Raw genomic sequence first — 255312 nt, 5'->3', positions numbered from 1 at the left:
CTTGTATGTGTAAAGAAAGAGGTAGTGTGGTTAAAGGAGCCACTGGTGCCCTCTTTCCCCGTGGTGTTTCTGCTTCAGTACAGAAGTTTAACTGGCACTTCCTCCATCATCACTGTGGCTGATATGACTGTACCGTTGTCTTGGAGAAATGCAAGGCTTGCCCTCCAGTGACACAGGCTGTGTGTGTGTGTGTGTGTGTGTGTGTGTGTGTGTGTGTGTGTGTGTGTGTGTGTGGTGGCAGGGATGTAGCATAGTCAACAGTCTGTCATCTGAGGTTAAAGAGGAAAAGGAAGTTCATAGTTGTCTTGCTGTAGAATGGTGTGTTTTGTATCTGGGATCTTGCTACCCCCCCCCCCCCCCCCTCTCTCTCTCTAATTCCCTTCCTCTCTCCATCTCTCTCCATCTCCCTCCCTCCCTCTCTCTTCACTCTTTCTTCCTCCACTTCCCCTGTGGCTGGTGTGGTCCAGTCTGGGTGCTGTTGCCATGACACTCCTTCCTCTAGGCCGGCTGTAAGCTGAAGGGTTTATGAGCTGTAACACCGTCAATCTCTCATCATCAGCAGCAATGCAGCTGCTTCGGTTGTTGTTGTCGTAGTAACAAAAAGAACACCTACAGCATTGTAATTAGTACGCTGCCATTTGAACATTTGAACACCACCAAGTGAGGTTAAACATAAACTCGTGCTTAGACCATACTGAGCTAACCTCAGACCACGCCCTCGTCACATCACCCCAGCAACATCATCTGCAAAGGAACATTATTATAGCCCAAAAAACCCACACCTATTTGTACATGAGATTGTACCTAGCTGTGACCTTTGACATGGAACTCTAAAGTGGCTGCCCTAGATTTATGGGATATGTAGTAAAGGTTAGTTGCCTGTGGGCTGGCGATGGAGTTGTGCAGCGTGTAGTTTGCAGGGTTTCGCCTGAGCGACTTCACTGAGTTTGTTGCGTGCAGCATGTCTGGACCACATGGCTGTGAGTCAGACCCAATGATCCAGTAAAGGCTGAGAGGAAGAAACGACCTTTGAACTGTGTGAAAGTAAAATGGAGGTTGGCTCATTCGAGGGCTTCAGATCATGATGTAGTGGTAAGATATCAAACAAAGAAAGAAATGTGAGCTGGGTTTAACGGACTGTGAATCTGACACACATTAACAGCGACCAATAAATAACATTATCAGAAAGGCAAGGTTGAGTATACTTTAGTCTAGACAGCTTATCACAGGTGTGACCCAGTTTACCTGCTGCTTTGAGCAGCCTGTTGTTCCAATCCAGTGTCCTACTGGATTCTAAATAAATACAAATATGCAATGATAATAATGTGTATTTTAGAGGTTCAAAATACGCAATATTATCTGATTCAAAGAGTATCGTGTGACTGGTGGTAATTTGGTAGCCTTGTTGTCCTTATGGAAACAAATTCAGGTATATCATCACCTTGGATAAACAGTGAATCTGATTCCAAACCACATGATCATTATGAAGGGTCACTACTGTTTTGAGTAAAACCAAATAACACAATAAGCAGTGAGTGTGCGTGTGGTAGCTCGTAGTCGGGACAGGTCACACCCAAGTCCTAGTTTCACTCCTCTTGTCCTGTGAAGGTGGGAGTGTCCACGTCTCCACAACATCCCACTTAAATCCCAGCGAGCGGCAGCAGGCACTAACTTGCTCGTGTTGCAGATAACAGCTCTGCTCTGCCAGAGCTGAAGGAGCTGGAATGTTCCTGGCACACCGACTGAAGCCTTTAATGAGGGGAAGACCCCGTAGAAGCCAAACAACACCCTCCACCACGGCCGCTTGGCTTCTCCTCGCTACCTTTGAACCAGGAAGTGTGCTCGGAGGGGAGTGAGTGCGCTTCCTGTTTTTGGTGTACATTCTTTGGCAGTGGAACAGAGGAGAGTGCTCTCTCTCTCTCTCGCCACTGTCCTGTGCTGCCCTCCTGCTGTGCAGGGTATCAAAGGTGAGATGAAAGCCTTGCTTGTGAGCAGCTGCGGTGCACGAAAAAGTGCCTCCGAAAGGCTGAAATGTTTTAATTAAGGGATTTAATGATGGCCTTTCACTGCAGACGCTTTCAGTACCAGTGTGAGTTAGCCATGACGCATCTTTTGTGAAGTATGTGTGTGTGCGTTTGTGTGTGTGTGTGTGTGGGGGGAGGATGACAAACGCTTGTGTTTTGGGGTCTTGTTTTGACTTGGGGGGGGGGGGGGGGGGGGGGGGGGGGGGGGAGTCTTTGGTGGTCATTTTGCAGCTGGGCTTTGAACAGCTGCCGAAACAAATCCAGCCAGGTTCTGAATAGGAAGTGAAACGAATCCAATGGCCACGGACAGCTGCCCCACTGCGCCAGGCCGCCTCTCCACGGAGGGTTGCACAGCCACGGCGAGGGAGGAGAGAGACGCGGCCTCTGCCTGCCACCCGCCTTTCATCACACACACACACACAAACACACACACACACCACAAAACCCCTCCGGTCTGGCTGGCCCTGGGCCCAGTGAGGTCTCTTTACTCTCTTCTTTTGTCTGTTTCATTGGCATGTGTGTTTGTGTCTGGCGCTCTGCCTGACCTGCTGTTGGGAGCTCCTTCTTCTGCCTAGCCAGGTCTGTTATGCCATTTAAACCAACATCACCCCAAGGACTGGCACCACTCCCAATTACCAATGCCTCCTAATTAACATACATTTGAGCACACAAACAAATGAGGACAAGCGTTTCAAAATATGTTTCAGTCGCTTTTATGATTACAAAGCCAAGAAGTAGGTTTAGGAAAATATGTTTTAGTTAATGATACAGTGATCTTATAGTATGATAAATGGTAGGTGTGGATAACCACTGCAGTAGTTCCCAACATGAGGAGGATCTAAGTTTCATAGGGCTGTGCTGGTGCACGACAGCCTGTTGCCTGCAGTCCCACTATCACCGAGACGACCCGTCTGACCCAGCAGAACCCGGCAAATCCCCGGGGGGGGGGACGGGACATTTTAGTCGGAATGCTGCGTGTGCCCGAAGCTGCTCAGGTGCTGCTGTGTTCTCCGGGAGTCGCGTGGCACCCTTTCGTGCCCCGCCTACCCTCGCCAGGGGTGGCATTACCTGCGTCGGGGCAGCCGCGTGCCTCCACACGGATTGTGGGTCTTGCCCGGGCTGGCAGTGTCTTCCCTCAGCGGCGGTTCAGAGCGACGGCGGAGGCTGGCTGAGAGCTGAACCGCGGTGCGCTTGTCAAATGAATAATGACTTTGACATTTAAATCAGGATAAACATTGCACAATGTATCTCCTTTAAAAAAGAGCTGTTGCGTAAGACCGTCGGCTGGGTTTTATCATCCGAGGTTGACTGTGTGCAGGACAATTTTCAACTCAGTTTGTTTGGACAGGGGGGAAGATTTGTTCTGATTTAGGAGAGAGATGAGATTGACCAAACTGTTGATTATGCACACAGTGAGAGTGGAAGAGCAACATTAGCGTGAATGTGATACCAGTATGATACCACAATGTGATACCAGTATGATACCACAATATGATACCAGTATGATACCACAATGTGATACCAGTATGATACCACAATGTGATACCAGTATGATACCACAATGTGATACCAGTATGATACCACAATGTGATACCAGTATGATACCACAATGTGATACCAGTATGATACCACAATGTGATACCAGTATGATACCACAATGTGATACCAGTATGATACCACAATGTGATACCAGTATGATACCACAATGTGATACCAGTATGATACCACAATGTGATACCAGTATGATACCACAATGTGATACCAGTATGATACCACAATGTGATACCAGTATGATACCACAATGTGATACCAGCAGCTTCTCTTCTTGTCTCTCTTAGACTGTGGTAGAAACCGGATGTTTCTGTGAAAAGGCTCTGTTAAAAGGTTTAGAGTTTAGAGAAGATTGCTAAAGTGGCCCTACTCCCGCAGGAACCCGAGGAGGAAATACCACCAGAGTGGGAGAGACCGAAAGTGACATGGGCTGAGGAGGGAGCTACGAGAAAAGGTTGAGAAACACCACCCCAACACCACCCCCATCCCCCCCGTACTGTTCACTTCAGGCTGAGGTAGACCTTAGGATTTCTTTCTAGAGGTCAGAGTTCAAGCACAAATAGTGCCCGAACAGGACTGCAGTGGCACTGTGTTTGAGTATCGGACAGTGACGCGTAGCAACATGATAGCTGTTTGGATGTTAGTGTCGATATCTTAATATGATTCAGGGCTGGTCCTGCTGAGCAAAGTATCATAATAACGTTTGGATAACACATTCTTAAGGCCGGCACAGATATGAAAACAAAGACATCAACGGCTGGTGATCAGATCAGTCAGCCTAGTGGAGAAATCCTTCAGTAAAGTTCAAGTCCCTGTAGACCCTCTTAGAGAAATATTCTAATAAAAGTATTTGATAATACTACCATGTTTATAATACATAACTAACAGATGTTTCCAAAGTCCGCAGGTGTTGGTAATTACGCAAGCTATATTTTGTGATGAATAGAGAATTACTGCAGATAAAATACATTAACAAAGTTCATGGGGGGGGGGGGGGGGGGGTTAAATGTGGGTGTGTCTCTGTGTGTGCGTGTGTGTGTTGTGAGGCCTCTCAGACCTGCACTTGAGGGCAAACCAAAGAGTGTGGAATTCCTGTGGACTGGTGTCCAACATAACCAGCATAATGATTAACCCCTGAGCACTCAAAGGACTCCTACACAGCAGGTTTAGAGCTTACAGTTTTTTGCAGACGCTAAGACCCAATTCTGAAACTATGCCTCAGCAGCAGCCAATACTAAACACACAACAGGCAAAACATCTCACACTTTTAGAAAAAGACAGTTGTCTGCTGTGAAGGTCTATCAGAGGTCTCACATATACATGAATATTCACAAATATTGAGGTTATTTATGCATATTCAGTACATTTACACCATAAAGTAAACCGCAATTACAAAGGGAAGGGTTTATTATTTTTTGGTTTTCCATGAACACTACAGCAACACATGCTGTACTGTATATACTGTAAACTCACGGACAACAAAAACAACAACAAAAAAGAAAAACAAAAAGACAAAATAACCTCAAGCTTCCTCCATCACCTGCTGAATGTATTTGCACTGGGGGGGGGGGGGGGGGTGGCGACCACCTCCATGCCAAATAAAACTCAACAGTAATGGAGAGTTTGATGGAGGTGAAGCACAACAAATCGTGGCTGTTCAGTGAACCAGTTTGTACCTGAGCAGCCCGGTACAAACTTATGTTGTCCCAGACGACAACAAACCTGGACTGTTCTGGTTCATCCCCCTGTTGATGGAGAATGAGTGTGTTGTGTTCTGTGTTGAAGAAGGTGATGATGTGTTGTAGGGACCAAGAGTGGCATGATGATGAGTGGCAAATTCATAGCGCAGTTGTTACACACTGTCACCGGCCCAGTCCAGATGAACTCACTGAATGGATGCAGCTGATGACATAGTCAGTAATGATGTGCTGGTGTAGTTGTTTGCTCTGACCGTATTGATGATGGCCTCTTTCTGTTCTGAGGTGAATAGCCGCCCTTCGTCCCCCAACAAGGGGTAGTCTAGCAAAAACATGCTGTAGTATGTATAGAGGACAGGTCTACTTATCTATTCTCATTTTGAAATGTCTGGATGATGCTACAGTGTAGCAGCACAGATACAGCTGGACCCTTTACCTCCAGAAAACCAACGCATGCTTGACCACATGGTCAACCAGAGTGGCTCTGATCTCATCGATTATGGTTGCTCATCCTCTTCCTCATTCTCGTACTCTTCATCATCATCTCTATGCAGTATTGGACTCCATTGATGTGGAAACCACATTTTCAACCTGGGGCTTTGGGATCCCTCTATAGGGATTAGGCTTTGATGTCTAAAGATTTGTATAAATTAGCTAGTGTTGTAACCTGTGATAACTGGGTATAGATTTAGGTAGGTGAGTGTAGCAGTTGTGTGGCAATGTTTTCCAAAAGAAACACATGGTTTTCAGTTTTGAATGTTGTGTCTTATGTGAACAACTGTGTTTAATGTTTTGCAAAAAGTGTGTTTTAGAATTTCTAAATGAGTATAAGGCAGAGAATTAGCTTAAGGTTTAGCGCACCAGGTCAATAGATAAGCTACATGGGTTAGTTGTTTAAAAAATTGTGCTATAAGGACCACTCTTAGCAGCTGCAAAAAACTAATACCAATGGCCAAGAAACCCATACAGGCCAAGATCACACAGGAGACGCTTGCAAAAGATCACAAACCTCCAAAGGGAAGTACTATTAGGCATGTTTGATAATAAACATAAAACACATGGCAAAATAAACAGCGGAACATTTTCCTCGGTACATCAAACAAATTGCCGTCGCATTTGCGGTATTGAATCTAACTCGGACTAATCAGCGCTTCTAACACGCTATATAAGAGCGTGTATAAATAAACAATGAACATTCAACTGACCTCTTCACAAACACACAAGCAGAACGTCATGCATATAACAGTTGCCCTACGCCACAGGTACACAGGTAACGCCACACAGGTAACGCCACACAGGTAACGCCACACAGGTACACAGGTACACAGGTAACGCCACACAGGTAACGCCACACAGGTAACGCCACACAGGTACACAGGTACACAGGTAACGCCACACAGGTAACGCCACACAGGTAACGCCACACAGGTAACGCCACACAGGTACACAGGTACACAGGTAACGCCACACAGGTAACGCCACACAGGTAACGCCACACAGGTAATGCCACACAGGTAACGCCACACAGGTAACGCCACACAGGTAACGCCACACAGGTAACGCCACACAGGTAATGCCACACATGTAACACCTCACAGGCAAGGCCAGGAATCAACCCTGGCTCATTGGTTCTGTGCCACTGTGCCATCTTTTCCCAGCAGTGCCAGTATAACACTTTAGTGCCTAGGGAAGGCCCTTTAGACACACACCTTCTGATCTGGTCATGCTCTGACGTCACCCTGACCTCAGACCACATCTGGTTTGTGTTAGACCTTCTTAGCCTCCCTCTTGTTTCCTGTTTCCTTGTTCCTTGTTTTGTTGTGTTCGTTGTTCTCTCAGCGGGTTAGTTCTGGACTGACCTGTTTGTTGAGACTTTTTAAAAGCCCCAAGAAAAGCCTGGGAAGAGGCAGTCAGCCCCTCAGTCTCCTGTATGTTCAGCCCTAAGGCTCCTGTGTGACATAGGGCAGGGTTCAGGGTGTTTCAGGCTTTATGTCAGACAGGTTGTGTGTGCACAAGAATATGCTATGCCTATAGCTTTGTAGATCCAATAGTGATTAAACAATCCATACAAACCCAAATAGTTAGGAACAAAACAGATTCACATCTTACACCAGAACACCACTTACACCAGAACACCATTTACACCAGAACACCACTTACACCAGAACACCATTTACACCAGAACACCACTTACACCAGAACACCACTTACACCAGAACACCATTTACACCAGAACACCATTTACACCCCAACAGCACTTCTGGAGCCCCAGCTGACTGAAGTCTGACAGCAGAGATTTTTATTATTTTTTTTTTTTATAGCAAACTCATATCTGATCGGGGTTATTATTAGCTTGAATCTGTGAACTCTCTGACACAATCCATGAGAGAGAGATGGTTGATAAAAAATTAATTTGCAGTAAGGTGGGAATGAAGCATTGGAAGTGTGAAATTCCAAGACTAACTCCAAGTCACAATTGTTAAACAGACTGTGTGTCTGAGTCTCAAATGAAGGGGACTTTATTTAATTTAAATCATTTTAAATTGTCATATTGTATATTGTTTTGTTTGTGACACAATATATTATTCTGTCATCTTTTACGAGTCATCATTGTTATCAATATAATTTAAAATGAACTAATAAGGCAGCATGGGATTACACTTTCTGACCCACATTTACAGTAATACAGACTGTTTTGCACAGCCTACATGTTTAACTACCTACCTACGTCTACCTAACATTCTCTAATATAGCACTATTATAAATAGATAAAGGTGCTAAGGTGTCTTTCACTGCTTCTTCTAGATTTTTGGCAGTTGTTCTGGTGTGTATCTATGTGTGCATGTGCGTGTGTGTGTGTGCATGTGCATGTGTGTGTCTGTGTGTGTACGTGCGCGCGCGTATGTGTGTGTGTGTGTGTGTGTGTGTGTGGCCTCCTGCATGCATAGACAGCCCTGCCTGTAGGCCTCTCATTCCAGCTCCATAGATTTTAGACTCTGGTCGATATGATCTGGTTATGCAATAATCATAACAGATCTGAGACTAGTGTATGCACATATGATCACAAACACACACCCACCCATTTACCCACACACACACACACACACACACACACACACACACACACACACACAAACTGAGACAGCTACAAGAGCTTTCACGCAATTACACAGCTTTTTTTTTTTTCAGGAAATGTACACTGACTCATTTACAGATGGCCTTTTCTCAGGAAGAATAAAAACTGCTCACAGGTACATCAGTCAATCTTGTAGCCAACAGCCACATTCACACACACAGCACCAGTTGTGCAGAGTGAGCTTGTGGTATAGAGTACTGTACTGAACATGACTCAGGACATCGTATATTCCAAACCGAGTATGATTCAGAAACCACAATTCAACTTGTGTTTATCATGAGCCCTTCTGAAATGGGAGTAGGCTCAAGAGAAAAAAAATTGAGCAAAAGTGAGAGTAACTTTATCTTCCAAACTGAGCTGACAAAGAACTCTCTCACAGGGCAGAATGATGTCACTGCGTTTCACACAAAAGAGCCTCCAAAAGAACCGTAACGCTAACCTTAACCTTAATGGGGCGAAACTTTCAAATGCGACGGGAGTACCTATGCTTCTGCCAACAGAAGACCATTCTTCTGTGGTCTTGCCACTTTGCCAAAAATGAGAAGGTGAATCTTTGGATAATCTGGGTAATCCAGAATACAGTCTAACGTGGGAACCTCAGGTTAGGAATACCAGCGAATGCAGTGAGATTGAGTTACAGGAAACAGCAGGGTGAGGTCATTACAAGGGGAGGGTGAGAGAACAGGAGATTTCGCTTCATTTATTAGCATTCTAACCGGATCAGGCTCTCACGATAATACACGAACCCTATAAACGTGTGAATTCTGAGTGGAATAGTGAAAATCAGTGCACATGTGGTTCTGCACAGGTGCATATGTTAGAGCCACAAAAGTAACACAATGACCAACCACAAATACCTTCCTCCCACAGTTGAAACTCCTCCCACCATAAAAACTCCTCTCACTGTTGAAACTCCTCCCACAATTGTGTCATGGGCATATGGGTTGGAAAGATTGGGAGAAGTCACTGTCCAGTTTGCCCTGAGTGTAACTCAAACTAACTAGAGAAACTAGATGGGAAGGGCCCAGACGGGCGTGCGCAAGGCCCACGGGTGATAAAGAGCAGGGCGTCCCACTCAGAAGGCCAACGTACGGAAATGCCTGAAGGTATGATTGGAACACGAAAATACGTACCGATAATTTTTGTACACCTGTGGCCCTGAGTCGTGACAGCGGGAAAGATTTGTCAGGTGTGTACAGGCCAATAAAGATCCAATTAGCAAAAAAACCCACAATTAATTTTGGTAAATAGAAAACACACAGAAAATAAGGGAAGCTTTTGTTCGGCAAAGGGCAGGTTTTGGTCAGGGGGCGTGTCCTTTGGCAGTGACAACCCATCGCGGTGGCAGGCTAGGTACGAAGAACCACAGTTTCTGACTGCTGAGGCACGACTGGAAATGCGCGGCATTCTGAAGCCTCCACGGTCACTACACCGAAACAACCCAGGACCCACAGGCGAATGTCCACAGTCTCAGAGAGCGGAACCAAGCCAGCCAGATCCGGCGTGGTGCTGAGAGGCACGGTGACTGAGAGCTTATCACAGCCATCAGTTCGTGTCTGCGCTGACAGCAGTGCTCAGGCACGCGCGGGGAGTGTTCGGTTTAACCTCGGGTGGCGAGCAGGGGGGAGAGTCAGAGCTCACGAGCTCCTGATTGAAATGGTTGAAACAGCTGAAAAACTCCAGCTAGAACAGGTTTGTATTTCCCCTAAAGGATAGGTAATTTGCAGCTGAGTGGGTTTGGCTGTGGCTCTGTGGTATCCTGTAGATACACTGATGTACGTAACCATTGTCATGTGCCCTGTGTGTAGGACATAGCATACATTATCAAGAGAATCTAGTTTGCTCCAGTTTGAGCAAAATGGCGGTTATTTACTCAGCTATCTCTTACATTTATACTCGAGCATTATGAACTATGGATACAACAGACAAACACTGCTGGGATTAATCAGCACTGCACAAACATCGTTGTAGATCATCCCTTCAGCCTCAGCCAGCTACCTCCAGAGCTAAACCAGGTCTGAATTTGATTGGCTTTGTACCTGTACTTCGCACAATGACAATAAAGGGTCTATCTAACCTAATATAAAATGAACCTCAGGAGTCCTAGCTCCTGAAATACATCAAGCCCTTTTGCATGTGTACAACGAACACCTTACAGCAGGGATGTCAAAGTCAAATACACCGAGGGCCAAAAAACCAAATTTGCTACAAGCCGAGGGCCGGACTGGTTCAATGTTTATTAAAACATATTGAAATGATTGCACATAGCCTATTGAACCAAGACCTAACACAGTGTATATTATTTAATGCTTAAATGAATAAAGCAATATTTTCTTATGGATCTGTCAGTAATTTCAAGTGAAAACATTTTTCAACAAGCAAACAGATAAAAACAAACTTCCTTCAAAGAAAACATGTCCTGTACATTAAATGAATAAAGTAATAAAGGTTTGAAAAATGCTGGAATTTTGGCTAAAATACTTGAAAATGCTTGAAATTGTAACTACTTCGTTTCACAACCAATATCTGTCTGAACAGTTCTCTTGTATTACGTTAACAAATACGAGCCTCTTGTAATTCTAGGATGAAACATGAGAGAACGTGAAGACGTCAAGATTGGGCATTTTGAAAATAAACAACCATTAAATAATGTGAATAAAAAAGCAAATTATTTCGAATCATTTCAACTATATGTATAAATATTTAACTTAATTAAGTTTAACTGGTGCGCGCAGTTACAAAATTCGAGAGGTGCACGACCTTGCGAATCGACAGCGCACGACGCCCTTGCGCACGGGCGGAGTCACTGCGATCACGTCATTTTCGCCGCGCAGACCCTCGCCACTTGTGCGCGCTGCAGTGACTGCGCGGGCTACCGTTGCATTGTGGGGAATGTAGAGTTTGTGCGTGCGAAACACCATCGGGCGGCTGTGGCCTGCGGGCCGGTTCTAATAGTAATTAAATATCATCCAGGGGGCCATAGATAATCAATTCAGATTGAGGCCCGCGGGCCTTGACTTTGACACATGTGCCTTACAGGGTGAATCTCATCCTCATCCTCATCTGCTTATTCGGGTCCGGGTCGCGGGGGCAGTAGCCTAAGCAAAGAGGTTTCCCAGGTCTCCCTCTCCCCAGCCACCTCCTCTAGCTCTTCTGGATGTTTTAATGACATCCTGTTATTTCAGGGTTTTTTTAATTTTTATTTAAGTCTATTTATGTAAGTGATTCAGTTAGTTTTATCTTCCGTAACATCACAGCATAACAAACAATGGTGCCATTCCTTTCACATGTCATTTTCTGTCCATTTGAAAATCAGAACTAAAACGTATGCAATTTGTTTTATTGCAAAAGTTATGTGTGTGCTTTGCCAGTGAATTTGCGTCTGGTCCAAGCAGTAGTCATGAATGACGTGAGTTGCTGTAGAAGTTTATTATCTCTAGACCACATGCAAATAAACATGCAACAACACACAAAGGTTAAGAATGAAGTCTGTAGGTCAATCTGTGTAAATGTAGACCTGGTAGGTCTTATAAAAACCTGTATAATAGTCATTTCAGTGCAGACCCTCTCAACCAGATTCCTTACATGTCTGTATGTGTAGGATTATCCAATAAAAGTTCTACTCCGTGCTCCGACACGCAAGACATCCAAACAATGTGTCCTCCGTGCACATCACGTGTGTCCGAGCAAGTCACGTGTGTCCTCTGAGCGAGTCACGTATGTTCTGTATGTCTGCATATACTCATCAGTGCTCTCTCTACTCTATGCTGCAGGTAGAGGCAATGGCGACTCAGATCAGATTGCAGACAACGATCGGATGTTTGGCTAACGTCACATGATTGTTTATGTTAATGCTGATTTGCAGTTGCACACCAAGTGACATTTGCGAACATTTCTGTATGATGCTCTTTGTTGACATTGTCTAAATGCAACACTGCGTGTCCATGCTAGTTAAACAAACGAAAGTGTTTCAACATTTGCCAAATACAGATTCAATATTTTAGCTAAACATCTATATTGCACCATGAAAATAGTCAAAAGTAAAACATTTACAAAACAATTAATACACAACTACACTGGCCTAGGTGTAGCCCTGCTGATCAGGTGTATGGCTACTGCTAAACCTCCCGAAACGTCCTGCATATGTTTCAACCTTGACCCATGTAGAATCAAAGTGGCAAAGGATTAAAGAAAAATGAAATAGCATGCAGGAACTGCTAACAGATCTTCTCACCAGAGCTGCAAGACACCTACGGTGTCAACATCGCCTGACCAGTTCCCTTGTAGATGGCAGCGATGAACTCTATGGTCAGTCTTACGAAAGATTTAATGATGCAACAACGAATGTGCTGACAGTTGACCTGAAATATCAACGGTTTGAACTATGCGGCTCTCATACAGAACCTTTATTTCAGGGTTGAAACCAAAGAGAGGAATTGCTTTCAGTCATTTACAATACCCCGCATTCCTGGAGTGGTGTCAGTTTGGTCCAAACATGCACTATTCAATGCTCAAACCAGAAGTCAGGAATGCCGGTTACATAACAGGGGCTTGCTGAAGATGGGTAGTAAAAAAACAAAAGCAAAAGAATTAGAGGAAAAGCTGAAATCTTAAACGCAGCAGTGAGATTGAGGGTCGGGGCCCAAAGTGAGTTCTAAATTACCGACATTCCTCAAGTGAGCACTTGTGATGCATTCCGTTCACGTCATTCGTGTTACGCTTTTCTTCCTGCTTCAGCCAGGCCGGGTTGCTTGCCTTGGTGCGGCTTATGTCATCGTGTTAGATTTCCAACCACTGGTGTAACGCGCTCATTACGGAGATGACGTGATTGTGATGCAATGTTTACTACCATATAAAGTAATGTGCTGGCTGTTGATAGGCTGCTGGGAACAGCTGCTGGGCTGAATTTGGTGGTTGCATGCTTGTTAGACATGCGCTAAACAAATTTGTTTTTGTGGGTTTATGGGTTGGCTGAGCATTTTATGGTTATGTTTACATAGCATAATCTTTGGGTCCCAATCAGGAGTGAAGGAGTATGAATACCAGTGGCGGGAAAGCTGATCACCATGTTTCCTGATTGGACGCTGCAAAAGCAGCAGTTTCTGGGTGGCCAATAACAAATGAGGCTCAGCTCTAATCCCGTCCCAACAAGTGGGTATCTAAATCTGAGAGAGAGCGAGAGAGAGAGAAAGAGAGGATGAAAAAGAGACAAGGATCCAACAGGAGAGCAGATGTCTGTGAATATCTTGGCAAAATTGTAAAGCTCCTCTTGGTGCCACCCAAGCAGAAACAACAAAGCCCAGAGAGTAGAACAGGTGGTTTATGGGTTCATTCAGTACACCAAGTCTCTCAGTAATCCTTCAGCACTCTCACAGTCTCCAAGGACAGGACTGAAGGAGGGAGCTCAAATGTAGGTTTTTGCCTTTGGAAAGTTTATGCCGTGCAGAAATGAGCACCCGCCCACACACACACACACACACACACACACACACACACACACACACGTGCGTATGTGTGCACTCGTGAAAGTGACCTGCAGGGTAGGACCATTTTCCGTAGCTGTTAGCAGAATGCCATATTAGGACATGAAAGGGTCATTTTTCCACTGCAGGAATCCCAGAATACAGCTCTTATCATCCATTGTGCTGGTAAAAAAAAGATTCTTCTGCTCATGACCAAATGCCACAGCTGAGCAAAGCAAGTGTGTGTGTGTGTGGGGGGGGGGGGGGGGGGGGGGGGGGGTGGAATATAAGCTGAACCCACTGTCAACATCTCGTCCTCGTCAACCACCTATGAAGTGGTCACTGGTTTCTTCAGCTGTGTGAAGATGGTCAGATCACTGCACCAAATGAAAGAGGCTCCCTCACAACAAGGAGCTCCTCACTAACCCGTCCAGAAATGTGGTGCCGAGACGGCGGGAGCGAACCACACACGGAGGGAGTCCCATGCCCGTTTGGCGGAGGCAGTTCTGGGGTAGATATGAACACCGGGTCTTGGGGCGTTCCTGGCAGGACAAGCACAAAACCAACAGCCAAGAGGAACCACGGAGAGAGGGAAGGGATGGAGATCCTGCCATCTTACTGCTTGCTCCTTCAGTACATGATGCTACGCGTTTAGAAACATCCCTGTGCATATGAGCCCAATCCAGAGGGCAGGGACGATGAGGGTTCTTGGAACGGTGGTAAGAGCCTTGGTGCTGTATTGCGTCTGCTTTCACGTTACTTGATCTGTAGGGGACCTGAAAAGCAGAACATGGAGCAGTGAGCCCGCCTGGAGTTCTTGTTGGTACTCTGCTACTGAACAGGGACTCTGCCTGGAACAGAGCCTGGCCACAAACTCCACCCTGATGCAGATGGTGAAGCACCGCCTTCGGGTTCTCTGATGAAGTTGGGAGAGTTGTCCAGCAGCAGAGAGAAGCAGGACACCAGAGTGGTTCTGCAGGCTTTGACCCTCCCCATAACCCCTCAGATCCATCCCTCCCCACGGGCCGGGGTGATGACGAAGCCACTTTAGGGTGTCCAGATAGGCAGTTCTGTTCAGCGAAGAAGAGTTCGCGATGAATCACAAACCCCTCGGATCTATGCAGATCCACCATTTACCTCAGTGGTGAGGTGACACAAAACCCCATGAGCCTACTGCGAGGTTTGTGCACTCAGCAGCCGGGGTATCCAAGCTCACGGAGACTCTCTCTCTCTCTCTCTCTCTCTCTCTCTTGCTACTCTCTCTCCTCTATGAAAAGGCCATCCATGGTGTGGAGCGCGCCAAGCCCCTACTGTGGACATCCCAGTGCAGCCATCTGGGCTATCGTGACTTCAGCCCAGTCTGGACTGCTCTCAGTTCTCCACTCATGCTCCTCAGGTGGACGCCATAGGGAGGGAGAGGGCGTGTCTTCGCTCTCCAGAATTAGAATAAATTGGAATGAATTAGAATTAGAGTGAAGCGTAGGCAGAGCTCAGTGTGGAGGGGACTGAAAGGTGGATGGGAGACGCAGAGGGGCAGCTACGAGGTGGAGACAGCCATCTTCACAGTGACACAGGAAGACCATGTGCAGCACTGGGAGAGACAACCTGTGGACTTTACGTTAAGCAGGGAGGTGAACAAGAGGTTAATAAGGTTAAGTTGATTGGGAACGGTGTGTGTGTGTGGGACAGTGGGCGTGTCCCTTGGGCGGGGTGCCTTGAAACCTTCAATTATCTATTGTATTACATTTCCTGATCATTGTTATCCTGATGGAAATAGAAGGCTATTAAATTCATGTGAATGGATCAGAAATAAACGAATCCATAATCACATGTTCATTTTTCTTTTTATTTCATAAAACCTTCATTACACATACATAATTATTCCTAAAATTCTGTGTGTCATATGAGCCACATAAAAATGATAGTTCCAGAGATATTTTTGTTGTAGTCCAATAATTAATATTTCAGAGAATTTACTAAACTCCAATCAAGCCTCAAATGTCAAACAAGCTTCTCTCTGTACTGGACAGAAAGGTCCAAATTCTCCACCTGTAGTTTACGGATCACACTTCCACAGCATGCGTGACCCCAGCGGCCTTGCAGCGTACGCCAGGACGCCAGGACGCCACGCCAGGACGGACGACGCGTTTCCTCTCAACGCGGTGACATCCTTTGCCTCGGCGTTTGCTTGCGAAGGCCAGATTTTCAAATGAGGACTCCGGCAGCAAAGAGTCTGAACTGAAATGGTGCAATAACGGTGACAGGTTGGAGGATTACTGTGGTCAAATCATCAGGGCGTTTAGAGGAATGAGAGTAGTCTTGTTTTCTGTGGCTCAAGGGCACGTCTTAGACTGTTTGGCTTATGAGTCTTTACTGACTACAGTCTTCTTGGAATGTTAATGTTTAGTTTTGAAAGCTGAGGAATTTCATGAGCTGTGTTTCCCTCCCCACATTCAAGACTTGGGTTTAAAGTTGAGTTACTCCAAGAATCTCACTATGGTAGACATTACAAAAGATGGAACTACCATTTTCAGAATGAGTAATTCCTGTTATAGAGGTCACTTGAGGCAAAAAAACAAAAAAAACAAAAATGTACTGAACACTATCCCTTTAAGAAACATATTTTCAAATGAAAATGTTTATTGAAAATGTTTATTGCCAGTGCAACTTAGGGCTGCAATCACATTTAAATGTTCAAGATATGCCGCGCGTGTCCCTTATACGCACGTTTGTTAGTAACACGTCCCAACGCGCAGCACACGTGTACTATGCTTTCTGTACGCGGCTGGTGCGTGTCACAAAAACAGCGCAACAAGCAAAAGAAGAAGAAGGACACGAAGAACTAGAAGAGGAACATATAGAACCAGAAGCCCTCTCAACCATCTCCACAGTCATAAGACTCGAGGGAAGAGAAGCGCAGGACCACTTCTGCATTCGCTACACTGACAGGGGAAGCAGGCGGCCCGGTTTCCTGGCTTAGTCAAGGCTGCAAAAAAACAACAGACTACCCCTTTTGCACAAGCCTGAGATCAGTTCTTTGGTTTCTGTCATAATGGTTGATGTCAGGGATTGACCAAAGGGAGCTGATCACAGATCAGTAGACGAGGAACCAGTTCCACAGCATCTACTGATTATATTTGTGTCTGTGCTCCTTTGTATGGAGAGGTGAAAGGGCTAGACACACAGACAGGCCTAATGTACCGTGATATTCAAAGAGTGCATTGTGGGTGTTCCCTCTTTTCTCTGCCTTTGTGTGCCATTTTTGTGCATTGGATAGAATTACACAGGGGCCCAATGTTAGTGGGTGTGTGTGTTTTAGCATAGAATATTTCATCCATAATAATAATGCGGAATAATAATATAATATGGAAACATCTTCAGTTGGCATTGTCCTTCCTGTTATTTCATCCTTGTGCGGCTGACAGAAAGTATTCGGACATTTATTTTTGTGCTGGAGATTTTCTAAATTGCTTTCTCCAGAATCACGGGTCAGGCTCTGATCTGAAATGTCCTCACGGTCTTCGGTCTGCAGCAGTGTTTCTCCCTCTTTTTTATGGACATGTGTGTGTGTGTGTGTGTGTGTGTGTGGAGGTCATGTCTGGCGTTCTCATATTGCTTGCACCCTTGGCCTGATAAAACCTCCCTCCTCTCCGTCATGCTGCCATATATGGACCATAACTGGCTACTCTGCCTCGCACGTGGACACCATGCTGGTGAGTTCTACCAATAAAAGGACCCCCCCCCCCTCACAAAAAAAGTAAAAATCCATAAATTCGCATGCTGGAGTGTGTCTGTGGTCGGCTGCTCAGCTGATGAAAAGGCTTTGGCCAAACGAGTGACATCATATTTTCCCTCCTGTGTCCTTTTTTTTTTTTTCGTTCTTTATCCTGGTGCTGTTTATGTGTAGATGAGGGATTATGTAAGCGAAGTGTCTCGCTCGGTCTGTGTTTCTGTGGGTCAAAGTGACGGTGAATCACACTAACCCCCCCCCCCCCCCCCCCCCCCCTCCACCCCATGTAGACAGCAGCTCTGTTCTGGCTGGCTGTCTTGCCGGCTGTTAGACACTTAACATTATTTTAAATTAGAGCTGCATCTAATCTCCAACCCGCTCCCACTTCAGAAGATGGTCTGATTATCTGTGTATTTCTTCACTTTGCGTAACTGCGTGTTAGACGTAAGGACGGCATTAGGAAAGGAATCCTGGTTAAAGCAGCTCTGCTCTTTGAGTGAGCGTGTGCATGTCACGCGTGTGTTGGCATAGCTACGGTCACGCATGTGTTTGCATAGTTAACTTTGTGAGCTTTGCGAAGACACTGCCCAGTGTTGCAGAGTCAATCCCTATGGAGATTGTATGGATTTGTCAGCCAGTGCGGTCATCTGGCTGAGGCTCGGGGTGGTTCCCACAGCCTGGTCTTCACCTCTGCAGACTCCGTGTTAGGAGTCATCCCACGTCCACGCTCAAGAGTGCGAACTCACACCTCCCATGACACAAGGCCCCAGCCGCCTGCTGTGAGCTTTTGTCATAGGACGGCTGGCGAAGCAAAAATAAATAAATTGGAGTGAACTCTCTCTCTCTCTTTCTGTCTTCCTCAGGCTTGCTTCATCATGACTCCCTCCTCCATTCTTTCTCTCCTCCCCACCCTCTCTTTCACTGTTTCTCTCTCTCTCTCTCTCTCTCCCTCCCTCCCTCTCTCCCTCCCCCAGGGCTATGATACAGCAGGGTCTGTGCTGAATACAGCAGGGTCTGTGCTCATGCTCGCCCCTTAGACATACAGATGGGCAAAAGAGACAGTGAAAGGCAGAAAGCGAGAGAGAAAGAGAGAGAGAAAGACAAAGAGAGGGGGAGAGAAAGACAGAGGGGGGCAGACAGAAAGGCAAAAAGAGAGGGGAAGAACAGGAATGTGTACACTGTTGTGAAATCTGAAGGAGGAGGAGGTGGGGGAGGAGTTGACTGCTGGGTCTCCCAGGAGGCCCCCCCCCCTCCTTCACTGCCCCGCCCTTCTCCACTGCCCCCTGCTCCCTCAGCTAACGGAAATTACAGACGAATTAAAAAGAAAAAAAAGTTAAGTAACTCGTACATTCCCTGAGCTCTGAGAGAGGCTGGAAGATAAACAAGTAAACAAGTGAAAGAGGAGAGTACTTATAATGTCTCCGTTCAGGCTCAGCGGAAAACGCTGATTTCATTTCAGTCGCTGTTAGCCAAGCAGGTCTCTCCAACATTGAATATCTGCATGGCTCATGCTTTGTATCTTTTCAATCGCACTCAGAAGTTTAAGCGTCCCAGGCAGACTGCTAACGCTGCCCTGAGCTTCTTCACATGGCAAGGCGCTCGTTACCAAACATCGTTGTGTCTCATCTGAGGCGCACCTGCTGATCTGGTGTTATAGTTAATGCCACTGAAGCCCGGTTGACAAAGCTCTTCCTCTATCCCACCCTTTGTCTGCTCTACAGTCATAACAGTCCGCTGCATGAGGTTCCATGTGGGCGGGGCTATCTGGAGATGTAGTGGTGTTATTGTAAGTGCCATAACAGCATTTGGCAAGTTCACAGCCACATTTACATGCTGCAGACCTACATACATCACATCGCCATGGATACAATGTCAAAACAATACGTCATAAGTAGCACATGGCGTTATTCTTTGGAAGTGCTGTGTGATGAATGTGAGATTACAGACGAAGGTGTGCGATGTGAGATTACAACATCGTGAAAACACTGCGAGTGTATCGGAGACACAACCCAGACCCAACGCAAGGCAGGCTGAACATTCCTTTCATTTAATTACTGTGTTGCGACCACTCTCCCAGTACAGGAAAGTCACACAGTAATGAAAGATTAGTGCGATCGCCTTCTCCTTCCTTCTACCAGCGCGTGATTGGACGGCTGTTTCCCGCCCTCTTTTGTGTCTTCTCAAGAACTTCTCAGAAAGCCGTGTCGAAGGGGGGGGGACAAAAATCCCTGTGATTCGCTACATTATGAACACAGCCGTCCTGTCTCACTCTCATGCCCAGACATGGGCGCGCACACACACACACACACAATTCACTCAGCCGCGTGGGCCAAGACACCTCCCTTCCCCCCAGCAGTCCTCGGTCGACTCTTGGGGGGGGGGGGGGGGGGGGGGGTCAGCGCTCATAAACAGCCCAGCCTAGAGCGGCTGCGTGAAGGGAATTCCAAGATGCGTGGCCCCAGAAACACGAGGTACGGCCCCCCCCTTTCCACCACAGCGGGGACCACGACACACAGCGGAGCGTGAGCGAGGACAGCCTCACACGCACGATACGACTGCAAAATTTGACCGATAAGGACGTTACAGGAACCAATAATAACAGGACACATAATATTTTGAAATCTCTACAGTTTCTAACATAATCATGCCATACCTGATCAGGCTGAAACTCAAACAAACTCTGTTTGGTTAAAAACAAGCACGCCCGTCTTTTCATGTGGGCGGTTTGGAACGCAGAGTTTATGTTTTGGGGTGATGTTTACTTTGCTAATAAACAGTAGGGAGAATTGCACGATTCAGTTTGCAAATGCAAAACTGATATGATGTGATGATAAAGACTATATAAATAGTAATAAGCTTAGGTGTTGGATAACCTTTGCTTTCTCTCCCTCCCTCTCTGGGCTCACAGTAAGGCCTAATAGGAATTCTCAGTTATTTTAACAGAAGTCTTCTGTCTCACTCTTTCTGCCTGCAGACAGATAGACAACTGCCACAAGTAAAATACCTTGCCTTATCTTCACCTTTCACAACCCTCCAGTGAGTCCAACATGTCAGGTTCTGTCTCTTTCTGTCTCTCTCCCCTCGCATTTTTATTAACCTGTGCAGAACACAACCAGTCATGACATCAGTGCCACCATTACCATTCCAACACCACGAAAAACCACCAGTCAGCTGTTCAGGTTTCTGTGGGCACTCAGACACAGATGTCATGCTCACGTATGAACCACCTTAAAATCTAAACCGTTACTGAACAGGCCAAAACCTGCTCATAGAGGTTTCAATATCTAGACAGGAAACACCGTAACAGGGGTACCCTTCCAAAAACATACCACTAATAAAGAAATAACCAGCCCATCTCATCTGACCATCAGATAAACTCAATTGCGTAGGAGACCTGAGAGGTCTACTGCAGCATCGTATTATGCTGACATTTCAGTATCCTGTTTTGTAAAAATAAACCGAAGCCAATTGAGGAAATAAATAAAGGTACTGAAAAATAGTTCACGTTCGACCGAGAAAACACAGATCCGTCATTTATCCTCCGCCGAACAACGTCAGCTTGGTAATCTGCGACGAGAGAGCCACACAAAGAAACCACCAGGGAACCGGAACAATTGAGTATTATTCTAACATGCCTTCAAATAAACGCAGCTCCCACGCTATGTAGGGGCTTGGAGTAGGTTTGCTGATCCGAGAACAGTTTTACAGAGCCCTTCACAATTGCCTGCTTAAAGATTTGGAGAGTGGAAGTTGGTCGCAGATCAGTTTCTGACAGTAATCCACCCGAGTATCGCGCAGTCAAGCAGGAAAAGGCTCTTCCTTGTAACGCGGGGTCGACGTTCCTGAATCGCGATCGCCCTCTTGTGGTTGACCGACGCAACTGTACCCTCAGTAAAATTCCACTTGCACCCTGAAGTCACACATGGGTGAGCACACATTTGACTGCAGAGGTGCAGACATGGTAGTCACCCCACGCCGGCAGCCCTTGAACTCTCAGTAGTAAATATGCCTTGTGGAATAATTCTGAAGGACTCTAGACCTGATAAGAAAACAGAAATTCCCTCAATTCACAACCACAGAGGCCTCGCCCAAACACTACAGATTAGAACTGGGCGTGGGAGTCAACGTGAACAAGTCTCAGCACTGTGTGCGTGTCTACACTTGTGTCTATATTTAAGTGTCCGTGGGCTACTTTGATTGTGTAGAAGATCAGATAACAACCACCACTGCTATACGGTGAAAGGAACGTGTATAAAAAGCTTGTCGTTTTATTTGGTGACTATTGTAGTCATGATGCATATGAACTGCAGAATATTGCCCGCCTTCCTGTTGTGATTTCTCATGCATTAGCAGGAAATCATCGTGGATCTACATGACAAGGTCCCCTGGGTTAGACTAGTCATGAACGCTCCGTTTATTCCTTCATTAGTATGGAGAATAAACTACAGTGACCTAATTTGAGATGAGTGGTATTACAAAACGAACACATAGGCTAACATTACTATTCGTCACAACAAGCTTATTTTCGTAACCAGCAGACATCTACATTTCTACATATGCCTTGCAATATCATAATAACTTCAAATACAATTCAATAAATACACTGTTGAGTAAGTACATATAGATGAGATACAATCGTTCATTTGGAATGCATCATAATCCAGCTATTCGTCCTCCGTGTTATTTGATTTTACTAAATTATGCATAATTAAGGTTGTTGCAGGTTTACCTTTAATTATTCATGCTGTTTCTATTGTCATTTTTAAGGTTAGTTATACACTTAAAGTTGACATATTGCACATAACGATAATATACGCTCTTTATTATTTGATTCACAAAGCAGATGTACGTACAAATAACAAAGTATGTGCTATTTTTTTATAGTTGTATTAGCTACATATCTAAGTTTCATTACTGTATTCTGTCCATTGTGTGATTTCATTTTGACGTGCAACAATGTAACGTTAGATCTACTGCGACATCTAGCGGCCATGTGTAGGTTTTATTTGACGGTGACGAACCATAACAAAGATGGCGAGTTGGATCTACTGAAGTAGGTTTTAACGTATGCTATTAAAAGTTAAAAACGTTAAGCATTTTTACTATGTATAAACGTGTATAGATTATAAGATAATTGGACAGCGTGTAGGCTGTTTATGTACTTGGAGTCTGTGAAAAAATAGCGTAGTACACGGTGTTGACTGAGTCTAAGAGGGCCAGCTACCGTGAAAAGAAACAGAATCGGTACGTATTTGCCATGGACGATTTCTGGGAAGCATTAAAATGACAAGTTTGTGGTTTTGTTTTATATTGCTGAGATGATGGATACTAGAGAAATTACACGTTACGCCACTCAAATAGAGGAACTACGCAAAGACGGCAATTATGAAGACATTTCATCTTTGCTGACAGACCTCTGCAACACTCCTGTCGCCGTAGAGAAGCTTCAGATTACAGCCATTGCAAGAACTCTTCATCAGCTCGTAAAGTCATGTCCAGTAGTTGCTGTTCGTAAAACAGCCAAGGGTCTGCTCTCAAAATGGAAGCAGGTGTACAGTTCACCGTATGAACACAAATGTAACAGAGACACAACTAAGATAAAACAATGTGAACCAGATGACGAAGATACAACTGAAATAAGTGAATCTGTTTCTAGTAGCTCACAACACCAGCACCAGTACCGAACAGTAAACAACAGTGAAAGAGTTACTTGCAACATACATGAGCCCAGTGATGAGAACCAAAATCAAACAAGTCAGACGTGGGGCATAAATGTGCCCTCAGTTCAGCTGTCCCCTGAGGTTGCTACATCATTAAAAGAGGCAGGAGAATTTGTGAAAACACAGAATGCAAAGGGTAATAATGCTGTGTCACATCTGCCAAACTACAATGGCCAGGAGGATTCAGGAAGAACCTCTACAGTTACACCTCAGTGTGACACTGAGAGCACAAACATGAGAGCCAAGTGTGTAGAATTGCTTCTCCAAGCTCTGACCTCAGATCAGGAAGCAGATACCGAAGCTGCAACCAAGCTCTCCACCTTGGCCCACGCCATCGAGAATCACATTCACGCCCTTCACGGCCACAGCCGGCTCAAGTACAAGTCCTGCGTGAGGAGCAGGTTGGCTAACCTGAGGAACCCCAAGAGCCATCACCTTCGCCAGGGCTTGCTGACGGGATCCCTGGCCCCGGAGGCGTTCTCTCGGATGTCTGCGGAGGAAATGGCCGGTGAGGAGCTCCGACAGCTGAGGAAGGGATACACGGCAGCCAGCATCAGCGAGCACCAGCTCCCCCACCGTCCGGAAGGGGCCCGGACCACGAAGGTACGCTGCAGGCGGTGCGAGGCCATGGACTGCAGCGTAACGCAGGTTTCCCGTGGGACGCTCTTCCTGCCGTCCTGGGTGAGGTGTAGCGACACGGACGAGGATGCCATGACCTTTGTGACCTGCGTTCAGTGCGGGGAGCAGTGGTACCACAGTCGCTGGGTGTGCCTTTGAACAGGCCTGCATCACTGTGGAGGCCAGGACTGCAAATCACATTTTGAAAAAATATATATTGATATTAATTTAAAGGTTTGATATTTATTTACTGCTGTTTTTAGTCATTGTGTGTAAATAAATATTTTTATGGATGTGGTGCTCTTTTTTAAAACAAAAATGATCCATGTGCATAACTGAGATCCTTTATGTACACCATAGTCCAAGCAGCTTGTGTTAGATGAACGTTGGATCATACTGTAGCTGTGACCATGTGTACCCCAGAGATCTGAAAGCTGTATTTCAGGAATAGTGAGTAGAATGTAGTCATGTTTTGATTTCCACTTTCTTGCTGATGCAGGACTTCCTCTAAGCAAACCATTACACGAGAAACACAATAACTATGAACTATTCTCAGATCAGCACAAAAAGTGCCACATGCAGCGACCCTGTGACAGGATCTTCTGCCCAAGATGCAGTTCACGGGTGCATTTCCCATCATGCTTCAGTCTAGAATTCCTCACTTAAGCATCCAGCACCTGCGCTTTCAGTGCCTTCAGCAGTGATGAGAGTCTTCTGAAAGGTGACCGTTTAAGAGGACTTAATGAGGGCTAAAAATGTGTTTAATCTTTGGGTTATATCATTTTAAGAGTAATTTTTACACGAATGTAAACTGGAAAATGCTTTGTTGAGAAACCATGTGTGGGTGTGTGCACACAGGGCTGTGATGGCAATTATGATCAATAAATCAAATCCTGCTGATATGCCTATACAGAGATGCAGCAGGAACAATACTAATATAGCTTCATTCATGTGAAGCCATTATTTTTGCTTTACCTACTTTACAGGTTTTAAAGTTTAAGGGTTTATACTTGCAGCTGATATTCATTGCAGTTTTGACACTTCCTTTCTCGTTGTGGAGTCTAGTTGGTTACTTTTATGACTGAAAGTTTACATTTATTATTTTCTTTGCATTAGAGGAGTTGCCATAGTGAACTTGTGAATGATAAATACTGTGTTGTGGTATATTTGTTGGACTTTTACATGGTAAAAGCTGATGAAGACTGATCGCCTCACTTAAATGACTAGCTGTTATAAATAGTGCCACTAACCTTTGTTCGTTATTTCAACAAAGTAAATGCTTAAGGTCATCCATAATCCTAATCTATAGTGTGTATTTGGTCACATGAGTGTCCGGAAACACTGAGGAAATTCCAAAAAATGAGGCGTTTGAAGGATGAAGCCGTCGACACTCGCCGACAAACTTACGGTAATGTGAAATCCTGTTATTTTTTTTTTTCGAAAATGCACATTTTATGTGGCACTCAAAGTCATTTTTGGAAGTTAGCCTCTGTGAAACTTGTCAATAAGCTTAGGCTAGATGCTAACCAGTGAAGGTAGCTTGTTCAAATCGTAGTCGGCTTTCATGTTCCTACAACCACACTATTACATTGTCAACTGCTTTGCAACCTGTTGCCTAAAGTACCTGATTTTGGCCTGGCCCAACAGATCTAACTGGCAATATGTAAGTGCACACTGATGGCAGGCCAGAGTCTAGTGATTTTTGTATCAAGTTTAATATTGTAGGTAGGTAGGTAGGTAAAAAATCACTAGGCCTTTTAAAATCTGTTGGGCCAGGCTAAAATCAGGTTTCTCGTACATAGAGTAACGTGTTATTTATGAAGCATTAGAGTTTTGCCTGACCCAAGACCTTACAGGCATACAGCAGGCCTCTTAAATTGCTGCTCTGCATCATCTGACCTGTGCGCACCACTCCATGTGTCATGTTTCCAATTGGATTTGAGGCATAAAATTATGCTGGGCCAGGCCAAAAACATGTTTTTCTTACATATAGTAAAGTGTTATGTATGATGCATATGTTATTTGCCTGGCCCAATGCCTTACATGCATACAGCAAGCCTCTGAAATCCACCTCATGAACCATTTCACCTGTGCGCTTAAATAGTCAATATGCCATTTTGCCAGTTAGATTTGAGGGGTAAAATGATTCTGAATTCAAAATTAGGTTCCTCATACATATAGGAACTAGTTATGTATGATACAATTGACTTTTGCCTGGCCCAAGATCTTACAGGCATACAGCAGGCCTCTGAACTTGCCCCTCTGAACCATTTCACCTGTGCGCTTAACTACCCAATATGCCATGTTTCCAGTTAGATTTGACACATAAAATGATTCTGGGCCAGGCCAAAATCAGGTTTCTCATACATATAGGAACTAGTTATGTATGATGCAATTGAGTTTTGCCTGGCCCAAGACCTTACAGGTATACAGCAGGCTTCTGAACTTGCCCCTCTGAACTATTTCACCTGTGCGCTTTACTCAATATGCCATGTTTCTAGGGGTGTGACGAGATCTCCGTGTCTCGTGATCTCGCGAGACTCAACTCCGCGAGATTTCTCGTCGTGTTAAAAATCTGTCTCGCAAGATTTGATGACATCACAATGACGTGGGAAAATACAGGTATTACTATTGAAGATGCCCCGCCACTTTCAAATCGTTTGTTTGGCATCATTTTGGGAACCCAGCGGAAATGATAAATGGCAAGAGAGTGACTGATAAGACACTACATATGCAAACATTGTATGAAAATAATGCCGTACACCGCGACTAATACGAGCAGGATGCAGAGACATTTACAGCTGCACACACCACAGCTCAGTACTCAAATCAACATATCTCACTTGAACAGAGGTAGCAGGGACAGAACGGCGCTTTGGCAAAAAGTAGTGGATGAATGACAGGCTATCGTCCATCTGCACTGACAGTTGTATTTTGATTGACATACATAGTCTAGGTTTTGACCCCCCCCCCCCCCCGACACACCTATACATTTACTCAACCCCGCAGGGGGCGAGTGTGGAGTTATTTGATCTCTTATGTCCATTTAAAGGCACAGATGAAAATAGCTCACAAAATAAAAATGCGCAATATCACTACAATAATAATCTAACAGCGCAGCAAGCGCTAAACAGTCACAACCTCGGTAAGCACAAAGAGCAAATGCTTCACGTTCATGCTGGTTGTCAGTAGGCGGGGGATTATGAGAGAGGGAGTGTCTATGTTTGGGGGTGTCTGGGTGTGGGCATCTCCCCTGAGGACCGGGACTGGCTTACCGTGACACATACTACAAATATACTACAAATATATTCTAAGCCAGGGATGGGCAACTTCCATGATAAAGAGGGCCAAAATTTTTTCAGCACTATCATTGGAGGGCCACATGACCACACACTTCAAATAATTGAATATGAAAGACACTACAAATAATTCTCAATAAGAACACATTTTAAATGAATTCAGATCTGTATGTTTATTGCACCAACATGCATCTATTTTCTGCATATAAATGCATTAACATGTCCTTAATAAGCAACAAAGACAAAACATTTGCTTAATAAAAAAGTGCAAAAAGGAATTTGAACTCCTTCATATCAAAGAACTGTAACGCGTAGCGCGCTGCGGAGGGAGGAGGCGGACACAAACGCTGAGAAGAGCGAGATTTAATAAGGGGAATTCCATAGGCGAAGTCGTTTGTACAGGCACGGGTCAAAACGGGAGAGCCGTCCAGATAAGACAAATACAACAGCATGATGAACACAGAATGAAACGAACAAGGCAGAGAAACAAGAACTGAGAGAATCACAACGGAGTGGGAAAATACCAGAACAGCGATGACCGAGATAACCCACAAAACCGAACAAACCACAAATAACCGACAACGGGCGAAACACAGAGATACAAGTACACAGGACTAAACTAGACACAACTGAACACAATGACGACACGTGCGTGGCAGACAGAGGGAAACCAGGACAACAGACACGCAGGGCAGGATAACCGGGCAAGGAACAACACTGACACGACGAACAGGGACACCGGAGTGACAGCTAGGAGAGGGGGCGTAGACCTACATGTCAAGAACAAAAAAGTCCTGCTCTATCGGTTTTTTTTTTCTTTTAATTATTAAATTATTACTGATCTATTTGCGGGCTGCACTGAGTGAGGACGCGGGCCGTGTGCGGCCCCCGGGCCGCCAGTTGCCCATCCCTGTTCTAAGCCATAGTTCTTGAAATGTTTGATGTGGGCAGGCTTGACAAACACCATTAAACAGCAATAACACCTTTCCGGTACCTTTTCCTTCCAGTAGCAGGGCAAAGAGAATGTGAATTTAGGGCCAGCTAAATTTAATGCATCACCCAGCCTGTAGTCTTACCAGCACATTTAAAAGCAAAATTATGTCCATTAATGTTTATCTAAGCTAGAGTCCCTAGGCTGGTGATAAAAATGTGTCTTGTTTGTGTTTAAACGTAGTTACTCAACACAGCGCAAACTGAGCTGGGTATCTGCTTGCCAACATAGGCGGAGATGGTGGTTGGAGGTTTATGGCGTCAAATCCAAGTCAATAATCGCGAGCGCGGAAAATCATTTCGCGCGAGGAAAAGTGCTTATTCGCGCGAGCAAAAATGCTCTCGCGCGCGCGGAGAGAGCTTCCTCGCGCGAGCAAAACTACTCTCGCGCGAGCAAAACGACTTTTGCGCGAGCAAAACTACTCTCGCGCGCGAGGAGAGTGTTGCTTGCGCGAGGAAAATTTGTCACACCCTTTCTGCTTGCGATTAAGCTCCTGCTCGCGTACCAGATTGTTTGATTTTTGACAGTCGTGGGAGGGACCCAGACAGGATTGGCTTCTGGATGTGAATTGTGATTGGCTGTCAGTAGGGTCTGTTTCATGTTTATTTTTTCACGATATCAACGCATTTAGACAGTTGGTAGCTCCATGAACTATGGTAAAACAAATAACCAGCTAGCTAGCTAGATATTTATAAGTCCGACTAGTTAGCTAACTAACTATGGATACAATGCTAATGTCAGACTTATTTTAACATACACAAAGAAAAGTTTTGCTGCAAGGTATTGTTAGTTTTCACATTAACATCTAAGGATTTTTACCTCATAAACCAAGTGTCCACATATGTGGGCATTATGCAATAATGGCAATACGTTGAACGATGTACCATGTCATAGATTTTTAAGCCGTTCATATAAATAATAATAGTAAATTTGTACAAAATGTGTTGTTGCTGTAAATAGAAACAAATATAAAATTTTCCATTTTTATTGCCTAAAAAGCTAAATCTAAAAACATTTGTGTGTGCGTGTGTTTGATATATTGTCTTACTGTAAAATTCATCAATATACACATATGTACTTAGTAGTGAGTAGAATGGAAATCACGTTATTAAGGTATATATTGAACATATGTTAGGCCTAGTACACGTTGATTATTGTATGCCTTACATGCTTGTAGGCACTCTCTAGTAATAAAGTAGTAAATTGTGTGAAGGCACTCCTTGTGAGATGAAGGCAGACAGCCCTGAAGGTCTCTGGTTTGTAGATAAGCATGAGCTGCATCTGAATGGTGCATCTGACGTACCGTGGCAGGGAAGGAGTGATAGGGGTGATACCTCACCCCATCACCTCACCTCACGTGGGCCACCAATGAGACCTAACATGCTTAACTCGTGTCATGGAAGTATGATGTAATCATGTAGCAAATCATGTAGTTTGATACCTCACCCCATCACCTCACCTCATGTGGGCCACCAATCAGACCTAACATGCTTAACTCATGTCATGGAAGTATGATGTAATCATGTAGCAAAATAGTATAAGAACTATGGTCTGTGAGTGGGGGGCAGCTTTCTCTTACAGACACTCTTGAGTGTGTGTACTGGAGATCTCTGGATCGATCCATCTTTCTATTTTTCTGTCTTTTGTCTTTAATAAACTTTGTACTCTACTCTGATACCATACCCAACTGCTTTTGACTTTTCTTGGTCACCATTAAGGTTCAAATTTCAACGACAGTACATTATAGCACACATGTATATGTGTTGTTTTTCAACCAGGGCAGTGTAGATCATCAACATCACACTATACAGTTATTGAGGATATTCCAGTAGGCAGTGCGTCAGAGTCCACTTACAGTGACAGTGACATCAGCGAAGGAGAATATGAGCCAGATGTGAGACGAAGTGAAAAAAAGCGAAAAATAACAAAACGAGGAAGGGAACAAAGGAAATGAGGGAGGTTTAAATAATTAGCAAAGAAAACAGAATGTCAGAGGCAGGAATAGAATCTGGAGATACAAGGGTACTGATTCCCATTGAGTCCCACCTATGTTCATGGGGATTTTTGAAGTGAAAGCGCAGGGTGAGGTACCCATTGAGTTATTCTTCAATCTTTTTCGAGACTCACTAATAGATGAGACTGTTTTTGAGGGATTTCACACAAGGAAATAGCTGTGGAATAATCTGAATATTTTGACATCACTGCCTATCTTTATTTATCCAATTCAAGCTAAATTGTAGCCTGAACGGCATTAAATTGCAATTAACTGTTGTCACGTAGGCTACGCCCCCTCCTAGCTGTCACTCTAGGTTCCCTTGTGTCTGCGTTTACTTGCCTGTTTATCCTGCCCTGCTCGTTGTCTCTGTGATTTCCCATTGTTTGCCACGCCCCTGTTATCATTGTTCGCACCTGGTCCTTGTCTAGTCCTGTGTATAATAGTCCCGGTGTCTCCCATGTCTGTATCGGTCTTTTTGTTCATTCGTTCCGTATGCCCTTGTGGAGTTTCTGTTCTGTCATCTTTGTGAGTACGTCCAGCCTAGTCTTTGTTCCCCTGCCTGGTTTTGTTCTTTGTTTTGCCATGTCTGTTCGTATTTCATGTCTGGACTGCCTGCCCGTTATGACCCATGCCCGTGACTTCGACTCTGCCTTTGGAATTTCCTTTAATAAATCTCGCTCTCCTCAGCGTTTGTGTCCGCCTCCCTGTTCTGCCCAGCGCAGATCGTTACAACTGTTCAAATGTTAAGAGCTGTTTGTTTCAAGATTATTTTAACAGAACAAAACTTACTTGTTTTAATGAAAAGAGGATAGATTCTCACAATTTGTTATATATTTGGGCATTTTTTATAGAAAATATTCACTCTGTTCTTGTATGGTGTCCACATATGTGGACAGTTGAATAACTTTATTTTAAAATTTTTTAATGTAAAATAATAAACCATTTGACTTTTTATGCAAGTCAGACTAATAAAAACAATTATTTAATTCTAGCCACAAGCGGAGATTGTAGGTTCACACACGTATAGGCCTAAGCAGCCAAAGAAAACCAATGTGTTTTGAGCAAATGTTTGACCTTTGATATGAATGTATGAAGTGTTTTTTTTTATCTCAGATGAGGCACTAAATCTACAAAAAATCAAAATGTGGCTAAATGTATTGGCAAAAAATTATTCAGATCATATAACTAAATCACATGCTGAGATTAGCTTTGTGTGTATGTGTTTGCAAGGTGTTTCATGTAAGCAATGCTTTTCAGTAGGTTCCAGTATTTGGCCAGTAGATGGAGCCAAAGTACTACCATACAGATATTACAGCGATGAAAAGAAATTTTAGTGAAATAAAATGTTCATTCCTGGTCAGGCAGTATACTTTTTGTTATAAGATGTAATTACAAAGTTATTTGGCTCATTGGTCTGAATCATACAAGATTCATTACTTCTCTGTATTCTGCATGACAGGATTGCAGCATTAGTTTTGATAATTTTAGAGGTTTTTGTGTACAGTAGCGTCCCCGACAGGTCAATTTGAATCAAACTTGGAGCACATCACAGGAACCTCAATCCATGACAGCATTTGAAATTAGGAGTTGATCACTGTGACAGAAATTATGTCATTCTTGATTAGGTCACGTCATTTAGATTATAAGAGATCATTATGAACGTTATGATTTAGTACATGTCGTTCTGATTAAGCAGAAGGACTACAATAATGAAGTAGTGTGTTTCAGTGTAATCATGTACTTATGTTTAGTTAATATTATGCATTTGTGCTATACTGTGACCCAGGTCAGGGAGAGTGCGAAGGGTAAGAGCACTCTGTTAACTGGTACTCACTAGTCTACTATACTTGGGTCATTTAGCTTTCTCTGTGTTCAACTGATACATCAGTTTCTTCCGCTAACTCTAAGGAAGTCCATATTAGGAGATACACATACGTGAGACAAAGTAGCCTGTTGGGCGCCTATGTTTTGGAACATGCTGTGCTTAAGATAACCTGTTTGCTAGAACTGCTGAATGGTGTTTAGGATTGTATATAAACAGGGGGACTGTCCCCTTGCTTTCAGTGTTGGTTTACATGGTTTGAGTTATAGCAACATAGGTCATATATGGCATGGCCTGAATGATATAATGAAAAAAATTACCAACCTGAAAATTTAAAAATCCAAAATTGTTTTGATAATTATTCACCTAGAGATTGCAACAACAAATACATTGTATATAGAAACAAATCTTTATTTTACCATCTATGGTTTCACAATATACTCTTGGTACAACAGTTATTTAACTCAAATGGCTCTCTACTGACAAATCAAGAATTTAGTAAATATTTAGTAACTAAGATTTAGTAATTAAATTCAGTGTTGCAATTCCTTTTGCTGAATTAGTTATAAAATGCTATATATGCTGGAGTGAGTATGCTATTTAAAAGTACACCAGGACATGATCCAACATTATTACCCATCGACCCAACCAATCTTGAAATAGGGAAAATGTTTCTCTACATCACACAATAGTAATCATTATATAGGCTCACTGTTTCAGAAAGATGGTGTATCTAATCCATATGTATCTATTGGAACACCATCTTTAACAACCTCAACTGGAAAGAGATCTGGACCTTGCCAGCAAAATATATATCATACATAAAGTGAAAGAAGTATATTTTAAAATAATTTACAGTTTATCCATCAAAAACATTTTTAACAATGGTTTATAAAGGACATGGAAGCGAATTGCACTTTCTGCAGAATTCACCCTGACAACATTTCCCATTTCTACCAAATTATGGGAAGATATCTGCAACATATCTAGTACCTGTATTGAACCATTTATCCCTCTGCTTTAATTGTGTATTGCTAGCTACATGCCAAGTGCATTGCTAAGGCAGTTTTATTTTGTGTAATACAAATAGCCAACTTAGCTAGCTAGCTAACAAACAATGTAAACAATGCAAACGTCAGACTTATAAATAACTAGCTAGCTAGGTTAACTAGCTAGCTGGTTATTTGTTTTACCATAATTCATAGTATTTGGAGCATCCAGCTGCCTAAATGCGTTGATATCGCGAAAAAATATACATGAAACGGACCCTACTAATAGCCAATCACAATTCACATCCAGAAGCCAATCTTGTCTGGGTCCCTCCCACGACTGTCAAAAATCAAACGATCTGCTCCGCGAGCAGGAGCTTAATCGCAAGCAGAAAGGGTGTGACAAATTTTGCTCGCGCAAGCAACTCTCTCCTCGCGCGCGAGAGTAGTTTTGCTCGTGCGAAAGTCGTTTTGCTCGCGCGAGAGTAGGTTTGCTCGCGCGAGGAAGCTCTCTCCGCGCGCGCGAGAGCATTTTTGCTCGCGCGAATAAGCACTTTTCCTCGCGCGAAATGATTTTCCGCGCTCGCGATTATTGAATTGGATTTGACGCCATAGAGGTTTCATACAACTGCACTGAGCCATCCCATGACGTCACACGGGTGGCAGTTTGAGAAGCTCCACGTGTATTTAATATCTCTTACATTTGTAAAAATTGGTGAGACTTACCCAAATTAAAGGTTGGTATATATTTAAATTGTCTAAATCTGAGGCTGTCTCCAGTTCAAAGTTTTTATGTGGCTTTCAAAATGACCTGGAAAGAGGGAACATTGACAGGATGTTTTCAGAATACACCGCAGTATGATTGGCTTTAAAATGCATGGAATATTTAAAAATCAACTACATGTATTGATTTAGTTATCAAGCATGATAATAACGTGTTTCTGTATTAGCATAATTTGTGTTGAAAGTTGCAAGTGTGCTTAATGGGTAAGTGAGCTTAAGTGAGTTTAACCTACATGTTTATAAAACTAACTAAAACGTTTATTATTATAGATAGGATACCCCTCGTGTTTGTTAGTTCATTTATAAGACTTGGGGACTGATATGAAATCGATCTTTTTCAGTACTAGTTTTATATTAGCTGACAGAATCGTACGGCACCTTATGGTCCGTCAAGTCTTGTTTACAGCTCCTGCTCGCCATGCTAGCCTGCAAAATTACCACAACAAAAGTTGGAAGAAAACGGCGAGTCCTGTATGGGATTATTTAATATGACTACGAGAAAGACTAGATGTCTTGTAGTGGAAACAGGTGATGAAATATATGGAGTAGTTCTCAAGAGGAAAACACCCACGAATCTCAAAGCTCACACAAGAGGGCTAACTGCCAGTACCTTGACAAGCTGACTCTCTGAGTAGCTCTGCCGAAAGAGAAGCACCGGGTAGGAGAACCATAATGGACCGTCTTCACCAGTGATCAGATAGCTGCTGGTTAGTTAATACGCAGGAGGATGCACTGGTTTATGTGTTGAGTCTGGATGTCAACACGACTCGATTGCCTTCAAAAGGTTTAGCTTTTCACTCGAACCAAAATAGGGTTACACAATATTTACTCTGACCTTGTTGAATACTGCACCTAGTATGGATGTGCTACAAATGCACAATGATGTATAATACATGAAATATATTTGTGGGAATTATAGTGGTTCATTCGTCCACCGTCGTCACGAACTGATTCCTCAGGGCACCGGGCTTTCATCACTCCACCAAAATCAATTTATGACTTTGATCCAGAAGCGACATATCTTGCTGGAAAGCTTGCTAAGATGGCTGGCTAGCTAGTCACGTTATGTATCTTGTGGTAATTATTCATTTATTGTATCAACGAACTATCTACGCTAGTGAAACCTATGTTTGCGCAAGTATTAGTTAACCGGTAGCTAACGTAAGCTAGTCCGCTAGCTAGCTAGACAATGTCTTGTGTTATCTAGCTTATTGGACGTTTTGGCGAATTTAACTAGCTAGCACTCGCGTAGTAAGTTGTTTAACGCCAGTGTCTTTTTGTTTTGTTTTATTTTTTGTTAATATTACTGTTTCTGAACAAGACTGTAATTTAATGGTTCATACTCTACGTTTTACCTGAGCACATTAGAGCTACAAGTTAACAATTGTCATTTATTTTAAGTCAGTTGAGCTTTAATGCCAATGAAATCATTATTGGCTATTCAACTGAGCAATAGACGTTTGCTAAAACTGACTGACTACAACTCTGGTTTATAATAAATATTAAATATCTTAATCGATTCTGATCAATAGCTGTAATTATACCAGCCGCTTACAGCCGCACACGTAACGGTAAGAGAGCGCGGCACTTTAAATGACGTCATAAAGTATAAAACTTATGGAACCAGTGACGTCATAACCATAGCAACCACAAAACATAACTGTATCGCGAATATCACATTCAAATCATTAGTCAACTCGACGCCAAGAAAGTTCCATTAATTATCTGTTTGGAAAGAGCGTAGATTTGACCATCTCTTGAACAGAATGGGTTGTCTTTGGTCATGTATGAAGGTAGTTATAGCCTTTTACAGGCCCTGACGTTTCCCCACTGATATATATATTTCCATTTAAAATGACATGGCTTTAATAGTGTACTGAGATAATATTTCACATACTAATGAACTGACAAACCAATGAATGCTGTTCTACAGAAAAATAACAAAGTGGCTGTGGAAAATGAGGTAGGGGTAAAGAAGGAGAAAAAGGAGAGGAAATGGTGGAGATGCATGAAGGTATCCTCCAAAGTGTCTGACAGTGATGTGTCATCGGAGGGTTACTCCATGAATTTAAACTTATCCACCTCTTCGGCTGAGGGACACTTAACCCCCTCTCCTACCTCTCATCCCTGGCCCTCAGCTCCCAGGTATGAAAAGCATATCAGCCTTATGAATTGTTTAGTCACGTGAATGTGGTTTTCATTTTTTCCTCACTCATAAATCATGAGAAACTGAAAAAATAAAAAACAACAAAAAATGTTTCTTCACAACTGTCTGTCTAATGATAGGTAAGTGAACATTTTGTGTACAACACAAACTCCATGTTCATCTCACACTTCTCTCTCATTCAGATCCATGGCAGATCAGATGGAGACAGAAGAATATGTGCAGATTCTATATTTGTTGCGACTGCACATCATGAGGGAAATGACTGAGAGTGATCAGGGTGAGGACCAAGGCCACACCCCCACTGTTTCAGCTGTCAGAGACACTGACATTCAACATCTCGGGTAATGATACGCAGCCTGTTTGACATTGCATGATTGTACAATTTACACAGATGAAGCTGTCTTTATAATACAAAAACACACACACAGCAATTAAATAAGTAATTTTTGTACTTCTTCTTCACGTTATGAAATAGCTAGTGGCCTGGAAGTTTCACAGAATGTGTACTAAATCTATTTTGAAACGTGAATGTCTCTTAGATTTCCCAACATTGGCAATACCTGCTATATGAACGCTACTCTGCAGTGCCTACTGAGTCTCTCCTGCTTCTGGAGACCCATCAGAGCTCAGTGTTCTAGTTGGACGGATCCATACAGCTGCCAGATGCTGAGGTACCCGAACCAGAGGATTTATGTGTCTAAATAAACGTTTGAAATATGAGTGCTTAGGGGGTTGTTGTGATGCTGAGAGATATAAATCACATTGGTCTTCCTGTTGCCGTGTGTAGATGTTTTGTAGATCTGCAGCAGGCCAGGCTCACCACCCAAAGCTCTGCACAGGCGATGCAGCTCCTGGCGGCCCTGAATGCCTGTGTTTCAGTCAATTGCCCTGCGTTTGGAGAAGACTATGAACAGGTCCAGTTACATAGCCCTCTGAGCCATTAAGAACACATCAGTACCACATGCAGGACCTGCACACAGTCTTCTTTGTTTTTTCACTGTGCTACTGCCGAAGTCCAGGAGCAAAGCCCCCTTTGACGTTCTATGCTGTCTTCCACAGGATGCCCATGAGTTCCTGATGCTGTGCTTTCAGCTGCTGAAGAAGGAGGGAGAGATACTCAGGGCTTCCTCCTTCTCTCACATCTGCCCTGTAGCAAACTTCGAGTTTCACATCAAGTCCATGCGCGCCTGCAGCAGGTAATTCTGTGTTATATCCCCACATCTCCATTTAGTAAACGGACCGGTCTGAACTAGTCTTAACATGTGTTCATTTAAAGTGTGCATTGTCACAAAGAATGTGATAACTCATACACTGTATATGGGATACAGTGCGTAATCTTTGTGTGAATGTTGTAATGTCTTTGTTCTATTTTGTGAAAGCTGTGGACTGCAGAGCTCCAGAGTGGAGGACTTCAACCACCTCTCTGTTGACCTGAGCTGTACCTTAACTGACAGCCTACACAGTTACTTCAAGGTTTGTCACCTCACACACTTTTACTGGACAACACTTTATTTTATTGCAACATTTAACATACAGCATTTTATTAAATTAGAGCAAGAGAACCGTTATGGCATGCTGCCATTCAAATTTTTGTCACTCTCAAAAAATCTTTTTTCAGCCAACAGTTTTGGAGTATTACTGTGAATGTGGTCAAGGCAGTGAGGCACATGAAGAGATGGAGTTCTCCTCACTCCCACAGTGAGTCTCACCTTATGCAAATGAGCAGAAACAATGAGTTTTAATCCAGTCCAACTTGCACCCACTTCAAGTCCTTAAGTTGTTTTCTCTTTGGAGCAGAGTTCTGATCCTACACGTGAAACGTTTTGACATGCTGGGCCAAAAACTAAGTGACCGGATGGACATCCCAGCCGAGCTGGACCTCTCTGTCCTTCCTGGGGTGTCTGCACTCGGGCAGCAGTTAAGGTGAGCTCATACAACAGGCTGAGCCTACCGACTCTCATCTCTGTCCACCCTCACACATTTAGCTATAAAACGCTGACTGAATGGCTGTGTGATTTGTCCACAGTGGACCAGATGGCACCCTGGACAAACCGCATGAAAGACCGGATATCCTGCAGAATAACTCTCTTCCAGAGCAAGGTAGATATCTGCTTTTTTCTCACAGTGAAATATCGAACTTTGGAGAGAAACCAGGTAAACGTATAAGGATCTGCCATAACGATGTCGTTCTTATAACCCATTAGAAGTAAATGAGAGCAGAGAAGGACTGGTAGGGAAAGGACAGGACTTCAGGCCACTGGTGAGGAGAGAGATAGAGAGATCAAAAAGAAGGGAGAGGCTGAGTGAGACTGAGGAAGAGAGGCTGATATGCTGAAATAGATATGAGAAAACCTTGTATCAATGATCTATGATGCATTTTCACTTGAATCATATGAAAAAAAACGATGTATGTGTTGTTTGCAGGAATGTGTTTCCAAATACAGGCTGAACTCTGTGGTGTCTCATTTGGGTGTCAGCATAGACTGTGGTGAGTAGTCTGACATTTTTCACACCCATGCAGTAGAAACTATAGAATGACTACTGACCGCTTTCTACGCTTATAGGGCACTACATCAGCCACGTAGCTGAGGAAGGAGAGAGCTGGCTGTCATTCAATGATTCGGATGTTGCAAGAATGAATGAGGCAGCCATCCTTAAGATCGCGGCAACAACAGCCTACTTGCTCTTCTACGTGCAAAGGTAGCAGCTCACCTTCTAGCTCGGGTACATTTACTGAAATTCAATAGGCTGAATTCCAACTGCTCCTGTTTTGCTGTTGTGTCCAGTGGGGCTGGAGAGAGGAACGTGGTCCCATGGAAGGAGGACCTGGGGGAGGGAGCAGTGTCCCCCTAAACCCAACACCACGCCGGGTCCAAGTCAGGATACACCACGCCAGGTCCAAGTCAGGATACACCACGCTGGGTCCAAGTCAGGATACACCACGCCAGGTCCAAGTCAGGATACACCACGCCAGGTCCAAGTCAGGATACACATGTAAGAATCTACAGCCACACTTCATAAGACAGGGTACACATCTACCCAGACTAGTTCTACTGCTGTTCCTCTCATCCAATCGTAGGACACAGTTAATTATGAATGGCTGCAGCCTTTCAGCTTTGGGAACATAGGTACCGTGGTCTGTCAGGACTCTTTACAGAAACACATTCCATAAGCTTATATATGTAGGTAGGAAATTAGCCTTTACCCTGCCCTAGGCCTTATAATCAAAATGTTACTGGGCACAATTAGAAACTTCCTTCCTAAATTACCGCTCACACTTGCGTGCCTGCATAAGATCTTTAACCCAGTAAAATGAATAGTTTTTCTCCACACCCTCATCAATTAGCAGTAGTTGGAACAGCATAGAGAAATAACCGACAGCACTGAGAAATAACCAACATTTACTCTTTATTTGCATATTTCAGGAGTGAACCTGAAGCTCTGATGTGACGTTGCTGACGTGATGTAGGACCAGATGAATCAGATGACGCTTCTTGTATCCCTCACCATTCTTTAACATCACTAAAAAAAATAAAGACTTGTTAAACTTCACCGGCTACTTCAGGATTTTTTATAGAGGAGCTTTCTCCTACATGCATCATGTCACACTCAGGCAAAATCAAGTGAAATAACTACTAATACCCTCATTGTTAGCACACTACTTCTGGGCACTGAAGAGACCAAATATAGGCAAAAATACACTGTACACTTTAGCAACACATTTGTACACATTTCAAGTGTAATAATATCCTCATTCATGGATAAGTAAATAAAGTTCATGTAAAATGTACACCCTTGAAAACCATATGTAATAGAATAATTACATATTATTCATACCACAATCAGTCTGAACCAAGGTTATAATATTTAATGAAAATGAACGAAAGAATGAAAACTGATATTGAAAAAACGTATTCGTTAACTGATATAAATAATAACGGTAATAAAAAAAAATTTGTAACTGTATTAGGGTAAACACCCCCATTAAGGTCACCCAAATCTAAAACTTGACATATTTAAAGCTAAAATAATTCTGTTTAGCGAGAGATGTTAAGTTAAAATGAAATATGAATCTCTCATGTAACAATGTTAATTTTAATGTTAATAGTTTTACAATTTGTGACGCTCAGGCGAGCCGAAGGACGAGGCACAGAATCCTTGTGTCACTCACGGCCACTTTTATTTATTACAAATAAGCGCAGCAGCGCATGTATAGACAACATACACACACAACCTGTTGACTCAGAACAAAGACCAGCACGGGACACTGCACGAACGAACCACATAAGCCCCGAGTGATGACGAAACGAGCCACACTTGAGACTAATGAACACTCGGACACAACCGCACCCACAGAGATCCACAGACGCAGACAACTTGACGTAGACAACGTAAACACGCCCAAAAGGAAGGAGTCAGGGGTTGTAACGTAACACAATTTATAATAAAATTTAAAAAGGTCTGAGGTGTGCTTAATGGGTGCATTCTGTACCACTTATTTAGTTATTGTTTGAGTGTTTGTTTAGAGCTAATTTTCCGTTTTGTTTTCTCCACATGGCTGCCCGCCTGCTTGAGGAATAATGAGATGAGGAGAGACAAGCGGTCCATCAAGGGCCGGCCATCTCCTTCCTTACCGGATGCCTACACCAAGATGGACACTATTATATATTTTCCTTTACTTTATTTGTTTCTGTCTAAATTGTTGTTGTCATGGTGACCGGTGTCGGCCAGAGGAGGATGGGTTCCCCGCCTGAGTCTTGGTTCCTCTCAAGGTTTCTTTCTCATGCAAAAAAAAAACTATGTTTCCAATTAGATTTGAGGCATAAAATGATTCTGGGCCAGGCCAAAATCAGGTTCCTCATACATATAGGAACTATGATGTTTGCATTATGTATGATGCATGTGTTGCTTGTCTGGCCCGACGCCTTATAGGCATACAGCAGACCTCTGAACTTGCCCCTCTGAATCAGTTCAGTGTGCTTTCTGTGCGCTTACCTACTCAATATGCCGTGTTTCCAGATAGATTTGAGGTATTAAATGATGTTGGATAAGGCTATAATCAGGTTCCTCTCTTAGGGCGTGACCTGTTCTTCATGATGCATTTGTTATTTCTCTGGCCATCCATCAATAAGGCTTTCAATAAGCCTCTGAAACTGCCCCTTTAAAATGCATTCACCTATATGCCCACTGCTCAATAGGCCTATGCCATGTTGTGTGTTGGTATTTCGTCTTCCAATTTATTTGTGTTCTAGAACAGCATTTCTGTGTTTTTAGTTTTCAAATCTAAGAATATGTTTCCTTACGTTAGACAAGCTGACGAATTCAATCATCATGTACAAATCACGTACAATTGGAACAACTTGAAATAGAAACCATTTACAAAAGGAATGCTTTCATTAAATTTTTTTTCTACATTCACAGAATCAGTATGGGAAACAATAACCTCTTAAATGTTTGGTCCTACGCTCGTTTGATTAATCTATCGCTATCGCACAAAGTGCGCAAGCAAACACGCATCGTGAACACACCCTTTTTGAATAAGGAACCAACTTCAGCCGCCGAATAAAGAGGTGCGAATAAGTAACCAAACAAATCTCAAACTGCGAATAAGTAACCAACTTCAGCCTCGTGGCTCCGACTGCTGTCTAATAACTTTCAGCGTGGGTGACCGCCAGAGCTTTCTCGAAAGATGCATCAAACGTCGCAGAGACTTTTGAGAAGGTGGTGAGGCGACTTCTAGTATCGAACGGTCGACAAGGGCCTCCGTGCACACCAGGGGTGCCCACAGTTTTCAGCTTGCGAGCTACTTATAAGATGACCAAGTCAGAAAGATCTACCGGGGTGGCGGCGAACGTAATTTGTTGAGCGGGGGGGGGGGGGGGGGGGGGGGGGGGGGTATGGGGGGGGGGGGTGGCGAACGTAATTTGTTGAGTGGATTGCAGATTGGCTACCGTGAATGTCAATCAAAATACAACCGTCAGTGCAGATGTGCGATTCATCTACTACTATTTTATGTGACGCGATCTACGCACATTCCTTCGCGATCGGCCGACACTTCCTTCGCGATCGACCGACGCGATCGACGTAATGAGCACCCCTGGTGTACACATACTGAAGCGGGAAACCACACTGGCACCGGCTACTGATGGCGGGTAATGCCAGATGATCTTTTGTCCACCAGGCGGCGCTGGCGAGGAAAGAACGCCGCTTCCATACCAGCGTTACTTGAGATAAAAAAAAAACCTGTTCAGATACGCACGCGTGGGCTCGCTAAGAGTTCAGCTCAGTCAAAAAGGAGAGTCCAGGTCAATCAGACGTTACATTTTAAATGACGTTGAAAATGTAACGTTTCAGTGGGATTTTCATCCAATGCCACGATGGATGATTCCTCCTGAATGTCCCATATCCAACAGGCAAAAGCACACTGACATTTTTTTAACATTGATACTTGAATGTTTAAGTACTTAATTTTACAGGTATTTAGAGAAATGTATATGATGTAATAATTTTGAGGTGTATTGACTAGTCGTGTACGCTTACAGAATTTTCAGTGATCTTTTCCCCCTCAGTGATGCTGCCCAATGATGCTGCCCACCCTGACAGCACAAGGAGAAAGTGTGTGTGTGTGTGTGTGTGTGTGTGATATGACTCCCATAGTTATCACTAATGTAAAATGTGTAAAACATGGCTGCAAACAACTACAGAAGGGATAGTGTGCTGTCAAGAAATGAAATCTGGATTTTATGTTGTATTCTGAATGCCAGAAAAGATTGTTTAATTGCTGCTGGTTGCAGAAAGCAATTAAAACTACGGAGTAACTGAAGATTAATTATTAGGTTTAATGAAAGATTGATTGTTATTATTATGAAAGCTGAGCTTTCAGGACAAGAATGTTGAGTAAAGGTGTGGTACTATGGTGACCTGAAGATATTTTCATTTTGGTCTTCAAGGTAAAACCATCACAAACATATCAATGATGGCTGAATGAGTATAACCAGGTAATTAATATCTAATTTGACATAGTTGCAATTCCAGTTTACATATTAATAATTTAATTGTCTCAAACGAAGACTCTGGGCAGGCCCACTGTTATGTTAGTATAATAGACCAAGAGTTTCCAAAATGGCTTTGACAAATGAGTAGATACTCCACCAGATGGCATTAGAAATCTGCATGCATAATTCTTCAGTGGTGCGTCACCATCAGTGGTGTGAAAACATTCAGCATCACTGCAGCAGATGGAATGAATCAGAGAGCATAGTATTCTGCTTTTGTAGAACACATTTTCTGCCCACTCTTTTATATCCCTTTCAAGTCTTCTGTAAAGCTACAGAAAAGGTGAATAGATATACTAACAAGCAGTTTTGGTAAGGAATCAGTTGACAGAATATCAACTTATGGGACCATGTCTTTCATTATTACATGAACAAAATACTAGTCTTGTTCATGTAATAAATAATAAACATAAGGAGATTGCCGATTAACCTTTCCAATGGGTTGTAGAGTAAAGACAATAAGACAGGTCATATGGATCATAGAAAATATCATTTTTACTAGAGAAGGTTACAAAAATCACTATACAGGATTCATAAAACGTCTGACTTTTCAAATAAAATGGACTATGAAACATCTAGGACTACAATTCCCATCAACATACAGTGTGGGTTATTTTCTAGGGGGTGGGTGGGGGTGGTGGGGGGGTGGGGCACTGCCTACCATAGTTCATCAGAACAGTGGACTACACATCACCTACAGAAACGCAAAAGAAAAAATAGAGCATCATCTCTCCTTCATGCAAGAACAAGGAACAATTGAACATCCAGGCACACATCTGTTTATACAAAACAAGGCAAAAGGAAAAAAAAAACGCAATTATTGAGCACATCCCTGCAGTCACGTCCCTTTAACAGAACATACAGCAAGAAACAGTTTATATTCAATAATAATACCACTGTTTGTATGGACACCACTAACATGCTTAAGAGTTTTGGAGACATCTGAAAGAAGAGTTAGTGTTTAAATGTGCTGAGAGAAAATTGAAATAAGCGTGAAACGTGGTGACCAGAGCAGTGACAGCTAGAACCCACTGAGCCCAGGTGCTTGCTGGGAAACCACAAAAAGTCATGGAACTCCTGTAAGTTTGCGTGGCAGTTTCGAGATGACATAGAGCATATCCACATATTAAAAGGAATCACTGATCAACTCACAAAACTTTTGGTAAATATATCAATCTAGCCACAAAAGATTCCACAAGAAGATAGCAAAAAACACCAAATAAACCAAATTAATAAACAAAGTTAATGGTAATGTGTAGTAGATAGGGTTTTTAATATATATAAATAAAAACCCTATCTACTACACATTACCATTACTACACATTATATTCTAGCACATTCTCCACCAGAGATATGATGGCACATTACCTTAAATTTTGTTTGCTGGTCACTGGTGGCAAATGACATCAGCTTCCCTTAAGGAGCATGTACAGCTGGAGATTGTGAGGCAGTCTGGACATCTCGGGGCCTTTTGGAACGTGTCCCTAGAAGCTCTGTGGTCTGCTGGGACTGTGATGCTCCAGTGTTATCAGACTGTTGTGCCTTATTGCGCATTGTTTGATATTTTCTTTCCTTTATTATTTTGTCTCCCTTTAAAAAAAATGTTATTCTAACATATTTAATTTAGTTTGTCACTGTCTTTTATATTTAGTGTGTAATTTCCTTATTAATTATTTTGGAATTTTCGTATAATATTGGGCATAACATTTTCATTTAGCAGGAAGTTGCTCTCCTAAGAGAACTTGTTTTGAGAGAGAAATTCTGAAATATATATGGTCTTTCATTTTAGAATAGTGCAATGTATCAAGTACCAGTATAAAAGGAGAAAAGAAAGGTTAGTATTAAAAAAAAGTGACCAGAGAAAAAGAAAAGTTGTGGTATTCAAGAAAAAGAGAGAAAGAGACCAGAGAAGTATTATATTAAACCTGGCATACAGTAAGTATTAAAAAAACCAACAACATTCATACTTTCACACATTTATATATATTTATATATGTATAAAACACCAAAAAGGAAGTTCCTGCAAAATGTCTGTAATGTGTTAGTGCAGGCAGTAACAGTTGTGAGGTAGTGCCATACTTCAACAGTGCGTCATGAACCCACAGCCAATGCTGTCAAAGCCATGTTTTGATACGTCTGTGACTGAATTAAATTCCTTCCTTCGATCCTTTCTTTTCCCTTTTAGCCATTAGCCACGAGCACAGAAATGATTATAAATTTCAGAATAAAACACATGCATTTTCATATTACCTTACCAGCACCAAGTAAAACACGTCTAAAACTTCACAATCCGTGAAAAGGGTCGTTCATTTCTTAATTTGTCATACGAACTATGCTGCAGCGTTGTTGTAGCGCACTGTTGAAGTAGCACACTGTTGTGAGTAGCGCACTACTGTGATCTGTTAGTTAGCACTGCTTGTACTTGAGAGCATGTGTGGGTTTGGTCGTTGGGTTAAGAGCAGGGTTACGGGCTGAGCTGAGGGCGGAGTTTGGGGGCCCGTCGGCCCTGCTTATGAGTAGGAATTGAGGCCCTCCTTGGAGCGCGACTGCACGTCTTGCAGTTCACCGTCGTCCTTGGTCTTTATGTCCTGGTAGTCGTGGGTTTGCTGGCACGCTCCCTTCAGGTATGCCCAGTTAGCCGACAGAATCATGAGATAGTGGATCTGTGGAGAGGCGGAAAAGAGGAAAGAGAGACAGACAGACAAAGAGACGGACAGATAGAGGGACAGACACAGAGAGAGAGAGGAGAAACAGAAGAAGAGAAAGTGGTGGGGAGGGAGGATTAGCAGTGGGTGTGTTAGTTAGCCAATGCAAGCTAATAAGGGTTAGAATACAATCAGTTAGTTTCTATAAAACACTCCAAGTGATAAAACCTTAATAAAACTACCATAATAAACTATATTACATAATATTATGTAAACAGATGTTAGTTAATGACGGTACACAGTACCACACAAGGCATGGTTATATAATCAATTTAATTTGACATGAATGTCAGTGAATAAGACAACAAATGGGAAACTTAACAAGGAAGTTGCTTCGAGCTAAAAGACTTTTCAGTAAATAAAAAGCCAGAGAAACCGTGTTCTACATATTAAACGTTTATTATCCCATCAGTATGACTTAAACCTCCTCTACCTTGTGAAAACAAAACTACATCTGAACAAAAGGCCAAAGGTCAGTGCCGAACACCACATCAAACGATCTAAAAGTGACAGGTGATGTCTAGTCCCAGCTCTGCAGGCACAAGATGCTCTCAAAATCAGTGTGAAGTACAGTTCACGCCCTTCACGGGTACATTCGATGACAAAGAGTCAACGTCAGAACTGCATCGGAGCCCCAGTGGACCAAACGTTTCTACCGTCCATCCCATTCACCTTGAGAGGCGCACGAGTTAAACCTCCTCGGTTACCCTGCTTGCCCTGTCTGACCGCCGCTCTGACCGCTGGTGCCTCAGGGCGTGTGCTGTGTAATCCAGTGGGATTATAATCCTGGGCCCTGCTGCTTGCTTTAATTCTATTGGTTAGTTTCTACAGGACACACGTAACTGGAGGACTTTCTGACCTACTGCACTGGCATTGAGTTAGAAGTTATTTGCAGCTTCGTGGGCACGCCATTGGCCTGCAAATTTCTAAAGCCAACTGGTCACACTGAATGCACATAATAAAACGGAGATGACGAATAACAGATCCCTGGCAAACACTGTGGTCAGTTAATTAAAATGGACGTTCTAGACACCAAGCTAAACAATTACGATGTGGAAGAAACACGAAACGATGTACTGCTGCTACGTCTTCTTGAAGATCAAAATAATCCTCAGTAAGCTACAGGATGCTCCATGGTGTCAGTAGTTCTCTACCTCTTTTTCTCTCCCTTGTCTCTCTACCCCTCAACCCATTTCTACCTCTCTCTCCTCCTCCTCTCCCTCTCTCCCTCCCTCTGTCAGAGTACTGTCCAGGATTCACGACGGCCCCCTTCAAAAGCCAGAGTTTAAAACTTAGTGGTGTGGGTGTGATCGTGGCTCTTAAACTTCAGGACGGCATAGTTATACGTGGTGGCCATCATGTAGATGAGCTGGGAGGAAGGAAGCAGAGGAAAAGACAGCGAATGGGTGACACGGGCCTCAAAGGTCCTGCATGAATGGGAGTCAATGGGAACACTGAGCATTACGCAGGGGTGGAAAGTAACGAATTACATTTACTCACATTACTGTAATTGAGTACTTTTTATGAGTAATTTGTAATGAGTAGTTTTTGAAATATGTAATTTTTACTTTTACTCGAGTAAATTTTGACCTAAGTAGTTTTACTTTGTTACATTTGAACCCCCTCATGTTACTGAGTAAAAAATATTGATGGTGAAAAATTAAATGTGGGCAGAAATTTAAACTACTGTGTCCCGGAACTGAAAATCAATTGCTTATCTCTCTTGCTTTTCTACTACTTATTCGAGTAACTATCTCCTGCGCTGCTTACTAGCCTATATCAAGTTTTCCCCCTGCTTCATCTCTTCCTAGCCGTTCTTCATTTATTTTGGGAAGGGTTTTTGTTTCGTTGCGGCGTTCTGCCTGTTGCAAGTTACTTCCCCTGGCGTCCTAAGTTCGCGTCTTTTCTGTTGCATTTTCTCCCGTGTGTTTGCGGTTGAGTTTATTTTCTTGAATTGAGTTTTCTCCGTGTCTTTTCTGTTGAATTTTGTCCTGTGTGTTTTGCGGTCGAGTTAATTTTCTACGCGTTGAGTTTATTCCGCGTCTCGTGTCTTTGGTGTTGCTGCTTATGTGTGTGTGTGTGGACGCACGCACATATTTTGCTCTTTGCATTTTGTCGGCACTTGGGTCTACTACTCTCTTGGTTTTGACACGGTGTGTACGTTCAGTATGTTCCTGAGCCCAGCTGAACTTTTACAAGTGTGGATGTGCATTTTGAAATCGATTAAAACAACTTGTGCTGAATTTGATTCATGGCATCCTTTTTTGCATTAAATAACTGAAAGTAACCAAGTAACTTGTACTCAAATTACATTGTAAATAAAGTAATTTTGTACTTTTACTCGAGTAAATTTTCAGATGGGTAATTTTACTTTTACTCTGAGTAGAATTTAGGCAAAGTAAAGATACTTTTACTCAATTAAAAATTTTCAGTACTCTTTCCACCTCTGGCATTACGTAACTAACATGGTCAGTGACATCATCGTGGAGAGTAATGCCCTTAGACTAGAGATGCACTGACACACAAACTGAATCAAGGCGACAGCACAAACTCGACTCCAACAACATTTTTCAGTTAGCGCTGTGCAGTGACAACAAAACCGGTGCCACTCAGTAATGTTATGGCAGGATGTAAACGCATGTGATTCAGTGAATACACGAACATAGACTAAATGGTGCGAACATGACGAAGTGATTCATAAATTGGGTGTGTGGGTTCCTCAACGACCTCACTGATCTTACCAGCGCGATCACAGTGGCTCCAGCTCCAGCGCATGCAACAATGTAGAGATGGTAGGACAAGTAGAACTGCAGTGGGAGAAACAGAGGTCATGTCAGAACATAGAATGATTCGCTCTCGGAATGATTCACTCTTTAAATGATTCACTCTCAGAACGATTCACCTTCCCCTATACAAACTCTACATGGACAATGCACAACTTGCTTAAAACCACAGCTCAACATTACTTGCTTTATGCTTTGCTATATTTCACGTTTCTGTAGAAATAGTGCAAAACAACATGTATTTAATTCAATAGCAGTTTGTGCACCATGTCTGTGGTTTAGCAGCACGCAGGTTAAAGTAAGATGACGGGTCCACTTACCTCACTGGTGTTACAGATGTCAGCTAAGGTCTGCCCACATGCTTTGCCAGGTTCTGCATTCCACGGTATGACTCCTGGCACAGGACATTTCACCCAAACACAGCACATTAGTTTGGATGAAAGCACTTCAATAGGCCGCTTCCAAGGACAAGAAAAACAACAACAAAAACCCGACTTGCTTGGGAGGGCTAACATTTTAGAAATTGGATCTGGTCCATGCTGTTTATAATTACATATAACCTTCAGAAGCAATTTTTGTAAAAAGATGTGATCCTAGACAAGCCTTTCCCCTGCACTGCAGCTAAACATGATGATACTTTTGGGATCAGATAGAAGTCAAATGTGTTTATACAGCGTTTTTTACAACGCTTTACAAATGCTTGGGACCAGGTCTCTAGTGCAAGTGGCCAGTAACCACTTGAAGTATTAACCAATGATCATTACAAATGAGATTCATCCTGAAGCACACTGGCTGTGCTCAATTTCACTCGCACACTCGCTCACTTCCTCACTTCATCTTGTTGTGAAAGGAAGAGTTTGATCCATGCTCACCGTACTGCCTCACGTCCACGCAGATGTTGTCCACGGAGGTGAGGTTGGCGATGGGGGACTTCATGGCACCACACGTGGTCCACATGTTGTAGAAGAGAAAGACGGGCACGGCGGAGAAGCCGAAGATCCCCAGCCAAGCCAGGCCCAGAATGTAGGTCAGGAACACGAACTGAGGGAACATCAGAGAAAATCATTACAATCAGAAGTGATATTTGACAATGTATAATCAGGCAAATGGAACACTCCGTGCCAGAAATGTAAAAGAGTTCAACCGGATTTAAATCTGTTATCAAAAATAATCCATTCATTGAAACTGTAAATTATTGATCCAGCAAAGTGAATTAGTGTTGTTATGGATTGTCATTTTCTTAATGTTTAATAGGAATATGACCTGTTTAAGGTCCTTACACATGGAATAAAAGAGGCCCATGTGGATGTATACAAACACACACACATATGGAACCTCAGAAACACATACAGAGTATTTATATTTCCATTCACCTGTGTATTACTGTGAAACAATAAATGTAACTTAGGTCTTGCACTTATATCTTACCCTAACCATGCAAAAAATTGCATTTTGGTTCTTTTGGTGTATGTATGGATATATAGATATTTTACACACACACACACACACACACACACACACACACACACACACACACACACTGTACTAAACTAGGCCAAGCCCAGCCCTAGAGGGCTGTTCTGACACAGTTGGCACAGTAAGTGCTATTCTAGGCTAATTCCTGTAATTGCTACAGATGCCCAGTATCATCATCAGCCTTTAATGTGTGTGTGCATATGTGTGCATGTGTGTGTGTCTGCACATGTCTGTGTGTGCAACACTCCCAACACCGCCACCCCCCCCCCCCCTCACCATGGCACTGATGCACCGACCGCACACGGTGGTCTTAAACTCGCTGTGCATCTCCTTGACGGCGCTGGTGGTGTAGAATCCCTCAGCCAGCAGGATGATACCGTAGAGGAAGAAGAAGGAGGCGATGCCGTAGATGATGTACTGCAGAACCTGAACACTGCACACAAACCAGAGCCAGCACAAAAGATGATGTTTGGCTTTCTCCAAAAAAAGCAACATTAGTCAGAGCACCCGTGGAACAGGCCCAGAGACAGAGATGTGGGCGACGTCGTCATGAACCCACACCAAATAAGAATAGCGCTGAAGTCAAAAGGAACAACCCATCCATTCTCTAGTAGAACCGAATTTGTCAGGGACTGAAATATCAGCTCTGGCTTCATCCAGAAGATAACTACCGCACGCCGACATTCTGGAGCTCGTTTGTCACTTCAGTGCGTCCGTGTCCGAGTACCAGACGCACACGCATTCAGACATGTGAGGGAGGAAAGGCTGTACGCAGACAGAGACCCCGATGACACTTTGTGACACTTGAAGCCATAGAACACCTTTTAACTGGGCCTTTTAACTGGGCCTTTTAACTGGGCCTTTTAACTGGGCCTTTTTTCTTCTTCTCTCCTTCTCTTCATACTTACCACATGACCACAAAAGCACAATGTCCATTTAACCTACATGTAAAATTTGTGGAGAAAAAACGATAAGGCAGCACATTCACCATTGCTACTTCCTGTCCACCTTGCTCAACGCTGAACCCCTCACGTCTCCTTTTGGACCCCGTCCCCAACACGCACGCACACTTACACGTCCATGAGGGTGCCGTGGTCCGACGAGATGTGGGAGAAGTGGTTCTCCAGCATTTTGACAGTGCCCGTCAGCGCCACGTGTCCGCAGCCGCAGAACAGCGCCACGCCGGAGAAGCACAGGATGGTGGCGACCAGGGAGGCATATGGGACCCCACCCAAACACTTGAGGCAGCAGTCCAAGCAACCTGCCAAGTAGGAGAACAGAGAAAGCCATTAGACCGCAGCTTGGAGGTGGAGCCCAGCACATTAGCGGTGTGCAAATGGCTGACGCAAACTACGAACTACCAGAAAATCAAGAGCAGAGCTTGACACTTGTTGACCCCACCATACTTTTCACACATTAGCTTAAAAAACGGAATATGGGTTTTCAAAAGATGTTTATTGAATACAGAGCAATCTGTTGTTTTGTCTCCATTTTGCAGTTTGGTGTGTCATCGTATTATAATACCCTATGGTAGATGTGATATATACTGACCAAAGTGTCAGTGCCAGGAAAACATACCAGCATATCCATCAACACAATGTTAGGTTTATCAGTTACCTGGTAGTCCACAAATATGGATAACCAAATAATAATTATACTCAGGAAGAAAATCAAATTTTTAGTCATTGGTTGATCAGAAATCTCTCTATCGTAGAGATCAAGATAAGGAGAAAAATGCACTAGCATAACTCCATGCTGTTTGCAACATGATGCACCCCATGAGGACTCTCTACCATGGAGCTGAGCAGCAGAAGGTCTAATTCTCTTGACTGAGTCAATACTCCTGCTGAAAAGCACTGAGCTAGAGTCAAAACACAAGGCAGTGCTGTTATAGCTCATCATGACAGATTCATTACCTGGGATGTGCAGACTGGGATGGAAAATGCAAAGAACGTTTCTGTCAGTGTGAAATGTGATTTTTCACACTGATATTCAGTGAACTGGCTTATTATTCTGGGCCCAGTTTCCCATTCTGGGCTGGTTTCCTATTCTGCTTGGATTGCTGAAAACCATTAGCATAAAATATGTGGTAAATTTGGAAATATGGAAATAGTCTTCTGATGAGTGCTGCAATAAATAATCCCAATTCAATTACTAGCCATCATAATTACATAATGACATTTATCACTCTCGTCGTAACTGCAGAGGGACCACAGATCTGACACAGAAGTACTCCATTGTTTTCAAGTCCATTAAATCGTGTTACTTGTTAAATGATCGCAAATCGCTTGGAGAAACCGATCATCTTGATGGATCTGAGCTGCCTTTGCCAAAGTCTCTAGCTTTGCAGAATATAAAACTTTGCACTTGGCTACTCATAGCAAAAAATACCAATGATAAGCATCGCACTGGACCCAGCCGCAGGGCATTCAGAAGCAGAGGGGTGAGGTATCGTGGATGAAGTGCGACGTGAACCTGCAGCTCGCCACACCAGGTCTTTAGTCCACCAATGGCATCGTTAACACATTCGTCACTACCAGAGATTTGAATCAAAACGCTGATTAAAACCACGGGCAATGCGGCAAACATTCAATCACATCAGAACGCAGGTCGTACATCGGTTTGTATTCACTTTCAGTGAAACCGCAGGGTCACTGGGAAAAACACCACCTCACCTCTACACAATAGCACAAAACTCGCTGGTGACATAAACAAATAGTATATAAATATAAATTTTGTCAACCAAAGTGAAACCTACAACTGATCCAGGAGAAAACACGAACATAAAAGTCGGGCCTAAAAGATCCGCAAGCCCCATGACCCGCCCATCTCATTAGCAATGCTGATTTATTTTTCTGAGGCATAGAGCTGCCCAGAATATACATAACCATCTGCCTCAAGGTGCTGCCCTTTAATGTATTCTAATGTATTCTGGAGTGATCAGCATAGGTCACTTACAGACAGACAATAAAGAACCGTCTGATACATCAAGCAGGCGATTAAAATAACCGTTATGGTCAGAACTGCAATTCAAAAGAGTCGATCGGCCGTCTGCAACGTGATTCGTCAAACGAGGTTTCGTGATATTGCTGCTGGAGGAAAATGGAGGGTGAAGAGTGGAATAGGTAGTGCGGGAGAGAGATGAATAAGAGCAAAGATGGGGAGACACGTCCTCCATGATCATTTAATGCCTTACATAATATCTGTTAAATAGCTCCTCATACACATGTAAATGCAGGAGAAAAGAGGGGGGGGGGGTGTTCAATACAATAGCCTACTCTTGCATGTTCCATTTGAATGTTTCCATAGCAACCCTTCTCAATCAGTATCCTTGACACTTCCTGATTGCAGCCATGTGAATGTCCTCTGGAAACTGGCATTTCCCTTGTGACGAAACCCTTTACAATACCAAAACACAAACAAAAAACAAACAAACAAACCAACCAAAGTATGGCAAGCAAGGTATGAATTCAGTAGAAGCCGTCTGCCCATTGGCTGGAAGGAGTTCTTTGTTTCGAGACGCCACGCAGCACAGTGTTGAAGGCAAGTGCCACTTCCTAGAGCAACGAGACCATAGATACCAGTCCACAAAACATCTAATCAAAATGAAGAAGCACAAACCATAAAATCATCAAGGTGAGCAAACATCAAGGGAGCCATTTTGATCTACAGCCGTCGAACATAGTGAGCGTTCTCCTGAGCAGACGCCACAACACAGTCCACGAGAGGTGCAAAACATTTCAACACGAAGGTCCAACAGCTTTCACAAGAAGATAAAAGCTGTCACCTAAAAGCTCAGACAAGAAGAGCTTTAGGACTGAGAGATGGCCAGTGCTGAGAGGAGGATCTGAAGCTCTCAGATGAAGGGCGGCATAAAGGCCCAGAGACCATTGCATAACAAACTTAGGCCATTAGTGCTAATGTAATGAAGTAATGAAGCAAGCAGAGAGGTGACAGGGGCACTTGCTGGTTCACCACACGGACAAACTCCAGCAGAGAAGATAAGAGTGGATATAGGGTTAAACATGGCTCTGGAAGTCCTAGTCAGACAGCTTGAATCTTTTCAGGAGAGAAAACATCCTCGTGGATAAACCTGTGGTTTCATTACATTGATCTGAGAGTAGATTAGCTGTTTCCTTAAAATTGTTAAGACCACAATATTGCTAGATGGAGCTCGAACAGAGAGCTTTAATAATAGCCTCAGTAATAGGTAACCATTCCATGCTTAGTACTACCTGTGGTTAACTAAACCTCCCCAGGACCCCTGACGGGCATCTGTGAAAATGCCCACATGCATCCGTGTTTACCTGCAATAACAGGGTGAAGGCGGACAGGCAGGCAGGAAAATGTAGGCCTGCTTTCAGATATAATGGAAATCAATGGGCTATTCATTAAAGCAGAATTTAGAGAGAGTATCCGGCTCATCTTTCTCTTTCTCTCTCTCTCACTCTTATTTATTCCCCCTGGCATTTATCCTCTCAGTCATGAAATTTTACAACCCCGGACTGTCACAAGAATTATGAGTATGGCTCCACAGTTCAATCAGCATGCTTATTCAACAGAGTTCCTCTGCCTCTTATTGCAAACATGTGCAACCTAAAACCGATGGCACATGTTCGTCTCAGCACTGGCGCACCTGAGGACAGAGTGCTGGGAAATTGGAAGCCTCTTGCTAAATGGCCCACGTTAAATACGGCACATACTCATGCAGCCGGCGCACGGGGCCGTAAAACGTTACTGCCCCTGCGTGTGTAGCTAAGATTAACACCACCGCTAAACCGAAGCCAGGTGAACATTCGTGAACCACGTGGCGGCAAATCAAAGTGGAAGGAGCTTGTGAAAAACAGGCTTCCAGCCTTGCTGGGGCTCACAGGGCAGGACCCTGTTCCTGGTTAAGAGATCAGATCAGCTTCTTCTCCACCCTGACCCCAGAGCCCTACACGTTCAGACCTGGCTTAGCGCTTAGCCCCGCGGTCGAGCTGGGGACCGGCTCTCTCTACGCTGACTAGGCCAGGCAGAAGGCCTGGCGGCAGAGCGGACCTAGATGGGTAATGGTTCGGAAACACTCTCTTCCTCCCCCATCCCTTCAGGGGCTGTCGCTGCTTGGCTCAGACATAGTACGCCACCGAGGTGACCTGAAGAGGGCGCTGGAGAGGCCATCCACGAAGCAACACTGTCCCCATGGCAGATACAATAGACATGGTGCTTTTTCGAAATTATGCAAAGGTGCAAAGTCAACTCAGTATCATGGTAATATATGAACGCTAAAGTCACTAAGATGAGTGATTTTAGATTTCCCTTCCAAAATTATTATTCAATCAAAGATTTACCGAAAGCTCACTGCCCACCACAGCTATTATAATAAGTATTATAATATTACAATAAGTTATGATAACTTATTTAGTTATCAGAGTCACTTTAGAACAGGCGTACTCAACTAAATTTGTCCGCGGTCCAATTTTGGCAGATACCTGTGCCCTGAGGTCCGGTGCGGCGGGGGGTGGCGAACGTAAGTTGTTGAGCGGGGGGGGGGGGGGTACGGTGCGCGAACGGTGGAGGCATTTATACTTTCGCGAGCGTCACTGCAGTGTTCTCCGCACCGATAGGCGTTTTGTCCGAAACGATATGTGGTAGAAACACCCCTCAAAACAGGGGAATGAACATTTACCTGACCAATTTTAATGTTGCTATATGTTTCAGGTTTGAAAAGTGCTGGAATTTAGGTTAAAGTACTTTAAAATGCTTGAAATTGTAACTACTTGGTTTCACAACAAATAGCTGTCTGACTGAATAGTTCTCTTGTATTAGGTTAACAAATACGAGCCTCTTGTAATTCCAGGACGAAACATGAGAGAACGTGAAGACGTGAAGATTGGGCGTTTTTTAAATAAACAACCATTAAATAATGTGATAAAAAGCGAATTATTTCGAGTATATGTATAAATATTTAACTTAATTATGTTTAACATGCTGGGAAATATTGAAATGGACCTTGAAAGTGACGTACAAGTGCTTGAATTCCACCTTATAAAGGTGTATGAACCCTGAAAACGTGACTTTGTTCATTGCGTTGAAGCGTGGCGCGAAGTTACAAAATTCGAGAGGTGCACGACCTCTCGAACCGACAGCGCGCGAGGCACTCGCGCACACGCGGAGCCACAGCGATTACGTCATTTTCGCCGCGCGGACCCTCGCGCCGCTCGCGAAGCGTCAACCAGGCAGGCTTGTTGTTGAGCGGGGTGGCGAACGTAAGTTGTTGAGCGGGGGTGGCAAACGTAACACTCGTGACGGAGTGTTTTGTCAATAGTCCTGAAATAAATGCTACGGTTTTGTTTTGGTCCGTATCCAGTTAATCAGGAATGAGATTGGGTCCGGACAGGACTGCGTTCGGGTCCGGATCCGGACCGCGGTCCGCCAGTTGAGTACCCCTGCTTTAGAATATGTGAAATATGAGATAGAAAAGGATTAAACCTAGTCCTAAACTAAAATGCACTTTCTTTCATATGATTTCATTTGATTCACAATTATCAATGTGATGCAGACAGAGATGTGGTGAGGTTATGCTCATTGGTATTTAAAAATCTCTTTGCACGCCTGGCAAAAAAAGAGTCTTCCTCCTCCCACAGTGGAACACAAGACCAAGTGTTGCTGCTCCTGCAGTTTGTCAAAGGGCGCCAGCATGTTCTGCTGTTTATTTGAGAAGTTCTCCATAAAGCTGAAGAATCTGTTCCCTGAGAGTCTCTATTCAGAGCTGTACAGTAGAGACACTGCCAGACTGTTTGAGCCAAGGCTTAGAGAAATGAACGAGTGATGGACAGCAAGGGGATAAAACATGGGACAGAGAGAGAGAGGAAGACAGAGAGACAGAGAGAGAGAGGGGGGAGACAGAGAGATAGAGAGAGAGAGGAAGACAGAGAAAGGAAGAGAGAGGTATAGCGAGAGAGAAAGAAAGAGGAATAGAGAAAGAAGGAGGGAGGGAGAGAGAAAGGGAAAGAGAGGGAGAGATAGAGAGGGAGAGAGAAAAGCATTTTTTGGCCTGAAGGCTCATGAAAAGTGGTTGTCATGGAAGCATGTTACCCACGACCCAGTTGAGCGCACCCACAGCTGACTGTCTCTGCGTTGCCACAGTTTCCACACACTTCCCACACATACGCTATCCCAGGAGTGTGTGTGTGTGCGTGTATGTGTGTGTGTGTGTGTGTGTGTGTGTGTGTGTGTGTGTGTGTGTGTGTGTGTGTGTGTGTGTGTGTGTGTGTGTGTGTGTGTGTGTGTGTGATTGAGTGGGAAAGAGCATGAGAGAGAGGGAGAGAGAGAATCTGAGGAAAGGTGAGTGAAAAGTGTCTGAACATGACTTTAACATCGATTATGGCAGCAAAAAAGAAGTTTGAGGGTCAGGGTCAAGGGCAGGGGCAGGGTCAAGGGCAGGGTCAAGGTCAAGGGCCTCACAAGACACTGTCTCCTGGTGTTCCTGCTCTGTTGCTATGACATTTCCATTTCAGACAGTCAGTCACTCCACACACAATCAGGGTCACCACCCCACTGGCTTCACCTACACACCGCTACACACCACCAGGTGACTTACTGCTGGGTTTTATTCATGAGCCAATACCACCCAGAAGCCCAAAACACCTGAAATTACTAATCTACCCCATAAAACTTTATGAGGCTAGAACCAGATTAAGTCGTTCCTTGTGTGAAAATGTTATAAGGGATTGTGTCCTGAAATCACTAATTTGAAACTATGGTTAATCTCCATCTAGCAAATCTGGCCTATAAGGTTTTCATTTTGGCTTGCACTAATGTACTGATGTTACAGCTAATACCGCTAATGTACATAATGTACACACAAGTATGTAATAATGTCACTAATGTACTCACTATGTACTAGTGTCACTAATGTACTCACTATGTACTAATGTCACTAATGTACTGACTATGTACTTATGTCACTAATGTACTGACCGTACTTATGTCACTAATGTACTGACTGTACTTATTTCACTAATGTACTGACTATGTACTAATGTCACTAATGTACTGACTGTACTCATGTCACTAATGTACTGACTATGTACTAATGTCACTAATGTACTGACCGTACTTATGTCCCTAATGTACTGACTGAACTTATTTCACTAATGTACTGACTATGTACTAATGTCACTAATGTACTGACCGTACTCATGTCACTAATGTACTGACTATGTACTAATGTCATTAATGTACTGACCGTACTTATGTCACTAATGTACTGACTGTACTTATTTCACTAATGTACTGACTATGTACTAATGTCACTAATGTACTGACTGTACTTATTTCACTAATGTACTGACTGTACTTATGTCACTAATGTACTGACTGTACTTATTTCACTAATGTACTGACTATGTACTAATGTCACTAATGTACTGACCGTACTCATGTCACTAATGTACTGACTATGTACTAATGTCACTAATGTACTGACTGTACTTATGTCACTAATGTACTGACTATGTACTAATGTACTATCACTGATGCTAATTAATCAGCTCCATTCCATTCTATGTCTAGCAATGCTGCATGAAAATCTTTATTGAAGACGGTGAATATTTTTAGGACCAACATCCATCTTTCTTCCAAAACCCATTGCTTTTTAGTAGTCATGCATATCAATTTGTAGGCCAATTTTCTGGTGCTGTTTCTACAGGTGTGGTGAACCAAAAACCATCCTCTGCTGAACCGAGCCTGAGAAAAGAACCTAGAATATAGAAATTAAAAAATGATATATTAAAAACATTCCCCCAAAAGAAACATTGACACTCTGTGGACCACAGCGGTTTCTCCAGCGATCTGCTTCAGTTGCTGTAATGAGGACATCTTTTTGAACTTTTATGGCTTGTAGATCTGTGATTTTACCTGAATTCCCACAATCTACTATACCATACAGAAAAAGAATAAGAGTCTGACGTCAGATCTGGCACATTAGGGCACGTTCTTAGATATTCTACATTTATTTCAAACTCATTCAGACTGTGCCTTGTGTTGCATATTTTATGAATATGCACCACAACTGTGAATTTACCATTTTATTAGGACATTATTAGCAGCCTTGACATTGATGACATCTGAACCTACTAAAATTGGTTCCACTCCTAATGGCAATCACATAATAATTATAAATGCATTATAATTGCCTTAATGCTGAAAAAAATTATGTTTTCAGCATTAATGCATTTTTCCTACCAAAAAGATCAGTGTAATGGTGTTTTCCTGGAAAGAGTGTTCCGGTTTAGCACTTTATGTGTGGCTAGAAACTGATGATAAATGAATTCTTGTGCTACTGACAAAGGGCCAGTCATCTAATATCAAAGAAGCATTCAGTCTGAAACTTTCTGGAAGCAAATCTGAGAGATGAGAAGCAACCCAGCTCCAGACAGACACTGTCCCTCCTGACGGAAATATACCTTGATAAGCAGTGGTGAATTTAAATCATGTTGAGTTACTGCTGTCCAGACTGTTAAAAAAAGGTTGCCTGGGTTGGTTACCCACAAACCCCAGGCAGTGCCAAACTTGATTTCACATAAAGCCAGGGGTGAAGCACATGCAGCACTGGCCAATAGGAATGCTGCAACTTTGGAGAGCCGCATCCAGTATCCAATAAGCACGGACGTAATTTGGGGGGGGGGGGACGGGGGGGACATGTCCCCCCCCACTTTTTCAAAAGCCGGGTTTGGTCCCCCCCAGTTTTTACGGTTAAAACCAAATATTTAAATAGCGACAAATCCATGTCCCCCCAACTTTTGAAATCAAAATTACGTCCATGCCGATAAGTTCCACGAAATCGTCATGTGGTTTTCCGAATACATTATTCCTTTGCATTGTGGACGAGGTCCTGATGATGGCTTTTACCACTGATCTGAAAACAGGCCTGTAGTTTGTTTGGAATGGTTGAGGTTTTTTACAACTGGCCTCAGACCAGCCTGAAGTGGAGCAGGCCTGCTGAAGGACAGTGTGTTTAGTGGCACTAAGTGGCTATAATCAAGTCAAGAGCATCGAGTTGTCCCCTTCTCAGCATCATCATGCCAAACTAATCAATGGCCGATTTTGTGGCTTTGAGCTCGTTAAAAGTTAAAGTTAAAAAACACATATATTAACTTCTGCAGCCTTTTTATTTGCAACCATATCTAAAACTGGAGGCACAACAGTGCCATGGCAATCAGACAAACCTTCACAATGTAAGAATCCAATGACAGCCATTTTAATTATGCCCGAACATTACACCAGCTTCAACTGTACGTATATTCTGTGTCTAAACGCTATTCTGTTCACAGCAGAAGCCCATGACAAGCTAACCTTTTGCAAAACAGCGTGGCAAAGACTACAATCTAAAGGTTGGGTTGATGTAATTTCCAACGAAATCCTCTCCATGTGCAAAGGAGATTAAAAATAATTGCAGCAGGGTTTATATCTAGGGTGCTAAAGCTAAAATTAAGTACTTGTGCAAGTATGCGAGGCAAAAGTCCTGTCATCAGGGCTTGAGCCCAGAAACATCTTACGTTTTTCTAAGGATCGCATAAAGTCTCCGGCAAGAAGATCGAGCAAACGCAGGGCCACTGAAGCATTACACAGAACGCCTGTTCAGCTGCGAGGGGGAGGCGGCCGCCGTTTTTAGCCCGGCCCGATCTGCGCTGCGCCTTCTCCACAGCCGCGAGGTGTGATCGCACGGCGCCGTTAGCCAGAGCGGAACTCGGTGCCAGGTCAGACCTCAAAACCAAAACTTTCATTACGCACAAGAAGAGCAGAACTGTTGCCGATGTTTCCACAGCAGAGCGGGTGTGGCAGGTGCCCGGCGCTGAACGAACAGCGACAGGTTTCACCATGATGATACAGGCAGTGTGGGGCAGCATCTCTGTCTGTCTGTCTGTCTCTCTCTCTCTCTCTCTGTCTGATGAAGAGGCATTGAGGAGCAACAGGAAAGTGAGGACGGCAGATTGTGCACCAGGAGTATGATGGACAGGGTCCAGGAGTAGGGAGGTGACTGGTATCATACAGGAACTGGGCATGCTGTGCCAACCTGCTCGCTAGCCTTATTCATACCAACACACACACACACACACACACACACACACATGAGTTTGCAGTGGCAGATGGAGGCTGTCAGTGTGTCCTGAGCGAGCTGTTCCAAATTTCAGGACCTAGAAGCCTCTCTCCCTCTCTTTCTCCCTGTCTCTTTCCTTCTCTCTCTCTGTCTCTCTCTCACTGTCTTGGTCTCTCGCCATCTCTCTCTCTCCTTCTCTCATTCACTCTCTCTCCCTCTCTCTTTCCTTATTTCTCCATCTCTCTCCCTCTCTCTTGGTCTCTCTCTCTTGGACTCTCACCTTCTCTCTCTCTCTCTCTCTCTCTCTCAATGGGTGTGTGAAGACTCTCACATGAATCCTACACTCACCTTCACACAGATTACCACAATGAGAGAACTCAAAAGAAGAGCATAAGAAACACAATCGCACAATGCTGAAGAATTTCCTCAAACGTGACCAAAAATGATCAGTTTTTCCATTTAGGCCACAGAATAAAACGCGCTTGCTTGTCTTATGTGCTGTGCCTGCCTCACAGCGTTTGGAATTGAATATAAGTGTTATTTCTAAAATCAAATCAAATCAAATCGAATCATTCCTCGTAAAGCAAATAACATTTGGATTCAATCACCTACAACTGAACCGTAACTGGGAGCACTGATTCAGTCAGTCAGCCCAACACAAGCCCATGTGGACTGAGCAGCGTTTACGTTCCTTTCTGAAACGTCAACCGAGCAGCCAGTGGACACCTCAGGATGCCGTTCGGATACGGTCACTGATTGGTGCTCCTCGGGAGTCAAAACACCTTGCGGGGATTCACAGAGCTACTGCAAAGCAGCAGCCGTGTCAAATAATAATAATACAACTCCTGCTCCGCCCTCCGGCGCCTCCGCAGTGCCTTTTCACCGCTCCTCCACCCATTCTATCAGTCTGATCCCAGCAGTGATGAGACAGGCGTGGGGTATTTTACAGGGACCTGCCCCCGCCCTCCTGCACCGTCACCTCTCTCTATGCCCCCCCCCCCTCCTCCGTCACAGCTATGATGTAATCCCCCTTATCTCAGGACCTACTCTAGCATAGAGGCGGCCGTGAATGACTGAATGAGAGTTACATAAGGGAAGGAAGCCTGTGTTCTACTTGTACACACCTCCACTTCCCCACGCCCATCTTTCTTTACCTATTTCCCCTGTGAGGAAGGGATGGGGGGTAGTAGAGGAAGAGGGGGTTTACTTAAAGCTTCCACTAAAGATAACAAACGAAAGCCTTTTTAATAATATCAAGAACACAAAGCAAACAGAGTCGAGAGGTGGTGATGGGGAAGAATGCAGTGAGAGAGGAAGAGAGAGGGAGAGAGGGTGAGAGAGAGAGGGAGAGAGAGAGAGGGGGTGAGAGAGAGAGGGAGAGAGAGAGAGGGAGACGATGAGCAAGCCGTTCCCTATTTCTCATGCATCTCGCGCTCCCACACCATCGGCTGACTGTGTGTGATCATGAGCCTGGATCTCTCTCATATGTGCTCATCCACCCACACAGGGTTAAGAGTTTGTTAGCACTCTTAAGCATGGGGTGGCCTCACATGCAGTGGTGTAGCTGGTGCTGTATTATACCCCCCTACCTATGCACACTGATGTGGATGGTCCAGTGGGAGGTCAGATTAGCAAGTGATCATGAGGAATATAAATCCTAAAACCGGGATTATGCGTTTCCTGCAGAACTGTCATCCTGTTTAAGATGACTGACTTACCAGACGCAGAATATATCGTCATTTGTGGAAATCTGTTGTGCCCTGATTGCATTCTTCAACCGACATCTGATCTAATAATACATCCAAACTCTTCAAGATTCTCAAATAAATGTGAAACCACCAAGCCTGATCTCAGATCAGCCTGATGCCTTACATAAACCAGCTAAGTAGCTGATTTGAATAATCACTTACCTGAGTATACCAATTAAGTAAGCACATAGCACAGTTCATCCTTAACAAAACTGTTTACTGCAAATGGACCTTGTCCTTATAAATATACCCAATGTATTAATTTCCTCATTATCTAACCACAACCACTTACAGGCCCCTTGGCATTCTCTTAAAGATTATTACAATATTATCATGCTGGCATAATTTGCCACATAGTACGTGCCATGTAATATTCATAAGGTAGAAAGAGTCAAGACTTAATAAAACATAATAATAATTTTCTACCCTGACAAACATTTGAATGTCACGTGCACAGTGCAGGAAATATGTCCCCTACAGTAAGTCCAAATTCTTTCAGAAAGGTGGACAGTGCGCCGTCTATAGTGATGTTACGCTCCGGGGAGACGCCTACGAGCGACTATCACAGTCCACGTCTCATACCCATTTCTCTGCACAAAGGATGTCTTACTAAAATGTTATATTCTGAATTCTGAAGAGAAATGCTCAAATACAATTAACACACTGGAGTTAAGAGGGGCAGGGACACGCCTTTCCTCTTGAGGACATATGGATGTGAAGGATTGCAGCACATCGTTTGAAAAAAAATCTAATAATAACAATAATAGTAATCCAACCTTCTTCAATATATTTCCAATCTGAATTGAACTCATAAATATTGTCAATCCCAAATGCATTTATACTTACACCCACGCCCACAAATCCCCCTCCCACACACACACACACACACACACACACACACACACACACACACACACGCACGCACAAGGAGAGTATATTTCGTTTTTATTAGATTTTGACATTCTCATTTATATACTATAGTCTTGGTATTTTGGACATTCAATGCATTTTGTTATCAACTGATTGCAAGATACTGACATCAACATATTTATAGCAATTAATTTGGTCAGTGTTACATTGTCAAATGTAATGCGTTTGGTATTTGTAATGTTGGTCAAAGAGAAACATCGAATAGCACAGCCCACCCACATATTCACACCTAATCCAGCCGCTGCCTTCCCAACAATGGAAAGATGACAACAACATTTATCAGTTGCTTCCAACAACAACATAAAAGCTTCAACAATGTAAACACCTCCAGTAAAATGCGACACTACAGCCTACGCTCCAAAGACAACAATACCATCGACCAAGCGACACAAAATCTCAAAAGATATCTTAACTCGGGTCTGTATGATTAACGTAGCTCGTGTCGAAACGATTTAATTGTAACAATTTTTTAAACCTTGTTATAATCGTCAAGATTGTCCGTGCGCACCATTCTGACATTAAAACCATCACTTGCAGCGTGGACACGCTATTTCAAGGATGCAAAAAATATAAATAGATCAGTACCAAATTGAAGGAACATTTGAAATTCCTAATTTCATTTAACTAAACGGTAACGCAATGGCATTTGACCACAAATGTATTAATGCACCGAGGAACGTCGAATCTTCAATCGATAACGCACTGAATCAATCGCGTTGAAGGGCGCGCGGCTTTTGTGAGGCGACAATCGCAACAGTCGCAAGTAGAACAGCGCAGACAGACTGGAAGAGACTCGCGAGACTCGCGCTGTACCTTTGCTTTCTTCTCTTTCATCCTGATTCTCCTCGGCCGTCGACTCCATGGCTGGCTTCATCCCATCCATTTCGAATTCCTTACCAAGAATACTTTCTCCCGCTCAGTGGATTTGCGAGTCTCTCTCTCTCTCTCTCTCTCTCTCTCTCTCTCTCTCTCTCTCTCGTGCGCGCGCTCTTGCACTCTTGGGCATGTCTATTACAATTCGCCCTCGAAGATAAGGGGGATTGGATTTTGTCAGATTGGATTTTTCTTGTTTTGGAAGCATAGACTACTAATCGCTAGTTTATTTCCATGCAGCCTTAAATGCGTTCTGTTTGGTTAGTAAAACCGACTTCCACTCCTGTCTATCAACATAGTCACTTTAATCACAAAGTCGCATACACTCACTGCCTGCTCTGTTGTGTGATCTATCTATCTGTCTGTCTGCCTGCCTGCCTGCCGGCCTGCCTGTCTGTCTGTCTACCTGCCTGCCTGTCTGCCTGCCTGTCTATCTGCCTATCTGTCTGTCTGTCTGCCTGCCTGCCTGCCTGTCTGTCTGTCTGTCTGTCTGTCTACCTGCCTGCCTGTCTGCCTGCCTGTCTATCTGCCTATCTGTCTGTCTGTCTGCCTGCCTGCCTGCCTGTCTGTCTGTCTACCTGCCTGCCTGTCTGCCTGCCTGCCTGCCTGTCTGTCTGTCTGCCTGCCTGTCTATCTGCCTATCTGTCTGTGACTGAAAAAACAAATAACATAGATGCAGGAATATGAATCCAGAATCAGTAGGCTACCTCTCTCAAGAAAACTCTTGTTACAGTAACAAGAGAAGTTCTGGAAAGTGTAAGCATTTGTAATAACCAAACATCTCTAGTGATGCATGAAACCTGAAAGTAGGACACATCACACACCACTTCTCTGCACAAAAGTCAACGCACCTCTGTTTCCTCATAATACACCCAACAGTCAAACAAAAGGACACCATCTGCCTCGAATCCTCATAAATAGTAATAAATCTCATAAACGTTTGCTGTTCCCGGCCATACACGGGAACACTCCTGAAGAAAACTGTGCTGCCTGAAGACCTTTCACATCATCGCTACCATTTAAGGCACCTTATAAACTCAGACACTTTGTGAGCACATGTTTCATTTGGCTGAGCCAAGATAAACGGGAGTGAGTCTGGTATAAAATACTGGTTCTCACCATCACACTGTAACGGGGAGATACATACTAGTGCACTCCTACTACTGGGATCAGGTGCATGTAGCGGAAAGGATAAGAAAGAGCATTTGATTCATGTTCAATGCATATTTCATATACATAAAACTATAACACAGAACATCATGAACATAAACAACTATAGTAGATAACAGTACTTAAAAATATAAATATGTCCAAATGTATTTATTTGTACTGTACTGTATGTAATTTACTTGCTGTACTCATGAACATATATATTGACATGGTTGTTTATAATGATAAAGGTTGTTTTATTTTTAACTGTTGCATTTTACAACTAGTTTTGAAAGGAGATGCTTACATATTTCCTCACACGCTAGCCTGTACAAACCTTGTTTTCCATATTAGAGTTTTCTGATGGAAAGTGGGCTACATTTGCAGCCTGAAAGCTTTGAATAATACAATTAAATGGACAGGAAGCTTTTGCTATTTTTTTTTCAGATTTCTGTTGAAAGATCTGTATCTTAAACACAAAGTAGAGTGTTTCTGTCCAAATGGGTTTGAGACAGAGTGTGGATATGCGCTGATAAATCAACTATCTGAACTGCACAGTTCTTGTCTGCTTGTATCATACAAGCACCGTCAATTTGTAACCAGGATGTGAAAGAAAGGTAGAACTAATGATATGAGACCAGTGTATTGGAACTGATTTGATGAGGAGGGACTTTGCTAAAAAATCACATGGCTATGCAGTGATACAACAGAATAATCTCTAAATAATCTCTAAAAACACAACTGCTTTTTAAGGCCTTGTTTAGCTAGTACCACACCGTCCCCCACATACACACACACCCACATATACACATGCACTTACACACATACATTCACAGACACACACGTCCCACACACATATATAACAGTGCCACTCAACCATGAATGAAGGGTTATTCCAGTGGCAACAAAGACATCCTATAGGGTGCTATCCAGCTCAAATTGTCCAAAGCACATGTAACCCAATCCCAACATTAGTTCCACCTCTCACAGAATTCCCCCTCCACTTTCCCCATGCAAGCACATTTAAGTCCACCACACCACAGACTCCAGGGGGAGAACCCCACCTCTTCTAATGCAAACCAGCATCTGTGGAAAACGCTACAGACAATTAGTGGATTTCCGTCTACCACCCATAGAACTTTTACACAGGGCCTCTCTCAGGTGACCAAATCCCATATCTGTTGTCCCATGTCCCGCGTCCCACACCACATGTTCTTCCTTTAAATAACAGGTACATACGCCATGGGCTTCTGATTTAAACAGAGCTCTGCTGCATTAGAAGCTATCACAAACAACAGGCCAGGCTGCTGTAGACACAGGCCACAAGTAATTACTGAGACTGTTAGAGCCACTGAAAACAAAGAGCTAAAAATTAATGCCACATCATCCTCGTAATGCCCTGAAAAAATGGCCGACAATAAAAGAGACTAATTGTCTAAATGTCTTGAGTACACTCTATGGTCCCTGGGGGCTTTCTGCTCATTAAAAAACAACGGAGTCAGTAGTTAGTAAATCAACCGATAATCACTTATTGGACTTTACATTGAGTTCCTGTTACCCTGTTAAGAATCACCATAAATGCAGTGCACTATTAAAATTATAACACTGACTGGGGAAGGCACGGACGTAATTTTTGGGGGGGGACTTTTTCAAAAGGCGGCTTTGGTCCCCCCCAGTTTTTACGGTTAAAACCAAATATTTAAATAGCGACGAATCTATGTCCCCCCCACTTTTGAAATCAAAATTACGTCCATGGGGGAAGGCATTCTTTTTAAATAAATATTAGTATTAAAAACAAACATTTATAAATATAAGTATGTTTTGGATATGCCAAGTTGTGACTGATAAATAGCCTGTTACCAAATGAATCTAAATTTCAAACCTAATACTTTATGTTCTGTCACGTGACTAGCTTTTTAGGACTCTTTCTGTTATTACAGTTTTTCTCAGTCGATTTGCTTCATTTCTCAGATCAGAATTGAAATTCTCAAAACTGTTCATTCAGTCTCCACATCTCCTTGTCACTTGTGCACATCATAATTGCATTTCTCATTGTGTTTAACATTTTGCAAATGCTTTTGTACATTTTGCAGATGGACATGGACAATTGTCTGATGTTTTTTACATTATAAATTGCTTATGTCATGTTTATCAAAATGTGTTGTACGGATTGTCGTGTTGAATTGTTGTACCCTTAAAAAAAAAGTCTTTAGGTCATCGCCTAGGTCATTATATGCAAAAGTGCTGAACATGTTGTCATAATCTCTAAGGCATTACCAAATTTGTTACATTTTGGTAATTTATCCTAATTTGATTAAATTGTTTGCAAGTGAACATTCAGTTATAGTAAGAAAGGGAATTGGTGAAAGCTTAGATCAACCAATGGTCTCAACCAGAGGTCAGAGGTGCGTCTCATGAACCTTTACTATAATTGGCAAACATTTATAGACGTAAACACTGCAGTATCACAAAGTCTCATAATGGAAAGACAAGGCCATGTACAGGGTGAACAGCCAATAAGAGGAGTAAGACTATGTGGTGTAGAGGGGTAAGACTGTGTGGTGTAGAGGGGTAAGACTGTGTGGTGTAGATGGATAAGACTGTGTGGTGTAGAGGGGTAAGACTGTGTGGTGTAGATGGATAAGACTGTGTGGTGTAGAGGGGTAAGACTGTGTTGTAGAGGGGTAAGACTGTGTGGTGTAAGGCTGAGGAGACAAAACAGTGAAATACGGGCAACATTTGTGGACCATGTTTTACATGTAAGTCATGGTCTTACAATGGCTGAAGCTGGTTGCTGCGTGCAGCCGAATATTGGAAGAACAACTGTGTCTTCAATCGTTCAAACATTTCATAGAGAAAACATGTATGTACTGTAATTCAAAAATGTGCTCTCTGCTGTAATGCTGCACATTGACATAAATTCTGACATGTTACTGTATTATATTTTTTGTTTTGCATTTTTGCATTCTTATACCATGTATAGGATATCAAGAGTAGCTCATAGGGGGGCAGATGTTCCATTTTCACAAATCAAAAAGAGGAGGCTGTATGTGCTCAGGTTGTTTTGAATGTGTAGAGTAAGTTTCTAATTTTGCAGTTTTTCCAGTCAGTTGTCGATCTTTTCTGAATTTCAATCAGATTTGTTTTTGTCAACAAATTGCAATGCAAACAATATTGCTGTACAAATTTGATTCCAGTCCAATTTCTTGCTATCAGTCTCCCACATACAGTCATGTGTAACTTTGTGTTCCATGTTTGTATGTGTGTAACATGTATTTGATATACCACAGAATGTGCAGCATTCTTGAAATCAAAAGCTTAGTTAGTTTCCATCAGAATATGCAGTCTGCACTGACTGTGACTTATAGTTGCACTGACAACATGACTAAGTATTTTGACTGCCTTGTTCATAGGCAATGGCACACAGACTAGATACTCTGGTGGCACTGACAAATTGTCTGACCTAAATATTTGCTTTTGGGTCAAAAACAAAGAATTTTGAGTGAAGTATCTGCTTTTGCAGAAAGCAGAGTTGAATCAGAGTCAATCAGGTATTCATTGAGTTTTGCTGTTTGCACTAACTGTTTTGAGAAATGCACTAGTGGTGATGCCAATGTAAATCATGATGTGAGAAATGAACCAAATCGACTGAGAAAAACTGTAAACAAAAGTGTAAAATTGCTAGACAGAATATCTGTTGAGTCTAGTTTATGACTCTTGGCTTTGGCATACATCTCTAAACACTACAAATGTTATACATGAAGAGCAAACAGGATAATGGGTCTTTAATAATACTTCAGGTATCTGTCACGTGCTATTTATGGATAACTTATGAATTGTTTATGATGTCGTATGTAGCTGACTTAATAATTAATTACTTAATTAAATAAGCATGTGTTTTGTAAAAAAAAACCAGAGAAAAGCTACAACAAATCACTTCTAAGATAAAAATACTCATCGTGAAAGTATAATTGTACTGCATCATATTAGTGAACTATAATTATAGTTATTATTATTGCATAAATAATATTTCACATGATGTAGTAAATATATGTCAACTTAACTATATTGTCCAACGCCCTGGGCATTTGTTGAAAAAGCAAATGTGCAAATCTCAATGAATATTGACAACATCCGTACTGATAGCTGTGCTTGGATAATGTGAAACAGACAGACCCAACAGACACGTGTCCTCCCAGTAACAAGGCCATTATGCTTCTTTCATGCACTCCAGACAGAGTTAATGTGGAAAGTAAACAGGAGACATAACACAGCAAGGTCTCTCTTTGAAGTCCCTATAAGCAAGGACAAGAATGTTGTTAAAGTCCGCACTCAGTGCCGTGTGCTGTTCCCATTTAAAAGGACCAATCATCAACCTCACTGGGTAGTGCACGAATATTGAATAATAATGCTGTTATGCTAATGCTATAAAAGCTACGACAACACTCAAGACTTTTTAAAACTAAGATTAGGGACACGGTGACCAGAATATTGGTTCTCGCATGGTATCAGGCTGTTGAACGGCATTGGTGACAGACAGGCGAGGAACACTCATGGGCGCCCGTGAGGGAGCTTTCTGATTGGTTGTTCTATATAAACGTTACTCGATAAGATAATGGCCATAAACTGCATGAAGGTTTTTTGTTGCACTGTGGTTTTATCTACAGAGATAGCATGCTAGGCTAAGTTTAATTTTGCTAGGCTTAATTTTGCTACACTAACTATCTCGAGAACAGAAACATGTCACAACCTTGACGTTACGCTGCACAGTTCTATGGAAGGAAGGAGCTGAAGAAAAGATGGAGGACAACAAGAACTCGGTACACAAGCCTAGGGAAGTGGAAACGACACGCCAGTATGAACAGTGCTGTTGTTGGAGATCAGTCCTTCCCACAATATGGCATCCAGGTTCTCACCTGGATGTCCTGATAATCTGACATAAGTTTAATTAGTAAATGGCTGATTACTGGGCAAAACCAAGAATTCAGTGTTTATTTGAGACAGTGTCTCGCCAATCAGTTCTAGGAGCCACTACCACATTAATAGAGAAACACGCTTCAAATATAAACCCTTATGGTGCCACCAGCCCTTGAGTCTCCCTAGTCATGATGGCTTTACCTCACCTCTGACCCCAAACTGGACAGGGGGTCACTTTCACACAGCTATGGTCAAACAAATAACAATTTTAAGGTGACAGTGAAAGTTCAATTTTATTCACTTTGTAAAATTTGGACAGTGTACTTAAAGTAATCCCCTAAGGCCCTGTGCTCCACACAATTTTGTATATTCCCTAATTTAACACTACTGATTCAACACACCAACTAATTATCAAGCTCACAGTCAGCTGGACTATGTGTGTTAGAGCAGAGGAAACCTAGAAATTTACAAAGCGTGCGCTTCTCAGGAGAGAATAAAAAAAGCTGTATCTTTATCCTTTAGAGATCTTGACCCAGATTACGAAGTCAATATCTTATTCTACTGTCCATAAAAATTCATACGGAATATGGAGTTTTGAGTTATGAACAAAGCTCATGACCCTGTTGTCATGGGGACGTCACAATAGACAGGTCATGGGAGGTCATTGTTGTGGGGACGATTGCGTATAAGTGTTGAGATGCTGTTGAACTGTGAACTTGTTTTTGGTTGAATTCGGCCTTTGTGGTGAAATTTCTATGGTTATGTTCAGTAGTGTCTGTGTGTAATATGTGTGTGCAGACACACTCACTGTGTGTCATATTGGATCGATTTTTGTGTGCAGGTTCTGCATATGTATCAAATATCTTTAATGAGAAATAAATGTATCCAGTTTTATTATCAATATAACAATTCCTCACTGATGACAACCAAACTCCACTGAAAAACTCCACACACAGATACACACACACAACGATCCAACAAGACTTTTAATAGTTTAGTCTTCAAAACCATAAACAAAAGACATCCACCCTTCTCCAATAAAAAATAGACAGGCAACAGTAAACAGGGGCAGCCATATCCTAAACCACTTAAGTTCTAACATAATGTAAAAAAGCCCTTAAATGTCTGTTAGAGAGACACAAAAGATACACACACTACACGTGGGAATCGAGCCATCACAGTGACCCATTTAAGAGTCTACATGCCTCCGCCCTCTTGTGCAACTCATGGCCTCCACCCTAGCCTACACTCAGCTGTCAGTCACTTCATCACCGTTGCAATGCCATCAGCAGGGCAGGTGTAGTTGTCTGAGGGAAGATTCTGTAGAGGCTGGAGGCTAACGTGGTACTGAAAATTTATCACGGTAAAAGACGGTAAGGTATGTTTACTGATCGGGGCCGTTTCAGGTTTTAATTGACTAGGAACTATGTAGCTGTCAAAGTCAAATTCAAATTTATTTATATAGCGCTTTTCACAACACATGTTGTCACAAAGCAGCTTTACAGGATTTACAAGGTTAACAATACTATGGGTCCACCTCCCTACACCTAGCTGTAAGGTGAAGTGATTTGTGGCTACATCTGAAGGTGTAGCACATAAGTGAGGGTTTGGGCAGGAGTAACTACAAGACCACTGTTTCTTCACAGTTTGGTGAAATGCATGTTTCTTGTCTTGCGCGCACGCACACACACACACACACACGCTACACACGGCTGCTTCTGAGATCCTTTGTTTTTGTTTAGTAAGCCCCATCACTTGTAGCTTAGAAAAGGGGAGGGGGGGCGGTCCTGGAGTGAACAATGGGGTGACAATCACACAAAGACAGGATGGAGATGGCCAGAGGGACTGCACTGGAACATGGGCAAAAGGCCAGGGGGCCAAGCCACCCCAAACTCTGGCTCACACAGACGCCATTTTGTGCCATAATGAGCACGCCCATCTTCTGGCTCATTAAAAGGAGACTCTTATTTATGTGTGAACAACAAGTGAACGATTTTCCATGAGAACAGTGTTCTAATTCCTAAAAATAATTCACAGTAATAATGGAGACCTCAGACAACAATTCAGATTTTGTGTAGTTAATTTTTTTAAATCATTTAATCTAATCACACCACATTAAAGTTTTTATTCTAAATCTTATAAACTCAAACTACTGGAACTGAAAGAGAAGCTTTACAAATGCACACAAATGTGTGACCAACAATCAGAATTGACATATTTTGTCTAAAAGATGCAGTGATCATCTTTAAGTCATTTGCAGGTGAACAAAAACATGGACAGTAACATGGACATGGACTTTTCTGATTCCCTCTCTAACTGATCTTTGTGGTCAGGTTAACACCCCCCCCCCCCCCCCCACACACACACACACCCCACCTACCCTTGCTAGTCTATAATCCTTTTGTCCCATATTTACATTTACATTTTATGGCATTTGGCAGAGCGACTTACATTTTTATCTCATTTTTATACAAGTGAGCAATTGAGGGTTAAGGGCCTTGCTCAGGGGCACCTCAGTCATGGCCTCTGGCTTGGGAATTAAACCCACGACCCTGCGGTCACAAGACCAGTTCCGTAACCGCCAGACCACGACTGCCATTTTTGCTGGAATAGGGTCGTTTTATGATATCAAGGCAGTGCAATGCAAATTTAGAGTATATTCCATACAAGCAATTCAAGGAGCTTCACAAAGAGGAATGTGTGCAGACTCCTAAACATTCTAATGGTCGTACAGAGAAGTGGACTGTGCTTCAACACACCATCCAGCAAAATTTGATTCCAAACATGCTTGACCGCTACACCGGTTTCCCCATCATGTTAATAAATGCCATGTGCTGCTGTGGTGGAGGAAAGAGTAAACAAGTGAACCATGTAGATTAAACGGATCAGCCTCGGGCTCGTGACCAGGTGTTCCGGTATTTATACCTCCCTGGAAACTGTGGGAGAATGACTTCACTGCACAAATGAGCTCTTTAGAATGCTCTGTCATAGCAAACATACACGGGAATATCCAAATTATGAAACATCACCTGCTTTTAATTATGTCTTTGACAGCAAAGGATGTAAGAAGAAATGAGGTGAGGTAAGGTAAGGTAACCCTTACCCTAACTCTAACTAACCCTCACCCTAACAAACCCTACACCTAACCCTAGCCCTCACCCTAACTCTGACTAACCCTCACCCTAACTCTAACTGACCATAATTCTAACCCTCACCCTCACCCTAACTCTAACAAACCCTCACCCTAACCTTAACAACCCCTAACCCTAACCCTAACCCAAACTAACCCTTACCCTAACAAATCCTAACCCAAATAGTTACACAGTTCTTATGCTGTGATTCCAAAGAAACAAGCAAGACAAGAAATACCACGAAGTTAGCCCTCAACAACAAACTATAGCAAGACAAGAAACACCATGCAGTTAGCCCTCGACAACAAACTGTAGCAAGACAAGAAAGTACTTCAGTGGTCTGTTTCTCAAACTCAGATTTTAATGCCGTTATCCCAATAGTATTGTTTCTTTTTGTCTGATGTTGTTAATACTAAGAAATGTGGGTCATTCTCTTAATTTCTTCATCATGGTAGTCATATAGATTCATATAGGTCATATAATAAACCTTCTAAAAGACAAAAACATGTTGCAGATATAAAGCACCTAGCAGCATCAACAGGCCCTACATAAAAATGACTGGGCATTGTTCCAAAATTAGCAACTATACTTTTCTAGAACCCTCTAGTGGCAGGATGTATGTTTACTAGGACTGGAAAAAACATTTGTGTGTAGCTCTCGCTTTATGGCACCAAAAGTGTTGAATGTTGCACCGTTTCTTCGGGAACGGCAGGAGTATTTTGGTAGTACGTATGAGATCACAGATGTTGTCGGCGGAGCTATCATGGTACACGGCAGGGTGTAGGCCGAGGTGAGGCACTGTGCGCAGATTAGGTGGGGGTGGGTGGATGCGCTGTTGCTAAGTAACAGACGCTGCATAGAAGCTAAATGGAGACTCACCGGATTCTCACTGTTACTGAAACAAGTTGCTCTGGCTTCGACATAGACAGTGTCCGTCGCGTTTGGTTGTAGCATCTGAGGCGTCAACATAACAAATAAACTTTTTAAAAACTTGGCTATTTATTGATGTAAGACAATAAAAGGGGAAAAACTAAGAGGACCAGAAAAAAATATCATGCAGTCAGTGAATTCAATACTTGGTCAGGCATCTCATCGTGGTGCACATGCAATGCCACAGAATGAAACAGACAAATTATGATAACTTCAATTGCTGACTGAAGCTATTACAGTTAGTAACCAAACAAATATTCCAGATTATCAGCTACAGACATTAGAAAACACCTAAGAAGCTTTTACATGCTAAGCAGCAGATAAAACCGATCTGATGGACCTTATCCAGCTAAGGTGAAACCCCTTATTAATGGTCCTAACAAGGAGTAGAACCAGGCCACCATGTAAAAATCAGGTGGGATATTGTGTAAGAGACATGGAGACATCACTGCGACCATGCCAAAGGAGTTAAGAAGTGTAGCATCAGCTGACGGTTTCCGTTCAGTTTGGTTCAATCATACAATACAAGAGCAAACTCAAAACCTTATGTTATATAATAAATAATAATAGAATAAAAAAGATACTCTAGGGTTATTTCATCAAGTCCTCAAGATGTGACAGACTTTTTCTTATAACCCTCTGTACATTTTGTTCCCCAGCGGAGAAACAGCGTTCTCCACCACAGAGCACAGCGGTTCAGAAGAGGTGGTTTGGGGTTTGAGGGGCTCCAATCCTGAACTGGGCTGCAAGAGATTCATCCTCCCTACTAAAAGACTAGTGCAGTACAAGCAGAGCCAAAGGTTGTCAAGCCGTCAGTGGGCACAGAGCGCTGGCAGACGATGGCGGCCGAGGACATTAACATGCCAAAGACACACCGAGGACAAATAAAGCTGGACATTCTTTCCCATGATTCCGCTTCACTTGACGCAGGGGTTATAGCCGGTGGACATAAACTCACACGGGGACAGTCTTAACCCAGAGAACGCCAAAAGACAACAGATGGACGAAATAGGAAATTAAATTGGAAAACAAATGCAATTTTCAAATTTGTTATTATACAAATGCTGTATAATGAGCTTATGGAACATGAAACAAGGTTGAAACCAATGAGAAACAGGCAAATCTAGTCACCCTTTATCCTGACAAGCGATTTGCTCAATTATCCAGCCTAATCAAAACAGCTGGCGTAAAGGATGTAGTCTGGAGGAGCGAACCTCAGTTATGTAGCCAAGTAGCCAAACAATACGAGCTCAGGTCATCGCCACTCCTCCCTGCTTCATAAATCCTGGGGGAGTCATTTTTATTTAAAAAGTCTCAGTGAAAGGAAAGTTTTTAGTGACTGATCTCCAAATTCGAAAAAAAAAAACTTACCCATTTTGTTGAGTTTGCAAAGTCTGGGAAGCCGGCGCTCTAGAGAAGTGAGTGGAGGGGGTACGGCAGTCCTGCACAACGAGACAAAAGTGGCGTTGCAGTGTTGTGCCTACTGTCCCATCTTGGGTCACTTCAGTGACGTCATCGCTTGGGGGACCCACACGGGGCCCCTCATGCAAAGTCTGCACAAAAGGCTGGTGGGGGGTATTTTGTCATGGCATGCAAAGGGCTGTTTTTAAGTGTTTTTTTTCAACATACCATCATGTCGGCCTGACAGTTTGAAGGTATGAACTGGTTTGTGAGGTGCTACTCTGTTTGAAATCACGTTTGACACATAAAATGTAATGTTGCCTTTAAGAAAATTAAGTGAATGTCAATCGCAGCATGATCACTTATAACTCTGTGTACTTGTTCATTCATAGAGTAGGTACAGTGCTAGTTTGAAGTGCTTGAATACATGTTCTTTGTATTTGTTTAACGCATTCCCTCCAAATAACAAGGGGAAAAAACAAACATTTGCAAGGAGTTCAATACAACCTCCTTTATAAGCTAAAACACTCTGGACAAATTAAACACCACACTCAAAAGCTAAACACCACCCATATAGCCTGGAGCGAAGTGGACTTGGGTCCTGAACACACACGAGATTGTGCAGGGTTAGAATGGCTGCTCGGGGAGGGCCAGGGAATATAAATTGCCGGATACTCAGAGAAAAGCAGCCATGGCAACCAGAATCCGGACAGGCTGGGAACCCTTTTCAAGTTCAGGCTGTTTGGCACAAAGCCAACGGTTCCCCAAGTGGGTGAATGCAAAGAAGAGCCAAGCATCCCAAATCCTGCTGCCCATGGAACGAACGTCCCAACAGCTAAGGGCCTGCTCTTCTTTTCATGGTAACTTTGAGGCGGCCCAGTGGACAATACCAGTCTTATCTTATTTAATTTAACTTGCAAGTGCATTAGTTTAAGAAACTGCCAAACACCATTAATTTAGAAAAGTGCTTCACTTACCCTTTAAGTTTCAATAAAACTCAATATGTCGACTGACAGCTATATGCGATGGTTAATGGCTATGCGATGTTAGAAAAATTCATTATGCTTACCACAACACAAATGTCAAATGTTTTAATTTCAAACTAATGCATTTTATTAGAAAACACTTGCCATTCAAATATAAAAAGAACATCTTTGCCTTTTAAGATAACTGTGCTGACATTTTGTTCTAGCAAAGAACTAAAGCCACAAATAATGTGAAAAACAAAGGGTAACACTGACCCAGTTCGTGGAGACTGGTGCCCTGTAAGAGCTGTGATGCAATGCAAGGAGAATCTGCATAATTTATGGACTGGGGGGGGGGGTGTAGTTGGGAGTGTGATGAATAGCAAAATGTGAAATTCAAAAGGTAGCAGGGTGGGATTTATGCACAGAAGGAGGCCTAGCAAACTAACATGACTGATGGGAGAGGACAGACCGAACATTTATCACTGCACGACATTAATTAGATCTTGAACGGACGCATACCAGCAACAGCTACGTCTATTGGTAATGAGCAAAATAACTTTGATATCCAACAATGAAGAGGCACTGATTACCAAGACTTAAGATGACAGCTGCTGGAATAAAATATAACTGGCAGTTCACTGACTAGGAGACAATGCCTACAATGGCCACAGTACATCTTGAGAACAGCCAACTTGATGCAACACCGCAGCAACGTGTACTACACTTATGACGTCCTGGTTCAGCTTGTTCATGCGTTGCACAAAAGTCTGGTGCTTGGCCGAAGTGCTGGCTTGTTGCAAAACTCTCTGTACAGAGCCTCTGGCCACGCCCCCTCGGCTACAGACTTAACGGGATGACGGGCCAGTACTTGGGCTGCTTGCGGTCGCAGTTGCGGTCGAAGGTGAGCTGCATGGCCGTCTCCATGCCCTGGATGCGGGCGGCGTCCTCGCCGTACAGACGCTTCATCTCGGCGCTCCTCCTCTCGCCCGGCCGCTCGGCGGGGGGCAGGGCGCTGCGAGACGGTGCCCGGCGCAGGTCTTGGTCGGCGGGCACGTAGGCCTCCTGCCGCTCCTCCTCCAGCTGGTGCTGCCTCTCTGTGGAGGAAAAAATAAGACAGATGAATGCAAACAGGAAAATAGTGTCAGTGGTGCAAAGTGGCACTCACATGACGTCCCTACATGAATGATAGCAGAAAAAAATCGTCAGCAAATTTGATAAAGTTGTTAACATGTTAATGTTAACATTAACGACATGTTATTAGTCATGTTTTTTGCAACACATTCTGTAGACAGCTGCTACTACAAAACTGCATTTCAGAATGCTTGCTATGTAAACATAAAACCATTTTCTAGACAAAGTATAAACTTGTTAACAAGATGAGTAAGGAAATTAAGCGATCCTTCATGCATTTATGTGGCTGGCTACATAAAATCCGATTATTTTAAAAGTAAAAAAAAAACTTTTCATCCACTACTCTTCCATCACTTCTACATCCTCCTTGAGGTCTAATTAACAATTTAAACATCCCTATCCTTGAACACATATCCCCCCCCCCCCACCACCACCACCACCCCCACCCACTCACTCAGTTCCTCCCTGTGTCGCTCCGTCTGAGCAAAATACTGCCGCAGCTCGGTGGAGATGTCCATGTTACTGACGTCACACTCGATCTCGTCTTCCTCAGAGCTCTGTGACTCCTGGTTCTCTGCCTCGCTCTCGGAGTCATCCTCCTCCTCTTCCTCCCTGCCCCCCCTCCTCGCCTTCCCATGGCCTCTCCACACCCTCTCCCCAGTATATTGGTCTGCATTGCTGGATACCAACGCCGGTAACACAGGGTACGGTGTGGGGCCATAAGCTGCTCGAAAGGCCTTGCTGTATGCTCGCCTGTGCCTCTGATGCCAGCTCATGGCCAGCTGGTAATGTTGCCAGTAGCGGGCGTAGACTGGGTGGGCGTACCATGCATTCATCTCCCACTGGCTGGCCTGTTCAGGAAGGTACACTTGTGAGAACCATTTCATCCAGTGCACTACAATAAACTGCAGATGAAACTGTAGCTTGTGTCACAATCAACAACAAAATATTCTGGTCAAAATACCAATACCTTGACCAAAACAAACATAGTGTCAGCATTATATGCCTCACATCATCTAGCTGTATTTAAAGTTTGAAAACCAGAAACGACTTCATAATGGACTTTGTGCAGATGCGACAAAGCACAAGACAAATGTAACTTAGTATAGCTAACTACTCCCGCACATTACAGGATGCACCTCTTACTTCTGGGAAGCATCCACTGAAGAGTACATGTGTTACATTTGTCACTTTACCCAAGTCAAGCTACAACAATGAGCGAGAAACGAGAATTTGTTCTTACCATAATGCTGTGTTGCTTTTTAAAAAAATATTACATGTAACGTCAATAAACACAAAAAGTTACTTCTGTAAACAACATGGAGTAATATTTTTTGCCTAAATGAAATAACGTAACTTATTGTAAGACATTTCAGTAGCTACCGTATGGGCTTCCTATTCAAAGGAATTATGGGAAAATACCCGGCAAATGAAAAGACTTTTCGGTTAATTTCTAGGTTCGTGATTCTGGCAACCAAACAAAAATCTTTATTATCAGAGTCTCCTTGTAGAGTGTTGTAAAACATTTTATTATTTTCCTGTCGGTTTCATAATAGTATATTCCTGAAAAAAACGTTTTGTAAGGCTTTAATGCCACCTATCAGTCTGTTTTAATTATAACACCCTCAGACAGTACCATAAAACTCGTGCTCGGACACTCAACTAGTGTCGCACTGGTCTGCTTTGCTAATCGATCAATCAGTAAGTGGGACATTTGTGCAGGTAAATCGTTAAGTAGATCACATTATTTGTATGGGACTGTTTTTTTTAGCACAGACACAGAAATTTTATGTAGATCGTATGATCTAAATATCAGACATCTGATGGGGACACCAAGTCTGCTGTTCTGCGTGGAAGCTACTAGTGCAATACCTGAAGCTCAAAAGTGTGCAAAGTGTATAAAGTGCACAAGGTGCGCAAGGTGTGCACCTGATGACGAAGAGCACTAGTGACCCGACGAGTGGAAGATGGCGGAATATCTAGCGTCCATATTTGGTACAGAGAAAGACAAGTGAGTAAAACTGGTTAATTTTGTTTTATTAACGAGGGAGCGTGTTCAGTTATTGGGCTACGAGAAGTCTGACTATAAAATGAGCAGACAGTAAAACATTTCTTGGTGCAGGTTAACATGCTTTATAATGAGCCGCTAGTGTCCGGTATGACATAAGGACCGAAACGCCCCCTTGCAGTGTTTCTTTATTTGCGATAAACTATTTAACATTGACTATTGTTTTGGTAGCTTTTTTTTGTTGAGTTTTACCCAAAAAATGCTGCACACAGTAGTTATTAACCCAAATAACTAGCTATTTCGAAGCTTGATGTGCTTTTAATTTGCAATAGCAAAAAACCCACATTTCCTCTATAACTGAACTATGTTGCTAACGTACAGTGAAATAACCACTTTAAACTTGTAAATACTGGAGTGCATCTATGGAAACCTTCATTGCAAACACAAAATATCTCCACCGTGAACGGGCTAAAAGGAAACGTCTAGCAAGCTGCAAAACGCGAGGTATGGTTGTTTCACGGAAGGTGGATGGATCTCGCTAGTTTGACAACTCGATAGCTGGCTAGTTAAAGCAAGTTAGCTAACTGCGGCTCTTTGCATCCCATTTTCCTTTTTCCAGGGTAAATTGCTCCTTTTACTTTAAAATTGGAGCATGCCGGCATGGGGATCGGTGCTCTAGACTACACAATAAGCCCACTTTCAGCCAGGTAGGTTGTTTCCCTCCATGAGAAATGCCTTGTCAATGCTCTCCTAATCCCTACTTGAATGACAGTGGATTACAGCCAGATACACCCTCCAGATTACCCCCCCCCCCCCTTCACATTTGTCCAGATAGGTGCGTATTAAACCTGTCGCAGAATAAGATCTGTGTACAGTTTGATACGACGTGGTCTTTTGTATGGGAAGTACCTTTTTGTAAAATAAAAATAAAAAACATGTATTACATATCAAGTTTTTTTTTTTTAAGCAGTTTACTTTGTCAGTATATAGTAAATTGTTGATTGCACCTCGTTTTCTGTAGACCTGCTCCTCATTGGGTAAATTGTATAAAAGCCCAACAAACCTGTATTTATATGTGTAGTATGTAAATACATAAAGTACAACTATATCTTGTATGTGAAATGAGGACATGTACTGCTGACCTTGAACCAAACCAGTAAGTCTGCTTTTATAACTTTGATCAGTGAAAACTATGAGGTCTACTACTATAAACACCAGCCCTAGTGAAAAGGGTTTGAATGTTGTGTGCTGATTTATTTAGTGTTTTTCTTCAGAATAAACTGGGTTAAAACCAATTAATGCTAATTGGTAGCAGTCAATTAGCATTTATTCAGGGGAATTTATGTTTTTTTTTCCTTCAAAATATGAGTGTCACTCGATGAGAAATAGTCACTCTGATATTTTTTTTCTCTATTTTTCTGGTATGAGCCATCCTAATTCTGCTGTCTTCTCAGTGAATCTGTAACTTGTTTCAAATCGGATTCATACGATTTATGCATATCACGTTTCTCCTTTCCAGACCATCCTGATTCAAAACATCTACCGTAACCCACAGAACAGTGCTCAGACGGCTGACGCCTCCCGCTGTAAGTGCCCGCGGCTCCATCTGGGGTGTGGGGCTGCTTTTACCCCATAGAGTAACCCAGGGCCCTTGCTTCCTGCTGCAGCTGACCAAGAGGAGACTGCTGGAGCCACAGCACACCCACAAACACGCACAACGTCCTCTTCTGGCCTCCCCTCTGCTTCAGAGAGTATAGATGAGCCCAAGTGACTGATTAACTCATTTTACCTCTGTGCCGTTGCTGCATTGCATTAGTAATGGTGTAATGTGTTTAGATCTTTTACGGTGGCCGTGAGTTCATCACTGTTATTGTGTTGAGCTGCTTTGAAGCTGGAATCGTAGACAACGTGGAGCTAGGAATTAATGTTCTTTCTGTTATTTTGATAATCCTTCAGGCTCTAAAATTCTCCTAATAGCAAGTTTTCATATTTGTGTGCTTATAATAGAAAAAGCAATAGCGTGTAATACATATGAGCTCCTTCAGCAGTCCTTTAATATAGTTTGGAGTTATCCGTTTCCTTAAAGTAATAGTATGACTGTGTTATTATTATTGAACATCAGGACGTTTGAAAGGATAATCTAGTTTCAACTTCAAGGTGCTTTTGTGAGTAAGATGAAGGACATGCATACACACGAAACTCATACAGGATAAAGAGGACCACAACAAAAAGTGCTTTTCCTCTAGAGAACATGCCAAACAACACTGTGGGTTAGTACAGGACAGAGTCTGCAGGACTGTCATTATCTAGCAAACAGCCTTGTTGAAACCTCATGATGAAATGACTTGTGACTAGTGGTATGTCCTGATATTCCTCTGGGATGCTACATAGCGTATATTGTGTTGGACCTCAACCCATACATGAGCCGATCTAATAACTGGAATAACAGCATTCACCATTTAATCCTTGCACTGTTAACTTTGTTCCACTCAAGGGGCTTCGAACTGTGACAAAGCAGATTTTTGCCTGTATTGCAGTACTGTTCAAATCTTTACAGATTTTCACTGCCTATATGACAGTACTGTAGCTGAATGAAAAGCTTTTTTTGCTAGTCATAGTTTGCTTTACAAAAATGTACATTTTGTATTTCAGACCATTGCCCTCTTGAACATATACCGTAACCCTCAAAACTCTGCCCAGTCTGCTGATGCTTTACACTGTAAGTTGCCCCTCCACCTGCCTACAGGACCCCTCTGCCATTGATCCAGACACAGGATGTACAAGGCCCTCGCAGCTCCGACTGTGTTAATCTCCTCACAAGGGTTCATAGTGGCGTTGCTGTCTGACACAGGCTCTACTGAGTCTTCAGGCTTTCGTTTTAAACAGGAAGCGCTCAACGCATCACATACACTTTGGATTTTTGTTTCTTGTGTTGTGCTTTTATAACTCTTGGAGGATCTGTGAACACGGCTTACATGACTCACGTTTTGTTTTCTCTTCACAAACACCTTTACAACTGTAAACAACCATATTGTCTCTATTTAGACACCACAAATTTGACTTCTGGTGAATGTGCAATGTTGTCATTTGTCTTACTTTTTAAAAATTTTATTTTATCTACCAAATCATTTTGTCACTGGATAATAAGTGCTTATCTGGCTTGCATTTGTGCAGTAAAAGAATGTGTGCTTACTCAAGAACACCAGAGATGTACCCTTTTTTCCCTACACATTTCAGTTTGACATTTAATGTAAGGCAATTGTTTATTTTTTTCATGTTTTTTCCTTTCTTTCTGTTTCCAGGTGCTGTCAGCGATGTGGAGATGCAGGAGCATTACGATGAGTTTTTCGAGGTGAGTCCCGTACCCTCGACACAAAGCGCAGACCCGACCTGCACTCGTAGACCAGGGTTCCCCAGCTCACACTTAATCCACAAACAGCCTTTGAGGTATTGTTCGAATGTGAAACCAGCTTCTCCTGTGTATCCATTTTGCTGACCACGCATTGCCATTTTCTGTGCCTCTGTGGCTCAGTAAATCTCTGAGGAACAGGAGGAATATTTACTCCGAACGGCCACGCTGAGGACCACACTGATGGTTAAGTCAGAAGAGCCTTTAAAAAAAATCCTCAAAGGTGTATAACACGAGTATACTGTATTCGTGTAATGTTGATTGCACACAAACCACTTCACAAAACGTACCTGTTTAGTGAAGCTGAGTCTTTCGTCTTATCAGGAAGTTTTCACAGAGATGGAGGAGAAGTACGGAGAGGTAGAGGAGATGAATGTGTGTGATAATCTAGGAGATCACCTGGTGGGAAATGTTTATGTGAAGGTAAGTGCCCCACACACACACACACGACAGAAGTGTCCTGAGGACTAGTTCATAGACACTTATCTGTTGTTTGCAACGTGGTATACTGGCAGGAAGTCACGTTTACTGGGTGCGTTTTAAATTGCATTTGTCCTGCTGCCTCGTATTACGTGGCCACTGACTGTTTGAGGTTGTGGTCACTCAAGCAGAGAGGCTGGAGATGATGATTATTGAGCCTGTTGGTAAGTGGCTAGGGGTGCCATGTTGTTTAAATAGTGTGGTATAGGAGAGGGGAGGTGGAGCCCCCTGCTGGCAAGTTTAGTTGAGGAATTTAAAATGTGCTAAGGAAAGGCACAAGATGTTTTTGTTGGGAGATGCAGTGATGGAAGCGACTATGCCACCTACAGCAGTAGGGAGGAATGTGTTTGTGAACGGGAAGAGGAACACATGGTGCACAACACAACAGCAGCTGGACAGGAACATTTACGAGATTGAACTCTCACTTGGTGAGAGTTGTAGGCGATGACTATGTCATGTTAAACTCATGTTTGGAGCCACTTACGATGTCCTTCTAGATCTGTAAACCTTGGACAGTGGGGAGGTGAAGAACCTAGTTTTGAATTATGTGCAGTGGTTGAGGCACTGAAGCATATTTTAGTGGCGTGAAACTACAATTAGTTTGAAATGGGAACGATCTACATGGAGACAATCAGGTCTGAAGCAATGATCTGAAATAGCTGGGATTGGTCAGTAGCTTGCTAGTTGGGGAAAACTCAATGTCATGGGTGTACAACTTGCAAGCAAAATAGTGAAGACGTACAGAAAAATGTAGAGGTTTTTTTACACACACTGCAGTGACCAGTAAATGCTTGACTAAAGTTGAAGAATGAAGATCTTAAAATTTTTTTTTTATATTTAATATCTTTCATTCTCAAATTTGAATGGTAATTGTGGTAAATGCTACATTTAGGGTGTTTCTTGTCAAATGCTTGAATTTGGAGTTGCAGAATGCAAAAAAGCGTAAAAGGGAGTTCTACAGGGTAAAATTATGATCTATAAATGCGAAGTGATTTTACGAGCTCTAATGTGCCACCGATGCAGCTTTGTAAAATTAACTAACAGCTTCTAATTCAATTTAATGTTGACTCCTGATCACGGTGCTAGTAAAACCTGCTTTATTGCTGTACTGCTTTAAGGAGGTCTTTCGCCACTCAACCATGTCGATGTTTGTTTGAACAGTTCTGCCGTGAGGAGGACGCGGAGAAAGCAGTGATGGACCTGAACAACCGCTGGTTCAACAGTCAGCCCATCCATGCTGAGTTGTCCCCTGTGACTGACTTCAGAGAGGCCTGCTGCAGGCAGTATGAGATGGGGTCAGTCTTATTTCACACTCCCTCTCATTCCCTCTAAACCCATCATGTACAGATATTCCTTCGCTCAGAGTGCTGCTGGCTCACGTCACGGTCTACGCAGCTCCTGGGAATGGTGGAGCTCCATAGTCTCACGTGATTATTTAGCTGTAGGTGAAACATCGGCATGTTCCATCTTATGCTTGGCAGAAAGTCTTATGTTTGGCAAAGATGCTTCTGCTCGATCTGACCTGTAATGTGGGAAGAGATGCCAGCCGGTACCCTGTCTTCTATTCTGTCTTCACAGTTTGATTGTAGCCTTCCAGGAAGTTGTTCAAGTCACTCAAAAGATCAACTCTGGCATGTATGATTATGTGCAGTCTGCCAAGTGGAAAATCTGATGCAGAGTCCAGTGGCGTTCAAGCTAAATTGAGCAAATTTCTTATAGCGAAGTAACAACAGTACTGCAATAGGTGAAGATTTGTGAAGATTTGTGAAGATTATGAAGATTATGAAGATTTGTATATTACAAATTACTGATTGTGGGACAGTGTGAGAATTTAGGGTATTCTATGGGGTGGTTATAAGTGCTTTTTCAGTGATTCCTATTTATGGCTGTGATGTCTTACTGCAGTACCTTGTCTCTCCACAGGGAGTGCACTAGAGGCGGCTTCTGTAACTTCATGCACCTAAAGCCCATTTCTCGAGAGCTGAGGAGGGAACTGTATGGACGGCGAAGGAAAAGGTGGGGAAAAGACAACTATTATTGTGGTCATGCTTAAGCTTGGACATCAGTAAAGTGTAACCTTTTCAAAACCTTCAGGCACCGATCCCATTCGAGGTCTCGTGACCGGCGCTCTCGCTCACGTGACCGTGACCGTCGAGATCGTGAAAGGAGGAGATCAAGAGACCGTGAGCGTTCTGGAAGGTTCTGAGTCACCATGGGAATCCTTTTTGCTCCACCCCCTTGTTTCACCTCTTCATGCCAATTTACCAACATTTGTTAGAATCATTGGACTTTGTTGTAATCTACTGTCATCCATGTCTTTTTTTTTTTTTTTGACAGCCTGGTTTCTCAATAAAAAACATTGTTAATAATTCCTTATTTGTTTGACTTTTTAAAGTTATTTACTCGGAAATCAATAAGCTATCTAGTGGATGTGGTTTTGGTTGCATTTGTTAGTTGCAAATTCCAGTCACCATAACTTGCAAATTGACCTGGAAGAAATGTATTGCAAATTAGAAACTTGATATTTTTGTAGGTGCACTGCATTCTATTCTACTTTCCCCTGCCCATTTCTTCCTGTCTATTGATGGCTCTGGCTTTTACAGTTAAATTGAGGGAAAAGCATTTTGGGAATATTTAGGCACAACATACACTAAACATACACTACACTCTAAATTCTGGTCTGACCTGTTAGTGATTTGGACATTTAAAAAACCCCTACCAGCAACCTGCCAGTGGCTTTTTATATAGGTGGTGGCCGTAGGAGCTGAAATGTAGCTGATTGGCTGAAATATTTTTTCCAGCTCTTGCGTCATTGTGTAGTTTTTGTAATCAATTCTAAGGTTTCTGTGTATGATTTGAAATGTTAAGAGCGAATTCTTTAAAGCAACTAAATTTCTCTTTACGTCTTGCATAGTCTGACTTTAGGCCTTTACTGGCTTGTTGCCGAAAATGTATCCGTCCAGCGTCTCGCATCTATTTATAGTGTGAAGTTAAGCAAAACCTTTACACTTTTTATATGTTGAATAAGCTACTTCAAGTAGCAAATACGTTTTTTACCCAATTGCGTGAAGTCTTACATGTGGGCGGACTTGTTACGTAATTAGACGCCCTCGCTCTATCCAATCACAACGCGCACACAAACGTGGGACATTCGCAAATGCAAATCTGCTCCCATTTAAATGACGTGTCTCGTCGATAGTTTGATTGCTTGGTGAAACTTTTCAATTGGACCGAACGTTCACATTTTAAAATCACTGTCTCTGACTCAAACACCAATAAGCCTACAAAGGTAAGTCACCTTTTCCTACCTTGTATCACTAAACATATTTAAGGAATTGAGTATTTCATACGTGCATACCATAGCAACACTCCACGTTACTGGAAAGCGGCTTATGAAGAACAATATTATGTAGTCTGGAAACCATTTATTAGTTGGCAGTGAATTGCCTGTCGCGTATGTGAATTGAAACAAAGAGTAAACTAGTAGAGAAACTGCAATGTATCAGTCATCAGCTTGCTTGTAAGGTGTAGGTCTGCACGACCTGTTACTTGCGAGATTTACATACTCTACACTGTTCTTACATTGTATTAAATAGGTTATTGCAACACGTGTCTGGATATTACGCTGATCGACTATATAGTGCGAGTTATTTTCTTTTCGGAATGATTTAATGCGTTATTATATTGGCATACATAGCTTTGAATAAAGAAATTTACGTGGCATTTTCACATTTGAAAGAATAATTCGGGTTGAATATTCTCTTGTTGGAACGCACATGGCCTTCCAACTCCTCTTCCAGCACGAACCCCCGGGTCCTAAACACCCTTGGACTGTAGCTGCAACATGAAACGTTTTTGGTTGGATGCTCGCAGTCTTCTAAATCAAGGCCTGCCCTTCCCACCCGCCCCTAAACCTCTGGACCGGAACTGCGTCTCTGTTTTGAAATTCTTCCCTGTGTCTGTGCCTGTTTCAGTACAGTAAATAACCTACTGAATTGCAGTCATGACGGTCAAACTGGTGGATTACAGGCTGTGTTTGACCAGTCAATGTTGACAGGTAGAAAAAATAGCCGTGGCTGTAATGTCAGTATGAAGAAATCCCGTACGACTATATTTAACTAAGACATTATCAATGTGTTTATTGAAAGACATTTGGACGCACACTTTAGAGTGGTTTAGTCTGGGAGTCACATTTGACAGCACCTTCCTTGTTTATCACAGTCATGGAGGGAGTTCAGATGTGAGAGGTTTCCCAGGAATCGGTCGATGATTAACTCACATCAAGTGGAAGTGTTCTTAGTGCAGTCACCAATCACTCCCTTTCTGGCAGCTTGCGTCTTACTCATTTGGCCAAGTTCAGAGTTCCACAAAAATGGGAATGAGACACACACACACACACACACACACACACATACACAAAGGAAGGCAAAGGCAGGGTTGTGAGTCTCACCACCAGCGTCACCACAGTGCTACTCTAGATCCACTACAGTTGACTGGCGTAGATCTAGCAGGATCTGAAATTTCAAGAAGTGACTTGTGGCAAAGGTGGCATCATCTGGCCGTATGGTCGTAGGACTGGTGATGAAAGAATACACTTGATAAAATAACCACAAGGATCAAGGTTCATATTTTTTTACCTTTTGAAATTAAGTAGCCTATGACTGCAGAGCTCTGAGTCAACAAAGCACACAGTGTTCTCTATACCACAAGCCTTACACTCTGTGCCAACTTCAAGCTACCAGAAACACACAGTAATGCATATAATACAAGCCATGTGAAGTGTTTAATATCAGAGGACTTATGAGTATCAAGACAACCTGTGACTTTAGTATGGTAGTAGCCCATATTTCTAAAGATTGTATGTTAAGGTGTTGAAGACGTTTGTACTTAAGACATTTTTACTTTTATCCAACTTTCTACCTCTTACCCAATGTTGGAGAACTTGAAGTGCCTAGTACCTTTTAGTCAGATGTTAATTAAACATTTATTAGAAGTGGCCCCACACTTTATCTCTGTTCAATGAAGAATGCCGTCAGTACGGGGAAACTCTGAGAAAGACCAACTGGCCGACAGTGTGGACGGAGCAGTCCAACTGAACATGGAGAAAGAGGCGATTGAGAGGAAATGGATCCGTCCTGACCTCCCCAGCAGATGCACCTGGAGCCTGGGGGTCCCACCCACTGATTCCCCCCACTCACATTCTTTCCAGTGAGTGGTAACAGGTTCTTGGCATTTTTTATGTCGTATTACAGACGAGGGTCTGGCAATTTTCACATTTGTCCAACGAGTGCTTAAACAACTTTTCTCCACCGTTGAAGGCCGAGTATTCCGAGCATCCTGCCCAACATCCTGGGACAGATCGGACACACCCCACTGGTCCGCATCAACAAGATCACCAAGATCTTCGGCCTCAAGTGTGAGCTGCGTGAGTATGAAATCCATACTGCTATTCACCATTATAATGTTTGAATGTAAACATTATAAATGGTAGTGTAAATAGTTTAACAATTTTTTTTGTTATAAAATGTAAACTTAAAAAATATATAGCCAAGGTATTAGATTTTTAAATAATTGATCAGACATTACTGATTTGTGTGTGTATGTGTGTGTGTATTCAGTGGTGAAGTGTGAGTTCTTTAATGCCGGTGGCAGTGTGAAAGACAGAATCAGTCTGCGGATGGTGGAGGATGCAGAACGAGCAGGTGTCCTCAAACCTGGAGACACAATCATAGAGCCCACGTCTGGAAACACTGGTAATCATCACTGTGTGTGTGTGTGTGTGTGTGTGTGTGTGTGTGTGTGTGTGTGTGTGTGTGTGTGTGTGTGTGTGTGTGTGTGTGTGTGTGTGTGTGTGTGTGTGTGTGTGTGTGTGCGTGTGTGTGTGTGTGTTGGGATGTGATGGTTCAACTTTAACTCTATCTTAGGCATTGGCCTTGCTCTCGCTGCTGCTGTGAAGGGTTACCGCTGCATCATTGTCATGCCTGAGAAGATGAGCATGGAGAAGGTAGAAAGTTAGAATCAGTTATTACTATTGAATGACGTCACAGCCCGTGTAATGACATAGTGGTATGGAAATGGAACAAGGATCAAGTATTTCATGTATGTAGGTGGACGTGTTGAGAGCTCTGGGTGCTGAGATTGTCCGGACTCCCACCAGTGCTCGTTTTGATTCACCTGAGTCCCATGTGGGCGTGGCCTGGCGCCTGAAGAATGAGATTCCCAACTCGCACATCCTGGACCAGTACCGTAATCCCAGCAACCCACTGGCTCACTACGACACCACTGCAGAGGAGATACTGGAACAATGTGATGGTTCGTTTTCTCTCTCTGTCTCTCTCTCTCTCTCAATTTATTCTGTATCCTTCTTAATGGACTCTCTGCACCAGCCATACTGACTGACGTCCTTCATCACCTTATGGATTTATTCAAGTTCTCCACTAACCTTAAGTGGTAGGAGTTCTCTTTTGTTCTACACATGCGTAAGGCCACTGTATCTTGGCAGGGAAAGTGGACATGCTGGTAGCAGGAGCTGGGACAGGTGGCACCATCTCTGGCATCGCCCGCAAGATGAAGGAGAAATGCCCCAATGTTCAGGTGAAGACCATGTCTCGATGTGATTCCTTCCAATCATTTAAACTTAAATTTTTTTCACAGATTCTATGTACTCTATATCATGCATGTAATATGGAAGAGATAGAAATAATACCTGTTCATATGTCATGTCTGAAAATAGCACCAAAGTAAAAGACAAGGACCGTGAATGTTGAATCACTGATACCTGCAACTGAGCGAATGCTGGTCTGCTTCTGCCCCTGTGATGTGGCATGCTAAATAATGCTAAACCACACAATGCTAATGATCTACACTGAAGGGAGGAGCTTGGTGGTGTGAATATTATAACGTTGTTCATCAGATCGTCGGCGTGGACCCTGAAGGTTCCATCCTGGCCGAGCCTGAGGAGCTCAACCGTACGGAGAAGACGCAGTACGAGGTGGAGGGCATAGGCTATGACTTCATCCCCACTGTACTCGACAGATCGGTGAGCAGACATAAGTTCCAAACAGTGGATGTCAGGGCTGACTCAGGTGCCACTCCTCCGGCTACCACAGGAGGGGGCTCACGAGTCAGTACCAGGCGGAGTAAGCGCAATCAGCAGTGATCCGTCACACCTGTGACCCTTGTTATTTAAGGAGGTTGGTTGTGATGGATCACAGCTGAATCGTTGTGGTCATGCTGTTGCGCTTTCAGCACTTCTCTGCTCTCTCTGTCAGTTTGCTCAGTTACAAGGTGTCTCGCCACCTTCCTCTCTCTTGGTCTTTCTCTTGCTACTCTATCACTTATTCGAGTCCCTATCGCCTGTGCCGCTCTCTGTGTAACGTCTACTCCGCCCCAACCTATGTGAGGTCTTCATGTTTCCCTTAGTTTTGTTTTTGATTGAATTTCCGTAGCGTTCCTCTGTCACGCCCCTTGATCCCGCCGCCCATTATTAGTCCTGATAAGCTGTTTACGCTTAACTCCTTGATGTGTTTGGTTTATATTCTTGTGTGCCCAGTCCTTCCTTGTGAGTCAATTTGGTTAATTCACTGTTGCGAGAGTTTGTGTTCTGTTCCCTGTGTTTGTTATCGGATCTGCCCTTGGTTTTTCTCCAAGGCTTGGTTGATCGTTGTATGTTCAGCATTTGGTCTATTCTGTTATATCTGTTCCTAATTGTTTCCTTGACCATCATATGTTTAGTTTTTGTGCTCTTTATTGAGTCTTCTCGTTATTGTCTCCTGATCGTTCGTTAGTAAGGTTAGTTACATTCGCCAGGTCTGTTTTGCGTTAGTCCAGTTAATTATATTTCCAATTTGAATGCGTTTGTTTGTTTACTGTTTGTGTGATAACCCGTTCTTCTTTTGTGTATTCTCTGTCGTGTCTGAGAGGTATTAGTTAATGAGTCTTTTGTGCTACCATTCAACTCAGGAGTTTATCATTGCATTGGCATTGTTTCGTTGTCTGGAAACTCCATGTGTGTATGTATGTAAATGTAATGCCTCGCCGTTCAAGAGCGATTCGAGCTGATCTGGTTAGGAGACAGAACGTAACTCCTGCTCCTTCCAATAAACCTGACTCTCAGCAGCATTTGTGTCCTTCTCATAGTTCTCGTTCATTACACTCTGGCCCATCTCAAGTTTTCCCCTATCTGTTATACTTCCTATCAGTTATACTTTTTCTTTGGGAAGGGTTTTTTGTTTGTCGTGGCATTTGCCTGCTGCCAGTTACTTCCCCTGTCATCCTTAGTTCTGTTTTACGCGTTGAGTTTTCCGCATCTTTTGAGTCACCTTTATTGTTTTCTCCCGTCTCTCTACGGTCGCTTTTCATGCATTGAGTTTTTCCGTGTTTTGTGTCCACTTTCCTCTTGAGTTATTTCGGGTTGAGTATTTCTTTGTGCGTTGAGTATTCCGCGTTATTGTGTTTGTGGTTATTTTGCTGTGTGCGTGCTTCTCTCTTTCACTGACTGTTGGATCGGCCATTTACTGTTGTCAGTGTGAGCCAGCACTTGAGTCCACCTCTCTCTCTGTTTTTACACGCGGTGTCTACACTCCCGTACTCACTGCGTTACAATGGAATTGCGGATGGGATTGTGCCAAACACTGTGGTCTTCATTCATATATTTATTTAAAATATATGCTACAGAACTAGTATCGCCACTAGATGTCGGTGCTCGTTCAGAATTTAGTCTATTAGCCAGTCTGTCTATTAAACTGTGGCCAGTACCATCTGGGCTGTTGTGTAAAATGTATTTATCTCTTCTCCATATAAATTTTCCTTTACATTTTCCATTTGCATTTAAGAAGATGTTAAAAAGAATTTCCGGTCCTAAAATGGCAACATTCCATTGGAAAGTTCTGGTAAACAAACAGCACCGATACATACAACACACGGTTAGAAACACTTCGTAGTCCATTCCACAGGGCCTATAGCCCAATATACAGCCATTCTCAATCTGCCTTAGCTAAGCATCAACCTCACTCTGTTTCTGGTCACAGGACTGCTGTTGGCTGAATATCTTTGGTGGTACTCTCAAACCCAAGAGTGACACATGGATAAAGTCTAGAAGCTGACCAATGATATGTAGAGTAGAGGAAGGCCGTTGAATTACACATACCCGTATATGGGTTACAAGCTAAAACTGTATAAAACAACCCTGTAAAACGTGCATACCCTGTACAGTGGTTAGTGTAGAGGTAAGGTAGATGTTTCCAATGAAGTGACCAACGTGTGCCTAAAAATCGTGTATGTTTTTTCTTGTAAGGTGGTGGACCGTTGGTACAAGGCCAGTGATGACGAGGCTTTTGCCATGGGCCGCATGCTCATCAGAGAGGAAGGGCTGCTGTGTGGTATGGCAAACTGGAATCATTTGCACTACATTTCTCATTCTGCTATAGCTATGCTAGCATAGCACACTGTGGATGGAAGGTGAAGTTTAGACTTTTGTGTTTAGACTAATGTGATTTGTGTTTACTCTAGATATATGTTCCACAAAGCAAATTCAACTAAATATCTCATCTTCATCTTCTTACTTTTTACCTCAGTTTCTGATTTCAATATTTTACTTAAAGGTCACTGCCTCGCTTCGGTGTCCATTTCTCACATCAGTCTCCATTTCTCACTTCAGTCTAAACTTCTTGTCTGGTAGGTGGCAGCTCGGGCACAGCTATGGCGGCAGCGGTGAAGGTGGCCAAAGAGTTAAAGGAGGGTCAGCGCTGTGTGGTCATCCTCCCGGACTCCATCCGCAACTACATGTGAGGAGCGTTTGGCCAGGAGTCTGGGAGAAGCCTGGGGGAGGGGCTGAGGGGGAAGGCGGGGCTTAGTTAAGGGAGGAGGGTGTTGCAAATTCCAAAACTGTGTGTCCCAAAGTAGCTTGTAAACATTGATGCCTTAGTTATGTTTGAGTCAGTGTGCCCAGATCACATTTCTTTGGTTCTGATCTTGTAAGTGTAACATCCATTATCTGTACTGCTTAATCTCACTAGTCAGGTAGGCAGTTTGTCACATGGCCCAACACACACTCACACCCTACAGTCAATTTAGAGTGACCAATCAACCTAACATACATGTGTTTGGACTTTGGGAGGAAACCAGAGAGTACGTGGACAAAACCCATGCAGGTGCAGGAAGAACATGTAAATTCCACACAGAACAGACCGAGAATCGAACCCAGTCCACCTTGCTGTGATGTGACAGCACTAACCACCACACCACCACGCCACCCTAAATGTAACATTTCTTCTTCTTTTGCAGGTCCAAGTTCTTGAATGACAAGTGGATGTTCCAAAAAGGTTTTCTCACAGAAGAAGACTTCATGGTTAGAAAGCCCTGGTGAGGACTCTTCATACGAAGTGGTCACTGTATATACAGGCAGGCCATATGTAATTCAGGAGTTACACAGTTTCAATTATGTACGTGCGTGTGTGCGTGTCAGTGTGTGTGAGCACACAGTTGCAATTATGCTTTGCAGTTTAGTTTATTCTCTCTCTCTCTCTCTCTCTCTCTCTCTCTCTCTCTCTCTCTCTCTCTCTCTCTCTCTCTCTCTCTCTCAGGTGGTGGAATCTTAGGTTACAGAGTTTGAACCTCTCTGCTCCTCTCACCGTGTTGCCTACAGTCACCTGTCAAAAAACGATTAAAGTCCTGAAGGAGAAGGGCTTCGACCAGGCCCCAGTGGTTGATGAGGCCGGGTGGGTCTCTCTCTCTCCCTCTCTCTCACTCACTAATGTTAAAATGCTACAAGCCTTCCCCATTATGATGTGTAATGTATGGGGGTGTAACGAACAGAAAAACGAAAACAAACAAAATCTTTAGTCTCATGCAATTAAAAGAAATCAGAATTATAGAGTTATAAACATGTATGTATTGTAAACAATATGTAGCTTTACCATATATTAAATAACCAAATGAAATCACTGCTTCATTTCCGAGGCATAAATAAAAAACTGTGCAAATATTAAACAGTATTTTTTATTCCCCTGCAATTAAAAGTAAATTCAAGGAACAAAGGTTTATAATGATCAAAGTGCTATTGTACAGTTTCAATATAGGTTAAATTCGACCTTCACAATACGCATTGTGTCATTATCCATCGTTACACCCCTAGCAATGTTTTTTTTTTTTTTTTTTATGTAGTCACAAGCAGATACATGTTTTGGTAGCTTCATCAATTACTCACATAATTGAATTACTGTTTTAACTAGATAACAGAGTAAAATATTTGTAGTTTCATTTTACTGGGCTTTAGGATCAGTGTGTATTTTCTAATCTTTTTTTTAAGGTTGATTCTTGGTATGGTAACATTGGGGAACATGCTAGCCTCAGTGCTTGCTGGAAAGGTCATGCCCTCTGACCCTGTGAGCAAAGTGCTCTACAAGCAGTTCAAGCAGGTGAGCAGCATGTCCTTCCGTTCGGCAACGATGTTCTGCTGGCCGAAGCACAATGCTACACTTATCCTTGATACACTGTAAAAAATCCTTCAGATTCATTTGACTGACAACCTGGGGAAGCTCTCCCGGATCCTGGAGACGGATCACTTTGCCCTGGTGGTGCACGAGCAGATTCAGTGTGAGCACTCACTCTCATACAAAGCTTCCTACATTTGCTTCAGCTCTTATTTCAAGAACATGGGTGACATAAGGTTGTCATTTTCACAGATGAACACATTAGTTCAAGGGTCAGCATTCTGCTACTTAGAAGCAGCCGTTTGTTTGGATTCAATGTGCCATCAAGCTACAATTAGAGTTGTGTTTGTTGGTTTCTCCACAATGTTCTTACATAAAGACGTCATGAGGATACCATCTTGCTCATTTAAACAAACGTTCCTTATTCAAGTAAACACAGTAATGTGTTCTGTTAGTCATACTCTGTTAGTCATACTCTTCATCCATTCAGTTATCAATGTTTGTCAATTTGGTCCTGCAAGTAACCAGCTACTTCCATTAATTTCCTCCCCTGTTATAGAGTAATGGGTCACGGGGGCATCAGTCTAAGCAAACCAGCTTTGTGTTTACATCTTTTTTTTTTTGTTGGTGTTTTTGCTTTTGCTCTTTCTGTTTTGTATTTTCCCTCCATATCAACTTGTGTATATATTTAAACTTTAGTAATTTAATACCTTAAACATTAAAATTAGCTGGACAGCTAATGATGCTAATAATCTCATTCCGAACAGTGCTCTGCTAATATTGACCCATTTTTACATTTAATATTTTTGTCCCATGTTCCTCCTTTCAGATTTGACGGACGGGTCCATCAGCCTGAAGCAGATGGTGTTTGGAGTCGTAACAGCTATTGATCTACTCAACTTTGTTACTGCCCGTGAGAGACGAGAGAGATCGGTGTCTGAATGCACAGATGAGCTTTAATTGGTCATTTCTTTTTAGCATTTCTCATCAGTAAACCAATAATAATGTCTGACCATGAATGGCTCACCTCTATTGTTTTGGTGGCCATGAGTCAAATGTTGCTATGAACTGAGCATGTAAATATACAGACATTCTGTAGTGGAAGATTTTCTTCTTGCAATGTTTGGTAATGTACATGGTGAATAAGGTTAATGTAACAATGTTGCAGTTGTATTTATGACCAGGGCTCATTCTGAGGTGTGAAATGAGGGCCATCAGCCCAGTGGTAAAAATATCCGTCTCCCTTCTTAAACCGCCATCCCCATTTGCCTCACATTTTGATCAGATTTGTTGTATTTTAAATAATATTTAAACTAATTTTCGATTTAATTTAAATGAATTATTCAAACATTTAGAATGTACAAATGCGTGGTGCCCCATTGACTGTTCTTATGGTGAAACACCATAGTCTGCCTTACTTTGTCTATGTGATGTTTTACACTCCTCTGTGGCTGTTCAGTCAAACATCTTCATTCACAAATTTGGCATGGAAGGATTTTACTAGAGGTGTTGAAAGAAAACTCGATAAAATACAATAAAATAATGTATGTTTGGTCTCTTGTTGGTAAGACTAATTATTCTTAGTAGTAGTTTAATTCCTTTTCAGATTGGCTGTGATCAGTTTGCTGTGACCTTGGAAGCACTTTTCATTTAACAACACGAGTCATAAAGTCAAGTGTAGACCCATATAGCAGACTACTCCGATATCGGTCCGCCTTTCTCCCGCCAGATCCGCGTAAAGCACATATGTGTAGCGGATTTGGTCCGGTTCGGGTCGTAATTCTACAGTTATATACAGATCCGTTTTACCGAGCGGTGAATCCGCACGACATTGACGATCACACCTTCGATACACCACCTAGACGGGGTCAGATACTGTGTTGCCGACTCCTCAGTAAGGAAAGAAGCTATTGAACAATGTCGCCTGATATTTTTTGTAATGAGTTATACAGGCTAACATTTCTTAAGGAAAAGTCCACAAGTTAGCAAGCTAACTAAAGCTAACTAGCTTTGGTAACTTAACTGCCAATAGTTAGCCTCGTTTACTCGTTAGCAAGGCCAATAAACCGTCACGTTAGGCTTCACAATTTTATTTAGATGTAACTAATCATCAGCTAATATTACATATTTGTTATCTGTATTTCAATGCTTGTGATAAACTGATTTAAACTGCTGTGACAGGATTGTGCCATGCAGCTGAACTCTTAGACTCAACTCCTCCAGATTAGCTCTGTTTCCTTGGACTGACAGCACTGGTTCAGACAAGGTGGGTTGTCATTTTATTAAATATATTAAGATATAGTGACCAAACGTCCATATTTCCCGGGACATGTCCGTATTTCACATCCTGAAATAAAGTGAGGAAATTTTTTTAGTTAATTTTTTAAAGGTTTTTAAATGACCTTCATTGGACCATTAAAATTTAAATGTAGGCTACAGGCACTAGGGTACTGCGTATGGCGCTACTTGAACCGCGTCAGTGAGGGCAGCCCTGTAGAGAAGGGTATTACTGCAGGCTGGAAAACCTACAAATGGGAGTGGCATAACTCCAAATGGGAGTGACATAACTCCATATGAGCGGAGGGTTAGCCTCCGCCTAGTAGGGGTTTAAAGGAAATCCCTCACCTAGGATGACCGAGAAAGCGACAGGATCTGGGTCCTCGCTTCCGATGCTTTAGGTCTCATTTACTCACTCTTGCAAGTATGTTTGTGTCTGTCTCGCTGCAAAGGACTATCTGAGTGAATGCTAGAGATGTGACAAGGGGGGCTTCAGGTATAGGGAAAATCACGGTGGAGCCTGAAGTAGAAAAAAAATGTCAGCTGAACACCTCTCTAGTTATGGTGTTTGTCCCGCCCTTCTCAGATCTAGCGAAACAGGAGAGACGCCCCTACTCCCAGGCAGGTCAATCAGGCAATGGTGATGGGAAAAATGCAATAGATTATTTGTTTGTATTACTATTACTATTATTACCATTCATTTACTATTTCTCCCTGTGCAGTTTCAACTTCCCCTCTCTTATTATATCAGTCAATCACACAGTCAATACTCAATTCAAAATATTTATAACAATAACAACAAAAAAAAATCTTTTAAAAAATGTAAAGAAAACACTGCATATGGTAACACAGCATACACATACAGGTCGTCCGTTGCTCCTCCCCTTTGAGTGACCGGGAATTTCAGTCCGTAAAATCAAAGAATTAACATAAACAACAGCGATCTCTCTACTCCGGGTCTAACACCAGAGTGTACAACACAACATTACAATATTACACTCACTTATCAACAGAAAAGAACTGAGTCTTTGGTTTGGGTGACAGGTGAAGCTCAATTACCAGTCTGTAATGATGGGGCAGACACTGAAGGATGTCAGTATGGCAGGGTACCTCACTCCGACAGGAACATAAGGAGAATCACGTAGAGGCAAGTCTGTGCGAACTCTCATTTGCTGAATGAAGACGGCGCCGCTGTAACTCCTTCCCCTCTCCCACGTCACCGACAACGGAAGGGCATTCAGCACTCGTTCTCCTTCTCGGCACGGGAAAGTTTACTGTAGGATATGTGAGCCACTAGCCCGCCTTCTAGTGCTTCTCGTAACGGACTCAACTCCGTTTAAAAGAGAAAAAATATATATATTAAAAAAAAACCACTGTTACGCAGAGTTAATGAGCTTCTCCTGCGCGTTGTGAATGAAAAGAAACCGTATGAGCCCTCTCGGTCGTACGGTTAGACTCCGTCTTCATAAAATAAATCAGTTCAAACTTTGGCGGTTTTCAGCCCCACCAGACAAGTTTTCGCTTCCCCACTCGCTTTTCTCCACACACCTCTTTTTTCTCTCCACTCCGCTTCCCGCATCTCCTAGCGACCGCTCCACGAGCCCCAACCCGTGCCCACCAGGCTCAAAACAAAAGGATCACTCGCGTTTCAAAATAAGTGTTCACATGCACTTTGCATCCCCTACATCCAAATGGGAGTGGCATAACTCCAAATGGGAAGGACAACTCTCTAGAAGGCAGGGCGGAACTCGGAGAACTCCCTTATTGGTGGTTGAGAAGTTTGGTGGGTTTTCCGGGACATAGGAGTGTGTAAACATGCTGTATTAAGGAAACCACAGTTATCCTGATGATACAATAAAACTATTGTTCACTTTTATATTGAGTTAATTCAACACATAGCCCTGCTTTACAGATCGCGATGTCCATTTTACTTACTAAAACTTGTCTAATAGTTTGTGGGTTATATCCCGGTTTAATCCGCATCGTAATCAGTACTCTGTTTAGATTTCACATTAACTGTTTACATGTTTACAGTTTTCGACTTAACTTTAAATTAATTCATCATCAAATCCGTAAGGACCGCCGGTGGTGGGGGCCGTCTTCGGGAGGAAGGCAGAATAAATTTAAACTTTAAATTCATTTTAATCAATTAATTAATTAATTAATTAATTCAGCTCGTGATCAATGGGTATTTGTATGCATCAGAAACCAATATGATTTATATGATTTATGGACTTTAGTCAACAAACGCATTGTCATCAACTTTTTGTATACCAAGAACATTTTATTGAGAAATGGTTCTTTATGCCACCCTACCTCTTTCTTCATTGTGCAGACTAGAGGAGACTGTTGTTCTATGCAAAGAGGGACCTAATCTGCAAGGCTGTGTAGGCATTCCCTCTCTGTAATGTTCTCTCCCATCTATTTTCATAAATGAACATTTGGTTTGCATTTAATTTGAATGCAAGGTCCCATTAAGTTTTTGGTTTTACACAAGAACGAACAATTACTATGCGCATGTAGGCATTCTGCATTTGCTGTGCATAACACTATTACTTACATTTAAAATCAAACATTTCATAGCATCAATACAATAGTTACACCATTTAAATGTATTTATATTTAATAGTATTGTATGGTTCGGTAAAGCAAAAACATAGGACTAAATGCTATCCTGATTTAAAGTAACCAACTATAGCACAAAAAAAATACAGTAACAAAAGCAAAAAAGCAAAAAACAAAAAATATTATGTATCACTAATTTTATTATCTTTGACAAACAAAGACAACTTCAACAACAGACCCATTTCTCTACTTGTTTTAGCAATGACCTCCTGCAAAAAAGCAATCCTGGCAACAGAAGTCCAGCCAGTCCACAGTGGAATAAAATCCCTGCACTTCTTCTTGTTTGCCTCTTCCCCTGTAACCTGGTGGGCACTCCTTGCAGAGGGACTTGCAATTCAGGCATTCAGAGATGCTGTAGTTTACTCTGTATTCCTTGCAAAATTCTCTGGAGAATTTTTTCCAGTTGACAATGCCTGTAGTAAAGTAGATGATAGCAGTAAAGTAGAGGTAGATGTTCGATGCGAGTTAATATCACATTGTTTTGATTACGTTATTATAAAATCTACATGCATTGCACTTACTATCTAGCCAGGAAAAGTGGGCCTTGTAAGACTCAATGTGCCGCGTAGCAGTAATGAAATCAGAAGGTTTAAAAACCTTAGTCGCACAAAGTGGACAGTGATAGAGAGAACATTTACTGCATTGCCCATCCAACACAAGACTTTCAGTTGTTTTTGTAATACTCGCGTAATACTCGTAGATAAGAAAACAAACATGCACACATCGACATTAACCTAAACCGCTCATACGTTTAACATGTAAACAAACAATGCTAACATCACCATTTCATCTTAGCAAACACTGCAACGTGGCTTGTACAATATTATTAAATAAATGCAACAATTAACTGTATGTGACAAAAACAAAGATATACACAGCAATGAAAAATACATTAAACTTTGAAGTAGTACCGTAAAAACCTCTAAATCTGAATATGACCAATAACAGATTTAAGGGAAGGCACACCCATTTGGAGTTAAGGTCAACCTGTTTGGAGTTTAGTCCCTATTTGGAGCTGATCCAGCCTGCAGGAATACGTACTTGGCCCTGTATGGGGGATGGGACAAAAATGTGACTCAACTTATGTCTCACTGTAAAAAGAAAAGAATTGGAGGCAGAACAATTATGGATAATTCCTTCTAACGTAATAATGCAAGTTACCATAGTAACCATGGTAGCATTATCTCTTTTGGGTACCCACTTCTCTGGCAACAGCTTTAGTGAACCTCGAATTGCGTGCGCGAAAACCAAGTCTGCAGCACTAAAGTCTAAAGACTCTTGTGGAATCTCACTAATGGCAAATAAAAGCAGCGGAACTCCGTCATCCCAGTTTTTATCAGACTCTTAAGCAATAGGCATGCAACATTGATTTCAATAATTTCTCTAAGGTGCCTTTCAGGATGCTAAGCACTAGAAATTTGGTGTCTTATCTTAAGTTGGAATATCACTTTCTTAAATAGTCGGAACATAAAGTTTTAACCCTGATCAGATTGTACTACTTGTGGAAGCCAAAAGATAGACAAAAACTTAATAAGGGCTTTAACAATGGTGTTAGCTTTCAAAGAGCGAAAAGGCACAATGTGTGTTGCTGCACACATTGTTGTCAATAGGTACCTGTTACCAGATTTTGTTTGTGGCAATGGGCCTACACAATCCAAAATCACATGTTCAAAAGGCTCACTCATGACAGGAATAGGTCAAGAGGTGCTGGAGGAATAACATGATTTGGCCTTCCAACGAGCTGACAGTTATAGCATGTTGATGTGTCGTTCGTTCACTTCGTGTGTTCGTTTGATGTGTACAGAGGAAATCAGAGTCGCTCGAGCAGTTCAAACAAGTTTTTATTTGGAGAACTAACAACACAATGCAGTGTGCTCCTTTAAGAGAGAATGAGATCTGACTATTTACAGTTAAAACAAATACTTATACCTTGGTCACTCCACCCAAACCATGTGCCCCTCACTGCTGTGTAAAATCTTGTTTTGCACCAATCATGGATTTATTTTGCACACTCTACAGAATTTAGTTGGCCAATCTTCCAAGATCCCCATATCATATCTTTGTTGCCAATTATTTTCCATGACCCTTTCTTGACCCTGCATGAAATCCTTACTTCAAAGGGCATATCTCTTTTAGAAGAAACCCTCCTGTGATTTTGCTACCATTTGGTCCCAATTAATTTTATTCCACAAGCATGATCTACAGAATTTGGCTACATCAGATTAAATCCGGGCCAAAAAAAATGACGCAAGATACGGTTGTTTTATTTACCCCCAGATGATCAGCAAAACCGTGAGCAAGTCTTAACACCTGCCTGTGAAACCTCTGAGGGACAACTAGCTGGCAGACTGATCCACATTCCAATTCACTCAATACTTTTGGTGCCCTTTTATGCATCAATAACTCCCCATCCCAAAAATAGCCAAATGATTTCTTGTTCAAATCATCCTTATTTACTACAGAGGCTCTGCAACGAGCCAGAGAGGAATCACTTTGCTGCTCAATGACAATTTGCTCCCTTTCAACTAGCCGTGACGGACAACAAAGGCTCCACCTTAGCAGAATGGACAGTAGACTGCAGCGGAGGATCTTTTCCTGACCCCAGAAAACCTGCCTAAAAATCACAAGAGGAGTCATTTTTTACATCCGACCTCTGCTGACCATCCCCAGCCCCAAATGTATGACCACCAGTGCCATCGGTTTGGGAAAGAAAGCTATCGGAAAGACATGTCTTTACATGTAGACCAGGGGTTCTTAACCTTTTTCACTGTGCGACCCCCTTTTAGGCTCCAGTAAATTTTGCGACCATCCAACCAGTTTACGTTCGAAAAACTCCACAGCTTTTGATTGCAAACTCGAGTGCTTCGTCTGCAAATGGTGTAGCAACTTGGAGGGCCTGAGACTTTCCTTGGCTAGCACTTCGCCACAAACAAGACACCAGGGTTGCCAACTCTCACGCATTGAGCGTGAGACACACGCATTTGACTGTCTTCACACGCCACACTTCCGATTTCTCACGCCGAAAAAAAAAACTAGTTTATTTACCTCTGATCCATATCTATGATTCAATGAGTTACTAGTTCGCTCTGGCACCAATCACCTGCGATCGATCGATCGCGACATAATATTTAATTTGTGTCCATTTTACACCCGCCCGATAACAATTTACACTCAGCACCCCCTCCAGGTTCAAATCTCACTCCAAGCGATCTTGAAAAGTTGGCAACCCTGAACACACTGCAGTCGTGCATCCTCTCCTTCGCTTGTCTGCGTAAATCCATATTCCAAGTACTTTTCGAACCTGATTCGTCGCACATTTAACTCAGAAAACACCTTATTTTGTGCCCCCAGGTTAAGAACTCCTGATGTAGACTATAGCCTTCAGGGTTCACAAACAGCAGTATGAATTTCAGCCCTCAGTGTTCCATAGCTGGCCAGGAGAACAGATTCACAACTCACCAGTGTCAGGAAAGAGTTCTAAAAACTATTAAGGAAGACAAACAGTTTATACCATTTATAGAGTTACGAGACAGAACAAGCTGAAACACGGTGGTAACGGCGTTTCGAACAAAGTATCCAACGTTGCTGGACACAAAAGCTTTTCTACTACCTTATCAGAGAGTGTGGCAGAGGGCTCAAAAAATAGCTGAACATTGTAGCCCTGAAATAAACAAAACTGTTTGATGCAGATTATTTGCATACAATAAGGTTTCGGGTGAGAACATTGACCAGTAGAATGCATTACCAAATGAAACAGCAGCATGGTGTCAGTGAAGGAACATAATGGCAGATTCAGGATACGTATTGAGACCATGCAATAAAGCTTCCAACAACAGATGACATTTTGCCAGATGTATCAAAAGCAAAGGTCTTCACAGTGACCTGAAACATGGGTTTTTGGCATGTGAAACCTGCAGAGTGCAGAGAAAGAAATATCTTCAAAATCAAAATATTACTAACAACCGGCTAAGGACATGGACTCATGAACAAGGTGAATTTGTGCAAGGTCAGCCTTTGGAGCCAAACATCTTATGGGAAAAGGGTAGAGTGAACGCGGTGGTATCCTGAAAAAGAATCATTGTCATCTGCGAAAAAAAGCTACAGAGACAAACACAGACTACCAAACTCGGACTGAGACACAAAGCAACACAGTGCCATTATGGAGTGCTGTGAGCCCACATTTTACCACCACTAGATCTGAACGTGCTGTCCGACAACCTAAGCACTTGAGGGACTATGTGTGTACTTAAGCACTGGGATGCAGGTAGCACTGATTAAACAGATAGGGGACATGTGACTTATAGTTTTGAAAAGCACATTTATTCGGTGTTTAATAAATTCTGTGTCAATAAATGTTCATTGTGAGCAAGGTAATGCTCAAATGTCCAGTTTGTAGTTGTAGAGTCAAGTTCCAGCTGAGAGACAGACACCAATAGTAGAATGAACACAATGTTCAAAATAAGAGTCACAAACAGTAAGGAATAATCAGAATGTTAAAATTAAAAGTCACAATGACAAATCACAAATTGTCTTACACTATGATGTTTGGACAGCACTAAATTTTTTCTGTCAGCTAGTGGGAGTCTCTAGCCGATTCCAGTGTGTTTAATATTTCTGCCATATAACAGACAACCTAAATGTTTTCAGTGTAATAGCAGGTTTGGAATTTGATGTGCGCCTGCAATCACACTGTCCTTCAGAGTCTGGTCAAATATTGTATTTGTCATCCATTGTATTCATTTTGTACATAGACAAATGCAAAACAACTAGGCAAAGCTAAGTTGGGAGCTAGTTTCTAGCTGTTATTTGCTAGTTGTTACTTAGTAATGTGTTAGTGGATTGATACAGTTTGGTGTGATAAAACATCACAATATCCACACAGAACACCTCAGCCAATCAGATTGTTTGTATATATTTATTACAATTATTACAAGTATTTCACAGGGGTCCTCATTACAATTGCTATATGCCGCTTATGTGTTTTTAATGATGCATTTAAATAGAGCCTAACTACAAATTGATACTATTTCCATACCCTTTGCCACGAGACATCCCACCAAGGGACATTTACTGGAGCCATTCACAATGCAAATTCAAATGTCCTCAATTCCAAAATGATCGCTTTAGTGAGGATTCAAAGCAGAATCAGAAGCATGTGTAAGGAAAACTGTAGGTTTTAATATATACCAAGCCCAAAACATATGTTCAGGAGCGTGGTCAGGCAAGATTAGGTCAACAAGGCCATACAGACACAACAAGGATAATCCAAGAATCAGCACAGATGTGCAGAGAAACAGGGTGATCAAGAGCAGATGAGGATTGGCTAATGCAAGGTCAGAAGACAGATAAAAAACCATCCACAGCAATCAAGCATCAGGTGAAACAGGCTCAACAGCACGGCTAGGCAGCAGACTTCACATTAAGGTGTTTGTAGTGTAAATCCAGTGGTGAGGGGGGATGGGGAGGGGTGGGTGTGGCGGTTGGTGATATCTTTCCTTTAAAATTGCATCTCTTTGAAAAGCTGTTCACTGTTGGTGAATCTTTTGGAAAGCACTGGAAATTTACATTTTAAATTCTCAATCCCCAAACCATACAGTCATCAGCCTACAAAGGTAAGCCAGTTCTTTATTCATACTGCTAGCTTCATATTAATGGAAATTAATTAACCGAATAATGAACATCACAAATTGTTATAGTTTTTTTTATTGTGAAATAAGGATGCAGTTGTTCATAAGTCAGTCATTTGCAACATTTGCACAAGTTTTCCTATGAGGTTCTTCAAGTTTGAAGGTGGCTCTTAATACATTATAATTAATTAACATGCACATTTGCTCATACCACCTGACACCCAGATTACATACTGCCAGATTACATACTACCAGATTTCTCAGATGCTCCTCTTTTTTTTTTTGTTTTTCTTGTTGATATAAATTATGACTGTTTATACCTTAAATAAAGTCTTTGAAATCTTACTGGAATTGACACTACAGTAATATCCCAAAAAATCAATGCCATATTGTAAGCAAATAAAATGGTGTGAGAAGCCAGTGTCTCATAGACAGTGATGTCAGTAACGCGTTACTTAGTAACGCGTTACTCTAATCTTACCACTTTTTTCGGTAACGAGTAATATAACGCGCTACTATTTCCAGTCCAGTAATCAGATTAAAGTTACTTATCCAAATAACTGTGCGTTACTATTTTTATTTTCCCTAGTAAAAATATATATTTTTGCTTTCTTCTTGGCTCAGTTCTACTTTTGCGTCTGACCGTAGCGCTCGACTCCGCACGCTGCGCACGACCCTGTGAGAGCGCGAGCGCGTTTTACAAGTCATTTTTTGCAGTGTCCTCCCGTAACGATGTGTGGTAGTATAAAGAAACACCCCTCAGGGGGGAAGGAACATTTACCTGAAGAATTTTAATGTTGCACTGTGTTCCACGTTTGAAAAGTGCTGGAATTTTGACTAACGTCGCCTACTTTAAAATGCTTGAAATTGTAATGGTATTTCATTTCACAAGCTGTCTGACTGAACAGGGGTGGGTTTCCCGAAACGTTCGTAACGCTAAGTACTTCTTAACCTCGTACGTTTCATACGAGGTTACGAAATACTTGGCGCTACGAACGTTTCGGGAAACCCACCCCAGTTCGCTTGTATTACTTTTACAAATAAATTTACAAATAATACCGCGCAGCTACACAAACGTAATGTCAGGAGATACTGTAGCGACTACTCACGGCGAGTCTCGCCCTTTTAAGTGACACTGGGGGGGGGGCACTGCGCGCGCCAGGGTTGCGTTATCAATAAAGTTTCCCTCCTCGGGATTTTTGGATTAAGCAGTTTCTGCCTCGGTTACCGAACCTGCTTCAATACATTGTTAATGTTAAAAATGCACTTCAAATAAAGTGAGTATTGGAAACATTTATTTTGCTGCTGAATGTAACTACTAAAGTAACTTGTAATCTAATGTAGTTACTTTTAAAATCAAGTAATATGTAACGTAACTAAGTTACTTTTAAAAGGAGTAATCAGTAATCGGATTACTTTCTCAAGGTAACTTAGCCATCACTGCTCATAGAAAACGTACTCACAAGAGTTGAGTTTAGCATAATTTTATTGTATGCAAAGAAGATTTAGATGAGAAGACGTGACAGAATGAGGCACATGCAGAGTCGGAGTGGCTAATCGGGAGATTCGGGAGGATTCCCGATGGGCCGGCACATATCAGTCTCTAGTTTGAGCCGATTAGGAGGGAAAAATTATTTTGGGCCGGATTTGGGCATGAAACTCCCGGGCTGAAAAAGGGGTCCACTCCGGCCCTGGGCACATAGAAAAGCAAAGGCTTGACAGACAGGTGGTGGCTGAGCCAGACATGACATGTCTAGATAAAATGTCTCATGCATACCCTCAATGTTCAACAAATGGAAACAAATTACTGCAGAGTGTCACCAGTTAGTTCTGCCCACTGTATTCAATATGTTTTATGAACACTATAAGGATATTGGTGTAATGTGATGATGATTGAGACAAGATAGACCAATAGGCAGGTTTTTCATTACAGACAGACAAACACAGTCCAAAAGTCCCGACTAGGGCAGGGGTAAACGAAAACATTTTAAATGGTGCAGGCAGGAATTCAAAAGTCATAGAAGCAATACAGCGATCACAAATATTTCACAAACACTAGGAGTCAGAAGCCAGAAGAAGGGAGGGTCAAAAATGATTTTAAAAAGTCTGAGTAAGGTTTGCAACTAGCAAGAGATTTATACAACATATTTTAGGGAGAGATGTATTGACAATATTGAAGTTTGACAGGAATCAGGTGTGGAAGACGAGTGTCCACCGGAGGAGGTGGGTCAGGTGCCAACAGTATATGGCTGGGGGCAGATACACGTTTCATCAAAAATGCATGGATGGCAACCTATCCATCACACAAGATTTTGCCCAGAAGCTAATGCTGCGGTGAAACTTACCTAATCAGTGATTGGAGTTGATCAGAATGTCTAGGTTTTTGTTTGTATTCAATCTTTTTGAGAACTGACCAAAGGTTCTCAGTGCATTTCCTGGCCATGGACCCAAAATATCAATCTTTTGTTCACCACGCCACTTGGTTATCACTTTTGCCTTATGACACGGTGCTAATGCTGATGTGCATTAATGCACTCACCTCTCACTAACTTGCTCCAAGTTTGGTTCGGCCTCATCTGTGGATTGGCAGAACTGGGAGGTTTTTTGCCCATACTCCCCTCACCCAGGCTTGGCACAGGATCTATTCAAGTGCTATGAGCTTAATATAAGCAAAGACAGGTGCAAAATATAATTTTATCAAGCAGGTTGGGTCAATCCATGTGAGCCTCACCAGATGTTCAGGATCTTTGGACTTTGATCTGGTATCTTCATTTGAATAACCTTAAAAAATGATTTTTACATATTACATGTTCCTGTGTGTTTGCACTGTATACATTTTCCTTGTTTGTTTATAGTATCTATTCTCAATTTCTACATATGCTCCTAAACAATCGAAGATTCATAGATTAGGGATTCCTCTTTTACTGCCGCTTCCACTGATTTCAGGGCATTGCCCTACAAAAAACCTCAACCTTCTGGATATTAACTGTCTGATAAAAACTATTACGCACCAACTTACAAACGACACTGCTGTTACGATCGATGCGGCGAGAAGGACGAGGCATGAGTCCACTCCTGCATACACTGACATACGTTTATTTTGAAAACAAATATTGCAGAAAGCGCACGTATAACACTCACACATCAACGTATATGACTTTTGACATTAATGACTCTAACAAAGACGAGCACGGGACACTGCACGAACGCACATTAAATAGACGAACCACATAAGCTCCAAGTGTTGACGAGACGAGCCAGAGGTGAGACTGATGAACTCTCAGACAGAACAGCACCCATGGAGATCCACAGACGCAGAAGACTAGACGTAGACAACGTAAACACGCCCAAAAGGGAGGGGTCAGGGGCTGTAACGTGACAACTGCAAATATTACTGCTGCTCCAAAATCTGCCCCAGTCACACCAACCTTTTGTGTTGCTGGTATTCCTATTGGACCTCCTGCCTAAATACATAAACTTTTTTGGCAAATGATTTTGGAATGCTATTTTTCTTTGTATCGCTGATATTTAATTTCTCCTTTCTGATATTTCCAAGTCTCCTGCTCTTCTCTATAAACTAAACATAAAATAAATATGATTATCGGTGGATTGCATCTGAACACCACATGACAGTGATCATTAGGCCAGTGAGCAGTGAGAGGATGTCAGTTTTGGCATCATCAGACAGGAATGTTGATGGTAATCAGTGAAAATACAAGAAAAATTAAACCATTGCTCAGAACCAGGAAACCATATACAGTGTAAGTAAGTATAAGTATATTCAGACCCCTTTAAATTTTTAACCCTTTCATTACAGCCATTCAAATAATCAAAAAAGTTAATTTTATTTCTCATTAATGTACACTCAGCACCCCATCTTGACAGAAAAAAACAAATGTAGAAAGTTTAGCAATTTTATTAAAAAAGAAAACCTGAAAAATCACATGGTCATAAATATTCAGTATATTCTTCACTAACAAGAATCAAAGATTAAACTATGATGTCTGAACATGAACAGTTTGTGAGCCCTTGTACATGTTAATTGTAGATGTGGCCCCACCTTTTATCTCTGTCCAGAAAAGAATGCTGTCTGTGCCCTCCACCAAAGAGAATACCATCTCCAGCCCTCTCTGCCCAATTGCTGGCAAGAACAGAGCTAGCAATGCCAAAGTCATGGATATATTGTTCCAGGAAAATGGAGAAGAAAGCTCAACAAAAGACCAGAAAACTAATGGGGTCTCTGAGAGGAAGTGGATCTGCCCTGACCTCCCCAGTAAGTGTACCTGGAGTCTGGGGGTCCCACCCACTGACTCCCCACACTGGCATCCTCCCAGGTGAGTGGTTCCTAGCTTTCAACATGTTTGTTTCTCTATTAAGATTATGGATTAGTACTGTGTAATTTTTCCACCAACCAGGATTATTCAATTTTTTATATTTTTCTGAAGTATTTTTCCAAGAACTCTCCATCCCAAGTTTCCTAATCACTGTTAGAGCTCTTCAGATGTTCCTGAGCAACAACAACTTTCTTCTGTATGTATTGAATGTATGTATGTATTGATATTGGAAACTCAAGGTCTCAGTCACATGCAGTGACTTGTGAGGTTCCCCAGGGGTCAGTCCTTGGACCCATCCTTTTTAATCTATACATGCTTCTCCTGGGCTGAGTTATTGATCAACATGGTGTATCATTTCACTGCTATGCTGACGATGTACAAATCTACATGAGAATCGACACAATTGCCCATACTTCAACATCCATAGCTGCACTTATTGCCTGCCTGGAGGATATAAACATGTGGATGAAGAACAACTTTCTTTGTGCTGAACAGCACAAAAACTGAAGCGATGCTGATCGGCACTCCACTCTGTCTGGTCATACTACTCCTCTATCCACAACAATCACCAATCTCGGAATAAAGTTTGACCCTCATCTAACTTTTGAAGCACACGTCAAGCATCTCTGCAAGACCTCCTTCTATCACCTCAGAAACATCGCCAAACTTCGTCCTACCCTCTATGTCTCTGATGCTAAAAAACTGGTTCAAGCTTTCATTTCATCTAGACTGGACTACTGCAACATACTATTGATTGGATTACCCCACAAGAGCATCCAGAGACTGCAGTACATTCAGAACAGTGCTGCTCGGGTTCTGATGAAGGTACGCAAGTATGAACACATTACACCAGTTCTTCAATCACTTCATTGGCTCCCAATCTCTGCCAGAATTGAATATAAGATCTCGCTCCTCACCTATCAGTGTATCTATGGAAACGCTCCTCCATACCTGAAAGACCTTCTCACACCACAAATCTTCTCACGATCTCTTCGTTCTAAAAATTTGAACCGCCTCCTCCCTCCACAAACGAAACTCAGCACCATGGGCGATCGGGCTTTTTCTTCTGCCGCCCCTCATTTGTGGAATGCCCTCCCTGATCATCTGCGGACACCACAGACTGTTGAAAGTTTTAAAAAAGGACTTAAACCATTTCTTTTTTGTAGATGTTATCATTCTTAAAGAAACTGCTGGTTTTATGCATTCCTATATTGGTGATTTTAATCTGTAGCACTTTGAGATTTGTTTCAAATGTAAATTGTCTTCCTGGCATACTCATTTTAATTTAAATCAGATACTCCTCATACCATCTCTATCTCTCTCTAGAACCATAACGGCCCTCTTCTAGTTCAGCAGTGTTCAAGTTGTTCAGTGTTCAATAGCTAGTGTGTTAGCAAAACAACGGACAGTATTGGATGACAATGCATTGTCCACACAAACATTTATGTTGTCTGTTAGTGCAATCTGTATAGGGTTCACAAAGAGTGCCCCAGTTTGTATCATTCCAGTAACACTGAAGATGAGTAACTTTTCTCCACCATTGAAGGCAGAGTATTCTGAAGATCCTGCCCAACATCCTGGGACAGATCGGACACACCCCACTAGTCCGCATCAACAAGATCACCAAGATCTTCGGCCTCAAGTGTGAGCTGCGTGAGTATGAAATCCATACTGCCATTGACTGGAGCAACATAACCTACATAACCTGCTTAAACTAATGTAAAAAACAAATATGTAAACCTTCAATTCAAACAGAGTGTGTGTGTGTGTGTGTGTGTATTCAGTGGTGAAGTGTGAGTTCTTTAATGCTGGTGGCAGTGTGAAAGACAGAGTCAGTCTGCGGATGCTGGAGGATGCAGAACGAGCAGGTGTCCTCAAACCTGGAGACACAATCATAGAGCCCACGTCTGGAAACACTGGTAATCATCACTGTGTGTGTGCGTGTGTGTGTGTGTGTGTTGGGATGTAATGGTTCAACTTTAACTCTATCTTAGGCATTGGTCTTGCTCTCGCTGCTGCTGTGAAGGGTTACCGCTGCATCATTGTCATGTCTGAGAAGATGAGCATGGAGAAGGTAGAAAGTTAGAATCAGTTATTACTATTGAATGTCCATGTAATGACATAGTGGTATGGAAATGGAATAAGCATCAAGCATATCTTGTGTGTAGGAGGACGTGTTGAGAGCTCTGGGTGCTGAGATTTTCCGGACTCCCACCAGCGCTCGTTTTGATTCACCTGAGTCCCATGTGGGCGTGGCCTGGCGCCTGAAGAATGAAATTCCCAACTCGCACATCCTGGACCAGTACCGTAATCCCAGCAACCCACTGGCTCACTACGACACCACTGCAGAGGAGATACTGGAACAGTGTGATGGTTAGTTTTCACCTTATGGATTTATTCAAGTTCTCCACTAACCTTAAGTGGTAGGAGTTCTCTTGTGTTCTACACGTGTAAGGCCACTGTATCTTTGCAGGGAAAGTGGACATGCTGGTAGCAGGAGCTGGTACAGGGGGCACCATCTCTGGCATTGCCCGCAAGATGAAGGAGAAATGCCCCAATGTTCAGGTGAAGACCATGTCTGGATTTGATTCCTTCCAGCCTTGTTCCCTTGCTGTCCAAAGAGATATTAGTTATTCATCACTGACTGCTGTGTTCTAATAAATTACATTCAAAGCTGAGTAGTGTGAAGATTACAATGTGGTGTCGGCACTGTCTGCCAGATCATCGGCGTGGACCCTGAAGGCTCAACTTTGGCCGAACCTGAGGATCTCAACCACACAGAGAAGACACAGTTCGAGGTGGAGGGCATTGGCAGTGACTTCAACCCCACTGTTTTGGACAAATCGGTTAGTGGCCATGTATACACAAACCCGTATATATTCCACAATACATTCTGCACTGTAATTCTGAACACTGTCCGTAAAGAGGAGCATGAATTATTGATGCTTTCAGAGCATCATCAGTTGGGTCATTCATTGATGAGCTACAGGATGAATCTCTATTACATGGACTTCCCCATTTCAATCCCCGGTGATGCCAGAGCCATCCCTGGCTGGGAGTCCGAGAGAGCGTGATTGGCTGCCCCCCCACCCTATCCCCCAGCACGGTTTCAACCAGACGTGCTCTTGCTCTCCTCCAAGCTCTTTGAGCCATTCAGGAACGTTGTGCTGGTGACAGTTTAAAAAGATGAGGTGGCTTAGTTAGCTAGTGGGTGGAATTTGAGATGACTAGCAATATGAGAAACCTGGCACGAACAAGGAATAATACGTCATTGTAACGCGCTAGGCATTAGGGAGCAATAAGTGGACACAAACACTGATTGGAGCAAGGTTTATTAAAGGGCATTCCGAAATCAAGGTCGTACAGGCAAGCATTGGTCAAATCTTCAAGGGAATCCGAAACATGAACATAGCCAACATGAAAAGACATATTCAGAAACACAAGCACAAAGAAACAAAGACAATGATCAGCAACACAAACAAGCAAATAAAGGGTATATACAGTCCCTGACATGAGTTCTGTCGCTTATCCATGTTGTGGAAACAAAAGCTTATAACATGACTCATATGACTCATATGAAAGCTGAAACCCTCCCAAATAAGATTTCATTAACGAAAATAAATTTGCTTTACTGCAGAAATATTGATCATTTAATGAACACAGAAAGGTCAGATTTTGACAAGACAAAAGTTTTGTCGCCCACAGAAAGTAAGCTGAAAATCAAACAAATAATTCACTTCATATACAAATATATGCTTCATACCACTGGTGAATGACGTTGTGGTGCTATTAGAACCATATTTAATATTTTGTGTGACTTCCACGAGCTTGAAGGACCGCATCCATGCAGTTCGACAATGATTAATACAATAGCAAAGAATGCAGTCTTACATGCCTCCCAGAGTTCATCAAAATTCTTTGGTTTTGTCTTCCAAGCTCTTTCACCCTACCCCAAACATGCTCAATGTTCATGTCTGGTGACTGGGCTGGCCAGTCCTGGAGCACCTTGATCTTCTTCGCCTTGAGGAACATTGATGTACAAATGGATGTATGAGATGGAGCACCATCCTGCTGCAAAATTTGACCCCTTTTATGATTGGGAATGTAAGATGTAGCTAATACTTGATATTTTAGGCTATTGATATTGCCTTCCACCTTGCAAATGTTTCGCACACCCCCATACTGAATGTAACCCCAGACCATGATCTTTCTACCACCAAACTTGACTGTTTTCTGGGTGAATCTTGGATCCATACGGGCTCCAGTAGGTCTCCTGCAGTATTTGCAGCGGCTGTGGTGTAATTCAACTGAAGATTCATCTGAGAAATCCACCTTCTGTCACTTTTCCAGCATCCATCCGTTTAGCAGGCTGTGGGCCTTGGCAAATGCCACATGGTTTTTTTACCTGCCTTTTGTTTAGTGCTGGCTTCTGAGCACTGATTCGACCATGGAGGCCATTTCGAGCCAGAATCCTACAAACTGTTCTAGTTGACACAGGGACTTCAGGTGACCAGGCCTGGTGGAGCTCTGCTGCACTGGAAGAGGGACTGGCTTTGCATTTTCTAACCAACGAACGTTCCTCCCGAGCTGTTGTCTTGTGAGGTATGCCGAACCTGGGCTTGTCAAAAACATCTCCAGTCTCTTCAAATCTCTGGGAGGCATGTAAGACTGCATTCAATAAATTGTATGAATCATTGTCGAACCACATGGATGCGGTCCTTCAAGCTCGTAGAAGTCACACAAAATATTAAATATGGCTCTAATAGCACCACAACATCATTCACCAGTGTTATGAAGCATATATTTGTATATGAAGTTAATTATTTGTTTGATTTTCAGCTTACTTTCTGTGGGTGACAAAACTTTTGTCTTGCCAAAATCTAACCTTTCTGTGTTCATTAAATGATCAATATTTCTGCAGTAAAGCAAATTTATTTTCGTAAATTAAATCTCATTTGGGAGGGTTTCAGCTTTCATACAAGTCATTTCTAAAAAAGTCAGGTTATAAGCTTTTGTTTGCACAACATGGATAAGCGACAGAACTTATGTCAGAGACTGTATAGAAACACTAAACAAAGGTACACATGAAACCAGTTACGAGGGGGCCCGGTTACAACATGAAGAGGGACTGTGTAAGACAGAACCACATGGCAAAATAAACACAATATACATGGATGATAGCTGGGGGGCTAACTGACAGTCATTTTTCCTATGATTCTTCTTTACATTATAAAATGGTGATTATAATGACACCTACTGGCCTGGTGTTGCAGAGATTCTGTACTAAATCTATTTTAAACATGGCTGCCTCCATGTGCATGATAAAATCTATGGATTATAAACTGGTTAATTTCAGAACTACAACTTAAATTGCATCTTCATGTCAGTTGCAGTAGAGTACATTTAAATGCATTTAAAATAAAATGTATTTTCACAAATGCAGTTTGCTGCTCTTTTTGGTGGTACAGTGACTTATTGCTCCTTTAAAGTCTTTTTCCATTTCATAAAATAGTGGTAGTTTGTTGAATCTCTAGGAGATGCCAGTGCTGGTTCAGAATTGCAATCTATTAGACAACCCGACCAATCACACTTTGGTGTGTACCACTTATTTGGGATGTGTAATAGTGTTTATCTTGAAACATCTGTGTTACTAGGGTTAACAAAAGTTCTGTCATGTTCTGTCATATATCTGTCAAAAAATGTTGTCATATATTTTACATGCTGACACATGTGCCACTAAGGGAGTTAAGGTGTACCTAATAGTGATACATTTTGTAACGAGGACTCAAGTGCTAGTTGTTTGAGAGAAAGGTGAACAAAAAATCCCCGCTAGTAGAATGCAGTTAACGAAAAACGTTCTGGCAATAGTAAAACCAGAGGAAAATCTAACTCAGGAACACCAGGGGAAGAGCTGGCTAGGACTGAGAGGAAAAAAAACAAAAGGAAATTCCCTGAACAAAATATTAAACAGGTAAGTGAAGGATTGAACACTTGAGAAAGGCTGAAGGATGGTGCAGGGGGAACGTGGAGAACCTTAGAAAAGGAACTCCAGAAGAAAAAATGAGAATTAGGGGGAGAAATGTCCCACTAAACGAGATACCAATACGGGCTGGACTGTGACACAAGAACACTCATGCTGAGAAGCCAGCCTATATAAAGCCAAAATGGCAGGTGCGGATCATCAGGTTGATAAGGCTGGATTAGAAGATTGGCTCCCTCTAGTGGTGACTGGTGGTGTAGTCCAGGAGACAACACACATTTTCAAATTTTCTAATAAAGTTTGTGGTGATTTGAGTCTGAGACCCCTATCGCTACCCATATTGTAAGCCATCCCACAGCTGTTTGTGTGTGTGTGTGTGTGTTTTCTTATAAGGTGGTGGACCGTTGGTACAAGGTCAGTGATGACGAGACCTTTGCTATGGGCCGCATGCTGATCAGAGAGGAAGGGCTGCTGTGTGGTATGGCAAACCGTGGAATCATTTTAATAAACAAAATAGCCATTAATAAACTTTAGCGTTATATCTGTTTCTAAAATAAACCTTAATGACATGCTTTGTAGGAAATCAGTAAAGAAATAATCATATAGTAGTACCTTCTGCCGTGTGTACATAAGCAGGTTTAATTAAACATGAAAACTCATATGAGTTTTCATATGAGCCTCGTTATCTGTGTTTGCAACGGTGAGTGATAGTAAACCTATGAAAAAAAATGATGAAAGAATGAGAAAGCAGACAAACATGGATTATAATATAATATATGATACAGTAAAATAAGAGCTTCAGGTAACAAAACAAACATGAATTATAATATAATATACGATACAGGAAAATAAGAGCTTCAGGTAACATTTTGAGAGAGAAAATGTATCAAAATGTATCCGCATGTGAGCGTAAGTAGGTTTGTGTCAAGAATACTTTCAGGTTAAAACCAAGTCAGTAGAAACATTTCAGTAAAAGGTGTGTGTGTGTGATTTCTCACATCAGTCTCCATTTCTCACTTCAGTCTAAACTTCTTGTCTGGTAGGTGGCAGCTCGGGCACAGCTATGGCGGCAGCGGTGAAGGTGGCCAAAGAGTTAAAGGAGGGTCAGCGCTGTGTGGTCATCCTCCCGGACTCCATCCGCAACTACATGTGAGGAGCGTTTGGCCAGGAGTCTCTGGGAAATGCCAGGGGGAGGGGCTTAGTTAAGGGAGGAGGGTGTTGCAAATTCCAAAACTGTGTGGGTTTCCCAAAGTTTAAAGTAGCTTGTAAACATTGATGCCTTAGTTATGTTTGAGTCAGTGTGCCCAGATCACATTTCTTTGGTTCTGATCTTGTAAGTGTAACATCCATTATCTGTACTGCTTAATCTCACTAGTCAGGTAGGCAGTTTGTCACATGGCCCAACACACACTCACACCCTACAGTCAATTTAGAGTGACCAATCAACCTAACATACATGTGTTTGGACTTTGGGAGGAAACTAGAGAGTACGTGGACAAAACCCATGCAGGTGCAGGAAGAACATGTAAATTCCACACAGAACAGACCGAGAATCGAACACAGTCCACCTTGCTGTGAGGTGACAGCACTAACCACCACACCACCACGCCACCCTAAATGTAACATTTCTTCTTCTTTTGCAGGTCCAAGTTCTTGAGTGACAAGTGGATGTTCCAAAAAGGTTTTCTCACAGAAGAAGACTTCATGGTTAGAAAGCCCTGGTGAGGACTCTTCATACGAAGTGGTCACTGTATATACAGACAGGCTATATGTAATTCAGGAGTTACACAGTTTCAAATTTAATTTGCTGGAAAATGTCACTGTGCAGTTATGTTTTGCAGTTTAGTTTAATCACAGTTTAAAAAAGCACTTTGAACAAGTTTGGGTTTCATCTCTCTCTCTCTCTCTCTCTCTCTCTCTCTCTCTCTCTCTCTCTCTCTCTCTCTCTCTCTCTCTCTCTCTCTCTCTCTCTCTCTCTCTCTCTCTCTCTCTCTCTCTCTCTCTCTCAGGTGGTGGAATCTTAGGTTACAGAGTTTGAACCTCTCTGATCCTCTCACCGTGTTGCCTACAGTCACCTGTCAAAAAACAATTAAAGTCCTGAAGGAGAAGGGCTTCGACCAGGCCCCAGTGGTTGATGAGGCCGGGTGGGACTCTGTCTCTCTCCCTCTTTCACACATCAGCATAAAGGGCTATGAACCTTCCCTGTTATGATGTCTAATGTATTAAGAATTTGTAGGCACAACCAGACACATTTCATGATAGCTTCATAATTGCTCACACAACTGATCCATTAACATATATAGTGTATTTTTTCATCTTTTTCTTTAAGGTTGATTCTTGGTATGGTAACACTGGGGAACATGCTAGCCTCAGTGCTTGCTGGAAAGGTCATGCCCTCTGACCCTGTGAGCAAAGTGCTCTACAAGCAGTTCAAGCAGGTAAGCAGCATGTCCTTCCGTTCGGCAACGATGTTCTGCTGGCCGAAGGACAATGCTACACTTATACTTGATACCCTGTAAAAAATGAAGAAGTTTCATACAGTGGCTGACAACTTGATTCCTTCAGATTCATTTGACTGACAACCTGGGGAAGCTCTCCCGGATCCTGGAGACGGATCACTTTGCCCTGGTGGTGCACGAGCAGATTCAGTGTGAGCACTCACTCTCATACAAAGCTTCCTACATTTCCTTATCTCTCATTGCCCCCACACTTCAAGAACATGGGTAACTTAAGGTTGTCATTTTCACAGATGAACACATTAGTTCAAGGGTCAACGTCCTGCTACTCAGAACCAGATGTTTGTTTGGCTTGGACATGCTGTCTAGATACAATTAGAGTTGTGTTTGTTGTATATGCTACAATGTTCTTACATAAAGACGTCATGAGGATACCATCTTGCTCATTTAAACAAATGCTCCTTATTCAAGTAAACACAGTAACAGTAAAAGTGTCGGTTCCAGACATTCATACAAGCTCTCTCCACCGGCTCTCAAATATCACTGCTTGTCAGTTTGGTTCTGCATGTAAACAGCTACAGTGTTTGCATATGTTTAAAACCTTAATGATGAGAATTGTCTGGCCCGTTGGTTTACTGATAACTTTGTTCAAAAATATTAATACAACTAATAATTGAAGTGTTTCTTTACATACCTTCTGAATGCAAAGACTCTTTACCTGTGAATGTGTTTGTGGCATAATCACTCTCGTGCTTCCAGATTTGACACCCGGGTCCATCAGCCTGAAGCAGATGGTGTTTGGAGTTGTGACACCGATTGATCTACTCAACTTTATCACCACCTGTGAGAAACAAGAGAGATTGGAGTCTAAATGCACAGATGAGCTGTAATTGGCTGTAATGCTAATTTCTATTAGCATTTCCCATCCATTAACCAATTATATCGTCTGACCACGAATGGCTCAACTCTAATATCTAGGGGGTCATGAGTCAAAACTTTTACTATGAACTGAGTGTGTAAGTCTACAGACATTCCGTAGTTTTTTCAATGTTGCAAACGTTTTCCATGATCAGGGATAATTTTCCCCTAGAAGGAAAAAAAGAAATAAAATCCCCCTGCTGTTAAACTGCCTTCCCCCTTTCTTTCACGCTTTAATGAATTTTGTTATATATCACAATCAGAGCAAAATATCAACCAGTTGGTTTTTCTTTGACATTTCTCTGATATTTTACACTCCTCTGTGGCTGAGCCAAACATATTGGTTCACAAACTTGGCATGCAAGGATTTTATCTGCGGTAATTGAAAGTAAGCTCTAAGAGACAAAGCAGTGTACATTTCACCCTTTTGTTTATGTGGGATGATTACTCTTGCTAGTATCAACAGTCTTAGAAATGAACTTTACAAATTAATTTCTTTATTGATTACGAATTAGGTATGATCAGTAACGTAACATAGATGATGGAGATGATGATGTAATTGAAATGTTTTTAGATGTATTTCTGTAGTCATTTGCTTGTAGCCATCTGATTGCACTTAACCCAGTCTTCCAGCATCTATATTTGCACCAACAAAACCACAATGACCTTTGAGTTGCCCACATCAGAGATCAGATCTGATTGGCAATACTAACTCTGTGGGCTGCGCCTCCTCACCATGAATGACAACAAGCCTCAACCAGTCAGAAGTGGCTTGAGGTGGAACCAGAGCTCAGTTTCCTGCTACATCCAGCCGCTCCCTCCACAATTATGTCCTGTAAGAGCATCCGAGCCCTCGCCTCCCCCCTACACACTGCTGTGTGCTCCCTCAGCTGGAAAAAGGGCTCCGCTGGGGTTTTTCAGTTGAGCCTCTGACGTGGATGAGGTGAAAGCCCCTGGATTACCCTAATATCAGCCTAATGCTGCCACACGCCGCCCCGAGGGGAAGCCGCCGGATCAGGAATCAGCATGTAGCAAGCCGGAGTCTTTGGTTGCAAAAAGCAACAGCAAAAAAAATCATTAGGCGTGGACGGCAGGCGTGGGCGTGGCTGTCTGGCCCATGTTCAGCCCAGACAGTCACGCCAATGACCACCATGCCTGCAGCCAGCATGTGTTTTTTTTAAAGGCATGTTAAGGTGATCCTGCTCTAATGGTTTGTTTTGCTGTTGCTTTTTGGTTCATGCATACATGAACAGTGATGGCTAAGTTACCTTGAGAAAGTAATCCGATTACTGATTACTCCTTTTAAAAGTAACTTAGTTACGTTACATATTACTTGATTTTAAAAGTAACTACGTTAGATTACAAGTTACTTTAGTAGTTACATTCAGCAGCAAAATAAAATTTTCCAATACTCACTGTATTGGAAGTGCATTTTTAACAGTAACAATGTATTGAAGCAGGTTCGGTAACCGAGGCAGAAACTGCTTAATCCAAAAATCCCGAGGAGGGAAACTTTATTGATAACGCAACCCTGGTGCGAGCAGGCTCCGCCCCCCCAGTGTCACTTAAAGGGCCAGACTCGCCGTGAGGAGTAGGAGTCGCTACAGTATCTCCTGACATTACGTTTGTGTAGCTGCGCGGTATTATTTGTAAATTTATTTGTAAACGTAATACAAGCGAACTGGGGTGGGTTTCCCGAAACGTTCGTAGCGCCAAGTACGAAACGTACGAGGTTAATAAGTACTTAGACAGCTTGTGAAACGAAATACCATTACAATTTCAAGCATTTTAAAGTAGGCGACGTTAGTCAAAATTCCAGCACTTTTCAAACGTGGAACACAAAGCAACATTAAAATTGGTCAGGTAAATGTTCCTTCCCCTGTTTTTGAGGGGTTTTTCTTTACACTACCACATATCGTTACGGGAGGACCCTGCACAGAATGACTTGTAAAACGTGCCCGCGCTCTTACAGGGTCGCGCGCAGCGTGCGGAGTCGAGCGCTACGGTCAGACGCAAAAGTAGAACTGAGCCAAGAAGAAAGCAAAAATATATATTTTACTAGGGAAAATATAAATAGTAACGCACAGTTATTTGGATAAGTAACTTTAATCTGATTACTGGACAGGAAATAGTAGCGCGTTATATTACTCGTTACCGAAAAAAGTGGTAAGATTACTGACATCACTGTACATGAACCATATCAATGGGGGTGCAAGTCAGTAAGGGATGGGAATTTGTCATCTTTGTCCTAATCCTCTGTCTAATCTAAGTCATGCTGTCAGGCATTATGTAATCTGTGCAGTGTACATACGGGCAGGCATAGATGGTAAGAGAAAACACCCATCTGCTGTTGGTTTGTGACCAGTGTTCATGTTAATGTTAAGCATGTCTATAGTCTAGAGCAGGCGTACTCAACTAAAACTGTCCGCGGTCCAATTTTGGCAGATACCTGTGACCTGAGGTCCGGTGCGGCGGGGGTGGCGAACGTAAGTTGTTGAGCGGGAAGGGGGGGGGGGGGGTGCGCGAACGTGGAGGCGTTTATACTTTCGCGAGCGTCACTGCAGTGTTCTCCGAAACGATAGGCGTTTTGTCCAAAACGATATGTGGTAGAAACACCCCTCAAAACAGGGGAATGAACATTTACCTGACCAATTTTAATGTTGCTATATGTTTCAGGTTTGAAAAGTGCTGGAATTTAGGTTAAAGTACTTTAAAATGCTTGAAATTGTAACTACTTGGTTTCACAACAAATATCTGTCTGACTGAATAGTTCTCTTGTATTAGGTTAACAAATACGAGCCTCTTGTAATTCCAGGACGAAACATGAGAGAACGTGAAGACGTGAAGATTGGGCGTTTTTAAAATAAACCACCATTAAATAATGTGATAAAAAGCGAATTATTTCGAGTATATGTATAAATATTTAACTTAATTAAATGTTTAACATGCTGGGAAATATTGAAATGGACCTTGAAAGTGACGTACAAGTGCTTGAATTCCACCTTATAAAGGTGTATGAACCCAGAAAACGTGACTTTGTTCATTGCGCTGAAGCGCGGCGCGAAGTTACAAAATTAGAGAGGTGCACGACCTCGCGAACCGACAGCACACGCGGAGCCACAGCGATTACGTCATTTTCGCCGCGCGGACCCTCGCGCCGCTCGCGAAGCGTCAACCAGGCAGGCTTGTTGTTGAGCGGGGGTGGGGGGTGGCGAACGTAAGTTGTTGAGCGGGGGTGGCAAACGTAACACTCGTGACGGAGTGTTTTTTCAATAGCCCTGAAATAAATGCTCCGGTTTTGTTTTGGTCCGTATCCAGTTAATCAGGAATGAGATTGGGTCCGGACAGGACTGCGTTCGGGTCCGGATCCGGACCGCGGTCCGCCAGTTGAGTACCCCTGGTCTAGAGTGTTTCTTTGCCACTGCCTCACATTTAACAGGTTAAACACTTAAGAAATTTGGTGCATGGATTACTATACAAATTGATAACCAATTCTGATATAATAATAATAATAAACTTTATTTGTATAGCACCTTTCATACATACATGTAACTCAAAGTGCTTTACAGAATAAAGTTTAAAAAGAAACATTAAAAGGAGGCAAAGATAAAAAGACAAAGGAAAATATTAAGAAATTAAGGATAAAAAAAGGAAACAACACAATAAAATAGTGTAAATGTAACGTTGGACGCAGTGCTTAATTTGTAACTCAAACGATGCCGGAACGCAAACAGCGGACAACATAAAATGTTACCGGATCGAGGCAGACAGTTACTGGAATGCACGCTTCAGGCACGACGAAGCAAGTGCGTTGCACAAACACACATTTATTGAACGCATAAACAAGCAGCGCAAGTAGCAAACTACAAAACACGCAACACAGAACTGACACTGGCTTACGACAAAGACGAGCACAAGACATTGCGCGAGCGCACATTAAATAAGCGAACTACACATTCCCCAGTGATGACGAGACGAGCCACAGGTGAGACCGACGAACACGCACACAACCACACCCACGGAAAGACATACATGGTTGTAACCCGACGTAGACAATGTAAACACACTCCCAAAGGGAGGGGTCCGGAGCTGTTCCGTGACAGAGCCCTCCTCCAGGGATCCGCTACTCCCGGAGCATCCAGTTTATCTGGAAGACCCTGAACCCACATCGACGGGCAGATCCGGAGCCACCGGAACCACCGGCCTCCGCGAGTCTTTCTCCCTGAAGGCGGGCCTGCCGCGGACTTCTCTAGGACACCCTCCCTAGGAAGACCGGGGAAAACACGTTAGACACAAGAGGGAAAAGGAGATTAGGAAAAAACACGGGGACAGACACACATACAGGCACCGGAATAAACGACAATAATCGCCCCGCTTGTAAGAGCATGACCAATGAAGCGAGCCCTCCCAGGGCCGCAGGCGTCCCCCGGTCCTCGGGGTAGACCCTCGCACTCGCTGTTTTGCCGGGCGCGACCGGAGGGCTTGCCTGCCGGCTTGTACTGGGCGCTTCTCGGGGCGCCTCTGGAGGGAACCTGAGCCTCCCTGGCGAGTCTCTCCCAGGACCGGTCCTCTGTCACGTCTCCTGGGGTTGAGCCAAGGTGTCCTCTGAGATCTCCATGTTTTCCTCCTCCGCTGAGACAGTCGAGCCCTGTGACTTTGCCTCCTCTGAGGCGTCACGCGGTGAGCAGTCCATGCCGCTTCCCTCGGAAGCGGAGGGAGGAACTTCCCCGGAGCTGAGCCCCTTCCTTGAACTCACTGTCGCCTCGAAGCACTCTGATAGGGGAGGACTGATCTCATTCTCCTCCTCGCCGCCATACTCGGCAGGGGCTGAACACTCTGACGGAGGGGGGCTGATGCCATTTTCCTCCTCGCTGTAGTATACGGTGGGTGCTGGGCACACCAACGGCGGAGGGCTGACGTCTTCATCTTCCTCACCGGAGTGTTCCGTGGGAGCCAAATACACTGACGGAGGGGGGCTGACGTCGTTTTCCCCTTCGCTGTAGTACACGGTGGGTGCTGAGTATACCGATGGTGGAGGGCTGACATCATCGCCCTCCTCACCGTAGTAGACAATCAGAGCGGAGTACTGGGACGGGGCGTAACTGGCTCCGTCGTCCATCTCCTCCTCTCCCGACTCATCACTCCCGAACTCGAACTAGGGAGGAGTCGTAGCCACCATTCCCGCATACAAGACCAGCGGGTCTTCCGTGCCGTCCTCTAATTCTGCCAGGTGGGAGGACTCTCCTCTCAGTGCGCGGAGACCCTCTCTCCAGGCTGCCTGGAAGAAGACCTCTTCTCTCCTCCCATGCACGTCTTCTCGCACACGCATAGGGGAAAGGGCATGCCTTCGCTTGCCCTTCTTCCTCCCTTTCTTGGAACGGGTGACATACCCTGGCATTTGGTGGCTCGTCTTTCTGTAACGTTGGACGGCAGGCACTACGAGGCAAGTGCGTTGCACAAACACACATTTATTGAACGCATAAACAAGCAGCTCAAGTAGCGCACAGCCAACTACAAAACACGCAACACTGACACTGGCTTACAACAAAGACGAGCACGAGACATTGCGCGAGCGCACATTAAATAAGCGAACTACACATTCCCCAGTGATGACGAGACGAGCCACAGGTGAGACCGACGAACATGGTTGTAACCCGACGTAGACAACGTAAACACGCCCAAAGGGAGGGGTCCGGAGCTGTTCCGTGACAGTAATAAAGTGAATAAAGTAAATAAAGTAAGTAAGATGGAACAGATTTAGGGTTGCTTAACTAAAACTAAAAGCAGATCTGAAAAGGAAGGTTTTGAGACTCTTCTTAAGGGACAAAATGCCTCTGAGCTCTTCAGGAAGAGAGTTCCAGAGCTTTGGGCCATAGTGGCTAAAAGCACCCTCGCCAATCTTTAATCGGCTTTTAGGAATCACCAGTAGATTACTGTTTGAAGACCTGAGAGACCTGACTGGAACATATCTAACCATCATTTCACTGAGGTAAAGAGGAGCAAGACCATGAAGACATTTAAAAACCATCACTAGAACCTTAAAATCTATTCTAAAGCTAACAGGTAACCAGTGCAGTGAGTTGCAGTGAGTGGTGGTGTAATAGGAACTCTCTTTCTCCTGCGGGTCAGAACCCTTGCAGCAGCGTTCTGAACTCGCTGTAGGTGAGAAATAGAGCTCTTTGGAAGAGCAAATAAAACAGTGTTACAATAATCTAGCCTTGATGTGATAAATGCATGGACAAGTTTTTCACTGTCAGCAGGAGAGAGCATATCTCGGACCTTAGCAATGTTTCGGAGGTGAAAATAAGCTGTCTTGCATGTAGTCATGATGTGTGATTTGAAGCTGAGCTCATTATCAAAGGTGACGCCCAGGTTCTTAACACATTGTCTGGAATTCAGATTCATTTGATTTAAATAAGTCTGGACATCATTCTTTGTGAATCACTGGCAAGAACAAGAACCTCTGTCTTCTCTTTATTTAATTGCAGAAAATTGTCAGACATCCATGTCTGTATATCATCTATGCAGTCAAACAGTGAGCAAATTGATTTTAGGGCTTTAGGTTCTAGAGAAATATAAAGTTGAGTGTCATCTGCATGTTGATGCTAACTAATACCATGTTTATTAATGATATGTGGTAACGGAAGCATATATAGCTTGAATAGAAACGGCCCAAGAATTGATCCTTGGGGGACGCCAAAAGTTATTTTTGTGTTTATTGATGTGTGGAGGAAGAGGTACCTAATGCTACATAGTAATCATGCCCAGTTAGATACGATCTAAACCAGTCTAAGACTAAGCCACTAAGGCCTACCCAGCTCTGTAGTCGATCAAGAAGTATTTCATGATCAACAGTGTCAAAAGCGGCGCTTAAGTCTTGCAGAAATAGGATTGAGAGTTTGCCTGCATCCTTATTCAATCTCAAGTCATTTACTACCTCAACTAGGGCTGTTTCAGTGCTGTGGAGAGCTCTGATACCAGACTAAAAAGTGTCATTTATTTGATTTACTTTGACATAATCATTCAACTGGATTAACACAACTTTTTCAATGATTTTGCTAAGAAAGGAAAGGTTAGATAGTGTCAAGTTGTTGTCATGCCACCATGAGGACAAGTGCTGTACTTCGTCCCTGTAGGCTGTCTCATCATTTTCTGTGATGAGTGTATTACAGTCAAATCAGCGGTCAGAACTCATATGTGAGAATGCTCTTTATTGATTTCAGTTCGGCATTCAACACAGTGATTCCATCCATGCTGATTTCCAAGCTCAACCGTCTGGGCATCAGCACATCACTTTGTAATTGGATTTCTGACTTTCTAACCAACAGACTCCAGACCGTTAAATTAGGCAACCTCAACTCCCCACACATCACCTTAAACACTGGCGTTCCACAAGGCTATGTTCTGAGCCCGATACTGTACTCCCTCTTCACCCATGATTGTGTACCGGTTCATGGTTCAAACACCATAGTCAAGTTCGCGGATGACACCACAGTGATAGGCCTGATCACAGACAATGATGAGACAGCCTATAGGGACGAAGTACAGCACTTGTCCTCATGGTGCCATAACAACAACCTGACACTCAACACACACAAAACAAAGAAGCTCATCATAGACTTCAGATGGACTAAGAAACAAGCACACGCCCCCATTGTCATCAGTGGAGCTGCAGTGGATCAGGTGTCCAGCTTCAAGTTCCTCGGTCTCCACATCTCCAACGACCTCACCTGGTCCTTAAACTCCTCTGTCCTCATCAAAAAGGCACGGCAGCGCCTCTACTTTCTTCGCAGCCTCAAGAAAGCTCACCTGTCTCCCAAGATCCTGGTGAACTTTTACCGCTGTACCATCAAGAGTATACTGACCAACTGCGTCTCTGTTTGGTACAGCAGCTGCCGCGCTGCAGATCGCACAGCACTCCAGCGGGTGGTAAAAACAGCGCAGCGCAGCGCAGCACTGACTTACCCACAATGGAGGATAACCATCGCAAGCGCTGCCTGGGCAGGGCGAGAAACATCATCAAGGATGTTACCCACCCAAACCATAGACTCTTCAGCCTCTTACCATCTGGCAGGCGTTACCGGAACCTCCGTTCCCGCACCAGCAGACTTAGGAAGAGTTTGTTTCCTGAAGCGGTTATCCTGATGAATACTGCACAGTCACTTTAAACGTCACACAACATTGCACAACTTCTCTCTACACCTCCTACGTACCATTAATATGCCTCCATGTAAACCACACTTGGACTGCTGCTCCCAGGACATATACAAAACATCTGTACAATATCTATTATATTCACAAGCCTACATTTCAACATGTATACAACAATCTAGTCATAGTACTATTCTGCTGTATATTATACAGACTATATTACTGTATATACTGTATATTATTTGCTGTATTACATATTCAATTGTACATTTATATTTATGAATCAGCACTACCACACTTTCTGTAAATAATATTTTTTATTGCACTTCTGGTTAGATGCCAACTATATTTCATTGGTGCGTACTTGTACTTGCACAATGACAATAAAGTTGAATCTAATCTAATCTACAATTACCATGCCACTAATATGTGGGTAAAATGTAGAGTATTTACATATGGATTTAAAACCCATTTTGTAATGCACACACTTTAGAACTCGAAAAAACAAAAGTTGAAATGACAACATTCACAGCTTACTAATGATACAGAGTCACACTTATATGACACCTGTCTCAGTACCCAAAGACCTTTACACTCAACACATTGTTCAAGTCTTTTACATCCAGTCTACACACCAGTGAGGAAGTGGCAGTATTGCACACAGCATACGCTCAACCAGTCTGCAGGGGGACTGCCCAAGGAAGGATAAGAGCTCCATCCATCACCAGTCCATCCACCAGTCCAGAGCTCCATCCATCACTGGGCTACTCACACCATTGGGAGTGGCCAATTCATTGAACATCCTTGTGTTTTGGTCTATGGGTAAACCAAGGTTTACCTTTAGAGGAAACTCTAACAGACAGGGACACAAACCCCTCACCCTAGCAGACAGGGACACAAACCCCTCACCCTAGCAGACAGGGGCACAAACCCCTCACCCTAGTAGACAGGGACACAAACCCCTCACCCTAGCAGACAGGGGCACAAACCCCTCACCCTAGCAGACAGGGACACAAACCCCTCACCCTAGCAGACAGGGACGCAAACCCCTCACCCTAACAGACAGGGACAGAAACCCCTCACCCTAGCAGACAGGGACACAAACCCCACACCCTAGCACTGAGAGGTAAACAGGGTGTTATGTAATACATAACTTCCATACATACAGGCTGGCATGAAGATGGCAAGAGAAAGCACTCATCTGTTGTAGGTTCATGACACTGTTCATGTTTATATTAACCCTGTTCCAGGTCTAGAACCTATGGAGGCAGTAATTATTCCCTCCACAAAGAAACTGTCAATTATTCCCTCCAGACAGTCACCCGAAGGTCAACCGCTGATACAGCTGACACTGGAGTTCCCGCCATGAGCTAGTGGCATTCCAGAGGGATCAATGAGTAAGCCCCTCTTTAGGCCGGGTGAAAATATAAGCCCTGGGGACACACGCTGTTCCTGCACAACCCTCTGCACCCGCAAGCCCCACGCGGCCCTCACCAGAGCACCCGTACTTCATCCAGCAAGGCAGCAGGATCAGAGCTCTCCCCAGACCCACCGGTCCAAGTCACTATGGATATTGCCATCCAGCACCCCTGGTTCCGACGTGCCGTGGGCAATACTTCACGCATTTTCGACCAGTTCTTCGGCGACGGTCTGTTCGATTACGATATCTTCCCTTACGGTGCCTCTACCCTCAGCCCTTACTACCACCACTCATTCCTGAGAAGCTTCCTGGAGTCCACCAGCTCAGGCGTATCTGAGGTGAGGAGCTGTTGTTCGTAGACTGAGACAGTAAGTGTGTGCTATTTGTGCATACAGACAGTGGCTGACTGCTGGTTGATGAGATGCAGGCTAAGAAACTGATGAAACTGGTTTTTCATGCTGCTTTTAAATATTAAAGCTGTATGCCCATTTCCTGATAGATTATCTTGATGGAAGGCGCAGAGTTTTGTTCAAGCACATGGAGTTTGAATTGTGATATCAGACAGAAAGTAAAGAACAATGTTAAAATATGATGAAAAATCAAAACAGCTCACGTTTGGTTCCACATATCAGCAGTCACAGTCTTTTGCCTTGTTTGAGTGTATTGCACGTTTTGTCTGTTGTCCATCTATGATTGAATGCCTTGATAATTGAGTGCATTACTAGATTGCCATGTTGTGATAATGTGAGCTGACATTTTGCATCATCTGTCAACTACAACACATATGAAATCATCTGACACAAAGTCGATCAGACGTTTCATGGAGAAGTTCAGGCCTTACTTGTAATGTGCACAAGCTCTAGAGATCTACAACAGACATTTGGTTTAATGTGCCTTCTGTTATCTTCTCTAGGTGAGGTCTGACAGGGACAGGTTCACCGTGTACCTGGACGTGAAGCACTTCTCCCCCGAGGAGCTCAGCGTCAAGGTGGCAGATGACTATGTGGAGATTGAGGGCAAACATGGGGAGAGACAGGTGAGCTTGTCTGATTGGTCACACCAGTAGACACGCCCCCTCTTTTTGTCCATAAGAGTGAGTCGTGGTTCTCTTTTACAACATAACCCTCTGTTTTCCATTGCCGGTTTGTGCAGTCACTTTTTCTGCAGATTGTTCTATTTTATTTGATATGGGTCACAAACCGAATGATCGCAAACCAGAAGCCTCTCAGGTAAATTGGTCATGAGGTTTCAAAGGGTCTCGTTAGTACTGGTTAGCTTTGGTTGTGTGTTGTCCCTGCCCTATATGTTAGAGAGAGGGAGATAAAAAGCCAAAACCAGGAAGCTGGGAGCTTGGCACACAAGGGGCTGAAACACGCAACAGATTCACCACGAGACCAGTAGCTCACCCCAACAACAACAGTTTCTGGAGGGTGGGCAGACATGCCAGCATGTTTGTTGAAAGACAGACGAGTGTCCAGTAGTCACATTCCTGTCAGTGATAAATTTACTGTCCTCCAACAGAACCTCTGAGAAGCTCTGCCCTGTTGAGAAGCATTTAAGTAGACAGGGTGAACGATGGCGCAGCATCGCTGTGGACAGTCAAGCACCCTCAGAACTTCAGAATGCAATAACTTGGCGCTCCAAGCGTCCATTTTGGCTTCGCCGTTGGCCTGTAAGCTAAGCCGTACTGGATGGCTGGGTCAAATAACAAGATGCATTGTGTTGACCACCTCTGAATAGCCTCAAGAGAAAACAAAACCTAGAGGAAACCGTACCGACTCGTTCCAGGCACAGATGTTCCTCGTTAAAAGAACATTGAGCTGGGTCTGCAGTTACAGGGCTGCAGATATTTGACGTGATGCTGGGGGCCGTTGGGCAGTAAGTGCAGCTGTGGTCCAGGAGTCCAGCTGGGATATATTATGGAATGTGAGGTCAAGAACATTCATGCCAAAGGTTCAGACCAGACACTTAAAGAAAGGCAAGTTTGTGAATACCTTGACAGTGTCCTGTCGATGCAGGACATTTTGTGCTTCTCCACCCTCCCACATCTCCACCCTCCCACATCTCCATCCTCCCACATCTCCACCCTCCTGCTGCTCTACCCCTTTGCTTCTTTATTACTGCTCCATTTACGTTTTTTTTTTTTTGCATTGTTAATTTTCCGATAAACTCCTTCATTTCCGTCTCTGATTCCCACGTGTCCATATCAACTAACGCGTATAGTTCAGTTGCCCCTCAGGGTGGGCGTATATGACGGGAAGTCATTCGTAATGTTTATGCTGGATTGACGTCGTGCCTGCGTCATGGACGGCTGTCCCCAAGGGAGCCCACTGGGCCTTGTAGGTAACCTTTCTTTTCTTTTTTTTGTTTTTAACATGTAAAACCGTTGTAAGAGAAGACCTGGCTCCGTTTGTGATGCATTCTGTAACAGGCACAGTCTGCTCATGCTGTTGTTCTGATTATTGCCTATGTCGTCCTTGTTGGTACACACTGTTGAGTGCCGTGTAAGCCCAGATAGAAGCGTTCTTCCACTGGGGTTACCATGACAATCACAATGAGAAATTTGCATGATCTTAAATAGATAATCTTGGATCTGGTAAATTAAGAAAAGGCTCCACACAATAAGAAAGACGCTTAGATATCTCCAGCAAAAGTGTTTGCATTAATTACACAAACACTTTCACCTTTCCTGTTCAACATAATTATTTAGTTATGCCTGATTTATTTCTGTGTACACGCACACACACGATGAAGGATTTTCAAGGGGGAAATTTCTCATGGTGTCGGATCATGCCACATCTGATACAGCAAAAGACAGTGGGCTTACAACAAGTTATTCCTGCAGTGTTCTATTGTGTATGTGTATGTGTGTGTGTGTGTGTGTGTGTGTGTGTGAGCATGTGTAGCTCCAGTCTTATTTCTAACTACACAAGCCACTGGGAGGTTCTAAAGGACCTACCTGCTCTCCATTATATCCCAACACCGTCTCCCACAAACCCCCTGTAGTCTGCAGACCTGCTTGTCCCACATCCTCCCCCCTCTGCCCCTTCCTACCTCCAGGACAACCACGGCTACGTGTCCCGCGAGTTCCGCCGCCGTTACCGCCTGCCCTCCGACGTGGACCAGTCGGCCATCACCTGCACCCTGTCGGCCGACGGCATGCTCACCGTCCGCGGGCCCAGGACCGGCGGCGCTGAGAGCGGCCGTGGCGACCGCAGCATCCCCGTCTCCCGTGACGACAAGAACGCCTCTGCGCCCTCTTCCTAGACAGGCCGCGGTCTCCGGGAAGCGTGGGCGAACGAGCTTAACTTCACTGTTTCAGCAGGACCACATAGTGACATTTCTGCTTAAACAAAGGCCCTTTCAATTTTAAAAACCTGTTAGCAAATAAAGGTGAGATGTTGCCCTGAGAGAGAGAAGAAACTGACAGGGAGGGAGGACTTTGGTTTAAGGTGGAAAGTCTGTTCTTGTTAAGAAGGTTTTGATCTGTAAAAGGCTTCACCCCTGATTTCTCTTCCTGCTCATGTCTGCTCTTTTTTTTACCCCGTCTTATTATGTCCTATTGACTCTTCATCCATCGAGCCTTGTTCTGAAGACTAACGAAAATGCGATTGCAATAAAGTTGTATCACTTCCCAAGAGGCAAAAATCATCTTTGTGCTGTTATGTGCAGTAGATTGTAAGTTTGTAAAAGAACTTGTAAATTCTGTCTTCATATGAGGATGCAGTGTGGTGAGGCCCAGTCCCTCTACACACATGACCACATGACACTCGCCACTGTAACACCTCCAACTCCTCTTATTTGTTACCCACCGCTCACACAGAGCACAAGCCCACTGTGTTTGGAGGTCCAGATCAATACCACCTTCACACCGTGTTTTTACATCGTTTTTATTTTTATATTCTTTTTCTTTTGTCCTGTAGTGAGGACAAAGGAGGATTTGCATCACTGATTCTATTTGAAGAGAACCTTGAAGGCCAACGATGAAGCAGATGTCCTTATTTTAAATGCGAGAGAACATGAAAATGTCGCAGCCCTTGTCGATGGAACGCTAAATGTCACACTGATGGAAAAGACACTCTCACTCAACAATGAACTGAGACATTAACCGAATTAGACTGCTCTCACTTAACAAAGAACTGAGACAATAACCAAATTTTCCTGTACAACATATCAATGTAAATGCTCCTATTGTATTGCCGAAATTATCTTCCCCAACTATCATGGCATAGCATTAGTTTGTAATGAAAATGCAGATTGAGCAGCTGAATATGATGATACAAAGGTGTTATCTAAATCTCTATGAAATAGGTCAGGGAGTTCCTAATATACCACCGGGAATTCAAGCAGTTCGATATCTAACGTTACGTTTAGACAGAGGACCTCAAAGCTACTGAGCTGCACTGCCATGGGTCTGCAGCCCTATATTGTGCAAAGGCAATTTTTAAATACAAGCCTTACACCATCAAATCAAATGTGGCCTGGTGTAGGCCATCCTGAACAGTGAGCTGTCACTTTGTTCCCCTGCAAGAATCAGTCAGGTCTCCTCAGGCTGGTTGTTTGATGACTGGACCTCCCTCTACTGTGCCGTGGTTCCTAACAATGCTAACTTTCTCTTAAAGGAAGCCTCCCAGAAATGACTGTGGACTGGTCTGAAGCCGTGGGTAGGGCTGGGGCCTTGGGCCTATCCTCAGCCGGGTCTCCAGGAGCAGTGCAGCCGAGTCTGCCGGACTCCAGGACGAAGAGCGGGAAGAGGCGCACCAAGTGGCTGCCGCAGCCAATGGGCTGGAAGGGGTCAGAGGGGGTGGGGCTTGTTGAGAGCACTCGTCACATTCCAGAGTGTAGTCTAGGTGTCTGAAGGCCAGGGCTGGAGGGAGAGGGACGGTGTTCTCCTGGACAGTTGTAGTGAGAGGTGGAGGAGGTGGAGGAGGAAAAGGCATTTGTAATGACTGCTGCTGGTAGGGATGATGGCAATGATGATGATAATCATAATCACGACGATTGTAATCAAGATGGTGTACTCTGCAAGGAGACAAAAACAGCAACAAAGCAATCACTGACATTGTCAAACTCATACAAAGATACAAAAAAACCTCATTGAAAATCTGACATGAATTCCACCTTAAAGACTACAATAAGACCGTTTAGAATCTATAATGCCTAGAAATGACCAATCTAGTAGGATTATAGAAAAAAGTGAATTCTTACAATGTGTCATTTCAAACACAACACAACATTTTCAAACACCATTTGAAGTTAAGCTTAGGATTAGGGCTTTTACCTGAAATTTGATTCACCGATTCACTGAAATTCAGACAACCGACTAATGACAGCATTCACTCTCATTTACTCTCAGAACTCTTACATTTGATGGTCCTGATGGTCCTGAATGCCTTCTGCTGGCCTGCTATGGATCTCCCATGAGTGAGCGTGTGCTGAAGGTCCAGGCAGGCCAGATGCTCCCACAGAACCGCTGGAATCGCTGTACGTTGGAGTGCATACGTACTGTGCAGGACTGCTGGATTTGTTCAAACCTGGCTCATATTTCATATATATGTTCCTCCTCAACTGCTGGTGAAAAGCCCCAAGACCTACGAGAGACAAGAGATGTGTGAATGTTCACAAGAGATATGTGAATGTTCACAATGCCTGATTGTATTTTTTTCACAATACTTTTCACAGCCAGGTTCTTTATTCCTACTTTAGAGAGGAACCTTCTCAAAATGCCATTTTATTCTCAAAGTAGAGACCAAAGATCTCACCTTGTGTTAGGGAGGTGTCAGAGGTCCTTCTGCCTTCCTGGAAAGCGGGAATCTGAAGAGTATTATGGAAGCCCAGGACGGATGAAGGAGGTGGCGGATCTCTTACTGACACTGATGAGAATGGGAGTGGTTCCTGGGCTGGGCAGAGATCTGGGCTAGCTACAGAAGGGGCGCCAGAGGAGGTGAGAGACGTGCTGGAGATACTGGAGGATGAACCGGGTGAGAACAGGCAGCTGGCAGGGGGGACATCGACCACCAGATCCACCACAATGCCTGAAGATGGAGACAGAATGATAAACACTATGGGCTGTGCAGACCAAAATAATCATCCACCTCAGGAAAAAAAAAAAGAGTTCAAAATAATTGATTCTGGAAACAGTCCATATATGCCAATAATGTAATTGCAGTCTACTCACTTGGTGGGTGGCCCACAGACATGGGCGGTGAGGCATTGTGCCTGCGTATCGTCTCCCTGGACTCAGGGGTGAGATCGAGGGGCAGCTGCTCCTCCTCTCTCCCCGTGTTTTCACCTCCTGCCTCCTCGCTAATTCTAGTGCCCCGAAGGCGGCTGGGACAGGCGACGCTTCTGTGCTGACGGATGGACGGCTCCACCTCTACTGACCGCTCCGCCTGGGAAACGGTGCAGGCAGGGCCTTTTGACTGATCCTGAGTCTGTCGGATTTGCTGCTGGCCCCCGTGCTTGGTCATTCTCTCCAGCAAGAGCCAGTAGATAGCAGAGAAGTGGTTGTAGCTGCCATTCTGTAAAGACTGGGCAGTCGGAAATGGATTATCTGTACGTTAAAATGTTTATATACCTCATTTTTAACCTGTCTATAGAATACTGAATCAAAGGATTAACAAGGTCCCTATTTTGTCCACATCAACATAACTCAAATTGCAAGGTCATTACGAAGTGACAGGACACTGACGTCCACCGTCTTCTCCTTGTCGATACCCAGTGTTAGCATGAGGCTCAGCACTGGTTCGCTGTAGCTCTCTGCTCTGCGGTGGAGGTTGAGGAGGTGGAGGTTGGGGAGGTGGTGGCCGGGCCAGGGCTGCATCCACCAGTGCTGCCGGACCTGGGCGATGCTGATGCGCTTGGCTGGGTCCACTGCCAGCATCCCACGTATCAGGTTCTCACACTCTGGGGGAAGAGCAGAACGCCTTAGTGACCTTCAGCGGATCCACACATTCCAACGCAGCTCAGCAGAGCTGTGGAATTTAAAAACACATCCTCACACAGGAACGCTGCGCTCTTCACAAACTACAATTCGTTTTGAAGATGAAGATTTTGAAGATGCTTTTTATGTTAATGATTTTATCTGTTAATTTGAAGATTTGAAGATGCTTTTTGTGTTAATGATTTTATCTGTTAATTTCTCTGTATATTCTATTTTAAACATTTAAATGTACTGTTACTACAATAAAGTTATTCTATTATATTCTATTCTAAATGCCACTAGTTACAGCAAGGAGAAACTGAAACATGCAAGCAGCAGCCTAAGCCACATTCACTGGGGTCTCCTAACACTCTTAAAAGGGGCTGCGGAGACATTGAGGGTCCTCTGAAGACTCGAAGACATCCCTGATCTGCTGTTGGCCAGTGTAAACCTCCAGCAGCAGCAGCTCTACTTACCCTGTGACATGAAGTGAGGGACTGGAAAGTGGCCCTGGGTGACGCTCTGTTTCAGAGCAGGAAGTGTCGCCTCGACGAAGGGAAGCGTACCGCACACCAGGACATAGAGAACCACTCCTAGACTCTGAAAGTCAGAGAGGACGTGGTTATGTGGACGGGGGGGGGGGGTGTGATTTGTTTTCTTACTGCTTCACGAAATTTAATGGCCCCTATTGGTACAAAGCTTTCCTAATTCATATATAACATCACAACACTGTGGTAAGTTTGTTTTTTTTCTGTAGACATTTACCCAGATGTCTAGCTGGGGCCCCTCGTACTTCCTCCCCTCAAAGACCTCTGGCGCTGCGTATGGGGGACTTCCACACCAAGTGGACAGAGGTTCACCAGGAACGTAGAAGTTTCCGAAACCAAAGTCTGAGGAACACGGTCGGGTGAAATCTGTTCTCACAAATTTCTGTTCTCACAACCTTATCTGGATTCTTTCCTCACTGCTTTAGTTTATATGGCATTTACGGTGTCCCCTACCTGCCAGTTTGATGTTCATGTTGTTGTCAAGTAGTAAGTTCTCAACTTTAAGATCTCGATGTATGATGCAGCGCCTGTGGCAGTAGTCCACAGCCAGGAGGATTTGCCAGAATGTTCTCCGGGCCTCCACTTCACTCAGACGGCCATTGGAAGCAAGATAATCTTCAGAAAGCAATAAGACATTGAGAAGAGGAATACAAGGGTACGGACGAATAGTAATGAGATCAAATTGTGTTTGCTTCTCTCTCTCTCTCTCTCTCTCTCTCTCACACACACACACACACACACACACACACATTCAAACACAGAGAAACATGCTGAAACTCATTATTTATTTAATTATTAGTTCATAATAAGACTTACCAAATATCTCCCCATTATTTGCATACTCTGTTACTAAGTACAACATGTTCTTGGTTTCCATAACCTGCAATACACACAGAGGGATAAGACAAGATAAGATAAGATAAGATTCCTGGTCAGCATGAATCCATATATTTTCACAGCAGTGATAAAGGTGCTGATAAGTAATGGTTTGTAATGACTGATGCCGAATGACAAACAGCATGTGAAGAGTTAATGGTCCTCTTGACTAGTTTCACTCTTTTTCCTGTTCTTTACATGTTCATAAACAGACCCTGGAGCGCCAGATAGTGAGATTGGAGAAAAGACTCCTGCAGTGACCCAAAGTGAGGTCATTTGTTTCCTCCCTCACAGGGTCCGTAGAGACTAACGGCTCGTGTGAGCGTAACATGAGGTTGCCGTTCTGGGAAACTACCACTTCCATCGGACTGACGAAAGATTGTGAAATTCACCCCATCGTGGAAATAAAGCATAAGAGTTCTGAATGGTAAAGTTAATTATGTTGGAGGCTAGATTAGAGATTAACTAAGTGGTTTTGAGAGTCAGACTCCATTGCTCACAGACCTGGTAGAGTTTGATGATGTGAGGGTGGTCTAGAAGCTTCATGATTTGAACCTCTCTGTTGAGTCTCTCCACGTCTGCAGCAGCCAAGCGAGTCTTATCAATGATTTTAATTGCAACCTGTGAAAATGACACACAAAAAACCTTTCATATTTTACAAAATGAATGCCAGTTACTGTAATAACACAGGTCACTGGAAACTAATCAGGTGCTGCTTGTAATAAAAAAAATACCTGTGTTTTAGTGATTTTGTGTCTCGCCAGCTTAACCACAGCAAAGTTTCCCTTGCCCAGTGTACAGATGATCTCGTAGAAGCCGACCTGGAGCAGTTTACTTGGCTGGCTATGGGGGACCAGCGGCCTGTCCTCCGACATCACCACCATCGTTAACCACAAAGGGTTTAATTACGAAACAGGAGGAACCAAGTCTTCATGTGGCTGTGTGATAGTAAGTTGGAATGAATTATGACAACTAGAAAACGGTAAATGTTTAAAATATAAATACGTTTAAACTACATGCCCTAGTCTTCACTGTAGTGTAGCCTATATGTACCTAGTTCTGAGCCTCGAGATCTGAAACTCTGTCTAGAACAGCTAAAGAAAAGAGACTATGAAATTCAGCCAAATATTCAATAAACGCTCAAATACAAATTATACGCAAGAATAATTCTCATTCACAATCACATTTGTATTTAATATTAGCTCAGTTATAAAAATAAAACACTACCGTATAGGCTAGTTACACCTGCACCAAAGATGTAACCTTTTGAAAAACGAGCTCACCTTTTCAAAGCGCTACAATTTAAAGATGTCCATCCCTATTTCACACGTACATGTAGACGGTGTTCCACGAGATTCAGTCCCTGCAAACTTTACGTCTTTGTGTATCAGACAGACCAGTCGCTTTGTAAGAGTTCACTTCGTGTTTCTCAAACTGGTGAAGATAAATGAAATTGTCCAATGCATGTCCTGTCCTGGGACACACCACTACTCACACTGCCTCATAATAACTGGGTATCAGAACTCCTCCCTTCGCCACGATGCAGACACACCGATACTCACTTTATTAACCTCACTCTGGCGTCAGTGGACCGGACACGATGTTCTTGTTCGGCTGCTGGAGGCGAACTTCATGATGCCGAGCAGTTTATTCTGTAGTAGGTGGACCACCAGGTACTGACAGCATCGTGTGTCTCTGTTTACGGGGTTATTTGTACTGTAGTCTATACAAACAAGTTTACACCATAAAGGTCAGACAATCAGTACCTGAAAGATTACATACTGCGTCCCAGTTGATAAATAAATATAAATAAATATAAATAAATATTAACAACTAATAAAAACAGCTAATAACGCGCCGTTCTCTGGCATTCACGCCTTCAGAGCCGCTGCACCGATCGGGCTTAACGTTCTGCAGCAAATTTTAAAATGAAAATCACCTTTATGAAAGTCCTTGTGTATTTGCTAGGATTCCCTGTGAATTCTAGATAAAGCTGGTCTTGTTCGAGTTTTTCTACTAGTCCTACATTTGGATACGCTGTAGCTTTCAAATTACATATAATCTTTCGACACAATTCAACTGAAATACGGAGAAAATAAGGATATTTTTGTCACATGAACTTACCTTACCTTATGACTAATCTTGTGCGTTATATCACCCAGTTTATTCTATATATGACTATTCCATATATATGTATTTAGTTTGTTACAGTTAAAATCCCACCTAACCCACACTCTAGCAAGCATTACGTTTGAGGTATACATCCAGTTACCTCTTGCTGTCCACTTAAACTGCATAAAATCTAGATTCAGCTGAAGTAATGTATATTTCTCATGGGGATGGTTTGCAGTGTATAGAGGACCTCCTTGCTCCACCAGCAGTGTGCATGTGTGACTACAGTGTGCATGTATAACCACAGTGTGCACATGTGACTACAGTGTGCATGTATAACCACAGTGTGCACGTGTGACTACAGAGTGCATGTATAACCACAGTGTGCATGTGTGACTACAGAGTGCATGTATAACCACAGTGTGCATGTGTGACTACAGAGTGCATGTATAACCACAGTGTGCACGTGTGACCAGTGTGCATGTATAACCACAGTGTGCACGTGTGACCAGTGTGCATGTATAACCACAGTGTGCACGTGTGACTACAGAGTGCATGTATAACCACAGTGTGCACGTGTGACCAGTGTGCATGTATAACCAGTGTGCACGTGTGACTACAGTGTGCATGTATAACCACAGTGTGCACGTGTGACTAGTGTGCATGTATAACCACAGTGTGCACGTGTGACCAGTGTGCATGTATAACCACAGTGTGCACGTGTGACCAGTGTGCATGTATAACCACAGTGTGCACGTGTGACCAGTGTGCATGTATAACCACAGTGTGCACGTGTGACCAGTGTGCATGTATAACCAGTGTGCACGTGTGACCAGTGTGCACGTGTGACCAGTGTGCATGTATAACCACAGTGTGCAAGTGACCACAGTGGAGCCGTCTGTTTCACCACCCACCGAGTTAATTAATGAAACCCATGGACTGCTCCCACAGATCATCTCCCTCTCTCGACCTTCAGCGAGGAAGCTCATCTTTTATGTTCTTGGCAACACTTCCTGCTTCTATAGCCGGTCACATACTTGTGTGGTGACTGATTTGCAAATACGAAATACCTTGAAATATAAAAATGTCATTTATTTCCTGAAACGATCCAAAGATATCAGTAACAACTTCTGCAACAGGAAAACAGCTCTATAATTCTGCAGACAACGTACAGTAACAGCTGATGGAACATCTACTGCATCAGTGCAAACGCTTTAACGGGGATGAACTGTATCACTGTCTAGTGCAAAGTCAATAAACTACCGTAACCAGAGTGACATCAACCACTGTCATCAACACCTTTACTTACGGAACATCCCCCTCCATTAACCTTGTACCCCTCTTACCCCATTACACTGAACACTGAAAAACGCTGGACGTCAACGTAACGAAAGGTTTAAATTATCAGATCTACACGAGCCACGGCTGCCTTGACGGGCCTTCACTGGTCTTTCTCATCGCCGACGAGGGGCACCAGGTCCTCCAGGGTCTCCCGCGCCGTGCGGCTGAGGGCGGGATGGCGGCTGGAGGCCAACTGACGGACACGCCCCAAGGGGAGGGACTGCTTCAATTGTGGGCGGAGCCGCTCTAATACGTCGCTCTCGACGAGCAGAGACTGGAGCAGCCGCAAGGTCTGCAGACACACCTCGGAGTCGCGGTCTGGGATGAGGGGCGGGGCAAAACGAGAAAGCTGAATTTGTGCATGAGACTTATAATATATTAAATACATAATACACTGTGCATAAGAGGCTGTGTAGACTTATACTGACACATAATACATTGTTGATATTAATGTGGTAATTGGACCGCTTCATGTTTGGAATGCTGGAACATGTATACGTGATACCTTTAAACAAAGACATTTTTGGAGGAAATGTTCATATGGTATTGAAATATAGACAGTAAAATCAATAACGTTACACAAGCTTTACATTTTGCGTTTAGATTTCTATGTATGAAAATAGAAAATATTATCTTATCAAAAACGTGGACATGCTTTATTATTAAGTGAATCTTTTTATAAATCTTAAACATACCGAAACCTGAATCATTGAACTGAATCCAAAAGTGGTGTGTGGTGCACTGAAGTGTAAAGGAGTGCGTGGTGCATGTTTGCGCATGCATGGGGGCGAATCTCAAAAGGGAGTGAACCTGCGTTGTTTGTGCGCCGAGGGAGGTGATGGAAGCTGAGAGAGTGCTGAGGTTTCCCTGAACTCTGCCCTCTTCCACACGTGAGCTCAGTTATGACGTCAAAGCTGAGATCAGATACACTCCCATGCCCTACTGTTTCAGCTATATTTGTTCACACAAAGCCCCTCGCATACTGTCATATGCGCAAATACACACACACACACACACGCACACACACACACACACACACACACAAGCTAATTATTTCCATGTACCTTCAAGTAAGGTGCAAATAAGTGACAACAGAGTCGGACTCTCACTGATGTAGCTTAGTCCCTTTACGCTGATACTGACATTATACAATGCCATCAGCATCAACCTGCGTAAAGACACACCAAAGCCTGTCAGTATCAAAAGAGGCAAACTCAACACAGCTCTTAAATGCTCTGTAAGCGTGTGTGCTAACCTACACTTTAAGTTTTGGAAAGACCCCTTGCTTCATTAGAGCTAGCAGCTCCATCAGAGTATCCAGCAGGATGTGGGCGGAGCCAGAAATGAAGTCCCTCCCACATGTCACAGCTGCTATATCTGGTCAGTGGAAGGCAGCAACAGGACCTACATTCTTAAATTCCAACATCGGGCTCAATAGGAATGTTCAGAATTAGCTTAATTAGATTGAAAGCCCCTACTGGTGATGATGCCAGTCAATGCAAGCACAAACTGGTGCTCATGGGAATTGTAGTTCTGCTGTTGTGGCGTTTCCTCTTCTTCCAGAGACTTGACAAAACTTTCCAGGGTTTGTCCTGCTAGAGTTAGGAATGGTTCCAGCTTTCCCTTTACATCACCACCCGTCCAAACACGCAAAACAAAACAGACAGACCGTCTGTGATTTAGCGAAAAACTAACTTACAGTCTACGTTTAACAAGCCACTAATAAAAACATTATTAGTGCAACCAAAATGCACTAAAGAATATGAGCAAACAAATGATACTCTTTGCAGGAAAAAAAACAACGCCCTTGACACTTTTCTGATGCCTTAACAGAGCATGCAGCCCAAAACTGCTGACCCGGCTAACAGAAGAGCAAGGTTAAAAACGCCGTGGCTGGAAACGTTCGACACCGCCTTACGTGAACCACCGTTTAGCTGCGTCACCAAGTTTAGAGGAGGACCCTTTCATGCCTCCCCCGGTTGACTCACATCAGCCAACATGTCCCTGACGGCCTCCTCCCTGCGGGAGGCGCTCCAGAGCACGGTGCAGGCCGCTGCTCCCAGGCCCGTGCAGAACTCCGCCTGCTGCTGTAGTTGCTCCCGGCATTCCCACAGCTGCTCGCGAAGAACAAGCTTCACCTGTGAGCAGACGCGGTTACACACACACACACACACACACACACACATTATATTATAAATGCAGGTATATGTAATTATCTATATGGAATAAGGATGTTCTAAGCTCAGCTTAAAACGTGAGGCTGAACCTAACCACAGCCTGACCAGATACAGCCTGGTCTCATCTGACCCAGACGCAGCTGAAGCCACAGTTCTGGATCTGTAGCTGCTGTTCTCGACAGGCAGAGCTGATCGAGAGTGGCGTCGATTCGCTCCAACACAACCCTCATTTTTCTGCATCCCTTCTTCTGACTCCTCCACCTCCCTCTCACCTCCTTCTCCCTCTGGCACTCGGACAGCGCCATCTGCAGGCGGGAGCGGAGGTGCAGGCACTCCTGTCTCAGCTGCTCCTTCTCCTTCTCCTTCTTTTCTGTGGAGGAGATTTCCAAACCCAGCACTGGGATTATCAAGTATCACTTCATTTATAAGTCGTCTACAACACACACACTGCGTCATCGTAAATCCTGTATAGAAGTCAGTGCTTATCTGTGAACTGCTGGGGACCATGTAATAAGCATTCATCCATATTGGTGCATGTATTACAAATGTTTTGCAAAGTTCCTCAAGAGAGCCCTAAACTGCGGACAGGGTGTTTGGTCTTACGCGTGTCTAGTGAACGCGCTTTAGTCAGGACTTCCATTAAGTCCCCGTTGATCAATTTGGGCAGGAACTCCCGGAGTTGCATGACTTCTGTGGACAATCTTTCCAAATCCTTTTTTCGGACTTGGACAAAACAGTCCATTCCTAAATCCTGCAAAAATGATTCCATTATTCTTAACTGTATATAATTCACACAATGTATTACCATAATTCACATGTAACTTTTTTTCTGGTCTGTACTTCATAATTTATTATAATACCAGTTTATCTTCATTAAGATAGCTAACGTTAGCTAGTTGTTTACTATATTTTTGCTAGCTAGCTAACCGTAACTTGCTAGATGTATTTTCCAAAAATGACAATCAGTTGAAAGCTCGTCAGTGTACTGCCCCATGGATGAAAGAGCAGCTAACTACCCAGCAAAAGTAATATTTACCGTTCTTATCAAACTCAAATGTGACACTTTAGCGGAGTCTAACGCGTTCATGTCGAGCAGCACGTTTACTGATGTTTTACCGCGCTTGAGGTTGACTGGATCGGTGTTATGGCGCCCTCTGGCGGCCGCCCACTGTACCGTTCATTGTGGCGAACACGCGTTAGTAATCAACACCGGCTGCTGTCTATAGGTTGAACACTATCTTTCTATAGGTTGTTATAATAAACGGTACACACAACAGAATTTACAGTGTCCGAAAAATGTACTTACCAAATAAAATACAAGAGTTAAATTTTGAATACCCTCGAAAATGTTTCTTTATAACTCTCTGTATGATAAGAGTCGCTCGTGCTCAGCCTAATCCTCTTACGAGAGATTTATCGTGTAGTGACAGTCAGTTTATTTACGTGATACCATAGTCAATATATTTCATATGCAGGTTATGGGTGATACACACACATAATCAGGCCAATATGATAGCTTGGGCTCCTCTAATCTTGACTGGACAGGATTCCGTTTTATTCCTGAAACCTTGAGATTTATCGCTTCCCTACACAGCTAGTGAAGTTGTTTCTGTGCTGGCTTGAAACTCAACTGGTCCTCGTCTCATCGAGAGGTGCTCAGGGCGTCAGACTGTGTCAAAATCCGGTCCGACATTTCAAGAGGTGTACTGTGTGTACTGTGAGTTTAAAACAGCGAAGAAACAACACCGAGATCATTTACAGACCGGGACGTCCCACTTTACTTTAACCACTGTGACGCCGCGAACGCGAATCCATTTCGGGTTTTCAAACCCCCCCGCCGAAACGAAACGGGCGAACGGAGTCGATCCAGTCCGGGTTTTCCGTCCAGCCGCTCAAGTTCCACTTTCCGAGTGCGGAGCGCCCGGTGTTCGGCGGCTCTGCCTTTGTTGTCTGTGCACACGGCGTGCTGGGGAGGACGGGACGGCGCCGCGCTCCTCTCGCTTCCTTCTCGGTCCGCACGCTCAACAGGACCATGTCGGTGGACGTCGAGGCCGGGTTTTCCGGCGACGAGGTGCTCGGGGTCCGCTTCCCGCTGCACCGCGCCTGCAGGGACGGCGACGTGGGCGCCCTGTGCTCGCTGCTCCAGCGCTCGACGAACCGGGCGGACCTCGCAGCGGAGGACTCGTTCTACGGCTGGACGCCCATTCACTGGGCGGCACACTTCGGGAAGGTAACTCGTGTGAGCTAGACGCCGTGTAAGAGTGTTTTTTGGAGGGTCATGGTGCCGTAGGTAAGCGGGTCAGGGCGCACACGAGCAGGTACAGAGTACCGCCAGAACCGCGCGTCAACACCGGGAACTTGGATTTTGTCCTAACTGGTTGCTTTACGCATAACAATTTTTCTCAATCAAAACATGGCGGCTCTCATGAAAGTGGAAAATCTCGTCAAGATTACTTTATGACTCGCATAATATTTATAGTGTAGAGTTTTGTAGGTTGTCTTATTGTCAAATTAAGGGAGGTGGAGAGCGGCCAGTGAAGCGGCGTGACCGGCCGCCGGTGTTGAGCGCCGCACCGTCATTGGCGGCGAGTGGACCAATAGCAGAACTCCCGCCAAAATTACATTTAAAAAAGAGTCTGCGTGAAAAAGCATAAATTTCGCCTCAGGATGTACAGACTAGTCTTTTAATGCTTTCTTTTTTCATATCTCCTGGCAATAAACTCATTTGTTTTCTACAATATACATACGTGTGTGTGTGTGTGTGTGTGTGTGTGTGTGTGTGTGTGTGTGTGTGTGTGTGATTACAGTATACATTGTATTGCCTCTGGAACCTTCAAATTATATTGTGCTGGTCTTTACATTTGATGAATGTTTAACTGTTCAAAAGAGAACAAAACCTTAAGTGGAATGTAGCCTAACTATTTTTAGTGCTAAGTTTCCACAGAAACTCGCCTACAAGAGAGCCTAGTGAACATATGGACAATAAAAGTGTGGCATAGTTCAAGGCTAAGTGTAAGTTTGCCTCTTTGATAATAGAAACCGTTAGGTAGACGTTTCTTACTCTTTCACCAGACATTCCTTTTTTTCTCTCTTTCACTCGCTTTGTTTTGAGTGGAGCTTTTAGGAGAGTTGTTAACTTGTCTCATGTAAATTGCATATGACCTTTACAGCTTACTGTTTGTGGCTACCAAAGTATCTCACAGGACAAGTTATTCACCATAAGTTATTTAGGTTGTTGAACTATTTATTATCAATAAACCAGAGAGGTGAGCCAGCTTCTCACGTTTGGCCAATATGCCTGTTGGCTGAGATGTCGGGCGTTTCTGCTATGTCTCCTGGCAGGACAGAAGGGTCGCGGACGGGCGCGCGCGTGTGTGTGTGTTCGTCTGAAGAAAGTATTTAGGATGCTGGAAAGTTTGTGATTGGGTGCGAGGACAAAGCCAGAACACGGATCACGAGCCACCGTGGCTTCAGCACCAAAACAGCCAAACATCTGCCAAAGCCATGCAGAGTTCAGAGTCCCTGAGCCATAGCAATACAAGCCCGTCCTCATCACTGTATGTAGCGGGAGCTGAATTATATCACATCCCTGGTGGTTCTTTAACGTTTCCTGCCCTTTTGCACAAAACTATGGGGAGGGTTAGCAAGTTCTACTGCCAGGTTCAGAAGACAATGCTCCCTGGCGGAGGACGTTGGCAGTGTGCAGGACGGCAGCACCTGATGTCCCCGTCTCTGTCCCCCTTACAGCTGGAGTGTGTGTCGCGGCTGGTGCAGGTCGGCTGCGGGGTAAATGCAGTAACGACTCGCTTCGCCCAGACCCCGGCACACATCGCCGCGTTCGGGGGCCACCCTGTGTGCCTCGGCTGGCTCCTGCAGTCCGGAGCAGATACCAACAGACAGGTGAGTGGTGCCGAAGACCAGCGGGGTTACAGAAGACAGGGGGTGATTTTAAAAGGTGCCAAAATGACTCTGGTTTAGCAGCAGCCTTTGTACATATTGAGTGCCCATCGAGCTGACGTATCCGACTTGAAGCAAAACTTAGCGTAACTTAACACGTTACGCTAGGTAATACGCATTATTTTGCATTATCTTCAGGAATCTTTGTGTTGGGCTAGTTCCTCGGTTCCTTGTTTTTCCACAAGAATGAAATCAGTGCTCCCATTTTGGGAATGGAAAGTTGTTTTTTTTCCTCCCCTCTCCTCAAATAGTACACCATTCTTTTGGTTAACTTTAGTGTAGTCAGATAACATTTTTATAGATTCCTCAAACAATGCTTCTCTGTGAGGTTTGGTATAGCTAGTGAGAACACAGCAATTTGAACTCTGGTGCCAACTGAGACTGCTGCAACAGGTCAGTGTTGGGACACCACCGAACGAACTCTAGTGCGGTTCGTTTGAAACATGAATATGGACCGAAGGCACCAAATGTTGCATGGGAGAATAGAATGGTATAAATTAGTAGAGGATGTAGTAAAACATTTGGTCCAATTAGCATATCTAGAGTAAACTAGATAAATGAGTTTATGTAGAGTAAACTGGATAAAAATCACAAAAATATCCAAGTATTCAGACCAAGCTTCTTGCAGCAGAGGAATTCCTTGCTGTTTTGTCCCGTTGAACATGTTGCCAGCTCTAGCTGAGTTTCCAGCTGCTAGAAATACCACCATACACACCAAAAACCCCACAAGTACATCTAGGCCATTCTTCTAGATTGCATTGTTTTTGATCTGTTACTATAATTATAATTGTGGGTGTCATTGCATCATAACCTTTGTTCAATCAAAATGTGACCATACTCGTATGACTTTCTTTTGGTTTGATGGTAAAATTGTCGGTTTGAGTGTTGTGATCCGTCATGGAAAAAAGCAACAAACATTTTCCGCTTTGGTCTGGACCACGGGAACAAAATTACAAATAAAAAAACCAGCCTTATGGCGGTCAGTGTATCTCCTGCCAAGCCAATCCTCTTACTCAGGATCATCTAGGCCCTGCTCGGATTGACGCCTCTGTGATGTTTTGAGAGTCGGGTATGAACAGGCTCCAGCAGCACATGAAGAACGAAGCATTTTTACAGTAGCACGTGATCGGTTTAGTTCAGACAAATCTCCGTGTTGGCTGTCTTGAGCTGAGTAGTAGTGCAACAAGAAAAGTTGTGTAGTTGCATAGTGGGGTAATGAGGTAGAGAGTGTGGCGGTTCTATCTACAATATTTTATATTACACCACAACACAGCGATGCTTTGATACAAGTCCTGTATTGTGATGTTTTGATAGAGCAATATATCAGTAGACCCAAATGACAGGTAAACGAACAGCAGAAATGTCTTCAGCTCAAGGGCAGCGTAGGCCTAAAACAGACAGGGTGTCACATTCCCATTGTTGGACTAGGCTAGCAGGGAGTCAGGTGCAGCTGGTGAGAGATGTCCCTGCTGCAACACACGCTCGTGTGGCGTGACCTATATTCTACGGCACTACTCTATTGCTTTTCCTGCCCCTAGAGGGCGAGGTTGAGTCAGGGTTCAGAGTTTGCCTTTGCCCTTCTCCTCTAAATGTTCCACATACTGACAGCTGCTGTCTCTACACGCAATGCTGTTACACAGTGAACACATTCATCAGGCTGCAGACAGTCTGGAGAAACTTGAAGGTGCTGGGAACGTTTCTACGAGGAGGTCATTCTCCTGTCCTGTCAGTCATTTTGTTTTCCACAGAATGCGCTGTCTGCCAAGCAAGCAGGTCTAGGAGGGGACTTAAAGAATGGTTTTGATGGAGAGCAAGGCTCTGAACGTTTGGCAGAAGTTAGAAAAATCATCTTAAGAAAATTGGTTCAAGCTAATGTTTTTTTTTTTTTTCATTTAATATACCATTCGTTTTCCCACACGGTTAGAGTTAACAGGGCATTCTGGCTCTTGAGTTTGAATGAAAAAAATGTTTTTATTAAGCAAAGAGATTCATGTAAAATGCTTTTTCTTGTGTGGTTCCAGGACTATGCGGGTGAAACCCCCATCCATAAGGCTGCAAGGGCAGGTAGCATAGAGTGCATCAGTGCCTTGTTGATGGCGGGTGCTAAACCGGAGTAAGTCCCCCTCTGTTTCCTCCTTAGTTGTTACACCTGCTATTAACCCTGTAACAAGGCTGTCTTAAAGGGGACCTCCACCAAAAATGTGGGGGGGGGGGGGTGATTTGTTGGACAAATTTGTCTATGTAAAATAGCCAGATGGCACAGAACCCAAATGCCTCCTGTCACTGGCAGACTAATTTGCACAGACATTTTCATAAAACGGAGGCAACCGTTATGGGTACACAGTGGGGTTTCAGGTCCACTTTATGTCCTTAAGGGCTTAAAGGCTACGTGGACACATGGAACACTTCATCTTGTTTCTAAAGAACAGCCCTGCTGTATTTTCCCATTGGCTTGTGCTTCATTCAGAATGAAGCGTTTTATTAGGTAAATTATGCTAATACTCCCCCCACCCTAGTTCAGACCCAACGGTATGGTTGCCTCTGTGTCAATGGTTTGTCTGGAGTTAATCAAGCTGCCACCAACAGACTGATGTTTTCTGCTGTGTGTGGATGGAGAGGCTCTTCTTATTGGGTAAAAAAAACACTTTTGGTGGAGTTCCCTGTGAACGTGTCTGTTTTTTTAAAAAGTTGCCTTTTTATGACATTATCTTAATAATAAAATGTTATTGTTTCATTAGTAAGTAGAAACAAATGCACAGTTCCTTATGTATTCCTCTTAGATGGAAAAAAAAACAAATGCTGTATTTAACCTAAAGACGTGCAGCTACTGGGAATATTTTGTGTTTTACATATAAAGGTTATAAGAACACTTGGACTCTATTCTAAGGGCAACTATGCGATTCTGATTTCTTGATCAATATTGTGAAGCTACACAGTCCTGAGGTTTAGTTGTCAGCTTGACAGCTCGTCTTATCTTGGGCATAAATGTTTCTCCTCCTTATTCTAATTCGCTAATGGAATAACATGCACTGAGATCTTGCATGTTATAGTGTTCAGTTAGAGGGATCGTGTAGCAATGGAAGGATTAACCAGTGTTCTAGGTTACAGTTCCCTTCCTGCAGGCAAGAACACTCAGGTATGTAAGAAATGTCTGTTTCTAAAACAACAGCCTTTAAGATATAATTTCTAATACTCTTCTTTCATAATGGAAGAATACACAGAAACCCCCTAATTTCGCTATTGCCACTGCAAAAGGTGACAACATACAGTTAATAATGTATGTTTAGCACAACTCCAGCTATGTACAAAACAGAACATTAGCATTATTAAGAAAACTATGGCACTAACGAACTGCAAATTTTTGCTGCGTGTTGCATTTTGAATATTATAGAGAATCCCACTGTGTTTATTGTGACTGGGTCTTTAAGTTGTCCCAGTGTGACAGTCACTCACAATAATTCCCAGAATTGCATTAGTTATTCTAACAAGAAAGGTTTAAGCAAGCTGAGATCGCTTCCTGACAAAACATCAGAACGGCTATATAGCCTGTAATGTTAATGGTATAGTTGTAATTAGTTATTGCATTTGTCACAAAGACCTGGCATAGAAACACTCGGAGGAGGAAGGTATTGTGCATTTGTTCAGTAAGTATAATGATATAATGATAATGGTTAAGTTTTCCTTTGAATTTATAAAGGTAATTTATTTATTACATTTGTTTATAAAATCGTTGCTGCTAAAATGCATACTTGAAGAGAGGAAAGCTCATTGTATTTTTGGGGGGAGGTGTTATTTCTTTTTTGCAGGGGGACAGCTATACTTTTCTGAAAAGATTATTTCAGACTACCTATCCTAGAAAGACTGATGACCTAATAATAAAACCATATAACATGGCACAGTAAACTACTTGTCTTACAAATCAATCACAAAGTAGGTCAAATGAATTTCAGCTGACATACACATGCAGACATCTCCATTGTGCTTTTAATTTAGGTATCACACAACTGTTTGACAGAACAATCCATCATCCTGAACTGTGTGAAGGATGAACACTATGCACATGAAGTAGTTATTTAGGATGGCTTACATGTGTGTTCATAGAGACAATCTTGCATAGGACATAAAATCAGTTCTGAGCTTGTTTGATAAACTGGCTGGTGAGATCCACTTTTTAAAGATTTTTTAACCAATGCCTTTGGGGGAAAAATGATTCCTACTACAGAAATCTGAAGTGTGTAAGGTTTGTCATTAACACAGGCATTAACCACAATATTGGGACAGTCTCAGAATGATAAACTCTTCTTAACTTGTGTTAAACACAAACCTTATTTTCACAGATTGATCAGAATACTGTAGTTTTTCCCACAGCAGCCTTCTATTATTGCCAAGGCCAAGCTCCAACCAGAAATATGAAAGTAGGAAAAAAAATTATGACTGACTGCATTTGAATATACCAAAGAACCAAAGCATTCTTTTGAATAAGCAAAAGAGTTGCTTCTCCTTGAGCTCTGGATAGACTTATCTGCTTTGAATGGAGGCACCATACCACCCTTCCATGGAACTTTCATCCAAAAACAGTATGTTCAGTTTTTGGCTAAAAGTTAAAAATTGACTTTTTTTTTTACTAAAAATTTAAGTGAAATAAAGCAATAAATACCACATTTGGAATAATCTAAATTGTTAGAAATTAAAAACAGAATTATTGTTAAAAACATTTTACGATTTTTGAAAATTATCTACCTTTTCAGATAAGTGGTATCTGAATTCCCCCAATGTCTCCCCCCCCCAATATATTCATAAATTTATATATAAACACACAATGGTCAGCATGTTATGTTAGGAATGTACAAGCAACTTATTCAGATAACATTTAAAAAACAGCATTATTGAAAGTGGTTAATTCAAATCAGATCTTTGGCACAATGTAAGCTGGGATGTTTGCCACTTACTAGCATACTACACAGTTGCAAAGTAGTGTAGTTTAGCTTGGCTAAATGAAGTGCTGCTGCTCAATACAGTGTTTTCATATAGAAAAAAAACTACTTTCATGCATTTTTTAGAAAACTGATAATTTGTTTTAAGCTGTTCTACAATTATATAATGATGTAATATGTTATTGTGTAATAGAGTACATGTGTGTGAATGAGAGGGCAGACGGTGGACAGGTCCAGTTACAAGGAGTTGATTTGGTGAAGGTTGATGAGTTTACCTACTTAGGGTCGAGGGTACAGAGTGATGGAGGAAGTGAAAGAGAGGTAAAGAAGAGAGTGCAGGCAGGGTGGTGTGGATGGCATAACGTGTCTGGGGTGATCTGTGATAGAAGGGTGTCGGCTAGAACAAAAGGAAAGATCTATAGGACAGTAGTGAGACCTGCTATGTTGTATGGACTGGAGACAGTGGCACTGACAAAGAGACAGGTGAGGGAGATGGAGGTGTCTGAGATGAAGATGTTGAGATTCTCATTTGGAAATGAGTTTATTAGAGGATCAGCACATGTAGCATGTTTTGGAGATAAAGTTAGAGAGGCGAGATTGAGATGGTTTGGACATGTACAGAGGAGGGAGGAGAGGTATATTGGTAGGAGGGTCTTGAGGATGGAACTTCCAGGCAAGAAGAGGAGAGGTAGACCTAAGAGGAGGTTTATGGATGCAGTGGTAGAGGATATGAGAGTGGCTGGTGTGTCAGTGGAGGACACTCAGGACAGGGCCAGATGGAGGAGTTTGATCCGCTGTGGTAACCCCTAAACGGGAATTGCTGAAAGAAGATGATGTTATTGTGTAATATACCTTTATTTTGAAAGTGGTTCAAGCTACACCTCTCTCTTTATTGACATGAACTAACTTCTGGAATTCTAGAACCGATACCTCATAAAGCCAGGGGTTCTGAGACGAAATTAGCAGCAGTACTTCATTTAGCAAAATCCCTTCTATCACCACATCACAATGTATACTATATTTAATACAGTTCCCACACAGTCTGTAAAAAGTATGGAACTGTATTTTTTAAGTATGGAATTTTTTATACATTATTTTTCTTTTTCTAATGAGCTTTCAGCCCTCAAGCTTTGTAGAATTATTGAAATAACTTATTGTAATTATTTGCAGGCTGACTTGCAAATAATTATTACACTTGTGGTTTAGTTAGAAAGGTCAGATATTTTCAAGTGTAGGATCTGTTATGGCAAGCAAATGTAAAAGCAGAATTCTCAACTGTGTGTTTTATGCCTCCTTGAAATGTTTCCTGTGTTCAGTGTTCATTTTGAGTTTGACCTATTTGAAATCATGTCACTTTTGTTTCTGAAAATAGCATGTTCACAAAAACTATTGAAGCTGCACTGTGAAACGTTACAGAGAAGGAAAAACCCCTACACATGTCAATGTTTTGCAGCCATTGAATTTGAACATTTGATTTTCTCAAGTAAAGCCCAGAAAAAGGGGGGAAGCGTTCCAAAAACAGCTGAATCTGCCACTCGTGCTTCAGCGAGCAGCCTTACAGTTGTGGCATTGAGTGTGCTCACTATCACTTCCTCCAGTATCTACACACTGGCAAACTGTCGAGGTATTTCTTGCGGTGATTGGTTTTGATTTTAGGAAATCAGTTATGCTAGTATTGTTTAGACCTGCATGCTTTGCTTAGACAGTGACAATAACATTTTTTATTATTAGTATGTGCTCCTTTTTAGGACTTTTTCAACTCATGGGGAAAAAGCTCAGGATTTAGCTAGTCTGATTTTTTTGTTTGTTTGTTTGTTTTTTAGTAAAAATGTGAAAACATGGTTATTCATACATTAGCATGAATGTTGCACTGCATAGCAAACAAACACTTGTCTTTAAAGGGTGCTTAGAATTGCATAGCAAAGCATTCCAGGAATTATGAAAAAATTAAATGCTTCCTTGAAATTTATTATAATTATATATATATATATATATATATATATATATATATATATATATATATATATATATATATATATATATATATATAATGTTCTAGTGCATGCAATATGTACTTGGATATATTACTTAGGACAACAAATATCTTACAAAACCTTTCAGACTGGATTGACTTTCAGTGCCAGACAATGACTGTATATGGTTGTTAATATTGCTTCTGAATTATTGCTCTAAAATTCATCATACATTGAAAATGTTATTACACCGTCAGGTTTCCCAAGTCCGGTCTAGATGATCTCACTGCACAGTTTAGTTCTGACCCCAATCTAGGCAACCCTATAATACATGCATCTGTGTCAGACATACCAAACATGTAAGTAGGTATATAGGTGATGGGACATACTTTACTTGTTTAAGTTAAGTTAAGTTCTCATGAACTATCCAGCTAAATTAGCTCATCAGAGATGGGCAACATGTCAGTTTTGCTATATTTTGTGCTGTTTATGTAAATATCAACTGCATTTGTCTGGATTTAACGAGATAAAGATTACGAATTGACATGGAAAACATGCAGCCGGCATGAAAAATGTTACTTTTAACTTAAGATGGCTTGAAATGCATATATTCTTTCAAGCATTTTTATGCTTTTAAAGATAGGAAGGTAATGGCTAAAATTCCAAATTAATTAATTATTATTATAAGTAATAATTTAAATATTGTTGTCTATATAGGCCTAATGAGTTAGTACTCATTTCCAGTATCATGACTTAGACTTATTTTATTAATAATAGTATATTTATAATTGCAATACATGTAAGCCAGAGTTTCAGGGTTTTATTTACTTTTTTTTCTGTGCACCTGATCTGCAGTTAACGTTGTCTGGCATTGTCTGAATGTCTGAATGAAAAGGAGTTTTGATGTTCAGGTTGGAACAGATGCACTTGGAAGCATTTAATTGTTTTAACATAAGCTTGGGGATAATTAGGTAAGAATTTGTAAAGCCAAACCAGTAATGCCATTTGTCTTTTTCATGTAAAGAATGTTTAACTCTGTCTTCTTTTTGTGCTCAGGATTTGTCCCTGTGAAATGATTATTATTTTTTATGTTCACAGTTGAAATCATGGCTGAGGGAAAGATTTAGAGAAGTGATGAATTCCTGAATGAACCCACTAGTATCTGGATTGTCCATGTAAAGCTACTACTAAATTCTCACACTGTCTTTCTTTACAGGAAGATATACTGCCAAATAATGATTCGGCCCCTGCACCTGATTTCTTAAATAAACTTAACTTAAAAACCTTAAATGGCCCCTAGTAGGCTAGAGTTTGCTCTGCTGTTAGCAGTTTTAGGAGTTTTTAAAAGCTGAAATGAAAGTTTCAAAACTTTGATCAATTTTAGATTGCCATTTAATTGCCGTTTAAAACTGGGTAGTAAATCGGGCTTTATTCTAAAAATTTGCATCGCATGTTTTACTTCAAGCAACCTTTCTTATTAATTAGTGTATGAAAAATTGTGATGGGCTACTTACTACCTAGTAGTATAAACCGTGTTCTTGCAGGAATTTAAAAAAATATTCAGATTATGTGGACGACCTGCAATGCACATATTTCAGGCTCAATTTTTCCAATTTTCTAAAGATTATACGGTAATTTCAGCAAGTCTAAGATTATCACGAAAAGACCATCATTGTTACCATTTACTTTAGTTTGATATAAATGTAGAATTTAGGGTTTTAAAGCTGATTGCAGTAGTATATTTAAAAACATCTTATCGTAATGGGTTGGTTCATCCCTGAATTCTTTATTTTCTTTTTTCTTTATTGTTGATGTTTGTTTGTTTCACACTGCAGATGGACTTGGGTATGTCCTGTTGAACTCTGTTGTTGAAACACATCCCTGATTATGTGATTGTTAATATTATTCTTCCCTGACACTGACTTCAGTTGGCTGTAGAAAACGACTTAACGGAGTTGCAGTGTCTAAAATTGGCTGACCCACAGTTCCCATCACACTTCATAGTTCACCAGTGCCATACGATTTCCTTTTGCAGTGTGTTCATGCATTTCATTATCATATATTCCACATCCTGAATTGCTTAAAAATAGCAATATCATAGGGACAGTCTATGTAGCCTTTAATTGTTTTCTTTATCTCTTTTGCTGCCTTTGTTGATATTTCTGTAGATCGTTCTAGTCATGTATCCTCTCCGCTATGCAGATTAAGGAACACAAATGGGCTAACTGCAGCCGAACTGGCCCGCGCACAGGGATTCCAGGAATGTGCTCACCTCCTCACCAATGCAGAGAATCAGATCAAACAGCTAAATGGGTTTGGCCATAATGGAGCTGATTTCACCCACATTCAAGGACTAGGCCTCGTTAACAGAGTAGCCAATAGGAAGAGGCATTATGACTGTTCAGAGCTGAATCACGTTAAGAAAGCAAGATCTGACGGTAAGTGTTTTGTTTTTTTTTTTCTTTCTTTCTTTCTCTTTCAAATCAACACCGAAACCCACTGAACTGACTTGTAATTCTAAATATATTGAGCATGTGGTAATTTCTAAATATTCCCAATGCAGACATGGATTTTGCTGAAAGAATGAACAGTGGAATGAGTGAGGTTGAGAGTATGCATGTGGAATCTACCAAAGACAACCAATCAGGTGGGAATGCACATTTTTCTACCATTTTCTTCCTACTTATAGTGAGCATTATGGGAAATTTGCCATGGGGTGTTTGTTTCTCCCATCTGACATGGTGGGGCATCCTTGCCTGCTCCCTGGCATTGCACCAAATCAGCGTTTGAACACGTGTCTATTTAAACTTTGTCCGTTTGTACATACAGATGGGCTGCAGTCTGTATTTGTTTGCTCATAAAGCTGAACATGATGAAGCTCTGGAGGATGGCATACACAGATTGTGCATGAGACACTTGCAATGTGTTCACCTGCAATGGGTTTCTAATGAAGTGGGTAGTGAGCGTAGAAAATGCAATGAATGCAGTTACATCTGTTAAACAGAATTTTTGTCTTGTATTCCAATTTCTCTGATGTCTTCCAGAATTCAGTATCGAGTATTATAGTATACAAAGGCACACTGGTGCAGATATCCATTTTTAATATATTTATTAAGGGGATAATATCTTAAAAAGAAAAATCTTGCACATCAATCAAGCAGTGAACTGGGAAGGCCATGTTTCCTGTGCTTCTTTGTAAAGTACCAAAGCCTCAATGTGATTATAATATTTTGAATGAAATCAACGTACCATCATTACAATTTTGACAAACTGTGTAAGGTAAAAAATCTTTTTTGTTTTGATAGCCAAACCGATGTGTCTTTTTGTCTGTGGTATTAGCTTAGTATGATAAAGCTTGCATGTGTTCTTTATACTTGTAGTTGAGGACAAGTCTGTGTTTCCATTTGATGGTCAGCTGATGCTCTGATTTTGCCCTTCTCGTGGATATATGGGCAAATAGTAGTCACATACTGTAGTAGAATTTAAGTGTAGCATGTTCACAGAATGTGGTAATGTTTCAAGTTTTGTATCAGGTATGCTTTTTTCACACTAGAGAAAGGAAGTTTTTTTATTTATTTTGAGCGTACATAAAAATGTATATATGAAAGAAGCATGAATTGGTCTATTATTGAAATGCTCTATTAAAAATGCAGTCTCAAGGCATTCCCCTGATCGTCTTTCGGCATACGTCTCGAATGCCTGGCCAGCTCTTTCTCACCTGTATCTTGTTTTGAATGGCAGATGACACCACAGGAACAGCCATAGGTCTGACAAACGGTCACGTGCACCAAAGAAGCTTCGCTGCAGACACCATTGCCACCAACGGGCACCGCCACGTCCCCGACTCTCCCCGGGCGGAGCCCCGCGGCGAAATGTGCGGCTCTCTGCATCTCGGCGGGAGCCCGAGCAGCTGCACCGCCCACAGGCCGACCCGGGGCGCTTTCGCCTCGGGCTCGGGCGAACACCTGCACTACGGATATTACCACGGCTTCGGGGACACGGCCGAGGATCTGGAAGACGCAGGCGGCTACCACGAGCACAACATGACCGTGGGGGTGGAGCAGCACTACGACCAGGAGGTCATGAGCGCCATGCAGCTGTTTCACGGCTCTTGAAGCGGCGCTCGCGCACGACGGCGACCCGCTTGCATAGTCCAGGTGGTCGTGTTTCGTATTACCCACCAAACCGCCTTAAGATGAACGCTTTATCTCGCCTCCACTCTTGCACCTTAACACAAGCTAGAGTAAAAGAAAAAGAAGGGGGGGTGGAGAAAGTTGAAATATGGGGGAAACCCTTTGTACCAAAGGGAGAAAAAAATGTTTTTGTATCTGACTTTTTGAATTCTTTATGGTATGTTTATATGATAGCATAGCTGCTGGAATGTGACTGTGGAGGATTTGTTCTTAGCTATGGTGTGTTTGGTGTTCCATCTTTTTTCCCCCCTGAAGAGTGCAAATACTTAATTGAATTAATTTTGTATAATTCAATATTTGTGGGTTGTTGCTTTAACTGTTAGACATTTGATTGTAGGCTTTGTTCCAATGTTTCTTTTCTACAAAGCTTTTGGCACTTGTGTTTTCATACACAAGTCTTTTGTTCACTTGTTGCTATCTTTCTTGAGACGATACGTTGAATGTGTTTTGTACAGTGAATTCTGACTGTAAACAAGTATTTGTTTTTGAGAACATTGACTGATTTGGAATTCCTTTGACAACCTTTTGTGTCATAATATAAAAATGATATACAATGCATTCCTCTCATCTTTTTTCAGCTTTGTTTTTTTTTTTTAGTTACTGCTCTGGTTCAAATATAGTTCAGAATGTTATACTGTAGTTTTATCTACTTTGCTCATTTGGAGACGTGACCGTATAAAGAGTATGAATACGGTTTGTATAATCTGTCACTAAAATCAGTAATTTTGGAATTAATAGGCTTACTGAAAAGGTTATTTTTTAGTTAATTAGCATTAAATGGGTTAGCCCATCATAGATATATTTGAGGTTTTAATAAAAATTGGTGGCACTTAAGGAGCTGCACGAGCGTTTTAAATAAGTAGACAATGGTTGAAACCTGAAACGTTATTCTTAAGTGAAGTGAGAGCGGCCACCCCACACAGCCTCACGTGTCCCAGCACACGCTCGTCATCTGTCATCTGCGTCGACCTTCACTGCGTCACCTAAACCCCACCTAAATGTTCGGGACCTTCCATTTTACGTATTGATTTAGGGGGGAGGAGTAATACTCTGACAATGCCAAGTGGACGTATAATGATTTGATATGAATACGTTCATTATATACCACGGGAGTTAGTAGACATCACAAAACGGCGTGAATTCGAAACTGGGTTGTGTACTTTTATCTTTGAGTTAAAAGATTGGACAAATAATCTCCCCCTGGCACGTACATGGTACAGGCTGTAATTCTGCGTTGAAATCTTCGTAGCAGATTCTAAACATTGGTTGGCGTCCGCAGGCCGAAGGGGCGATTTTTTAAAGAGGAGGGCTTTTTCTTTTCTTTTTTGTTTCTTTTCTTTTTTTTTTTTGGACAATTATCATTTGCTTTATAGTAAACGTTTGCATCGGACCGTTGGTGACACTGTAATGTCTACACCAGCACGAAGAAGGCTCATGAGGGATTTTAAAAGGTGAATCATCAAATAATTATCAAGGAAGCTTCTGTTTACACCGATCAGTAAAAGGCTTCCTTGTTCGACCAAATTGTCCTGTTTTGATGTACGTAAATAATAGTATAATGAGAACAAGCACAGCCTGAAGGAGGGTTCATTTTGGGAGCGCAGATAGTCATTAGTATGTTCAAGAACTTTGAGTTTGATTAGCTGATCATCCAACCTGAAATTAAATCTAAATTAAAGCAATCTAAAATGGATCACAAAAACACAAATGTGATGTCTGTTTTTTTCTTTTTCTTTTTTTAGTGTTCGGGGTTATACTGTCGATGTTTTCGCTGTCATCCCATTACTGACTTCCTTGCTTTCTTAGACTTCAAGAGGATCCACCGGCCGGTGTGAGTGGTGCCCCATCAGAGAACAATATCATGGTGTGGAACGCAGTAATATTCGGGTAAGAAGCCTAAATCATGGTTATCTAGTTTTGCCCCGATTACCGTTTCCTTGTGCACCATAATACTCTAAAGTTCACTCTACGTCTAATTGTTAATAATAAGTGTAATTTTTGAACTGTCAGTGCTAATTGTAATGACATTATATATTTTTTTCCAGACCAGAAGGGACTCCCTTTGAAGATGGTAACTATCTGTTAGTCACAATATGTAAATTCTGTTGATACCACTGGTGTACTGCATTACAAATAGTTTGTTTCTGTTTTACAGGAACATTTAAGTTGACTGTAGAATTTACAGAAGAATATCCCAATAAACCACCCACAGTCAGATTTATCTCAAAAATGTTTCATCCAAATGGTATAGTCAATTCTTTCCTGTTGCCAGTTTGGCTTCTTTGTTGATCCACATGCAATTAAAATCCACACTTTTACACACTTTTTTAGGATGAAAGTAAAATGTAAGCTAATCAATTTACCAGTAAAAGAACAACCTTTGCTAGAATGTACTAATTACTTCTGGGCTCGTTTTTCTTACTTGTCTCAGTATACGCAGATGGAAGTATATGTCTTGATATTCTACAAAACCGCTGGAGTCCGACATACGACGTTTCATCAATCCTCACCTCCATCCAGGTAGACCATTCCACCACCGAGATCTTATTTCAACATAAAAGTCAGCAGACCCAAACAAAACACCTTTCATTCGAATGACCGTTGTCATTACCTCATTACCCTGTGTTTGTAGTCTTTGCTTGACGAACCGAACCCCAACAGTCCGGCCAACAGCCAAGCGGCCCAGCTGTATCAGGAGAACAAGCGGGAGTATGAGAAACGCGTGTCCACCATTGTCGAGCAGAGCTGGAGGGAGAGTTGACGCCCCCTCGCTGAAGAACGCAGAACTTTGTGTGACTCTAGTTTAAACATCTGAACTGTGAAGCATCTTGTTTATTTTGCCCTCTCCTCCTCCTCCTTTGCCAAACTCACATCACACCCCTCCCCGGCACTCTAATACACTATTCTCCTTCCTTATCTGCCCTGCCCCCCCACTCCACTCCTTCTTCAGTAGGTCTTCCCACATCTCCTTTTGCCTTGACCGCCCGGCCATCCAGTCCGTGAAATAACCAAATGTGTGGCTTCTTGGTATGGAAACCTGGACTACACTATGATCCATGCAAAGGCCCTTAGAGAAGGAAAAATAAGTGAAAAAACTCCTCTGTACTGATATGGTACTAGCCTGCCACTGATGCATTTTCTGTGCCTAGTTTGAAAGTGACTTATAACCATGCACCCCGCTCCCCCCCAAGTTTTGCTGTACTGTGTGCAATTATATGCCTGGAAGTGTGATTTTATAATGTATGATGTGGGGTCAGTTTGCTGGTTGGTCATGTACCATATTAGAACAATACATCTTTATGTTCATATATGTCTGTGTTGGTTTATTTGGGGCTCTTCATGAAGAGAGCAGTGTTTTAGTGAAACACTAAAGTGAACACTAGTGTTTTAGTGAAAAAATAGTCTGCCGTTCAGACCCTAAAACCAAACTGCACTTAGTCAAGAAGCCCTTTGGCACTGATCTGATCACTGGCTCGGTAGAACTCAACCATTTGGGGCATGGAGCCTGAAACATGCATTATACTGTCAGCAATGTGATCACAGCACAACGAGGGCGTGTGTTTCTTGTTTTATTAGCAACGAGGAGATTTATCAACACGATCTCCACTTGCTGAGAGTGCCTTCACAAAACAATACTTCTGACAACCATACTGTCCACATGACAACCAAGTGCAAATGAAATCTTTCGTTGAGAGCATCACCTCTTGGAACCATCAACTCAAAAGGCCGAGTTTAAGGCTTCCAGTGCTTCTTGCAAGGTGAAAGACTCTCATGAAACAACATGACAACTGACAGATTAAATGAATTGTGTTAAATAGATCAAATAAATAAAAAATATGATGTTTCAGTTCAACGGGTACATGGCTACCTATTATATGCCCTCTCCTTTTTTGATTTTTCCAAGGCTTTGTCCATGGTTTTCTCTGTGTCCCCCCTGCATTTAGGGCAATACCACTTCCCTTTAGGCTTATGATTGAGGCCAACACAGGAGAAATGGAACCACTCTATGGGACATTCATCATTGTCACAGCCGATCATCTCCCCATAGGATACCTGCTCACAGAGACAGTAGGTGGGCTCGTTGGGGTCGATGGGCAGGTCTGCTGGTGAGGCCTCCCTCTCCTGCTTGGCTTTAGACCTCTTCTTCTTCTTCGAGGCCTTTGCCCTCTTTTCCCGGACTGCACTACCGGCCCCTTCGTCGTGATGCCCGACGGATGTATTTTCTCGGTTGTCATTGCAGCTGGTCTTCTGCCGCCTGGAGCGCTTGTTGCCCGCTGTGTGTCTGTCCACTGAGCTCGGGACCTCCTCCCTCCTCTTCTCCTCATCCCGCCTCTTGCCAGGGACGGTGGGGGCCACCGAGGCGGCCGCCGAGGCCGTCGCCACCACGCCGTCATGGGGCTCACGGCGGGCCTCTAGGACCTCTGCGAAACCATCCGCTTGCCGGCTGCGGTTTTCTACCAGCTCGACCATCTGGGTGGCCAGCTGAATCTTCTCATCACCTAGTTCCTGGCTCCGGATCAGGGCTCGCTGGATGCGATGCAGCAGGCGTCGCCGCTGGATCGGGTCCTCCTCTTGTCTGTGCTTCTGGTAAGCTTCATCTAGCTCTTTGAGGATTTCTGGAAGGGAAACACATGCATAAGTCACCTTAGATAAAGGGAGATTTAATTTGTTTAAATGAATAATTAGGATAAAAGTACGTGAATGCGTGGACACATTATGATTTCATTCTAGCTTGACATAACTACGCTGCGAGTCTTGGAGCCCAAGTTCTTCACTTAAACACAAGAAATAGTCCCTCCTTCCTACATGATAAAGCAAGTCACTGCTTAGCTACAAGACAGAGTCCCGCCTTCTGTAGCGGTAGGATACCAATCGTTGTTCTCGAACTCGCCCTAATATGTGCGGAATAGGCGTGCAAAACGAGAACTGGCAATTTAGAGTCCAATTCCTGCTCGTTTACGCAAGGGGTGTCCGCCCACACTCAAGGCTATCGTCCAATCAAAAACCGATGAAGGCGGAGTCTGTTGATTATGCAAATAAAATCTGAAGCGTACGTTTCATGTCCATTTCTACCAAACAGTACCAAATAAGCGGACGCACCTTTCTTCAAAACATTAGGAGACAACACGCAAAATACTAGCTGATTTTTGAAAAAAGAATTCTATACGCATACTCCGCAAAGTTGTGTTAATTGTGTGACGGTGTCCGTATGCAGCCGGATCCGACAACATACGAAATGGTTACAACATTATATTTAGGTAACAGTCAATGCGCCGAGTCAGTATAAACATGGGTTAGTTATTTTAAAAAACACAATAAACATTATGATGTACAGGCAGGCTGCGAATACTTTCTTTTACAAATCGCGGTTTAATGTATAATACAGTTATTTGACTTGTAAAGTATATGGTTTTCTAAGTATAAACATGACGACAGCAGAAGAGATTACAACTGCGGAACTGACAACACAATTATATTTGTGAATATTGCACGATTTCTTTCAAATACGCGGACAAAAGACGTCTGTGGTGTACACTGAAAACGACCGAAAACAAAGTGGAAAGAGTCGAAGTAACAAACCGCCATTCTACAAATCATGTGTCATCTAACCGTTGACGATACCTTTGTTGAATGAAAGCTAGAGCACTCTTCATATTTAAACAGCAGCGACAACTACACAGGATAAAAAGATAAACCATCACTGCGAATCAATAGTGATTTGTTGTAGAAGAGTCTAATGCAGAGCAGTAATCTATTGTGTTCACTCTGCAGTTAAACCCTAACGCGCAACGCAATTCCCACTTACTTTAACAAAACAATCCGTTCAGAACAAAATGAAAACAGATCACCACCCGAAGGAATGCGTTACCTTGATATTTGGAGTCAATTTCTCTCATAAGAGACACATTTCTTTGTAGGTCGAACGGCAACGATTCAACCAAGTCCAAATATTCTGTCACATAGTTGGCAACGTGTAGTGGGTCCCGCTCTGCGGTATTTAACATTTTGGCTCCGACTGGTCACTTTAGATGCATGAACAAGTCCATAAATCGATCAAAAAAACGCATTCGTTATGTCCGAGTAGGTTATCCTAAAACGCCACACCAGACCACCCTGGAAGCATCCAGCAGAACTTAGCAAAAAAATACGGACCGTAAAAGGTCCAAACCAGTACGCGCATTAAACAGGAGAACCGGCAGGAAATATTTATATCGCTGTCCGTTGAGTAGTGAGAATTTCCCTGTGTCGCATTACTTGATCTCAACGTGGAGATCCTCCGGGTAGTTTCAAACACTTAGGGAACAGTCTAGCTGTTTATGCGCATGCGTCAGCGTAGCAGAAGGACGATCGCTCCCCGACTGTTTGTGCTGAGTCCCGATGAGCAGTTGGTTGTAACGTTTTGATGTTTTGCTTGTTTAACGTCTTCGGTGTCACCCAATTCGTAGTCGTCAGGGTAAGAATTTTGCCAATGCATAAAACAATACGCTTAAAGATTACAGAGGATACTGCGGCAAAGTTAATTTTGAATCAGTAAATTGTAGTCGAATTTATCTATCATAGAGCAGACCGCAACATTGTTTGCACACAGCGTCTCACCTAAAGCGGAGATGACATGTCGGTTTCATATAAGACTGATTTGTGTTTTGTGCAATTTATGGCTTACTATGTTATATTGTAGCCGTGTATGAATGCAACGCCAGTGTTTCGAGTGTAATTAGCCAATGGGATGCGAGCAGGTGGGGAGTTCATCTACGTCACAATAGATCCTCCCTATTGTAAAACAATTCCGCGAGACTGCACAACTTCCGCTTTAAAGACGGAAATGAATTGACTGAGTAAAAGTTCTGTACGTTTCTACTTCATTCTGCGTTCGATAAAACACTTTCGAATGATAAAGACACGTGCTTTACTGTTTATTTTCTAATGACTGCCCTTCGCCCCGGCAAGCCTGACAGTACGCGGCCATCTTGAATCCCCTGTCAATAACAGTAGCTGCTTATGCGCGCGCTCCCCCCCTCCCCACATGGCCAGTGTCATGTTCGATACATTACAGTAGAGGACGGCTGCTAAAAATCACGACAAATAAATCGAAATGAAGAGAAGATTCAGTACCAATCGCTCAGTGCAACTCTTCGTATAACTGCCAGGATTCACCCTAGCTGATATGGACAGAAGTACATGCTTTTGAAATTCGCAAGAGCAGGGCTTTCTGCAAATGTTTTGTTCCATGAGCAGAAGTATAGTTGGGTAACAATGAGGTATTTTTTGACACGTGTGAGATGCGCAAGCGAGTTGCGTTTGAACTGCAGACTGAACGTTTGCAGCGGACTGCTCAGAAGACTAAAGGAATGCTCACTTTCGGCAAGTCGAACAGTGTGTTCTGACACGAGAACCAGATGGATCAAACCATCAGGCTTTGACACTGGTATAAAGACGTACAACAGCCTTACCAAACAGAAGGAGCCTTTGATCTTGGCCCAGGAGAGAATAGCAACTTGGTAAGGCAGCTTAGTCCTGACATGCACAAAGTGTGATGCTTTGTTACAGTTTTATCAAAAATATCTTCTGTTGATATCTACAGGTACAGTTGCGGACCCACAGTTTATGATGATTCCCACCTCGGCCATGCCTGGTAAGCCTGCACAAAAGAACGGAAACTAATGGTGACTAGTATTTTCTCACATTGTTTCAACAACTTCACCCAGTTGTGTGCTGATTTGGGAGTGTTTCATCTTTGATATCAGCCAGCTTTTATTATTATTTTTTTACACTAGGTTCTCTGTGCCTGCCTTATTTCTTCACCTTTGTTTTTCATGTTAAGCTCTTATGTCAGATTTGACATTCTGCAAAGGATTTTAACCAGACTGTTCGGAATAAATGTAACGCATGTCATGGTCATCACTGACATCGACGATAAGATCATAAAGAGAGGCCTAGAGGCAAGTGCTTTTCATCTGATGTTTGTTGTCATGAACGAACAAAGAATATGAAATCATAAGTTATAACACTGACCAACAATTGATATATGGCTATTCTGGTGTTCTCTGCAGGAGAACATTTCACCAGTTGTAATTGCCAGGATGTATGAGGAGGAGTTTAAGAAGGACATGCTGGATCTGAAGGTTTACTGCCGCCCATAATTGCTCTTCCCACACATACATGTCTCATAGTGTGTTTACACTTCCACTCACGTGTTGCTCATTGGTTGTGTTGCCAGGTGCTTCCTCCCACCGTGTACATGAGAGTCACAGACAACGTGCCAGGCATCGTGGCCTTCGTCGAACGCATCGTCAGAAACGGCCATGCTTACGCCACGGGTCAAGGTCCGTCCAGGTTCCGTCTGTGCTAGATCTCGAAGAACCCAGCGTTTAGTGCGCTGTAAGTGTGCTCCAACCTCACATGTGTTCTTTAACACAGGGAATGTTTACTTTGATACGCAATCCATCGGTAGTCGCTATGGCAAGCTTGGTGGCGCTGGGGAACCAGGGGAACCAGGTACTTACATCTCACACACAAGCTACAGACTTCCTTATGCCAATGTTCAGTAACAAAACAGGGGTGGGTTTCCCGAAACGTTCGTAGCACTAAGTACTTCGTAACCTCGTATGAAACGTATGAGGTATGCATACTTAGCATGCACACACTCACTGGCCACTTTATTAGGTACACCTTGCTAGTACTGGGTTGGACTTTTTGCCTTCAGAACTGCCTTAATCCTTCATGGCATAGATTCAACAAGGTACTGGAAACATTCCTCAGAGAGTTTGGTCCATGTTGACATGATGGCATCACGCAGTTGCTGCATATTTGTCGGCTGCACATCCATAATGCGAATCTCCCGTTCCACCGTATCCTGAAGGTGCTCTATTGTATTGAGATCTGGTGACTGTTGGGGCCATTCGAGTACAGTAAACTCATTGTCGTGTCCAAGAAGCCAGTCTGAGATGATTCGCACTTTGACATGGTGCGTTATCCTGCTGGAAGTAGCCATCAGAAGATGGGTACACTATGGTCATAAAGGGATGGACATGGTCAGCAACAGTCAGGTAGGCTGTAGCGTTGACATGATGCTCAATTGGTACTAATGGGCCCAAAGTGTGCCAGGAAAATATCCCCCACACCATTGCACTACGACCAGCAGCCTGAACCATTGATAGAAGGCAGGATGGATCTAAGCTTTCATTTTGTTGATGCCAAATTCTGACCCTACTATCCGAATGTCACAGCAGAAATCAAGACTCATCAGACCAGGCAACGTTTTTCAAATCTTCCATTGTCCAATTTTGGTGAGTCTGTGTGATTGTAGCCTCAGTGTTCTGCTCTTAGCTGACAGGAGTGGCACCCGGCATGGTCTTCTACTGCTGTAGCCCATCCTCCTCAAGGTTCGACATGATGTGCATTCAGATATGCTCTTCTACATGGTTATTTGAGTTACCATTGCCGTTCTATCAGCTTAAACCAGTCTGGACATTCTCTTCTGACCTCTGGCATCAACAAGGCATTTGCGCTCACAGAACTGCCGCTCACTGGATAGTTTGTTTTATTCGGACCATTTTCTGTTGATGGTTGTGTGTGAAAATCCCAGTACATCAGCAGTTTCTGAAATACTCAGACCAGCCTGTCTGGCACCAACAAACATGCCACATTCAGTCACTTAAATCATATTTCTTCCCCTTTCTGATGCTCGGTTTGAACTGCAGCAGATTATCTTGGCCACGTCTACATGCCTAAATGCATTGAGTTGACATTTGTGTTCATCTGACCAATTTGACAGGTGTACCTAATATAGTGAGTGAGTGTGTGTGTGTGTGTGTATGTTGCAGTAACAAGGCGTTTGTAGAGATGGTGTATGGCTATATCCTGTTAGGTGATGCACAGTGGGTTGTTTCCTAAGGGGGTGGAGATAAAAAGGACCTCCGGGACTTTGCCCTGTGGAAAGCTGCTAAGCCACTGGAGCCTTCTTGGGATTCTCCGTGGGGGAGGGGCAGACCTGGTTGGCACATCGAGTGCTCCACCATTGCCAGGTGAGCACACCTTCTGGTCCTGACACCTGTGGGCTGACCTCACTCTCGGCACGGTTCCGCCGTCACGCTCCGGTGTGCGGGCTCCTGGCTCCTCGGGGGGCAGGGGGCGGAGTCGAGCGTGCGCTCGGGAGGCGGAGCTGTGCTGCAGCTGTGGCAACAGCGTTTTATACATTCTGTTAGTCATTCTGTTCGTCAACCCTGCACAGCCTTTCAGTTTGGGTTGTTCTGTGTCAAGTAACAGTGGACACTTGGGCCGTATCTCAGATGTTTATTTAGATGCTCTTTGTTGGCTGCCAATAATCTTAGAACTGTAACTTGCATTTAAGCAATTTAAATATCAGAACAACAACATAAAACATGCAATAATATACCTGAGTGCTACAGAATCTAACAGCCAAACAGCATTTGATATGCTCCCCTCACGTTGAGTTTGAAGGCATGTTTTATATCTATTGCTGTGGCGGCTGCTTCCTGTTAGCCAAGATGGCTGTCAGCAGCGCTTCATATGCTACTGTTATCTTTGTTGTGAACCTGCTCTTTGTCCCGCAGCTCTGTGTTTGGTAGCCAGCTGGACATCCACTCAGGAGGAATAGACCTGGCCTTCCCTCATCACGAGAATGAGATTGCTCAGTGCGACGCCTACCACAAGTGTGAGCAGTGGGCCAATTACTTCCTGCACTCAGGTAAGCAGTGTAGCACTAGGACGGTTCTTCTCAGGGTTCGTGGAGCGATATGGAACTTCACACCTCAAATCCTGTGGAAGGTCCCGTTGTCTGTTGAATAGCTGCATCTGTGTAGGTGTTAGGTGGTAAAGTTACATTAAAGCCAGAAATGTACCTCTTTTTAATGTGATTCTTTTTTTAGGTCACCTTCATTTAAAAGGCAGTGCAGAGAAGATGTCAAAGTCCTTGAGAAATTATATTACTATAAAGGTAAAGATGTCTTGAATCCACTAAGCCCATTGATTAGTATGTAGGTGTGGTTAAAAGGCACAAAGGTACATGAGCCACACTTAGTACTCTAGTACTCTTATAATTTTGTACTGTAACTTTAATCTGTACTGACACCTCTCTCTCTCTCTCAGGACTTCCTAAATTCCTACACTGCCAATGAGTTTAGACTCTTCTGCCTTTTAACCAAATACAGATCAGGTAAACCCCCAGCCGCACACCACACCTACAGATCCATTAACGACAGATCAGTTCAGCCGTGTGTGGGGGGGAAAAACCGACCCAGGTCGAACTCGCCCCGAACCTCACACGGTGTCGCCACACCCTCTCCCCACAGCCATTGACTACAGCGACGGCAGCCTGAGCCAGGCTCGATCCACGCTGGCCACCCTCTCTGCCTTCATGCACAATGCCCAGGCCTACATGCAAGGCTGCCTGCAGTGCCCGGGTGTGGAGGAGGCCTTGTTGTGGGAGAGGTAAGGAGAACGGCACTGACCACACCGCACCCTGGAGCTCACGGTACTTCGCTGTATCCCTCCGCCTCTTCCCACCTGCCCCACTTCACCCCGCTCAGGTTAGCGGCCACGCGAGCCGGCGTGCGCGCGGCACTGGCGGACGACTTCGACACGCCGGAGGCGATGGATGCGATCATGAGCCTTGTTCACCACGGCAACTGTCAGCTTCAGCCTGTTTCCAAGGTAACCACATATAGGGCAGATATACTTGACCTGCTTTTAAAAGATGTCCCACTGTTTGGTTTTTGTAAATGCTTAATGCGAGCTTATTTTGGGTCTCTTTCCAGTACTAAAAAATCTCTTAGAGCCTACACAGGGCTATATACTTTAACACCAATGGCTTTAACATAAGCATCATCTATCTATACTCACTTGTAATGTTAGTAGGTGCACCTGCCATCTAAATGTATTTTATAAGCGTGAACATGTGGGTGGAGGAAATTTGGGTGGAGGATATTTAACGCCTCATTAACACTGATTTTATAGAGGCATGCTGGTAGCTGTTGAGCTGGGTTATCAAACAGGCTTATTGGGGTTTATAAGTGTCAGTATCGCTACTGGTTTGAGTATTGTCCAGCACAAAAATATCCAGCAAACTGTAGTCCTTGTGTTAAAAATCTCCTTAAAGACTCCACAAGCACAATGTGATGGCCAGTTCCTAATGTTACCAGTGCTAATTTTGCATATAATAATACACTGTTGTAGACATCAGGTTAATATGTGGTGACTAAGTTACATTCATTATAAGCAGTGTTTGCCTTTCTGGTCTACTATTAAAACAAAGGGTCCCATGAATGTAAAACTCCTATTAAAACTCATGAGCATGCACTTAAGTATGGTTGCTTTTTTCAGGAGGGGGGTATTCTGTTAAAGTTCACGTCTCTTCCAATGTCTTTAAAGGTTGATGGAGCGAGTCGAAGCCCGGCTGTCTTTGGTGCGATACTGTCCTACATTAGCGATATCATGGACGTCCTCGGGGTCGATCTGCTGGACAGAAAGGTCAGACATCGCTGGTGCTTTCAGTTAGACTCCACGGCTCCGGCCATTACATACAAAAGGTAGTTTTGGTTTGGGGCAAAATCACATTCTGCATGTGGTGCTGGGTGGCAAAAAATTATTGCGAGTTGTTGTCCTCATGCAGCAAGCACAAGCGGGTGGGTGAGTTATTTCACCCACTCAGTTTCAGCTCGGCTGTACATGCAGATGCACATGTAAATATAGACTAACAAAAACTGTAATTTACAAGACAAATAGTTTTTAAAATGATTATTGGTCATTATAACTATTGTTATTCTACATGGCCAATAAAAGCAATAATGATTTATTCTCACTGAATCACTTCAGTGTGCTCCAAAATCGAATCGTCAAAACCACAAGTGTCCCGCTGATGACCTGGCCCATGTTAAGATTGTGTCCCGCCACTAACGGTTCACACATGGCCCTGTGCTCCACTGTCCTGCAGGACTCCCGCGCTACCGACTCGTCCGCTGTCCTCTGCAACGTGGTGGAGCAGCTGGTGCATTTTCGTAGCGAGGTTCGAAACTTCGCTCTCTCGGCGGAGGGACGATCCTCTCAGCAGCAGGAAGCCGGTTCCTTGCCTCAGAAGCTGAAACCCCGTCCAGACAGAGCAGCCTTGCTGCAGGTCTGTGATGACCTAAGGAAGGACCTCGTGCCCCTGGGAGTGCAGATTACAGTAAGACATCATTTGTCCTTAGTAAGCAGGACAGAAGCCGAAAGAACAGATTTTGTGGATGCAAACATCTTTTAGTGATGTGAAAGGCCCATTTAAAGTGAAAAATACTGAATTTGTAATGAGCTAAATTTTCTGTAAGTCTGAAATAGGTTTGTAAGAGGATGCAAATAATGTAAAGATGACTTTACTTTCTTTACAGTCTTTACCTTCACATAAACTCACACTTCCGACTCTTGGGTCTGATACAAGATATCAGACGTGTTTTCCTAAATGAGACACCTGCAAAAAAGGTTTTATAATCAATTTTGTAATCCTTTCTGAGTTTGGAATGAAATATAGTGAATATAGTGGTATGGTGCAAGGATATTTAAGAGAGCAGCAGACCACAGTGCAAACAGACAACAATAATAAATACAAAAAAAAAAAACAAACAGTGGAACTAGACAATATACAATCCACACAAACGGTACACTATACAATAAAATACACACACCACTACACAATAATATACTATGCGATAAAATACAGTCCCATATACAATAAAATACACTGCTCAAAAAATAAAGGGAACACTGAAATAGCATCCTAGATATCAATGAATAAAATATTCCAGTTGAAAATCTTTATGTATTTATTAATAGTGGAATGCGTTGAGATCAAAATAAATTTTAAAAAAATTATCAAGGTAAATCAATTATCCCATGGAGGTCTGGATTTGGAATCATACTCAAAATCAAAGTGGAAAATCAAATGACTGGCTCATCCAACTTCATTAGAAATTCCTCAAGACAAGTTAAAATGAGGCTCAGTAGTGTGTGTGGTCTCCACGTGCCTGTATGACCTCCCTACAATGCCTGGGCATGCTCCTGATGAAACAGTGAATGTTCTCCTGAAGATTCTTCTCCCAGACCTGAATTAAAACGTTGTGCAACGTGGCGTTCGTGGATGATGTCCCAGATGTGCTTGATTGGATTCAGGTCTGAGGAACGGGCAGGCCAGTCCATAGCATCAATGCCTTCATCATGCAGGAACTGCTGACACACTTCAGCCACATGAGGCCTAGCATTGTCATGCATCATAATGAACCCAGGGCCCACTGCAACAGCATATGGTCTTACAATATTGTCTCATCCGTAAAGAGGCGCCAATGGTGAATCTGCCAATCTTGGTGTTCTCTGACAAATGCCATTTGCCCTGCACGATGTTGGGCCGTAAACACAAGCTCCACTTGTGAATGTCGGGCCCTCACACAATCCTCATGGAGTCTGTTTCTTAGAGGTTGAGCAGAAACATGGATATTAGTGGCCTGCTGGAGGTCAGTTTGCAGGGCTTTGACACTGCTCCTTCTGTTCCTCCTTGCATAAAGGAGGAGGTAGCGGTCCTGCTGCTGGGTTGTTGCCCTCCTACGGTCCCTCCATGTCTCCTGGTATCTGCTCCATGCTCTGGACACTGTGCTGACAGACACAGCAAACCTTCTTGCTACAGCTCGCATTGATGTTCCATCCTGGCTGAGCTGCACTATCTGAGCAACTTCTGTGGGTTGTAGACACCGCATCATGCTCCCTCTATGGTGAGAGAACTGACAAAATGCCAAAGTGACCAAAACATCAGCCAGAAAGGATGAGAACACAGAAAAGGTCTGTGGTCACCACCTGCAGAACCACTCCTTTATAGGGGTGTCTTGCTAATTGCCTCTCATTTCTACCTGTTGTCTGTTCCATTTGCAGAACAGCAGGTGAAATTGATTCACAATCAGTGTTGCTTCCTAACTGAACAGGTTGATTCCACAGAAGTGTGGTTGACTTGGTTACATTGTGTTCCCTTTTTTTATTTTTTTTTAGCAGTGTATATACATATATTAGATCTAATCGTAATTAAATACCAAACAAGGTTCCCAAACAAGTATTGGAGTTCAAACGTAGCTTTTCTTTGCAGCTTCTCTATGTGGTGCAGTGTTAATGACCGTTCAGTGATGAGTTTCTAACATCATGTGTCTCTTGGGTTCAGGACAGAGGGACCCACTCCACATGGGAGATTACCCAGCAACACAGGGAATTCAGAGATGAGGAACGTTAGCCTTCCCCTCAGCCTAGCATCGACTGCAGTGAGACTACGCACGCCAGATATCTTCCCTGACCAACTTTTATTTTGGATAACTGGACTTTTATTTTGGCAGATTGACAAATCGCTATGCGATGGTCTTCAGAGCACATGGCCTGAAGCATTGAGCATGGGTTTCTGCAATGTGACAGTGCACTCAAAACAGCTAAGAGTCACAATGACTCCTGATTGTTTTCCATTGTGATGGATGCAGTGATATATCCACAGTGAATGTAATATAATTCTGTCATTCAGTTCTTTTATGCCTCTAATATAAACACAGCAGTGTTCTGTCTCTCTACTGACATATTTCCTTACCTTCAAATGGGTATCTGTGGTAAAACCTAAAACATAATCTATATATTCTGGACATATTACTTACGGATGCAATGAACTATGCCCACAAAGACAGTGCAGTGCTGCATTATTAGAAAGATTCTGAAATTTAAAAGCTGTTTTGTTGTCATCTGATTTATCCTTGTCTTAAAATTTCCTCAAATGGAATATAAGTTACTAAAGATTACAGAAAATATTCGTGTTTTTTTTTTCTTGTGTATTTTCTTTTTTTCCTGAATTGCCCCTGCTGCGTTCATTCCTCCATTCCTGTCCAGTTTCCCCGGGCACAAAAACTGCAGTTGGAAATAAACCATGGGCTTTCATCATCACACCAGTGTGCTTTGTCATACACGCGACATTTCCCCCATGTGACGACTGGCCTGTGGTCGTTTGCTAACGTTGGTGAAGTTTGCCTCGCGAGGTTTCTCTTGCGTCATTGCCACAAGGAAAAAAAACCGTTTGGGGCAAAACATCACCGCTCAACTCAAATAGTCGCGGTGTACTCAAAACCCAACGCTTAAAGGACAGTTTGTTGGACTGTAAGATACATTTTCAGTCCTATATTTCCACAACCAAAACCGCCAAAATATTTGTTGAACTGGTTGGTCTAAATTACTACACCAGGCGACCTCATGACCAAAACTTTGACGACACGAATTTAAAGTGGAGCAAGAGTTTTTAAAAGCCCGATACAGCAGCTTGGTGAAAGTAAACCGCTTGTCTAAAACTGTCGGACATGCCTCCACAAAGGAAAATGAGAAAGCCCGATATTAAAATGGTTATCCTGGGAGACATGAATGTCGGGAAGACCTCGCTGTTACACAGGTACACAGAGCGGAGTTTTAAAGATACACTGAGCACAATCGGAGGAGCGTTCTTCCTCAAGCAGTGGGGACCGTACAACATTTCAATCTGGGATACAGCAGGTAGGTTTAATAATCGTTATCTAATACATTTTCTAGATGTGAGTAAGCGTTATATAACCTGTAGCGCCTAGTGATAATGAAATGTTTTGTACATTTGGATTGTCAATTCCTGTGCCATTTTCAAAGTTAGTGACAAGACATTTATGTTTTGGAGCATTTCTTGAATATTCTTAGACCAGTCGATTCTTAAGCAATTCACACACCAATGTATTACTGTATGTAGTGGATTTGAGATATTTATTGTAATATAATTTCTAGAGGATTTTGACATCTCCGACCTAAAACGGAAAGAAGTGAAAGTGAGATATACCCTTCTGTACTGAACTCAAATTAACTTGACAGAAAATGTAATGTCCTTCAATAAATAATTTGGATTAGCATTCATGCCAGATTTGTATTCTATCAGCCTTAATATTACTTTAGATATTCTAATGGCGTTAATATGACTTATTTATTTTTGAGTTTATTATGTTTAAAAACACACACACACAACTGAAACTGAAGTTGCTTTTCTTGCTATGCCATGGTATTCGTCTCGGGTTGCTTTGGTTCAAACCAAACGGTGAAATAGCAGCAGGGAAAATATCATCTTTCACCACAAAACAGAACAAAAAACTAAAGTCGCAGCTTATGCAATGCAGGAAGTCCCATAGGATGTTGGAACTTTAACCTCTGTCAGACATGGATGGTTAACACAACTACAGTTGTGATCTTGATGATGGGGCTCTAGTGATTGTGACCCGCCAGTTGAAAAAGAGGCTCCAACACATCTAAGCAATAACACTGGCAAAGCCATAGAGAGAAATGTCATAATAACAGAATCAGAGCCATAGAGAAAAATGATGTCATAATAACAGAATCAGAGCCATAGAGAAAAATGATGTCATAATAACAGAATCAGAGCCATAGAGAGAAATGATGTCATAATAACAATCATTTTATGTTGTCAGCAGACCCCCACCTCATCCATATGTAATGACATGTGTTGACCATTAGCTTCAGTTTTGTGTTTGTTTTTGAATAAATTCTTAGGAATCAGCCTATGAGCACATTTTTTTAAAGCCTTTAATTTATTGAGTTAAATATAAAAGACCAAAGGATGAGCAGGTGTCTAAATTAAAATGGAAACCAAATGGTTTCAACAGTCTGAAAGTCTGGTTTGGGCTTTCATATGGCTTCCTGATCTTGATCTTTCTCATTTTTGCACTTAAAGAAACCTTTGACTGAACCTATACTATGTTGGTCTGAGTAGAAACATGATTCTTCATTCAGGTGAAATTCGTGACGTTGGTGAACTTTTTGTCTCATGTACAAATCCGGTTAATGTTAAATTAGCTGTGAATTAGGAAGCAGATATGCAGACATGCCGAGATTGCAACATTAACCTTGTGATTTCCCTGGGAGTTTCTGTCAGTGCGTCTCTCGTGTTTGACTCCAGCTGTACAGCCTGTGGTTTCCTGAAAGCACTGTAACACAAAGATCACTGCTAAATGGTAGCACAAGTATCACACTGAACATTCTCTCTGTCTCGGACTCCCTCTCTCTCTCATTTAAGATGATCTTAAACCTACAGACCTTTTGGGGAACCTCTACCACATGCCTGTGGTATCTGATCCATGCACTCAGTAGATCAGTGCACCTTGTGTAGACTTGTGTATGAAGTTGACTTGTTTATGAAGTCATCAGAATTAGTTCTGCCCAAGCTTTAGCTTGTGGATGTTTTCTGTGTAATGCATCCCACCTTTAATTTTCTTCTCGTTTATCTCTGGAACAGGCTGATAAGGGGAACATTAATGAGACTGCTTCCCTTTAATGTAATTAGAATTCTAAGCAGTTCTGACAAACTCTAGCCTACCTGAGCCATGGCCCTGGCGGTCGACTAAAATGTTGCTTGAGTCTAAAGTGGACACTTTGGGGAAATGCATGGGAGAGTTGACTGGTACTGACATCCCAGTAGATGCCAACAGTATGAAAATTAAGAATGAAATGAGTGAGCATAAAATGACATCCTGCATTACACTAAGAGTTAAATAAACCTGCTCTCCAGATGGGGGCTTTTACATGGGGGCTTCTTGTGGTCTTGCCCCTTACTAGAGGAGTAGCACCAGATCCTCTGAAATGAGATTTGCTGTGTTGACCCTGCATCTCCAATTAACCAACATCTGACCTGTTCTCTGCCCTCTGCCGCCCCCCACAGGTCGAGAGCAGTTCCACGGCCTGGGCTCCATGTATTGCCGTGGTGCCGCGGCTGTCATTCTCACGTATGACGTCACCAGCTGGCAGAGCCTTCTGCAGCTGGAGGAGCGCTTCCTCTCGCTTACCGACTCCGCCAACGGCGACTGCGTCTTCGCCATCGTGGGCAACAAGGCTGACCTCACGGACCCGTGCGCCCAGCAGACGGTGCCCGAGGACATCAGGTCGGAAGAAGGGGGCGTGCCTGGACACCTGGCCTGCCCCACCCCCCCGCACACGCCCACCATCCACAAGCAGGTGACGAAGGAGGACGCCATGGCACTGTACAACCGCATCGTGTACTCCAAGGTGCTGGACAAGAGCGCCGTCCCGCCGGCGGAGGACATGTGCTTCGAGACGAGCGCCAAGACGGGTTATAACGTGGACACGCTGTTCGAGACGCTCTTCCAGGTCCTGCTGCCCTCCATCATCCGGAAGCAGACACTGGTGCAGTCGCCTACCGTGTGCTTGGAAGACTGTGAGGAGGTGAAGAAGAAACCCGAGTGCTGCATGTGAGGAGCCAAAAAGGGGGAGGAGTCAATAAACGGGAGGAGCCACGCAGGAGCAGCTCAAGTCGTTAGACCTGGCTCATCATTGTGGGTCGTAACTCTGGGTTCGCATTTTAAGCTGTTCTGCGGCCTGTGGCCGTACCAAAATCCCAGTCTTAACTTGCATGAAAGCCAAGAGAACTGACCTCGGGACAGCATGACACAGCGTCATGCACGGGTGTCATTTTTGCGTAGTTTGAGTGGGGAGTTTAGGACTCTACCGTCATATGGTGAAACTGTCTCTTCTCCTTCTCGGATACTTAGACACTGCAGCTGGTCCTCCAGGAGCACTTAGAAAAGTCCCACATGTGTGTGTTTGGATCATGTCTGTGGACACAGTTAGACTGAAGTTGCTTGAACTGTTCTTTTCCACCTCTCAAAGTTTTGATGAAAACCTCAACTGAACAGAACAATAGAACATAATTGTGGATTTTTCTTTTTTAAACCATTTGATTTCGTTTGCACCTACTGTTATTGAACTGTGAAAACTATTTATAGGATTTTAAAATGTACTGCAATTAAATAAAGATGTAATATGAGCAGGTGCCATTATTTTCAGTAAACTTGGGAAGTTTTCTTTGATGTTTTCAAAGTCTTGACTGATATTCTATTCCCTATCCTCTTTGAACCACTCAAAAAATAGGTTATGCCTCTTTTCGCTCATAAATGTAATGTTGCTCTTTCTCCTGTAGAGGTCGCTGTATTCATTAACAAAGAACCCGTGGTAGCAGTTTTGTGTTGGTATCCTATGAACAGGAGCTCCTTGGCGTTAAGCGCATAGTTTTTAGCAGTTTTAGCAGGAAAGTGCAAGATTTATATCTCATGGGTAAAACCTTATCTAGTAACTCAAATGAAGTACCATGTATTAGATGCTATGTTGGTATAAGAGACGTACAAAACTGCTTAAGTTTCAAAGTCTTCTCTTCAGCCTCTTTAACAGTGCACCGTAAAGCATGGACAAAGTCAGGGATTGACATTTATACATGATTTCTACACTAAATCCATGGCTACATAAAAACAAACAGCAGCAAAAGCCTGCCAGTGTCTGGCTGAACTCTTGTGTCAGTGTAATTTAGCCATTTTTCTTTTCAAGATGCATTGTACTGTGCCTATATGTAAGGTTGATTAATTCAACAGTGTTTAAGAACCCTTCTTAAGTTGGGTTGGCTTTAAGAAGCCAGTTTACTGATTAACTAGGTGAATTCTCCATATCCAAAACTGCTCTTTAGGGGACAGATCTCTACAGGATGATCATGTTATAAGTTACAGGATCTTAATCTATGAATTGCTGTTATGGTAAGCACCACAGTAAGACCAGTATCACCTGGCTGAATTAATATATTGTCTTCGGTGTAATACTTTTTTTGTGGACATTTTGAGTATTTTATGTATAATCATTAGTGAACTTGGTTAATACTGGTTAAATCCTGCTCCATCACGAGGATTATGCCCTGGGGAACATAGAGGCGTGGATTCTAGATCTGAGCGTTTATGTTTTCCCTTTAGTACATATGCTACGTATGAATGAGACCCGAGTCATTACAACAGCTCTTTCCAAAAGTGAACGTGAACCTGAAAACTCCCACATTCAGCATTCAAACATGCATGTCGACGTGTGCGTGCACCGCAACCACCAAATCGATTCAACCAATCAATCCACAGACCGTTGACTGTAAACACCCTATTTGTTTAGCAGGATAAATGTTGAAGATATAATACACATAGTTTATGTCCACCATAAATGCCAGACGCATCTGTTCCTCATTTTGAGGTTTTTCCATCTGGTTCTCAGTTCCATCGGAAGAATCACAATTTTGCTCCAATCCATCTTTTGTAAAGCACTACGAACATGAAATACCTGCAACAGGCACGATAGAAACTTGGTTTGAGCACAAATGTTTGGTGGGCCAGCATGAGAAGCGCTGGTGTAGGATGTCTGACAGTCTGTGTTCCTCACAGCTCCTGGGCCCGAGGCTGTCCTTGTTCCTGTCTTGAGGCCCATGATTGGATTTTCATGTAAATCACTCAAGGAATCCCTAGGTCTTGACCTGACCTCTAAATGTAGCTTTCCTCACCTCCTGTGGGTTAACTGTGTAGCCTCATGACATAATTATTACTCTTACTTTGTAAAGGTTTAGTATTAATAGGCCTTGTTCTGACTGTATGTCTTGCACTTCAGAAATGACGGACGTGAGGACGGAATGGTACAATCACAAAGTTTTTTTAGGCTTGTGTGTGATCTTGTGATTCTTGTATACGATCTTATGCTATTGGCTTTTTATCTGCACATAGGTAAGATCCCACTGTAGAAATGCTCCCATCCCTGATTTCTGGTTAAGCCACACACACATACAGGTCCTTATTAGTGCAGAAACGACACTTCAATGACAGCGATGTCAAACGTGTCTTGGGAATATGCCACGTGCAATCAATAAAGAACAGCTGCATTATATTGCGAGCTGAACCAAGCCTTCAGCAGCCTGGACCTCATATAGGTGATTGGAATTACATGAACTCCCTCGTAAAGCACTTGCTGTTTGCTCTGATTTGTAGGGAGGCTACTGCATAACATTTACACAATTATTCGACAATGCAGACAGTCGCCTGCAAACACCAGATCTTCCAGGGCCCTTCAGCACAGGGGACTGTGTGCTGGTCCAGCTGCCATGTGCATTTCTGAAAGGAGAAAAAACTCAGAGTACTGAAGGTTACACATTTACATATATTGGCCATTTGCTTATCCACCATACAAATTCTGAAAGACGGTTGCTTTGATCTCCTTTGAAGAGACTTCATGGACGAGGGAGTGTCAAAACACATTTCTGTGTTTTAACCATCAATACTATGATGGAATAACCATAAGTGTAGTTTCAGGCTCTGAAGAATCTCTGTCTTAAATGTAATTTCTCTTGAAAACACTGCATTTATAAGCTATTTATAAAAAATATATCTCTCTCCAAAACATGATGCGATTTAACTCTATATCCTTAACTATAGCACATCTGTAAAGTATACCATACACAAGCACATCTCTATAGTCTTTCACTGTGAATTGAACCGCAGTGAGTCATCCACCCGCTCTTCTTTTAACCTTTATAGACTAACAGCCATTTTTAACCAAGTTGTTCTATTTCTATAGTGCCACTATAGAGCATACATTAGACTCACTGCGTACTGCATGCTAAACATGTAACCTACTCTTCTCATTTGAGCATTCTGAGCACCGATATTCCGACTTTTGAGAAAATGTTTACACGAGTGTATTTCTCACTGTATATTCAGATGAGGAGCTTGTATCATTACCAAAATTATGATCTTGAATGTATATATATATATACAGAAGGTCTTTCCTTTGTAAAGGAAAAGGCATTTTTAACATTTAGATCTTTAACAGAAGATTTAATATCAGTGGTTTCTTGCATTTTTAAATATGATACTGAACATGCTGGGAGCCGGTGTGACGGAGGTGACTTGGGCAGTAAGTGTGTGCTCGCTTCAGCAGCTGAACATCTCACTGTGTTCAGCTGCATTCTAATGGTGGGTAGGGGCAGGTGGTGTGGACATTACGACTTAATAACACCATTAAGGAGCAGAATCCACAGGGAACACCCCCCACCCCCCATCTGCCGTTAATGGAGTCACATGATATCACACGCGGGCAGCCATGAGGCTTTGTAAAGCTGAGCATGTCTTCCAGTTCTGTGGCCCTCGCCACTGTGGTGAGAATGGAACGACTGTGAGACCAGGCATCTCTTTAAAGTTAATCCTCTCTAATCTAAAGAGGAGGATTCCAGGCCTTCAATCATGTTCTCATGGGTCTGTGGCAGGGTGATGACACCGACAGCTCCTGGATGGCCACATCTGTGACAGGTGATGACTACGGGACTATAGATAGGGGACAACGCGAGACAGTGGAATTCTGCATCTCAGCCTGAAATAGTGGCCCTCTGGTGCCTGAGCTGCAGTTGTCTGGGTTTCTCCACATGGCCCTAGAGGAGCAGCCATGGATTCTACAAGGGTGCTATATGTTGTGTTGCTAATGTGCTGATAATGCTTAGAGTTTTAAAATGGTCATTCAAGCCCATGATTCACTTTAGTAATTGGTGCTTTGGTAAATGAAGACCCTAGTGTCTGTAACGTGAGATTTAATGTCTGTGACGTTAGATTTTTTCAGTTTGCTGTACATTTGCTCCCTCTCTGTGTCTACACATGTGCACACACACACACACACACACACACACACACACACACACACACAATATTTGTCGTAGTGTTCCTGCCCTCTCAGGCTGAACACTGAGGCAATCATTATGACATCAGCACAACAAGCTCCAGAACTACAGACCTCACAATGGACGTGTAGTTTCTGTCTCAAATTAAAATAAAAGCTCTGGTTGAATTGAATGAAAACACCTTTCTTCAAAAATAACAAAGTTCATTTATCTCCTTAGGCATACGAAGAGAATAATATCAATCTAATCAAAAACATTTGTTATTTTCTCTGCTTTGCTTTATTTCCACCCACAACTGCCTTCCATAAGGAAAACCAAATGAATTAATATTCCTTCTCAGTGACACTTATGTCAGTGTGCATAATACTCCTCAGCTGTATGCAGAGTTAACAAATCTGCACTCCCAGGTGAATGGAGCACATACATGGGAGCTCAGATCCAAATGGAGCTGAAATAAAGAACTGTGGGCGGGTCACGGAAGGTGGGCGGGTCACGACACGTTTCACCAGTGACTTCCAGGTCATGACAGAGGTTTCACCAATGATTTCCAGATCATGAAAGGGCTTTCACCAGTTCAGGCCAGTTCAGGTCATGACAGGGGTTTCACCAGTGACTTCCAGATCACGACAGAGGTTTCACCACTGACGTTCAGGTCACGACAGAGGTTTCACCAGTGACTTCCAGATTTTTCTGACTGCTGCTATCTCCCTCCTCCATGTTTTGTGCGCAAGTGCTATTTCTGAGCTATAGATGGGTCAGACACTGTCCCACGAGTTCCTGCAGTTCATTCTGACAGCTGGCATCAGGACACCCCCTCTTAGAGAAGAGGGAACCAGTGGGTCGAACAAAAACAAACAAACAAAAAATAGTAGAACAAAATCAAAAGAAATCATCCATGTATGGGTACTAGACTGTATCTGTGTTTTGTGAGGACTATGAAATATTGCATCAGTACTTTTTTTTTGTTTGATTTGGTTCTTCTTGTACATAGTCTGTCTTTAAATAACTGGAGTCTACTGAAATGTTTAATTAGATGTCACACACACACACCCACAACCAAATATATGAGATAACGAGAGAATGGAGAAATGATCATTCTGTTGAACACTAATCAGGAAATTCATCACTCTAAATTCAACGTGAATTCACCACATAAGACACTTTGCACCTTTTCTTGTACCATGGTGTGTAATAGGTTACACTAGAGTACCCATAATAGCCTACTGGGCCATGTCTGAGTAGCTGTATTGTGACTACTCCTGTTTGCCAGTGGGCCTTATTTACTTTTTCCACCATTGTATGAGATTAGTGACGCCTCATGCTAATGCTAACACGTGTTGCGGTGTGGACTAAGCCCCTTTGATTAAAAATTTCTGGGCAAAAACAGAAAACACAGGCAGGTGTCCAACTAACACACAGGGTCCCAAACAAGAACAAGAGGAATAGACAAAGGAGCCAGTGTGTGTGTGTGTGTGTGTGTGTGCGCGCGCGTGTGCGTGTTTGTGCATACGTGCGCGTGCATGTGTGAGGCATACATGCAGGTATGAGGTATTACTCTCATAATAGACAGCTGCTCATTTCAAAGAAGGGGTTTGTGGCCCCAGTTCTTCTGTGTATCAGTTCTTCTGTTTGAATACACTAATCTGCTTTATGGGGCCAGATTAGAAAACCAATCACAGAGGACAAATCCGTTTGCAGCTGTAGCTTGCGGGACACTCCTGGGCTCCAGGGAGTCGCCAGTTTGGATTTATTAACAATAGTGGGGCAGTACATGTTTTATAACAGCTGCATCTAAACATCCTCAGATTCGATCCGCAGATCTGCTAACAGCCGTGTACGTCGTCAAAACACAATTAGCCTAAATGCCTAAATCTTTAATATGGGTCCGTTGTTTTTTGCTTTTGGGAACAAAGTGTTGTCTGTGTTTTGAGAACAGGTCTGTTAAGAATTTGCTATTTTACTGAATCACTAGATCACCACAAACACAGTGATGCTTCACACGATACTATTTTAAGAAGGATAATGTTATAGCTATAGCAATAGTGCAAATTCGTATCTGTGTTTATACTAGGCGCATTGCGTGTCACAACAAATAACGAATTTCTTTGCAACATAGCCCAAATGCGACGTAATGTCTCAGCAGAGGCAAGACAACGCTGACTTTAAACCGTATATATTTAAACTTATTTGAAATATTTAATTAATTAAATTAATTGCGTCCTAAAACTGTACTTGGAAGACTGGCCATGGGGTGGCGTCATTTCTGAGTTCCCATAGGTATATTACCTTGTTGTGGAGTTGGTAACTGAATAGCTCTAGGTATACAAAACAACACATCATATTCCGGTATTCTGAACATTACCACGCGAAAATGAAAAAAATATGCTGAGTATTTCGCTACACCGGAAGTCGGAATTTCTATGTGATAAACAACATGAAATATACGTTGATGAGGTATCGTTTTCACATTGGTCTGTACAATGCTAAATGGATTCACACGGCTAGTTTAGCTACTAAAATGTTGAAAAACAAAAATGAATGAATGAAAAACAAAAACAATTTGTCTCAACAAGTTTATTTCCCGTGTTATCAGCGGTTCAGTGCTGACATGTAAATGCAGAGTCACGGCCGGAAACGCTGGAGGCAGTGTTGTTGGACAGGGACACCCAAGCGCGTAAAAATAGACCATCATATGTCTTATGTAAGACGCAGCGTGCCAGGACTTCTCGCTGTTTACCAAGTTGACCAGTCAAATGGAAACGCGAGTGCCTCATCGTTAGAATCTGTCCAAGCGAAACTACCCCATTTAAATGCGAATGCCGTTTCCGTAGCTCCTTAAGCCCATATTTTCTGTCTGGTAAACAACATGTCAAATTTACAAAGATGGCTTTAAAGGCTCAAACGATGAGTAACTTTTGTTTTTGTCGTGATCTTTATTAGGACTATAGTCTATATTGAATATATATATTCAAATACATTGTACAAACTCCATTTACGGAGCTTAATCGCGGTACAAAGTGAGGTTTTTATGTAAACACTATCGCACAGGGTATTCTGAAAAAGAAACATACTGTTTTCCGAGAAAAGTCAGTGTCGGTAGGTTATTTCCGACATTTTATTTTTGTACATTTGATAGTCTGACGAAGAAATGCATCATACCGCCCGAGCGCACCGAATGCGTATGTGGGTACAGTAAAGCGTGTCATCTTCGGAGTGCGTTGGGATTAGAGGAGGAAAGGACGGTTTGTGTACGGGGGATCTGCCAGCGCCGTGTACGTGATTCGTCCATCTACACGTCAATCTTTAATCTCGACCAATGAATCCAATGAGCATCGCCGTTCGTTGGCCGGGCAGACCCGCCCCTCGGCGCTCGCGCCGCCTTATATGACTGTGTGTTTTCTCCTCTCGCCAAAGCTGCCGTGTGTGTAAACGTCACATGTTGTTTTTCCCCTTTAGTTCACCGATTCCGAAAGAGGTTTTTATTCGCCGCGAACTTGTCGAGAGCGGACACCGCGCCACAACGACTAACGAGTATCGCTCTTATTCAACGTTAGTTTGTGCGGAGTTTTCTCATAGGCGTAGACAAGTCCAAGTTGTCGAAAGTGAGTCGGTGTGTTTGAAGCGCAAGGATGGCGAGTCCGCCGCTAACGGGAGGGACCTCGTTATCAAGCGTCAACGTTCACGCAAGCGGCGTCAGAAAAAGCGGATACCTCAAGAAGCAGAAGCACGGACACCGGAGATTTTTCGTTTTGAGAGAGGCGAGCGGCGGGTCGCCAGCCCGACTGGAGTATTACGAGAGCGAGAAGAAATGGAGAAACAAGTCCGCCGCGAAGAGAGTGATCTCCCTGGACTCGTGTCTGAGCATCAACAAACGCGCCGACGCCAAACACAAGCACCTGATCGCGCTCTATACCAAGGACGAATATTTCGCCGTCGCTGCTGAGAACGAGCAGGAGCAGGAGAGCTGGCACGGCTTGCTGACCGATTTAATGAGTGAGGGGAAACTGTACGACGGCGCCGTCTCCAATTCCGCGTCGTCCCTGGTGGGCTTCGACGAGGGTAATTACGGTATGATCACGCCGGTTAACGCCGCGTACAGAGAGGTATGGCAGGTCAATTTGAAATCTAAGGGACTGGGACAGACCAGAAACATCACGGGAGTTTACAGACTGTGTTTGTCGAGCCGGTCGATTAGCTTTGTGAAACTTAACTCTGAGATCGCGTCTGTAAGTCTGCAGTTGATGAATATAAGGAGATGTGGCCATTCCGACAGCTTTTTCTTCATTGAGGTGGGCAGGTCTGCGTCTACGGGACCCGGTGAGCTGTGGATGCAGGCGGACGACTCTGTTGTGGCTCAAAACATACACGAGACTATTTTGGAGGCCATGAAGGCAATGAAAGAGTTGTCAGAGTTCAGGCCGCGGAGCAAGAGTCAGTCGTCGGGCTCGAACCCCATATCTGTACCCACCCGCCGAAACTTGAACAATCTGCCTCCCAGCCAGACGGGCCTGGTAAGAAGGTCAAGGACGGATAGTGTGGCGGCCACGTCCCCTGTTACCAAGTTTACTTCCTGCCGGATACGCACTGCCAGCGAGGGTGAAGGTACCATGGCACGGCCTGTATCCATGACGATATCGGAGAATGGGAGCCCTACTGTTGGCAGCCGGAACCACATGAACAGGTCCAACACGGTTTCGGTGGGCTGCCGGACACCCGAACCCACACTGCTTCATCACAGCAGGTCCATGTCCATGTCTGCGTCTCATTCACCTCCGTGTACGGTAAGCCTGTTAAGTCTCTCCTCCACCAGCACAAATGGCTGTGCCTCCTCCACGGCACACAAACCTTCCAGCTGCAGTGGCTCCGTCTCGGGGTCTCCTAGCGACACTGGTTTCCTGTCATGTGACGACTATGGGTCCAGCCCAGGAGACGCAAGGTACAACCTGCCGAACCGCAGCAACACGCCCTCGTCTTTTTCCGGCACGCCGCCGTCTCGTGAGGGCAGTGATCTGTGTGGGTACGTAATGATGGAGAACGCATGTGGCCATTCTCTGTATAAGAACCGTGACTCCAGCAGGGAGAGACTAGACTTGGAGAAGTCGTACAGGAAGAGGACGTACTCCCTCACGACGCCACGACAGCCAAAGGCACCCCCCTCCCAGCAGTCATCGGCCTCACTCGATGAGTATATGCTAATGAGGGCAGCATACACCAATGGGCACGCTGGACCGAGCATGCACTCCGCCTCTCCAAAGGTCTCGTACCCTGAGGACTATGGAGACGTTGAAATTGGCTCCAGCAGGAGCTCCAGCAGTAACCTAGGTGATGATGGCTACATGCCCATGATACCAGGTGTGGCACCCCAAGGCAGCAAAAACGACCACTACATGCCCATGAGTCCTATGAGTGTCTCTGCTCCCAAACAGATCATAAACCCCAGATCCCACCCTCAGGCTGCAAACAACCAAGGCACAACCGACTCCCCCTGCAGTGGTTCGATGGATGACAGTGGTTACATGAAGATGTGGTCTGGCTCCAAGTCCTCACTGGAGAGCTCAGACAGCAGGGCGGCAAATGGGGACTATATGAACATGTCCCCCGTCGATCCGTATGTCTTGCCAATGCCGCCAGACTACTTCAGTGGTGGGTGTGAGCAAGCACAGCGGCCCTCTCCTTCCCTGGGGTCCTGCTCGAACAAACAGGGGCTTAAAAGAGGTGAAGATCAGTATGTCTTAATGAGCCCTCAAAGCCACAGACCAGCAGAGGAGTCCAAATACTACGCCATGTCTGCAGGAAATACTGGGCCTTCATCACCCAGCCTCTCCACCCTGCCTCCACTTAGGTACAGTCGGACCGATGGCCTGGTGCACAGACCACGAGTCAACAGACCCAACAGATTGTCTCTGGACACTCTGAAGATGTTGCCGAGCATGAATGAGCATCCTCTCCCTTCTGAACCCAAAAGCCCAGGGGAGTACATCAACATAGACTTCAGAGATGCCGCCCGGTACCAGCTGCCCTTGGGTTCAGCGGAGATCCAGGGGTCGTCACCCAGCCTTGGTGGCATCAGACGGAGATCCCCCCTCTCTGAATACATGAACCTTAACCCGAACTCGCACTCCCCAAAATCAGGGGAAACCCTGCATGAGTTGCCCGAGCTCACCAGCTGCCCGTCTGAGGAGGGGACATACTTCCACGGCAGGGAGGGAAGCTCTCCGTGCCCACCTGGCAAAGGAAAAGATGATTATGCTAAGATGACGTTTGGTGGCGGCCATATCTCTCCTTGCATCTCTGAGAATGAGGAAAGTGGTAGAGAAAGCCCAGCAAGCAGGGTACAGAGGCTCACTCTGGGTGATGAGGGCGTGCCAGGCCTAGGGGCATTCCTGTTACCCAATCCCTCGGTGGACCCCGATGGAGGGGCAAAGGTGATCCGCGCCGACCCTCATGGCCGCAGACGTCACAGCTCGGAGACCTTCTCATCCACCACCACAGTTACGCCGGTGTTCCCCAGCTTTGCCCACAGTGCCAAGCGGCACAGCTCTGCGTCTGTTGAGAACGTCTCGGTCCGGAGCAGCGAGGGTTCTGATGAGGAATATGGCAGCCCCATGTGCCGAGAAACCTCAGCTGGGTATCAAAATGGCCTCAACTATATCGCCTTAAATCTGATGGATAACCGAGAGCTGGGCAACTGTGAAAACATGATGGGCTTCAAGACTGTCAGTTGCTGCAAAGGGGGAATTAATGGACTACATGCCAGCCCATATGTGTCTTTGGGATTCAAGGAGACAGCGACCACTGTAAAAGGTGAGTTCTGCTGACGTGTTGTTGTTTTGGTTCAAACTGCTGGCAGTTAAGAGATGATGCACCATATAGGGTAGGGCTCCATTGGCTAGCAGGTGTGAATGTTATGAAGGAGACATCTTGATTGTCCAGTACTGATTCATTTTAAATGGACTTGAATTCAGTTCTACGTGTTTCATGTATTGAAGTTACAAGACAGTTGTGTATTTTAAGCTCATCAGTGTATCCTATATTAAAAAGTCAAATGCTAAATGAACAAAATTAAGTGACATTTTGGGATATGCAAAATAGGTTTTGATTCCTAAGTGTATACTGTTCTTATATATATATATTTTTTAATTTATTGCTTTCTTTTTATACAGAACGTTTACAGTTTAGAAATTAAATGGTCGTTAAAATGCGGTTGCATAGAAGAAGAAAAAAAACAAAGTACATCTGAATTCATTTCGAATTCGACTGCAAATGATTTCGGGTTTAATTATGTAATTCGTTACGCAAACCGCATACAGTTTGTATCGGGATTCGCTTGTGCAGGCCGGGAAGTTGTTGTTGCCGATAAGGACGTGTTTTTCATTCAGAGGAATTCCGAGGAATTTGAAACGTGACGAACGTGACGAACTCGGGGGGCTGTGCGATGGTAAACAACCCAAGTGCGTAGCAGCTATGACACTGCAGGAAAGAGCGAACCTCCAATCGCTTGCACTCGCCATCCCTATAAACGTAAATAAATCGGACTAATTCTCGACGTAAGTGTGTTTATCGTTGCGTTTTGGAGCTTGAATGGAAAGATGAGGACCCATATAAATTATTGAAAAACGCTATTCTTGGGTGATGCGCGCGAGCAAGGCACGTTACTAGTACACTGGAAGGGAAAGTACGGTTGTTTTAGAGCTCGTGAACTGACTTGTTTTCATTTTGTGATTGGGTCAGACTGTTGAGCTGTACCAAGAAAAATGCTTACATTTGCTGAATTATAACCAAATCAGCACCAAACCAAGAAAAATCATTCATACGTACCACCTTAACTTATTCTTAGTTTAAGATGTTGGAGTTAACAATTCAGAATCATCTAGTTCAGTACATCACATTAAGAAAATCTGTTGGAATGTCTCCTATGTCAAACACGCCTTCAGTGATATCCCCAATAGCAAAACTACAGGTGATTATTAGCTTCATTATCTGTGGGTGTGTGCAATGCAATGTTTTCACATGCTTCAGCAGTATGCTGGGTTGAACTGTGCCTGGGGCCTTTCCCGGTGCTGTTTTTGAGTATGGCTCGACAAACAGTGCCGAGGTCCATGCACCGTGGCACGTACTTCAAATCGTTTCCATCCTCCCTCGTGTCCATATTATGAAGTCCACCAGCAGCTCAAAATGACTCCTGCTGCAGCCGGCAGGCTTTAAGAACACGGTGGAAACACCACAGAGGTGTTGGCTTGTTTATGGTGAAGTTTTAACTTTGCTTTGACCGTAATCACTCCTGAGAAAGGGAATGGCTGGGGTGGGGGTTAGTGTCTCTTTAAACGAACATGTGCATCTGCATCCAGTTTTTAGTGAACAGGGGGGAGAGTCTGGGCACGTGTGGCCGTTGTGGGGGGGTTTGTTTATGGGTCGTCGTCAGGTAATGGTGAGGTTTCACGCTTGGAATGCCTGAGTGGATAAAGGTTGCTGGGTGAACCGAATACTTACTTGTTTTGGTGAGCACCTTCCACAGGGAGAGGCTTAAGAGTTCTCCCCCTCCCCCCCTGCCCCTCCTCCTCACCCCTCCCCCTCTCTCTCTGTTTCTCTGTTTCTTCCCTTTTCTCTCCTTTCCCTTGGCAGACCTTTTGTTCTCTTGAACAGTGTTGACAAGCACTGTCTTTGTTAAATGTTTTTTTTTTTAATCAAAGCACATGAAGCACAGTGCTTTAGGAAAGGCTAATGTGTGTTTGAACTGTAGCATCCAACTCTCAGCCATGTTGACATTTTATTCCAGGGAATACACGGGATGAAGGGCATAATCTGAACGAGATTAGCAACATTTTATGAAGGCAGATGAGAAATTTGTCCATCTTGTTTATGAATAGATGAAAATGTAGATGTTTTAACAGTCTCTCTCTCTCTCTCTCTCTCACACACACACACACACGTTTACAGGCTTAGGCATTTAATGTCTTCATGTCAGTATGACTGCTGGATTGTGGAATTTTGGTAGTACTCAAGTCCTGAATCTCAGCTAGCTGAGGGGGCTAACTGGAAAATCAATACAGCAGCACTGCATACTTAATCATCAGGACTGTAGTGAAAGATCATGTCTCAGATCATTCTTTGAGATTGACTTATAAATTAGGGTTGAACTCTTTAAATCTGCTGATGACTGTTTGCACAAATCAAAACAATTGTTGCTGTGCTTTTATGACCAAGCTTGTTTGTCAGTGCTTCGCTAGCCCAACCCCTCCAGCAGCTCCTTGACCTTAATCAACAGCGAGGTCATTTGAAAAAAAAACGACCCTTTCCTTGTTTGATTTTGCGCCCTATCATATGCATGTTATGGCCACTGGCTGTTCACTGCAGTTGGAGGCATGCAGGGGAAGACTGATCCTTGTTTACAACCAAGAACTGGATCAACAGAGAAAAAAAGACAGAGGGGTGTCGTAGGGACTTGGCTCAAAAGCCTAGAAGAGTTTCTTTCTTTCTCACACACACAAACTCTCACTGTCTTTCAAGATTCTTGGGGCTCTGTGTGTGTGTGTGTGTGTGTGTGTGTGTGTTTGGCAGATTGTGGGGCAGAGTGGGTGTATGTGTAAGTGCACCTGCCGCTCCACACACCACGGGCCCGTTATCGGGCACGGCAGCAGCACAGACAATACACTAATGACAGCACGCCATCTGCTCCGGCCCCAGGACAGGGGCTAGTGTTCGTCCATCAGAGAGTGAGAGGGGGATGGAGGGAGAGATGGCTCGGGCGGGGGGGGGTAGAGTGGGGTAGATGTGACAGGAAGAAACCCTAGCGTGTTTAGTGTGGAAAGGAGAGAGCTAGACGTGTATTTGCTGTTTTGGCTAACTTGTTCATAATTTGCGAGAGGGTGGCAGAGACGACGGGCGCACAAACACGCCGGTGTGCAGCCAGCAAGGCTGTTTTTACAGAGGCGGTCAGGTTTCAGACAGGCACTCGCTCACCCCTGTGAGCATGCTCAGTGCAGCTCTATCATTCTGACCTGTTGTTTTCTTGTGCGCTCTCTCTCTCCCTCTCTCTCTCTCTCTCTCTCTCTCTCTCTCTCTCTCTCTCACTTTCTCTTTCCTTTCCACATGTGTTCTTTTGCTTAGCTACATGCTTTCGCTTGCATTTTTATTCTCTCCCTCCCTCTCCGTGTTTTCTTATGAGCTCAATTCATTTCCAGTGGCTGTGGTTGCCTGTGGAAGGGTCTGGCAGCTAGAGTGAGGAGCGCGGGCCATCTTATCTGCTTCTGATGGCAGTAGCTGGTGTGTGTGTGTCATATTCTGCTCAGGCAGCGGGAAACTGCAGGCTTGCATGGGGCAGTCCAAACTGGCTTCTTGGGGTCAACATTAAAGCTTTGCACTGGTCCCTGTAAACCCAAGACCTAATCCAGAGTGTTATCCCAGCCAGAACTCTAGTAACCCAATCTGCAGCATCAGCTGTGTTGTTACCCCCCAAAAATAATTGGCCAAAAAAAAAAAACGTCTGTGGGCTGTCCCCGCCCCCATGCAGAGTCACACAGGCTAAACTAGGCCGGGATGTTCTGGCTTGAGATAACCGCGGCAACGCCGTTAACATTAGCCACATTTAGCTCGGGGCAAGAGAAGGAGATTACGCTTGAGGGAGGGGGATTAGACATTGTTCAGGAGCTTGCTTCAGGGTGGATGAGGGGCATTTACGCACACACAAAACACACACTGACACAAACATACATGTGTTCAAATGGACCTTGCAGCTGTTACTGAGAGGAGGTTGATTTATTTACTCAATCCAAAGTTTTTGTTTGTTTGTTTGTTTGTTGTTGCTTTTGGGGCCCTTTGGCTGGGACAGAACACAGACTATAGCCTTGGTCCAATATGTTATGGCCCGATATGGTTCCTGGTGGTCCCAGATGGTCTCCTGTTTCCCAGCTGGAGGTTCTCTTTATCCAACATTACTTACGTTGGCAGACATTGGCTACATTGTGCTGTGCATGTGCTAGTCCATTGTAGCTTGACTTCCCTGCCCCACAATGCACCATCACCGTATTCCAGATCCTCCTGCCTTACATTCTAACCTGGTTACCAAGCAAGTACTAAATGTTGTGTGGAAATAACCAAAAACAAAAGCAAAACCAGTGGGGGCATTGGTACCCCACTGGAATGGTACCCCACTGGAATGGTACCCCACTGGAATGGTACCCCACTGGATTGGTACCCCACTGGAATGGTACCCCACTGGAATGGAAGATGGAAAACTGTCCGTGTCATTCCTGAAACTTCTTTCAAGATGAGAGAGGGTGCTTGACTTTCAGTTTCCAGTCAGCATCATAAATATGGAATATTTGGGATTGCGGGAATGTTCAGTATATAATTATTCCCCACACTGAGTGATCAGTGTAGACTGGTAGCAGTAAGTACAGGGTTCCCATGGAGAAAGTTTCTTGTTCAGGTGCAGTGTGAAGGCCTCGAATGACTCATTGTTGGAACCCTGCGTGTTCTCTTGCTAATTATACCCAGAGAGACGGGAATACTCAACGAGGGCAAACGTGGACGTGTAGGCTGAGCGGGGCAAGCGGGGCAGAATCTTGGGGATCACCTGGCAATTATGGAATAACTGGGTGTCTTATGTTATTGAGTTGAAGAATTTCAACTCCTCCTTCTCACCAGAGGTGGAGTCCAAGGCTCTGGAACGGTTCCCCTCCCCAGAACCCTACCCCCAAAATTTTGGTCTCCCACCTCATTCCATGAACTCCTATTGCCCTTGGCCTAAACCTACGACGTGAATCCCCTGGCGTGAGAAATGCGCGTGAGTATGGTCAAGGCTAGGGGCCAGCCGAACGTCCCCCGTGTCCTTCACGGCCCCGTTTGCGTACATTCTGAATCATTCCAGCCTCACGTGGCCCCTTTAATGGTGCCGGAGACCTGCAGAGCAAGCGGCATTGTGACACCCCGCCCTCTTGCAGGACTGGGGATTAATGTCCTAGCCATCACGTGAGGAGGACACGGGAACCTCGGCGGCCAGTCTGAACCTGCTGCATCAGCTGCTCCCTTACCGGCCTATCGCCATGGGTGGGAGGCAGTGGGGCGGGGAAAAGGGTGTGGCTACAAAATAATAGGAATAGATGGCCGCTTTCGAAAGGGGTGCGATAAATAGAAAGAATAAATTAATGGAGGAGGGAAAAAAGTGACTTATTCGGGGGGTAAGAGGACCGTGCATCGTCCGGTGTGTTGGTTTTTCTTGCACTGCCTGCCAGGCGCCAATGCGTGCGCAGCCCTGCAGGCTGGTGCGCCTCGACTGCAGCCTTGGCTCAGTGGAACGGTGGGATTCAGGCAGTCATTTTATTCTTGGTTTGACAGATTATGTAATGACTGCTCTCCGGGGCGTCCACTCGAGTCAGGCCTCCTCCCACTCCCCACTCTGCCAGATCTGAAGCTTTCATCCATTCCTTTACTCAGTGACTGTAATCCCGGTGGGATTATATTGGAATTATATTGGGATTAGTCCATCTGTGGTAAATGGGAGCTGGTCAGTGTAGCAGGTAGCTGCTCTTGCTTCCTCTGCCCTGCCCCGTTGATTGGTTGAAATTGGAGTGTAGTTTAAAAATGACTGTGCATAAAGGGTTAATCCCCGATAAACACTGCATGTCGGTGGGAGAGGCTAACGGTGGGCAAATGCTCTGTGAATTATGGGACTGAATAGGCATGCTAAAATGGTCTGATGGATTAAGCCGTAAGGCCGTGATTTTGTAATGTCTGAGAGAGCAACAGAATAATACCTGGACTGGGTAAAGTGGAGGTTGAATTTGAGGTGTGTGCATAGCTGTTATTCTGAATGCATACACACACACTCTGTACGAATGGGCAAACATCGAAAGGTCCGATCCTATAACGCAATTGCAAGCATACATAGATAAAGAAGTCCAGCTCCTGAACTTTTACCTAAAAGGCTCTCATAACGGGTCCTACGTAAAATGCGTTGTCTCTGATTTATGGAATTGTTACCCATAATAAGTAGGGTTTATGGTTAAAGGAAGGATTGCACATTCTAACCATCATGTCTTATCTTTATGTCTCCCTCAGACTGATCGTCATGCGGATCTTTGTCATCCTCAAACTGATACGTGGGATTTATGGGAATTGGTACCGGAAACCCGTGACTGTGACCGGAGGTGGTGGCCTTCGCTATGGCTGAACCGTGCTGCTGTAAATGAACTCTGACCTATGACCATCACTCTTCGCCTGAGTTCCAGAGGGCTAAATATGTGAGCGCCTTCTGGGCTGGACACTTTAAACATGAACGCCCCTGCGAGTAGGTGTCTCTGCGATCCTCTCTGCCCTTCAGGAACTGCATATTGCTGCTTTGTAAGTGGCGATGGTCACAGAGTTGACTCATGTATGTTGTATACTTTTCTGTTATTGTCATAACACCTTAATGGATTTGGCTGACCCTGAAGATTGAAATACAAACCCCCAATCCCACACCACACACCCACACCTTAAACCATACGCAGAATCTATAATATTTACTTAATATTGACACAAATCTTTAAAAGGTACATATTTAATATTTTATTTATTTATACCTAGTAGAAATAGTGAAATGTTATTTCATTGATTAACAGTGACCCAAGACACTGCTACAAGTCCTACCTCAGGAAAAAAGAATGGGTGTAACAAATTAAGATTTAATGCAAATTTATGATTTTGATTTCTGGTTCTTAAATTTTAGTGTTCTTAAATGACCAATCAAAAGCCTTACTGTCTCACTGATAAGAGGATTTACTGAAAACTGTACTTCTTTGGAAAGTCAGGATATGAAAAATATTCAAATATAAACTTATTGTATCTGGTTTATATTTTTTGTAAATGCCTAATTTATTTCACACTGACTAATGAATACCTGAATGAGAGAGGCCAATTATCATAGAAATATATGCAAATTTTACAACTACATAAAATGTTTATTGCACACCATAATGAATGCCTACCCTCACAGAGATTAGTACAGAAATAAATATTATTTTTGTGACCAATTATACCAATTATATAAAATTATATAATGTGCTCTAATGTACAATGGTAGGTGTGGCTATAGTTAGACCCCAGAAATCACTGCTGATGTCGCCAAGCATCATAGCTGCTTATGTATACTTCCACTTTCAGTTCCCCTCATCCATGTCTTCAGAGGTTATGACGAAAATAGTAGAGGGCCGAGGGGTTAAGCGATGGTGCGTCTGGTATCTTCAGCAACGGGGCAGACGTGCAGGAGCCCCAGGGGCAGCTGAGATGCTGTGGTGGCTGCTGCTTGCAACTCTGTGCGCAACTTCGCATTGTAATACATGACACACTCGAATGTAGAGCCCGTAATTCACTCATGAACAACCCAAGGAGGCGTAGAATGATACCTGCACCAAAACTGCTAAGCTAACATTTCTCAGTAACCCCCCCCCCCCCCCCTTCCTTCCTCCAACACTAATTTTGTGAACTGTGTACAAAGTTATTATTAGCGGATGGCGTTTTCAATACTGGAAGTTTAGCAGCATTTATCTGAAAATATCTAAAGTAAGTGGCAAAGTAAACAACGGATTTTTTATTTTGTTTTTTGCCAAGTGCACTGGTGAAAAATGTTTAGTATTTCAGCTAACAAACCTTCAACTAATTTTAGCAGCAATGCTGATATCCTCCCATACCATAGATTCTTTAAAAAGCCTTCATAAACAGAGACACGTTACCTAAAGGCACTTTATTAAGTAATCCTACAAACTACTTGATTCTAGGGGAGATCATGCTTTTAGGTACCATCCCTTCACTTTCTTTATATGCAATATTTACACACAAAGCAAATTAGTTTACAAAAAGGAACCAAATGTATAAAGACTCTGTTAATATATTTGTTGAAAGATTTACAGAGCAACTGACTAAATGCTGTTAATGCTATTTGTACATTTTCATTTCTTTATTCCAACTTTGGAAACTTTCTTTTTATTTGCTTTATGGAACTTAAATTTAACAGTGTTTTCAAAAGCTTATATATAGATCTTATTGAACATGCTGTCTTCCATTGTATAAATGTCATATACTGTGTTCTCCGTGATGCTATAATGCTATTAAGAAATCATTTAAAGTATCTTAGTTAAATATATATTTTATTTGTGTTGAGAGGATAGTAACATGCAATAATTAAATAAAAATATTATTTAAGAAAAACATACTTGGTGCCTGTTTCATTAACTTCACTTACATTTCACTTTCACTTAAATCCTATTTTCATACAAATAAGCACTATACCCTGCAAATAGAAGCAAGTTAACTGCTAGCCACAACTATTAAAGCTTATTAAACACCAACTAGGTTAGTACACAACACAGGATATTCATCATGCTCAGACTGTACTAGTTAGCTCCGGGGCTAACAGGAAGGAACACGCTGTTCCCCCGTAAACAAGACAGCCAATTACTTCCTGCTGGGCAAGCAGCAGAAAAGACTCGAGCTGGGGCGGAGCGCCGCGTTTCCGAAGCGCGACAACCATCCGCCATCCCGGTTATAAGCCAGTATGAGGTCTGGCGAAGCGCTTCCCCCGTCTTCAAAGGGCCCGGCAGGAAGTTAATAGAGTGCGAATGGCTCCCTTCCTGCTCTCCGCCGGACGCGGCGCGTGGTGGAGCGATGGTCGACGAAAACACGCGCGCGCGCACACAGAATCAAACAAAAGCCACGTCGTTGCACGCATGTAACACGTAACAGCCAAAAGCAAATCCGTATGAGCGCACGTTCAAGTTAGATAAACGCGTTTTTTTTAAACGCGACACTCCGAAATTCCTTGTGTCTTTCTAGACTCTAGGTAATCAAATGAACACACAAAGGCTTATAATCTCCCACAGTCCCTTAGCGTCCAACGTGTGCATGCGGGTTCACGTGCGGTCACCTTGGTTGTTCAGGAGTGTAGTGTTATGCAACATTATGGGAAGAAAGACTTGTGCTCTGGTTACATGCTGAATCCTCTGCCTCACTCACACAGTGGGCAGTTTCACACCAATCAAAAGGACGTAGTTTAAAATTGGGGAGCACGGTTAAGATTTTTTCCTCTCCTGCATGTTAGCACCAAATGATTGTTTCTTAAAAGTGACTTGGCTGTGTTCACGTTGTTAAATTGGCCACCTTTGAACACAAGTGTATATTTTCGACTTATTTGGTGGCATTAGGGTCAGATAAAGATCTAAGTGTCATTTATATCATGTTCAGGCTGCACGTCTTGTGCTGTTACCAGACCTGCTACTACTGGTAACCATAAAACTGGTACTACTGGAAACCATAACTGTTGCCACAAATTGAATGTCACTATCGCCTTACTGGTTTATAAACCTCAGCACTTTCTCCCAGTGCAAAGGCAAAGTTCAAAGTTCAGAGTTTTCTCACATGCTTTTCCAAATATTTTAAGTAAACAAACAAAATACTGCTTTTGAGTGCCGATCATGAATCAGAACTTCTTGATTCTCTTCAATTCCTATCTTATAAGGAAATATCTAGTGGAGTGGGAAAGAATACTTCAATTACTTTTGCGTGTAAAATTGCAGGTAACATGGCTCCAATGACTCCATTTTTGTCTAAAGATGTTAAAGATGTAAAATAACCGGACACCTTTTCTGCAGTATACAGTTCCGAAGTGTTCATGGCTACTTCCACAAGTATCTTGTATCCTATTTTAACTGAAATCTAGATCTAGGTAATCAGATAGACCTCAGGGCTTGAAAACAGCTCAACTGTACACCAAGTGTCCTATTTATTTGGCTATTATTTCCATGATAAGGTCTTCTGTTTTGAGCGTATCCTGAACACTACGAACTGCTGAAGACTTTAGGATTCTTATGGCCATGCAGTGAGTGTTTGCAGGAGCTACATATCAAGGCCTATGAGCTGTGAGACAACAGGCCACTACAAAGCCAGCAGAGGTGTGGAGTATCTATTGCACTCTCTCTCTCTCTCTCTCTCTCTCTCTCTCTCTCTCTCTCTCTCTCTCTCTCTGCATCTATATCATTCTGCTGTGTGTGGTCTCCAGCTCACGAGGTCCCTCGCCAGCCCCTCCCTCTTTGTGCTTCTGTGTAAACATTACATCATCACCTGGGCATGTCCCACACCAGCACGGAGTCTCCACGGAAACCCCTGGGTGCCCCACTGTGCAACACACACTGAGGAGACGTCGGCCTTTGGCACCCAGCACTGGTTTCAGGTCGAGAACGTTTTGGCCAAATGAGAACAAAACAATAACAAGCTGTGTCTGAGCTGATCAAATATGTCCACCCTCTCTTAGGGCTCTTAGGTTCAATTAGAGTGTGTTACAACAGAGAACCCACACAGCAAAATCTGGTGTCCATTGCATAGACATGAAAAAGAATATTAAGGCTTTTTTATGTGGAAACAATCATATCTGTTTTCTATTCCAGTCATAGTATAACAGTATTGAACTAATATAATTTTTGCATTGCTGATGTAATGATAAATATTATGTATATTGACAGAAGCTTTGCTTCAAAACAGTATTGTTGTGGCTTGGACTTTAATTTGGGCAATATTTAGTCTTATAATGGCTTTGGCTTAATGTTCTTAAATGCTAACCACGTTAAAGATGTAAAGATTTTAACTTGGCTGGAGGTTAATAAGGACCTCTGCTTTCACAGAAGAGTAGCACGCTGAGGGATCCAAGCCAAACGGGCCCCGATTCTCTCAAAGGCAGGAACAAGGAGCTGTGGAGGTTCTCAGATGGTGGTGAGCAGACAGGCCATCACCTGTCTGACTCGGCCGGCCAGCCAGTGGTGCGTGTCATAAAGCTGTACACCAGCAGCATATTAATGAGAGTGGAGAGGGTGCAGAGGGTGCAGGGATTGGGTGTGTGTGGGGGGTGGTGGGGTGTGGGGGGGTGTTTAGGTTTCCCCCCTGTCAGGAAGCAATGGCACAGTCCAGAAAATCACTTGCTGGCAGGTGGTTGGGTATGCAAATGAGGCAAGATGATAGCCTGCGGACAGCGTGTGTGTGTGTGTGTGTGTGTGTGTGTGTATGTGTGTGGGTCTGGATGTGTGTGTGTGTGTGGGGGGGGTCTGGATATATGTGTGTGTGTGTGTGTGTGTGTGGGTCTGGACGTATGTCTGTGTGAGCTCGCAGGTGTGTGTTTGTCTACGTTTGCACATGCTTGTGCGTTTGTATGTCTGTATTCTGGTTACACACGTGATCAATGAGGAACATTGATGTGTGTTTAAGGCGACACAGCAAATGCTCTGATCCTCTGAGGAGCATCCACAGATCACGCTCACGTTCACTCCCACACGAGCTTCTCCAGCCTCCACTCCGCTGCTGTAGCAACGCATGCAGCTCCACTACATGTGGGAAACATATAGATAAGCACTTATAGATTTTTCCCTATGCATTACCAGCATCTACTCTAACAGCTCGCTGGAGACCGATTGGTCTTTCCTAGTTGCTTGTCAAATGGCCACCCGTAATGAATCTCTAATGAAACGACAGCAGTAAGGATCAGCTACAGGCCTTGTGCGGTTTGAGTGCTTGCACTGTTGAAGATTGACAAGACAGAGTCGTTATTTGAAGTCAATAAAAACAAATAAAAAAGGAGACAGAACCCCTCTGATCCAACTAAGTTTCACGGGTATGTAGTTGGTGCTATATTTTATATGCAAAACTATGCAAGCATGCTTGCACACGCAAGCAGACACACACTCCCACACCTACACCCATATACACACCCACTCCACACCTACACCCGGTCCCACACTTACAGCCATACACACACCTACGTATCGTAAGGATCAGCCATTATGCTTCTGGACAGAACACGGCTCCCGTCTATGAGGATGCCATTAGTCGCCATGGCAGCGTACGCACATGCATTATGCAAACATGCCTACAAACACACTACATCAGTCTAAATGAGGCTGATCCTATCACATCATACTGACTGGGAGCTGTGATACTCAAAGACGAATTCTGCTGTAGGTTTGAGAGAAGAGGAAGAAGAGGAGGAAGAAGAAGGAGGAGGAGGAGGAGGAGAAGAGACATCATTCTAAATAAATACAGCATGCATTCAATTGTGCAAACCAGCACATCAATTCAAGTGCAGTTGAATGGTGTGAAACAATAGTAAATGTGATGTAGGAGGGAAATGAATGAAAAGATGTCTGAAAGGCTGAAGAAAGAACACAATGAAACAAACCAACTGCGTTAAAAGCACCTTCGGTCCTTTGGCTGTCGGGAGAGGTTTGTCATCACCAGACTGGGCAGTTTTTGTCCAGCTGTTGACATTTGGATGAATAGTATGCACATCATTAGGCAGGAAGCAGATTCAGAGACAATATAGCAAGTATCTCAATAATGAGTTGTGTGTGTGTGTGTGTGTGTGTGTGTGTGTGTGTGTGTGTGTGTGTGTGTGTGTGTGTGTGTGTGACCCTAGAGTGTGTGAAAGGCATGTTCCCATTTTGTAGCTTTTCAGATGTCCTGAATTGTCACAAAACAAGGGTGTGTGTTATTTATTTTTTTCATATGGGTTAGATGAATACAGGAGCAGTAAATAAGATCTATGAAAGTGTGCCAGAATAACAATGCGATCAATACAGAGCACGTTTAGAAATCACATAAAACAACAATCACAGAAACAATCAGAACTTTACTCAGAATCACTATTATTATTATTATTATTAATAAAGTATTATTAAAAAAATACATTTGCTTGTTTTTTTCATTAATTTTATATATCAAGTATATAGCATATTTTACAAACGCACATGATCTACAGTGAACTCCCAGAGATATTAGGTAGATGGTAGACGATTAGCATTATTGAGTTATATTCTCAAGAGAAAATGATAGTTCTTTTAGAGCTAGTCTTTAAGTGAGCGCTGCATTTAATCGGTGTGATAGACGTTCACTGAAAATGGACACGCGAGTAATGCACGCGAGTCTGAGAACAATTTAAGGTTTTAATAATGCAGTGGGGATGAAACCATTAAGGTAATCGTTTTGTCCAGCCAACGCGTATTTTCACTCGTTTCCGTTTGTTTGCTTTGCGAGTAGGGACGTCTTCTGCAGCAGCGCTGATCAACGGGGGACAAATCACATTCATCCTGGGTTTGATTCAAGGAGATTTAAAGGCCTCTTAAATGTATCTTAATGAGATCTTGGGGTGTACTTCAGAGCAAGACGTGGAGAGATGGATTTACAATTATTGTAAATTAGCATCTGCGGCTCACGTGCATTAAAGTCAGCCAGCCCCTAATTGACTGCAGACGTCGTGTAACGTGATACTCTCCACGACCACGTTCTCCCGCCCACGTGTGTGCACGTTTCTTTCCGCACGCAGGAAAAACATTCCATGGAGAAGCGAGAAACGCGCTTTGAAGGAATCCCAACGGGGGCGTGGACGCTGAGCGCGCACGCGGGCGGCAACAGGAGCAAATCCAGCTTGTAAACATGTGCACGTGCGCAGAGTCCCGTCCCACACCCTTCTTAACTAACAATCGAGAGCAGACTGTTATCGTGCTTGATCGGAATTGTTGTTTTTTTTTCTCGGAGCAAGAATAGAAGACCATAAAGCCAAACGCTTCCTGTCCAGTCCTGCCCTCGTGGAACTCCACAACAGTATTCAAACCCTTATTTTAAAGGTTATATTGCTCATTTTTAAGGAACTAAGTCATTTTGTCACCAAAAAGGTCAACCACATCACACGATCCATAGACTGGTTTAGGAGCAACACCACCAGAACGTTAGGCGCGCACGTTAGCAACAGAAATAGAGATTTGGTGCCCCCGACCTATCGTTTTGATCCCACTTCTTTAACAGCTGCCCTGGATCAAATGTAATCAAAGAAATGTCTAGGTACATGTCAAAACGTGAAAGTAAAGCATAAAGCGTGCTTACAGAATGATACATTTATGTGGTGATTTGGATTTAATAACGTCCTTCAAAATAAAGGCCTCGCAATAATGTTGGAACCTACTACAAGACTACTGAATAGATCAGGATCGTATGAGTTACATAATCTTATATATTATACAAGTAACTCGGAGCATACAACTGTGTTTGTGGTCATGTACAAAATAGCAGATTTCATGATAGAAGTGCAAAATTTTGCTTCTTGAAGTCACATGTTCTATGTGGTCAAGGATACAAAAGACCAATGAGTAACACTTCATTATTCTGCATACATAACTCCAAGCCTATACTAACAAAGCCAATGCAAGCAAATAGATCCTATTTGTGAAGTAAATGTCCTAACACTAACCTGTTATAAAGTTAACTCCGATCAAAATGAACATTGACTACGGTCATATTACACTCAGTACTTCATTAGGTACACCTGTCAAACTGCTCATTAACACAAATGTCAAATCAGCCAATCACATGGCAGCACCTCAATGTATTTAGGCATCTAGACATGGTCAAGACAATCTGCTGCAGTTCAAACTGAGCATCAGAATGGGGAAGAAAGGTGATTTAAGAGTCTCGATTTCTGCTGTGACTTTTGAATGGTAGGGTCAGAATTTGGCATCAACAACATGAAAGCATAGATCCATCCTGCCTTGTATCAACGGTTCAGGCTGGTGGTGGCAGTGCAATGGTGTGGGGGATATTTTCCTGGCACACTTTGGGCCTATTAGTACAAATTGAGCATCGAGTCAACACCACAGCCTACTTGAGTATTGTTGCTGACCATGTCCATCCCTTTATGACCCCAGTGTACCCTTCTGATGGCTACTTCCAGCAGGATAATGCACCATGTCATAAACCGCGAACCATCTCAGACTGGTTTCGTGAACACAATAATGAGTTCACTGTACTCAAATGGCCTCCACAGTCACCAGATCTCAATCCAATAGATCATCTTTGGGGTGTGGAGGAACGGGAGATTCGCATCATGGATGTGCAGCAACTGCGTGATGCTAACATGTCAATATGGACCAGACTCTCTGAGGAATGTTTCCACTACTTTGTTGAATCTATGCCATGAAGGATTAAAGCAGTTCTGAAGGCAAAAGGGGGTCTGTCCTGCTACTAGCAAAGTGGACCTAATAAAGTGGCCACTGAGTGTATATTACAAGAAAAAGTCAAGAATGATGTCTTAGATAAACTTACTCTGAGGTGAACACACACACACGACCAAAAACATAAGTAAAGGGGATAAGAGAGTCGTCATCAGACTGTGCCTCACACCTGCTAGCTACATAAAGTCAAAGAAGAGGTCTCTTTTTCATAATGTGAAGATTCATCACTGAACAAATTGTATCAGTCCATTAACTGAATGAATCCTGTTCAATTCCACATCATAGGTGTGTGACTGACATGACTGTTAATGTTTTGTAAGAAACCTGTTGATGCTACGAATCCTTTGGATTTATCTTGCTAACTTTCAAATCATAATAAAATTGGGGATAAGCGTAAGCTCGAGAAGGATTATTTGTCACTTTGGCAGTTTAGTGCCTTGTGAATTGTTTGAGAAGGCCAATTATTGACTTTTAACTGTGTTTCTCCTGTTCTTTTTTACAGTGAACTCCAAAAAGTCTTGACCTAGTTGCTAGCCTCTTCTGCTCTTGAAGTGTGGAGAAAGTGGTGGTCTAGAGTACGGATTACGAAGTCTCTAATTGACGATAAGAGGTCAAAACTTTGGCTAGTAAAAAACCTGGAGGGTCCTTGAGAACCACTGGCCACTACAGCCTCAGCCAAAGTGATGCTACTGGCCCACAAGGTTCAATCTGACCTAAATCCTCCAGTCTTCTAAGATCTGCTGCAAACTCTTGGTTTCTCTACTGCTGTATTGTTGCTTTCTAACCAGTCCTGCTTTATTATTTTCTATGTCAGTGTTGCTGAAAATATCACTTAACCTTAAACGTAGGTCAAGTTAACAAGAGATTTTTTTTAGACTCTGGACCTATTTGTTTTACATTAAAAAGTTTATGTTCCAGAGACAAAAATCTCAATAAAAATAAAATACTCAGCTAATTGAACAGCAGATAAACCCAGTCCCTACACAGCTGCATACATTCTCCATATGAACAAAATACCTCAATTCCATTAATCTAAAACAAAGTCACTTATCACTTGTGGATTTCACTTCCCCTAAAGAGTTGTGCTTTACATTTATTGTCAGACCTAGCTGTCAGAGTGACTCATGCTGTGAACTACCCAGGTCCACTCCAGCCGGGATTCATCCCTGAGCACAACACTGTGGGTGTAACGTTTATTTTTATTATTATTGTTATTATTATTATTATTGCCTCACAAGGCAACAAAACTGTAAACACGTCTGGCCTGTCAGTGCCCACAGAGCGTCTGAAATCTTGAAAGGCCAGTGCTGTCAAGGTGACGTCTGAATGGACGCCTTGCATGTTATTATTCTCGGTGTTTTACAGGCACATGGCGGTCAATAGAAGGAGCCGATTACTGAGACAGCTGCATCCAGCCCTGTCATCACCATCCCCCCACAAGAAGTGGCTTTACTTTGCCCTTTCCTCAGTCCACTCAACATCCACGCCCCGCAAGCGTGCCTGCAATGTGACTGTGCGCCATTAAAACCACGGTGAACATCTTTGGGTTTTTCTTTATCACTTCACAGGGGTACATTTCGAGCTGAGGTAAATGGACAAGGATCCATGTTGATCCAGTGGATCGTAGCAAACGACGGGGGTTTTTTCTTGAGTTACGAGCTTAACGGTCAACGGCTAACATTCTGCAGCCATTTGCTGATGCAGAGCAGTCAACGCTAAAAGATATTTGCCCCCCCCCTCCTATTTCAGGTACGAACACTGAATGCTGCTTACGGCACCTTTAAAACGGGAGTGCGTGGGGAGGAAAGGTCAGCTACTGACCTGTCAAGCAGCTTTAGTCGAGACACAGGCAAGCAGTTGGAGTGCCTGCCGTCCAAAGGATTGTGGATATCGTGTCAGTCGAGCCTCTTCAAAGCTGGATAACAGGATTGGCCACCATCGACCTGCATACAAATCCTTCTCCATGGGGAAACAGGCATGGTCGCCCATTGCGTGTTTTGCCTTAATAGATGAGCTCGTCTGACTTTGAGGTCAAAACAATAGGCAGAGCCTCTCCGTGCCTCAGTCTTCCTGCGCACAGAAGCCAACATGGAGGGGGTGTTGGGGCTTATGGGCTTAAAGATGCCAGTTTGCTCTCTGTATCCTCCAAATGTCTGTGGTTCTCTGTGATTTGACATGCCTACTTCAAAACCAAAAAAGTCAGCTGTGTTAGGACACAGAAAACACTAAAATACACCTCCTACCAGGGGGGTGGGGAACCATTACTAGAAAACATCTAATTTTCCTCATTAACGCCTAGAATGCTTATTATACTGTCATGGCCCATTTGGTCTGCATTCATTTGAGCATCAAAACGGTATGTGCCAATCACGCACTTGCCCCGCAAATACTGTGAGGTCACGGACACCCATATCTGAAATGTTTGTTTCCTAAACCGTGTACAGAAATCTCAGAAAGCTTCGTAAGCATGACTTCCTGCCAGAGCTGAAGGTGAAGGTGTCCTCTGCCAGAGTGCACGACGATGCCGCTGTCTGTGTGGGTTTGCCGATCCGTGATTGGCCGCCCAGCTGTGGCCCCAGCAGAGGCGCCTCGCTGTCCGACACAACACGGGAAAAAAAGGGGGATGTGGTTTCTATGGAAACATGCTCTTTTCAGATCTTTGTAATGAAAATATTTACACCTGTATTTTTTAAGGCAAGGATGCGTTTTTTCACTTTTTGTTTTTTCACTTTCGTTAGAACACAATAAATAACTATGACAACAATAACAATGTTTTATTTCAACAGAATGTACAGCAATGCAATAATTATCTATCGTATTTTCATTTACTTTATACTGCTAATACACAATTATTTCACTGACACCGAGTAGAAGCTGGAATTTACCAACAGGGTATTCTACACGGGAACATTTACGGTGCTTCCTGTGGAGAGAACAGAGATTTAGTCTGGAGACACCTGATTTGATCCACTCTACACCTGAGATAGCAGGTTGTTCCTCAGCAGGTTACACACCCCCGCTGAGCTCAGCCGAGTGGCGGCACGTGATGTGGTCTTGGAGAGTGCCATGGTGTCCTCTCGTGAACTGATAAGACGCTGTTAATATATGGAATGTTTCACCAGGTCCAAAACAAAGCACAAACTTACTGACCCCTGTGCCTCTTATCTCTGAGGACATAGCTCAAAGGTTTTGAATTCCAGGCTCAGCTCAAGTACAGTAGCATATTTCTTTAGTATCTGGGAACAAATATCGGCCCTATTTATATCCACCGTGCAATTAGATAGGTATGATAATGCAAGTGACAATGTGAAGACTGAGAGGTTGATTTTGAATCTTGCATCGTGCTCTTCTCTTGTTTTTACTTTCATTTGTGGGTCTTTATTTTTAGCTTTTATTGCTTATTTGTTATGAGCTTTTCTGATGTTTACATTTGGAGGGTTTTATGATTTCCTTATGACTGTCAGTGTAAAAGTCTCTCAAAGCGTGCTGGATAAAGGGCTTTCACCCCGGGTGTCACGCCCCGTCCAATCGTGTGATCCCTGTTACTGCGGCATGGCCTGGTGTCACACTGTAGCTGAAGGTCAGATCGTTTCCTCCTGATTAGGACACTTTAAGCCACGTGCTGTTTTTCTTTAGTGCACAGTGTATAACACGCTTGCTGTGATCATGTGCCGTATTAACCAGAGGGCCAAACAGCACGTGCTCAGGTTGACTGGTATGAAATGTCTGCTGTTCACTGGAGGTGCTGTTTTGAACGTAGGGTTGTTTATAACAGCCGGTCCTGTGCGGTTTCAGGAAACAGACATACCAGATATTTGGCAACACACCTTTTGTAACCACACATATACGTTTCATCAGGTCGTGTTTTGAAACTTGTTTGCATGCAAGGCTGAAGCTGTGAGAACTTAACCTGCTGTGCTCCTCACACGAGCAGCACAGTGCGTAAGGCATGTGGTTTGTTTTTGTGATCCGCACTGCAATAACAACCTAATTATCTCCTACACACCTACCAGTCTGGGAACAATGTCTCTAGAAGCGGGCTTAGGAGGGTTACTTTAAAAATGTATTCCGTTACAGATGACTGATTGCCTCAAAAATATGCATATGTAACATAATCCAAAGGATTACTATAATAAGTTAATGTAATCTGATTACTTTCTGTTACTTTTGGAGTGCTTCTTAATGCTGCCAAGGAGAATCAGATCACTGGTCATTTACAGTGTCAGCCAATGTGGCCACCAACAACTTCCCACAACCTCCTGTACATCACATGAGCAGCACATGAGATATCCATATAAAACAAGGTTATCCATATAATTGTATCTGTTCCCCAGCTATCCAGCATTGCTGAGAAGGCCCTTGGCTGTGGAACACCTAATCCCAATCTTGTCAAATCAGTCAAATCACCAGTGTAAATATTCTAGATTGGTATTGATTGGGTTTCTTTGTTAGAATTTATTGATTAAAACACTTATTATAGATTGAAAGTTAAGACTTTATCATGAAATAACATTTGCAAGAAATGACACAAATTTGGTGTATAAAGTCATATGAAATAAACACCAAATCAGTATTAAAGTTGCTGTTAGTAATTTTTCAAAGGATTCTTGTTCACATAATGAAACTCATTTTTTCTTTAAAGGCTGTCAGCTATCCATCATATGGCCACCTAGTGGCCTGGATGATTCAGAGAAGCTGTGCTAAATTTATTTTGCATCGATGTTAGATAACTTCGTAGAATAAAAAAAACATTTTATAAATATTATTTATTGGTAAATGACTCAAATGAGCAATATTACCTTTAAAATAAGGAAATTCATGCAAAATCAAGCTATCACTACACATGTGCCTAAGGGAACGAAATGAAAAGATCTCACAAATGCACATTTGCTTTAACTCACAAATTGCAAGTGAGCGATGTAAAAGACTCAAATCACACCCAGAGCAGGAGCACAGTGCAGGTTTGAGATCTTTAAGATGAAAGAGGCGACACTGGGTGCTGATGCTGCGACAGCATGATAACCGTCATGGCAACCGTTCTCTCCATCCTTGCTAAGCTAAAATATAAGCCTGTGAGTAATCACCATATTTTAAAAAATGTACCAGTAATCAAATTACTGTCAGTTTACTGTAACTGTGAGTTTCAGAAGTTTCTATGTAGTAGGCCACATCCACAGCAGCGGAAGAGGTTGTATTGCCTGGGGTCAGTTACGTAATGTTACACTGGAATGTCATGATAAAGGGAGTGGTCTGTCATTTCTTGGCACACAGGCATTATGATCTGGGAACAGATTTCTGCTTGCCGACCTTAACTTTTCTTATTAGATGCCGAGGAGCTAAACTGATCCACATCCTGCTCTCTTTGACATGTTCTGGAAATTACCGTCATGTTTTAGTTGTGATTTATTTTTGCCACAGCTTGTTTTTGACAAATACGCATTGCACATTCCATAGAAGCCACACCAAAACTCCACTGGGCTTCTGTAGCATGAAGAAGCAGTCTTATTCTTGATCCTGATGTTGACTCTTGATCTTATTCTTGATCCTGATCTTGATTCTTGATCACAGTTCCTGTCTCAGTCCCACTACACTCTGTAATTCCACATTTGGCTTGGTCTGATTTGATATTTTTTCATACTATAGTATTTGAGTCCACACGTCTACTGTAAGCTGTGGCACTCTAATGCAGCCACCGGTGGATTGGACGCACACCTGCATTGGTTGGCAGGGCGACGTCGTCGGGAGCAACCTCCTGTTTACTTCCTGTTTATACCATGGGGTTGATGCCAGAGCCCTCCTGGCACAGGCACAGTCCACAATGGCAGCACCAGACTGGTAAGGTCCACGAGAGACCCAGAGAACCAGAGAATCGGATTCTCGACTGCACAGGTGTCAATTCCAGGTTCAGAAAGTAAAAGTCCTCACCAGCATTTTGCTCAGGCTTCCTGGATTGTGTTGATTCCACTAATTTTACCTGGATTGCACTAATTAGAAAATTTTGCAAGCTTGAGCAAAATGCTGGTGAGAACTTGGAATTGACGCCTCTGTTCGACTGTAAACAAACAGGATCACAGAATGAGAGAGAGAGAGAAAAAGAGGGCAAAGAGAGACAGACAGACAGAGAGAGGAAGAGATAAAGGAGAGAGCAGCTGTCTGTGTGAGTAAGACAGCAGTGGTGTGTACACTGTCTACTTACTATGGCAGTATAACACAGCAAGACAGCAATGAGAGTAAGACCATATATATTTATTATATAATATGTGTCTGTCTGTCTCTCTTTGCTCTCTCTCTCATTCTGTATTTTGTCCCTCCCTCTGTCAGCCTGTTTGTTGTGTGTGTGTGTGTGTGTGTGTGTGTGTGTGTGTGTGTGTGTGTGTGTGTGTGTGTGTGTGTGTGTGTGTGTGTGTATCCAGAAGTGATTAGAGTGGAGCCAGCTTCACTCACGCTGGGTTTATGAGAGAGACAGACAGAGAAATTCACAGGTAGGTAGTGAGGTAGTGACAGACAGAAAGAGAGAGAGGGAGAGAGTGAGAGAAAGGAGGAGGAATAGGGAGCAGCGAGTGCATGTGTAACATTATATTTATGGATGCCGCCGTTAATCTTTCCTGCAATGTTGGCCCCAGCAATAAAAATAGAATTTCAGTAAATTGCATGCAGTTTTTTGTGGGAAAAGCTAAACTGCATATCGACATAGTCCTATTTTCGTAAAAAAGAGCAGAATACGACATCTGTCTCAGATTTCAGTTCCGGACGCTTGTCCTGAGGAGTGAAATTCAGGCCGTAACTATGTGAACAAATGCAGCATATAAGGAGAAATCGCATGCAACCAAACACAGTAAATTGGAGTGATCTTTGACCCAGTTGTATTTTACAAATAGCCATGAGCCAGTATCAAGTGGTCTTGGTCTTCACACTTAACTTGTGCTTAAAAAAACAATCTATGACTATATTCTGCGGATATGAAGTATGAAGATTGCTTACACAAATAAAAGGAGATCAAGGAGATCTAATAGACAAAAAATAAATTTTACAGACAAAATAAATGAGCAAATGTTTCAGCTCCTTGGCGTCATCAGTTCTAACTTACGGAGCTAACCCGAAAGCTATGTGTGTGTATGGGACACACACTTGTGTCCTCACGCAACACGCCGTTGTTACACACCGCAGTTACACACCGCAGTTACACACCGCAATTACACACCGCAATTACACACTTTTAGCAAATCCCTATGTCACAAGGTCCTGCTCCTCTTTCTCCTTTGAAACACAGAGAAACAGCTGCAGGAAGATGGTAAACAGAGGATGCTAGCAGCGCTAAACTGAGTCCGTGCCCTCAGTCCCAGCTGAGGTAAACAGCATGCATCCCCTCACACCACAACGGGCCTCTTGGTCTATTGGTCTGAGTGGAGAGCCATTCTGTACAACCAGATATCTTCTTTCAGCTTAATGGGAATTAGCGCAATTTCTCATGTGAACATTGTCACGTACATGGTGTGCACAACATCCAAGCTGTCTCTCCTCTCTCCAAGCTTATGGCTTGGCCATGTACATTTCTAATGATACAAGTTATACACCTGTGTTTGTGTGTGTGTGTGTGTGTGTGTGTGTGTGTGTGTGTGTGTGTGTTTGTGTTCTAAATACGCAGCATCAACCAGGCTAACAGTATTCGAGTAATGACAACCTGATTATTGTGGCAGACAGGGGAGATGCTCACAAGCATGTCTGAATCCCTCTGCCTCTGTACTGGATGAACCATGTCATCCATAATTCACACCCCCCGGCCCCCTCCCTCCATCACACACACACACACACACACACACACACACACACACACACACACACACACACACACACACACACACACACACACACACACCCACACCACTCTCCTTCCCTCTGTCTATTCTGAGCCTAGAGAGAATAGGAACAAGGTTGGGGAACACAGTGTTCTACAGCTACTGCGCAGCATAATCAACGTCACAGACAAACACACACATGAACACACACGCACATACACGTGCGCACACACACACACACACACATACACGTGCACACACACACACACACACACACACACACACACACACACACACACACACACACACACACGTCGCTCACTTTCATTCACCCACATTCTCATTAAGATTCTCTTATGTGCGCTCACAAACTCACACCCACATCAAGACACTGAAAGATACTCAGTTTCTATACAATTCACCAACACAGTGTGGAAGATGTAGAGATTATGAAGGCTGCTCTCTGCTGAATCACAGATTTTTCTAGAATCTTCTGGATCTGGCACCACTTTAAAGTTGCACACGTCAACGTGGTCATAGAAGCTTCTGGAACAGGCTATCACGACAGAGGTGTCCTGGTACACCCAGAACACCAGGCCTACAGCAGAGGCTGCATCACACCTACTGTCGCCAGTGGCAACCTCAACGGCCAGCGCTGCTTGTGTCACAGGCTTGACACCACAGCAGCCTCTTGGCTTACCAGCCTCCAGCCCACGGACGTTGCTCAGCACGGATTAGATTGCCTCACAGAGCCGTTGCACACTTACCACGGTCGTGAGGCCATAGTTGGGGCGTTCTCAGCGTTCACACAGGAAAGGTTTTCTTTTTTAGTGTCAAATGGCCGGGAAAGAAGGATGTACGTTCCATAGGCAGCAGACCTCTGAACTGATGTACCTCCACTCTTCGAACCTTAATAACGATCTAATCATATATTTACATAGTATTTCTAGAAGCAGTGGGTGAGCCTTGCGTTTGTACTGAGGGCCTGCAGTCACCAAGCTGACAATGACTCCATGGGGAAACTGGATTATTGTGAGTTAGGATTGCAAAAGTGTAGCTTGTTATATCTCCGCTGTGATACGTTTTCAGTTGTTTGTCTTTAGTCTACAGACTCCTGAAAGAGGCCCTGCCATCGCACACAACATCAGATAAAGGCACACACACTGCCTGAAAGTATAAAACACAGTGAGGAATCTGAACGTTTTGGTCTTAACAGGTTCTTCTGTCCTTTAAATATCAAACAGGTGTTTGTGTGTGAAGGAAATATACGGTACCTCTCTCTTTCTTTCTCTCTCTCTCCCTCTCTTCCTCACTGACACACACACACACACACACACACACACACACACATTCCTTCAAAGACCAGAGAATCCTCCTTCCCCCTGTACTCTGTGTTCAGGTTTAGGTAAAATAACAGCGGTGCGTTTGTTTTTCTATGCAGTCACACCAACTGCCACGTGCCGTCCAAGGAGAGCGGCCATTTTGGGTCGTTGTGCTGTCCCAGTAGCCGTGAGTCTACAGACTCCTGCAGGAAACCAGACCTCTCCTTCTTTTGCCAAGCTCGACCATGATGAGGGACATGTCCATGCACCCCCACGGTCGACCCAGGCTGGAAGCTGACAGGAAAGCAGTGTGTTTGGCCAGGGAGGGGTGTGTGGAGGGGTCAGGACCCAAGCGGGGAGAGAGTCCCCCAGGGAGAGAACTGCTGCTTGTCTGGGGTGAACCCGCGGCTTCTGTGTGTAGCTGAGAGAGAGACGGAGAGACACAGAGTGAGACTATATGTCTGTGTACATGAAATAGCGTGTGTGTGTGTGTGTGTGTGTATTCAGCTTCTGTCTTCTCTCCAAGAGAATGACCTCAGATTTAACTCTCTCTTAGAGTAAAGGCAGCACAAATATTGAGGCTTCTTATCATTTTTTGGAAAACATTTTTTGCTTCTCCAACATCTCCAACCATCTCCTGTGTTATTTTAACCTTTCCAGCCTCACTTGGCCTTGTAATAGTAAATGTACTAGCACGTTCCTTTATTAGGGCACATGGCAGGACTGGAATAATATGGGTGGTATTCACCAATGACACACCTTGGTGGGGTACTGTAGACACTATTCCACAATGTAATAGGAGTTGGATATGAGTGACGGGAAAACACTTTCCAGCACTGTGATACTTGCTGAAGGCATCATGGTTCAGATCTCCATCATGCTCCAACTCCCAGCAGTGTGACTCCGGACCTCACAAGCTTAAGGTGTGACTCTGAAACTTGAGTTCAGTTCACAGGCCTGGGTCTTGTCATCACTGGTAACCAAGTAATTAATGAAAGTGTTTGTCCACTGTGTCATCGCACCTGACTCTGAAGTAAAGGGAAGTTAATCTGTACCTGAACCCTCTAGGCTACGGATTGAATATCTACGTTATATGCAATTAAATTAACCACCAGAGATTACGAAATCAAGCGGATTTTGAATTGCGAGTCCAGAAATGAAGATCTAAACCTTTAAAGCCAAAGCCTTGTTGATGCTGGTCTTGTGTGTGTGTATGTGTGTGTGTGGGGGGGGAGGGGGGGTTCCGGACCGCAGGCTCAGGTTCTGCTGGGCCTCTTTCCTTGCTTCTGCCGCCTGAGAAAACCACTTATCCTCACTCGCCCCCGTCTGAACGGAGAAACCAGGATGGCGTCTTCCAGAAGTGGGCGGTGCTTCAGTCGCCCGGGGAAAACCGTGCCAGGGAAGCGGAGGCTCGTCTCGCCTCCAAAGTGACTAATATACCGTCAAAGACAACCACCCACGTCGCTGGTTATTTTTGCCAAACAGGTCTAGCTTTGCATGATGTTTGTGTGTGCGCGAGCGTCTCTCTCTGATTGGATAACGACTGCGTGAGAGGTGAGCGGATATGTGAGAGGAAAGTACTTGAATGGAGTTGCCACCACTTCTTATTTCTGGTAGCCAGGAAGTCGTGTTCACAACGGGATCAAAAACTTGAACATCATTTAGTTTTTGACATTTCATAGACAACATCACCTGCTGTGACTAAGTTTTTAACCTTTTAAATGTGTGCATATTCTCCGCAAACAAACACTTATTATTAGTATTATTATTTCTTGTTGATGTTTTGGATTGTGCCATAATAATAATGACAAACTCTTCATGAAGGTTCTGTTCTTGAGAGTTGGGTCTACCTCTGTGAACACTTTTTTTTCATAACATTCTTTATCAACAATGGTCAGGAGACAAATGGCCCTGAAATACCCCCACAGTGCCCTGAAATACCCCCACAGTGCCCTGCCGTGACTCCCTCCCTGCACGATTTGCGAGGAGCACCATGTCCAGGTCTGGCCTCCTGATTCTACTCTCCACTCTTGCCCATAGACTTGCACAATGTAGCAGAGTAGTGCAAGGATTAGCGGTGTTGTCACTGCTGCTCTGGCCGCTCCGAGTTGCTGCGCCATTTTGGAGAGGTTTGCACTTTGACCTCGTTTAGGTGACAGTGAAAGAGAGAGAGAAAATGGCTGAGAGAGAAAGAGAAAGACAGGGAGAGAGAATCAGGGAGAGAGAGACAGGGAGAGAGACAGTGATAGAGAGAGCAACAGGGAGAGAGAGAGAGAGAGAGGGAGAGAGAGGCTGTGTGATTTACAGACCTGTGCTCTGCTTTTCGTCGTTCGTTGCCAATCGTGTGTAGCATTCAGTTGCCGTGGGGCACTGCTGTGTGTGTTTGTGTGTGTGTGTGTGTGTGTGTTGGGGGGCTTATCACATTCCTCACACGAACCAAAGCAAGCACGAGCATGTTCCCACGCAGGGGTTAGCGCCGTACGAGGCGGAAGCTTCCGAGCTAAACGACCGTTACGCTGAGCAGTAGTGAGTCAGTGAGCTCAAAAACCAGGCTGTACTGCTCAAACACACCACACTGCTGGCGAACACACTCAGCCTGCAGTCTGAATGTGTAAAGGTCTTCCAGTGCCAACGTTAATGCCTCAGTGCAGGTGTTCAGAACTCACCATCCCTCTAGCTGTGTTAAACTGCAAACACTGTTTGCCCCACACAGAGTCAGTGCTGGTTGGCCCACGGCAAAAAGCAACCAGCAAAGCCAGCATTGAGTCTCAGTATATATATATACATACATTCATTCATTTGATGTCTACTGTACCTCTACAAATGTAACCTACATATTGGGTTCTGCTTACATATACAAAGACAATGTCAATATTGAAAATGTTCCAGTCTGCCAGTGGATGTGCCGACGCCAGCACCTCAGAACCAGCACATCCGCCCCGGACCGGCTGAAGAACCTCAGGCCCGACATCTACATCAGAGGGTCTACTCGGTCTAGAAATAGAACTGGGAACTACGGACCGCTCCTGGCTGGGCTCCTTTTTGAGTCTTGGTCCTCCGAAGGTTTCTTCCTAATCCCTGCCTAGGGGGTTTTTCCTTGTCACTGCTACCCCTGGCTTGCTCATTAGGGATCTGGACGCATGAGACTGTAAAGCTGATTTGTATGCTAAACAATGTATGCTGTAAAATTCACTGTATAAATGAATTTTGACTTTGATTTAGAGATTAAGGCTGGGAGCCGGACACAGGTCAGTCTCCAGGACAACTGGTCACTGCTTTCTGGGGTGGGTGGACAGAGGACACTAGGAGTGCTGATGTGGTGAGGTGAGTGTCCCCGGGGGGAGACCTCAGTATGGACCTGCTGCACTTCAGAGTCAGCCCAGTGGAGCAGGTCATTTTTGCATCTGTATACATGTGCCAACATGCTGGAGGAGAAGATTTGGGTTCTAAAGGTCTGTAATGTCACGTAATTCTGGGTTCTGAAGGTCTGTAATGTCACCTGTACCTGCTTTAAGTGCGGCGTTGTTGTCCAGGAACCCTGACACGCCCCAGTGCAGGAGTGAAGGCCTCGATCATTACCCAGGACCATCTGATCCAAGCTGCATCAGACAGAGCGAACACTAAACACTGCACAGCACACTGGACCCGTCGAGTTGGAGAACTCTTCTAGAGCTCAGAGTAGCTGCACATCCATGTAATTCCAGCTGAGTGGGAAGGAAGCCGATTCATCCGAGTGCTTCTGCATTAATGGGGGGAAAGCAACATGTATTTCAAATGGTCTTTTCCAGAGAGCCGATCCCGCTGTGTATGAGCCTGAAAAACAGGTGTCACCATATTTTTTCTGGAAAATGAAACCACATTTTCAGAGTGGGCTTTTCAAATGATTTTCCTTAGGAGTCAGTGAGTGTTCCTTTCTGAGAGATGGTGGATTTAAGCATCTGACAGGTTTCCCAGCAGGTGCGTCTATGATGTAACGGCAAGGGTCTGATCTCAGGGGAAAGGGCCCAACCTCATAGCTGTGTGATGTAACTACTTGGATTGCTTTTCTGGCTAGACTAGAACTCCATGGTGGTCTAAATGTATCATGTAGCTCATGATGGTGCCCAGATCACCAATCTGATGTGGCGATGTACCAGATGTGGGGATTGTGGTGATATTAGTGTGATGATCCTTGCTCTCTCTCTCTCTCTCTCTCTCTCTCTCTCTCTCTCTCTCTCTATCTCCTCTACACTTACACATGCACATACATAATACTAACCTGCAAAACATGTACTTGCTCGATTTTGGGGGTTTTCTTTAAAGAATTATAAAAAAAAAGTTTCCTCATGGTCCAAGATGTCCCCCTAAGTTCCCTATGTTTTCATTGTCAGGACATTCGGTCTGTCCAATCCCAGAGCAGGCCCAGAGGAGGCTCAGAGGAGGCCCAGATGAGACCCATAGGAGACCCAGAGGAGGCCTAGAGGAGACCCAGAGGAGGCTCAGAGGAGGCCCAGATGAGACCCATAGGAGACCCAGAGGAGGCCTAGAGGAGACCCAGAGGAGGCTCAGAGGAGGCCCAGATGAGACCCATAGGAGACCCAGAGGAGGCCTAGAGGAGACCCAGAGGAGACCCAGAGGAGGCTCAGAGGAGGCCCAGATGAGACCCATAGGAGACCCAGAGGAGGCCTAGAGGAGACCCAGAGGAGGCTCAGAGGAGGCCCAGATGAGACCCATAGGAGACCCATAGGAGACCCAGAGGAGGCCTAGAGGAGACCCAGAGGAGACCCAGAGGAGACCCAGAGGAGGCCTAGAGGAGACCCAGAGGAGACCCAGAGGAGACCCAGAGGAGGCCCAGAGGAGACCCAGAGGAGATCCAGAGGAGACCCAGAGGAGATCCAGAGGAGACCCAGAGGAGACCCAGAGGAGATCCAGAGGAGACCCAGAGGAGACCCAGACAAGCTGCATTCCCATCTCTCTCCATTGTTTATCAGTCCCAAGGGAGCAGCAGAGAGCCAAATATGAGACAGGCTAAATTTAGGGAAGGTCACCTTATACATGCACATGCACGTGTGTGTATGTGTGTTTGTGCATGTGTGATGCTGTGATGCATGACTGCATAAACAGGTTGGATAGTGTTACACTGTTTACTTGACCGAAGGCTTCAGTTGCTCGAAGCTAACGCTAACTCTGTCACATTTGGCAGGCAGATGCTAAAATACCTCACAATCTTCCCAATCTGGTACAAACAATGGTTAGATGTTATGGGTTTTAATAGTTGTTAAAACCAGCGAACTTCTATTGTGGTTTCTTTCTTTCTCCAACCCCCTTCAGTTGGGCTCATAAACAGCTTCCACCGCGTGAGTTCTGTCACACTTCCAAATGCCGTCTGTTCGACTTCCCCATGGAGCATAGGAGAGGATGCTGACTACCTGAGTACGTCAGCTGAAGATTCCCCAGTCATAGATACCATGTGGCACAACTTTGATTCAAACTTAGGCCTCAGAGGACTCACCTTTGCATTGTGAAAACAGCATTTAGCTATATAAAACGTTGCAAAGTTTGCCATCTTTGAGGTGATGGTTAGCATTAGGCTTTGGCCCAGTGGAACTGATGCCAGTCAGTCAGTGATGATGGGTGATATCCACGAGCATCTGCTGCCAGCGGCACCAGTGATAAACACCACCCACGCACCATTGTTTTTGTCAGATCACTGACCGGTTTGATTCTGCCCCATCGGCGGCTGATGACGCCTCCGTTCACGTCATGTGTGGAAAGTTCCAGGATCTATTTGTTCATAGTGATCTCAGAGTGCTGTAGCTAACAAGGGGGGCTGAGAGTGACTGCAGACATGTGGGTCAATAATAATGATATCATGTGCTTCATGAGAGAGTGAGTAACCCGGTGAAGATTAAGACAGTGACAGTTCCCACTGCCTGTATAAGTGTGTGTGTGTGTGTGTGTGTGTGTGTGTGTGTGTCTGTATGAGAGGGGCATTTCAGTGACAGCAACCCTCTCTGATTCACGTGTCACTCCACACAGACCTTTGTTATGTAAATATTTCTCCTTTAAAGCAACACAAGTCTCCCCTTCACACACACACACACACACACACACACACACACACACACACACACACACACTGGGCTCGGTTCCGGTTAAAAGCGGACTTCACATCACTGACGTCACTTGTTTACCATCTTCCAGGTCAGCGCTCATTCTTCATTCGGCTCTGAAGCTTCCATTGGCGTTCGTCTGCTCTGTCTCTCATACACACACCCACATCCCCCCTCCCCCACACACACACACTCACACTCACACACACCCCACACGCGCTGTTATGTAACCCGTTCCTGCTCACTGACCTGCCCCGTAGTCAGCTGTGCAGTAGTTACGATAGTGCTCTGTTGTGATCGAATCAATGGTGTGCGCCACTGGAGGAGTTTGTTGGCAGCGGTGCAGGTTTGGAGGCTCGGAGACTGCAGAGAGTAACGGAGAGGAGAGTTTGTGCATCCAGGGGTCCCCTCTTCTGCTGCTGCAAATCTGATATAAACACACCAAGGTTGTGCGTGACCGTTTCTGCTGTGCAGTTCTCCCTCACTCTGCTTGCTCAATGCGCAATTGAACGCCCCCTACTGGAGAACACGGGACCTGACATCATTAATGATTTCTCATATTCTAGAGAGGATTAATAATAATGGATTCTTGTTATTATACAATTGGAGAATTGGTAATGAATCAGAGATATTTGGTTCTTGTTAGCTCTCTTTAATAGCCATGCTGACATTTTGGGGTGGTGATATCCTCAAGGAGTAAAATGCCAGTATATGGTTCAGTGAACCTCTTGACATGAGTTGATTTACATGGTGAAGACAAAATCAGCTTCCACACAGGGCAAGCCAAGGCAGACACATCAGTGAAAATATGAACAACCTTCTGTCATAATCTTGAATGTCTGCAGACACACACACACACACACACACACACACACACACACACACACACACACACAAGCGTCATACAGAAAAATACCCAAGCCATGATGTGACACACAGTTCTGAAGAGCCCTGCAGTGTTTCCATGTACATGAACAGGCTCATGAAAACATGTTGGAATCCGTGAAATGTATTTATGCCTGTAGTTTTTATTCAGTGTCACATAAAGTGCTCCAGCTCACCTTCAGCACTGAACTAATCCAAACTCTGAATCGTTTGCAAGCCTCTTGCATAACACATACCGACTAACCTTAAATGAAAAAAATAATACTACACACAATTTCACACTTAACACTTCCCTCAGAGATCAATCAACTTTTCATTCTTTTCTTCCATCCATCCATCCATCCATCCATCCATCCATCCATTCATCCATCCATCGAAAATGAATGTTTTGGGAAAATACAGAGCATACAGTAGCAATATCCCTGGACTACAATATATACGTCAAAGTACTCAGTGGCAAACTTAGGGAAGAGGCCCCCATGGTTATAAGGGCCCTGAAAAAATGTCCTATAGAATGACAAAAACAACAGTAAGTGCCCTATTGCCTGCGTTTCACATTGGGGGAAAATGATTGAAGACCCTGAATAAACTGATGTGCTCTCTAGAGCAAGACATGCTGATAACGTAATGAGTGCCCTTCTACTGACAAAAACGTTCTGGTGATGCAATGCCCTATAAGGTATATGAGAAGTCCGCTTCACTGCCCCTTCACTACAGTGTCCCGAAGGGCGCCCCACCTACTAGACAAAACGGGATGCAGTGCTGAACTCCTACAGGTACCCAGTGCTGCCCCCATTAGGAGCTCCTCTGCTGGAAGAAGTGCCTCTCCATGGACCCAATGAGTGGCAGTGCTGTAAAGGCTGTATCAGTACTCATGAGAACCAGGGAAGGTTCCTAACGGAGGCTCTCCCACTGGAGAAGATGAGCTGTGGTGTAGGTGCCCTCACAGGGGGAAAAACCTGACGTCCCCTACGGGTGCCTTTCTGACGGGGATCCCTCATGAAGTGCCCTTGAAAGAGAACAAGAGGTGCCCTTGCAATACATAGAAATAAATACCAGTGAAGAGAATCAGTTAGTCCTTCAACACTGTGATGTCTAGGCTATGTTTTTTTTTCTTCAAAATTGGTTGCCATGTTCACGGATGTCCAGGGGATCCAGGGGTGCTGTCAAATACTTGAAGATACTTTTATTTTGAAATTACCTACCAAACCCTGCATTACATAGAGGTGTGGTTATACTTTTATTCAGCATCGCCTAATAGCTCGATGTTAACCGTAATGAAGGACAAAGGTGAGTTCATCATACTCACAGCTTTTTGTGTGCTGGTGAGTCTTGCTGTATGTGCCCTTTTAATTTATTTGCTTCTGCCTTACAAACAGCCTGAGTCCACCATTCACAGTACTGTTTATGTACTGTAGCTTAACATGCATGCATTCTGAATGAACACAATGCACCCAGCTGTGCACCATCAAAAGAGGGAGAAGGGAAGGCAAAAACAAGAACTTTGTGACCCAGTTCAGTTTTTTAAATATATATATATTTTTTCATTATTATTTTATAAATATTCTGTTTTTCACTGTGTGAGAACAAAATGTTCCTCATGTGACAGGAACATTTGCTGCAAAACACAAAATTCAACTTTCAGATGGAGATTTAAAAGATACAGTGGATTTCCATGTGCTTAATGGGGTGACAAATTTGGCTTTGGTCATTGCATTGAATATCTACAGTGTTCATTGCGGTCCTATAGACTGCCCCACTAAGCATTCCCTATTGATGTGTATTGAGTACTTAAAGTTGGATTCTAAATATATAAAGCCTTTATAGTGAGCACTGTGTTATTTTGGCTTCAGTGTGAGATAGCACATGAGCATATAATCCTGGGTTTACAAAGTTTCAATTACTGAATTAGTTTGAGAGCCTTGTAAATTGAATATAACTACAATATCAGAACTTTGAAACTCACTCTATTGACTAATGTGTCTGTGAACAGATTCCAAAAGAGCTAAATCTTCCAAAGCTCGTTCATTATGTCTGAGAAAGGATTGAGGCCCCACCTCTTGGACGTCGTAGGATTTACAATGCAAAGAAACGAAAAGGCACAGAAGATGCACAGGCGCATTCTTGATGACTACATTCGTTTTAAAATGTATCTTTTGTTCATACTGACAAAAATACATTTTGTAGTCTAACATGCAATGCGGGGACATTGTGGTATATTCCTTATGTCAATTAAATAACTTTAAATTGTGCAAACGCAGTACACCAGTTCGTATTGCACCGTTCCAAGAGTAAAACAAAACTGTTCTCCGATCAGAAAGAACATTCCAGCACTTTATATAGTTAGCACACTATAGTGTGCTAGTTAGAAGACAAGTGATCTGCGTAGATATGTGCGCCGCGCGAACACACCCATAAAACCTCTGTCGTCACTTCCTGTCGTTACATCACGGCGCAACAAAAATCTGTAGTTAAATATTATAAAATGGTTATTTTTATTACATTTAGAATCAAGTAGTTAATACACAGTACACGAATACAACCTCAAATACTACGATATCAACTAGCTATTGGATCAGGTAAATGCTAATCCATTAGCTCCAAACATCACGGTTTCCAAGGAAGAATTTAGTCGTCGACTTCCACCATAACACGGAAAATAAGTAGGAACAACGAAAAGTCCGGAAAGTTTGTCCTGTGAAATTTGACCAATATTCGTGTATTCTCAGGTTTGTTGATTTTTGGTTTTCATTTTATAGATTTATTTGACGTTTATTATATCAGTTTCAGACCGATGCAAATCAAGATGAATAACAAATGTATTATTAGCTAGCCAAGCTGCTAGCTAACAGCAGATCTAACGTTACATGCAAAACTATTAACATGATTACTGACAATAATCCAGTCAAATGTGTTTACATGGTAAGGAACGCGACGACGCCAAACGACAACAGCAAGAAAAAACATGTTTACATGATGTCGGGGATAATAACCTCAGCAGTAGCGCAAAATGTCAGTGATGTACCGATTTGTCGTACTGAAGCATAGGTATGGCAGGCATGAATCTTTAGTGAATCTGATCATGATGAACACTGTTGTGTTCACTACGAACTAACTAAAACTATTGTGTAGAATAACGGCACTTGAAGAAGTAGAACAAAAACGGAATTAATGTTGCCCAGCTAACAGATTAATTTAATAAATTAATTAATTCAGTTGATGAAGGTCTAAAGCGCCCCCCCACACACACACACGAAACTGAATGTAATAAAATATTTTTTTAAAGTCATGGTGTGTTGGTAGGGAACTGGTCTTGTGTCGTGGGTTCGTGGTACACAATTTATAAAATTGTGTATTTTATATAATTTTTTTATTTTATATAATATTTATGTATGTATATAATGAGAGTGTACATAAATTTACAAAAACCTATGCAGAAACTAAAGTAAACAGCTGACCGCTCAAAAAGATAGGATAAATCAAACCGCATGGTATCCTGCTTAGAGTGTTGCGTTGTAATCATCAAGCACAATGCTCTTATTCATTTCAAGATGTTGGTTGTGTATTGTAATTAATCCAGCTGATCCCATGCACCATAAATGCCTCCCTAATTAAAATCAGCCACATGTGAATAATAATAGCAATAATGATAATGACAACAATAATTTTAGACTAAAATTATGCATAGCTGGCATTCATTTAGTAATGATTTTCAAATATTGAGTGTGCATGGGGAATTTAGCTGAATATCCTCTCATTTGTTAGCTGAAGCTTCTGTGACCCCACAGTGATGATCTAATCTTCATGTGTGCGTAAAGCAGGCTACGTTGTGCTGCTCTGACTTATATTTAAGCAGTAGGTGATGTCTGAAAAAGTGTTGCAGATCTAAGTAGGAAATTACCTCTTCAGATTGTTTAGGACAATTAAGTACATTTTTGAAATATATTTTTGTGTATTGACTTGGCATTGTTTTTGTCTTTTTGTCCCAAAGACACACTCAATAGTGATGGAGGGAACATCTGAAAGTCATGTCACATCACAAACATCAGTTGCTGCTCAGGTTCCTTTCATTGACCTGTGCACAGTCCTTGAGAAGATCCAGAAAGCGAAACTTCGACCTGATAAAGCCAAACTCTTAGGAGATTTCATTGCTTCATGGAGGTGTTTTCATGATGCCCTTCACAAAGACAGTCCCAGCACTACAGACTCATTCTATCCGGCCATGCGTCTCATTGTCCCTCCATTTGAAAGGGAGAGGATGGCTTATGGTATTAAAGAAAACATGTTAGCCAAACTCTACATTGAGGTTTTGGGCCTCCCAAAAACAGGACCAGAAGCAAGCAAGCTTCTCAATTACAGAGCTCCCACTACATCTCAAGCGGAATCAGGAGACTTTGCCCTTACAGCTTATTTTGTCCTCAAAAAGAGATGCAGAGGCCAGGGGAACCTAAGCATTCAAGAGGTCAACAGCTTCTTAGACTCAGTAGCTATAAATAATGCCAGCAAACAGAAAGACCTCGTGAAGAAAGGTCTTTTAGATCTGATTACTCAGAGTTCAGCAATGGAGCAGAAATGGCTCATTCGTATGATCCTGAAAGACATGAAGCTCGGCATTAGCAAGGAAACGGTGCTCCAGGTGTTCCACCCAGATGCTCCAGAGCTCTACAATGTTACCACAGACTTGGATAAGGTGTGTAGACAGCTACACGACCCCTCCATTACGTTGACCGATGTGTCTATTGGTCTCTTCTCTGCCTTCAAACCCATGCTGGCAGCTGTCGCCAACATCCGCCAAGTGGAGAAACAGATGGGGAACCAGCCCTTCTATATTGAGACCAAACTGGATGGTGAACGCATTCAACTTCACAAGGATGGGATTGTATATAAATACTACACACGCAACTCGTTTGAGTACACTCAGCAGTTCGGGGCCTCGCCACTAGAGGGATCCCTCACGCCGTACATCCACAACACCTTTAAGTCTCACGTGGTCAACTGCATCTTAGATGGGGAGATGATGGCTTACAACCCCACAACAGAGACCTTCATGCAAAAAGGCAGCAAATTTGATATTAAGAGGCTTGTGGACGACTCTGAGTTGCAGACATGTTTTTGTGTGTTTGACGTCCTGCTTGTCAATGACCAGAAGTTTGGAAACGAGCCGCTCAAGAAGCGTTACGACACCCTCCAGACTGTCTTCATGCCTGTCAAGGGCCGGATCCAGCTGGTGCCTAAAACCGAAGCCAGAACCATGCAGGAAGTTGTAAATGCCCTCAACGAAGCCATCGACAACCGGGAAGAGGGGATCATGGTAAAAAACCCCATGTCCATCTACAAGCCAGATAAACGTGGAGAAGGCTGGCTGAAGATCAAACCTGAGTATGTGGATGGTCTGATGGATGAACTGGACCTGCTCATAGTAGGAGGCTACTGGGGCAAAGGCAGGCGGAGTGGGATGTTGTCCCACTTCCTCTGTGCTGTTGCAGAAACTCCCAGTCCTGGAGAGAAGCCCACGGTGTTCCATACAGTGTGTCGCATCGGATCGGGCTACACCATGAAGGAGCTTTATGACCTTGGCTTGAAACTGGCCAAACACTGGAAGGTTTACCGCAAAAACGACCCTCCTCCAGCCATTTTGTGCGGAACCGAGAAGCCGGAGGTTTACATTGAGCCACGGAACTCCGTGATCATCCAGGTCAAAGCAGCGGAGATTGTAACCAGCGACATGTATAAAACTAACTGCACGTTGCGTTTTCCCAGGATTGAGAGGATCAGAGAAGACAAAGAATGGCATCAGTGCACGACCTTAGATGAGCTAAGTCAATTCCGCACGAAAGCCTCCGGGAAACTGGCATCCAGACACCTGTACGTTACGGAAGACCAGCCGGACAAAAAGAAGCGCAGGCTTGGGGCCAAGCCCAAAAAGACCATTGATGTTGTCGACCACTTCAGGTCTCAAGACCTGTCCGCAGTTACCAAAGAAACTGACATGTTTGAAGATGTAGAATTCTGCGTGATGAGCGGAAGTGACACGCATCCCAAGGCGGAGCTTGAGAAGGCCGTGGTGCGCTGTGGCGGCGTCGTGGTCCAGAACCCTGGGAAGGACACGTACTGCGTGATTGCTGGGGTGGAGAACATGAGGGTGAAAAACCTCATTGGTGCAGACCAGTATGATGTGGTTGGGGCCTCCTGGCTGCTGGAATGTTTGGACAGGAAAAGGGTGCTGCCATGGCAGCCACGTCACATGATCCACATGTCCCCTTCTACAAGGGAGAACTTTGCCAAAGAGTATGACCGCTATGGAGACAGTTACTTTGTCGACACAGACGAGCAGCAGCTGCGGGACATCTTCAGCAGGGTCACACCTGTGGACATGAAGGTGGCCACCTTGGCTACAGTAGAACAGAAGTATGGCTGGGACGATTTGCCCACCAGCATGTTTAGATCCTGTTGTGCTTACTTTGACCGGTGTGCTGATATCGGAGACCCAAAAAGCTTCGTCCAGGGGTCGTGCTTGGACACTCGGGCTCTGGAGTTCCGCTTTTACGGAGGCACCGTGGTGAAGAGACTTAAAGAAGGCGTCTCCCATGTTGTGGTGGCAGGGGAGGAGAGAATGCCGAACTTGAGGACATTGAGGCGTCTCTTTACAAAGAAGTTCAAGATTGTTAGAGAAACATGGGTTACTGATTCTATCAAGGCAGGACACATGCTGAATGACAATGACTACCTCATGTAATGGTGGAGGCAGGCACACCAAATGACAGCATTCAGAAACTGGAGCTTATTGATAATCATTGTTAAGATGATCGTCTTTGACTTTTTAGCAATAGTAAGGTCATGTGTGCCTTTTTAGATTACAATTTTACATTTACATAAATATGTGTATTTTAATTTTTGTCCAATTTCATTTGAATTCCTTATAGGAAGCGTGTATCATGTGAATAATTGCTTGATATTTTAATTTATTAGTTTTTACAAAACAAATTACATTTCATGATTCATAAAAATGGAAGAGACTAAGGTTTTATGTCTATATAACAGGGATGTTAAATAAAGATTGGTAAGGTGAATTAGAATGTTGATTGTATCGTAATTAATGATGCTTTGTCAGCTTGTGAAGTCATTCAGTATAATTACATGTCAAACCCAGTCTGTTTAGCTCGACACGTTTAATTTAGACAACTTGTTGCGAATACAGTGTATACATTCTGTGCATTGACTTTGAGATTTTTTTTGTTTGTGATCTTTAAGTAATTCTTCCAGCACTATAACATGATCTATACTGAAAAGTGATTTGCTCTTTCCATAATGATAATAGCAGCTTGGCTAATATTGGTTCTACAGGTTCAAATCAAATTTCTTTTGATTTGAGGATTATGTTCACATATGTTACATTGAGCTTGCCTGGGTTGTTTCTTTTTGCTGTATTGAAAGCATTGATGACATTCTTCCTCTAAAAGCATCATTTCAGTGAACCTGAAAATGAGGTTTCTCAGCATCATCCCCCGACACACATACACACACACGTACACACACACGCAGGGACATACATAGCTCTGAAGGGATGAGAGCAGCTTAAGAGCCCTTTATAAAAGGTAATCCAGGGGGAATGAAGAAATCGTGCTGTCAGAGGGGTTAGAAAGGGGAGGGCGGCCATGGCTGGCAGGTAGTAGGACGGAGGGAGTCTGAGCTGAAATGGCTCCCCTGAGCGCACGGCGGAGGGCTGGACCACCTCTAAAAGGTTCCTGTACGGAAAAGGTCAGTGAAGTAGCAAAGGCACTGACTGCATCAACCTGCGCTGTAATGTGTTTTTTTCTTTTTTTCCCCCCAGGCTCGTAGACGTCGCCCTTAACCACAGTTCTGTGACCTGTTTGTGGTCTGTCTTATTAGAGTTACTTTTAAGGTATGGGAAATGAAGGCTGATCCCAGATCAGCACAAATGACTTTTTAACTGTTGAATGACCTTTATCCAACCCTGGCTCTGGTTTGTGGTGTGTGGGTTTGGTCGTATTGTTTCTGAACTGTAGAGGGAGCACTTTGCTGCTTCAGGACCAGTTATGGTGTTTTGAAATGTACGTTTGGTAGAATAGTTAAGTTAGTAGAAACTACATGGCCTAACAAAATGCATTTTTTCTCAAACTGATATAACTTAAAAGCTATGTACCTGTACAGGTGAGTTAAAGGTTTGTCATAGGACTTGGAGAAGTTTTTGCTTTTTAACAGGACAAAATATGATCTGTTGCTCCTACTTGGTACTTGATGGTTCAATTCTCAGAACAGTAGAAGTCTTAATCAGTTAGTAGTGGTAATTGGACATATCTACTAAACATTCAGGAGAAAGGGTATCCATTGCTTCAGGCCTTGTCAAGAATAAATTGTTGGGAAATGGTTATGTGCCTTTGACAGAAATGAGGCACCCCATGTAGAGAGCCAGCAGACGTTTACTAATAATGGCTAGATTTGCCTTGCAAATGAATGTTCCTTGGCTCTGGGGACGTGCTACCTTCAAGCTGGGAATCCACTGCCTGCTTTTGTATAACTAAGCCCCCCCTCCCTCACAAAATCTCCCTCCAGTGTTTCAAGGTCCATTTCTGTATAAAAAGGCTCAAGAGCAGGACAAACAATGGTGAAGATGTGGCTTTAGCTTCGGCCTTGCTTCACCCCTCTGGCAATTTTTCAAATCTCATAGGCAGGTTACTGAAAGGTGAAGGATCTTGCTGGAGCCATTAAGGGAGTTCTGATGTTTACGTGTCTTAAGCACACGCCCACGGGGGGTATGGATGAGCCCGCGAGTCGAGTCCTGCAGCAAACCGGCACGGAGCGTCAACATCCGCTTTTGGGGAAACGTTGACGGCGCTTCACCTAATGTGTTTATTTACGAGGCGTAGAGGATATCAAGGTGAACAGCCTGCGGTATTTGTGTTTGCGTGCGCACAAATGTGTGCGCGTGTGCTTCTGCCTAGCTGCAGAAGTGGGCCGTGGCGACGGCGTCTGAATGGCGGCCCGTCCCTTGTTACGCTCCGTTTCTAATCTCGTTTGAATGAAGCGGAATAAAGAGGCGGACTCGGACGCGGGTCTGTGCCACCGCTTCAGTCCAGCTGGCTCTCCTCGCTTGTGCCTTCTGCCAAATGCTGATATTTTTGCTATTATCATCGTATCCAGTAGCGTCAGGCCATCGGACATCTATTCAGGGATAGCCCTGTAATGGTTCCATTATTGTATGTGGATGGGGTGAGTCCCTGGTGGCAGACACCTGGTCCAGTTAAAAATAAAGAAAGAAAAGAAAGATGAATTTAGAAGAATCCTGCATGTAATGCGTTGGTTCCTCACGACGTCACGTCGAGCTGTTGCACGTGGAGCATTTACATTGATTCCATGGCGCTTCCTCTGCATATTATTTGGGATGTTCTCGATGCATGACTGTCTCACCAGTGTCACAGGGCTCAGTCTGCCCCTTGGATTCACTTACGAGGTGTACCTACTATAATACAGCTAGAGTCTGGGGGTCCAATGCGACCCAGCTCTCTCTGAACTGGCTTTCTCCTCTATGGCCCATTTCTTCGGTGAGGATAAACCCGTAGTCTGAGTGATTAAGTGCCATCTTCGACCTCCTTCTTAACTTTCCTTCTGAAGTGATGAAGCTTTTCTTAAATAGTTTCTTGAGGAGATTCTGGAATTGGGGACAGGATTGAGAGAATGGGGACATATCTTGTTTGTTTGTCTTGGTGACACTAAGTTCATTAAACATCGTTGTAGTTAACAGCCCTGGAAAATTACATACTTTGGTGGAGTTTTCATGCCAAAGGCTAACAAATGTTGTGTAATCACTGTTTCTTTGGTAAGGGGTCATTCACCCCACCTCCTGTAGTTTGGTTTCTGTCTTCTTCAACATCCTTTGTTTTCCTTCAGCATAAAAACAGATAAACCTTGAAATCAACAAAATATCAATTTCATTTTGTTTTTCTGATTATATTGTGATGTGCTGATTATACAATCCCCTCCAAATGTGTTGGGACAGTAAGGTTGTTCACTGAAGACATTTGGGTTTAAGATCAAAAGATGAGTATTGGTCAAGAGTTCAGAATTTCAGCTTTTATCTCTGGGTATTTACATCTAGATGTGCTAAACAATTTGGGCCATATTTTCTGTTTGTATTAGACCACAGCATTTTTAGGTGAGCAAAAGTATTGGAACAAATAATCTTGGAAGTAAATAACATTTCGTATTTGGTGGCATAACCCTCCCTTGCGATAACTGCCTCAAGCCTGTGACCCGTTGACATCACCAAACTGCTGCATTCTTCATCTGGGATGCTGCGCCAGGGTTTTACAGCAGCTTCTTTCGGTCCCTGTTTGTTTCGGGGGGTTTCACCCTCCAGTCTCCACTTCAGGAGGTGAAATGCTCTTTTGGGCTAAGGTCAGCTGATTGACTTGGCCAGTCTAAAACCTTCCACTTATTTCCCCTAATGAAGTCAAGTCCTTTATTTTATTGGCAGTGCGCTTTGGGTCATTATGTTTCTGCATGATTATAAACTTCCTCCCGATTAGTTTGGACGCATTTCTCCATAAATTGGCAGACAAAATGTTTCTGTACATTTCAGAATTCATTCAGTTGCTACTATCATTATTTACATCATCAGTAAATATTAAGGATCCTGTTCCATAAGCAGCCATGCATGCCAAAGCCATGACGTTACCACCGTGCTTCACAGATACTTCGGATCATAAACGGTTTCCTTCTTTCTCCGCACTTTGGCCTTTCCATCACTTTGGTAGATATTAATCTTGGTCTCATCAATCCATAAGATTGTGTTCCAGAACATTTGTGGCACATCTCTCTACTTCTGTGCACATTCCAATCTGGTCTTCCGATTCTTACTGCTGAAGAGTGGTTTGCATCTTCTGGTGTGGCCTCTATATGTCTGTCCAAGGGCTCTGATGGATTTTTCTTCTTTTCTCAGCTTCAAAATGACTTGCCTTACTCCCATAGACAGCTCTCTGGTCTTCATGTTAGTTTATCCTCTTTAATAAGAAACTATAGGTCTTTATAGGTTTAAAACCAGGCTAAAAATGTAGACAACTCGTGCAGAGCTATTTAATGTTTGAACAATCAACCTTAAACGCAACACCTGGAAAACACAAAACACCGTTCAGTCACATGTTCCAATACTTTTGCTCACTTGAAAAATGGGTGGATTCAAACATAGGGTGTTATGTCCTCAGTTGTTATAAATACATATATATCAATGCGTTACACACACACACACACACACACACACACACCAGGGAATGCACCCAGTGTCATATGTCAGTGAAGTACTGAGATGGTCCACATTCCACTATTATTCCACTACTGTAATATTAACTCCACTGTTGTCATTGTGCCTTGAAAGTAGGCTCATACAAAGCATCTTTGTCTTTGGGATTTGATAACGAAAATGTCAGCTAGAAGAAGTAGTGCCCTTCTATAAATATTGCACATGCACAAATGTGATCTGAAAGCATATTTTCACCCATCCTATATATCTAACCTGCATCAGCACTGGTCCAGGAACATGTCTCTTTAACGCATTCATTTTTCAGAGGCCTTCAGGTTCTAATATATCCAGTTCTCCATCACCACATTCTTCGATGGGCACTTTGCCAAGGCATGACGCCAAAGTGACGTAAAAGTTTTCTTCTTTAAACGCTGCCTCAGGCTGTACCATCTGGATGGATCTTTCACCTTTTCTTTAACAGAGCACGCGAGACGGACTGGGACAAACCAGGATGGTTTGTGGGAGGGCTGGTTTTGATTGACAGATGAACTGGCCACATGGAGTGCTCCCTATTGCTCATCTGGTTGGTTGATTATTGTTTAATCACAGTTACGTATGGTTGTTAGGTCGCTAGAATGTTTAAACATTCTTTAAAGATTCTACGTGCCTTACATATTTCTTCAGTATCAGTTAAAAGGCTTTACCCCCAAACTGGTGACCTTAGACATTCTTATTCCACCCATTGTTTATATGTATATTGGCGACATTCATTTATGTTATGTGCTTATATTATGTATTATGCCTTTTGCCTTATGGATATGTAAATACCGCTTTTATTTTCAACAGCTGATCACTGTCTTTCATCAGTCAGTTAATATTTTTTACCTTCCCATTGATAAAGCCCCAGTGGGTTAGCTAAAGAACGCCTGTGTCAGAAGCGTATTGATTTTCTGCTTTGTCTGTGGATCGAGCTGCCTGCATCTTCCGCTGGTCTCTTCACTGTGAAGAGAGCAGACTGAGTCTCCACTCATTCACACTGTGCTCAGTCTGCTTTGCCAAGAGCCTCATCCCTCCACTCCCCCCAATATGTATGAATATGAAGTATTGTGACTGAATGAGTTTCCTTTCATGGATTTCTAAACATGTCATTTCCAAAGAAAAATGATTCGGTTTTGAAATCAGATTTTACAAGACATGGAGTAGTTTGAAAACATTTTCCTGTCTAGATTAACATCCCTAACTATGAAAAAGAAGATGAATAAATCATTTTACATCCACGTAAAACTCTGTGTTACTTAGGAAAATGGAATTAGTGACTCAAAACAACAGTTGATTTCAATCAGCACGGTCAAATCAAAACTCACAGATTTTTTTTTTACCTACATTTTTTCTTCCAGTTGAAAGACAACTCAGTATGTGTCCATGATAAAAGAGCCATGCAATGTCATTTTCTTGTAGAGGTTTGTAGAGGTGGTCTCTCTCTCTCTCTCTTTCTCTCTCTGAGTTTGTAGAGGTGGTCTCTCTATTTCTCTCACTCCCCCCCTCTGTCTCTTTCTTTTGTATTATTCAGCTGTTGTCAGAGTTTAATAGGAGTAGTCAGGGTAGCCTTCTTTGATGCTGGGAGATTCAGACAAACAGGTCCCTCTGGCTGAGTTTTACAAGTCCAGCAAATCTAGGCCAAATGCTACATGCCAATTTCAAAGGGCTGGAATATTTCATTTGAAAATAAGCAGGTGGTCTCTCTCTCTCTCTCCCTCCCTCCATTTCTCCATATCACGTGACTGTTGAGGTCTCCCATGTGATTTTCTAAAACCACAGTATACCATATTATATAATATCACAAAAAGAACACTTTGCTGTTTACCTGCTTGCCTCGATGTTAAGGCAGTAGTACTACTCTGACTTCCTGCAGTAGTAATCTACAGTGACTCCTCCAGTCAACCAGACAGTCTCTCCTAACCAATCAGGAAGAGAGGAGCAGTGAGGCGGGATCTGTTTTATCTGTTTTCAAGTCATCAACCTACTTTCATGGTGAATGTTACGAATTGAGTTGGTTGTTGATCTTTTGAAACTAATGAAGATTTAAATGACTCATATTTTTTTCTTTTTGCTTTTATGTAGGCCTATGTCAATAACAATTAATCTAATTTAATATTAGCACACAACTTGAAGCAACATGATCTATATCATGGGTATAAATACGGTAGAATTGAATGTTTATAGTGTAATGTGAAATTGCTTTTATAAGCAGCCCACTTCTAATCCATTATCGGTAAATATTTGGCCACCAGCACGTTCACATCCCGGGCCACTTTGGAAGATATCTGGCAAAAAACACGGACGCTTAGGACACATATGCTCGTGATTAGACCCTGCTCACGTGTCAGGCTTTGGGTCAAAACATGCTGTGCGTGTACACGCGGGCATGCGCGTGTGCGTCTGACAGGTTCATATTATACCATATGGTTGTCCACTGTGAGACAAAATAGAAAAGCACCGACCAACCACTGAGTACCTGCCCAGTGCTTTGGCTCGTTTTTCTGAAGCCTTTATGTGAAGTAGACCAGTCTCTGTCCCAACCACGAACGCTGTAGAATACAAGTTTATAAATATTATAAGTCTAATCAGTATAAGACATGCTTATCATCCTAAATTCTAAAATAATTCTAAAATACGAAGTGATATGCGCTGTGCTTCACGGATAATAACATTCGTTTATATCCCCACCGCTAATGAGCGTTAACCAAATGGAAAAAAAACTTAAAAGTGGACTCCTTTTCTACAGACGATTGCAAAAAAAAAAAAAAAAAAAAAAAAAACGACAGTGCTGTGGGCTTCAAGTGGACTGTGCCGCTACCAGCTTTTACGACATTTAAAGGGCCCTTAACTATCATTTGTTCCTGGGAGTGTTACGATGTCGCTGCCATACAATTTACATACAAGATAAATTATGTCCACTTGCCCAAATTCATAGGATGTCAGTTTCAACCCCCCAAATCACCTCCAAATCTATATAAGACCGGAATTGTGTTTTGTTCTAATTATTTAACATCTAAATAGTAGTAGAGCAGCCTATATCGAGTATTTTGTTGGTTTTCTTTTTGCATTTTTTAAAACATTGCCCAAACATGTCGTTATTTTAATTGGTGTAAAACCTGTTGATACTGTTGATTCTGAAATAGAAAATGGTCACCGCAGATGGATGTGCTGGTATCAACAGTTTGCAGGTTCCTGCCGGTGCGCCAGGACGGATCAGTCAAAGCGCTTTAGGTGACGCAAACGATCCTGTTATCAGTAACTAGTTCAAGGCGAACGAGGTGGCACCTTAACATTGGACCAAGATGACCGCTAATATCGGGAGAAAGAAGCCCACCTTGCACGGACACGGAAGCGAAAATCGAAGCGTTGAAACAAGTCCCTGCGCCTCTAAGCAGAAACCCCGGAATCAGGGCGAGCGGCGAGGTAGCGGCTCCAGCGTGTAGCGGCTCTGCGCAAAGGGCGAGAGAGGAACCGCAACACACGGAAAGGGAGAGACATGTTGCTGCTGATAACGGGATTGTTCTCCAGAGCATCGCTGAGAATGGGGATTCGACAATGTACGCAGTAATCCCCCTGAAAATACTAATTGATTGGGAATCGCAGATAATCGCGGAGGTAAGCCAGGACCACTCGCAAGCCATCGTTTAGTGGGAAAAATACGCAAGACAGACTTCACGTCAATGACTATTGTGGCAGAAAAGCCCCCACGGTGGAGTCAGCTAGTGCTGCGCGTTTCCAAAATATGACCAGCGGTGCTTGGAAGTGTCGGCAGCGAGATGACGGCTTAAAAATCTGGTTCGCACCCCGCGAGAACGAGAAGCCATTCACCGACTCCGAGAGGGCCCAGCGATGGCGACTGTCATTAGCATCCCTCCTATTTTTAACAGTGTTGCTTTCTGATCATCTGTGGTTTTGCGCCGAGGCCAAAACGACCAGGACCCGAGACAAGGAGCCCGATAAGTTAGCCTCAGTGGACACTGGCGCAGACCAGAGCGTAAACCACAAACCCAATCTCCCTTCAGCAAACAGCAGCCTCAGAAGAAACGAAGATGCTATTTTTATAGAGAATTCTACCAAACCTACGTGGACACTAGAAACTTGTCACGCGGATAGTTTATCCAAAAACTGCTTCACTTTTGTCGACGCTGACCACTTGTGTACGGGCCTTTCGGAAACGAACGGCACGCGGTCGGTGAACCTAAGCGACTGGTACCTTTCCTTTTGTAACTCTTATTCTCTTATGGATTTGCTTTACGGGTTATCGAGTCCTGACAATTTGACCTGCAGCCTTGACGTGATCATGAACGGCGATCTGTCCAGATGCAGTCTGTGCGTCCAGGCGTACCAGCGCTACGACCTGCACGCTCAGGAGAAATACGAGGAATTTGAGATTATGACAGAAAGATACGAGACGGATGTATACTCTGTAAGGACGTGCATGGACGAATGCAAGGTAGGGCTCGCGGAGCACTATTCTCTCAGTCTATAGAGTTGGGTCTTCCAATCTAGTCGTCATGGTAACTGATGACAGTTTCATGGAGATGGTTATTGGTTCTTGGTATTAGATACTTGCTTGATTTAACTACTGTGCGACCGTTGCGCTTATATGTCGCCAAAAGTCTCTTTGCAGGAGAAAGAGTATCAGGATGTCCTTCTGCAATAACATCGAGATTGTTCTGGACTAATTTAAGTTCTCGTTTTCTCTTGCAATCATATTATTGTAGGCAACACAGTAGCTTATGTAAAGAGATCAATACACCGGCTGCATTGTCGCGTGCAGTTCTGGGCAGTCTTAAAGATTGACGCTGATCAAGGTTACTCTGTGCACGAGCTGCTGCACAGCCAATCTTTAACGTATGTGCGTCATTCTATAGCGCGCAGGTGCCGGCGCCTTTCTGACTGTGCGGAGGAAACGGCCTACAGGCGCGGCAGCAGCTCCACCAGGTGTTCGTGCCCGTCCGGCCCACTCCACACTGAGTGCGTTTCAATAACACTAATAGGGCGACGGTGGTTTCTCGGCTCATCTGTCAGAAGAGCTTTCCTTCATTTAGCTTTGTTTGCACATCACTCCGCGCGCGCTGAAACAGCGAGCCCTCTTAACCACCATAAACTTGACATTAAGGTTAATTTCGAGCTACTGTTGTCATCTTAAACGGATCACTCCCTGCGAGGGGAAAAAAGGCCCCAAATGGCTCGCTGCGTGGTTTCTGTGCTGATAAGGACATGATAATGCCATATTCTCTACTCTTTGTTGCAGGGTTGTAATTGATAGTCAAACATTTACCGAGAACCTGGCGCGAGGCACCTTTTAAAATGAAGCAGCGAGTTGGAGATAAGCTGATGAATAAGAGGCTGACGTGTTCTGTTTCATCATTGGTTAATTTGTCGAGAAAAGATTATTGTTCTCTGCGTTATATCAAGAGTGTGTGGAGAGAAAGGAACATTCGCTGTCCATGGTTCTGAATTCGGCCCATTAATGAAGTGTTTTAAGTGCCTGGCTTTTGGCTAAACTGCAGATTACTTTATCTTTGTATTTATATATGTATGCGGTTCAGAGGACCCCGGCACGAGCGGTTGATGGGGCGTAATGGTACATTTAATATCTTTTCCCCCTACCGGTTCGCGATTAAGTACGTCATTAATGAAAACAAGCCGGATTGAAGTATATTGTACATGGCTACTAAAACAGCGTTGCCTCCTACGTGTTCCAGTGTGATGATCTGACAAAGATCAGACTTAACCAGAGTTACAGATGATTTTGCAGCAGTTACTTTACGATTCCTTACAAGCAGAAGGTAGAATCTTTTTGGAAGTGATAAAGTCATAAATTATTCTTGACACGCAAGATGCTCATTACAAAGATTACAAACGAGGTACAAAAGAGTAACACGAACATACTTCGATACCGTAATGCCGAAACTGATAAAGTTCGAGGGCTACTGCTGTCATAGATTCACGCTTCAGTTCCACGTGCGGAGAAGGGCAGGAAAGCTGCCTTTTCTACCGCAGGTGTGTAATGTTCCCGGTCAGAGAGGCCAACACACACTGCCACCTGTTATTCCGTTTGAAATGTCTCCAGAGCAAACAACGATGCAGAGACGTGACAGGCGGCCACTTATTGTTCCAAGACCGTCGGTACAGATGGGCTGATTTCCACGACCAGACGTGAACACAATATCGATTTTACATTTTAAAACATTTAAGAGGATCGCGTTTCATAATATTATGAGAACATGCCGACCACTAGTAGTTAATTCATATGGTAACCAAGCAGTGGGTGAACCGTGTTTAGGCCTACCATATCATGCAGTTTTTCTGCCACGTCATTATTACAGTGCTTAAGCCTGATTATTTTGCAGAGTGTTAATTTAGTGTCATTTGACAGAGCATTATGTTGGATCATATTTAAAAAGGACCATTTATCAAGAAGCTTCCTGGTTTAGCCTGACAATGCCCCAGTTGTGAGGCACCTCAGCCATGTTTTAGTTGTACCAGTCAGATAAAGCAACAGGTGGAATTCGATAACACAATATAATTATGCATACAAATACTGGGCACAAATTTTTTTCCACAGAATTAACCATAACGAAAGCAAAACTGTTCAGTTGGACATTTCATTATGCGTCATGTGCGCAAATAGCTTTTTATTGGGGAAAAGACCTGGTGTAAAAGGACCATGAAATTCTACATTGAATCTGTATGACAGCATGTGATCAATGCTTTGTTTTCTGAAGAGAATCATAAATGATATTCAGATCTTATCAGAGACTTTGATGGGAATGCAAAGTCTTGGTCTCCTCCTACGGCTGATGTTGTGATGTTCCTTCTGAAAGCAATCGCGAAAGTACCCGGTTCATTCTCAACACACCAGTACAACAGTTGTCCTGAACAAATCTGAATGGAGTTATTGATGTGGAGGAAGGTGGCTTTGCTCAATTTGAGCTTCTGAGCAGACAGCTGCAAGATATAGTCAGCTGTATCTGTGAGCGTAGAGAGAGAGTGTGTGAGAGAGAATGAATGAGAAAAAGAGAGAGAGAATGAGAGAGGAGAGAGAAAGAGGAAGAGAGAGATGGAGAGTGAAAGAGAAAGGGAAGGAGGAAGAGAGGTAGAAAGAGTGCGAGAAAGTGATAGAAAGAGTTAGAGAGATGGAGAGTGTGAAAGAAAGTGTGAGAGAGGAAGAGAGAGAGAGATTGAAAGATAGAGAGAAAGAGATAGAGTAAAAGAGAGAGAGAGAATGGGTAATCACTGTCACAGCCAGATCAGCCCTCAGGTTGATTTAATCAGCCACTGCGTCTGCACCACGACTGACTAAGTGTGGCAGGAAGTGGCGCTTACATGTGTGTGCGTGCGTACATGCACGCGTATGTTTGTCCTTGTGTGTGTGTGTGTGTGTGTGTGTGTGTGTGTGTGTGTGTGTGTTGGGGGTCGGTCAGGTGGGGGGTGGTCATTTGGGGGGGGGGGGGGTGAATTTAAATATAACAGATGTAAACGTGCTCTTCGTCCGGGCCAACCATTTACAGAGGAGGAAAACACACCAGGTGATGGGAGGATTCAGACATGTTCTTGCTCAATGCTGTGCTATTCTTATCCGACGCATTGAGTTCAGTGCAGCCGCGGCTGTGCTGTTGCTACTTTTAGCATGTCTCGGACCACGCTAATGCCTTCCCGCCTGGACGCTGTAAGACAGGGTGAAAACCGCTCCGACGGCCAGGGTTCCTTCCACCAATATGGCTTTTGTCTCATTTGTGAGCCCTTGAGTCCCTGAGCACGGAGAAGGCGGGCAAACGGAGCGTGCGATGGATGGGCACACTCCGTCACGTGACCAGCTGCTCACGTTTAGCCGTCGCTGCCATTTTATTGGACATCCGGGTTGTCCAGATATCAGAACGTGTTTTCAAACCAAGAACCGATTCTGTCACAGTGGTTCTGGCTGGTTGGCGGCTGTATCGCAGAAACGTTTAATTACCGGATTGCAGTTAAGCTGCTGCTGTTACACTTACTGCCATAAACCAACCACTTTGTTAAGTGACTCATGTCTTAAAATTGTTTTGAGTGTGGAGCCGAGTAGCATCCGTATGTCACTACGTGAACTACACGTTTCATGCTGTAGCACTGGTGTCTTTAAACATTAAGCTTTCTTTCTTTCTTTCTTTCTTTCTTTCTTTCTTTCTTTCTTTCTTTCTTTCTTTCTTTCTTTCATTTTCCACTGTAGGCACTTCAGCTTCTCAGAGCAGAGCGAGACATTATGTTCATGCACAGGCTACACTAATGTAATCGTAAAACTCCCATTCTGAAAGTTGGCCCCAGCTGTAACCTGATAATGCCAGTAGTGATTGAATTGCTCTCTCAGCCTACCATGGCCTTAACATCATTGAATCTTCCCTATGGCATTCCACATCGGCTATTAGATAAGATGAAGATGGGGTTTTAAAATGCAAATTCTGCTGATCTAAACTCTCACTTCATCATATTTACAGAGGCTCCTGGCTCATATTTTGTGTCATGCTCCTTCAGGCTCAGCTACTGCTGCATGTGTCTCATTGCAGACTCCTCCTTTGTCTCATTTCCAGCTGAATTGAAAAATGAGAAACGAATGAGACAATGAGGAAAAAAGACAACAACAACAACAACGAATTAAGACCTGCGGAAACAAGACATTAAAGGCGTGTCACAGTTTTCCTATATGAAATCAAAAACCCCTGCACCTTTCTTAAATCACACTAACATCCCTTGTGTTGTTGCATAATATGTAAAATAGGTTCAGTTGGCCCAAAGTTTACAGTTTTTTGTCACGGGTGTTACTAGATCACTAGATCTTTTATTTGATTGCCAGTTAAGGAGCAGGTCCACCACTTTGTTACTAAGCAATCACAGAACGCACCTCAACACTAGAACACACAACCTTGCTCTGACGATAACGATGTGGAGACGATGCGGAGACACATAGCAGGGAGCACACTGCTGCAACAACTGACAGGGACATGCTGGGGTTGTTTCATGGAGAGAGAGAGAGAGAGAGAGAGAGAGAGAGAGAGAGAGAGAGAGAGAGAGAGAGAGACAGAGAGAGAGAGACAGAGAGCCAGAGAGAGAGAGAGAGAGAGCAGTGGTTGCAATTAAAATGGAATAGAATTCAGTAACAGTCCTGAATACCTGACAACTGCCACTTTGTGTGATTGGTGGCATAATCTCGTGATTTTGTAATAATCCTAATGGTGGGTGTCCAGATTAGCAGGGGGAATACTCACAGCTTGAATGTTCATTCGGCACCTCGTAGCTTTCCTGAACTTCACAACTGGCCAAAGTGTCTGGATAATGACGCTGTGTCCTGCCAACCATCTTCTTAGCTTAGGATGACTTCAGATGAAACACAGAGAGGTGACACCGAAAGAAAGATTAAGCATTGAATTAAACTTTAATCTACGTTAATAATGTATGGCGGGAGTAACCATAGGCAACTATTGTGCAGCTGCTTTTAATACACACTGCTTTCCACAACACTCACAGCTGGTGCAGTGATTTTTACATAAAGAAGCCATACGGACGCTTTGGTCTTTAGATAAGCCGGTAGACAGCCACCCATTGCCTCCACCTCTAATAAAGCTGAGCTTCCCATTGGCTGAGGCTGAAGTTGGGGGGCGGGGTCTTATTACAACTCCCTCACCTACTTGGTGAAAGCGGAGCTGCGGAGTGGCTTGGTCCTGCAGGAGGGGCGGGGCTGTGCGGCGAGGCCGAGGCTGGGGTCAGGTCTCCATGACAGCATTAAAATGCGAAGCATGTTTGCTCATTCATAAAAGCCTGCCACGGGCTTCTGCAGCCTGCCAGCGTGGAACACACAGGCACGCCAAGGTCAATGTCCCCGAGCAAGACTGCTACCGATGAGGAGGATCTGCAACACACACACACACACACACACACACACACACACACACACACACACACACACACTGTAGCACTTTATAAACATACAGTATGCCAGCATGCATACACACAAAGGCATACACACACTGCAACACTGTATAAACATATATCATGCCAGTATGTATTCGCACAAACACACAAACACACACCCACACGATCACAGCAGACCTCCCAGTCCACCGCGACCCGTCCCGGTGAGACGCTGGACTCATCTTCGCCTTGCGGCAGTCATGCTGAGACTCCAGCGCTGACTGGAGCTCCGCCGATGAAGGTCACCATGCCACAGTGTGGGTCAGCTTCGCCTTTGAGTGCATATGTCACCAAGGAGACAGTACAGCAAATTAATCAGGCACCGCGAGTTTGACGTCAATCTTCATTCACCTTCTCCCACTGCCAACAAAGGGCTGTGAGACACCTTGATCAGTCAGAGTGTAGCGTGCAGACCTACAGAGCGCCTCGGTCTGAGGTTCTTTGCACTGCAGGAGTCTGGCGGCTGTAGTGTACTGCAGCACTAAATCAGACTGAGTGATAAAACATGATGAAGTAGATTTAGGCCCTTTACAGGTCATGTACAGATAAGTTTAACAGCAGCTATGGCCTTAACACGGAGGGCTTCCTTTAGTACGTCTGCCTGATAGAACACACCAAACCCGTTTAGACAGAATAACAGTCGCTAAGTCATCTTGTAAGTTATAAAAGCCGTGTAAGAAATCACAAAGCAGTGTTCCGTATTATTGTTCACTGTAACGTTGCAGAAAAAAAATTTGATTTACACACTAAGTGCAAAATATCTAAGGCTGCCTGGTCATAGCTGAGGGGAAACACTACACCAGACTGCAAAGCCTAGGAACATATATTTTGCCTCTACATATCTATCAATATTATTTTAACATTTGCATGGTTTTTAAATTGGCTTTGGCACTAAGATTAGAAACAAAATAAAGGCAATTTACATGTTTTTTGGTTGGCTTATGGTTTGTAATGAATTGCATAATTGCAGAATTTTGCCTATAATTTGTATTAATATGATCTCAGGTGTTTCTATGCAACATAAATAAAATCATATCTCTTGTAAAAGCTGGTAAATTTGCCAGTAAACTGTGCAGTATATTTACAGCATCTCAAACATACTGTGAACGTACAGACCCCGGAGAAAGCAGAGACACAGTGTGTAGAAGTTTCAGGAATGTTAGCCCCAGAAAAACATCTTTGTTTGTGCCAAGGAAAATAAAAATAAATATATCTGAGCCAAGAGGTTCGGTCCCTGCACCTCTGTCATGAGGTAGAAGGCCAGTGTGTTTCCCGAAGCATCAGCTGTATTGGCTCTACTCAGTTAATAGGAGTAGGTAATCTGAAGCACAGTGCTCAGAGATCATAGCCTCGCTCACATGCTGGCCACTCGTCTGCCACATGCCGCTCTTTATTTGAGCCCCGCCCACCTCTGTGGTGGCACTCAGTAATGGCTAGATGGTTAACACCAAACAACTGCGTGGTACTGTTTGATGAGAGTCAGTGAATGGGCTATTATTTTACTCTTGCTCTTGATTAATGAAAATGCAACACTATGTTTGAGGTTATAACATTACCCCCGGGCTGTAGCACTGCGGGGTAATTCACTCCATCATCGTACCATTCTACCTAACTGAGTCCTTCTGCACATTTCAATTTAATTTATTTCTGTAAACCTTTTTTGTGCTGATTTTGTTTATTAAAAAAATAATGACTCCAACCAAAACAATTGCTGGTATAGGTTACTGATTGAGAAAGGTGGTTTACTGTAATATTCCCAATATCCACACAAATTGCGTGGAAATTGCATGGTTGGAAGTTCACTGCTTTCCAGGCAGGCTTGACGACCTCGGGATTGCTAACCAGGACTGTCATGGTTTAGGATGTGATGAGGTGGCCAAGGCAGAGAAGAAGGAGAAAGACCTCCATATGATGGTGGCATCTGTACCCATACTGCAGAGCCGATAGCACACCTGATGTGCCAGCTAGCTACTACTACTGGAGGGGTGGTGGGGTGTGCCAAACATGTTTTAGGCATGTTTTATGTATGTGTCATGTATGTTTTAGGTATGTTTGAGGTGGTGGATTTTAGGCATGTTTTTGGTATGTTTTAAGCACGTTTTAGGCAGACTTAACATATGTCTTAGTTATTTTTTAGGCGTGTTTGAGCACAGCTTGCCTGTTTTGCTTGTTGACATTCTATCTGCAACATGGCTCATGTTTCCCTTTGTGGATGCATCATCTGTTTTTCTGTCATTTTCATAACTTATATAATTTACTATGATGATTTATTTATTTCTACTCTGGAACTCTGGTAAAGAAATAATAAAAAGGTCTACATTAGGAGCACCCTTTAGGTGGCTCTGTGGACAAACCCTGCCTGTAGGGGTTGGGGGGGGGGGTGTCCTCTGAGGGAGACATAAGAGGGAGACATAAGAGACAAGACAGTGAGAGCAGGACCTGTAGCTCGAGCTAAAGCTAATTCACCTGTCCATTATATGTCCTGTAAGTGGTGCTAATGACAGTAATCACTCCCTTCCGATGGCACTGATGCTCTGTTTGGTCTACCACAGACAAGCAAAGTGGAGCTAACTGCTGAGATTATGACCGCTACACCCCGTCACACAGGAAACTACTGGCTACTCATACCTGCTCTCACGGCGGGTCATTTCGTCCCACCTCGCTAAGTTGAAGGTGTCATTACTGCGTGGTGTAGGCGAGGCTACACGATAGCTGCAGGGAAGGCTGGAACTCCAGCACTGCAGTCAGCTCAGGTCCGAAGATCTGATCACACCGACTTCGATGCCGCCGGAGACGGACGATACCAGTTCACCTTTCCGTGAACCATAGAATGGTTCTATCACTGTTGTCTGGTTTCCAGGGCAGCGTTAACATCAGAATCCAGCGTCCCTTTATGACAGTATGACGTCTATGTTTCATTTTGCTTCTTAATAACAATAATAATAATAATAATAATAATAATAATAATAATAATAATAATAATAATAATAATAATCATGCTTTTTTTAATTGGTGCCTTTCAGGACACTCAATGTGACTTTACATTACAGAGATTCATTAAACATACACAATGAATATGTGCCAGAACACAATTACAAGCAACAGGAAATAAAATCAAATAAGACAAAGTAAAACAATTATAACGAGTAAGACAGTTTAAAAAGATGTGTCTAAAGAGCAGTTCTGAATTCTAGAATGGAATCTAAATGACAAATATGGCAGGGGAGAGCATTCCAGAGTTTAGGAGCTCTAGCACCAACTGTGCTAAGATTGATGTCTGGTAACGATAAAAGGTCTGCTGAAGAAGACCACAGAGACTGAGTATCGATCTGAAGAAGATCAGTAAGATAGGTGGGGGAGAGATTATGGAGGACCTTAAATGTAAGTAGTAATATCTCAAACAGCATCCTTTGTAACACAGGGAGCCAATGTAACTAAATCAACAAGGGTGTTACATGGTCAGCCAGTTTAGAACGTGTAATAATCCGAGCTGCAGCACTTTGAATGGCCTGAAGTCGTTGAATAGATTTGTTCAGAATGCCTGTAAGGATTGCATTACAATAGTCAATATGTGATGTAACCAATGCATTGACCAAGACTACTGTTGAATGTTGTGACAAAACTGAATGCAGTCTAGAGATATTCTGAAGGTGAAAGAAAGCAAGTAGAGAGACATTACTTATATGTCTGGAGAAGGAGAGTCTTGGAGAATAACGCAGAGACTTTTAACCTGTGCAGAAACAGGTATAACAGTTTAAGCAATGGAAAGCGAACAGATCTTTCTTTTTGAAAGTGTTGCTTTGGACCCAATAAAAAGTAATTCAGTTTTACTGCTATTGAGATTTAGATAGTTATTTGTCATCCATGTATGGATGTCACATAAACAGTCAGTAAAAGCTCTGGGTGCAAGAACAGAAGTTGGCTGTGGCATCAGCATTGCAGTGAAACTGGATCCCATACTGTCTGAAAATATTACCAAGAGGAAGAAGGTAAATGCGGAACAAGAAAGGCCCCAGCACTGAACTCTGTGGTACTCCACATTGAACCTTTAATTCTGAATCTGAACATACTGATAGGAGGAAAACCATTGATACACAGTAACACAGACTACAGTGCTAGCTAATCAATCCAAGAGAAGCTGATGGGATACAGTGTCGAATGCTGCACTGAGGTCAAGGAGGATAAGAATAGAAAGTGAACCAGAATCAGCTGCCCAGTGGAGATCATTAGTAATCTTAACCAGAGCCGTTTCTGTACTATGTTTAGGCCGGAAACCAGATTGGAACTGTTTAAGTAAATTCAAGGTAAGCCTGAAGCTGCACTGCAAGTAGCCTACCTTTTCCAGAATTTTGGAAATAAATGGTGAATTTGATATTAGCCGATAGTTATTCATATCATTGGGATCCCAACCAGATTCAGAGTTGGCCTAATTGTAGCAACTTTTACGGAGGACGGCACCATGCCAGTAGTCAGAGAGGAGTTAATGATCAGAGTAATCAGAGAGATAATGGAAGGCAGGCTTGCCTTAACTAGAGTCGTGGGTATAGGATCCAAGGAACATGTTGAGGTGTTGGATTTATTGATAAGGTCAGAAATGTGATTTTCAGTTGAAAGACTAAAATCACATTGAGTAGTGAGTGTGCACAGTTTCACTGCACTAAATAGTGGTGAATTAGCTACCCCAGTGTTATCAAGGTTTTTCTTTTCTAGTGCCTGGTCACTAGAACGGTAGCTGGTTATTTCAACGTTGTTATTTTTAAAATTCTACATGAGTGGCCCACGTCTGTCCTTCAGACAAAGGAAAACAGACTATTTATACCACTGATTCACTGATTGTTTTTTTTTTTTTTGGGTCCACCTTGCATGTAGCACCCCCACAGCACCATGGAGGAGCTCTGTGGGAGACAGCACAGCGTACGTGTGCTTGGGCGGAGGAGACCGACCATGTGTGTCTCTGCTCCCTTTCTGAGTTCAGCTGTGAAAAGAGAGACCCAGGACGGGCAGGCAGCTGATGTCAAGATTGTTGTGTGATGGTCAAACAAGACAAGGCCTGTTTCTCCGGGAGGAAAAAATACCACCTCCACAGTCCTGTGGAGACCCCGTGCCCGGCGTGGTGCAGATCTCAGCGTCTCGCGGTGACGTCCTGCGGTGTGACTCAGCCCAAAGGACACGGCCGATCTGGAAGTGTCCTCCACTGTCATGTTAATTGGGCGAATAAAGGCAAAAAAAAAAACTAGATCATTGCGAGACCCAGATGCAGTTTTAAGTGAAAGCACTTCAGCATGTGAAATATATTTCTAATGAGTCATTTGGGTGTTAGCCAGTGATATCCATCAACCCCACTATTCCTCCTCCAAAGCAATCTGCCACCCCGGTCTTATGGGAGTGGAACTCCTACGGTGCTGGCATCCAGACTCTCAGAGGCTGGCACCCCCTCCGTGGGACGTATGGCAGAGTGGAGCAAAGCTTCATGCACCCCACTGGGGCAGTGGGAGAGGTTGGCACTCCTCTCTGTTTCCTCCGTACTGCTTGTAAAGCACGGGGGCACATTTAGTAGGACTTTATACTTCCCAAAATTAAACAGCTCCAATCCTACTTCCAGCATTTGAAAACAGCTAATGCAGATGGAACAGGAAAGTCTATGATCTGTGTTTTTGGAAGCATTTGTTTGCTGCAGACGCTTTGTAGATGTAATGGTAGAAGCCACAGCCACATGGGCGTCATACGCTACACTGCTCGTCCTCCAGCTCGGTGGTCATTTGTACACACGCGAGTGCTGTTGATTGGATATTCTTGGGTGGCACTCCACTCTCAACCCGACGCTGACATGATGTGTGAAAGTTCCAGCAGCACCGCTGTGCCTGATAAACTCATACAAGGGGCCACGCCCACTCTGGCTGCCACGGTGACGGAGACTGCTGTGCTGAGAATGGCGCACCACCTGAACCATGTCCATTCAGTGGTGGGCCTGCGTTCCGGAATTATCCATTGACAAACAGGATGGGAGGGGCTTGTGTATGACACCAGGTGCCACCCAGCCTGTAAATGAATGCCTGTGAAATGGACCCTTCAGGTGTGACCAATGAACTGAGTAGAAAGTGTAGGCGCCATGGGGTGTTTTAGTAAAGTGGATGTTAAGTGTTTATGAAGAGTAAGTGTAAGCTGTGGTAGAATATAAGCTACAGTTGACGGTATTACAGCCAGTATCCCTGATGAGATACCGTGCCATTCACAAGTATTTGGGCACAGTCTGAATCTTTTTTTTGTTCTCTACTCCAAGACACTGGGCTTGAAATGAGCAGACAGACCTGAGGTTTAAGTGCATTTAAAGGGGTTCGAAAGTACTTTGGGTGATCCAAATTGGAATCACAGCCAGATGGATCTCCACGTTTGAACCAAAAGATCAATTAAAGCAGAGGTGCTTGCGGGGGCATGCTGGCTTAGGTCTCGAGCAGTTAGCCGGGCTGTGCGCGGTCTGCTGAGAGGAGTGCTCCCTCTGCACCGATTGCTTCCTCACACACCGCAGCTCATTAACACTCCCGTGGTGTGTTCAAGGTGCACAGTGTCCTCCCAGGTTCTCACTATCCGCACTGATATTTCTTCTGGTTCCCTGACTTTTGGAAAGTTTGAGTTGCTCTAGCACAATATTATTTATGGTCAATAATATACGGATAAAAAAAAATCGCACTTCATTACAGTAAATTAAAAAGTTTAACAATCTCATTTAGAGTAAATGTGCAGTGTGTACACATTGCGTAAAATTTTATTATACAGCACACAAACAATATCACTACTCAAATGTACTCTAGTCTAGACTAAATCTATTCATGTGAATATGTAATTTCTAGCATCTGGTCAGACATGAGCCCTTTCTTCAGTCTCCTGAGTGTCTGCAGAGCCACATTCAGGGCCGGAGTGGGCCACTTTTTCAGCCCGGGAAATTCATGTCAAAATCCGGCCCAAAATTATTTTTCCCTCCTAATCGGCCCAAGAGATTGACTTGAGCCGGCCCATCAGGAATCCTCCCGAATCTCCCGATTAGCCACTCCGGCTCTGGCCACGTTTGGTCCTCTTGGCTCTTTCCTGTTTCATTGTGCCAAACTGCTCTGCTGCTTTCTTAAGGCATCATAGTTTTCCTGGAGATATGATGATGAAATCATGCGACTGAGTGTGGATGTGTAAGCGTAGGAGGTATTTACACTCAGACTCAGACTGAACTGTGCTCAGTCCAGGTAGAATGGTCTCGAGCCAGAATGAACTGATCTCAGTACAGACTAAACAAACTTGGTCCAGACTGAAATGATCTCAGTACATACTGAACAACCTTGGCCTAGACTGAACTGAGATCAATAGAGACTGAACGAACATGCTCCAGACTGAACTGATCTTAGTACAGACTGACTGAACTTGGCCCAGATTGAACTGAGCTCAGTACAGACTGTGACCTTCAGTCTAGTACTAAGGTTCATGCATGCTGAGCAAGGCTGAATCACAGCTGCACAAACATTTCACCAAAAGGACTGTGATAATGTTTGGCCCAATATTTCTCCATAAAATGGCAGTCTACAGGTACATCTTTCTTAGTAAATGAAGGAGAGAATCATATAGACTTCAAAGGGTTCTGCTTTCTCCATTTTGTTTGGTTTTAACTTTTGATTATATAGCTAGTGTACAGCACTTTGTTTTCAGCTGGTGCTGTTGTTAAAGTGATCTATAAATTACGTTGAGTTGAGTTGAGTTGAACTCCATGCCCCTGGACAAGAATCATAATTTCTCTCTGTTCTATGATCAGTTTATCCTATTAAAACCACAGGCCTTAATATATCAGGGAATCTCACCGCTCATCTCAGATCAGCAAGGGACAGCTCTGCTCAGTAGGGGAGGGCCAGGAAGGGGCTTAGTGATTGGTTAGCAGTAATGTTTGTAGTGCAGGGGGAAATTGAATCAGGAAGCTCTGGTTCCTAGCAAGCCGAGCTGGGTATGCCCTGATTGATACATTGATATGTGGATCACAGTACACAGGAGATAACAGGGAAGCCACAGCAGACATGTCTGCCACATACATAAAGACCCAGCACCTCTGAGGCGAACAAGTTTAGCCTGGCGGGTAAAAAAGAATGGAGGAAGTCTTATGATGATGTAACAGATAGCTATAGCACTAGGTCATTTGGTGTTTGCTGTGGATCCAACTGGCACAAACTAATAACCTGTTTTCAGCCTTCTCCATGAAGAAGAATTTCTCCATTTCTGGCTTGGGGTTATAACCACACACACGCAAACAAGCAGACACACACACACACACACACACACTGCCCCATAGCTTAATTTCCTGGGTACTTGCGTCAAAGTCTTAATGAAGCAGCCTAGGCCGAGTAAATGGGGCTCTACACCATGTTTGATCTGATATCTTTTGTCATGGTGAAAGAACAGAGGCAGGGCAGGGAACTCACTAAAGCTCCTGATCACCACACCACTGCAAGAGGAGGGAGGGAGGGAGGGAGGGAGGGAGGGAGAGAAGGGAAAGACAAAAAGAGAAGAGAGATGAGGCAGAGATTTCCATAAACAATGAGTTTCTGACCTTGTGACATTTGTGTGGTTCAGACTGTCTGAGATAGAGTTTTGTAGAGGTACAAACGTATATATGGGTGAGCATGTGTTGAGTACGTACTCAGCACTACACAATAGTTTTTAGACCTTAATACTATGAGGTTGTAGATTCTATAAACTCTTTTCTTTCAGGACTTTTGACATTTGACCTGTGTGCCTCTTTAGTACAAAAACATGCATTCCATTGTATAACGAAGTCTGTCAGAAATATATGTGGTTATGCATTTTCATCATATTATTTGTGCTTTTTACGCTAATTTCTGAAATATGGTATTTGTTTCCCAGCTTGCTTCTGAGCCCATTTGAATGAGTAAAGAGTTTTACACAGTTCACAGGCAAAATACAGAAGTGCACTGTAGGTGATGGTGAGTCTTAGAATAGAAGCTCTTAAACGTGTGTTCACACTGGTAACAGTGAGTGCAGAGGAGACGTGCGTCTTCTGTTGTGAGCGCGTGAGACGGCCGCTATAATTAAATACATCTGAGTCCTTTCCAACGTGGTGACGCTGACTCATCACACTTCTTTATTTAAAATGAGGGCTTGTTCCTTGACACAGGTGCACATGTATGGAAAAGACCGCCAAATGAAATTAAATCCATTATTACACAAGGGAGCGTTAAAAGGCTTCTTGAAAAACCAGCTAGTGAGTAAAATGCAGTGAGAATATCCTTTAGGGGCTGTGGGTCGCTCATACTGTAGTTAAAGGTTCCTTCATATAGGCAAATGTAGTGCACTCAACTGGCATTCAAACGTATGGGCCCCGTAAATCAGTTTGTGGAAGAGCCGGGGGACATGTGCATTTTTTGGGGTGGGGGTTGTAAGTTTTGCAGCAGCTTGTGTTTCCTACTGCCACCAGCACCGCCCTGTATTAGCTAGCAGCCCTTCTGAGGCCAGGGACATAAAGCACTGCAGTTAGTAATACTGCAGCTTCAACCTCCTGAATAATTCAGCACCTTTCTCATTCCATCGCCTTTACTTAAGAAATGACACCCATAGAAAGGACCAGGATGTAGACACGCTGTTCAATTCTTTATTTCCTTTGATTAAGAGGGCGTATTACGCGTTTCCTCCAGTCAGTCCAGCCCGGTTGTTTCTGTAAATGAGCTTTATTCTTCCGTCTCATCACCGCCACGCTGCCGTCAGCTTCCTCGGGGACTAGATTCTCTTTTTGGCTCTTCTGTGCTTTCTGCCAGACATGTGACAGATGTGCATGAGAAAGAAAAGAGAGTAAAAGAGAGAAGACAAAAAAAAAAGAAAAGCCACCCTCCACCTGCCGAATGTACGTGTACAACAGAACAGGGAAGGAGCTGCTTTTGAAGAGGTGAACCTGGGAAAGACACTCAGATGTGGAGGATGTCAACCCCGAAGCGGAGGATCTCTTTGAAGTGGGTTTCCACAGCACTGGGGGATGAAGTACTGAGGTGTTAGCTCAGACGGGGGTGTCCTCTCCTTCTGATGGAGACGGGGGGTGTCCCCCCCTTCTAATGGAGATGGGGGTGTCTTCTCCTTCTGATGGAGATGGGGGTGGTCCCTCCTTCTGATGGAGACGGGGGTGTCTCCTCCTTCTGATGGAGATGGGGGCATCCCCTCCTTCTGATGGAGACGGGGGTGTCCCCTCCTTCTGATGGAGACGGGGGCGTCCTCTCCTTCTGATGGAGACGGGGGTGTCTGCTCCTTCTGATGGAGATGGGGGTGTCCCCTCCTTCTGATGGAGATGGGAGTGTCCCCTCTTTCTGATGGAGATGCTGCGGCTGGGGAAGCTTTGCAGTTTTGTACGGTAGATACACACACACACACACACACACACACACACACACACTCCACCCCCAACAGCAAACGTTCACACATTCAAATGGATACCCAGATAAACACATCTGAACATGTCTGCAAATGGCTTCTGGAGGTTTTTGTCAATACAGGATCATTCGATAATAAACAGGAAAACCCAATTATGCACCCATGTTGTTGGACCTTAAAGAACGTGACCTAATCACAATTAAGAATCATTCTGCACAGAGAGTGAAATAATCACCTCACTTTCATGTCACCAGGGACGTACGGCAAGAACTGAATTCTCTGAGACATTTATGAACGATCACCTTTGCAATGTAGCCAGATGTGTCGGTTTTCAAAATGCAGCAAATTACGTGTTCCCTGAGATGTTACATCTCTCTCTAAGCACCTAAGCCTTTTAGAAAAAGGTCTAAAGTCAGATTTTACCTGTACTGTACTCCTTTGCATTTGCACTAGTAACACTGACATGCTCCATATCTTGTACCAAGGCCTTGTGTTATTGTAATAGTTAGGAAGTGTTCAAAGTGATGCTCAATCAGCTACCTAAGATTTAAATAATAATAATAATAATAATAATAATAATAATAATAATAATAATAATGGCATAAGGACTCTCTACTCAGAATGATCCATTCTACTTTTGGATTATGTAAGCCACCATCATCTGTTAAGATGATGCATCTAGAAAACACTTCGGTGCCTTTCTATAGTAAAATCCTCATTTGGTCTCCTGGGAGATAGAGAGAGTAAGGTATAACTTAATAGATGTTGCAAAAGAGAGTGTATAAAGCAATAATCAACAAACTCCTACCTCTTTAATACTGAAATACATCCTAAATACTGGAATACTATATTGATACTGAAATACTACCTTGATGCTGAAATACTACCAGTATCATCTAGAACCTTTAGCTATAGGATGCTAATTAATTCATTAAATGTAAGTAGAGGAAAGACCACAGCCAGTAATCAACACAGCGTTGTAAACCTGAGCCATAAGAAGAACAGATAAGAAAGAGAAGATACAAACACTGCTGGTTTGGTGCTGGCAGATGATCACTTGAAGAGCCAAAACCTCTCAGAATGATCACTGAACCCATTGTATCCAAGCACCGGCGACTCTGAACAATCCGTCAGCTTGTCTGGTTGGTATTTATACAGGGCTGCTATACGGAAGCTGCCTATCACCGAATGTGATACCCAGAATCCAAGCAGTGTTAGTAGAGCCTGCACCACAGGAGGACTGAGTGGCCTGAAGAATGTGGACTGAGAGTGATCAAAATGTTTCAGTGCTGTTAACACTTGCATGTTTCTGTGCTGCTAATCATTACTTCAAGCAGCACGGACCACATGACACCCAATTCACTAATGAGCTAACGCAAATCATTAGAATGCTTATTGAAGGGAACACCTTGATATTTTAATGTATCACAGGGCACACCTGACTCCTTGTAATTCTATCAGAAGCAAATGTTTCACTGTCAAGACTGCTACTTATTTCTAAGGTTGCCGAATGTTTTGGACATAATACTTTGTCTGTGTTGGCTCATGATTGGCCCAGTAGTGTATGTGTGTGTGTGTGTGTGTATGTGTGTGTGTGTGTGTGTGTGTGTGTGTGTGTGTGTGTGTGTGTGTGTGTGTTCTGTCACTTCATTAAGGGAAACTGTGACTCAACTCAGGGCTCGAGGGGGCAGAGAAGTCATTTGTGGTGCCCCTGTTTTCCCCGTCCCTGTAATTAGTGTTTGTGTGTGCATGTGTGTGTGTGTGTGAGCATGTTTGTGTGTGTGTGTTTTGTTTAGGGATGTTGTCCTTCAAATGGCATAATCGGGGCAGAGTTTAGAGATCACAGGATCAGAAAATGTAACTAACACTGTGTAAGGTATGTGTTAGGCAGACTGCTTGGTCACAGTGTCATGATCTATTGTTTAATGGCGACACGTCTACATGGAATTACATTGGCTAGGGCATTGGCTCTGCCCGATGTTGCTTCTATAGAGTGAGCCATTTTGAATGTCAGCCATCTTAGAGCATGACCCCGGCCCTGCATATGGTTCAGTGTATTAACCACAATGCATCGTGATTTAGGGTGTACAGTCAATGTACGTTTCTGCAGCTGAAATAAACCAGAATGCAGTGCGGGTTTCCTGACTGGAACTGGAAAGAGCAGCAGGTCTTAAAGCTGCTTTTTCAAATCTAAGTAGATAAAAATGGTTTGGAATGGCTATGCATTTCTGTGTCGATTTATGCTATTAACCTACTTTGCAAAGAAAAAATGTTACCAGAACATCTCTGACTGTGTCTGAAAGCCTTTCTCAGTGTTCTGTGCAGGTTCAGGTTATAGTGAAAGGGCAAATACTGTATGTGAGCAATAAGAAACACAGAGATGAGTCCAGCTGTCCTGAGCCACCTTGCTGTATGACAGCGGTGGAACAGGAACTGTTGTCATCAGTGTTATTATGCAGTAATCTTTGGAAGTGAATGATTGACACCTGTTTAACCACTTAACTAGTGTTCAGACGTATTTCAAAGTATTTGGGTGTCCATTGAAAATGATTTGAACTGAAGAGTCTTCACATTACAGTGTGAGTGCTGATGGCAAGACTGTGTTGAAGAGCAGGTTGTGTTTCTTGCTGAGAAAAAGGTCATTTCTGATGTTATTTACAGTTCCCCAAGTACAAATGTCACAATTTGCCAAATAATTGAACCGTGCTATTTAAAACTTTTGCTTTGACCAATCGTGGTCTACTGAAAGTCACCTTCTGCTTCTGAACATTAGTCCTCGCAGTCAAGTCTGGACAAGATCTTTTTTACTGTGTATCCAATTATCTCCTGATTTTTATGCCTTAACCTGATTCTCCAAAGTTACTTAACATCACACAAACAAACAAACAAACAAACATGCTCCGCATGCAGTGCAAGATTCTTGGATTGTGCAGGCAGATAATCATGCAATCAATGCATTCATCTGATGGTAGATAAGACGTGTACAGGAGAGTATGGTGTTCCCTGGCAGCTGAAGCTGAAGAACGCTGCAGGGTTGCTAGATACAAGAAGAAACGTGGGGGTTGGGGGGGGGGGGGGGGGACCGACCCAGCACTGCAGGGGAAAAACATGTTTGTGTTGCAGACTCTTTGCAAAAGCTTTAGATCAGTGTTTGCCTCTTGTGCTTTGGTGCTATGCACTCTATGATCACTAGATCACTGGACTACTGAAGAACACTGGACTACTGGAGAACACTGGACCATTGGAAAACATTGGACCAGTGGATAACATTGGACCAGTGGGGAACACTGGACTACTGCACAGCACTGGACCACTGGAGAACACTGGGGAACACTGGACTACTGGAGAACACTGGACCACTGAAGAACACTGGAGAACATTGGACCACTGGGGAACACTGGTCTACTGGAGAACACTGGACCACGGAAGAACACTGGAGAACATTGGACCACTGAGGAACACTGGACTACTGCACAGCACTGGACCACTGGAGAACACTGGGGAACACTGGACTACTGGTGAACACTGGATTATTGAAGAACACTGGGGAACACTGGACTACTGGTGAACACTGGACC

The 255312-nt window shown here is 43.3% G+C and overlaps 18 protein-coding genes and 1 long non-coding RNA gene across 37 annotated transcripts in view; 13 read left to right on the top strand and 6 right to left on the bottom strand.

Moving 5' to 3' along the window:
- Positions 1-22569: 22569 nt before the first annotated feature.
- tceanc (transcription elongation factor A N-terminal and central domain containing) lies at positions 22570-25223 on the top strand. Its single transcript, XM_076983169.1, has 2 exons — positions 22570-22653; positions 22919-25223. Exon 2 carries the CDS (start codon positions 22919-22921, stop codon positions 24095-24097), a length of 1179 nt encoding a protein of 392 aa, XP_076839284.1. The 5' UTR covers positions 22570-22653; the 3' UTR covers positions 24098-25223.
- An 8603-nt stretch (positions 25224-33826) lies between these two features.
- On the top strand, positions 33827-39668 carry LOC143484306 (ubiquitin carboxyl-terminal hydrolase 37-like). Of its 6 annotated transcripts, none has more exons than XM_076982971.1 (15): positions 33827-35963; positions 36168-36326; positions 36525-36656; positions 36773-36899; positions 37045-37181; positions 37365-37458; positions 37604-37683; positions 37783-37908; positions 38012-38085; positions 38190-38245; positions 38410-38473; positions 38550-38685; positions 38772-38881; positions 38934-39012; positions 39411-39668. In XM_076982971.1, exons 1-13 carry the CDS (start codon positions 35734-35736, stop codon positions 38836-38838), a joined length of 1482 nt encoding a protein of 493 aa, XP_076839086.1. In that variant the 5' UTR covers positions 33827-35733; the 3' UTR covers positions 38839-38881; positions 38934-39012; positions 39411-39668. The 6 variants fall into 6 exon arrangements, with proteins under 6 accessions (XP_076839086.1, XP_076839087.1, XP_076839085.1 ...); XM_076982972.1 differs by having other exon boundaries at positions 33827-34525; positions 35752-35963; positions 38772-38979; positions 39411-39667; XM_076982970.1 differs by having other exon boundaries at positions 38934-38979; positions 39411-39667.
- Positions 39669-44628: 4960 nt separating this feature from the next.
- gpm6ba (glycoprotein M6Ba) lies at positions 44629-76292 on the bottom strand. Of its 3 annotated transcripts, none has more exons than XM_076982934.1 (7): positions 76137-76292; positions 51079-51265; positions 50281-50437; positions 49401-49569; positions 48849-48922; positions 48487-48552; positions 44629-45703 (listed from the first exon to the last, which is right to left on the bottom strand). In XM_076982934.1, the coding sequence occupies exons 1-7, from the start codon at positions 76138-76140 to the stop codon at positions 45551-45553; spliced, it is 810 nt and encodes a 269-aa protein (XP_076839049.1). In that variant the 5' UTR covers positions 76141-76292; the 3' UTR covers positions 44629-45550. The 3 variants fall into 3 exon arrangements, with proteins under 3 accessions (XP_076839049.1, XP_076839048.1, XP_076839050.1); XM_076982933.1 differs by lacking the exon at positions 76137-76292 and adding an exon at positions 64579-64733; XM_076982935.1 differs by lacking the exons at positions 44629-45703; positions 76137-76292 and adding exons at positions 46000-47114; positions 64579-64732.
- Positions 76293-77242: 950 nt separating this feature from the next.
- Positions 77243-79681, bottom strand: gemin8 (gem (nuclear organelle) associated protein 8). Its single transcript, XM_076982490.1, has 3 exons — positions 79509-79681; positions 78720-79116; positions 77243-78228 (listed from the first exon to the last, which is right to left on the bottom strand). Exons 1-3 carry the CDS (start codon positions 79509-79511, stop codon positions 77972-77974), a joined length of 657 nt encoding a protein of 218 aa, XP_076838605.1. The 5' UTR covers positions 79512-79681; the 3' UTR covers positions 77243-77971.
- A 147-nt stretch (positions 79682-79828) lies between these two features.
- Positions 79829-86532, top strand: LOC143484047 (splicing factor U2AF 35 kDa subunit-like). 6 transcript variants are annotated; one of them, XM_076982494.1, is made up of 10 exons: positions 80255-80276; positions 80655-80777; positions 80893-80980; positions 81793-81859; positions 82926-82992; positions 83576-83625; positions 84007-84105; positions 85324-85457; positions 86086-86178; positions 86257-86530. In XM_076982494.1, the coding sequence occupies exons 6-10, from the start codon at positions 83596-83598 to the stop codon at positions 86366-86368; spliced, it is 468 nt and encodes a 155-aa protein (XP_076838609.1). In that variant the 5' UTR covers positions 80255-80276; positions 80655-80777; positions 80893-80980; positions 81793-81859; positions 82926-82992; positions 83576-83595; the 3' UTR covers positions 86369-86530. The 6 variants fall into 6 exon arrangements, with proteins under 6 accessions (XP_076838610.1, XP_076838611.1, XP_076838607.1 ...); XM_076982495.1 differs by lacking the exons at positions 80655-80777; positions 81793-81859 and having other exon boundaries at positions 79829-80276; positions 86257-86532; XM_076982496.1 differs by lacking the exons at positions 80655-80777; positions 82926-82992 and having other exon boundaries at positions 79837-80276; positions 86257-86532.
- A 782-nt stretch (positions 86533-87314) lies between these two features.
- Positions 87315-97132, top strand: LOC143484329 (cystathionine beta-synthase-like). The gene is made up of 15 exons (XM_076983012.1): positions 87315-87451; positions 89188-89370; positions 89481-89587; positions 89781-89915; positions 90087-90166; positions 90270-90474; positions 90665-90756; positions 91076-91201; positions 93458-93542; positions 93842-93947; positions 94447-94524; positions 94746-94880; positions 95471-95579; positions 95673-95757; positions 96424-97132. Exons 2-15 carry the CDS (start codon positions 89189-89191, stop codon positions 96552-96554), a joined length of 1656 nt encoding a protein of 551 aa, XP_076839127.1. The 5' UTR covers positions 87315-87451; position 89188; the 3' UTR covers positions 96555-97132.
- A 111-nt stretch (positions 97133-97243) lies between these two features.
- Positions 97244-120013, top strand: LOC143484328 (cystathionine beta-synthase-like). 4 transcript variants are annotated; one of them, XM_076983009.1, is made up of 16 exons: positions 97246-97488; positions 97776-97860; positions 110201-110457; positions 112004-112110; positions 112242-112376; positions 112452-112531; positions 112626-112830; positions 112931-113022; positions 113178-113303; positions 116831-116915; positions 117481-117586; positions 118081-118158; positions 118447-118581; positions 118767-118875; positions 119003-119087; positions 119653-120013. In XM_076983009.1, the coding sequence occupies exons 3-16, from the start codon at positions 110207-110209 to the stop codon at positions 119781-119783; spliced, it is 1725 nt and encodes a 574-aa protein (XP_076839124.1). In that variant the 5' UTR covers positions 97246-97488; positions 97776-97860; positions 110201-110206; the 3' UTR covers positions 119784-120013. The 4 variants fall into 4 exon arrangements, 3 of the variants coding, with proteins under 3 accessions (XP_076839124.1, XP_076839125.1, XP_076839126.1); XR_013122606.1 differs by lacking the exon at positions 118447-118581 and having other exon boundaries at positions 97244-97488; positions 118081-118144; positions 119653-119704; XM_076983010.1 differs by lacking the exons at positions 97246-97488; positions 97776-97860 and adding an exon at positions 105987-106108.
- LOC143484330 (uncharacterized) lies at positions 117259-120679 on the bottom strand. The gene is made up of 3 exons (XR_013122607.1): positions 120547-120679; positions 119612-119734; positions 117259-117611 (listed from the first exon to the last, which is right to left on the bottom strand). It is a non-coding gene; the product is annotated as an uncharacterized LOC143484330 (long non-coding RNA).
- Positions 120680-129456: 8777 nt separating this feature from the next.
- Positions 129457-132649, top strand: cryaa (crystallin, alpha A). Its single transcript, XM_076983135.1, has 3 exons — positions 129457-129720; positions 130296-130418; positions 132443-132649. Exons 1-3 carry the CDS (start codon positions 129529-129531, stop codon positions 132647-132649), a joined length of 522 nt encoding a protein of 173 aa, XP_076839250.1. The 5' UTR covers positions 129457-129528.
- A 637-nt stretch (positions 132650-133286) lies between these two features.
- LOC143484140 (serine/threonine-protein kinase SIK1-like) lies at positions 133287-139342 on the bottom strand. Its single transcript, XM_076982687.1, has 12 exons — positions 139012-139342; positions 138463-138666; positions 138233-138349; positions 137669-137732; positions 137306-137467; positions 137070-137194; positions 136781-136904; positions 136074-136288; positions 135561-135912; positions 135145-135417; positions 134748-134973; positions 133287-134404 (listed from the first exon to the last, which is right to left on the bottom strand). Exons 2-12 carry the CDS (start codon positions 138610-138612, stop codon positions 133999-134001), a joined length of 2214 nt encoding a protein of 737 aa, XP_076838802.1. The 5' UTR covers positions 138613-138666; positions 139012-139342; the 3' UTR covers positions 133287-133998.
- A 1569-nt stretch (positions 139343-140911) lies between these two features.
- hsf2bp (heat shock transcription factor 2 binding protein) lies at positions 140912-144551 on the bottom strand. Its single transcript, XM_076982630.1, has 8 exons — positions 144395-144551; positions 143962-144109; positions 143631-143728; positions 143170-143319; positions 142660-142804; positions 142441-142558; positions 142246-142349; positions 140912-141499 (listed from the first exon to the last, which is right to left on the bottom strand). The coding sequence occupies exons 1-8, from the start codon at positions 144443-144445 to the stop codon at positions 141282-141284; spliced, it is 1032 nt and encodes a 343-aa protein (XP_076838745.1). The 5' UTR covers positions 144446-144551; the 3' UTR covers positions 140912-141281.
- Positions 144552-145241: 690 nt separating this feature from the next.
- On the top strand, positions 145242-158973 carry ankrd10a (ankyrin repeat domain 10a). The gene is made up of 6 exons (XM_076982629.1): positions 145242-145588; positions 147106-147258; positions 149337-149428; positions 156425-156660; positions 156786-156869; positions 157964-158973. The coding sequence occupies exons 1-6, from the start codon at positions 145391-145393 to the stop codon at positions 158335-158337; spliced, it is 1137 nt and encodes a 378-aa protein (XP_076838744.1). The 5' UTR covers positions 145242-145390; the 3' UTR covers positions 158338-158973.
- Positions 158974-159583: 610 nt separating this feature from the next.
- Positions 159584-161725, top strand: LOC143484000 (ubiquitin-conjugating enzyme E2 A-like). The gene is made up of 6 exons (XM_076982409.1): positions 159584-159866; positions 160222-160302; positions 160461-160486; positions 160571-160660; positions 160847-160935; positions 161048-161725. Exons 1-6 carry the CDS (start codon positions 159823-159825, stop codon positions 161174-161176), a joined length of 459 nt encoding a protein of 152 aa, XP_076838524.1. The 5' UTR covers positions 159584-159822; the 3' UTR covers positions 161177-161725.
- A 243-nt stretch (positions 161726-161968) lies between these two features.
- LOC143483998 (inhibitor of growth protein 1-like) lies at positions 161969-164420 on the bottom strand. Its single transcript, XM_076982407.1, has 2 exons — positions 164285-164420; positions 161969-163031 (listed from the first exon to the last, which is right to left on the bottom strand). The coding sequence occupies exons 1-2, from the start codon at positions 164418-164420 to the stop codon at positions 162280-162282; spliced, it is 888 nt and encodes a 295-aa protein (XP_076838522.1). The 3' UTR covers positions 161969-162279.
- A 320-nt stretch (positions 164421-164740) lies between these two features.
- Positions 164741-174363, top strand: cars2 (cysteinyl-tRNA synthetase 2, mitochondrial). Of its 3 annotated transcripts, XM_076982405.1 has the most exons (16): positions 164741-164869; positions 165741-165914; positions 165998-166048; positions 166238-166355; positions 166467-166538; positions 166634-166739; positions 166834-166911; positions 168311-168440; positions 168990-169123; positions 169305-169372; positions 169525-169591; positions 169728-169866; positions 169965-170088; positions 170806-170904; positions 171368-171598; positions 173606-174363. In XM_076982405.1, exons 4-16 carry the CDS (start codon positions 166308-166310, stop codon positions 173672-173674), a joined length of 1365 nt encoding a protein of 454 aa, XP_076838520.1. In that variant the 5' UTR covers positions 164741-164869; positions 165741-165914; positions 165998-166048; positions 166238-166307; the 3' UTR covers positions 173675-174363. The 3 variants fall into 3 exon arrangements, with proteins under 3 accessions (XP_076838520.1, XP_076838519.1, XP_076838521.1); XM_076982404.1 differs by lacking the exon at positions 164741-164869 and having other exon boundaries at positions 165151-165914; XM_076982406.1 differs by lacking the exons at positions 164741-164869; positions 165741-165914; positions 165998-166048; positions 166238-166355; positions 166834-166911 and having other exon boundaries at positions 166634-166794.
- Positions 174364-174448: 85 nt separating this feature from the next.
- LOC143483999 (ras-related protein Rab-20-like) lies at positions 174449-178292 on the top strand. The gene is made up of 2 exons (XM_076982408.1): positions 174449-174960; positions 177158-178292. Exons 1-2 carry the CDS (start codon positions 174771-174773, stop codon positions 177706-177708), a joined length of 741 nt encoding a protein of 246 aa, XP_076838523.1. The 5' UTR covers positions 174449-174770; the 3' UTR covers positions 177709-178292.
- A 6972-nt stretch (positions 178293-185264) lies between these two features.
- On the top strand, positions 185265-197160 carry irs2a (insulin receptor substrate 2a). Its single transcript, XM_076983370.1, has 2 exons — positions 185265-188776; positions 195032-197160. Exons 1-2 carry the CDS (start codon positions 185602-185604, stop codon positions 195034-195036), a joined length of 3180 nt encoding a protein of 1059 aa, XP_076839485.1. The 5' UTR covers positions 185265-185601; the 3' UTR covers positions 195037-197160.
- A 25359-nt stretch (positions 197161-222519) lies between these two features.
- Positions 222520-227258, top strand: lig4 (ligase IV, DNA, ATP-dependent). Of its 2 annotated transcripts, none has more exons than XM_076983065.1 (2): positions 222520-222815; positions 224078-227258. In XM_076983065.1, exon 2 carries the CDS (start codon positions 224093-224095, stop codon positions 226820-226822), a length of 2730 nt encoding a protein of 909 aa, XP_076839180.1. In that variant the 5' UTR covers positions 222520-222815; positions 224078-224092; the 3' UTR covers positions 226823-227258. The 2 variants fall into 2 exon arrangements, with proteins under 2 accessions (XP_076839180.1, XP_076839181.1); XM_076983066.1 differs by having other exon boundaries at positions 222528-222665.
- Positions 227259-234544: 7286 nt separating this feature from the next.
- Positions 234545-255312, top strand: part of nalf1a (NALCN channel auxiliary factor 1a) — a 40665-nt gene continuing 19897 nt past the window's right edge. The window contains exon 1 of the mRNA XM_076983321.1: positions 234545-235835. Within this exon, the coding sequence (XP_076839436.1) occupies positions 235125-235835 (711 nt within the window). The 5' untranslated portion in view covers positions 234545-235124. The remainder of the gene's footprint in view (positions 235836-255312) is intronic.

Source organism: Brachyhypopomus gauderio, chromosome 20 (assembly GCF_052324685.1).
Source record: "Brachyhypopomus gauderio isolate BG-103 chromosome 20, BGAUD_0.2, whole genome shotgun sequence".
Classification (NCBI taxonomy): domain Eukaryota; kingdom Metazoa; phylum Chordata; class Actinopteri; order Gymnotiformes; family Hypopomidae; genus Brachyhypopomus; species Brachyhypopomus gauderio.
This window is presented reverse-complemented; position numbering and strand designations above follow the sequence as displayed.

Coding starts and splice junctions, on each gene's coding strand:
- tceanc (XM_076983169.1), top strand. CDS start 22,919: ATGATGGATACTAGAGAAATTACACGTTACGCCACTCAAATAGAGGAA.
- LOC143484306 (XM_076982971.1), top strand. CDS start 35,734: ATGAATGCTGTTCTACAGAAAAATAACAAAGTGGCTGTGGAAAATGAG. Junction 35,964..36,167: donor CCCTGGCCCTCAGCTCCCAG/GTATGAAAAGCA, acceptor TCTCTCATTCAG/ATCCATGGCAGATCAGATGG. Junction 37,459..37,603: donor GCCTACACAGTTACTTCAAG/GTTTGTCACCTC, acceptor ATCTTTTTTCAG/CCAACAGTTTTGGAGTATTA.
- gpm6ba (XM_076982933.1), bottom strand. CDS start 64,648: ATGGATGGGATGAAGCCAGCCATGGAGTCGACGGCCGAGGAGAATCAG. Junction 50,438..51,078: donor CACGGCACCCTCATGGACGT/GTAAGTGTGCGT, acceptor GTTTGTGTGCAG/TGTTCAGGTTCTGCAGTACA. Junction 45,704..48,486: donor GAGCCACTGTGATCGCGCTG/GTAAGATCAGTG, acceptor GCCTCTCCACAG/ATCCACTATCTCATGATTCT.
- gemin8 (XM_076982490.1), bottom strand. Junction 78,229..78,719: donor GCGACACAGGGAGGAACTGA/GTGAGTGGGTGG, acceptor TTTCCTCCACAG/AGAGGCAGCACCAGCTGGAG.
- LOC143484047 (XM_076982495.1), top strand. CDS start 80,233: ATGGCGGAATATCTAGCGTCCATATTTGGTACAGAGAAAGACAA. Junction 82,993..83,575: donor GTCTGCTGATGCTTTACACT/GTAAGTTGCCCC, acceptor TTCTGTTTCCAG/GTGCTGTCAGCGATGTGGAG. Junction 83,626..84,006: donor ATTACGATGAGTTTTTCGAG/GTGAGTCCCGTA, acceptor TCGTCTTATCAG/GAAGTTTTCACAGAGATGGA.
- LOC143484329 (XM_076983012.1), top strand. CDS start 89,189: ATGCCGTCAGTACGGGGAAACTCTGAGAAAGACCAACTGGCCGACAGT. Junction 89,371..89,480: donor CCCCACTCACATTCTTTCCA/GTGAGTGGTAAC, acceptor CCACCGTTGAAG/GCCGAGTATTCCGAGCATCC. Junction 93,543..93,841: donor AGAGGAAGGGCTGCTGTGTG/GTATGGCAAACT, acceptor CTTGTCTGGTAG/GTGGCAGCTCGGGCACAGCT.
- LOC143484328 (XM_076983009.1), top strand. CDS start 110,207: ATGCTGTCTGTGCCCTCCACCAAAGAGAATACCATCTCCAGCCCTCTC. Junction 116,916..117,480: donor AGAGGAAGGGCTGCTGTGTG/GTATGGCAAACC, acceptor CTTGTCTGGTAG/GTGGCAGCTCGGGCACAGCT. Junction 118,159..118,446: donor TTCATGGTTAGAAAGCCCTG/GTGAGGACTCTT, acceptor TCTCTCTCTCAG/GTGGTGGAATCTTAGGTTAC.
- cryaa (XM_076983135.1), top strand. CDS start 129,529: ATGGATATTGCCATCCAGCACCCCTGGTTCCGACGTGCCGTGGGCAAT. Junction 129,721..130,295: donor CCAGCTCAGGCGTATCTGAG/GTGAGGAGCTGT, acceptor TATCTTCTCTAG/GTGAGGTCTGACAGGGACAG. Junction 130,419..132,442: donor GCAAACATGGGGAGAGACAG/GTGAGCTTGTCT, acceptor TCCTACCTCCAG/GACAACCACGGCTACGTGTC.
- LOC143484140 (XM_076982687.1), bottom strand. CDS start 138,612: ATGGTGGTGATGTCGGAGGACAGGCCGCTGGTCCCCCATAGCCAGCCA. Junction 137,733..138,232: donor ACATCATCAAACTCTACCAG/GTCTGTGAGCAA, acceptor TGTGTATTGCAG/GTTATGGAAACCAAGAACAT. Junction 137,195..137,305: donor CATGAACATCAAACTGGCAG/GTAGGGGACACC, acceptor CGTGTTCCTCAG/ACTTTGGTTTCGGAAACTTC.
- hsf2bp (XM_076982630.1), bottom strand. CDS start 144,445: ATGAACGCGTTAGACTCCGCTAAAGTGTCACATTTGAGTTTGATAAGA. Junction 142,805..143,169: donor TCAGGGACATGTTGGCTGAT/GTGAGTCAACCG, acceptor GGTGATGTAAAG/GGAAAGCTGGAACCATTCCT. Junction 142,350..142,440: donor GTCTTTCCAAAACTTAAAGT/GTAGGTTAGCAC, acceptor GTCTTTACGCAG/GTTGATGCTGATGGCATTGT.
- ankrd10a (XM_076982629.1), top strand. CDS start 145,391: ATGTCGGTGGACGTCGAGGCCGGGTTTTCCGGCGACGAGGTGCTCGGG. Junction 156,661..156,785: donor TAAGAAAGCAAGATCTGACG/GTAAGTGTTTTG, acceptor TTCCCAATGCAG/ACATGGATTTTGCTGAAAGA. Junction 156,870..157,963: donor TACCAAAGACAACCAATCAG/GTGGGAATGCAC, acceptor TTTGAATGGCAG/ATGACACCACAGGAACAGCC.
- LOC143484000 (XM_076982409.1), top strand. CDS start 159,823: ATGTCTACACCAGCACGAAGAAGGCTCATGAGGGATTTTAAAAG. Junction 160,303..160,460: donor TGGAACGCAGTAATATTCGG/GTAAGAAGCCTA, acceptor ATTTTTTTCCAG/ACCAGAAGGGACTCCCTTTG. Junction 160,936..161,047: donor CAATCCTCACCTCCATCCAG/GTAGACCATTCC, acceptor CTGTGTTTGTAG/TCTTTGCTTGACGAACCGAA.
- LOC143483998 (XM_076982407.1), bottom strand. CDS start 164,420: ATGTTAAATACCGCAGAGCGGGACCCACTACACGTTGCCAACTATGTG. Junction 163,032..164,284: donor AATTGACTCCAAATATCAAG/GTAACGCATTCC, acceptor TTTCCCTTCCAG/AAATCCTCAAAGAGCTAGAT.
- cars2 (XM_076982404.1), top strand. CDS start 165,595: ATGCTTTTGAAATTCGCAAGAGCAGGGCTTTCTGCAAATGTTTTGTTC. Junction 169,373..169,524: donor GAAATTATATTACTATAAAG/GTAAAGATGTCT, acceptor TCTCTCTCTCAG/GACTTCCTAAATTCCTACAC. Junction 171,599..173,605: donor CCCTGGGAGTGCAGATTACA/GTAAGACATCAT, acceptor TCTTGGGTTCAG/GACAGAGGGACCCACTCCAC.
- LOC143483999 (XM_076982408.1), top strand. CDS start 174,771: ATGCCTCCACAAAGGAAAATGAGAAAGCCCGATATTAAAATGGTTATC. Junction 174,961..177,157: donor TTCAATCTGGGATACAGCAG/GTAGGTTTAATA, acceptor CGCCCCCCACAG/GTCGAGAGCAGTTCCACGGC.
- irs2a (XM_076983370.1), top strand. CDS start 185,602: ATGGCGAGTCCGCCGCTAACGGGAGGGACCTCGTTATCAAGCGTCAAC.
- lig4 (XM_076983065.1), top strand. CDS start 224,093: ATGGAGGGAACATCTGAAAGTCATGTCACATCACAAACATCAGTTGCT.